The 287,677-nt window shown below is 45.5% G+C and overlaps 1 protein-coding gene across 2 annotated transcripts; it reads left to right on the top strand.

Annotated features, from left to right (window-relative positions):
• Nucleotides 1-106,304: 106,304 nt before the first annotated feature.
• On the top strand, nucleotides 106,305-287,471 carry PAPPA (pappalysin 1). Of its 2 annotated transcripts, XM_086763699.1 has the most exons (23): nucleotides 106,305-107,076; nucleotides 133,845-134,913; nucleotides 161,017-161,162; nucleotides 166,191-166,484; nucleotides 170,524-170,716; nucleotides 177,162-177,283; nucleotides 182,789-183,296; nucleotides 200,667-200,795; nucleotides 202,400-202,491; nucleotides 214,782-214,978; nucleotides 233,493-233,606; nucleotides 234,023-234,158; nucleotides 237,915-238,128; nucleotides 246,914-247,082; nucleotides 253,616-253,799; nucleotides 256,386-256,596; nucleotides 257,190-257,361; nucleotides 260,631-260,778; nucleotides 263,414-263,523; nucleotides 270,278-270,349; nucleotides 274,116-274,214; nucleotides 285,976-286,082; nucleotides 286,504-286,558. In XM_086763699.1, the coding sequence occupies exons 1-23, from the start codon at nucleotides 106,680-106,682 to the stop codon at nucleotides 286,556-286,558; spliced, it is 4,938 nt and encodes a 1,645-aa protein (XP_086619825.1). In that variant the 5' UTR covers nucleotides 106,305-106,679. The 2 variants fall into 2 exon arrangements, with proteins under 2 accessions (XP_086619825.1, XP_086619826.1); XM_086763700.1 differs by having other exon boundaries at nucleotides 285,976-287,471.
• Nucleotides 287,472-287,677: the final 206 nt, after the last annotated feature.

Here is a 287,677-nt window from a genome sequence, read left to right as displayed (position 1 = left end):
TCGGAGCAAGTAAAAGCAAACCAGTCCCAAATTAGCATTGTGAAACCTTCACAGAGTTTTTCATTTTTATTTCAAGGTGTCGAAGCTGTAATTCTGCTTCCCAATGGAAGACTTTGGCAGTGTCAACAATTTTGCACAAAATAAAAAAGCTGTGTTTGGAAAAGCACTTTCCCCATAAGAAAACTGTTTAATCTGCAAAATAATTTCAGCCATGTCTGGTATGATACGAACTTTACTCGACAATAACCTATAGTAACCTGAGTATACTAGGAATAAAAAATATATTTTTTTTTTCTCTGAGCGTACTGTATGTTTGTTGAAAAATAAACAGAAATCTCTTATCCAGGTGCAGGTGGCAAGGACAGAATCTTTGTGCAGCCCTGCAGCAGGGGTGTTTATGCCAACCTTGCAGGATGCAAATGGTTAGTGTTTGTCTTTTTTAGAGCCTTGCTCTTTAGCTTGAATTACAAAAAAAAAAAAAAGCCAAGTGATGTGAGAATGCTGCTTTTGAATAGTGGGATCCAGTACCAAAATTTGTGTCATTGCGTCCTAATTTAGGAGGTGACTTTTGCTGTTATAACTGACTGACTTTTTCCATGGCACATGGTCTGTGGGGGTGGGAAAGAGTATCGCCTGGTGAAATGATTGCTTGTCTTAGGCAAAAGAAATTAGTCCTAATTTACTGAATCCCACAGCAATTCTCTGTCTGAAACAGCCACGCTTGTGATGGACACAATTTTAGCTCCCAGTAGAAATTGAAACTATGTCCAAAAGCTTGAAGCTATAACTGTGAAAGGAAAACTAAAAGCATGAGTTACTTGGCTTAAACTAACGCCCCTTAGCAGAGAACAGCAATGGAGCTGCATTTTCTTTGGGACAGGCAAGTTTCACTCGGTAGCGTATGGAGCAAAGGTGTTTGTGGGAGATGGCTGCACAGGAGCAAATCCTGTCCTCAAGTGAACTGAAAAGTACCACCCAAAATCAGTCTCTGGTCGTTCTTAACTTGAGGAAGCGGGACCAGGGTCGCACAGCAGACACTTCAAACAGGGGCATTTCAAATGTGAACGGTTGTAGCTGCAGTTCTGAGGGGCTGCTGGACTGTATCGTGAGTTAGGTCCAAGCCTGAACAAATGCTGGGAAAGAATAATATGAATATTTCTAAACTTGAAGAAGTAGTATTCTCTTTAACAGTAGTAAACAGATAGTATATTTCATGTGGCAATACATTTTTAAAATTTTTTATTGTACTGATGGAAAGTATCAATCGTATGCTGAACTAGTCAAGTCAACTCTTCTTCACGGAATGAAATCCCATCAGATTTATGGCGATGGAGGGAATATTTGACTTGATGATTGAATAAATAGTGCCAGCAAACTTGCTGTCATTGTAGTCCTCATCAAAACCTCAAAATTTTCCAAGAAGGGGGGAGGTGGATGGGCTCACCCAGAGCTCCATCCATTTGCATCAGCGGCTGAAATGTATCGGAGTCAGAAGTTCAGTGGATAGAGAAATGACTCACTCCTTTTTTTGACTAACAATAAAGTCATTCAGCTGAAGTGGAGACAAGTCATATCTGATATCATATTTTTATATCCTTTTTGCTTTTTATAATTTATTTTCTTCAGATTGATATTGCGCAGAGAAATATGATGCATTGTTCTGAAATTAAATTTGAATCTGTATCAAGGCAATTTAATCCCACTCGGAGTTGGTGGATAAAGGAGCAAGCGTAACCTTCAATAATTCCCTTGCTCATAGTTGGCTTTTTCTCATGCACAACAGTTTAAAACAAAATCACTTTCTCTAATGAGAGACTATAAATTATTACTTTAATGAGACGCACGTAGTCTGAAGAGTTGAATTCCCACATTCCTCTTATCTGTAAGCCTGGGTACCTCAGGGGATGGGGAAAGATCCGTTGTGCTGGATTTCTGTGTTATAACATCGCTTGGTCTTAAGATGATGATTACAATATCGTTAGGTCCCAGATGGGAATCTGGACTTCAGTATGCTGAGTATTGTTTCCATCTAATGCGAGAGTCTTAAAATGCTTAGAATTGAGACAACGATTGGGAGGGGAACTTGGATCTGCCCAAAACCAAAAAGCAAAGTGGTGACATAGTTTCTCACTGTTCCTACAAGTGCACTGCTTTGTGTTTCAGTAACTTATTTTCCATACAGATATTGACGTCTGCATTCTCTTTTGCAAAAAAAAAAAAAAAATATTTGGAAAGGGTTGCTTGCTTATTTCCTTAGATAACAAGCAGGTTGTAACATGGTATGAAGAAGCAAGGTTCCAAAACCTAGAAGTGATCATTGTGAAGTCAGTTCCACAGATCTTCTGTAGCACAGACCTCCACAAATTGAATCAGTTCTGCACAGGAACAAATCTCAGGGTATCAGGAGTGCGTTTGCATTTACCAGCTGGTAGGAGTGGAGAATACAGCACGGCCTTTGGTCAGTTTTCCTCATGGTTAAATGTCTGTAATACCAAAACCAACCGTACATTTTCTATTCAGGTGTGTTCAGTGTGCTCTTCCAGGTCTTGGGAGGTCTGGTGTGTTGTGCCCAAGAGTGGCCAATGCTTTGTGCCCTTCTGTCAGGATTGAGCAGGAGTTCGTTTGCAGTGAACTTGTCCTTAGGCTCCGCACTGTGGCTGTTACCTCTGCCTCTTGTGGGGTGACTATGAGTTTCTCTGCTCTTGACCACACCCTGCAGCATGTCCATGAGAGAGCTGGAGGGAAGGGCTGTCTGCAGCATCGCTGCTGTGCTGGTAGGGCAACACTCCTCCGCGGCTCACCTGGTCAGGGGACTGCTCCCAGCTGCCCGACTGTGTGGGGGGTTCTCCCCTCAGAGGTTTTTGGAAGTCAGCTCAGATGGGTCCTGGCCAGGGAAAACACAGAGTTTGTGGGTGGTGGCATGTGGCCGCGCTATGGTTAGCACCAGCAAGACGTGTACGGCGTTTGAATAAAAGATCGTTCTCTGGGGGGTCTTTGAAGAGGGGCCGCATCGGCCAGCTTGGACGGAGCTCTGAGCAACCTGATTTGGTTGGAGAAGTCCCTGCTCCTTGCAGGGGGGTTGGACTAGATGATCTTTGAAGGTCCCTTCCAACGTTAACCATTCCATGATTCTATAGCACTTGTGGCCAATGGGGCTTGTGCATCTAAAGGAGCCCCTATTTATGCACAATTACATATGTATGTATACATCTGTATACTGAGTACATAACACTTGATATGTTTATCATGCAAATGCTATACCGACTAGCACAGCGTATTCTTTGCTGATGTTTTTCAACCGTAAGTAAATGCAATGAGAGTAGGGGGTATAATTGCTAGGTTATTCTTTTTTGAAGAAAGGCAGTTTGTTTCATTTATTCTCCATAAACTGCCCAGTTGCTGGTATGATAGCAATCCAGTTTAAGGTATTAACATATTTATAAAGCAGCGTGTGTTCTAGCGTACCGTTTCCAGTTTGAGTCAAATCTGTTGCTGCTCCTCTGCCAAGACCAGCCCACGGCAGAGCCGGCTCAGCAGAGTTTCTGTATGTGTCTTCTTTTCAGAAGATGTGGTTTTTTTGCAATGTGGGCTTTCATTTATTATGTATTTATACAGCACTTAGCATCATGAAAATCCTGATCTGATTGATTTCTAGCACTTGGGTGAAAGAAACGTTACGCAATAACGATCATTGTCCCTTGTTGCCTTTCAGGCGCTTCAAAATTTAAGCAGACTGCATTCTTAAAAGAGGGCTAATATGAAAATTAAGTAGAGTTGTTCTGCACAGAGAACCAATGTTTCTCAAATGCTTTCAAAACCGTAAAACAATCTGTGAATAGCCAACAAAAAAGTATGTTAACAATGGCCAAATGAAACAGTGGTTCAGAATTTGAATTAAAGGTCATAAAAACTCTGTATGCATTAATCCTGGAGCTCTGGAATGAATATTAATAGCAGCTGAGAGCTGTTGAATAGATATTTTAGCTTAATTTTAAATATTAATTAAACATTTATTAAAAACTGTACAAATACTTTATAGCTCAGAAGCTGTAGTAAGGGCTAGGCTGGATGAAGGTGTGGGCTATTAGTGTCTGTTCTTCTGAGTTAGACGTATCACCAAGAGGACTCAGATTGGTGTGAAAATACAATTTAGGAAACTGTATTTGCAGTATTTCAGAGCTATGTATCTTTCAGCAAGGTCTTTACAATACCAGACCTTAAGAAATTTGTGAGAAGGTTAAAGTTTCAAACTACTGCTACAGTTATCTCAATGACTTCTGCACTAAGGTTGTATCAGGACATTTTCTTTCTGCTCTAAGCCAAGACATTTTGTAGACAAGATCTGGTGCGTGAGAAATGGTAGCTGCTCAGAACGGACGGCTGAATGGCCAGTTTGGTTCTCACCTTTAAATCTGTGAAAAAATCCAAAAGAAATGCCAAAAAATGCAGTCAAACATGCCAAGCGTTGTTTATGTTTGTTAATCTGCTGAAAATACAATTTTAAGTGGTTTTGCAGACATTGAACACTTCTCTCTGTAGAAATACAAGCCCCAACTCTTCTTGGGACATGGGTGTTCCTACAGATGGTTGTTTCTTTCTGCGTCTCCTGTTGGTTGTTATTACAAATAACTTTGCTTGATCTTGATATGGTTTAATGGTGAAAGAGCGACAATTGCTCGTTAGCTAAACATGAGGAATAGATGGAAATGACCCATGAAGTTAAAGAAAATGAACCTGTGGAAACAAAAACCAATGTGTTTTAAGTGACTGATGGAAAATACTGCTGAGGGGCTGGGAGCCTGTGGCACTGCTTAATGCAGCTCTCAATTGCTAGCCCATTATAGACATCCTGATATCTGTATTTGTAATATCTAACAAAATGGGGCTCCAATTTTGAATGGAGTCTCTGGTTATTTGCCTAATAAAAGCAAAGGATATATTAATGTTAAGTGGGAAGGAACGGTACGTGTCAGCAGGCAGCAAATGCCCTTTGCTAGTAATTGCACTTATCGAGGATAATGGTGAGATGAAATTACTAATATTATTATTTTTTTTTTTTTTTTTCCCTGAATTCCTCTACCATTCACTGACACATGCAGGGTTCTTTCAGTAGCGTTTCTTAATGAGCTGTGAGAAGGCAAAGGGTGCAAGTGGCTCTTAGTTGACCTTGCTGGCCTGCATTCACGTTAGCTGGAGACGACGTAGAGGTCAGTCCTCTGTTTCTTTTCAAGAAGGGCTCAGTAACAGGTTTAGTAACTCACTGCTGTGAAAAGATGATTTAGCGTTTCAGATAAAGACACCTTGTCCTTAAAATGCACTGGATGCCTCTTTTGGACAGTATGTGATTCCAGGACTCAAAAGCTTGCTTTAGGAAGCGAAGGATTTTCACATGAGGGATTGCATACCCAAGAGACCTGATGCATCTTGAAAATCTCAGCTCAGACATCTGCTGGCACATGTATACAGCCAGGAGAAAGCGTGTGTTGTTTTGCCTAGCTTGCACATGAGCCTGAACCATGGCCAGCGGAGAACTTGGACAGGAGATGTTTGCAGAATGAGCTGTGGGCCAGGTGATGGGAGCAGGAGTTGGAGTAGCAAGACAATTGTCCTTCGTGGTTTGATGCTGTATTGACAGCACGTGGTCCTGTTGCTCCGGAGGCATCTGACCTTGGAAATCTGTAAAATCAAAATTCTTCCTCTGGGTTGCAAAAAGGCCTTCACAAATGTTGAAGACTTAGTCCCAGTGTACTGGCTAAATTCCAGAAGGCACAAACTCTTTGTTCTGTGCCCTCTTTGTGCAGTTTCCAAGGGATATGATACACTTGATGTGTTTTGCTGTACCTGAGGAGCTGGTGTGCTTGACCTTTGTGGTGACCACATTTTGATGGCAAAGTGCTAAGTATGTTCCATCGGGGTCCTTCTGGATAAAAATGCCATGTAAATTTATTCTTTACATGAGATTTATTTATACTCAGCTGACATGATAGTAGAGGAGAAGTGGATCCTCAGGAGATGTAAATTAGTGAATGCGCATTTCTGTCTGCCAAGAACCTGTCCAGGATGTCTTCAATCATACTGCTTGGTTTGTAACCAGACAGGGGCATATCTCCATCTTCCAAGGTCTTTCTCAAGCACTTGGTTCTTCATTTAAACCATCTTCTGAGTCCAGAAGATGTTTTCTTTGCTAGTCTGAGGGATAGTTACCTTTAAAGTCGCTCATTCTTCCCCGTCCTCCCTTGCGTGTTGTTCCTAGCCCCTGTGCTGCTGCGGTGTGCAATTCTGCCGTGCACGGAGGCTGTTCTGTTGTGTGGCGACTGAGACATCCTCGTTTTAGGAGGCAGACGGCCTGGCAACACCCTACAGCAAAGCTGGTTGTCATCTTCGCCATGCAGGAATAGGAGGAATCGGCATCGTCAAGAGAAGTGGCCAGCCACCCTGAACTTCCCTGAGCGTGTGCTGCAGGTGAGCCTGCGCAACACACAGTCCCCAAAATCCTTTTATTGATAGGCTACTAGTTTACACTATTTGAATAACTTAATGCAAATAAAAATCTGTGAGATCTGAAAGGTCATGGAGTCTGCAAAACAGAGCGTCTGAAACTTGTGAAGAGCTCTCTGCAGAAAGAGGCAGAACTGGTTTGGAAATTTTTCAGTAAAAATATTAATATCTTCATGGACAGGAACAATCCAGATTATTCCAAATTTCTCATGAGAAATGCTCTGTTTTTTATAGAAATTCTTTTATCCAACAACAAAGATTTTAAAATTATATAATAGTTGAAATTAAGCTAAATTTAGAGAAAGAAACACTGAGTAAAAGCAATATAAAGAAAACCAGGATATCTTAAAAAGGAGAGCATTCCACTTTGCCCAAATGTTGTTTTTTTTCTCCCTTTCCTCATTAGCTTTTTGCTCCATGCAAACTTTCTGCCATTTCAACTGGTTTTGTCTGGTTTAGGCATAAGGGTGGAGTGGGAGGGGAGGGAGAATCTTCAAAATTGTCAAAACCTTTTCTGCCCAGAGCTAACAGCAAGAGAGAAATCGCTTTAGGTTACCGAGAGGAGGAGGATATGGAATGCCCAGTGCCAAAAGTACTGCAGAAAGTCTAGTCCACCTTTACATCAATACAAAGAAAATGAGATAGAAATCAGCCCAGGTCACTGAAAGCCCCATCCAGCCTGGCCTTGAACACTGCCAGGGATGGGGCATCCACAGCTTCTCTGGGCAACCTGGGCCAGTGCTCCACCACCCTCAGGGTGAAGAGCTACCCTCTTCCAGTTTCAAGCCATTACCCCTTGTCCTGTTATTACCTGCCATTATCCAAAGTCCCTCTCCAGCTTTCCTATCAGCCACCTTGAGGTACTGGAAGGCTGCTATGAAGTCTCCCTGGAGCCTCCTCTTCTCCAGGCTGAACAGCCCCAGCTCTCTCAGCCTGGCCTCACAGCAGAGCTGCTCCAGCCCTCTCAGCATCTTCGTGGCCTCTTCTGGACCTTCTTCAACTGGTCCATGTCCTTCTGATGTTGGGGGCTCCAGAACTGGACACAGTGCTGCAGGTGGGGTCTCACCAGAGCAGAGTAGAGGGGCAGAATCCCCTCCCCTGACCTGCTGGACACATTCCTCTTGATGCAGCCCAGATGTGGTTGGCCTTTTGGGCTGCAAGGGCACATTGTCTGCTCATGTTGAGCTTCTCATCCTCCATTAACCCCAAGTCCTTCTCCTCAGGGCTGCTCTTGATCCATCCTCCGCCCAGCCTGTATTTGTGCCTGGGATTGCCCAAACTCATATGCAGGACCCCGCATATGGCCTGAGGCCGTGAGGTTGGCACAGGCCCACCTCTCCAGCCTGTCAAGGTCCCTCTGGATGGCATCCCTTCCCCTCCAGCGTGTCGACAGCACCACACAGCTTGCTGTTGTCGGTGAACTTACTGAGGGTGCGCTCTATCCTGCTGTCCACATTGCTGACAAAGATGTTAAACATCTGGTCCCAATGCCAACCTCTGAAGAACTCCATTCATCACAGATTTCCAGTTTTGAGACAAGGATGTCATGTGAGACAGTGTCAAATGCTTTGCACAAGGCCAGGCAAATGATGTCAGTTGCTTTTCCCTTACCCACCAATGCTATAATCCTGTTGGAGAAGGCCGCCAAATTGGTCAGGCACAATTTGCCCTTAGTGAAGCCGTGTTGGCTGTCACCAGTCACCTCCTTATCTTCTGTGTGCCTTAGCACGGTTTCCAGGAGGATCTGCTCCATGATCTTTGCTGGGCACAGAAGTGAGACTGACTGGCCTGTAGCTCCCTGGTTCTTTTTTTTTTTTTCCCATTTTTAAAAATGAGGCTTAGGTTAGCCCTTTTCCAGTCACTGGGGACTTCAACTGACCTGCCATGACTTCTCAAATGCGATGGATGGTGGTGCAGCAACTTCATCCACCAGTTCCCTCAGAACTTGCGGTAACTTCCCCCTTACGCTACTTTGTGGCCTGTATTTCTCACGCCTGCTGTTCTATTTGCATTTTCGCTAGATGAAGTACCATTACAATTAGTTCTTTAGCCTTCCTCTGGAAGTTCCTTCATTCTGAGGTCAGAAAAGCTTTGCTCTGCTGAGAAGTGTCAAAGGAGAGGGGAGCCAGCAAAGCAGAGAGCTTGTTAGCAAAGCTGGTCTATGCTTTGGATTGATTTTGTTTTCTCTAATGGCTTGATCATAACAATTGCACTCTAATTTTTGTGCAGGGTTGTGCACATTTCAGGCAATGTAAATATATACATTGGCGTGCTTATTAGCTCTGCTGTTTAAGTTATGGATATTTGATAGTGTGTAATAAAACCGAGTGGCCTTGTATACCATTTGTCATGCTGGGCTTGGACTCATCTCTTTGTACTCCCACTCCACCCTTTCCAGCTTCATTATATTCCAAATGCTCCTCCTTGCTTGGAGCAAAATCAATCCTCGTTTTGAATTGGGTGGAAGAGGAGAAATGTGTGCTGGGATTTTTCTCAATGCACAGAGCTGCGTGCAGACTTAATACTCGCTTAAACGATAAGTGTGGGGCTTCCCCGAGGGGGGAACGTTGTAAGACAGCTGAAGTCATGGTCACAGCCTCGGCCCCTGTGTATTAAACTGCAGAAAGCAGTGGGAACATGAGAGCCCTTTCCACTTATCAGCAAAGAATACTACTGTGAATGCTGCTTCCCTGAGCCGCCACACGCTGCAGGCAAAATAATAAGTCCCTGCAGCTCTAAGAAGTGGTTTCTCTTTGTTCATCCCTTCATTTCAAAACACCCTTTCCCCCTCACTAGCCCAGTCTGTGTTTCCCTTGCCGAGGGACTGGCTTGTGTCACCAGCTGGGTGCATCGGGCCTGTGTTGGAGTGATGGCAGAGGATGTGTTTTCCTAACTGCGGAAGGAAGTCACTGGAGGAGGTTTAGGGGCTGAGTATTGATACCCACAAGACCTCAGAGAGGTTAGAAAATGTGCTGATTTACCTGTATAACCTGCTAAGGTGAGGCAGAGATAGATGAAGCACAAGTATAAATTTTGGAGGTCTTACATGGCCCCCAGTCAGTGTCCTGTCCTGCTCCACAGCTTCTGCCAATCAGGAGGACAAAAAATGTCCCAGAGGCCTTCTCCCTGCTGTGGTAAGCTCAGCGTGGGTAGGTTATCGGGGTGGACGTTGTTTTCAGGGGTGTTTTTGGCCTGCACCCCCTTCTCTTCCCACAAAGACCAATGGCCAGGCAAACCCTCAGAGTTTACTCTGAAGCTCTTGAAATTGTTCAGCGTTGCCAAAAGAAAGGATTTGCTGACAGTCAGAATCCTGTTGGCAAACCTAGGTGGATTTATGATCTTGGGTGGAAACCAGTTTGAACTATAATTTTAGATGATTCCAATCCCTCTCCTGAGCCAGGCAAAACTCCATGATTCTGGCTGATTTTTCACACTCAGCTTTTGAGCACTTCTGTTCACTTTTGAGCTGAAGATAAACATCTAGGCCCATGATTCTGTATGAACCAAAGCACGTGCAAATAAATAACAACTCCATTCCCTGGTTCTTGGTGTCTCTAGCTGTAGGTTGAATTTCTGAGTGTCTCCTGCTCACTTGCCTTTTCCGCAAAGGAGCATGTCAGGAGTTACACATATGGTCCAGAGTATAAACTGAGCTACATATTTAAAGCATGTGCCACCATCTCATGTTGTTATGACCATGGTTATAATTATTAAAAGCATTGCAACGTTACCTTCCCTACTCCTCTTAGCTCCTTCCACCATTTACCCCCCCACAAATCCAGTGCTATTTGGGGAAAAGCAATTTTGAGTATTCTGGGTTCAGTTTCTGCTCCAGGCACTCGGTGTGAACGTGGAAAATGACTTCGGGGTTGTGTACATGCAGGCAGGAATAAGAGTGAAGTGGGTGCAGTCAAGTCCCCTGCAGATTTCCTGCATGCTGCAGCCACTGTTTGTAAACAGGAATACACAGAATAGGTTGAGAAATCAGCTACAAAACAACAGGCATTGTTTGTGTGCTGAGTGACTCTAGTGATCAATTAGGATCTGGAGAAAAAACATGTTGTGTCCAGATGAACGTGAAACCAGAGCCTCCCCTGCCAAAAACTCCAAATGATACCTTTGGACCTTCTGGAAAGTTTAGTTAACTTTTTTCCCCCCATATTTGATTTAACTTGTGATGGTATTTTCTCTTCACTTTGCTGAAATTTAAAAAAAAATGTTATAAAAATATTGAACCATCAAGTGAATGCTGACTGGTTGCACCTTCCCCGTGTCAGGACAGGAACGCGACAGGGTTGTGTGCACGTGGGTCGGAGCTGAGCCCCATGAGCTGCGCAGCTTGCATTTACGTTGGGCAAAGATGGGCTTGGGGTGCTGTGAAGGTGCTGTGAGGAGCTGCTGGAGCCCATGTTTTTCTGCCATGGTCTGTGCTGTGCGTGCTGTTAGGTGTGTGAAATAGGCAGGGTAGCATTAGAGGGTGTATAAAAGGCAATATAGAGTCACAGAATGGTTTGGGTGGGAAGGGACCTTTCAAGCCCACCCAGTCCAACCCCCCTGCCAGAAGCAGGGACATCTCCAACCAGATCAGGTTGCTCAGAGCCCCGGCCAACCTGGCCTGGAATGTTTCCAGGGATGAGGCATCCATATACAGCATGTTCCCTTATTAGCAGGTTATGCTTGTGGTCTGACTTGCTAAGGTGTTGAGCACCAAAAATAAGCAGTGATGTCTGTCAGTGTAACGGGAGCCCACTGGTGCCTTGTAGCTCTCTGGGAACTGATGGAAATCAGGCTTTGGTGCACCTGACTGGATCCAAACGATCTGCAGGTGAGCTGTGGTAAAGATACAGGTTCATACAAACCACTTGATGCTCATCTCTTTATTCCCTGTATTCTGAGAGAACATCTTTCAATGCAGCCCTGTCTGTAACAGCTGTGGGCGTGAGGGCTTTGTCCCTAACTCGCTCCTCCATTGCTGAACGCAGCAGTCTGCTGCCTGAGTTATACCTGTGACGGCTCTTTCTGAAGGCGCGTTGGTGACTTCAGAGCCGCTCAAGGTCAGTGACCACGCAAGGACAGCAGCAGCTTTGTTTGTGATCTGAGGAAAGCGCTTCAGTTGCTAAATGGATTTGAGTTGGGTTTGGTTTTTATCATCCTGAAATAACCACTGCTCAAACAATTGTAATTCTTCTGATGTCTTTCTGGAAAACATTCTGCTTGTTTGGCAGTGCAGTGTTGTGTAAATAAGTATCTACCAAGCATCAAAGTCAAGGAGGGGAGGGCGAGTTCTCCAATAATTATGTAAATAAATCCACACAGCACGCTCTGATATTGGCTGCCACATGCATTTATGTTAATCAGTACAGACATTACTGACAAGTGAATCTATTCTGCTTCATTCTCCTGAAGGTTTCAAAATTAATGCTTCATTTTGCTGCTCGTTTCGCTGCGAGGGATGCAGGCGGAGGCCAGGGCTGTCTTATCTCAGCATCTCCTTCAGGTGTCTCTGGGAGGCTGAGACCCATCAAACTTTGCATAAGTAAGAGTACTCGACATGAGAGAGTTCGCAGGCTTGATCCAGCACTTAAAAAAGCCATGCTGGGGAAAAAATAAATACACTTATTTGCTGGAATGACATTTATTTGTCGATCTCATCTTGACCTCTTTGGGAGGCTAAAGGATGTTCAGTGACTGTGAAGTGCAGAGATTTTTGTATCTGTCCCCAGATGAACTTTTTCGATGCTCCATTGACAACATCTGTAATTCAGCCAACGTGAGTGGCTCTCCATTTTCCTTTATCCAAAGAACTCATTTGTTTGTCCAGGATTTGGCACCCAGGCATAATCACAGAATAAGTGAGAAAAAGCAGTTGCTCTTGCTGCTTCTGTGATATTTTCCCCTGAACTACTAAGCCATTGAAGTATATTGTAAGAAGATAGGAAATCTTCCAGTTTGTGGTGGCACAGGGTACCAAAATTCTAAAGTTGGATCCTTATTCAGGGTTCTACCAAACCCGGGGCTGATAACTGGCTACCCCGTACCCAGGGAGAAATGCCTGGGGACATGGGTACTGTGCCAGGAGATGGAGATGATCAGAAATCGGGGTGAGGGTGCTTTTTTGGAAAGCAGAGAAATAATCAAAATAGCAGTTGGAAGTGGTGTTTTCTGTTTGTAAAGTTTGAGTTACGTAGCAGTCGGCCCACTAGTTAAAGTCGTAAGGGTAGGAGAGAGAAGTAGGAGGCGAAGGAGGAAAGGATTGCTACCATCTTCTCATTCAGAGTCCTGGAAAATGGGAATGTAAATCCTGACTAGGGGACAAAATCATGGTAAATGAGAAACAGTTGAGATAACTATCTTACTGCTTTTTAATTCTTAAAGAGATGATGTGTTTCTGTCTTGGAGAAGCAAATTGCTGCAGGACCAGAAGGGGCGAATGCCTGGGCGACTGGGGAGAAAGAAAATCAGTGGGGCAGAGAGGGCCAGGGCCACTGTGGGACCTTGGGAGTCTCCAACTTGTTAGCTAGAACTTACCCAGCTTTTCTTCTTGTATTTGCAGCAGGTCCCAGGTAATGTGTGTGATTTGCTGATTACGTTACAGCTCGTGAGATTATTTCCATTAGAGTAGGGCGAGTGTAATACGCCTTCAAACCAGAGCAGTAGTGTGGATCCTCATGTTTCAGTTTTAATTGATGCAGAATAGTTCAGGAAAGACTGCGTTATTTTAAATTCTTGGTGTGAGAATATCTTACAGATATGTTTGTTCATGCTCTTGGGTTTTTTTGTTGCTGTGGATGAGGATCTGTGTTTCTATTCTACTCAGAAGGTGAGCAGATATGCTCTGCATGCATTGTTAAAATTCACTGCACCTCCAGTTGTTAAGATGCTCAGCATGAACAGCATTGCTAAATTGATGAATTAGATCAATTACCTAAGACTTTTTTTTTTTCTTCTTTCCCCCGATCTGTGCTTGCAGAATTTGCTTCAAATACCAGTGTTCAGAATAGCACTGCCTGAGTTAGAGGTATAGAATCATAGAGCGATTACTTCTTGGGCTAGGCATCTCCTCTGGCCAAAACGGTGCGTATGCGTTGCCAACGTGAAGCGGTCTGTGCCACGCGTGCTGCCTAACAAACGGCTCTGGTAAATGCTGTATTTGTGCAGCACAGTATCTTGGTAAGCTGAAGTACATGGCTGTTTGCAGAATCTGCTCTTACCGCTGTTTTTCTGCTCCTCCTACTTGCTCCATTTTATTAAGCGTATGTTATATGTAAATAAATAAGTTTATTGATTGATTACATGCCTTTCACAAAGACTGTAAGGGCAAAGTTGGGTGCATTTTATATGGTGAAAAAGCACAGCAAAACTTAAAATAGCTTCCAGGAAAGCAAGGTAACTGGAATAGACTTCAAGAATTGGGAGAAAAGCTCTCCTGAGAGGGTGAGTGAAGGGAAAAATGACTTCAGGAAAGCTGGCAGGCCCTTAGGGAGTCTTAAGGCCACAAGTTCAAGCTATCCCATTCAGAAAGTATAGTAGGGGACTAAATTGGTTTAATCGTGAGCTCATCGTTGACCTCAAATACAAGAAAGAAACATGCAGTAAGAGGAAACTAGGTCAGGCTCCCAGAATGAGAACAGAAGTGTAGCGGGAGCATAGACAGAAGCAGAAAGGCCGAAGAACTAAATAAAGATGTAACGTTTTAGAGCCATTGGCGGTAACTGGATATCTTTCTGTATCACCGTTACAAGAGCCTGCTCTGCTGTACAATAGGGAAAGCAAGCTATCAACATATCAGCACTGAAGATAATTGTTTAATGTCTTTTTTTTTTCATATTAAATTCAACACTAATTAGATGATTTCTGTAATTAGGACTAGTTGGAAAGCAGTAAGGTCCCAACCTAGATATGTGAAAATGGATTAGGGCCAACCTGGGTAGTTTAGGTGTTTTCAAATTGGTTGGAATTATGAATTTAATTTTAGAATACTTTAAAAAAATATTTCAGTGCTGCAAGTGGGGTTAAGTTGCAAAGGAGAGAATCAGAAGCCTTCAAAAAGACTAGCACAGTGAGTATTCTTAAAGAAGAAGAAAGAGAAGGAGCTGGGGAGCTAGAAATCCACCAAATCCACCAACTTAACATCAATTTCTGGAAAAGTACATGGACAAGTAATCCAACAACCTTTTTAAACACCTACAGGATAAGAAGGATAACAGTAACATGCCAAAAATCTCATCAAAGCCATCTAACTTCCTTGTGCGGCATGGCCATAGCTCTTGTGAACAGAGAACCGGCAGATTTATGGACTCAGATTTCAGTTAGGTCTTTGGCAGCGTCTCAGTGACATCATAAGTGAGTTACAGAAACATTGTCTTAGTCCGGCTAAGAGCTTAATTACTTTCAGGAGAGCTATTGTCTCTTTATTGATTATAGTGGGGATCTAGAAGGCTTACCCTAGGCTTTACCTCCTGGACTTCCTACTTAAAGGCTGCAGTAAGTGTATAAAGTCAGGTGAGATAAATCTGGGCCACTATTCAGTGCTTGTCACTTAAAAGAAGTCTGTTGGCTCCATGGAGTTTCCAGCAGAACCATGAATGGAGATTTCTTCACGCTCAATCCCATAGGTAATGTGCTGAATGTTCCCCAAGGGGAGAGGAACCCCCTTCTCCAGGATATTTGTGTTTGCGGATGAAGAAAGGCACCTTGGTAGAGAAGATGTATATGAGTTAATGTAAGCAGTCTGTGTCGGCTTCTTCCCAGGAGCCAACAGCTCCTCAGGATGCAAGGAGTAGGGAATGAAACCACTATTGGATTAGGGATCTGGGGTGACGTTGAGGTGGGAGCTACTCCATCTAGCTTCTGCAAGTGGCCTGACTTGCACTATTGCTGAATTTAGCCTTGTACTACCTCTCATGCCCCAGCAACCCAGAGCAATAGCCTGGTTATGCAGTCTTAAAATCAGGCTTAATTGCAAACCAGGCCCAATGGCCAAAGGACAAGAGTATTATGAATGCCAAATATTTGTGAGAAGCCAACTTGTCCCAGGGAGGGACAGCTGCTCCTAATTTGCCTGAGAATCATATTTTAAAGCTTAAAAATACAATAATTTTTGTGCATAGCAGGGCAGCTACTCCCTACCCAGAAGGGTTTAGTATTTGTGTGCCTTGGCCTGCCAGCTGTGAGATGGGAAGAATACTTGTCTGCTTAAACGGCGACTTTGAGACATGCTAAATTATTTCAAAATATATCTTTGAGGCCTTCAGAAGAAAACTGCTGAATTGTATGATGTTTTTAGATACTGGACCCTGCAGTAGGTTGAGTGTCCAACTTGAATTAAGCCAGGTCTTGCACTCCAGCAGGACCTCAATGTCTCTCTCAGCATAGCACAAAGGAGGTGAAGATTGTGGATGTTTCACTCGCCCTTGGATTGAAGGAGCTGTTGGAGAAGGCACGTGTTCCTAAAGAATGAGCCTGTCTTGAGAGACAAGGGAGGGAGGAAGAATCCAACTGGGCTGCTGGCACAGCCTATATCCAGGAGGGGTGGGAAGCCCTGGAGCTGGGGCTTTTTGTAGCACACGACTAGAAGCTATGGCTGTAATTGCTTCCTTTACAGATGGGATGTCCTCTCTCAGCATCAGTCTTTGTCAGGCAGGTGGTTCTACCTGGGACAAATCTTGTTTTGCCCAGGGAAGTCATTGTGACCACTGTTCTTGAAAGGGCTTGTAAGTCCTTGGTAGGAAGGAGCCTCAGTGTTGCAAGAAGTGACTGAGGGGCAAGTTGGAAAGCGATATCTGCACGTGCCCAGAGTGTTCAGGCAGTCGCTACATGCTTGCGGCAAACGTCAGCGCAGTGGGTTGGGAACGTTGTTCATGCCGTGGCTGCGTGCTAAGGCTGTGTACTTCAGCTGCTGCTTCTCCAAAGGTCTTGTGTGAAAGGATTACAGGAAATAAGAGAGAAGGGATCTGAAGAAAAAACTGCATCCCTCTCCCAAGGAGCCCATCTGTCCCCCTTCCTCCTGGCAGTAAGTAGGGAGAGGATGCAGTGAAATTAACTGCATCTGGACCTGTGTACTAAGGTGCTTGTCCACATGCCGCTATGAATTTGGATCACTGAAGCCCATACAGATCAAACACTAGCTTCAAGAAAATGCAGCCATCCACAGATGACTCTTGTCCTCCTGCATCAGGTGTTTCTCTTGCAGATGTGGTACTTCATCTCCAGTCAGAGTGACCTAGAATTTTGTTTTCAATGTTGATGTCTGTTAAATGTTCTCATTGTTTATAGCCACAAGGTGGCATTGCAGATTAAAGGGAAAACATCTCTTGTTGTGCCGTGAGATACAAGGGAGGTGGGAGTCTTGGAAAAAAAAATTGTACAGCCACCCTGAAATGCTTTCTAGGTCTTGGAGATGCAAAGAAGACTTCTCCTTTCAACTCACAGATCTGCAGTTTTGATAGAAGTGAGCGTGATGTTTGCTGTGTTATGATTGTGAAGAGTATCAACCGATTCAGCGTCTGCAAATATCTTTCAGCTGTTCTGAGCCGCTGCTTTGCTCTCCTCTTCCCTTTGGGATGTGAGGTAGTTTTAGAGCTGTGAGAAGAGTGATAGTGTCACCTCACTATAGGGTCTTTTGTTTGGTTAGATTCTGAACAAAACTTATTTCTTCCTTCCCTCTCCTGCTGCTCTCCCCCAGTCTCATTTCCCTTGGTTTCTGTGCAGGCTCAAATTTGGCTACAATTTGAGCTCTCTGAAAGGATGGCAACCTGTAGCAAGTGAAGCCAAACCCTCAAACAAAGTCTTAAGGGCTCTTTATTTGTTTACTTACAAAGAGGAAAGTGAATGGAGCGTGCTGTACCTGGACATTCCCTCTGCTCTCCAGGTTTTGCTGTGATTGATGCAGGGCTCAGTCCTTTACGTTAAAGGTAAGAAGACTTGGAGCGGGCTGTTCACAGCTGTTTGCTTCTCTGAGTCTGGGTGAAATACCAAGGCACCTGAGCGTGAATCCTTCAGAAGCCTCTTTTGCACCCAAAAACTGATACCAAATTTCCTACTCTGGAAATACTGATTGTGTAAGATCAGAATGTGCTTCACTGTTTTATTTCCTTGGCTTTTTGATGGAGTCCCTGTCCTAGGGAGTGAGTGTGGCTTGAGTACAGCTGTAATACAATGAAGGGGCCTGATTTTTTGCCCGTTCCCGCTGCATTGCTGTGATATAACCCCCGTATTGCTGATGGCTCCTTTCTGGTCCTTCCTCTTCTTATCTGCCTGTGGCCTTTGTATATGCTTTCTGTGTAAACCAGGAAAAGCAGCTCTGCTGAAAGAGGGATCGTCCCAGCAGTGGAAACAAGTGCTAAATGGAGCAAGGGAGCACAAGGCCAGCAAAGGATAATCTTACCTGGTGTGGAAAGAAAGTGAAAAGAGTTTTATTTTTACCTCTGCTTTGGAGAAGGAATGAAAGGCAGATTAAATAAAAAAGCTAGCTTTTGCTCAAAGCCCACTAAAAGTGTTTGTTATTAATTTTGTAGATAAATGGACGATAATTGACAGTATGTTTCACCAGGCAGAGAAATACCTTTGTTCTAACTCTTTTCTGAGAAGGAGGAAAGCAGTGAAAATTTTTCGTCGATATTAACATGCACATGACAACGGAGAAAAACATCATGCAGTTTTGCTTGGACAATTTTCACCTGGTTGAGAAAGCCAGGGCATAGAAATAGTTATAGATGCACAGATACAGATGTATTTATGTACATGCACATAGGTATGGGAGTTTCCTGATATATTCAATGTGTCTGATTCCTTTTGTGACCAACTTTTTTTAGAACAATTTAGAACCATTTCTGAAATATTCCTAGTGTCTTCAGCTGTGTTTGCTTTGCCGATTGCCCATACGTGTATCCTAGTTCTCCCTATGTGTCTGCCTTGAGGTTCCTGCACTGAGTGGGGAGACTCACGTGCAGACCCGCTGTCCCCAGGCTGTGGAACTGGTTTCTTCCAGTCCAAAAGACGACAATGAGCCAGCCACCAAAGGGTGTGAGTCTAGGTAGTGTGGGAAACACTGATTTTCCTCCAGTTCCTTGTTCTGTTACAGACCTCACAGCTAACTTTACACAAAATATTCATCTGCCTGTCTTTCTCAACAGTGGCAGTGCTGCTCAGCAGTTCAGACTGGGCAGTTTATGCTCCTGCTTGAGCAGACACTGTCTCTTGCTGTGTGTAAAGCATGGTTAGACTTGGACTGCGAGGCCTGATGGAGTATAAACATCACGTATTTATTAAATATTGTGAATATTCTGCCCCGACACGTAAATAAGCAGTTGGCATTTCAATTTATTACATGATTGACCATAGTAGAAATATGTAAGGCTAATGAGAACATCCAATTATGTTAGGATAATTTAAAAAGGGGTATACGCAGCCTTCTGGGTGCTATGTACTTCTGGGTGTAAGCCAACTACTAAATGATAGGGGTTAGGATGAGGCTAGAAAGAAACCTCCTCTCACCAAGGTTATTTCATAACTGCCTACTGCAGAGTTTCGTGTTTACCACTGGAGCAGCTGGTGCTGGCTCAACTCATCTGTCAGGCAGGGCACCGAAAGATGTATTACTGGACTGACCCAAATAGTGAATCTGACATTCTTGGCTTTTTTTTTTTTTTTTTTGCTCTCCTGACCTGAAGGGAGAAGCAAACCTTTTGGAAAAGAAAAGTTAGATATAAAAAATTCTGTGCAGCGCACATTTCCGGATGAACATTCGGGCCAGCATTGCTTAATGCTGAAATCAAAGCTTTGGGGCTTCATGGGCACCTCCAAGGCTGCTGTGATAACATGGCCCCTGTGTGTAACCTCATGCTTAACACAGGGATTTTATTCACCTTGAAATTCTCTTTTGCTCTTCAATCAGCTCTGCTCCGGAAGGAGAGCAGGGGAAGGAGTAATATGGTTTAGCAGGATCTCTGGAGACAAGCAGGTGCAGGTCCAGGTCTCCTGGAATAGAGACATTTATTACAGTGATGGCTGTTGTACTCCAGAGGAGGTGGTCAAAGAATATTTGGGACAGTATGAAGGTTTTCTGGGGAAAAGATGTTGTTTAAACTGTCATCTCTGTGTAATTAAGTAGCATGCATCACAGTAGAAAAACAAAATTTGCTGCATCCTGGAAAACACTATGTGAACGTGTTTGGTAGATGTAACGTAGTAAAGATGAGATCGATGTTGTGCACATTGCTGCTGGCTGATAAGCACCTTGGGGCGCATTCAGCCTTGCTGGATTCTTGTTGAATGCCTTGTTAATGAGAAAGTTGTACTTCTGCTAGAGGGGCTTGCTGAAGGACTCACGGTCTAGCTTGGTGACAGAGACCGAGACACGTACTCAGCTACAGAATGAAACCACAAACTGGATTTCTGTTTTCTTTTCTTTTCCTTCCTTCCTTCTATGTCCAAAAAGGAACTTTGCTATTTTCCCCTGCTCCCCAGCCCAATAAACTGTATGGTGATTGTCAGGGCATTCACGTAGCATGGCAAGTACTTGAATTCAGGAGCTTTCTGTAAAGCAGACAAGTCTTCAACCTGCACAAATTTGAGTATTGTAATCGCTCAGCTACTGCTGCTTAGTTTTAATTAAGAGGCAGGAAAAAACATCTCTCTGCTTTCGTTGAAACAAATGCACCTCTGAAAAATACCTTTGTTTTTGACAAATCAGTATTTTCTTTAAAAACATTTCTAGTGTGTGTTGCTGAGTTCAAATGCTAAGGCCTTCATCTGACATGGCATTGAGTTTGAAAGAATTAATTTGGTCTTCAAATCTGTAACCTGCTGACATTGTACATAGATCTGAGATGGCTGCCAACACCTAAGCATGTTTTCAAAGCACAGACGATGGCTTTAGTCATAGTGAAGTTGCGTAACTCAGACCATTCTTCCTTGGATAATCCTTCTGAAGAGGAAATTTGTTTAAATTTCTTTATTGTGCATCTGCAGTTCATGCTTTGATAGGGGAACAATTTTTTTTGTGTGTGTGTGTGTCGGGGAGCGGTGAATAAGGAAACAGCGACACACTGACCTCAAAAGCTCTCGGGGAATTTTCTAGAGCCTTGGGCTGCCGGTACAGAGGGGTGTGTGCTTGCTCCAGTCTGTCCTTGTCCCTCGGGTTATTCTGTGCACGCCTCCTGCCGATCCACCATCCCTGCCAGGGAGAACACAGATGAGCCTTACTCGCACAGCACCAAGCCCACAAGTATTTTGAAGGTGAGCTCTGAGAAGCGAGTTGATGGGAAGAAGTTTAGTGCTATTTTTGTTCTACCTGCTGTGTAGATGCAGATGAATATACTTTCATCAGCTGTCAGGTTAGCAATTTCTGTTCTCAGTAGGTTCACTTCAAGGTTAAAGGCAGAGCAACTACTGCCCTTGATTTCCTTAGCGTGAAACCAAAAGTCTCCAAAGGCCCTGCTGATTGCCCACTTGAGTTTGATTTCCATGGCTTGAAATGACACCAAGAGATGTGGGCATCTATGCCCAAAGGATGCTGAGCTCCTGATGGCGTTTCAGAGATGCCTCTGCTCATGCAATCTTTTCTCCCTGTTAGACACCCATTTTAGCTGCTGTGACTGAGTTCATGCTCAATCGCTTTGGAGAGTAGAACACATTGTTCTTAACACTCATCTCTCATCCTCTCTGTGCAAGATTCAGTTGGCTAAAAAGGCTTTATCCCATTTGTTCTTGTGGAAATTAGGGTAGAACCAGAACAGAGTAGATCCATATGTACGTGCACACATCTGGCTGTGAGAACATTTGGGAATGGGGTTGCGAGGAGCATGGTTAAGCAGTCCTCTTTGGGTAGTAGCAGGTCCAGCTCAGGAGCCTGAGATCAAGGGGTATGGATAAGAGTTACTCTGGGGTTAATACTTACGTTTTATGGAAAGCCTTAGGGGAAAGATTTTTCATCTATTTTGGACCAAAAAAGTATAAATTCAAACTTTTCTGCAGAAAAGAATTACTCCTGTTTTAAATCTTCCTCCACCTCCCAATGCATGGAAGTATTGGCATGAAATGGAAACAAGTTGGAAGGCTCCTGATTGATCCTTAAAAAGCTAACCAGGAGCTGACAGCACGGAAATCTTTGGGTGATAACTGAGCTGAAGACTAAAAGCAATTACTCCTGAGCTCAGAAGTGGTGATCTGTACTAAGGAGTGGGCCCAACTGTGGAGGAGCGTGAAATCTGCCCTTTGATTTTTACCTTGGTTTTGGGCGTATCATTTAAGAATGACAATTAGGAAACACAATAGCTGTTCTCATGTACTTAACTGAATAATTGCATTAGTTTAATATCACTAATTTGTTTCATATTTTATACACCACTCCTCTAGAGTGCCTTTCTGTGGAGACTTTGGGCTCCCTTCCTCTTTCCTTCCCTCACTCTTTTCATTGCTGTATTGCTCATGGCTCGCCTGGGATAGGCAGAACCGTGTTCCTCGTTGTAGTCTCATAGCCCAGAAGCAGAATTTTTTGTGAGATAATCACTACCGCAAACCTTGAAGCCTCCAAATAATCCTATTTGTAATCCAGTTATGCTGTGTTCTCATAAATTCCTAGGCCACAAGACACCCAGATACATCCCTGAGTTGACGACTGCCTGGTGAGCAGCTGTCGTTAGCTAGCTGAGTTCACCCTTGCAGCTCTTCCCATAGGAATATGGAATTGTTCACATATATGACTAGCTTTTGTGGTTGAGCAGGGCTCTTTCTGGAATGGCCAATGCATTAGAAGATGGTTTTCTCTTCTCTCTTTCTCCTCCCACTGACCTTCCCCAACATGTCCTTGACTAAATATGTAGTGCTGCACACGAAAGGAAGGAATTTAGAAGTGTGTGAAGTACTTACAATTAAATGTCATGCAAGCCACATGTGGTTTTGTTGCTCCAAATTCAACTCAAATAAATGGAAAGGATTACAAGATGAGGGAACAACTTGGGTCAACCTGGAGTGTTTAGCAAAATATGTTTTCCTTCGGTAGCACCTAGGGAGTACGTGATGCACTTTACCAAATGAAGAATCCAAGTCAAGGGCTCAGGCAAGGTATAGTTGTCACAGGACTGAAGGTTGGGCAGTATTGCTTCAAGAGCCTTACCAGTTCTGGTGCTTGAAATAGTTGCTGCTTGCTTTGTTTGGCTTGCGCCGCTGCAGAAGAGGGAATGTTTTCCACGCTCGCTATGACAGGACAAGAAGGAACGAAGGTAGGAGTCGGAAGTGAGGCGATGGCTCAGGCTCACAAATGGGAAATAAGGCAAAGGAGAGACGAGAACTGTTCATGTCATGTTGAGCCTCCAGTGAGCCAAAGCTTAGGGGCCTCTCAGGTCTTTAAGATTATTTAAGATTATTTTCCCTTGCTGGACCATCCAGCGAATGAGAGATCCCCATATCTGACATTTTATTATCCACCATTCCTCAGGAGATGAGTACAGCTTCTCACTGAACTCCCTCAGATCTCTGACATTCCTGTGATCAGATCAATTTAATCTCCAGATTAGGGAATTTTCCACTGGTTTAATTGAGAATTGCTCTGTCCTGAATAGAACTGCTCCGCTCCTTTTACGAGCCAAAAGATTACAGCAAACCCGACACAGCCCTCTCATCTTCTGCACACCAAACCCTGACAGGTTTAGTAGCATTAATTGATGGAGGAGGGCTGTGTGCCTTTTCCTGAAAAGCTGAGAATTATTTGCTCTCTGTATCAGCAAAGCCATTGCCTTTCCCAGTCAACTACTGCCAGCTGTGGAAGTCACGTTCCCTCCTGCCAGCCGTTCATTGTGCTTCTGCTGTAGGAAGAGGGGGGATGGAAGAAGGGGGGATCTTAATTGAAAAAATAGGCCTAGGGCTTCAGGGACATAACAAAGTCAGTGGGAGTGTGTGAACAGCAATTTATTTTGTCAGTTCAAGTTAGAGTCACTCTGACATGTGAAAATTGCAGATGCCAGTTTCTCAATGTGTCACTGTGACACACAGCATCCAAAATAAATAAATAATGAAACTATGGACTTGGTTTGCAGAGCTTTGGAAAGCCCAAAGAAATGGCATATAAAACTGGTGGATAAACTGAGAGAGTTTTCCTTCACATAAGGGGCATCATCTTAGTTCAGCCTTTCACAAGATCATCTTCATACCTTTCATTGCTTCAACAGAGTGTTCCTATTGTCGTTGTAGTCTTCGGATAGTTTATGGCCTTCCCAGCCTCTTTGGGCTTTGAAAATGGAGCTGTTTTCATTAAGAATGAAGCAAAGCTTTTCCCTTGAAACTGCAAAGGATTGGAAGGAGTGTGGCTGAAGTGTTGATCTGAGACTGAGTAGACCTCCCAAGCAACTCATTAAGGCTAGGATCCAATTACAAAATTACCTGTTACCCTGACTGCTTAGGAGCCTATTTTAAATGTTCGATTTCTATATTCTGTTCTTCACCCGTAAAATGGGAGTAACGGTGATATTTACATCTCCTGCCTCTTCTGAGTTAGTTCAGATCTTTTAGTAAGGAGCTCTCCTTTCCATGTATTTCTGTGGCACTTAATACACTCTGGCTCAGCCTTTATTATGGTATCTAGATAGTCTAGCAATGTTGTCTCTTGTTTTCTGCAAATCAAGTAGTTCCAGTAGCACTCATCAATGAACTGGCTTACAGAAACAGACAAATAGCTGCTAATGATCAGGTGATGAAGTTAGAAAATCGGAGGGTTTATTAAAAGTTCAATCAGAAAGAAACTGTTCTGCAGAGGCCTTTGGCAGGAGCTTGAGTGACAGCAACGATGACATTCATTGCCGTTAAAAGTCCTTAATAACATGGCAGTGCTATGGAAAGTTTTATTTCCTATTTCCCCAGTTAATAAAGGTTAGGAGCCAACATGACGGTCAGACAGAACGTGTGACTTCTGAGGAAATCCTGAATTAGTAGACTGATTTTATCTAAGAATAAGAGTGAGAGAGGATATTCTAAGTCTTAAAATACTTAAGATCCATGCATGCAAGATGAAACACATTCTCTTTGGGGAAGAATAATAGGATGGGAAGCTGTAAATGTAAATTGCAAGAATGTCTGTGTCCAGAAGCTGAAGAAAGTATCAGTAAGGCCAGTGAGGATGAGAGCTTGCGCCATTGTCCTTAGCGGGTAGCCCTAGCAAGTTGGGGATGGAAGGGAGTTCAAGATATGTTTTAGCCAACCCTTCCTCTAAACCAACATCTAAAAGATAAGTGCTAATATTTTTGCACAGTATTTTGGGAAGCTGAAGGTCAGTGCAGACAGGAAGGTTTTTCTGTGTTTGTGACTCTGGAAGAACTGTTAAGCTGACACTTCTTACCAGCAGGTAGATTGTGCCCAGGAGCATTCTCACTAGTGTAAGAGGATCTCCCCGTTCGTGGAACAGTGCATCACCTTTGGCTGCACTGCTGTTTCTCTTCATGTAAACTTAAAAATAGGGAATGGAGGCTCAGGAACTCCAAGCCAAACTGTCCTCCTTGTGTGGCCAGGGCCAAAAGTAATTTTGGTCAGGCAAGACTGAAGACAGAGATGTGAAATGAGCCAGAGAGGGATCAGCTTCAGATCACAGATGAGCAGACCTAGTCTGTATGCTTTCCAGGGCATAGTTAAATTTGGAGTTCTTTTCCATGGAAAAGCATCCATTGACTTTGTAACACTGCTGCAAGGGGAAGTGGTGCTCTGCCCTTCTCACACTTTTGAGAGGACCTTATCTGCTTCCTTGGGAACTACAGAAAGAAACTGTATGAATTAGGCTGCAAATAAACCTTAGGACTTTTACTGGGTGTTCTTCATCCACAGCTGCCCTGGTCACGCTCTTTTGTGTACAACCCGAGATGGACAGACTTCGAGAGCTGATGCAGTTACTCGACAGACCACTTAACGTGATCTTAGCTCTGTGCTTGTCTATACTCTTAAAACATGCGTCATCGTACGCTGTAATTATAAGAAGAGCTAACTGGCAAGGAAGGATGATTGCATCATTAAGGCACTGGAACAGGAATAACTAATTCTGCTGTTAACTCCTCATGTAACCCTGGCTGTGACACTGAAGATCAGTTTTCTCATATGAAAGGAAAGATTTTCCTACCTTATTAACCTTATTTTCTTGTATTTTATAATGTCCTGATGCCTACATAGTATTTTGATGGGACAGAGACTTGAGGAAGTTGTGTCTACGGCATGAGTGCTGAGGATCAAATTCAAACTGGAATTTGGGAAACTATAGGTGTCCTACAATAAGAATATCAGTGTCAAAAATAATATTTATAATAAAAACATTAACAAAGAATTGGAAGATAAATCATAACAGAAATAGCTAGAAGAAAAGTCTCTAGTATATAATAGAACCTGGTTAATTTTTTCTGTGTCAATTTGCAACCCTGACATCTCTCACCAAGTATTCTGGCAAGCTTATAGCGCTTTCAAGAAAAGATTTAACGGCCAAGTTACAGCACTGAGATCTCATGTTGCTTTTAGTTTATTATTATTGCAAAATGCACTACTGAACATTTACTAGTGCATCGTGAAATAAAACGCTGTGGAATTACAAATGAATTTTGCTTGTAAAATGAATGAGTGTGATTTAGAATCTTTGATACCAATATTACTGCTTTTATGATAAAGATGAATGCAATCACAAGGGTGTTTTTTTTTTTAATTTGGACTTTGTGGGACAATTTTGGAAAGGTGAATTTTGGTGAGACTATCTGTAATCTTTTTCCCAAAGAGTTCAGCCAGATATGGAATATGAGTGGTTTTGTTTATTCTCTCTCACCCCCAGTTTGCTGCTTTTTCTTCTAGATCAAACATTTTTTTAGGAAGCCAACCTTTTTTCTACATCTGCTCCTACCTCCCACACCCCTGCTCTCGTGCACAAATTCCCCAGTCCCCTGGGGCTCTGTTGCCCATGGATGCTTTTGGCAAGAAGCTCCTCTGTCCATGGAAGCTGTTTTCTTGTGCTGTGTTCCTTGTGCCTCCGTTTTTGTGTGTCACATTATCAACCCATGCAAAGCTATCACAGCTGAAGAGCAAAGTCATCACTTTCAAATTTACAGTGCAAAGCAATAGTTTGTTGTGTGTTTTTTTTTTTCTTCAGACAATGCTTTTATCAAAATAGGTCATTCTTCTGTCTGCTCAGTGTGCTGCTCCTGGCAATGACCAGTTCCAGGTGAAAGAACTGCTGCAGCGGGCAGTAATGGATTAAATATGACCACTGTGAAAGATTCTTCTTTAATTGCATTAGTTTGAGGTTTATTTTATGCCCTGATACGTGGCGTTGAGCCAGAAACACCACAATACACCTTCTCTTCTAAGGTCCGAGTGCTGAAAAGTATCCCTTTACAAGAAGGGTGCTTAAGTGCTTTTCTGAATCAAAGCCTGAGTCAGTGCTTTAATGTACTCTGCTCATGCTTGGAAATGGCTTATATTCCTCTGAGCAAATTTCCTTTAAAGAAGCTAAGCCTACTACAGTGTCTGAAGAATTCAATGTCACACTGAAAACTTATCCCCCAGATTTGTGTCCAAAGAGATCCTGCTTAATGGATGCTACCTATTACTTACTGCCATGCAGCATTCCTCTTTCAAGCCCTGAAACAGCCTGTTCTCTCTCCAGGCAATGTGTCAAATTTTCGTCTGGTCGCCTATGGTGTCTTCCATTTATATTCAAGGTTCTAGAGAAGGTCACTTCAGTGCAGCATCAATAGCACCTCCGTACCCATGATCTCATACGTACATCTGAGGCTGGCTCTAAGCAATAATATGGTAGGACTCAGGCTGCCCACTGGAAAGTCTAGGCAGCCATCTCGTGTAGGAGAGTGATTTAGGGATGTGTTCTCTTTGCTGCTTTCAGCACAGCGGACCACGTTGTCCTTTTGGACAGTCTGAAGCAGGTGCCTGACCTGCCTGGAGATGCTTTATCGTGGTTCATTTCGAGCCTTACTGCAGACTGCCGGTTCCGTGTCTGACTGTTGCAGTGCTCGAGGAAGATTCATCCCTTGGTCTCGCTGGGCTATTTTAAGGCAGTGAGTGTGAGGGCGTATGCTTCAATTAGCTTTTGTCTGGCCTGAGCTGTTTTTGTTATCGTCCTCTTTTTGCTGATAAAGCAGGAACATTTTTAGAGGCAATTTTTTTTTTCTTTTTTTCCCCCCTCTCCCCCCACCCTGCGGGAGCCCTAGGATGGATGGGAATGAGCTTTGCCAGGTTCTTAGAGTAGAAGGAATTGTCAGGATACCTGGCTCCCTGTCAGTCCTGACAAATCGCTCGGGGACCTTGTGTCTCAGGTTGCTCGATCTCCAAAGCAAGGCTAATATTTATTTCCATTATATATATTAATAGCACTTAGTAACTTTGAACAAGGTCAGGACTTCACCGCATTACGTACTGTGCTAAGACTTGCATATATTAATTCCTGTCTTATGCCTCCTGTAAAGAGGTGATGTAAGAATGCAGTGCCTGCGAGATGCGAGAAATGCTCCAGAATGCATGTGTTCTGAGGCTCTGTCCTGTCACTCGGGCTCACCTGATGGAGTTGTGGGTGGGAGATAACTTGAGCTGGCCTTTCATAACTTGATTATCTTATTTCAGTGCTAATACCCATGATAAGGATCCATGACTAATGGGAGACTGGCTGAAAAACCTCTGCAAACCTTTGTGCTGCTGCTGCTGACATAAACGAGGAGAACAAAGCAGCAAGGCCAAAGCATGTGTACCTCCACAAAAGCTAGCCCGTGTTTTCTCTAAATTTAAACCTTTCATTTTCTTCACTGCCTTAGGTACTGGAGTCGCTCTCTAGATGATCCCGTGCTCCTTCAAGTTCAGACCAATGAGACTCTGAATTAACAGCGTAGCAGACAACAACTCCATGAACCTACAGAATGAATGAGTAGGCTGTTTTCAGCCACTGTTAATGCATGCTAGATTTAGGGCTGCCTGACAAGCAATGTTCTGCCATTGCCACCATGACTTTGTTCTATACTTTAAGCATAGAAGCTGTGGCTAAAACAAAGAATAGCTTGGAACCTCTGGTAGTTACATCACTGCAAGCTCCTACTGTGGATGCACAGTGACGCCACGATTGCTAATGTCTGTAAAAACACTTTACAGGACTAAGTTATTCTGGTGGGACCCACACCATGTTAGCTCCTTGGGGTAGCATTGCTGAGGTTATGGAGATGTGAGTTTGGATCTGTGATGGGATGTGACTTTTTTTTTACTCCTTCACTAAATGGGCAATATTAATAAATGGTCCCTCCACCTAGTATCACTGTGCCCATATGTTCTGGTTTCATACTTGGAGGCAATGGTTAAAGTTCAGAGTGGGGGAAAAAAAGCAACTGGATGTGCTTTTGGTCACGTAACTTTGCTGGTGACAAACAGGCTGCACTCAGTCTGGGGCTGGACTAAAGTGGCATGGGTGCTTGTCTCTGAAATATTAAAGGAGGAGTTGCTAGCACTTGAGGAAAGAGCAAAGTCTCTTTAAGCAAAACTGTAGTAAATTGTCATCGTAAGGCATAGAGATGGACCTGCAAAACCAGTTCAGCAGCAGAGCTGAAGTTTTGTATTTGTAGGACTGCAGTGGCTAATGATGTACTGATTCAGATGTCAGCAGGACATGGTACGCTGAACTGAAATGGTTGTAATGGGGCAAAATCAAGGTATGCAAGCTCTGAAAGCGGAATGAATCCGAGATTAGCAATGGTGTATGCAGAGCTACAGCTTAATCTTGTCTGAAAAAATATATAAAATTATTTGTGAAATGAAGGCTTGCTTGTGAGATGGTAATCGGTTGCTGAACTGCGAAATTCTGAAGGTTTAATGCAGAATTAGTCAGAAATCTATAAAATCAGTGGTGATAAAAATATTCTTTTAGCTTTCCATTTCTATCTTTTTTTTTTAATAACATAAACCTACTTTATAAAGGTTGAAAGTGAGGTACATTTTACAAATTTAGCAGGAGCATTGAGTACAGTTTGAGAGATGCTGGCTCTTTATGCCTTGCAGTCATGCAGGGCAGTACTTGGGGGGAAAAAAGGAAAATGATCCAGGACCTTCATTCCAAGAAAGAGTCTAGACATTAAGCCACTGCATAAAAAGCTATTGGAAATTCAAGGATTTCCTTACAAGTACTTGCATCTTTCTTTCCTGGCTTCTTCTGGAAGTTGCAAAGAGGTCCATTGACTTCTCTGAGATTCTTAGTACAGCGTAAATTAGACAGACTCCACGGGAAGGGGGCCAAAGGAAAGGACGGTTCTGAAATATATTATCTATTTCACTCTTCTCCTTTATACATTTATCTCCACGACAACTCTTACCCTGCACTTAGTGAAATATGCTTTGAACTAAGTTAAATTGTCAAAGTAGTAAGTTAAATTGCCAAAAAATAGTTAAGCTATATTTTCCTTCTCCGTTCTGTATGGAATAACACAGCAGAACTGGTAAATACGAGAGTAGTGTTACTTCCAGGGTTGATGCAGTGGGCTCGAAAGCCGCCTCAGATTTTTCTGCCCATCTTTAAGTGATGAGGTGACAACAATGCCAAACAACAGGCAAAGAAAGCAGAAAGTCCCATAGAGCAGTTTGAATACTGAGTGTTTTTTTAGAGCTGGTGGTGGTTTGGGTACAGAAACTTGTGGAAATAAGCCACAGCTGTATGGCTGGTACCCACTACCAGTTGCTTGGAGGAGGAAGCAGACTGGTCACAAGTGAGGTGTCCGTGTCTGGGTTGGTCCATGTCTTATAGAAATGCCACTGGAAAGGTCGTTTTTTTTTCTGTCAACTCTTTTAGGGTTTAGGGGTGTCGAGCGTGGCTGTCTTCTGATTGTCCCTGTTGGCCAGCTCCCAGCTGCATTTTGAAGGTGTTTATTTTTGTAACTGCTGCATTTATCAGGGTGGATTCGCCAAGTCTGTTGACTTCAGTGCTTTGGCACAGGCTGTCAGAAATTATTTTAGCAATGCTCTGCCCTGGACAAAGTGCATTTACTTTTCAACCTCTGCTCTCACTTCTAAGCAATAAGCTGCTGAGTGTTTCATTTACAGTCAGACGTTCGGTGGAGTTCCTAGCTGCAGCTCTTTGTTGTACATTGGATTTTTGTTTGTTGAAATCAAAGAGAAAGAGAAAGGACCATCTCCACCTAATGGCTTCTGGCTACCAGTAAATTGTGGCTATTCCACAAGGAGGTATAAAGCATGGTAGGATGTTTTCAGAGAGGTAATAAATCTGCTGGAATTGTCGCAAGGAGTGCCAGCATCATTTGAGAGAGGAACTTGTGGCATTTCCTCTGCTCCATCTCAGGCGTAATCTCCGCGAAGGCTTGAATACGTGGGCCAAATTCTCTGCTCAGCAGATCTGTCATTTTCCAGCACCAAAGGGTTGGGCCCACCCCCTGCAAATTATTTAGGGTAATACTGTGCTTTATTTTCACTACCAGTGTTTTAGGGGAACTAAAAAACCAGCCCTCTTCTTGGTTAGGCTGATTGAGCTTTGATAGCACCTCCAGGGCTGTGAAGGATTTTTTAATGGAACTTTGTCACCCCAACGTTGTTCAAGGTAAGGAAGAATTTAATCTGAAGCAAAGGCTCATCATTTAAGAGGCTTTCATTGGAAAATGAGTATCCTCTCTAACAAAAAGCTCACTAATTTTCTCTCGCACGACTCTGACTAACCTTTACATTCGTACGCACCTTTAAAGTAAACGCGGCTACTCACTTCAGAAAGGTTTCTCGCTCATGCGAATTAGTTTGTTCGTTCTGTTAATAATTCCACTTGTCCCCCCTGCAGATGAATGTCACCGCAGCCTCTGTGCTTCCATACTAAAACCCGATCTTGTCGCTCACTTCAGAGATGCAATTCACTGTCAAATACCTCACCTTCATCCATCTCAATCTAAACTCAGCAAAATGACCTCTCAAAAAGTACTCTACAGAGGCACTCTTTAATCAACATCTGCTTAGAGCCTTCCCAGTTAACTTCACATAGGCAGATTGTTTTCCATAATTAGACACAGATAGACTTTGATATAACCAGCTGACATATAGAATACATATTCATTTCTCCCTCTGACTTTCTGAAGGATCTGCGTAATGCAGAAGGAACACCTAGTGCATTTAATACTGGTCTCAAGAGCTTCAGACTTGTCTAAGAGAGTCACTGAAGCACTTCAGGTAAAACTCTCATCTCTTGTTAAAACGAGAGGCTTAGGACAGTGTGACGCTCTTGATGAACGAAGAGGCTGTATTTAGATAAGAAATGGAGAGGAACTTGGAGCTCGTGTCTCCTTATTTTCCTTTGCTAGATGGGCTCTAAGGGCAGAAACGTTCTTTAGGGACAAGAAAATGATGACATTAATAGAGCTACCGCTACAAAGAGCTTATGGTGTTGCAATTATAGCCCTGAACAGCTACCTGGGGCTTGTTGATGCTCGCTGCTGTGGACTTTGCTTCATTGGTGTTGTCTTAGGCCATTTGTAGAGACTCCAGCTCAGATAAACACTTAAACATATGCTTAAAGTTACTCCTATGTAAAATACCCCCTAAGCCCTCTCTGCTAAACATGACCTTGATCTCTTGGTGCTGCAGTTCCCCAGTGAAAAATAGAAATACGATAACAGCTTTATCAGGCTGAAAACTCCCAGCAGTCCCATGCTACTATTTCTCATGTAACATAACAAAACATATCTATGAACGTGATAGTATTTACTGGCTTGATTCTGCCCTTTCCCTTCAGTGAAATTAAATAACAGCTGACTCCAGAGGCAGGCTGATTGATTTCAGTGAAACTAATGCTGCTGCTCAACAAGAGCAAAGGCAGAAGTAGCAGAGTCAGGCACCGCGCCGGTTCTGCTATTCCCCCGTTCCTGCCTCACAGCTCTGGTTATTTTGAGAAAGCCTGTTTGTATTTTCTCTTTCACTCTCTCCTCTTGATCTTTTCTCAGCTTCGCAGAATAGTCTCAAAACTTATCAATTGACTGCCAGTTTTCGAATCTCCTGTTTCTGGCGTTTTCAGGTTCCTCAAGTGAGCATTTAGAGCTGCTGTATCTTCCAAACCATCTGCTATTATAGCAAAAAACCTAACACTTGGAAAGCTGGCAGCTGACTTTCAGAAGACTTTAGTAATTGTAGCCTTGGTTGAAATTATTGAGAACTAATAGTCTGAAATGTTTTGGAAAGTCAGGGTGTGGAAGGGTTCATTTGCATTCTGCTGCCTCCAGCCCCATAATTTTCTACTGTTTTTCAACATGTTATTGTTGAAGGTATCAAAGTTTGGAGGTGATTAAAACTCAGAGGCTTGTTTGGTCTTTAGCATATTCTTTTCAAACATTTTCAACAGAAGTAAATGTTTAAATCTCATTAAATTGGAGCCTAAATGCCTTAGGTTTTTTGTTTTTTTTTTTTTTAAAAAATCCTTCTGGTAGGCATCAGATATCAAACAGACAAAACAAAAAAAATTAAGCTGAAGCCAGGGTATTTTTCTTTCCCTATGGGGAAAAGGACATCTATTATGCAATTAATCTTCTTTTGTAATGGTTTGGTGGCTTTGACAAAATCCATTTTACTTCATTGTCCTTTTACTTTACATAATGTCCATAAAATGGCAAAGCAGGAGATGTTATTGCTGATCAGAACAATTAGCATAAAGCTCTTGAGTAGAACAACGTTGTAAAAAAAGCAACCTTTAGGGCCAGAGCAACTTTCTCAGGAACTGTATTCTGCGTGAAGGGATATGGCTTGTCTTGCAGTCCCCCAAAGCAGTTTTCATATGTTGTCTTCGTATCGGGGTTGGGGGGGAGGAAGGAAAAAGGGGTGGTTGAGTTCGCCTCACGTTGCAATACCCAGCGTGTTGTAAGATAGCTGAAGAAATGTTAGCCAGGTAAAGCTTAATTCTACCATGATCCCAGGGGGTGTTGGAAGCTCTAGTAAAAGAAGATTCTATGCAATTCAAACAATTAAATAAGTTTGGGTTTTATTTGTTTGTTTGTTTGTTTTTTAACATTAGGCTAGGGAAGACCTGAAACAGGATCTGTTTGGGAGACCCTGCACTCATATGGATGCCTCTGGATTTCAGAGAGGGGTTCCAGCCAGATGTAGGGTTGTACTCACAAGTATGAAGTTACAAGGAGGCTTTTAAAGGTCTTTCTAAACCTATAGCTTGTACAATCTGGACTTAGCTTGTAGTGCATGAGTCTTCTGTGGGGAAATCCCTGTGGTGCAGAGGACGTGTTTAAGGAGGACAGCTAAGCTGATGCTCCAGCTCCCATTGATTTTTACTGCAAGTCTGACTCCCATTTATCTTTGATTACTGGCCCCTGGTTTCCAATGAATATAACCACCCTGCTTTCCTATGAACCCCTTTGTGTTCTCCTGTGGGCTGTTCTCTCCTCCGGTTTGTGACCCTCATGGCAGGCTTTGAGGACCTGTGCCCAAAGCCCAGGACAGCAATGATGGGAGGGAGCAAGGTGCTTGGGCTGGCTTAATGCAGAAAACTCCAGCAGCACAGGTGAGACATGCTCAAATTGTTATGGGAGGCTTTGTAATTGGAATACAGTTCTGTAGATGGTTATTTAATTGGAGAGTTGTCTTTAATTAATACAGAGCCTCCAGAGAGCACTTTCTCATCTCTTTCTCCCCACCCTCCCCTCACGTATATGTCTACATGCATTAATCAAATCACTTTTCTGTTCTGTCTTTGAGTTGAACATGGGAACTGGATTTCTCGCTCACCCTTGGAGAGAGGGCTAGTTTATGTGTAGGTTAAAGCCGAGGTATTTGATCTGTGAACGCCAGCTGAGCCGTGCACTCTGCAGCGAGCAGGCCTCAGTCTCTGGAGGCTCCCTCCCTCTCTCTGTCCCTGCTCCTTCGTTTCCTCTGATGTCATCCTTCTAATTTAAACAGAGGGGCCAGGCTCTGTTTGGCTGGAGATTTCTGTTTGGCTTTAACCTCCGGCAAGTTCGGGCCTGTTCAGACATGTCCAGGGACGTTTCGGGAGCGGGAGTTTCTCTAGCGAGCGCGCAGTGTCCTGTCCCCCTCACCGGCACAGAGCTGTTTGGCAGAAGTTCGTTCTTCTGAAACCTCAGTATTTACACAGGCGCTGGGACTGCGAGTTACGGAGGGTCCAGCTGCTGATGCTTATCTTCAGCTTTCTGAAGCAAAAGGTTGAAATCAAAAGCTAGAGCAGAGTGCTCCTGCTTGTCATGCGATTCCTGCTCTCCTCCCCCAGCGTGCTCCCCGTTAGCCTGCCTGCCGCCAAGCGAGGCCTGCCAGAGCCACGTCCCGCACCTTGGCACGGGATAGCATCCCCAGGAGCCAAACCAGAGGTGTTCAGCAAGGTGCGGCTGCCGTCCACGCGCGAGCAGGCCGCCTCTCCCCCTGGAAAGTCTTTTGGGTACGGGTCTGGAGCTCTTCTCCTTAGGATCATGCTTTGTGTTCGGGGAAGGACGCTGCAGTCAGCACAGGTGTCCAGGTGCTTTATAGGCACAGTAAAGAATTTTCATAGGATGCAGAAGGACCTGAGCAGCACCAAGCACAGCTCTTCCGGGATTAGTACAACACAGAAGTGTGAAATTAGCAAATATTTTTCTTTATTATTTCTAGTAGAAACAACAACAATTCTATTCTAAGCCTGTAATTTTTTTAAGAAGTCTTTTGCCAACTTTCACTGAGTCTTTAACCTTGAATTTTTTGTGTTTCAGCTTAGGATGGTGAACAAGAATCGTTCTCATCAGCTGTATAATTTTTAGAAGTTAGAATTTCTTGAATATATAGAGTTTTAAACAGAAATATTGAGGGCTTTTGTCCAGCACAGGAACACCTTTAAATAATAATGCTAATCTTCCAGATAAAAAATAAATCCTATTTTCAAGTAATACACTGGAAAACCCCACAGTATTTAATTAAATTAAATCACAATGAAATGCAGAAGACTTAAATAGGTGGAGTGTCTAGCATAGCTGCTAATCTGTCTCATGTTCGGTGATCTGGTTCACCCTGCATAATCACAATCTATTCTGTGTATGTTCCAGACTGACTACATCCTAAAATATTTTGCGGAGTTAATCAAATGCAGCCTGAAATTCAAAGAAAAGGAGAACAGTTAGGATGTATATACAAGAGAGAAATGTATTTCTTTCAGGTACAGCTTGGAAATAGATGAAAAGCCTCAGATTTGTAAGGGAATGTTCCTGTAGCTCCTGGGAATGCACAACGACTCCAGGAGCTCTGCAGTTTGGTTTCTGGGTCTGGGGTCTATGAGTTAATAAAGAGAAGATGTTGGTAAAGATGCTCCATCATCTCATTACGCAAAGCAAAGTTCAGTAGTCAGACTTTTTGTGCTTATAGAATGCGGCTTGTTGAAGGAATTAGCAATGCTGCTTTTGGCATGGGCAGTGTCTCCATTGCCTTCCCTCCAGCAGCATTCACTTACACCAGTTCCATGTTCAGGCTGAGACCTCCAAAGAGTGCTAGGCACTTGATTTCTTTGAAAATCTGGGATATTTTTCCCCAGATGTTTTTCAGAGCTTTTGATTGTCTGACTCTTTCCATTTCTCAAATTCCACTTTTTTTTTTTTTTTTTTCCTGGCCTCCTCTGGGCCAGCCTTATCATTTCTTTCTTCCTTGATGCTTCTAACCTGCTTCTGAACCATTTACCCATTTTTCTAGTTGAAGTATATTTTGGTCTGAGTTTGGGAAGAAAAATCTTTTTAGTCAGTCTGTTTCGGAAACGCTTGGCCCTGTGCTACCAGTCCATCTTGGCATTATCATTCTTAGCCAGGTTTATTCAAATTTGAATGTAAGCCTCTTTTAAGTGGGAAGTTGGGCAGAAGCAAGCCTTCTGTTTTCATCCAGACACAGTGTTCAGAAGTCCTCAGTTCAAATTTCAGCCATTTCTAATTAAGAGCTCATCAAACTTCATAAAACCCGCAGGGTTTCCAAGGATCTCTTGCTAATGGCTACACTTGGGAAAAAAAAATACTTTTGAGTTATTTTGCTTTCAAAGTGCGCTGTGTACTTTTGTCATCATCTCCCTATTCTTTCTGTGACATCCATGGACAAAATGTGTTTGGAAATTATTTGGTTGAATGAGAAATTATGTATTAAACGCATTAGCATTTCAACTTGCCTTTCAAAATGCTGTTGATCATCAGCTCGTTCACGGAGGCATGAGCATGCACACATGGCCTTGCGTATACCAGTTACATGGTGAACTTTCTTGAAGGAAAGCAGAAGCTTTTGCATATGTATTTCTATTATTTAGACTTCTGTTAATTTCCAAGGAGATATTGTCTTTTTAATGGCTTTGAGTTACTTTTTGAAGCCAAAAATTAAACATCAGCGCATCTGCTCGCAGTGTCTGAGTTTCTAGATAATACAGATCCTGCTCTTGTGTTACTTCACCCCCTGTAAAACAGCCCCTGTGTCAAACCCCTTAAAAGCATAAATGCAAACATAAACCCAACGAATGTTAGGATAGTTAGGCTGTTACTCAAAAAGGAAGAGAAGAAATAACAAATGATACAGAGAATGAAATATTCAATGCCTTTTTTGGTTGGTTCTCCAAAACTGGTTGGTTGTGGTTGTATACTAACGCAGTAAATTTTACCAAGGGGCTCATCTAAAACAGCAAAAGACTACGCTGGCTAAAATGTAGATAATTGAGATGTTCTGCAATTCAGCAGGGCTTGATGAAATCTGCCCTGAAGTACTTCAAGATCTAGCTGAAACAATCCCAGAGGGATTGGAGATTATCTTTCAGAGTGCACAGATGACCAAGGTAGAGTCAGAGGCCCAGGGAAGGGTAAATATGAGGTCTGTTTTTAAATAGGGGGAAAATGAGAACCAGGGGGATTATGGAACAGTAAAACTAACTTGAATACCCAAAAAGTTTCTAGAATTAGCTGTTACAAGCACTCAGAGAATAAGAAGTTAATAAGATTTATCAAGAGCAAATCGTGTCAAACCAGTACAATTTCTTTGCAGGGTAGTAAAAAACTGTAAGTGGCTGTGATGTTTCTTTGAGGTTTTTGTTTTTTGGTTTTTTTTTTTTGTTTTAAGTAGGCCTTTGAATGCTGTCATTCATGGCATCCTCATAGTCGAAGTAGAGATATGTACTCCACTTCAAATTGCTACGTTGTGGAGGCACAACTAGTTGTAAACTAAGGCTTGAAAAATTGATGTAGGTAGTTTTGTGTCAAGGTGGGAGGGCATGTCAAATGGGGTCCCTGAAGGGTCTGCCGGTGCTCGGTACTTTAGTAATTGTCTGGCATGATGATATCAAGTGCATACTAATAAAATTTTCTGAGGTCACGTTGGGTGGGACTGCAGCATTTTGGAAAGGAAAAGCAGAACTTTGAATGATTTTTATACCCGGCTTTATGAAATTAGCAATTTGAAATGTGATAAAACCAAATCATAATGGGTAATGAAATAAATGCGAGTACAGAATAGGATGCAAACCAGAAAATAATTTGCAAGAGAAGCAGTATTTAAAAATTAAGACAATTATGAATGCAGACTGCTGGAAAATCATAAACTGAATATGATATAACATCACAAAAGCGCTTCAGAAAAGACAACTCATGCAATTGAGAGTTTTAATGGGACTTGTGTTTAAAAGACAAGGGGTAAATTTTGTTTTAAAGGCAACCTCTGTACAGCCTTGGCTGCGTTCCTCTTTGGTTGTGCAGTTCAAGAAAAATCTTGACAAATTGGAGAGGGACTAAAGGAGAGCCATAGGAATGATAAGAGGTTTGGAAAACGCAACCTATGAGGAAAGATTGAAAGAACTGGATTTGTTTAGTCTAGGGAAGGGAAGACTGACAGGACATGATAACATTCCTCCAATATGTAAAACATTGCTAGAAAGAGAATGGTGATGAATTGTTCTTCATAGCAGCAATGAGTAGGAGAAAAATAATTGGCATAATTTTTAGCAGAAAGGGTTTAGTTTAGATATCAGAAAAAGCTTTCTAGCTTCAAGGATATTTCAGTACTGAAATGACCTGTGTGAGAAGGTTCCTGGAACTGCTTCCTTGGAGGTCTTTAAAAACAAATTTGTCATCTGTCAGGGATGGTTGGGGAGTATTTTGTATTGCCCTCGTGTGAGGGAACAGGCTAGGCTTGCAGCTTTGGGTGTCTTCTGGCTCTTGTCTCTTTGCAATTGTAAGTGCATTTAAAGATTAGGCTGAATAAAATATTAGCAACTGGCAGGTAGATGGAGTGTTGATCGTTTATCCACTGTGTTTTTCAGAGGGATGATGCTGTAGATGGACCTAAGTTCTTATAATCTTATAAAGTCTTATAAGACTTTATTCATCCAACCCTTGTGCGAGGTAAGCTACTATTGCACTTCATACAGTAGACGAGGAACGAGGTAGATTAAGGTGTTTCATCAGGGTTATTCTGTATTATACAAACTATCTGGTTTATATGAGCAGTCCAGGTGCTCTTTGAACTGAAGTATTCTTTGGGTTTTGTGAGAAGCGTTGTGCCTGTCTCATCTTTGATTATTTGGACACTAGACAATTGGGAATAGATGTTCCATATGATTGTAGTCTTCCTCGCCAGTTGTGCTGCAGTTCTACTCCGTTTCTCTACCTTTGTTTTACTTTTCTTCTTCATCATACTATGATTAGTAATTAGTGTGCTTAGGTTTTTACTTGGCTTACTTTGTTATTCACCGTGCGATAACTGTGAGTCAGTGGAAGCTGTGTGATGGTGCATACGCAACTTTCCGTTCCCAAGCTCATCACTGGCAGGTGAACACTGCTTCCTGGAAATGGAGTCCTCTTGTTGGACATCACAAATGACTCTTTGATACAAAGGTCAAGGGAGGCTGGGGTTTTCAAAGTGCTTAAGAGGTCCAGACACCTACAGCTTCCTAATTCTGATGAGCATCTCCTTGCTCACTACATTTAGGATGCAATCCCTTCTTCCCTCTTTCTTTCTAGAGTTGTGACTAGAAGGACATATACATTATGCTATTTGTTTTTCACGTGTAAACCTGGAAGCATAAAAGGGACATAAAGGTAGTCCAAGTGCAATTGTTGCATATAGGTTTTGAGTAAATGGAAGTGCCTCTGGAAAGGCCAAATACCTAAAAACAACAGCATTTGAAATTTCATACACTGTATAGAGGAAAAAAAAATTCCAGAAAACCAACAGAACACACTTTACCCTTTCAACCTGAAATGCTTTTGTAGTATTTCCTTAGGGCTGGTCTCCCAGGAGGAGGCTCTGCCAAGGGAAGCCCAGCCGAGTAGGGGCTGGCAGTCCAATGCCATGTTATCCCGCTCCAAACTGCCTTTCCCCAGGGATGTCCTGGCCTCTGTGAAGCCCACCTCATACAGTTTTGGGAAGCTGAGACACAAGGCTACCAACACCACCAAAGGCCCATGGTCGTTTTGGCATGGCAGTGTGAGGGATGCTGGATACCTGTACATTGGCAGTTAAGTAATTCTGTTGGAGATGACCCTAAGGACAAGTTGAGGGAAGAAATGGTGGTTGGCAGCTTTTCTGCCTTCACAGCACCCTGTCTTCCCTTGCACGACTTGCTTTGAGTGTCTGAGCAGCAGGAAGCAATTGTCCAAATAAGAAGAGCTGAGTCCTCACCACTGATGTGTGTTTAGCATTGGGACTGCCGTTTTTCATGCCGTGGGAGTTGAGAAGCAGGATTAGGTAGCCTGATGGTAGGTTTGAGGGAGGTTGTGCAGTGTAGCTGGCTGCCCCAGCACATGACCCTCGCTAGGGCTGGACCAGCACAATCCAGGCAGGATGATTTCCAGCTGCACTGACCGCTTCCCAAATTCCAGTTTTAAACCTGGGACCAAACAAAGCGATATCCAGAAGGTTTCTTTTTTGGGAGGTGTGTGTTCATGTGTGTTGTTTTGCTACACAGCTGCATCATCCCAGAACAAACTACCCTGACTAGAGAGAGACCCTAAGGACCAAGGGCATCTCTGAATCGGTGCTTACAAGCAGCAAGCCTCTGTAAAATCCCACCTTCACTCTTTGCCTGGGGAACACAAAAGGTTAAAAGCCAAAGCTGTGTGTTACTTTCCTGCAGTGAATTTACTTTTTTTCTGATAAAGGTAACGGGCGTGATGTTCCTTTGCCCTACACACACCTCTCTTTTTTTTTTTTTTTCCCCACCTCCTCGCTGATCCCTTCTTCTCACCCTGCCGCTGCACACACTGTTTCTTCTGCACTATATGTTATAAGTGGGGGAGATTTCTTGAACCAGGGGCCTCCTGCTTAATGCACTAAGGATTCAGTCAGGCCAAAAATGCCTGTAGCATATGGGGAAGGCAAGGGCCAGCAGTGAGCAAGCTTGGACAGATGTGCTATAGAGGGAGCGTGGTGTTAGTGGGGGTGGAGAAAGCTCTCCCGCCTCCAGCCATTTCGGAGGGTGGCCAATCAGGAGAAACAGACCCTTTTTGGGACCCCAACAGTTAGGGAGAGCCCCTGAGGCATTTTTGGCCGGGAGGTTGTGCGCACACACGCGTGCATACACACACACACGGAACAGTTCAGCAGCAGTCCAATCCCCAGTGACATGGAGCTTTTTCTTAATTCAGAGCATATTTCAGGCTTCAGTTTAAGGAGGGGGAAAAAAAAACCACCATCAAAAACCAACCCATAAACCATAAAGAATCTATTGAAACAATTGTAAGGGGAAAAAATAGAATGTGGCTGTAGCCGAAGTTGTTAGGGAGGAGATGTAGGGGAGGGATGAAAAATAAAACAACTACCTTTTACCTCACTGGCCTCGGGTCAGCCTGGCAAAATACAGATCTATGCAGGCACTTTCCAAAAACCCAGAGAGGTGACCCACCCCAGAAACACCGCTGCCCTCGGATGAGCTCCTGGTTGAACTAGGCTTCCCGATAGATTTGGCTGTGCTCATTCACTCTTACTTGCACGGCAGCATCCCTTGTGTTTCTCGGCTGAAGCTGGGTGATCAGTAGTTTGTCTTCTCGGGCACCTTTGGTTGGGGATCTCAAAGCACACTGGAAGCGAGAGGCTCACAAGCTTTCTGGTGAAGCGAGGCCATCTGATGAGACTCCACAGATGCAGAAACAGCTTCCTCAGAGTGTTTGTGTGACTTTCAGAGGATGCCGGGCAGGACCGGGAATGGCACCTCCGTAACCCCAATCCTCCTGTGAAGAATGTCTCTACAGCATGATCTTTCCTGACAACCATTTTTTTTGTTTTAATTGTAATTAGGAATTAGGTGCCTGGACACTGGCATCTGGTACAAAAAGCAACTGAGTTGGTCCCTGCCCCAAATGCCTTCCAGTTTTCCCTCTCAGGGACGCTTTTGCTCTGAAGGTAATGAAGATGCATGAGGCTCTTAGCACCGCTTGTTCGTTACTGTTAGGGACCTGCAGTGCAGGATGCGTCTCCGCAGTTAACATCTGTTTTTTGACCAAATTGCCTCAGTTTATGCATGGGCCCACAGCTGATATAAAATGCTGAGAAATTATGGCTATTTTCGTTGTTTAGATGTTTTGCATTTTTTTCTTTAAACCTGCAGTTCATTTTGGCGTACCGAGCTGGATGTACTTCCCATTGTACCTGGGCAATTATGATGTTAAAAAAATTATTCTCAGCATGCCCCAGTGCAGGGAGGTGAAGAAACCGGGGAGGCGTGTGTGTGTCTCGTGAGGGGATCTTTGGCATCGGACCAAGAGGAGCGATCGGCATTTGGAGGGAAAAGATGCATGTGCACGTTAGGAGGCAAGATCTGCTCCTCAGGCCACAAGTTCAAACACTGGCCCTGAGTCTGCTGCTGCAAAAGAGAGATGCTGCTCCTGCGCTTTCGTTCTGCACGTGGCATTGGGTCTCTGTGTGCAAAGGGGTTCAGGGTGGGAGGTGTAGGTACTCTGGCCCAGGCTTTTAGTTATTTTCCTCTGTCAAGAAGGTCAAGAACAAAGGAAACAGGCAAATAGTCCAATTTCAGAAGGGAAGTGGGCAGCTGAGATGTTTCTGTCGGCCTGCTTGAAATGTTCCTTATGTACGTACTTAAAAGCTAAGGGACTGCATAAGTGATTCTTTGACTGCAGTCTGGGCACTGATTCCAATTAAAATCATTGAGAAATCAATAGGAGGTAGATGCCTGGAAATTGCACTTCTATGGAGGACTTGAAATGGTGGGTGGAGTAACGCCTGTGTGTCTTTGACAATGAAGATGCGCTTTGTCACCCAACGTTAATTGTCACCAGCCCCGCAGCTCTGTTCCGAGGAGTTCTGCTATGGTTATTTCTGGCCGTGTTTTACTGCTGTGCTGTGCTGGGGCTCTGCTGCTCACCAGGATTGTCCGGAGGCAGATCCTGCGCTAAAAGCAGTAGCAGCAGTTTCCTTGGCTCCAGTGGCAGCCTTTGGAGAATCTAACATTCGTTGTTTCATCTACAGTTAAACTTTGGATCCCGGTGGCCCTGATTTAGGAACCCAGATTCAGCTTTGCGTTACCTAAGGCAGTAAAACGCCTGGTAGCCTTGAAGACTAATTATTGAGATGAAAAGGAGACAATGTGGCTTGCTGCCTTTTCCGGGTGATGCAAGGCATGCAACCTCAAAACAAAATGATGTTTATTGTCAGAGCCTCTCTGGTTAATTTAGAAAGCCTGAACGCAAGACAGAAAGAAAACAAAGTTCAGGGTCGCAGGATCTCTCTTCCTTATCCCTTACTTGATATTATAGAGTTGTTAATTTTTATACTCTTCATTTCCTCACACCTTTGGGCATGTTACGCTTATATGTAACCCCCTGTGGACTAAATCTGGATTACCTGCCAGACCTCCTCAGTTTGGGTTTAACTCTGTGTTGATGGAGAGGTTGAACGTGCACTGGAGGGAGAGCGGAGGCAACGCAGTGGGGGGAAAAAACAAATCAGAATATTGCCGGCATCTTTTAGTCCTTCGCCCTGTGCGGACGGGATGTTGTTGTGCACTGCGGCCATCCTCACCTGAGGAGCTCAACGTGACCGAGCTGTAGTAGAGACAAGGTTGTAAGGAAATGGTGCTTATCCTCTCCGTCAGTCCACTTCTCGTGCTCCAGACCCGCGTCTCCTTTGGTGGGGATAAAAGCCGAGCACATCGCTGCGGCCGGCCCGGCGCCTCGGCTCTCGGAGGCTGTGGTCACAGCGCTCTCTACAAGAGTGTCTCCGTTTTCTTGGCCAAACATCTATGTGGGTAATTCCATACTTCCTTGCTAAATTCCTCTTGGAGTTTTATTTTGATTTGCGTCTGTTCCTTATGCAATGTAAAGTTTTACTTTGTCTTGACTAGCCCTTGTTGTAAATGCAGTTCTTTCCTCAGTAGTGGTAAAGGTCTGAGTTTGGAAAGCGAGAGCTTTTTGGGAAGGTGTTGCAGAATGTTACCTTTTCCCCAGTGCTCTTAATTTTCATCCCCTGTCAGGGAAGGGGATGGTGAGTAGGCTAAATAGGCCCAAAGGAGTTTAGAAAATGCAAAAGGAGTTAAAAAGGCAATTCCTTAGCAGGTTAAGGGATAAATTTTGGATCCTCTGGGTATCCAGATATCTGGCCATGCTGGTAAAATCAAAGAACTGTAAGTTCAAGTGAGTGTTTACAGGCTCCCAAATTCAGTTAATTTATGACATGTTTAATACATTTTTACAAATGTTTGCTGTACTCAAGTAGTGACGATGCTTTATTTGGTCAGTAAAATTCCATCCTGCCTGCAGTACGCGGAGACCTGAATGTCACAAGGATGTTCTGTGTCTAAGGAAAAATATTCACTCTCATTTTAAACAGATACTCAGAATTCTTCTTCTTTTTTTTTTAATAGAAACTTAAACCTGTCACTGAAACCACCAACAGAACTTTCCAATTCTCAATAACATTAAGGGATATTTCTGGTTTTTCTGGTTTCCATTCTTTCTCTTTTCCTTTTTTCCTTTTTTCCCCCCCTTCACTCTCTCTCTTCAGCATAACAAGATTGGAAATTAGTGCTGGCTTGAGGCCATGGCTGCATCTACGAGGCCGTTTAAAGTTATTGCTCTCTGCTCCCTCTGGGCCAGTAGGAAGTTCAGCTGTGATCACAGAGTAAAAAACCACCCGAAAATGCTAGAAATAATAATTTAATAAAAGTATCAGAAGAATATGGAGTTGCTTTTACGTACTCTTGAGTTTTGGGTGAAAAGAATTGTGCAAGCAGCTAGAAATACTGAAAAGCAGCTTTCTGTGCTGAGGTGCTGGGATTACTCTGGCGAGATTTGTGGTTGCAGCGAGAAGGGAGGGTCTGTTTTACCTTGGGCTGAGTTTGGGCTCCTGGCCTCTGACTTTTACGTAGGTGTGATCAGGAGTAGTCCTACTGAAGCTGGTGGGGTTCAGCTGCTGTGCAGTTGGAGTGAGGGAAAGCTCCAAGCGTTTTGGGTAGGTGGAAAAGGATTTGCAGCTTCATTCTCATTCCAGTTCTGAATTTTATAAATCATCTTATGGAGGAATCTGACCTGAAGTAATCCTTTTATTATCGCAGCATGGCTTGGACTAGGATTTGGGAAGGTGGACATAAGATTGGTTAGCATGGGCTAGAATCTCAGTGAAACAACCTATCTCCTTAGAAAATATCTTCCCTTGTAAACAGGAGACTTTTTAGCTGCGAGCAGGGAGCTGAAGATGAAGAACTGGCCTGTACACGTTCACACAGATAACGTTTTTGCATGTACAAGTAGGTGGCTTTTCAAACAGTTTGTGCACACATCTGAAAGCATCTGGCTTGGTCTAGTGGCTATGAAAAAAGCAGATTCTGGCTTACATGAGTGCATGGGTACCCCTAAGCCCTCACCCTCTTTGCCTGAAGTTGAATGGCCTTGTCCTGTGAAATCTATCCCCACAAGCTTTCATTTCACTTCTGTACAGCAGTAGCTGCTGGGCAATACTTGGAGTAGTTCTTCTTGGGATACAGGTGGAATTTTTGTCTTTGCAGAGAGGAGGAGTTTTCTAGGAGGGAATGAAGGGAAACTGAACATACTGACTTTCCCTGAAAAGCTGAAGGAGTTTGAGAGTCTCTGTATGAAGGAGAGTTGGGTGGTACTGGATTTAGACATTCTCCCAGCACCAAATATACAAACCATGTCGCAGATCCATGAGAGAGGTTGTGGGGCAGGGAAATGATGAAACTTTTAAAGAAATGAGTAACCAGAATGCTTTGGGTCCTCCTGATGTTTTCCAGCTCATCGTAGTTCTGGATTTTTTTTTCCTTTGAAAACTTCAACTTTCTACTCAACTCTAAAATGATTAAATCCAGTCATTGGTGGAGCTACGGTCCTGCTTGCTATTGCCTGTCCAAAAGGCTCCACAACTGAAGAGCAGCTCAGGACAACGTGTGGTGATTTGGTGTTATTTACATCGCAGAACATCCTTAGACTCCAACCTGCACAAGGATCTCACTCTTGATGCTGTGCGCATGAAGTGGGTGTTCCTCCTTGCCCCCCAAAATTTACAGTCAGTATCAGTGAGGCAGTGAGAGTTTTGCATCACATCCTTGGTTAACACCAAATTCGGACTGCTCTATTTGAAGGCCGCTTATCTTCCAGCTCAATTCAGTGCCGTATCCATTGCTCAGATTATTTTAAATGAATGCAGGCCCTCTCTTTGGTGAACAGAGGTTTTGCCATAAATTTTCAAACCTAGGAGAGTTCTTTAAATTTCCACCGTTGGATTTCCCTTTGCTCCCTTGGTTGGTGGTTGGCAGATCCTGTGGAAGAAACTCCTTGCTTTCCTGTTTGTCACGAAGGGTTAAAAAATAAATAGCAGCCTCTGTTCTGGGGTGCCAAACTTTTTCTTCTGCTCCCTCTCCTTTTGATTTAAAAGCTTTGTTTATCTCTCTGTAAAGTCACTGGCAGGCCATAAAGAGATATATTGCCTTGGTGCAGACAGCACAGACTCCGCTCCTGGGAAAGCAATGGACTGTGAAGTTGAGTGTGTGTGTGTGTGGGCCCGCTCATAATTCAGAAAGGGTTCTCTTTTGGGAAGCTCCCAATGGACGCCGCCTGCAGCCGCTTGCGGCTCCTTGTAGGAGAAGTGTGCGTGTATCCAGGAGGGATGGTCAGGCTCACTGCTTTTGATGTTCTCATAAAGCCATCACTCCAAAGCTTGGAATCGTAAGGCTATTGAACTCAGTCATAATAGAGTGGTTAAAGTACTCCCAATGGCTTTTTTTTTTTTTTTTTTTTTTTTTCATAGAGAAATAATGTCATGTCAGAGCCCAGCTTGCTCGGGCACTCCCCGTTTAGCCAGCATTGAGCGGTGAGATTCAATGTTGGTATTGCTGCGCTGCTTTGCCATCAGTTGAACCCGCGAGCGTGCGTTCCGTTACGGGAGCCATGCCCTGTTGTGTGTTTGCAAACGGCGTGGTCGCCCTGCGCATCCCCAGCTGCTTCCGCAAGTGCCGGGCGCTGTGCTCTTGCCTGGGATGAGAGGTAGGGCGCTTTAGTAGGAGAGATGGAAGAGGTGAATTATTTCTCTGTGGCGTTTAGACTGCAGAAACTGCTTATTTAGCTGAGCAGAGGACACTTGGGTTTAGTCTTCAATGGAATTGACTGGTAATGTCCTTTTTGCTTATCATCAGAGGAGTAATCTCCTGAAAAAGAGGGCAGAGCACCAACCGCAGCTGAAGCACTGCCAGCAGAAAGGTTATTGATTCCCTGCAAGAGGAGATAAGAGGCTGCCTCTTTCCTCTTTTAACAGCAAGTCACGCTTTGTGGGAATCCCCTACCCGGAATCATGGATTTCCAGAGATCTCAGTCTCTTGCGAAAGGGAGTTGGGAAGGAGCAGACCCCCTTTCTTGGAGAGTTTCCTCTGCGCGGAGGATTAGCATGAGAACAACAGATCATTTCACTCCCACCGCCTTTCTCAAGACGTTAAGTGACATATCGCCTAGAAGAGGCCCCTGAAGATTAATGCTTTCCACAGATTCAGTTTATCTTTAGAAACTCTACCAACATACGTAGAACACGGGCGCTCAGCCTGCCACCTCCTCGACCTGGGCAGGCCGTACTCAGCCTGTTTTTCCCTGTGGATGATACAAAAGGGTTCCAAACTCACCGTGTCTTCTGCAACTCTGGGCTGCTGCAGTTAAAAGGCTGTTAATCACAGCCTCCCTGTAAGCTTGTTTGCCTGGGGAGAAATCATGAGTACCTTTTTTATAGTGAGGATAAATCTGAGAGTCGCCTGAAAATCTGCAGGAAATTACTTCTCAAGTGACCGATGATATGACCTCTAATTTCCTAATGATCTAGGAAGAGTTCAAGCCCAAGTGCTTGTATATGCAGAATGCCAAATTTATATATACAAAGTATCATAATTACTGTGATGGAGATTTACAGCGCTTTACAAATCATTAATAATCATAATAATAATATTTACCATAACTCTTTCTGGCAGATTAATTGCAATTCTCTTTGACCATCCTCAAACTACTTTTCTTACAACATCTTTCCCGTTGGCATGAACATGAAGTACACAAACCATAATTTATTGACAGAAAGGGTGGCTTTATTTGCATGTATTTATTTGAGACAAAACCAGATATTTGCTATTGAAGTGAAAGCACAAGCACCAATGAATCAGCAGATCTTTTGAGACGGCGCTGTGTGCTGCTACGTTTCTGTACGGCATTAGCAGGTGATGTGCGCTTAGATATTTGTGGCAGGCAGGTGTGACTCTTACTGCTCAGGTAAGCTCCCAATTGCAGCAATAAGTGTGTGAAAGACATCTGTAGCATTTGCACAAGAAACTTTTAGTCTTTCAAACCTGTTTTGGGGTGGAATATCCACATATGATGAAGTTTAGGCCACACTTACTGATGTGTAATTGATGGACATTCATCTAAATGCCATCAAAATGATGAGATTTGGAGAAAGGAAAATAAAAAACTATTTCCCAGCTCCTCTGCTTTCCTGCTACTCAGTAGACAAAGTTTATAAGCAATTTCATACGGGATAGAAAATAAATGTGGGCATGCAATGGCATTTTTTAGTTTGCAATTTTGTATGTTGGTATATTTTCTTAATTTCCTTATATTTTTGTAGGATAAAAGTCTTTCTAAGCTATTTTATTGTAGCAGTTTTATGAATTTTCTTGCCATTTTTGACAGTATGTACTATTCCTGCCAGTGCCATGGGTATTGTTTCTCTTTTATGAATTATTCTAAGTCTGGTTTCATCCATTACTGGAAATCTGGTGTTAATAGACCTTTATCCTACAGCAGATTCATTAATTTGAAAAAGCAGTTAAATTATTGTTTATGCCTTTTTACATTATTCTGTTATCTATTTAAAAAGAGCCAGGCAATATTAACATTTTGGATCTTAGTTTCATGCTTCTCTTTGGTTATTCATCCAAAGCACATTTTGGGTGTATAATGCTTGTTTCACTTGCTGTGGTAGCACAGCTGTGGGGCAGAAGAAGTCATCTGCTTAATTGTTTGCAGGAATGCTGCCCACTGGGTGATGGTTAAAGGGAGTCTGGCTCTAAGATGTACCAAGTGCTCCCATCTTTGAAGCTGCAAGTAGCGTGCATGAGTCAAAGTTGCAAAAGCATGTAACCTCATACTAAAATGCTGCTTGAAATATATTATACAATAATTTAATCCTTTGTCAGACCAACACTACCTTTAGCTGCATTGAGTGTTGCAGCATCAGACTCCCTACTGAGGTACCACAACCTGGATATGGGGAAAACTTCCACAGGATGCCAGACAGAAAATCCCAGACCTTAGCTCTGTCTCATCAAACTTTCATCTCTGTGAGACAATTACAAAAGCTCATAAGTTTTAATGCAAAATGTTGAACTATTAGTGCCTGCTGACATGGAGAAAAATGGTAATAGTATTTCTCTCCCACCTGCTTGTCCTTCAATTTAATTTTATAGCGAGTGTCTCATAATTTTTTTAAGTTTCTAAAAAAAGACTTAAAGAATCTGTTCTAAAAGCAAGTGCCAAGCAAGCTAAATGTAGAAGTTACTGTCAATTCTGCCTTTAATACTTTTAAAACAAATACACATTTACAGATACGCTCATACCGAAGCTGTATGCCAAAGGCTATCGGAACTAAAAACATATTTTAGAACATAGATGTATAAAGTGGTTGGATTCACATAATTTGATGCCTGGAGGCAGAACACATTTACATGATGTTCTTTAATCTCTAATTTGCATGATGTTTCTTTGTTGAATCTGTTGGTTCTCCACTCTGTGTGTCCAGCAATAGGTGGTGGGTGTTTGTGTGAGACACAAGGGCTCGCCTAACACGGGCCGTTCTATGTTTATTCATCTATTCTCCGTTCAGTGTAATTCCAGAGAGATAATTACCCGTGAATGTGTTCTCCTTTCTCAAGTAAATTAAAGGGTTTCCCATCTGGTGTGTCCTCCTGAGACCACAAGGAATTTTCTGAGAATCTGCAACGGTTCAGGTACGAGGAGACTCCCAGCTTAGCTGTAACCTTTCAGGTCCATCCTATTTTCATGCCGACACCTATGTCATTAATACCATTACAGAAAAATTCCTCTAATCGGAAAACCCTGCTGGTGGAAAACCTGTCCTCATCCTATGAAAAGTAAGAGGTACCATGGGGATGTTTTTGTTGTTAGTGAATCATATCTGGTAGGAGTTGTTTCTTTTTCTTGTGCCACACCTCCAGCCGCCTCCAAGCCGTCCAGCCAATGGCTTTGGCTGAAGGAGCGCGTGGAAGTTCAGCGCACAGTAATTGCTTCATTGTGTTGCTGTAAGAGGAAAGGAAAATAGCTATTACTGTGAGCAAGCGCTCCTGGCTTTTCCCTCCCCGTTGGCGTTGTGTGTTTTGGTTATGAAGCGTGTCCTATTCTGAAACTGTTTTTGAGACTTTCTGTTGTTCGGGCAGAAGGTTGGGCATGGGCAACTATGGTAATGCAGCCGGTGGCAAAGAGAGAAAACATCGGTTTAGAGAAATACTCTTCATTTATAAAAACAGAGTGAAACTCTTACTGATTAATTTTCATCCTGATCTCTATGGAAGGTAACGAAGCAGAATAGTTTTATTCCTGGAAATCACACCAACACTAGGCTTGATGCCTGTGTACTGTCATCTCGTCTTCAGTTACATAAAAGTTAATGGAGATTTGACTTTTAAAATTACTGTACTTACTTGTTTACCCATTTGGCTATAGATGTAAATATGGAATTTAATGGTCAGTCAGGGGCTGAGATAAAGCTCTATAAATTCAGGATACTGCCTGTAAAGAAGCTGTTCTTCCATAAGGCTGTTCTGAGAAAAATGAAGAAAAAAAGCCCAGCTCCAGTAAACTGAGATCAGGCCTATTACTGGAGATATCTAGAAATTTATGACTGGAAAAGGTATTAGGTTATGACCTGATGGTCTCCTGCTGCTGAGGCTCCAATGGTGATTAGGAAGAAGTGATTTCATCGCCATACGAAGGCTGCTGCCCTCATCCCTGTTTTTTTCCTCATTGAGAAGCTGAATGTGGTATTCAGGACTAAGAGGAAAAAATGCTTCCCCACACATACACACAAAGCGTTATCACTGCCCGCTCCTCGTCTTCAAAGACCCCTGACTGCAGCTCTGTGTGACTAAGTCCACCTAAGAGAAATAAGTAGAGTTGAGAAGTTCAAGGAACTCTTTAGCTAACCACACGCTTGTGGTTGTCTGGGCTGCAGGGTGAAGGGTTAGGTTGAATTGCTCAGTGTTTTGGACCTGGTCGCATTCATGTAACGTCGTCTTTTGAGTCAATGAATGTCCAAAAAGGTGGAAGGCTTCATATGCTGGTGGTGGCACCTGAGTGCTCTTGAAAACGTAGCCTTAGATGTCACCTTGGGAGCTGTTTGATGTGAAGTATCTGGAAGTCTCATCCCAAGTTCTGGGAACGTTTAGCATAAGATTGTCTATTCATGGCCTTGACAGGCCCATATATAACCCTTTCCTCCCAACTTGTATAACTGCTAATAGTAGTAGTCTCCTATGAAACTTAAAGTACAGAGAGCATTTAAAGCTTATAACATTTATAGATTGCTCCAGTAGCAGGAGAATCAAGCTAATGAAAGGATTGGGTGGGTGCCCTGAATTAATACAACCATAATCTAATTCATTTTTAACTTCTTTTTTTGCTGTGTATAAAACCTTCCTCTCTCCTCTAGCAGCGCACTTAGGGCCCAATTCACAGGCTTGTGGCAGATAATGGGAAGGTTCCCGTACAATGGGGCGGAGAGTCAAGTTTTGAACGGGAGATCGTTGGCAAGGGCAGAGTAGCAATGGCAGAGGTTGGCCAGCTCTTCCGTGGAGGGTAATGGGAGGTCTAGGAAAGAGGGGATTCGGAGTTTGAAGGGTGAATAGCAGAATCAGAGCCAGGAGGTGTAGATAAAGCAGTGAGTCAGGCTCTCTGCCTTAATTTGAAATAGAGATTATTTTTTTTTCCTTAAAAAATTCCGTAGTGTAGCATCTATTTGCACCCAGAGATTGTCTTACAGGCTGCTTCTTTCCATTCATGACCATATAGCATTTTATCTGCCACATTCCCTGGAGAAACTGTGTTTGGAGAATACTTCTTGCAATGGATTTGATTGTGCTGACTACTTTTGTTCTTTGTTTCATCCCCATCTCCCATCTGTTTTGTTGATTTCAGCCAAACAGGAAGGATTATCGAGAGCTCTATAGATCATCCTTTAGAAGCTTGGAGGGTGAGGAGCGAGCTCGGGACCCGCGAGCAGACAGGTGGAGGAGCTGGAGGGGAAAACAGTGATTTTGTGAATGAGCAACGCATTGTGGATTGTTTTGACAGATCTTGTTGAACTGTGTTACTGGATCACTGAATCCAAGAAAATACTACAGCACGTGTCCTTGTAACAGCCATTTCATACTTCTGACCTTTGCATGTTCTTCTCAGAAGCTGTGTGTGGCACCGTTTGCTGTGTATGTCCTTTGACAGTTCTCTGTGTCTACTAGAGAGTTATGGAAAATGATACAATAATAATAACATACCAAGGGGCTATCAAATGGTTTTTCTTAAACCTGAATCTGTCCGTACTATGCTAGATTTTCAGTAGCTTCTGAGTGCTTATAAGCTAAGGGATGGGCCGGTTCTAGGATGTGGAAAATTCAGTGAAAAACAAGGCATTAAAGAAAGTAACAGCTGGACAGGATTGAATGAGGAGCACTGTTCGTCATGGACCTGTCCTGAACTTGTGCCCCAGCACAGTTTGAGGACTGGTGTTGTGCTTGGAGTAAACCTAAAACCAAGGCTGAAGCCACTTGCGCTCATTAAAGAGCCCGTGGCAGCTCTGGCTGCGCTGGATGAGCGACACCTCGCCCTGCCAGACCCTTACTCGAGGGAGGCTCTTCGATGTGTTGATTGCTATTTTTGACAAATTAAGGAGGCTTTCGGCATCACTTTCTTTCTCTATTGAATCAATAAAGGGAGAGTGCATCTAAATTAAGGTTTTTTTTCCTCTTACTTGCCTTCTGAAAGTGTGTTTTTTTCCCCTCACTAAGTATATAAGAAGTCTAGAGAGATTAGTCTCATAATGTAGGCTAAGATAGGTATCTAAAAGTAAGTAGTGCTTACGCTCCTGTTCTGTAAGTGTGTCCTGCATCCTCATTTGGATAAGATATGCCTTGTCCCTTCCTCCTAAATCGCTGTGCTGTCTTAAAGTGTTTCCAAAGTGGCTGCACATCCATCGTGATCCTGTGTGCTTCTGTGAGTGCCCAGGTGTCTGTGGGGGTGATAAAATCAGTTTTATCTGAGGAGACTTGTAAGCAGCAAAATACTGCCTTAAATAGAGAAGTGCTTGTCAAGATTTGTGCATACTAATGGATGAGGAGATCCACGTAGTTAAGAAAAATCATGGGTTCCCCCCCAATTAGCAACCACAACCGGTAGACTTAGGGCTGGATTATAGTTTAAGTGGGTGACTGCAGGGTTGTACTACCCAGAGCTCCTGCTCTGAGTGAGATCTAGATGATGGGCTCTGCAGGGATGGAGGTGCTTCCCTGCAAAAAGGACACTACAGGCATACACTTCTCTGCAGCTTCTCCGTCGCCAGGCTCCATCTGCTCCGTCCTGGATCCCGCTGTGAGGTGCAGGTGATGGAGAGCATCAACATCTCCTGGAGGGCTCTGGGTGCTGCCTCGGGTGCTGGTTCTCCTTCTTTCAGCCAGCCTATAGAGCTGTGGTGCTCACATAACACATCTGCCTGCTCTGCCCTGGTCGGAAGGGATGTGATCCAGTCCTTCTGGTCTAGGATGCAAGCCGTGAATACTCACAATTAGCATTTGCTTTGTTAATCCCTTGCGTAATCCTACAGATAACGCAGAGACCTGACTTGGTGTCTACTGGGAAGAGGAAACCGCAACTCTCCAAAGGGCAGTATCAGCATTCATAGGATAGTCACCATAAATACACAACGTGGTAGGGTGAAATATGTCCATAATAGGCTGAAACCTCCTCACGTTCCTTGTGGAAGAGCTGTGTTAGAGTCTTCCCTTAAACAAAATCTCTGCGGGCAAAGCCAATGAGATCCTACCCCTGAGGAGCACCTGCAGGACCAGGCCTATACTCTCCAAGCTGTTTTGGCATAGCAAAGCTGGTCAGCCTGAAAATGCAATTATTTGTTTATTTACATAGAAAATCCCTCCTGTTCCTTGCAGAGCTTCCTCAGGGAGTGCGCGTGCTGGTTTGGGCGGGAAGCGTGGCACGGGGGGCACCCGACCTGATTGAAAGACAGCTCCTCTGACTCATCAGCTGAAAGCAAAATGAGCTGTATATATTTAAAGCAAAGCTCTATTTTAAAAATTAATGATCTGCAAGGGAGAGAGGAGAAACTGCTTTTCTGTAATGCAAAAAAAGGCCCTGATGACCACAGCCTGGGTCCCTTTCCAGATGATGTCATCATCAGTCTAAATAATAAATTTTTAACGATGTGGAAAAAAAAAAAGAGGAGGAAATAAAAAAAGAGGGAGACTCTGTTTCAATGAGGAGTAAAAGTAGCTGGTGGCAACAAGGTCTAAGGAAAATACACGGTTGGGTGAGGTTTCTGCCCTGTGTAATTAGATTATCCCGAGTGTAGGAGGGCGCTGCGAAAGGCACATGGGAATGCCGGTAATTGGCTGCTCTGTGTCTTCCCTCGCCGCGTACCCGTGCTGAGTGGAAACTGGGGGTACTTGGGATATATAAGGCAGAGGGGCGTTCTATAAAGGGGGCTGCCAATAATAGGTGGTTAGGATTAGAAGGGAAGGTGTGGGCTCTCATCGGCCCGGAGACTGGGGGATATTTTCCCCTCATAAATAACAGGCCACAAGAAATCTATTCAAAGGGATTTGTGTTTGGTTGAGAAATGTATGCAGTGCATTACCGATGGAGCGCTCACTGCCTCTTTAATGCAGCTTGAATTACTAGGAACACTTTCATTTTTAAATGTGCTCACTTTTGTTTCATAGTCCCCATCGAAATGTGGTGCCCGTTGCCGTCAGCATGTTGTCTGAGCAAGGAGGGCTCGGGGAGAGCCGGGCGGGCAGCGGCACTGTGGCTTTGGGGGGGGCTGCAGCACTAGCATGGACTGAATGCTTTTGTTTTTTTCATTTCACACTCATTCCCCATCGTGGGGAGCCCTTGGGCATTTTCCATAGGATTCCAGCCAGAATTTTCACAAAAAAAAAACCCCAAACCAAACCTTAGCCAGTGCTGGAGTTGTGCGGGATATCAGAAAGTATCTGATGTTATTTAAAGCTGTGTTTTCAGTGATGTGACTTCCAGATCCTATTCAGGGCTTGAGCTCCGTTGTGCTGCCTATTCCTGTGGAGATGACCCTCCGCATGATGAACTTAGAAGCTGAGGAGACACGACGGCAGCTATTCCAACCTGGCAGACGAGGGGGCTCGGCTGTCCAAAACCAACAAAGAATTCATGTCAAAGCTATGGACCAAAACTGTGCTTCTGGAATGTCAGACTTGTGTTTTCCCAACTACATGTATTAACCCCAATCAAAATTTTTATGGACCTTAGCTATCTGAACATCAGATAGCTAAGGAAAGGAACACATGTTTCATAAGGTTTGGTGTTTTGTAAAGGGAGATTTCAATGGTTTTAATACCCAAATCTACACCTTCTCCTCAACAAACTACAAGGGATGGATTTATGTCATGTTTTGTAGTGGGCTGGTCCTAATACCCTTGTCGTGAGACAGATTTACTGCAGTTGTCAAGGCAGATTTGCTGCAGAAGTCAATACCTCTCAGCCCGCCGGTGCCTTAAGGAAAAAAGGGCTGGGTGTTTAATGCCGTAAATATTTTATTCTTGCTCTGCCATATAAACCTTGTGTGGCCTTTTGAAAACAACTTCTATTATGCCCCAGTTTCTCATGAGTTAAATGATGATAACAACACTTCTGAGAGTGGAGTGAATAGGATGGATGAAATAAGGAGACTCCTGACCAGCGAGATGGAAACAAATCTATTTTCTCTGCTAGGCCCTATTATTTTGTTTAAATGAGTTCTTTCCTTTTTGCTGTTTTCATTGCTTCTTAAATAGTAATTTTCATTTCCTTTCAACTTTGTTCTGGTACGCAAAGGCACACCTTTTAGGTGCCCTTCAGCTTTGTGGGTCACTTGGTGTGCCTCTCTGCTGTTACTATTCCCTTAGCGAGGGAAAAAGACACCTTGGAAGTTATTTCGTGGGTTTGAGGTGACATTCACAGGGCCCAGCAGAGATGCTGAAGTTAGCAAATTTGACATGGGTCTTTCTGCAGTTAGCTGGTGGAAATGCAGAGGAACATGACAAACATTCAGTCTTCGCTGTCAAGTACTTTTGTCTGCTCTGGGTGAGAAGAGGAGACAGCCCTGCACTCACAGCTGAGCTTTTCTTTTCTGCTGGCCAGGCAGGAGGGGACCAAACAGGACTTAAATCCTTTGCATTCCCATATTTCTTCCTCCACTGTGAAGGACACATTGAGCTTTGGGGTTTGTGTTGGGCTAAAGACCTTTTATCCACTGGTGTGATACGGACCGTAACAGGCTCTTTTTTATTATTGGCTTCCCCAGAGTTTGCTATGGAGGGACAGTTTGTTGAATGCTGGCTCAGCTCGCGTGCGCTGTGTTTTTCCTTTGCTTTGGTTTTGATGCGGAGCATGTTTCTGCTCAGGGCATTTGCACGCTGGGTGCTCTATCAGTGAGGAGCACGCAGGATAAACGTGTGTCTCTTGCTACAGGGCGACGGAGTTCACGAAAAAGACGAGCAATTTGGATAGAGAAAGGACACCAGGTTGGCAGTGAAAACCATCCTGTTTGGTGGAAAGAAATAATGCTGGTGGAAGAGCAAGAGCCACCTCGCCGTTCCCTGTGCGCGTTGCGCCGGCTGCAGCGGAGTTTCTTTGCCAGCACACTCGATGCAGAGCTGGGAGAAAAAGGGAAGGAGTTGCCAGGGGCTGTCCGGATGGGATGCGTGTGCAGGGGAAGCGTGAGCCGTCATGCCAGGTATTTGGCAGTTGAGGAACCCGTCTGCAGAAACCAAGCCTTCTCTGAAAGGTGAGTTCTACCGTTGTTCAAATCTGTATGTAGCAAGAAACGACTGGGAGGCCAGTGATTCATTCTGGGTTAATGTAAAGGTACCAGAGGGGCTAATACAGAGCAAGAAAATTGATACTGGTTTTACAGCGTTTGTGCTGCAGAAATGTGTACAAATGTTTCCCAGGGAAAGAGAGGAACAATCTGATACAATATTAAAAACACAGAAAATACCCACCCAACAACAAACAAACAGCCATGGGGACGTAGGGGCTGTTCACAGCGTTTGGAGCTGTAAATCAGTGCGGCTTGCACAGGAATTTGCATACTGCTCTGCATTTCATTCAGGCCCTTGTGAGATGGCAGAAATTGCATGAGGAAACTTTGCTTGAGTTCTAGCACTGTGCTTATTGTGTCAAATACGCTTTGGTGTGTAGCCATGGGAGTTACACGAGGGACGAATTGGACCCTTTGGGATAAATACTCTGGGGAAATTAAAACTAGCTGTAAAAGCTATATATAGTTGAAAAGGCTATGGTAACATTTTATATGGTATGAGCCATGTTCTGTTCTTTACAGAAACCCATATCTGTAAAAAAGCAATTAGAAGTGCTTCCCTGAAAAAAGGCAATTGAATGCAGTGAATGAACTGCAGGAATTGTACAGTTTCCAGAAAATGGTGGTAGCGAAGCATTTGTGGGATCCATAAAGTCACCATGAATTCCTAATTGAATATGGATTCACTCTCCAACTCTAAAACCACAAGATTTATTTCCTGCTGGCGGAGGAGGTTAAGTTTGCAGAGCTAGATCTGTCTCAAGCATGCCAGCAGGTGGTGGGAGCACTGGTACGTCCCCAAGTGTGTAATGTTCCCAACATCACCTTGGTGGGCCGTGTCCTTTCAAGATGAGAAGACCTATCTGTGCTTTCAATATGTGTATTTGTATATGGGTAGGACGATGTAATAGCACACAGCATGTCCTGTTGGAAAAGAAGGATGAGGCAGTGGGTACGCTACTGGTTTTACTCAGGAAGATCTAGTTTTGGCTCAAGCGCTGACTCTGAAGTCACACAAGCTCTGTCTGTTGGTGCGGTGGGAATGCTCGCCGGTGATTCACGTTTTGTGGTACAAACTGAAACACTGCGGTAAAGGTAGCTTTGTTTCCTTTCCATGAAATTCCCTTGGTCTGTGGACGTTCCGTGGACGTATACTCTCAGGAGGAGATATTGCTGTGCATAGTGGGCTTTTTTGTCATTTTTTCCACCTCTGCTCCTGCTGGGAATCCATTGTCTGTTCCTCTGGGTCCTGGTTCCAGTGTCATTCACTTCAGACTCACGTTTTAACTAAGCTGTGCTTCTACTGCTGAACATAAGGAGGACACCAGCTCTGGCAGCCAAAACTTTTACCTGCTGACTACCTGCAATAGTGATGGAAATACGCACATGAAAGTGGATTTGGGGTGGGAAAACTGGAGGATAAGTCCCAACTTCAGGATGAATGAAGTAGGAAAGGGAGATATGGACTAAAAGTCACTGCACTGAAATGGAGAAGTCTGTGGCTGCAGAAATGTGTAATTATTTGGGCCCTGTCAGAGATGAATGGCCGTCTCTTTCCGAAGTCATCTGCATAGCTGGGTAAATGGGATTGCACTGATTTAGCGTGTCTTCAAGAGTCTTTTTACAACCACAGGAGCTGGAAATGTCTTTTGTTGTTGTTGCCTTTTTTTAATGAGAGCTGACGTTCTGGAGCACCAGTCAGCAGGAAGGGGGGTAGGTTTATTGGCTGTTTTGGTGGGGCCTGGAGAATAATTCTGCCTTTCTCCTGCCTTTTGTCTATTCAGACTGTAAATTCATGGAAGCAAGGGCTGCTTTCTACTGTGTGTCTTTATAGCACTTGCTGCAATGGATCTGTGCTCTCAGCTAAATCCCCTAAGGCTTAACAAAATATAAATTAGGATAATGGTGTAATAAGTTAAATTTTAAATGGTCGTGGGGGTGGCTTATTTACATGAATTTATCACCTTAAAACAACAACAAAAAGAAGTCCTTCTGAAATCCCGGTGGAAGTTTTAGCTTTGTGGCAAAAAACGTGCATTATTCTACAGCGTTGAGAAGACAGGGCAGTCGTATGGTGGTTGGGCCCCGTTTTAGTGGAGGGGACATGGGCTGGTTTCACGCTTCTGCACCCCAAACTCCTCTAAGCTGAGTTTGCTGTTAGCAGTGGGAAATTATTCCCTGCAATTACTTTCCACAGACTTCAGAGATAGATTTGTGTTGCACAGTACCTTGGGCAGAACTTTGACACCCAGGAATGTAGTCTGGAAAGATGAAATAACTTCTCTTTCCTTCAGCTCCTGTGTGAAGGGATCTTCAATGCATTCCCCGTCTGCTCTGTTAATAGAGAACATCATGCTAAGCTGGGCAGATGTGACAGCGTGGAAGAGTGCAAGAGAGCTGCAGCAAACCTGATGTGGTGTCACGCTGGTGTGGGATTTGCACCTTTCTTTCACAGGAGTGCAAATAAGCTACAAATGGTAAAGACCTTAGGAGCATCCAGGCTGTGGTGCATGTGTCGGAACTCAGAAAAGACACGTGGAATGATGAGTCCTCAAAACCCAGAGCAGATTTGCTCATCAATGTTTTGTGAAAAATGGTAATGTTAATCCTGCTCAGCAATCTGCCGGGTCCAAGCTCGTTCTCCTGCCTGCAAACCCACCGCCCATTGTCTGCATCCTTTTAGGTGCTTTGCTTTGGGCAGTGCTGAGACCTGTGCATCCATGCTTAGTTCATACTAGTGGAAAACTGGTCTCTAGCTCTTGTTTTTAGTATGGTTATCATGAGCAGCAAAACTTTCTGTTGCTCAGATATTGGAAGTCTTCATAAAAGTTGGTGGCCAGTCTGTCTGCTGGTGTTGCACTGGGTACTTTGAGGTGACCTCCCAGCTGTGTTGTCAGGTCAACTGAAGACATCGTGTTTAGGTTTTGCAGTGCAAAGCAGCCCTAAAGTTGGCAAATTTTACTACCACAAAGCAGCCCTATTTGCAGGATGCTCAGTGCAGTGATGCGTTGGATGTCCCATATCCGTACCCGCCCCTTGGTAGTTGCTGGAGGCCAGAACACCCTGGCTGCATTTTAGCGCTGTTTGATTCAAACATTTGTGTACCTGTCTCTCTGAAGCACTCGTTTCTGTGATAGATCGCCCTTGTTTTTCCACTTCCAGAGCAGCCAGCACAGCTCAGACGCACCAAAGAGAGCCTCACTCCAAACCCAGACCAGCGTACAAGAGCCAAGCTGAGGCCAGTGGTCTGTCAGCAGATAGTCCGGCTTGGGAAGAGGCAGAGACAGGATTTGCTGTCAGCTTCGTGCCAGTGACAGCACCGCGATGTTATTTGCTGTAGATTAATGTGGGAGAAGGTCCTTGCCGACAACCCCTGCAAAACAGTTCAGCTTCAAGCGGAATTACAGTGGGCCTTTCAGATAAGCGTATTTTTGCCAGCTGCTCCCCGACAGCACTCCCAGCGGTGGGGAAAGCTGAAACGATTACTGTAAATACAAAAGGGAAGACATACTTGGCATCCCTTTACATTCGAGCTGGCTCAGAAGAACGTCTGCGTAGCTGTTCCACTGCCAAGATGGATTGTAGTCAGATAGTACACATTGCAAAGGAACCGGAGCGCACACTGAGATCTGCTGGGGTTTTTTTAACAATAGTTTATTTGTGTTTCAAAGGGATAGTTACAGGAATCCAGATCAATATGCTTGTCCAGAACTGTGCCTTCCTATTTTAGGGACTGGATGAATAGGAGGTTACTTTAGTTCACATGCACACTGAGGGATCGGTGCCTGCGGTAACACGGCCTCCCAGGCTTGTTACTTTTCCTTTTTGAAAGTGAACGTGAAAGAGCTGCAAGACTGAAGTCGCCATTGTTCTGGTTCCTGGAGTTTTATTGTTTCCAGCGAAGTCCGTGTGGCGGTGCGTGTTGTGAGGCTCTTTGTGAATGGTGAGGTCGTGTCTCAAGAGGAGATGGTGGGAGCTGAGCACTCCTCACCCAAGGTGTTTGAATAGACCCTGGTTGAACTGTTTTGGACGCGTGTCCTGAGAGCATGTTGGGCTTTGGACCGAATCGAACACTTCTGAAAGGGAAGGAAGATTGTCTGTTTCAGTTAAATATTCTGATTTTTTTTGAAATGGAAAATTGTAAAAGTACAACGTTCCTTTGATGGAAATATGTTTGGCATTTCCGAGTCCCAGGTTTTGAAACCACCTGTGTATTTCATGGTTTTACCACTCTGTCCCATTTCTTGGGACAAGAAAAATGGTTGACTAATGGAGTTGGTTGCGTGGGACAAAAAACATTATGTCCAGCTGGTTCTGTTTCTGAGATCTGTTGAAATGCTGTTTCAGACAATGAGTTGTAAGTGCTTGAGAATCAGATGTGTAATTGCTTTGAATATCTGACCTATATTTCCTCTACTGTTCTTGATATATTTTTAAGGGACACAGGCAAAACAGGAGTTTGACTAGACATGGGTACTTAGATGCTCAGGATAAGAGTAAGATATTTTCCTATATAGGATTCCCACCCCTGATTTATTTACAAGCAATAGATTTTTGACAGTTTTAAGCAAGCATGTACCCCTGCTGCACCTGGGTTTTGAGGGCAAAATTGCATCCATTACTTGAGCACATACGGTATTTAGCCGATGATGAATTATGCTGCTCGTGCTTCGAATAGTGCCACTGCATTTTTTGTGAAGTGTAGACTCAACAAAGTATATCAGCAGACGGAACCAGTTTCTTCTGAATTTCAACCTATGACCACTTTCTCAACACACGCTGGTCTACGTTGATCCAAGGGGCTATCTTGACGGATGTGTTCCAACGCAGCAGTACTTCAGAGTTCAAATTCTGGTGTCATCTGGCACATTTCTGATGTCTCTGGCTTTAGCAATGACATCCTGTTACATGAAGAATTTTGGCTGGTGCATGGTGTTCTCCTTTCAACTGTTTTGCATAGCTGAGGAAGACACCATCCTGACTAACTGCAGTTTGCAGCAGCGTGTCTGGTCTTTGCTGTGAGAAGGGCTTCTCTAATCTTGGCTTAAATTTTCTCCATTTTTCTCCTTCCCCCATGTGTTTGTGTATTGCCCAGTACGAAAGGTGGGGGAGTCACTGGTGGTGGCAATGCTGCAGGAGCAGTAAGCACTGTGGTGGTACCAGTGGAGGGCACAGAGAAAGGTTCGTCAGAGATTTCACAGCCCTTACTCTTAATTGCATTAGAAGGTGAGTGATTGGGAAGGTCATGAAAAGGATGTGGATTATCTTGTTCTGTTTGCCACTGGTGTTGGTTTGCTTTTATCCGAGCAGATGGGATGGAGGGGAGTGGGGAAGACTCTTCCTAGACACCCTAGCACTATGAAGGCAAGAAACGGTTTTACAGATTTCAAAGCAGCAGGGCAAGATTCCCAGAAATGCATGAATTGGGAACCACGCACCACACATTGTGGGGAATATTTAAAAAGAAACATTTATCACGTTTCTAACCCTGCAGAATTAAGGGACTGGTCCACCACTATGATGATGAGAGGGACAAGGAGAGCACGGTCCAGAAGATGCTTGCACAATTCTTCCTGGCCCTGGCTAGGGCTTGAAGTTCCTTGCTGTCCTGAGCACAGTAGTAATCTGTGCACATTGACATCGCCTTGCAGATAACTGGCTGGGAAAGGATTCCTTCAGGACCTATACTCCACCTCCACCCACACTTGCAGTCCCAGAGTCACCAAAGAAAGTTTAAAAATATTCTGCCAAATGTTTGCTCAGTTAATTTTTTAAGGCCTTTATGTATTCAACCTCTGTTTTGATTCTTGATTCTTGATATTTTTTTTTTTTTTTGGTCTCCCCTTAAAAATGTTTCCCTTCTAGGGGATGATCCTCAGGGGTTGGATGTGTAGGAGACTCATACAGAGACTTCCTCAGCAGTAGTCACCTTGCAAGTACTCCCATGCAATGCTTTTCTCTGCACGCATTTGTGATCTGGGAGTTTTATTTAGCGCTTTTTGATGGGAATCCAATCAGGGTTGGATTTCAACATCTCTTGAAGAGAGGGAATGCATGGTACAGACTGCATTGCGGAGGAAAAATACCCAGCATGTCATGTGCCTGCTCGCTCCTCATTCTTCACTTTGCTCTTCAAGTTGAGGGACCAAGCTCTATTTGCCCCTGTTAGGGAGCAAAGTCACTGAACCAGAGGAGTGACTAAAAGTCAGAGGAGCTCTTGTTTCTGCATAAGAAGAGAGAGCCTTTCGCTTCTGCTTTTTTTTTTGTGCTTTGCACAAAACTTCTGGAAGAAACGGTGGGCTTCCGTGGTTATCATATCTGCAGCATGGTGCGTGGGATCCCTGTGTTGGGTCTACCTATGCTTCTGGTTGAAGAAGAGTGGAAGAGAGGGCAGGGTACAGCTTCAGGCTCAGCCCAAGTCACTTAATCAACTCTTCACTTTCAGGAGCTGAGAAATGTGCTTGGGACAAGCTTCCAGCTCCTGTTGGCTCTTGGGTGTAGGGGATCACGGTCTCTCTCAGTAATGATTCCCACCCCACAAAGTACAATAACTTTGACTGACAGTCAGCGGTTCTTGTGGGAAGTTTATAACTTGTTCGTTTATCAAGATTTTCAATGTGTGCACAGCTGGAGAGGAATGAAAGCAACAGATTTATTCCTGGAGGAGGTGGGTTAATCCTGTTTCAGCAGTTCATGGGTGGGAGAGGGAGAGCTGTTTCTGTACGTCCAAGGCAGCACACTGTGAGGTGCATTCAGATGAGTTTCATCTCAGCACGCGCACTGCATCGCCTTGGCTTCCTTAGCAGGCCTGCTCTTCAGCATCCCAAGAGAACCCCCAAACAAATTACCCAATTACATTTTGTGCTTTAATTAAACAGAAAGGTGGGCATATGCTCCAGCTTCACTGTGAGCCACAGCGTTAAGTAATCTCTTGAATGATTACAGACCCAGCAAATTGGGGCACTGCTCACTGCCTTTCTTCACATATTGGTGATTTACTTGGAAGATTCCCCTGTGAGCAGTGAGTTCAGTGTCCTCCTAACCTGCTCCAGAGAGGTTTGGAGGCTTGGGGATGGCATGGAGAGCCTTGAGTGTCTGTTGAAGTCGGAGGGCGCACCATGTCATTAAGGGCTGGCAGGAAGATGCTCAGAATCCTACAGCATCTGGGCCACGTGTGTATGACCTGATATTAAAGCAAGGAGCATATCCAAAATTTGTGCCACAGAGGGAAGCATTGGCAACATGACAGGAGCCCAAAGGTTGTGCTTCATTTGCATGTCTATTTGCATAATTGCAAATGCATGAGATGCACATTAATAATCACTCTTACATCTTTATCATTCTCAGTAAGTGCAGAGAAAATTTGTTGCTCTTGGAGTTCATCAGCAATAAAAACCTGCAGTGTCCTTATTCTGTAATCACAGGGAATTAGGGACACCTTGGGAGGGACATGTTTTATCTTTCTGTTGAATGTGACTGCCCATAAAATGTAACTCTGGACTAGTTCTGGGGAAGATAATTTAACTGCAAAGGGAAATGTACTTTGAAATTTTTATACCAGTGGGGATATTTTGAGGAGCCTAAAAAAGCTGGCCCCTGGATCCTATTGAATTTCAGTGGCAGTTCCGCTGCCTCTTGCTCTGTTCAGAGCCTTAGCAAAACCCTACAGAGCATGACCAAGGATGAGTGCAATTCTTTTTGGGTGTTCTGTGTGAGGACTTAGTGGGCCTGACTCAGAGTGGCACATCAGATGGAGCTGGTCGCTCTGGATGTATAGTCTGATACTGTCCTTGCCACAAAGACTTGATTTCTCAAGTAAACAGAACAGAAAAAGGATTGGAAGATGGAATGCAGAGCCAGAGGGTTTTGCATGTCAGCAAAAGCTCTTTACCAATTTGTCTTTTTTTTAAACTTACCAACTAAATTTCCTCTCATTCTTAACCTCATATTTACGTTGCAGAGTTGTTCATTCTGACACTACTCATCTGCATTACACTGTGATGGCATTAGTTAATTGCTGAAAATTGCAGTGGTTTTAGGATGGAGAGAGAGAGATTTCTGCAAGTGATTAAATGATGCAGTTGTCTGCTGCAGGAGGGACCTGACTGATGGCCTTGATTTGATGGACCAGTGCTGTCTTCCAGCCTGGAAAATCTGGGCTTTGCTCATGCACTTCTATAACTTTTTTGTTACAGTTGGCCCAAAAATGAGAACTCAATTCAACAGAAAACATTTTTTGACTTTCTAATGTTTGTTTTCATTTTTTCTCAGATTTAAAACTTTTAACATTTTTCAGGATGGGGGGGAGGTGGAAGGATATGATTACATCCCTCCCAAACCATCACTGTCCAGTGGCTTGGATTGAGATGACTCAAATTCAGAGTCCTCCTTTTCTTTATTCGGGCCCTGAGTCAAATCTAGGTGGGTACCTTAATCATGTTAGAGGGCATTCTGGAATGGATTCATGAATCCCGTCTTGATCTTCTTTTAAAACAATACTGTAACTGAAACCACTGCAGTGTTTGGTTCAACGCATCAGTGTTTTCTCTAAAATAAACATCAGCAGAGATCATCACTATTGTTCCTTTATCTTCTCTGCAGTTGTGTGCTGTAATTATGGAATATTACCTTAATTGGTAAGGACAGGATAGGTTATGTATTTACTGCTGCAGCATCTCAGTTTAACGTCTCTCTTGGAATACTGGCTTCAGAGTTTTCTCCATGAAAAAGGAAATATTTATCAATTTGTCCAAGGAAGCATCAGCGTATGAAGAAGGGGACAAGCTGCTTACAAGCCTTGTTCTGTGTGATGGAAGTCCCATGACTTTGCATTGCTTGTTGTAATGTTTCAGACACCTGCTTTGCTTCAGCAGGATGAGTTAATTGTTGGTGATTGTCCGTTCCACTGCATGGTGTCCAAGGGATCTAGGAAACTGCTGAGTGCTTGTATAATTGTCTTTACACTTCCAGTTCAGATGTCTTAAAATGTTTCTAAACTTAACACACAGGAGACCGAGCAGGCATTGATTGGTTTCTCTAAAGCAGAGATCTCACATTTTTCTTCAATGGCATTTCACTTTACCCTTCAAATAATGTTTGTGCCCTCAGAGTCATTGTGGCTTCTGTGCTTACTTTGAAACTGTATTGATCATGTAATTAAAGTGTCTTCTGACTGCCTCGGGAATCTAGCAAGATTGAGACTTAGGCTTTCTCGACTGGTTTCAGAAACCTCAGTCTGTCCTTCATTTTAATCTCAACTCACAGCCTGATTTCGCAGCTACTTACAGATCTTGCAGCCTGTGCCCCTCAGAGTCTTCAACCATGCAGAACCCAGTCAACGATAAGGTTTAGGTGGATCTCAGTCCTGTACTGAGTTAATTCCAGCCTTGCATTGCAAGTGTCTCACTTTAGTGGTAGTATGCTCCTCCCCACAGGCCCCAAGGAAGAGATGGGGAATCACTGTGCAAACACACGTAGATACGTTTCCTTGGCCTTTGCTGACTTTCAGCGAAGCAATGGGAATGATTCTAGTACTTTTTATTTAAAACTAAACATTTGATGGCAAGAGGAATGCGATAATCATCATTCGCTGTTCAGAACCATCACTGGTTCACGTTACGTTGGCTGTGTGTAATAGCAAAGGTGCTTGCACAAAAAAACACTTTGGAAAGATACCTGGTTGATTTGACTGAGTAGTGCTACAAAGTGAGCCAATAAAAAAGAAGCAAAGCTGTCAACCATTCAATCTCGTTTCATCCCTGCAGTATGTTTCACAGCCTCTAATCCAAAGCCCGTCACGAAATTATCAATACTTTCTTATCGATACTTCTAAAACCTGTTTGGAACAGATAGTACAATTCCAGACGCAGCTAACTTATATTTTGGGAAGGAAAGGGTTTTAAAAAGTTGTTTTCAGGAATAAAATACACACTAGTAACAAGAGGAGGCAAGTCAAGAGTGAATGTGAGTACACTTTGGCAGAGAGCTTCCCAGCTGAGGAATACAATGTAAAAAGCCGATTGGCCAGAGTTTGTTGTCCAAGACTTCCAAAGTCCAGCATTACCTATAACCATGTCCAATCTCTTGCGATCCAAAAGTCAATTTTTCAACTCAATTCAGACTGAAATTAGAAACCCATGTAGAGATCTCAGATTGGTGAAAAAAGCCTGTTACGGTGCATGCCAGAGATCATTCCTGCTGCCACGTTCTGGACCAAGTACAGTTTCTTCTAATAAAAACATTTCTGGCAAAGCTGTACGTTAAGAGTGTAATCGAATCTGGATGTGAGGAAAGCATGCAAACTTGCTTCCAAGTCAGCAAGAGTTAGGCAGGATTTAATCCTCCATGTATTTTTATTACGATATAAAAAGCCGTTATATTGGTATTTTAAATACATTTATCAAAAGGAAACTGCAAATCCAAAGTCACTTCCAAATTTCCCACTGATATAGGAATGAGTAGCTGAGACAATTCTGAAGTGAACTGAGGCAGTGGGATTTTGTAATGCGGGTTTAGCTGCCAGGAGTCCAGCACTCGGATTTGACTTTTAACCAGTTCACGCTAGACCCGTGCAAACATTTTCCCTGAACATTTGCTGTAGTGTGAAGCTGATGATTTTTTTTTTTTTTGTCTGCTCTGTTTGTGCGCATTTTTCTGTTGTCTTTTCATGAACGTTTTAGCAACCCGTAGGATCTCCTGGGATGACAAAGCCAGTCACCAGCCATGCACCAGCAGCTCCCACCACAGCCAGCACCACTTACTTAGGGGCCTAAGAATAGGAGGCGGCAGACATTTCTATTAAACCCTCTTTTTTAAGAGGAGCTTGGCTTTCATTTACTCGTCTAAATAAGGTCCAGATTTTCAGAAGAGCTCAGTAGATTGCATGCTGAACAGTTGTGAAAATAGAGTCTACATTTCACATCTACTCTGGGGCTCAAGGCTTTCAGAAAGCTGGCTTCAAATTTCTTGTTCTTGGACAAACAGTGAATGTTTGGGGATACCTTGGGGTTGGTGCTGCCTTCCTTGCCTTGGGGTTTCCAGTGGTGTGACGCCACGCAGCGTGAGCGGCCGGGCTGGCGTGACATCCTGCGGGAGGCTATGGGAGGAAGTGGTAAGGGGCCTCTGATATGGGAGACGGGCATTTCGTTCCCTGCTTCACCACGGATGGCCTTCAGGGTCTTTGGCTGGGATTTTCAGGCTGTTTAATGGGTGTTTGAGGGTCAAAAGGAAGTGATTCAGCTGTTGAGTCCTAAAAATAAGATAGGTTTGAGACCTACCTCTCCCCTCTGATGAGGTGCTGAGAGTGGAGGGACTCACAGTCATCGCTCAGAGTTTCATTCTCTGTTGGTATGCTCTGACTTCTTGGTTTGTTTATTTGCTTTTTAAAATTCTTGCCTCCTAGGGATGTGTGAGGACAAATGCATAACTGCTATAAAAAGTATTTGGGAATTAAGCTACTAGAGACAACGTAAACCCCATGTACTGATTCTGAAGCCCAATTTAGAGCGGCCTAGGGGCATCTCACCATCTTTTTATTCCTTCTCAGTACCAATTACTTTTGGATGCTAAACAACCTGTCCTGAAGCATGACTCTACTACAGTATCTTTCATCCTGAAAAACCCTAAAACTACACAGCACATATATTACATAAACCATACAGGGATCATTTTACCCATCTTTAGAAAGCAGCCTCTTGTGGGTTTGGAAAGTGTGAGAACAGCAGTGTTATGCAGGAAGCATCATTTTTAATCAGGATGCTTTCATCTACACAGCGAAAGTCCCTTGCCAAAAGCTCTCTCATCTCTGACCCCGTATGCGGCAATATGATGTTGGTTCCTCCTGGGGCATGAGAGACGCTGAGGTCAGCCTTGCCACGTCGCCTGAATTACTGATATTAAAGAGGATAATTGGCATTTCTACCACCTGGTACAGTTAATAAGACAGCATCCAGATCAACTGTCTAGAGCCCTGTAAAATAGTCATAAGGAGAATACAGTTCTTTAACAGCAATAAAAGTATAATAAGGTCCTCTAAATAGAGTAACAAAAGTTGAACGAACCCAATATTAAAACATTATATATTATTAGATTTTTTTAAAAGTCCGTAACAAGGAGATCCTTTGGCACACAAGTATAAAATCAAATTTAACAAGCGAGTTAAATAAGCAATTAGGAGTGGGGATTTTAAACTTCTTTCCAGTCTCAACTGCTGCAATTTAGCACAAGTGGAGATCTGCCTTGTGCACTGCAAACCCTCTCTGGTGATGGCCGTACCTGAACAGGGGCATTATCAGAGAGAGTGACATTTTTAGAAAAAGATTGAAGATTTGATTCTCATGGTGGGTCAGATTCCTCAAACCGACCCTTTCTTACGTGATGGCCTTGTGTCTGAATGCTCACCCAGGATGCTGGAGACCCAGATTCAGTTTTTGTTTCTGCCTAGAAGAATTCAGACTAAAATCTCCTTCTTTCCAGAAAGATTTCTGCCCAGGGAGCTGGTTGCTCTGCATTAGGTGTTGGATTTCACTGGTCTCTTAATAAGAATGCAGGAGTCATTAGATAAGGAGGAGAGAAAAACACTCTGAGGCCTTGTAAAAAGCACCTTCACCAGTAGTAGGAGAGCTGAGTTTCAACTCCAAGGTGTTTGAGTGTTTCTCATAGAACAGCTGAGCAAGCAAAGAAGCAAAACCAGAGGAGCTTGGGGAGTTCAAAGGAACCAAGTGAGGTGCCTCTAGGGCTGGCGGAGTTTTCAGGTTGTCATTCTGAGCACAGGAATCAAAATCTGAAGGTCCAAGTCCTATTTTGGCCTTATCCTGACACACACTCAAAAACATTACCTTTGTCTTCAAAAATGTTCATACACCTAGCAACAGACTTATTTTCTGTTGGATGAACTCTCCCAGGGAACCATAGTATCTTTCTAGCTCAGACACCAGGATTTTACTGGCAAGTTGCACGTCAATGTGTGAGGTCCTCAGATGCTGTACATTGGAGGAGCTCCATGACTGATATTGCTGGTATTCAGATTTGCACCAGTGCTGTTTGAAGAATCTGGTGACTTACAGCCATAAAGAAAACAAACATCCTATCTACTTTTCTAATTGATGAATCTGTTGTGGACGTCCTTAAAATAAGGTGAGATTTTTAAGTCATTCTCTTCATGTATTGTTACAAGAGGGATTTTGCAAAGCTTGACTGATGTGTTGCCATCGTTGGTGATTCTTTCTTGATAATGGACTCAGTCACCTTAAAAGTCTCTGTTTCTGCAGCTATTGAAAATGTTATGGATGGTAACTGACTGGCAAAGAAAAGACAACCAGCTGTTTTGAAGGAGTGATAGGATGAGGGGAAATGGTTTTAAAGTAGAGGGACGTAGATTCAGACTGGATTTTTTTAATGGATTTTTACGCTGAGGGTGGTGGAGCACTGGCCCAGGTTGCCCAGAGAGGCGGTGAATGCCCCATGCCTGGAAACGTTCCAGGCCAGGTTGGCCGGGGCTCTGAGCAACCTGATCTGGTTGGAGATGTCCCTGCTCCTCGTAGTGGGGTTGGACTGGATGGCCTTGAAAGGTCCCTTCCAGCCCAAACCATTCTATGATTCTGTGTTTCAGTCACATTTTACTTTGCCATTTTCATCCAGCATCTGTCTTGCTCAGGAGCGTGTCCTGGTTTAACTCTCCGCTCAACAGCAGCAGAGCAGCAGTGCTGGCCCTGCAGTCAGCACTAGACATGTCCCTTTTCATTCTCCTTTGCATGACTGAATATTTCCCTTTAGCTATTTTATTTTTTACAAAGAAACTTTTATCTGTATCCACATGTGCAAAACTCTCAAATGGGCTGTTTCAAATCTAGTCAAGGTCATTGAAAAAAGATATTTGTAAAGTGGCTAGGGCTCTTAAAAGTCCTTTTGGATTCCCCAGAAGCAAAAAAAAAAAGCAACATTTACCCTGTAAGCCTTATAGATCAAGGACTTGAGTATCTTTCAACATCCTAAAGCCCGTGCAGACTTTAAACTGGTATTCCCAGCTCATTTGCCAAAAGACGAGGAGGAGGAAAATGAAATGAACTGAAAGCTTTTGCCTTGAGGTCTGGTGCAATAGACCTTCTGAAGTCTGGAGTCGGAATTGTTTCAATCTATGTAAATATCGGGAAATTAAATTCCATATGTCCCATGCCAGATGCTCCCAGCTGCTGCTGCTGTGTGGGGAACGGTAAGTAGACAGTTTAGCCTTGTCAGGCTTGGGGGGGAGGAAAAAAAAAAAAAAAAGGGTGGGAGGGAGGCATATTGTCGTGCTGAGGTCAGGAGAGTAACGTGCACAAGTGGCGATGCCAGTGAGCTGACAAGGCACATCACTGCACAGTTGTAAGTGCCATGTGACGCTTGAAACTGGAAGGCCCCAGTGAGAGCGTCACAGGACTTGGCGTGAGAGCTTGACTCTAATGTATGTTGTTTGTTTCAAAGCGTATAGAAATTGCGTGCATATGGGAAACGGTCAGGTTTGGACCGTGAGTGACTTGAGTGGGTCAATCTGACTGTGTTGAAGCCTGGGAAAAACAGCGCAGAGCAGGCAAAGGCCCATCGCTGAACCAGGCAGCCATGGCCAGCGACTGCGCTGGCCACTTGTCACCGGCCCCCGCTGTTGCCCTTGTTCATCACCTTGGCTCCAGCCATTTGGCTGGGCCTTTTTTGTGTCGGAGTAGGCTCGTGCGTTTATTGAATAGATTTGTTATTTATATCACGAGCCTCGCGCTGTGGAAGGGAAAGAAGTAGAGCGACGCAACCACAATTTTAAATGACTTGTTCTTAAAAAAGCACACACGCCCTAATGAAACTAGAGATTTAGGAATCCTCGTGGAAACTCCAGCTGCCTAAAAATAGGCAGTGCCCCTCTCGCGTCCACACAGATCCTTCGCCGCGCTCCTGGCCGTCAGCGCAGCCGTGCCCCGGCCTGAGGCAGCCTGGTCCACCCCACGCTCAGGCGGCCGTGCCTGCCTCCCTTCTCCTTTTTATTTTATTTTTTTTTTTTTTTTTGAACACAGTGACAAGTGGAACGGTCTCTGGAAAAGAGCAGCCTTGTGGCTTGCCCCGCCATCGCTGCAGACGTTCAGTAAACACGAGGGAAGCCGGAGCCCCGTGGCTGGGGCGCGGGAGGGAGCGAGCGAGGAGGGCCGAGTGGTTACTCAGCATTTACTGTCTGAGAAGGTGAGAGCTACTGTGGAAAAACCCTGCAGTTTTATTGTTCTAACCTTTATTTAAATATAGAATTTGTAACCCATTTTTCCAGAGAATTTAAAATAGCGGTTTTTCTGCTCGCAACCGCCCCGTCCAACTTCTGAGGTATCACACACTTATATATTATTTTATAGGGCTGACAGAGGGGGAGTTTAGGGGGGAAATAAAAGCTGAAATAGCCAACAGCAGCGTGTGGAATAAACCCCTGTACGTGCACACATCTTGGGAAGAAGGCCGGCTGCCGCGAGCCTGCCAAAGCCTGCGCTTGCTTTTACGTTAGCCCGCCATCGTCCTCCCGCGGCTCCCAGCACGAGGGGCTCGGGGCTGCCAACAAAAAGCGCCATTTCCCCAGGCAGCGCCCGCGAGGAGGGCTCGGGGCGGGCGCCCTCGCCCCCGCTGTCCCGCCTGGAAGAATTATTTGTAAACTTCGTCAGCGGAGGCATATCATTAGAAGTGATATTTTCTAGTGGCATGCCTGGAAAAAAAAATATATGTGTGGGGAGAGGGTATCGGATGAGTGAGGCCATTTCCTCGGTGCTGCTGGAGCTGCTTAGTCTGGCGCGGACGTCCCGCTCTGCGTCAGGGTTTGCGGGGCCTCCGCGACCGCTGCCCATCCGAGACAGGCAGCAGTGTTTTTTCTTTCTTGTATGTCAGAGGAATCCCTTACGACCTCCAGTCCTGCTCCCCCTTCATTTCCTTTCAGCGTGTTTTTAATACTTTGCTGGAGACTTTTGCTGTAGACTGAGAGGCAGAGAAGCTGTGAGGAAACACCCTCCTCATTCTCAAAGAGAAAACCGGCACGCATCTGTGGGGTAGCGTTGAGTCCAAAGCAAGGCTTTAGTAAGTCTGGGCCTTGGGTAGGTAGTGCTGTACCAACCTTCAGGTCTATGTGGGCAAGAGAGGCAAACTGTGTGTGGAGGCTGGCCTTGGAGGGTCACGCCAGAGACAGGTGGCAAAGCCGGACTGCTCTGCTGCCAGCGCGGTGCCCAGAGGCTGCTTGGTAATTTTGTCCATTGGCCGTTTTCTGTGTGACTGTTTCTACCCTGTTCTCACAGGGCTTTGTTCTGCAAAAGGGCATTTTGATTTTCTTTTAGCTGATCAAAAGTTGCCTACCTGTCTTCCAGTCTTGATAAATGAGGCTACAGAACTCAAAAGTGTTTGAAAATAATGACTGGAATACAGGGCTAAGAAGTGTAAAATAAAGATAAGCTCTCAAAAGGTATTAACCACATCGAAAGGGGATGAAGATGGTTGGTGCATGTGCATCCATCTCATCAGAGTTGGATTAAGAAAGGTGAGGCATGTTTACGGAGAAAAGTTGCACTGTCTTTGTTTGAAAAAGAAAATGAAAGCATTTTACATTGAGTTGTTTATCTCAGTGTGAAATTGTAGTGTACACAGAGCATAGTGAAAACTTTTTTCTTTCAAGCGTTTGAGAAGATCTCTCCACTGATTTTTCCCAAACAGGTTTTTCATAGCCAGGTAGGTGGACAGGAAAGTGATGACCCTCCCTGTCCAGCTGGTGTTTAACGTGGTAGTAGCTGTCTTGGTGTAAAATCATAAAGGAATTTTTTTTTTTTCTTCTTCTTCACTCAGGTGAGGTAAAATCACTGGTCCTTTGCCTTTGTCCTTTTGATGGATCAAGTTGAGGTAGGGAGTTGTTCAAGTTTACTATTTGTTCACAACTTGTATTGCATAGTAAGACTAAAATCTCTTTGCCCCCAGAATAAACTTCCAAACTGTTTAAAGTAAAGACCATGGCAGTAGGTTAATCAGTCACTCAACCAATATATTCTGGGACAAGTTCTTAGATCAATCATCATTTATTATGGAAATGTACAGAAGTGCTAAGAGTATTGTGTACATTACCATGGACAACATACAAATAGTAAATAAAAGGAGACTGCTGAAGATCTAAACTGAACAGAAAGTGCAGAGATAGGAACGGATTTGAAAGATTTTCAAAGATCTCTCCTGTGTTTCCTCTACTGCTGTCCAATATGGCATCTAAGGTATCCACAGGAAAAAGTGACTTTTTGGAGGAGTCCTTGTGTGAGCATAAGTTGCTCATAATGTGCCTTTCTGACCAACGTCTCTAAACATGTGGAATGCTAACTGATCTTTTTTCACCTTCTGTAATCACATGGGATTTAGGTTTCCTTTGAAGTCCTGAGTTAAAGTTCAAGTTGCTTTTTATTTACCAGAATTTATTTACGTACTTTTAACTGTGAAAAAAGGGCACTTCTACCATGATGTCAGGGGGCCAGCCTTCCCCTCTGCTCCCCTCCCACAATGTGACCATTATATCAACATATGGCAAACATTTCTCCTATTCTGTGTTTACTCCCAGCAGTAAAAATTCAGTAAAAAGCCAAGGGCCTTCCATAGAGAGAGGAAAACTCAACTACAACCTTCAGGACAGGAAAAGCAAATACACTTTTAACAAGAAAGTTGTTGGGACATTGCTAAATATTTCCAAGAAATAAAATAACAAAGGAGCTTGTATCCAAGAGGAGTTGTATATCTTCAGAAAGTATAAGCATCATGGAAAAAAATCCTGAAGGATTATTATTGAAAGGTTAGCTGAAATTAAAAGCACGTTTATGCAGCCAAAGGAGTTTTTGGGCTTTAATTCATTAGCTCAGGTTTCATCCACCAGGATTCCGCCCCCGGCACGTGTAATAAGATTAGTTCATTAATCGTCAAGTCCTTGGGAATTAACATACTGGAGGTGCTTTTCTCCCCCTCCCAAAAGTCCCCCTGGATATATAAACACAGCAGTGATTTTGTTGAACGTGGGATCAGAGCTAGGCACGCCAGGTTTGGCTTGATGAGAATAACTGAATCCTATAAACAAGTGAACAGTGGGAGAAACATTAAGAAAAAAAAAGAAAACAAACCCTTGTTTTGTCTTTTGGAGTTGTACTGCAATGTTTGGCTGATTGCATACGGAAATCCAGTGTATTGACTCTTTTAAAGAAGAAAAGGAAATATAGAGTGGTTTGTTTTTCAGGATAATTGCCCTGGGAACTCTGCGTCCTACCTGCCATCCCATCAGAAAAGTGAGGATGAAGGGTCAGGAGGGGACTCAAGGGGCAGCTGGGTGATGTGTGGGCTGGAGGTGTGCGCATCCTTGGGGCCAGGCTTGGGCAGAGCGATGGGTGCAGAAGCCTTTCTGCCTCCCAGAGAGAGGTGTTTTTGTACACGTCTGTGTACAAGGGACTGCAGAACTGTCTTGGGACAACGCTGGCCGTGCTCAAAAGGCAGGACAGACGGTCTAGCTGCTCCTGCAGCAGATGTCTGAAGGGACGTGGAGGGAGGCATGGTCAGCAACGCGGGAAAAGGATTTTGAGGCTCTCATCTTCCCTTCTCTCGCTCACAGCCTTAACGAGGTCAAGGCAAGATGTGGCCCGATCCTTTTCACTGACCGAATGGGAAAGAATCACCTTTGTAATAAGGTCTTTTAAAAATTGCTTGGGTCGTGCGCCCATTTACATTGTGCCATGTTGTTGTGCAATTTAAGCAGATTAAAAACACATTTAACAAAGTGCAAGGAAGGAAATGCCCTGATCCCAGGCGGCAAGGGTCAGAAGTGACATGAGTGATTAGGTGCGTTATTGGGTATTCTGATATGCCATTGCTTAGTTCTGAGGTTCTTTAAGGATTCTGAAGCAGGGAACGTAAGGCATGAGGCTCTGGGCTCATGGGAATTTTACCTGCCAGAGGATATTCGGCTTTCCTTTTCTTGTAATTTCTGAATCCATTTTTTCTTCTCTCTGCAATCAGATACAAACTGTTTTGTAACAGATGCATATTTCACTTTTGGAGCTATAGGAAAACATTCCTGACATTGGCAAAGGAGACCGGGGCGGGATGATTTACGAGTAGAAGATTAAAAAGAGCTAAATGTGGCTGCTTTGCTTAAAATTACTTAAGTAGGTATATGATAACTAGCTTCAAACACAGAAACAGTAGAGAGAAACAGAAATGTGTATTTTGAGACACAGAAGTGGAACGAAAAGAAGTAAAACTCAGGCTGGGTACCAAGAGAAAATTCCTCTCTAAAAATCTCAAGGTACAACAATGCTCCAGTTGTAATAATGTCGTAAAAGTGTCCCAGCACTACAAATATTGTAAGGAGTGCTGGGGATTTCCCATTTATTATGCCCAGGTGGGATTAAATAACCCAGGCAAAGGAAGGCTTGATTCAGTCATTAGCCCCTGTGAGGATCTGGAAGGAGCACGGGAGCAAGTTGGGTAAACCTCTCAGTGCCAATAAGCGGAGGGGGACGATGACCAACAGAAAGGTGAATGTGAAATTATTCTGTTTGGTCTCAAAGTGCAATCTGAATGGTGAATGCTCTTAATGAAAGCGTGGCTGCTTTTGTAACCTAATACCTCCATTACTATTTTAGGCTGTAATCCTAGCTAATAGAAGGAAATGGATTTATATTTTGCTAGAATGCATTATTTATCAGTAAGAGTTTTAGGATTCATACTGTGTTGTGGTGAGAGCTGCTTGACAAAGACAGGCTAAATAGACTGAGTCAGCTGCGCTGCATGCACTGGTTTTTGAGTGTAAAGTCTAAGTTTAGAACAAAACAAACCAAACCAAACAAAAAAAAAAAAAGAATAGCTGTGTATTGGCATGGCCAAATGAGACTTTGTAAAGACAGCAAGAAATACAAAGTGAAGGTGTAATGTCACTGTGGGATATGGAGCCTGTAAATAAGGAAGGGAGAGAGCGGAAGCTCCCAAATGTTCCTGAATCAGGGCGAGCAATATGTAGAGAAGGACTGAAAAAACAACAATTGCGGAGAGCTGAGCTGGTGACCAAGGTCTCCGAAGATAATAAAGGGGACATTCGGCTTCCTGGAGCAGAATCTTGTATTTATTTCCTTAAAAGAGAAACTTTGTCACCACAAGATAAGGCACTGCAGTCCCAACAAGGTGAATCCTGATGAATTTTAATTCTATGCCACCCCCTTGCCAGAGAGGGAGCAGTCTGGGGTTACAAATAATGGAGTACCGTCGGAAAGACACACAATAAATGTGGTTATCGGGAAACGTTTGCAAGCGAAGGGCACTGGGCTGTGAAATAGTCACTGCAGCACGATGGTGGGATCCCACTGTTTAGGGCTTTTTTAACACAGTCTGGACAAAATCCTAGAAAACGTCTTTGAAGACAAACCTGAGCTGGCAGGGAAACGAGCTGGATGATCTAAGTGGACTTCTCCACCTCCAGCTCTGGCGATCGGAGCACAGCTTCCCAGGAGGAAAGCCCAAGCCTGGCTGCCTGAATCACTGCAGCGGCTGGGTCAGACCCACAGCCCCTGACGCTCAGGACGGGCGTCTCCCCGCTCTGCCGACACTGGTGGGACTGCTGTGTCCGTAATTCTTCCCTCTGAGAACTTGTTGCATAACCTGGCCCTTCCATTAGGAAGTGAGCCATCTAATGAACAATTAACCATGCACATCCTAGACGCAGTTTCTACACAATCATTCCTGTTTTATCATCCATCCTTACGTTTTTGTGGCTGTTGCCTCTTTCAAAAACCGAAGAAAAGAAAGCGAGCTATTTTATACTTTGTTTTTCTTAGTAATTTATGATTAATGGGGTAAGTCTTGGAATCCCTGCTCAGTTTTCACTTTGTGTTACCCAGGGCTTCTGTTTATTCATGTTTTGTAACAGAAATAAAAAGTATTTCCTTTTAGCCCAAGGCAGCTAATCAGGATTAGGCCCGGAGCAGAATATTTTGCATTCTTGCGTTCCAGGAGTACCTTGATGCGGAGTTATCTTTTGTCGACTGTAGATTGAATATTCAATTACCCTACTCTTTTTTAAAAAGAGGTATTTTGGGGCCTATCTGATGAACTGACAGTGAATACAGTTATTCTCTGCACCACATTTCATGGATGTGGGTCTTCTTACAAGTTTATTAGCTGAAAGTTGATAGTTGAAGAAGAATGTGGTTTGTGAGGCTGCCTCTCTGTGGGATTGAGGGGTTGGGTGCCCTTCGCTGCTGTGTAAGCTGTGCTCTTGCCAGGCACCCAAGTTACAGGTGTCAGTCCTGTGCTAAGCTCAGACTAGAACTTTTAGTCCCCGGTTTACGCAGTATCTGTGACACAGGAATCGCCATATCTCCTCCTACCTGTTGGCACTGCCTCCTCCCCTGCAGATCAGTACGCACTGTAATGTTTACAAGAAACTGTCATTTATGTACCAAATCAAAGCTCTTTTGAAACAGCATCTCATTTGCAGCTGCTTGAAATAAGTCTGTCCTTCTGTCTCGGGTGGGTGAAGATGAGTGACTTGGAGGGAGAAAGGTGTCAATCACGGCCGTGTGTGTCCTGGATGCTTCTCCATCAACGTCTCGTTATCAAAGCCAAACTGAATTGTACAGCTGTTCTGCAATTAGGATTATAAGAAACTTTGTTTAAATGTAATTGCTTTACTGAAAATATCCTAATGCGGGTTTTTCTGTTCTGTCTGGTGTTTGGAAAATTCTCCATAGCTTTGAGTCATCTATTTTAAATTTTTAAAAGCTTTCTGTCTAGTTACAGTACAGACGTATTATTACACATCGAGGCCTTAGTCATTTTGTTCTGCTCTTGCATCCTGGTGTGCTTATTCACTTTGGTTTGTCTGAGCAGGGAGGGAGGGAACGTGGACGGAGTGGGAAGGGTACACAGATTGAAGGAAACGTCTCACCTTTAGAAACAGATGGCCTTTACTTTTTAAAAAATGTTTTTATTTCATTGGCTTACTCTAAATAGTGATATGATTGTGAAAGAATGAGAAGTCCAGAAAAACACTCTGTTTTCTAAGACAACTTTGAGTTGTACACAGCATTGGAGAATCCCATTGAGTTGTAACGTCAGATCTCACCTCTCCAAATAGCTTTTATATTTACAGTGCATTATTTGCTTTTATTTTTATACAAAGGGATTACTTGTTCTTTTTTATTATTATTTTTCCTTTTTCATTACTGTGCCCTTAATGTACTCAGAAAGCTGTGTTGTTACAGTAGTGCTTGGCAGACCTCACTAGGAACTGAGCAAAACTTCCAATCCCTTGACCTTTGGTTTTCCAAAATTAAAATTTGCAGGAGAAGCGTGTATGTTAGGCTTATCACCTCAATATCCAGGCTGATGCTGCTGGGTCTGGGCTGCAGTGAACCTCGTCCTTCTCTGCTTGGTTGCTTTTGCTCCCCACCCTTCCTGTTTGGGCTGTGGTCTGTTCAGCCATGCAGGAGATCTTGAATCAGGACTCCTGAACCTCCTCCCGACCCCGTGCGGGATACTCTGTACAACGTGAGTCACTTCACCGGTCAGCGAAGTTTGGCCTCGTTGTGCTGGAATATCGGGCAAATTACATCGCTGGGCTCTTGGCGGGACAGCTGTGGTCTTTGGGTCTTCCTGGCCTGGTGAGATGGCACGGAGGTGACGCTGCTCAGCAGAAACTGCCGCGGCGGTGTCCCTGAGGCAGTCCGTGTACCTGTGCTCCCCATCACTTTGTCCCCAGGCAGTGGCAAAATTAGTGAGTGTAAAAAAAAGAGGATTATTAAGCAAAACTAATGTGGCAGGAGAACTTCTACGAGTTGAAGTGAGCACACTACAAGGAGGAAAAGTATTGGCTTGGATATAGGGATAGAGCTTAGGAAAATGGGGAAGGACACATCTGTAAATTAATATGAAGAAAGGAAGCAAATTTCCTTTCAGCCTGCCCTGAACACAGCTCTCTGTTTGCTTGTTGTTGCTTTTACCAACAGGGAAGTCGGCCTTTTAAATCTCTCTCCGGCTGTGCAGGTGGCAGTGTAAGTAGCATAAACCAGAACTTGTCAAATCCAGGAATCTGGCTTGTGGAGAGCAAATCCCAGAAAGGGCGGGGGGGCGGTGGGGAGGGAACCCTCAACCCCAAAACAAAACAAAAACACGATACCTAAACCAGACTTCCACTTCTGGGATCAGATCAAAACAACAAAAAGCCCGGAAAGATTAAACTAAGCTCAACTCAAATTAGTTTATTGTGTTGGATGTTTCTTGAGGCAAAAGAGTTTACTTTGGAATTAAAGCGCGCACACAAAACTCAGCCCTCGACTGGACATTCGGCGCGCTAATAGTTTGCAGAGGAGTTCAGGGAAGTTGACTCTAAAAAACAGATGGGTGTCGAGAGGCACCGTTGAGGTCTCCGCATTCCTCTCTGCATATCGACATGGGCTTGTTGTGCTGAGATGGTCAGAAAGTATGCAGCTGTTTGATTCCTCTGCCGAAGCAGCTCTGCACATGTACAGCCGCCGAACACCCCGTAGGGTCCGATATTCCCAGTAATGCGGGGACCAGTCCGCCACCAACACGCAGAGGGGGACACTTCAGGGGGCTGGAGACCTGCTCCAGTTGGTGAAGTGTACCGGGTGGCTCTTTCAAAGCACATCTGCCTCCATCGTTTTGTGTCGCTGTGGGCCTATTGTGTGAGAATTCCCCCAAAAGTTTTTTCTTGTTGCATCTTACAGTACTAGAGGGTGCAACCTTCTCTGTTACTCTGAGGATTGGCAAAGGAATGGAGATCTTGCCAGTCTTAGGTTTCTATTTTATTTACTTATTTTTAAGGCTGCGGTCTTGGCAATAGGAAAATGCCAATGGCTATTTGTGCAAGAGCTGCTAAGCTCCCTTCCACGGCATCACTGGGCTGTCTGCCCTGAGAAGGGCATTTCTTTCAAGGTCATCTCTTGAAGACCAAGGATTGCTGTGTTCAGACAAGGGACAGAGTCTCTCCTCTTCTCTCTTCCAAGGTTGCTCGGTTGAAAGCAGTGCGCAGAGAGCTTCCCAGTCTGACTGGGAGGACTGGAATGTGACGGATGTGAACGCAAGGACTTTGGAGAGCACAAGAGTGGCTGAGGTGGAGAACCAGCAGCTCTTTTATTCTACATCTACTGGCATAACTCTAAGCTCCTCCTTTACCCCATAATATCACCCAAGCTACAACTCTGGTCCATTTGGAGAAGGCACAGGTAGGATTACAGGGCTCTCTGGGAGCAATTAAGAGGCAAGCCATGAGGCCTCTGACACCACTTCCTAGTTGCCCGCAGCAGCAAACCTCCTTGCTCCTCCAGCTTCTCCAGGTCTGGGGAGTGCCTGGGCAGGAACCGGTGCTGGCTGGCAGAAGGAAGGTAAGAAGCAAGGGTTGAATGGTGGGTTGCTTGAAGATGAGTTTCTGAGAAAAGGAGCAGTTTAGAGTCCAAGGACAAAGGTGTCAGTGCAGTGTGATGCTTGAGAAAAGGACAGCCTGGTTTGCCGTAGTTTATTTTCACATTTGACCTTTTGGTGAAGGAGTCCAGTCACTCCAGCTTCTTCCAGCATAAAGAAAAGACAGTGAATTGGATTAGTGGAAGGTTGTATTTTTGGAGTGGGGATGTAGACTGAGGGAACCTATTCATTAGCTTTCCTAATAATTCTCAATATTAGTTACTGCTACTGCTTTATGATTCCGGCTTCGTGTGAGCAGTGTTTATGCTAGCACTCTGATGGCACTGGAGTTATTCCCCAGGAGCAACTCCCAAGGTACGGTAAAACGAGGTGAACTAGCTCACGAAAAACAGAATCTCCTGACTTTGCTGTGGCCTCGAATACCCTTGACTCTCTGCAGCCGGTTGAGGTGTGATGTGGGATTTCCCTAGCACTAAAGATTTGATTTTATACAAAGTTTGAGGCAAGAGGGGGAAACTACTTGGTTGGTTTTGTTTGTGTTTTTCTTTTCTAAAGGTCTAAGTCTCTTGAAATAACATGTAAGAGTCAATAGAGTTGTTAGTAGCTACAGTGGGGATTATTAATCCTGCTTTTACAGATGAGTGATGACTGTTAGGGATGGATGCATGGTCAGATACTCTCTAAACTACAGCTGGAATAATATAAAAAAATTAAAATCTAACTGGTGGTTACAGGTCTGGTATTTTCTCTAAGCTTGTGCTCCTTGCTTAGGGACTTGGCCACAGGAAAGGCTGTATTTATTGGCTGTTCTGTCCAGTCCCAATGAAAACAGAAAATCTTTAGGAATCACAAGAAATCTATCAAAATCTCATCCATTAAATGGAGAACCAAGATAGCAAGGAACCAAACTGCTGATTCTTCCTAATATCACGTTACTGCTGGAGAGGTGCTCCCTGAAATCAGCCTAAAAGTTGATAGAAACTGAGGGACTTGAAGCTGGAAACTGGCTTTAGGTAGGGATAGAAGGAGTAAGGATGAAATGTTTTTGTGGTTTTTTTTTTTTTTCCCTCCTTTACGTGTGTTTGCTGTACGTTCAGACAATCTCTGTGTGCCATATTGTGGCATCAAGTGTTTTTATTTCCTCATTGATTTGCAGGAGGATTTCTGTTTAAAAATCAATGGCTCAGGGTGGCTTGTGAGGAGCAGGGAAGGAAAGCCCACTTTGTGTTTGTGTAACATTTGCTAGAATTGGTTAAACAGACACACATCAAAATAAATGCTGTAACCTTTCAATAACGTTTAGTCTCCCTGAAAATGAACGTCCTGTAAGTATATGTGTTAAGTATACACCATGAATAGTCTCTGTGACATTTGGGCTGGCTCCACAGGGGAGATGAAGGGCATGCACTGAAAATGGTATCAAAAGGGAAAAATAATCACCTCAAGTCACAGAAATAAAATTTACCAGAAGTTGCAGGAATAAAAATAGGTTATTTGGGTTCCCTCGATTGAATTTGATCTCTGTGATGTTGCCATCAGAGGACACAACTTAGGTCCTTTCATAGCCCAGGTTTCTTCTCTGAAGTTGTGACAGGAATGGGTCCAGAAATTCCTGGGGAAGCCTCACAGATGATGGATAATTTTGGTGTAAGTTACTGCTGTTACTTAAAGGCAGTATTTTTTTTTCTTAAATTTTAGTGCTCTGTTGGCCTTTTCTGTTTGTTTGGAATTATGTAATCATAAGCTTAAATACCTAAGGACAAACTCCCACTGTGGTGGACTTTGTCCCCAACTGGTTCACCATGTCAAAGCAACCTGATGGTCTGCTAGTGGAAACAAACTTCTGCTTCTGAAAATATGTGGATGATTGCAGTCCTCTACCCTAAAGTTAGTGACAGCAGAGAGGTCAGGCTGGCCTAGATGTCGATTAAGTAATTCCATGAAGGAAGAGCAATTTTGATGGAGAAGTCAGTGAAGACTTCTGTTCACCTCAGTGACCTTGAATACAGCCTTGGAGAAGCATGAGTTGGATTTTTTTTTTTTGCTGTGGTTGCTTGTTTTTCTTTTAAGAATCATGCTTTACCTGTTCACTGTTCTCTGCAAAACACTCCCTACCTGATAGGTTTTGTTTGGTTTTGTTTGTTTTTCAATGAACTCAATGGCACTAGCTAACTATGTAGCTTTATTTCCACGAAGACTGAAGATGAGCATGACTTAACTGGAACTGAGCTGTATCAAGTTGTGCTTAGGCTCCAGAAGGCTTGGTTATTCCCTTTTTATTAACTTTTCTTGACTGCCTTTATCTCTCAGTGATAAGAATGGTTATTATTTCTGGACTGTTGAGCTAAGTCTATTTGAATTGTTTATTGGTGTATAAAGGCTGCTGCGATTTTTGTGGTGGATCATATCGTCCTACAATAAACAGTTAGATAAAGTGAGATGGGACGCCTCAACCTGGTGGATTAATGGTGAGTTTTAACAGAACGAGAGTTCCATGTGATGTTCCGAATGCCCCTGAGTTCACTCAGACCTGCACGGCTGCCTTTTAAGGCTTTGGACGGTCTCTAGAGATGAGTCACTAAGGATGGACAATCTTTCTCTTTACAGTGGGCATATGTTCAGTCTTGAGAAAAGCTGCTCTTCCTATGGTGCACTGCCCAGCTCCGGGGTGTAGTTTGGGTGAATGGAGTTGTCATGAGTTTATATAACTCTACAGCATCAACTATTTACATCTTGCGTTAGCCACAGGGTTTGTTTTGACGTTTTTCCATGGCTCTTCACATAAACCGAACTGACAGGTGCTGCAGGTGAAATCTTCGGGTCTTTCTGCAGTACCACTGGTAAGAGGAGGACTGGGGAGCCAAATGCAGATCTATTAATTTTGTATCACCTTTGCGTCACCCCTGGCCATGGGGAATGTTCCAGGGTGGACTGGAATAGGCTGAGACGGGAGCAAATCGGGGCACGGCTCAGAACGACCTACATTTGGCTGCGGCTCTGCCGAGAAATTGAGCTGGTTTTCTGAAAGATTTTATCATCGATGTGACTCAGCATCATTAAACTTGAAAGCAATAGCCAAATTGGTGATCAGAAAGAGAACTTGGGGGCCATCACTCAAAGTCTGATGGCCTACAGTAAGTCGGAGTGGCAGCCAGATGACTCATGTTCTTGCAGGTCTCCCAGCCAATGTTTTTTAAACATAGAAGAGGTTTGGATAAGATTCTAAACTGGACCCAACCCTCTGATGGTTTGAGGTTCACCTGTGACTATTTTCTGTCTAACTTAGGCAAAGACTTAAATTTAGAAAAATAACTTAGTGTGTAAACATGAAGCGCTTTGTTTAAATATTAAGCATTAAAGCTGCAGGTTGGTTTTTTCACTTGAGCATGGAAATACGTAACTTAATTTGCAGAGGTGTGGAAGCCAAATCAGTTTTGGGACTGGAGTGAGCTCAGCTCGTTGCACTTAGGATGTGTGTATTGCTTAAAGCTATAACCAAAATGTTTGAAATTTCACTCTGTGCCATGGAACAGTCAATATTTGGGATAAAACAGAAATTATTTGCAATCGAAATATTCTAATGGTAGGAAATGAAATTGATAATGTCTGATTGTGTTTGAATAAGCATATAAGAGAATAAAACCCCGATTCTGTGAAGACATTTGTGTGTAAACAAAACTTTGCATCCTGGGAGCAGCTGCATGAAACAGCAATCACAAGGTATTTGTTAATAATGTACATAGGCTGAGGAGGTAGATGTTGTCCCTCAGACAGCCCAAACAGAATGAAATAAAAGTACAGAATTTGCCACTGCGATGTTTGTTTGGGGAAATTTTGGAAAACAACGAACTGTTGTGTAAAACCTTTCTCCTTGTTGAAGCTTGTGGTTCATCCTCCTCCAACAATTAGAGTTTCTCAAGAGCAGCCTAAGAGTTGTTGTGTAAAGGTCCTCTCTCCAGTATGCTGTTCCCTAGGATTGCCATTCACTCTGGCTGTCACAAAAGTTTGATGCCGGAAACTGCCCCAATTCATTGTAGAAGCAAGCTGACTGATATAGAGCTTGGATGTGGATGTTTGGAAGCAGTGGGCTGGAGAATGGAAAGACCTTGTCCACCATGCATAAGTAACAGCCCGTTTGAGCCTGTTACCTCCTTGCTCGCTATGTTGGTATCCAAAGAGCGATAACATTGCTACAAATGAAAACAAGAATGACAGCCAACTGCAAAATCCTCCCCCTGTATTGAAGAGAGCATCCAGATCTGCTCACTTTGGTTAGATTTGCTGCTTTTTTAAATGCTTGCTACATGCGCTGTGTGGATTTAGTCAGATTTGCCAAAGCAGACCTTCGAGTGCTGCCAGCGGGAGAAAATCGGATAGTGCAATATCAGAAGTGCTCAAGAGGACTTTTCTAGCTCGATGTGTTTTTCAGAGGTGCCTTTTCAACCTTGCATCCTCAACAAAGTTCTTTCCCGCAAGTTGTCCCGTCTCCTGCAGTACAATCTTCTTCCTACAAATGCGTATATTTTCAGTATGTGGGAATGCCCGGTAACGAGAGCTGAACGGAGGCTGAAGTTGAGTCAGCCTCAGCTGACAGTCAGTTGGACAGCTTTGGTACCATGTCATTAGTGTTCCTGTAACCGCGTTGTTGTTTGGATGCATCTTGGGCTGTTGGTTTCTGAACGTTGTTGCCAGCTGATGATTGTCCAGGCATCCAGGTGTTTCAGCTCTGTACCTGTCAGAAGCAAACAAACAAATCCTCTGCTGTTTGGCTGGCTCCGGTTGTTGCGCTTTCAGGCAGCTTCAGCCAAAGACTGTTTTCCGTGGCTTTGCCCGTTCTCAGCTGCAGGCGTTTCTCAAGGCCTGGGCTCCAAGGCTGGTGTTTGGGGTTGTGGTTATTTGCTTGAGTGTAGGGAAAGGCACCTGCACAAGAGCTGTCACTTCTTGGGGGATCCAGGTGAGCCGCACGGATTCCCTATTACCTACACCTTTGTAAGCCATAGGTCCCAAGGCTCCGTTAAGACTCAAAAGGTGGTAGATGAGATGAAGTTAGGCTGCTGTTTTTTTTCTGGAGGGTGATTCGTTATAGCTTTGTCTCTGGATGTAAAGGTTAACCTGACAAAACCATGGATCACTTGTGTGGATGCCTGCAACTATCACATCACAGCAAAGCCTGGCAGCCGCTCTTCGGTGTTCAGAAGGACAGGGCAAGGTGCAGGACCCAGGCTCGGTGGCTGGGAGGGAGCGGAGCACGCTCTCGGCTGTCTGGGCTGTACCTATTATGTGGATAAGCAATCAGCTCCTGTCTCCGGGGCTGTCAATCTGGAACCTTTCACCAGCACTAAATTCACTTTAGAAAAATAAAATAGAGAGACAGAGAGATTAGTCAGACTTCTAAAATGCTTCAAGAAACTTTAATGTTATTATCTAAGCAGAAAGATATCCAGCAATTCCTCAGCTATTTAACATAATAGGCAGCTGCTGACAAACGACGTTATCGAGCGTACACTCTTGAGCGAGGAAGAGCGATACGATCTTGCTTAAATTGTATTTTAACAAACATGCCTATCTAACAATTAAGCTGGAGCAATTTTACTCTAATAGATGCTTTTGCTGCTTAATATAGAAATTTACATGTTCATTTGTAGCCCCCAGAGATCACGCAGCTGCCAGACTCCCAGCTGCCACCACCCCGTTCCTCCCCCTATGACTCTCAGCTTTGGCTACGAGCGCTTGATCTAACCAAGCACATTGAAAATACAAATCCCGCTGTTTTCTTGGCCGTGGAGCTGAGCTCTCTGGGTTGTATTTGACATAGGCTGTCTGCCAGCCAGACACCCTTATTTCACCTAAGCTAATTTTACTCCATCTGATGGCAAAATCAGTTGTTTCCCCCTCCCTCCTTATCAGAACCCTGTTGCGTTATACGCGACGCTACGAAAGCCTGGAAGGGGCGATCCTCCTCCGTGCGCTTGGCCGCTCACCCCGTGCCTCCTCCCGCTTCGCGGTGCGACTGCTGGCCTGCGCGGGGTCAGCTCTGCCGCCGCAGCGGGCAGTTTCGGGCAGGACGGGCACCAGAAGAGGCAGCAGCTCTGGGGTTGAAACTCTGCCATCCAATTCACGAGGCATTTCCCAGATAAGGAGCTTACAGTGGGAGGTGGCAACAGGCAACTTGGGCGCTGGCAGCATTTTTCCATTCTCCAGTTACTCTGTAGTTCAGCTTGGGACAGACGCGAGCCTGATGTAATACGCCGTGTGCTATTTCAAGGAAACAGAGCCATGTCCTTCAGGCCAGCCCTCAGAAAGTTCAGTAGATAAGAAATCCCACTTGGAATGTTTCTTACAGACTCAGATGAGAGAAGCAGGTAATGCTTTCTTTTAACTCTGCCAGTGAAACAGAGCTGTTTCATCTAAAATCCCAGAAGCGGGATGCCCGTAGCTCAGTGTTTCATGCACACACACGCTTTTAGCATTGATCCAGCAGAAGGTGGCAGGTAGAAATGAATGCGTGGCTAGCAAATTGAGAGGGAAGTGTGCAATTAGTTACCCGTGGACTACAATTCCAAAAACCACACAGTGATGGCAGGTGCTTGGCTCTTTTTCCTCTGGGATGAAAAGCGGAGGGCTTTGTTTTACTTTCAGGTCTCTTCTGTTGTTCTGTCACATGGATGAAGGACCTTCTGGTCCCGGCGCTGCCTGTTGCCCCCTGGACACAGTTGGAGGCAGGGTACTGAGCCAGGTGGAGACTGGGTCTGATCGTGAGGTTATTCTTATGCAGGAACCAGCAGAACTACATCCCTAAGTAACTTGTCCGGCAAAAAAAAAAAACCCCAAACTTCTCTATGAAGTGATTTGTCGTGAATAATTCCGTAAGCTGTAGACAAAGGGGCATATTCTCCAGTATAAATCGATTTGTATTTTCTAAGAATTTGAAATAGCACTTTTTTCTCTGACTTACATACCATTGTGACAGTTTTGTAAAATATTGTCAAAAATAATTCACTGTAGATTATCTTGTATTATGATCAGCTGTCTGTATCATAACAAGGGGCGCCCAAAAAAGTTATTTCCTCCCCCTCGCTGCGCGATAGACCTCATACCAAAGGTGCCTGCGAGGGCTGGAAGGCCAGAGAATCTGTTCCGTTTGTTTTCCCATTTAAACAAAACCACTTTTACTTAACTATAATCAAGGAGGGAGGCAACACCACTCCACTTGGCAAACAAACTTATAATAAGTGCACTTGCTGGAAAAATTTATAGTTTGTTCCTGAAAAATAGCCTGAGTGTATTGATAGCACAGCGCAATCTGACTTGTGCTTCCTGCATGGCGAAGGGAATGAGCATCCTCCCTAAATCTAGAGCTGACCTCTCTGCTGCAAGGGGACAGATGCCTTCGTTTATAAATAGGCGCAATTAGAATCAGGATGACAGAGCTGTACAATGAACTTGGGAAATTCCTCCCCTCCTGAAGGGAAGAAATGCATCTTCTGAAATAACCTTGGGGAGGATAAGTTACCCCTGGAAGAGATCACTGGGCTGCTCCAAGAACAGGCAAAACGTGACATTGAAATATTTTCAAAGAATACCTTTTCCCCAGACTCCTGAGAGCTTTCTGGAGATTAACCAGAATGCCCTTGCAGAGGACTGTCCCAACTAACTGAGCGCTAGAAATGGAGGTCAAGGTTGGACAACTAACTACCAGAAGGCACCTCGAACCAACAATTCAGCCAAATATGGAGGTGTTAATGCGGTCAACGGTGACTGCATGATTGAGAAGGATGTCTCTGGAAAGTATCTCCCAAACCACACCCAGAGAAGGAAAGCAGAGTCTCAGATACACAGAGTCTTGGAAATATTTTCCTCTGCCTAGCATGTGTCCAAAAACTCCTGGAAAGAGACTTCTGTGGATCTCGCATTGAAAAGATTTTGCCCTGTGGAAAAGCTCTGCTGACATTTGTTGCATGGCCTCTTGTCACTACCACCTCGTGAAGTGCCTTCCCCTCAAGACATGGAGGGCATCAGATTAGACAACAGTTTTTGTGTAGCTCGAAATAAAGCATTGAATGTAGTCTCGCAGGGCTTTAAAATTAAATGAAGGTAAATTTGATCTCAAAACTTCACATGGAGTGAAAAATTGAATCCAATTGTTTTGAAAAGTTGGAACAAAAACATTTGGACTCTTTCAAAAGCTTTTCTTTTCTGTTCTTTTTCATCTCTTTTGGCCAAGACTATTAAGCTTAATTGTATATAGCTTCAAGAGAAATTGTGAATGGTCCAGAATTTCACTTACACGGCTTAACCTAACAAAACCAAAACAAACCCTCAAACCTGCCCTAAAACAAATGTCCTCAGGTGTAGTTGCTTCTGGGAACAGACCAAGTGAGAGAAAACAGCCAAGGTTATGGCTTTCTAGTGCTTTCAATATAAAGCTGCGACTCTTTTGCAGTTACTCGTGCAGGCTGAAATTTTTCCTGCTGGTTCGTCTCTTGAAACATTTGAGCCAAAGTAGCCTTCTCTTTCCAGGAACAAATTGGGAGGAAATTATGTTGTATTACCCATTAAAAAACCCAAACAAACTCACAGCTGTTTCAGTGTCTCAAACGTCCACACAAAAAGACTTGACATTTGTTAGTATGACAGACACGCTGCTGATGTGCATTTTTCTGGTGCTGAATGTGCAGCCAGTCCTGTCTCCACCTGTGGATGTTGCGTGGTTTTGGAGCCCCTGCTCCTGAGCTCTCAGTGCGTGGTAGAGGAAGAGGATGCTCTCCATGCTCACGTGACAAAACCAGACCTTCCTTTGCTGGAGCAAGGACGCGTGCGCCGAGTGGAGCACGTGATAAAGGCGCGTGTGATCGGAGTGTTGGGGACATTGCTGTGTCCCCCATGTCCCCCCCATTGCTGTGTGAGCACATGGGGAACAAATTTTGATTGCACAATCAAGCATAATTCAGGGATTTCCTAATCACTGAAACCTTGACTCTGCAACCTTATGAATTTTCTTCCATCTGTGGTGGTGTAATTCAGTGCCATAATTGCAACAGATGGCTGGGTTGGTTTGTTTTTTTGGGGTTTTTTTTGGTTTTTTTTTTTTTTAAACCATGATACAACAAAAAACTGAAATAGTAAAAAATTGAGAGTCCTGGGGTCTATGATGTTATAGAAGTGTGAAGTGTCAGGTTCTGATGTGAATATTCATTTGCATTACCTGGCTCTAAAATGCAGTTTTCCTAATCAATGTTATAAAACTCCCTTATATTTTTGGATAGCTCACAGTATGCTACTTCCTACTGAGGAGTGGCCAAGTAGCAGCCACTTGTCACTTCAATGACTCTTACAGCTCTGCCATGGCAGCTTCACGGGATGCACCATCATCCTTAGCCTGCCTACGTTTTGCTTTTGCAGAGCAATTGCCCAGGAGTGATGCGTTGATTCAAGATTTTACCCTTCGCTTATCCTAAATCAAATGTTGTCTTTGTGTCCCTGGTTATTCCAAAGTCTCTTAGGTAGACGCTATATGGGATAGTATAGCGCATGGAGAAATGAATGTCTGTGTACGTTTAACAGCTGGAAGAAAATATTACCAGTGTTAAAGCCAAACTAGAGCTATTGACAGAATACTGGTAGGGGCAGTGACATTCACGTCACATGCTGAACCCTTCTCCGTATCTGTGGGCGTGCAGGTGAGACGTTTGGTCTGGTCCAAGCTCAAGATCCTGACAGCTTGAGAGGCAGAGCTCAAGAGAGAAAATCAGGGCAAATCTAGCTACCCACGAACCTGCCCTGCTTGGCGATGCGCTGTGATGCGCAATCCTGTGGACTCCGTATTGCTGGTAATTATTTGGGGATTTGGTGGTTTAGTGGCAGATTTGTTGACGGTTGTTTTTCGAGGAACAGAAACCATAGATCAGCTGAAAAGAGTTGCAAGTCTGTGCTGCCGTAGATTGTGCTGGTCATCTCGCATTTCTCTTGTATGAAAGTTTTTTTGCAAATCATCACAGTGAGGTAAGAGAAACTTTAGCCCAATGGTACCTACCTTGTGAAATAGGGTATAGAGCTTTTTGAATGCTCCCTACTGCTCATAGAGCATGCTACAACGGCAGAGAATAATGTTATAGAACTGACATTCTTATTTTCAGGAGATTTTTTTTCACTTAATACAATCACTTGAATTCATAATTGAGGCTGCCTGCGACATCCTTTTAATCTCGTAATGGTATAACTCTATAACAATCTATTTGAAATGTCAGCATTAGGGAGGGAGAGTGAGTAGGATAGCTGGAAAATGTCCTCATCCCTAATGCAATTATTAGTACTTTTAAATAATTTGCTCAAAAAGAGGGAGAGTGAGTTGCTGACTGTATGTTCAAAGTTTTTTCTCCATCTTGGGATCCATTTTCATCCCTAGCGGAGGTGTGGAAGAAGGGAAGCCAAAGCAATGACATAGCTTCTGCCTTTGCCCTTGCTAGAAAAACATCCTGTTACACCTAATATCCTCCGCAGCAGTCGGTTCTTTGGCCACAACCCAGAAAACCTTCTGACTTCTCCTGCCTAACAACAACAGACGTTGGGGACAGCCACTTGCGAGGTGTGGCTCTGAGTCATGCGTCGTGTTTGCGCCGCTTCCTCCTGCGCACCCGCCCCAAAACACGTCTGTGGAGCTGGGCCCCGTGGTGCCTTCAGCCCCTGGGTCCTGCAGCCAAACCTGGGGCCCCTTCCAGCGTTCCTGTCTGCTTCTGCAGCTGCTCCTGCACTTTTTCCTTTTTGGCTTCTTACGTCCCTTCTGGAGGCCTCTACACCCTCTGTAATCTCTGGTTGTAAAACTAGACGGATGGCACTCAAAGGTGACCTAATCATCATGTTCAACCAGGTGCCTCGTTGTTGGACGAGGACTGGTAACCAACGTGGTGGATTCAGCAGGAGCTGCCCTGCACGCTCTCCCTTCTCCTTTCTCTTTTGGGTGCTGCTCTGAAAACCTGGGGACAGTACTAATAATATATTGATTTTTTTTTTTTTTCTTTTTAATCCGTTAAGAAGCACAGGAGGAAATCAGTAATGGTAGACTGCTGGGATTATTTTTGAACCATGTTTTATTCCCTTAGACAACTATAATGGGACTGCGGGAGGCTTTATGATAAGTTGTAAAAACTCACTGCTGAGTGTGGTGGTTTAATGGTCACAGGGATTTTCAAAAAAAGAATATACTTTATTTTTATGTAGCATCCTTTAAAAAAAAAAAGGTTAAAAAGAGTTATGAAATATTTTACAGGAGGAGGTAAAATAGGCAGTGAATGCTTCCAGGAGCTAGCTGCCGCTTTGGAGGGAGGAAGGGCGAGGTGATGTCTGAAGGAGGACAGGTACAGTTTACAAGTGGGAAGGGTGAGGAGAGGGAATGGAAAGTGGGAGTAATGGGAGAAAGAAAGTTAACGTGGAGGAGTTGGACAGTACGAGAGGTGAAAGATGCAATTATAGCAAGGGAAAGAAGAGAGCAGGTGAACGTTACATTTGGGGCTAGATGTGGAGGAACAAGCTTTGGCAGGAGGGGAGAGCGATGGGTTTAGCAGGAGGTGGCTGCTGAGAGGGGCAAGGGGTGGTGGCTGCTGAGAGGGGCAAGGGGTGGTGGCTGGGTGAGACGTTTGCCTGACCGAATCGATGGGTTTCCCTGCTTCTCTGGGAGGTGATGGTTGTACCCTGGTATGTGATTTCTGGGAATTTAAGGAAACCTGATTCTGATATTAGGTTCACCAGTCATGCCACCGGTTTCTGCACAGCAGCACTCTTTCCAAAGACAGTCTCTGTATGGGATTTGCACAGAAAAGAAAGATTGCTAAGCAGAAACATCCTCAGGTAGACCAAGGATCCAAACTCCTCTCTCAGTAACAAGAGTATCCTAAGTTAGCACTGGCAAAGATAGTCCTTTGTGCTTTTAATCCAAAGTGATTATATGGCTTCTGCAACACGCCCTGTGATGGCAGAGTTCAAAGAAAGGCAAGAATCCATTTGAGCTAGTGGATTTTCACCTAAGCTTTCCTGAGTTCTTGTCTTCAGAATAAACAGAGAAAGTAGCTCCCGTAATCCCACTGAGCACTCAGAGCGTGGATACCCAGACACAAAGGCTTGGCATGCAGCAGGATTAGAGGGCATAAAGAGACATGGTTCCTTCAGGGTGGCACCTCCTGCTCTTCCTATTGAGGAAGGAATCTCCCAACATCATTTTAAAGTCAGCATCTCACAGACCTCTGAGACATGTAGAGATGGGGAAGTCCGGAGTCATTGGCAAATTGAGACATGAAATAATTCTCCTGAGCAATGCAAATGAATGAATTTTATGCAGATGAAGTACTTGATTTAAAAAAAAAAAAAATCCAACCCAACACAACCCTCTCCTTCCAAACAAACAAAGAAATCCCCAAGCAAAAACTAGGATGTTTCATGACTCGAGAAGGAAATAGTGAGAGAAAATACCAAAGAGCCTGAAGGCCGAAGAGCTTTTATTTCTCCCTCTGAAGAGGAATAGCGTAGATTTAATGGTCTCAGGAGGGAGGGATAAGGAAGCTACAAGCTACAGAAGTAATTATGGTAAACTGTGCAGAAAATTAGCCTTTCTGAATGGGGTTATGTCATGACCATTTGTCGGTATTTAATGCTAGCTTGTCCTCTAGATCCTCCCAGAGTTTCCTGCGGAGTGGAATCCTTGAAAGCCTGAAGCTTTCCTTAGGGTGCTGCAGGTCCCCCCGACTCGCTGCCTCCAGGGACCCTCCCACAGGGACACCCGGCAGGAGCCGGACCGACGAGGGGGGCTCTTCGTGTGAGTCTTAGATGTCAACCTGTGGTACAGCAATGGAGATGCCACTGTGGATTTCCATTCAGTGTCTTTTTGCCTGAAATGAACCACTGGGGGAAAAAAAAAAGAAAATATGCAGTAGACAAGTCCTCTGTTCCTCTGACCTGCTTCCTACCGGGTGCGTGCGTGCTGCCTACCGTGGACATTAAGGCTGTAAAAGCTTATTGTCAAATCAATTCCGCTCTTACTGAGACCGGAGAGACCAGGCGTGCGCCTTGAAAGACTTTAAATCTTGCCCCTCCCTGACGATTTGCAAAGTTTAATTTCTGTAATGGGCTCTGGTGACAGAGGCATTCACTGTTTTTCCAACAGGAATTGCTGAATGTATGAGTGACTCATTCTGTAGGCGGGAGATAGAATGGCAGCCTTCGATATCCTGATCTAAGGGTGGGGAGGTTGTGTGGGAGGGGAGGAATGGGGTACGCTTTAACTTAAACTATCCACCTTGCTTCCCTTCCTTACGGCAGCCGCTCCTCTCAAAGTCCCTTCCTGGCCCGGAATCGGGATAATGCTGAGAGAGGGAAAGAGAAGGCTGAGGATCCTCCTGTGGGAGATGGAGTTTATAATATATGCATTTGCCTGGAAATGCCATAAGAAATTAATATTTGTTACAGAAACAGTGGGACTGCATTAATATTTTAATATTAAATGAATATTTAATTTGAAAGCTTTGATTTGAAAGTGAATGAGACAGCCATGACATGAGCAGTTGTGCTGTTCCTGTTAAGAAATGTTAATGATTTATTGACAATGTCGGTAGCAATAACTTTACACTGTTTCACTTACATAATGCCTTTGAAATATTGGTAAAGTGATTACTGAGAACAAAAAGCAGACTGGCCTCGGCAGCCCTTTTGGGAAGGACTTCTGTTAGAGAAAAGTGTGATTTCCTCCCGAAAGAGGATCTCGCTTGTCCCCCAGAGCCAGGCTGGCTGGGGCATTGGGTGGCTGCCCTCACCCCAACATCAGCATCCCACACCAAATCCGTCCGTCTCTCTCGTCTGAGGTGCCCCAAGCCAACACACTGGTCTGGCAGTGGCTCCTGAAGAGTAAGGCTGGACCTGGAGGGGCTGAGAGCTTCCCAGAGCCAGGCTTCTCTGCCAGCTTCCCACAGTGACTCCTGCCATGGACCTCGGTGCCTGTTATAGCTGAAAATGGCTTGCTCCATGTTTTCTTGCAGCTTTTCTGGCTGAAGATGACACAGGGGTATCTGTTAATTTTCATGCATTTAGTAATCTTAAACATGAAAAACATCTCAATTGCTGGAGCAGGTTTATTTTGTACATTTTAGGGGGTTCTTGAAGCTGTACCTGTAGTTTCTGGGAGCTCTCGTAGGGTTTTACTCTGGGCTGTGAGAGCAGTGAGGGAGCAGAGGAAAGCAAAGAGGTCTGTGGCCTCATGAGCATCCTGAGCTTCATCTTAAATTGCAGCTGAAGCTGGAAGTTCTTGGCTGAATGTGGCTCCAGTGAACCTGAACCCGATGCCTACAGCCTGTAGGCATTGATTCTCAGGTCTCCCTGCCCATAGTTTGAAACTCCTTGAAAAGCCTTAGAAAAAGCTCTCTTCTGCTCAATAAATAGGGCTTGTGGAATATTTTTGTGACATGGTCTGTTACCCATTAGCTCAGAACAAGGAAAATTTATCTAAAAAATAATTAAAGAGACACTTTGGCATGGTGTCTTGAAAGCTGTACCATGCTGTAGGTTCCCAATTCCAGAAATGTGTTTCTTCTTAAGGCCAATCTTTGCACAAAATTAAGAGAAAAATGAAACCTAAATTCACAGTATAACCCAATCTAAACAAACAGTATTTGCCTTTTTTTTTTTTTTTATTTCCCCTTTTTCCCTTTCTGTCTCTTAATTTTATGCCATTGTTCCAATAAGCCTTATTAAAAGTTAGTGGAACGAGAAAAAAAAACCAAATATAGGACGCGGTTTCAAGTACTGATGATCTTTCTCATTTTTCAGTTGCATTTTTCTGATGGTAGTCTTGGTGAATTTAGTGTTGGCAAAAGGTGCTAGACATAGAAGGATGGAGGTTTGAAGTTGTGTAATAAATGTCAGCACGTGTTTCTGTCTGCCGCGTCTCTGCCCTGGTCTCTCTGCTACCACCTTCAGGTGGATTCTAGGCGAGGTTTTGAGGAGTGAAGGCTTATGATGTCCTCCCAACAAATCACATCACTGAAGGCAATCAAAAAGGATTAGATCGACTTGATAACCTTGGCCATGCTTGACAAGATTGGAAAAGAACAACTAGCATTGCAACCTTGTAGAAACTTGGCAGCTGAATATGTAAAGATCAACTCCTATTTAAATCCGTCACTTCTATGACAGAATTGGAAAGGTAAGCACCAGCATACCTACATGGCTCTTGATTTTGGTTGGTTTGCCCCAGCCTAAGCGATGGGACTCATCACCCCACTCACCTTTAGTGAGAAAGCTGCCTGCATTTCCCACGAGCGATTGCTGTAACTCCACGCACAGCTATTCCTCTTAAAAGTTGGTGACACTTTACTTGCTACAAAGCACACGCTGTTTTGGAGCACACAGCATTTTAAGGGCTGAAATATTGTGAGCACTCCTAACAAAGTTGATTTCTTTTTGTGAACAAAAAGCCTCGCTATTTTTCGTAGTTTCTGTTCAGTAAACTATTTTGACAACAACTCAAGTCTATTCAAATTAAAATCAGTTCAACCCTTTTTTTTAGTGATGAACTGAACTGAGAAGATTTTGGTATCCTAGAAAGAGTTGCTAACCTTTCTGGGCAGGTCCTGTAGCATTTAACAGCAAAAGGTACCTTTCTCTATAAATATTGCGAACTATGAAATTTAATGAGATTTGTATTGCGCTATAGAAATGTCCTTTAGAGAATTAATTTTGAAGTCTGTAGGTTTAAATGTTTTCTAAAAATAGTATTGAATATATACAGGGCTTTGTGCTTCTGTGCCTATTTAGTTTTGGAGAATGTTTTCATGTATTATTTGGGTTTTCATTTGATGCTCTTTTCTTTTTCCTCATTCTTTTTTAAAGCATTGGTGGTAAAGGAATGAAAGGAGGCTATTTTTTGCTACAGGATAAATTTTGATATTTCAATTCCAGTTTTTGCCTCCTGAGGAATTTTCTATTTTCTTGAGATTCTTAACCAGGTCATTCACATACTCATCGGTTTAATTACCTGCCTGAGCTGCCGTTTCAGCAGTCCAGTCCATTTTGTGTGTCCAGTTCTGGGCACAGATGTACTCGTGCAATAACTAGCAATTTTAAAACTAGGATACCTGAAATATCTCCCCGTACAAACAAGGTTATCGTTTTCTCAGACCCAGTTCTCTGCAGCTTTTAGAGGTGTCCATATGATGTTTTCTGTTTTTTTTTCTATAATAGTGGGCAAACAGGGTTGGACACTCAATAGTGAGCTGTACTGCATCAGGGAGATCTGCTTATCACTGGAGAACCAGGTATCACCTCACAGATCAATGGGAATTCTTAGAAATCCTCTTAATTGCATCAACGATGAGCTGGGGATGAAGTCAAAACCCTGCTTAGACATCTCGATTGAGAGTTGCCATACAGCCTTAGCCAGTGGTGGGTCTTGGCTGAAAATGTATTTATTGAGGAAGACAGGTAGAGATGGATTTCACTAGTTGAAACGCAGCTTTAGTGCAGACAAAAGCAACAGGGGATGGCAGGGAAAGCACACTTGGCCGCTACCCTCACATATGGGAATCGTTTCCTATAACGCTTGCGCTATTGTATTTATTTCACACAGTGACATATCACAGAAAGCCACTGGTGCCAAGTTCTTAACAAAAAAAAAAAACCCAACCTGCAGCTTTTGGTGAAGGCTGTCCTCCAATTTATTTGTGTTTTGTTGTTGCTTTTCTTTTTCCTTCTGCTTTTCATCTGTCTGGTTTCTGTTTCCACTCTTTCTGTTCCTTCCTTCTCCGTTTTGTTTTGTCTTGTTTTGGGTTTTTACCGCATTTGAGAGATCTCAGTTGCACGGAGAAGTCTGGGAGGTATGAATGGAATGTTTTGATTTAATACATCCTTGCCTGAGCTTTCCTTTGACAAATCAATTAACATCTGTGGATTCTGGGGGCAGAGCACTGGGGGTACAGGGAGATGAAGCAGCCAGGGTGCGAGGATGGGGAAGCTTGACAGCCCGATTGGAATCAGGAATGAGGACTCTCGAGCGCTTGCTTCAGGTCCAAGGGGATGGCAGATGAAGTCATGAGATTTTTCAAATTCTGAAGCTAAGCACATGACTGAAAAGACGGGATGTATCCTCCAGGTGGGTGGATAATCACCTTGCTCTGCGATCCCTGATCTTGCCTGCCTTGCTCTGAGCTTCAGGTTGAGGTATAATCTGTAGTTTGGCACAGGTTGGTTTGGACATCAGGTGTGTTGCATTTGGACCGATGTAGCGTCCTGTGTCAACCTGGGGCAGAAGTTAGCCTTTAGCTGCTGATTTCTGGGTCATCTCCAGGACCCGATCCCAGGCAAGGATCAGAAGCCTGCTGAAGTTTGGGAGCGTTTGAGTCAAGGACTTGAGTTGGGCCCCGTGTGCTGTGAAGACAGGACAAACTGCTCAACTCAGACCTGCTGCTGGAGGCTGTGACGGCCCGGCTGGGAGGGTTCCCCACTTGGCTCCATACCTTGTGTGAATGGGACTTTGCAGCTGTGTTTTTCAAATGCCATTCAAATGAAAGCAGAAAGGGGAAATCCCGTTTCTCTGGGAATAGCTCTCAAATGCAGAGAGAAGCTTTTCCTCTGAATTCTGTCTTTTGGCTTTCTTGCTGCAGAATGACACACTGTCTTTCTCTTGATCAATTTGTTTATCATTTGCTTGATTATCTTCTTCAATAGCAAGACTCGACAGGTTTCTCTTGTTAATCCTGTTAGTACTGGCATTGGAGCAGAAATGTAGTTTAGGAAAAATATTTGGGTATGTTAAACTTTCTGGTAGATGGTGCCTGTGAATACCAGAACATGGCCTGATCTGTTTGAATTTCCAGATTATTCCTGAGCCACGTATTTCCATCTGTCTGAGTCCTGCTCCTTGTCTCTCCCCAAGCATACCTACAAGCCAGTGCCAGACTTCCCTTCTGGCTTTCAGAGTAGCTCGTGTGGCTCTTTGATTTAGTACCACATTGAGGGAGCTGAGAGAGCAGCTTGTTCTCCCTCCCCACCTCCTGGACCCACCTCTCCTCCAGCGGACGATGCCACCCTGCCCGAGCGAGCCCACTGTGGCGTGTGGGGCTGGAGAGCCGCCCCGCTGCTTCTGCTGCCTTCCTCCTCCAGGACAGCTGGTAATGACCTCTCCCTCTTTAATGTGTATAGGTGATGTATGGCTAGAAGAAGATGCTGGAGCAGAGCACTGGAAGACTGATGACCTCCCATGTATCTTCTGAGCAGGCACCCAGCCCACAAAGGCCCCATGTGCTTTTCCAAGACAGCCCCCCCTCTCCTCTCTGCACCCATCCGCGCTATTTATCTTGTGGGGAAAACATTAGTAGGTCTGAGAGGACAGTTTAGGCTCCAGAGCTCATCCAGTCCTTGACCCGTCGACTGAGACTTGCCAAGGGGTGGTGAGTAATTAACAGCAACTGCAGTGGTGTGTTTTGTGCTGGGGATACATGCCTCCCCAGGGGGAACATAGCTGCTAATGTACCGTGTGTTTACAAAGGCAGGGGACCCCTGGGTAACAACCGAGCCCCTGTCTTTTCTGTCTTAGAGTTGTTGGGCTGTCTGGTGCTGTCCAGTAAGTCTTCGGTTCAGTGAAACAGTCTTTTCTCCTCCCCTGTCACCCTCCCAATTTGGTCTTGGCTGTTTGGGACCCTGACCCCTGTGCATCCTGGAGATGGATTTGAGGCGGCCTCAGCAGGTGTCAGGGTGAGTTTGTGGGTCCTGTCGTGGATGCAGCTCTCTTGAGTTCCAGACTGCAGCGAGGCAGCCCGGACAAACTGAAAACGCTCAGGGGTGAATAAAGCAATGGCCCTGTGCAGTCGTCCTGCAGGTCATAAACCAACTGCAAGTATTTGCAAATCGCTAGGAGATGGAAATCATGAGGACTTTTTCCCCTTCCTGGTCAGCTGAGTGCTTGTCTTGTTCCCCTTTTCTTCCCAGCCAGGTCCAATTCTCTTCCCCCAGCACCTGGCCCAACCCCAGACGTATAACCTTTGGGTGAGATGGTTTGGGAACGCCATAACACATCTTGCATTCTGGAAAACCAGAGTATCTCCTCAGGCACTCTCCTGGGTTTTAGCTTTTTTTTTCAGGAGCAACATTTGATAGTTCCTTCTCTTGGCCCCTCAGAAAATCCTAATTGGGGAAGAAGTGCAGAAGCTATAAAAGTTCTGTTCTGTGGTTCTGGGTTTCAGCATCCTATTTTCATCTAAGGATCTTAAATTTCTGGCAAACAGACTTTTAAAATAGGCATAATTTCAGTCTCCTTAAATGAGAGGAGGAAGCGGGGTAATAGGTTCTGTGTTCTTGCTGGGGTTTTTAACCTGTCCAAAAGGGGCAAGTGTCTCCCAGCAGGGCTGTCGTTACCGGGGCAATGCCAGGAGGGCCTGGGGAGGGGGCTCGCTCCTGCCAAGGGCGCACAGGGGAGCCCCTCGGCCACCCTCCTGGTGTGGGCCTGGCTGGGCAGGGTGCTGGGCACTTGCTGAGACCCAGGAGGTCCTCCCTCCTCTCAGTGTCTCTTGCTTTAGGCTGTGATTTTGCTGCCCCCATCAGTCTGCTGGTTTAGGAACCTGCCTCCTCTGCCTGTGTGGTGCTCTCCAGTGTGGGGATGTGGCTCTGCAGAGGTGAGGGGTAAAGGGCCTGGCCCCAAAACCGCCCCATGGAACCCACTGAGGTGGCTCATGTAAGCCGTGTACATCTTGGGTCGCAGGGACGTCACCTTGGAGAGGTGACTGGGCACCACCACGTAGGTGAGGTCCGTGGTTGTTCTCGTCCTCACACCTGAGCAAGCATTTAATCTGGGTTGTCTATCACAAGCACCCAGAATTACAGTATAGAGTCCAAGTTAAAATGGAATTAATCAGCATTTGCATGGTTTAATTGAAGAGGAAGAACGTGCCCCATTGCTTACATCATCTCCAGTGTCGTCTTGCTCCCGGCGCAATGTTGTAGCATAGAGGTTACTGCCCCACCCCCAAGAATGTATTTCAAGAATGTGGTGAAAAAAATACAGAGAATATGTAACTTTTCTGGAAATACGATATTTCATGGGGGAAATTTGAAGGATAAAGTAACCGAATTCCAGGGGAACAGGCATCAGCATTGTTAGCAGATACAGCTCTCTGCAGGGCAAAAAAGAGTGATATGCCAGGTTTAAACAGGAATTTATAGCCACTGCCTGCAAATTACCTTATAAAATTACCGATACCTTCATAAAGTCATCAATTATGTGTTTAGTCTTGATTGTCATTTATTGCAATCCTTAATTGCTCAGTAAACTTTTCTGGATTAAATGGTGTATTTCAAATTGACATGAAGCTGTTTTATTGATGTAAATTAACATCGCGTCTGTTTTACATAGGGGACGACAGGGGAGCAGCAGTGGAAGAGTCTCTTGTCCAGTAGTAAAGGCAGCGTGGTCCTGGTGCTCTGCGTTCTGCTCACGTTATCGTGGTTGTATGGATTTGTGAGCGTGCAGGCAATGGTTATAAAGGACGCCTAAAATCAGGATTGGTACTGGTATGGAGCGCGACAGTCAAGGCAGCACACAGGCTTTTAATTGTCCGTCCTTTTTAAAATAGGAGGAGGAAGAACAGATAGAGAAAACATGTAAAAAAACTGACGAATTTACACTGAGTCCAAATTAGGTGTTCTGTTAAATCTTTTCCAGGACTGAACATGTTTGGCATTTTTTTTATTGTTGGTTTTTCAGTTATTAGCATTTCTGTGTTTTCTCAGGCTCGTGAGGAGCTGTAGTCGTGTTCCACCTAACGCAACCCTGTCTCACCATCCTGTCACCAGGCAAGTGGCTCCGTCTCCCAAGAGGTGCTGGACTTGATGGGATTCACAACCCAGAATGCCCAAATCCCCGTTTCTTTGAAGCTATTCTCGGCTCTTTGGGTTTCATTCCTCGCTATTCTGTGGAGGCAGCATGATTCCTATCATACCATTGTTGATTGCATAAAATATTCCCTGAATCCAACACGTTGCATTAAAATCTGCCGTCTGGGTCCTGTCTGATTCTGAACAGAGTAGCTGTTGGATTGCGTCTCAGCGATCCTCGACCCAAGCCAAGTTGAGAGAGACTTGATTGGGATATCGGTGAGGGGTAAGAACCATGCAGGCTTCTCTGTGATTGATGGAGTTGTGCACAGTGAGGACAAATATGTACAAATACTTGCCTAAAATAGTAGGGCCTCAATTCAACTGTAACTGGCAGACTTTTCAGCTTGACTTTCAAGAAACATTGTTTTTAATTGACCTTCGTGTGAGTAATTTGAAGAGCCAACGCTGCATTTTCACAATGAGAGTTTCGAGTGGTGGAATCTCCCCATCATATGCAAAATGAGTAATTTGACTGTATCAAGAGTGATTAAACCCGACCCCCCGAGAGACAGAAATAATGCCGTGTGACTTCCTTGCCTAATTAACACAGAACAAATGGGAGGATGTGTACATTCCAGTAAATTGTGTGCTGATTGGCCTTGGAGAAATACTAAATATGAGGAAGAAATGGGCGTCCACTCTCAAACATACTGGAGAGCTTTTGCAGTCTGCTTGCAAATAGGAGAAAAAAACGTCGAAATTTGACAAAACCATTATTTGTTATGATTTATTCACTCAGCTCTAGTCTTAAACCTGGGAGTTATTGGCAGCTTCGGCTGAGATTCCTGCTGAGTATTTCTGCTTACAATGACTGCATACAGCATGTAGCTGAATGCAATTTTTTTTTTTTTGGCGTAATATCATAAATATCCATTTTAATTCTTGTCTCTATATGTGTATCTAGGGTTTGGTGCTTTTTCCCTTTTTCTTGTGAAAATACCTCTAAATGCAGGACAATATCCTGCTCCCTTTCCTTAGGAGAATACTCCACTTGAGTTCAACAGGAGGATTATTCTCCTTGGGTGGAAACCCCTCTGCCAGAAGGCCCGTACATCACTTAAGTACTGGCTTAAGCGGAGAATAAGTGTCCATCTGTGCAGGGTAGAATTTCATTTGTTGTCAGGGAAGTTAGATCTGACCCACAGACTTAAGGAATCCCAGATTTACTTGCTGTTCCTAAAGTCACATCTCTTCCACTCTCTGTTCTTTATCACTCAGGACTCAAGAGTTTATGCATCACGTTTTCTTTATGCTTTTACTATGTCTTAGAAATAAAACTGATTGAACATGTAATTTGTGCTCTAGAGGTGAATTCCATCTTTTCCTACTTTTTTTTTTTCTTTTCTGTCTTCTGTGAGTACAGAAAGCTGAGCTTTGGCCCTTTCCTTTGGGAGCAGAAGCACCCCAGGATTTGTTACTGGAACTGCAGTCTGATGTGTTGAAGCATTGCGTTTGGGTCACAGCGAAGCCCTTTCTTCTGCCAGTAATGTTGTAAGAGATAGCAGGTCAGATGTGTTCAAAATGAAATGGTGCAGCGCCGTCACATTGAAATGTTTCAATAATCTTCTCTGATGATTTCAGCCAAGTCATCGTGTCCCTAAGAAACATTGTGATTTCACAGAATTAGGTTTTTCTACTGGACAAACTGGAACCCGCATCATTTCAGTTAAAGAGCCTGCTTTTCCAGACTTGACGCGGGCAAAGTTCCTGGGGCCTTTGGGGGAGTTGTCAAGCAGCGTCCCCAGCAGCAGGACTCTTCCTGCTTTAGATGTTATTTGAAGTTGAACAGGTTCACTTTAAATTTTTGAATTTCTTTTTGTTTGATTTGCGCTGTCCTCTGTGTGCTAAATTAGAATAGTAAAGTGCAGTACTTCAGCTCTGACCTTAAATAGTTGCTGCAAAGCAGGCACGTACGCAGAAGTGTCTCCTTTGCATCCCTCCGAGTTCCTCGGGACGTTTGTGGGAGTGTATGCTGTGGTGCGGTTTGTTTCCTAGCTAACCATTTCCTCTTGGTTGTTGAGCGGCTTAATTGCTTTGAGGTCTTCTATGAAAAACTTTGGGGATGTTGCCAGTATTTTGCTCTTGTAAGTAGAGCTGTTGAGGAGGGAAGGGCTGGATGGTTAGAGGGGGGCTGCTCTGCTGCGGTTCTCCTTCGCTTCTGGTGGGACTTTGTGGATATGGCCAACCTCTCTGAAAATGCCCACGGTACATTCTTGAGTATTTGCAAATTATTAAGAAACTGAAAAAAAAAAAAAAACCAACCACTTCTTGGAAGCCTTGCAAAAACACAACAACTCTTTCTTGTTGAAAAATTTACTTTCATTAATTTTGTGATGTATATTTTGAGTGTAAGTAGTCATAACAAACTCGTACTGACAGGGTGATCTGCAAAGCAGAAAGGTTACAGTCCCAGGAAAACTCTGTTCCGTGATTGCTGTTAAAAGTTTATAGGAGAGTAAGGTGTGGCGATCGTTAATTTTGAGATGGAAGAAGAGGATGATGTGGGTTACTGGGTCTGTGACTGGATTTGCGATTTAACTTGGCTCTGCTGGACTTCTGCTGAGTGGAATAGTGGCCCGTGGATTCAGAGTGTGCTACTGCAAAGTCATTTCCACTTACTAAGTACTTAGAAAAATCCTTTTTGTTGCCATCAGGGGGAGCTTTTGAGATCTTTCAAGAGTGAAAAAAAAATATTTAAAAAAAAAAAAAAAGGGGAGGAAAAAAAAGAAACGTCCCAGCTCAGAAACAGAGAGCTACAAACCAGCAAGCAGCCAGAACCTTACCTGTGGCTACAACTAAGCCAAGGAAACCGGGGAGCTGAATTCCTTAGACTGAAAAATTAGCAATATTGAGAGAGGATTTTTTGACTCAATCCACCAATAAAATTATTATTTTTTTTAATTATTATTTTTTAAAAAGCCAGGAGTCTGGAGCATTCAAAAGCCAAATCTTGCTCCGTTGCTACAGCTTCTGGAAGGCAAATGCTCTTCAAAAAGCTTCTCTCCTTTTAGCTCCTGATGATTCGATGGGGACCTTTGATGCAACATTTGGATTAGCTGCACACAACTGCACTGAGGGGGACCACAAAAGGGGGAGCCGGGCTGATTGCATAACTTTTAGAAAATAATAAGAGGAAAAGAAAGAATTAGGAAGGGAGAGAGAGAGTGAAAAAGAGAGAAAGAAAGAAAGCAATTAAAAAAAAAAAATCTGAGACTCAAGTTTCAAGACTCTTTATGTGCTGCAGAGGAGCATAAGGTTTACCAGCAAAGTGCAACGGGGAGTCTGAGAGGAGAAATAGCTTTCTGTTTTGCCAAGAAAAAAAAAAATAGGAATGTGTGTTTTGGACTGGACTGAGAAAGAAAGCTGGGGAGATTGCAAAAAGGGGGGTGCAGGATTTTTGTCACATTGATCCATTCATCTTGATTGTCTTCTTTAAAAAATAAATAAGGGGGGGGGAAGTGATAGGGTGAAGGAGGAAGAGAGGGGAAGAAGAGGGGAGAAAGAAAACAGCAAAAGTGTTTGAACCTCTGGAGCTATCTGCTCCTTCAAGCTGATTGATTAGTCATGATCCCTGCAGTTTTAATGGGAATCATTCAATTGGGAAGGTGGAGCACCCTAGAGTAGATTAGCATATTCTTGTTTACTCATCTTCTGAGGGGCTTTTTCTCTTTTCTTTCATTTTGTGGAGAAGAAGGGAGGGGGGGGGAGGTTGGGGGGAAGGAGGGGGTTGTGGCTTATGTTATAAAGGAGGCCAAAAAAATAAATAGATTAGAGCATCTTTTGGGGGGAGGGAAATCAGTGGGTCTGAGTCTTGGAGAAAGCTGGGGGGGGTTGTTTTGGTTTTTTATTTTGTTTTGTGTGTGTGAGAGTGTGTGTGGGTTTTGTTTTTTTGGTTTTTTTTTTTTTTTTTTTTTTTAAGAAGAAAAAAATAAAGGGAAGAAAATCCAGCAGAGAAAAGAAGAGAGAGAGGAATTCCAGCTGTGGAGGAATAGAGGAGAAGAAGACAGATAGAGGAGGAAGAAGAGAGAAATACATTTCAACCAAGAAGGAGTTTTGATTTATTTTGTTTTTATTTGTTTTAAGAAAAAAAAAATCTATAAGCAGGAAAAAGAAAGAGAGAAAAAGAAAAAAAGAAAAGAAAAAGCAACTGAGAAGGGTTATAAAAAGAGCAAATACCAAGAAGGGTGAACAAGAGAAGAAAGTCAAGGCAAGGAGGAGCCCAAAGCTGGCAGATCGGGAGGATTTGCAGGGGAGAAGGGGGGGGAAGATTGGAAATGCAGCTCTGGAGTTTGCTGCTGCCTCTCGCGCTCCTCCGTACAGCCCTGGCCAGCGGACCCGAATGTGGGATGGACGAGCGCTCCCGCAGGGCGCGGAGGGACGCCAGGCACGGCCGCCAGCCCCGCGACGCCGCCCCGGGCACCTGTGCCACCAGGTTAGCCCGGGGCCGGCGCTCGGCCGCTGGGCTGGAGCCTGGGCTCGTCCCCCGCAGGAGGCAACAGCGGGAGGTGAGGGAGGAAGAGGAGTCCCTCACCCCGAGCAGGGCGCTCTATTTCAGCGGCCAAGGTGACCAGCTGCGGCTGAAGGCTGATGCCGAGCTGCCCCGCGACGCCTTCACTCTGCAAGTGTGGCTGAAAGCCGAAGGGGGACAGAGATCTCCGGCTGTCATTGCAGGTAAGGCGGCTGGGTCGCGCCTGCGGCTGCAGCATCCCTTTCACGCTTCGGGAGCCGGCGGAGCAGGCAGCTGTAGGCGTGCGTGTGTACGGTGTGTGTGTGTGTGCGTGTGCGTTACATGCGCGTGTGTGCCCCGCAGCGTACCTGCGGATGCCAACGCGTGTGTAAACACGCTCGGCTGCCTTTCCAATGTGCGTGTGGGGTGGGACCCCGGCGCTCGGCAAACTGTCTGAAAGTGTGTGCTGGCAGGAAAAGTTATGTAAAGTTTCGCGTAGGGAAATGGCAGTGCCCTGGGTAGGCTCTGTGTTTCTGTGTGTGCGGATTAAGATGCAGATAGGAGAGAGAGCTCTGATGGTGAGTTTTTACCTCATTTTGAGATTGGAAAACTGTAAATAGAGCATTTGAAAGTGGCTGGGATGTACGAATGAAAAGAAATGTATGTGTCTGGTGTGTGGCTGCAAAGACTTGCAGATCTGAGCTCCCCGTACGATTTCCCTCGTTTTATTAGCTCTTTAGTGCACTTCACTGTTACCTTTTCGGATGCAATGTTAGCATGTGGTTTCCAAAAAGCTGTAAAGGAACTTTTGGCTATTGTGAAACCTCAAATGAATCAAATGAGTTTATAAAGTTCCCAGCCTCTCGCCGCTCGGCTGGGGCTGCAGCTAGAGGATGGGGGGAGTGTTTTTGTCTCCCCTCGGCAATGGCAAGTGTAACACAAATGATCGTAAGGTCAAATAGCCCTGTAAAATCATTTAGTACTCAAAGCAGCTACCAGGCTAAGCTGTCTGAGCTGAGCAATAATGAGGAATATTGCACTTTTCTTCTTTAAATTTTACGAGCCCATCATGAATTTGGGTCCCTTTCCTCCGCGTTTGCTCCCCCTCCCTCCCACCACCTCCCGCCCTCTCCCCGCTTTAGTGATAAAGTGCAGCGAAGTTGTCATGAAACCGGATACTTTTCGGAGGGTTGCAAACCCTTATAAATGTTGCCACATCCATCTTTGCTCTGAAGGAAGTCATAGAAAATGGAAATGCCCTTAAAAAAAAGAAGAAAACAAGTTGGAGAAACGGGTCTGGGGGGTGGGGGGAAGACATGTTTTACAGCTCTTTTGGCAAGGAGATTCCCTGAAAGTAGAAAGTTTCCATGTCCTAGGTTGCCTTAAAGAGACAGGGAGGATTTCCCCTCTCCCTTTTCACTGGTGTCACTTCCTACCAGAAGGCAGCGATGCTTGTGCCGCTGGTACCGCTGCTCTGCGCCAGCCCAGCTCGCCTCTCCCGGGCCACCCTGCGATTTTCTCCGTCCCCGCTGCCCCATCCCTGACCTGCGCGACTGTCGTCGCCCGAGAAAGTTGCTTTGTCCGAAGAAAAACAGAAACTGAGATGAACTCAGCAGTGTGTTTCCTTAACTTTCGCCAGTCCCAGCTGCTCCGCTCGCGCGTGGGGAGCGGACGCGGGGTGTGTGGCTGCCGGGGTGGGCAGGGGGTGCCGGGCATGGGCTGGTCCCTTTGGCAGGGCAGGCGGCTTTGTGATTTCATAGGTGAAACGGATTACTGCTTGCTTTATTTCCCTCGGCTTTCACGTACTCCACTCTTCTGGTTCCCAATCTTAAACCCCAGGGCTCAAAGTGCTTCCCTTTCAAGTTAGGAAAGGCAGAATTTGGGTTTACACGGATTTCATCGGCAGCAAAACACAGTCGGCGTGTTCTTTAATGTGTTTACTCCAACACCTAAGACCTCGTGCCTGTCTTGGGTGCAAGTATCTCTAATTCACGCAATAGGGAACCTAGAGAAACACACACAAAGATCATTTGTAGTAAAATACTTTAATTGGATGGGGGAGGTTGGATTGTTGCCTGTATAAAACACTTGACCCATTTTATGCATGGAAATAACATTCCACTGTGAAAAATGAAAAGAAATGCCCCAGTTTAGCACTGCAGAGCTTGCAGCTGAGCTCAGGACGACTTTGTGATTTTTTTAATTTTATTTTTAAGCTCCCCCTCCCCGCCTCGCACGCACTCTTGAAGGGGAGCCAGGTTTGGCTCTGTGTGTAAACACCTGGAAGGGGTCCAAGAGGAACTCACTCGGAGTATCCTCCGCACACCACAGCCTCCCAGACCTGCAGCAAGCTTAGGGAGAGATTACGCTTCCCTCAATGAGGAAATCAAGGGTTCTGGCTGCCAAAACTCTTGGCTTTCTCATTTTCACTGTTTTGGGATGTGACAGACTCCGGAGCCCTGTTCTGCTGTTGAAGGTACATCTGTAGGACCTCACTGAAATCAGGAGCCCTTCTGGCTGTTTGGGGGGGTCAGGGACTGGGGCAAATTTGCTGACAGTGCCAGAAGTGAGTTTCTCCCCAACTTCCATCCCAGTTGTAAAGTGGGAAACTGTGTGATTGTACAGATCTGAGGGAGAGGGCAGGATTCACTGGGAGACACCTCTTTTTCGGAGTCCTCCTCGTATCTTCATCTCCTTTCTGCCCCCCACCCTCTCCCTGTGTTGGCTGCTCCCCTTCCACCCCTCCTTGCTGGCATATAAGTAGTCCCAGCAAGTCGTATGGGAGCCAGATATGTGTCCATAGGGGAAGCCTGTTGTGTCTGTTAAAAATCTAGTGTAGGACCCAAGTTGTTATCAGCTTCTACGCTTGAGCCCTGGTATAACGGAGCTCTTCTGCTAATCCAGGCTACAGGAGTTTCTGTTTCTGTCTGGAGCCAACTCCCCTTACGTCACCCTCTGCTGCAGTGTTCAATTTGTTTTCATAAATGGCTAATTTTACAGCGCTGTTAAGTGGGTTCGTCATTGTGCCGGGCCATGCCCTGTCTCTGCTGACAGGCGGTCCTTGGTGCCAGGCTCTGCCAATTTTCACGCTGCTTGGCAGTGATGTTATTGCTGCCCTGCTTGACTTCACTGATATCTGTTCTGGCATTTGTCAGGGAAAGCTGTTGGGAAACTAGAAGTCTGACCCATTGATCTGCGTTACGCAAAAGCTCAGAAGCGTTTTGGGAGCTGGGCTGCGCTTCGTTTGCGCAGCTCCCGCGGCGCAGCTCTCCAGCAGCGGCAGCTCTCGGCTCGTGCGTACTTGCCTCTCCTCCCTGGGCCGTGTAGTTCTTGGACAAACACTCCTTGGATGTGCGTACCTACCACACGGCACAGTACATCCCTCTTGCAAACACACACTTGTGCACATGGTATTAATCACGCAAGTTGGTGCGCTTTCCCCTGTAGCGCCTTTGAACGCAGCTCTGGTTGCGAATGAAGGAGTTAAGGTCCAGGCTGTAGTTAAGTTAGGTAATATGCATGCCATGCAAAATAAGACGCTTCAAAGCACCGTTGACCTTGCTTCTGTTGTAATCAAAGATATTTCACTTCTACTGTGGAAATGCAACTCCATGGTAAGAAACAGGATCCTCCCGAGTCCCTGCCGGTGTGTTTGCTGGTCTATGGCTCAGGAGCGGAGTGGCTCATGTTTTGATAGGAGTGAGATTTTGACTCTTTACTGGCAGGGAGCTGAGAGGAGCGGGATGAATGATCGGCAGCGGGAGCTGGAGTAAGAAGGCGTGCCTGCTCTGAAGAGTGAAAGTTATTTGTGTTTTGGTTTGGTTTTTTTTCCCTTCCCAGTTTCATTCTCCTCTGTCTCTCTATTCCTCTGCCTGCCAACAGGGAGCATGATCCCAACTTTATAAAGCTTCGTATGTAAGGGAGTGCCTATGTTTTCCCAACTTCAGTCCTTGATGAACGTAAAACTGCAGCAGAATCCAAAGGGAAAGAAGTGCCAAAATCAGCACGGTGGAGCTCACTTAAAGCCACAGCTCTTGCACGTAAGGGACTCAGAAACATCTGTGTCAGGGTCCCATAATTAGGCAATTATAAAGATCTGTAATTGGCACTGTGTAGGTCTGTTCCCTCCATGGGGTTTAAGAATATACGTTTACTTTGGGGGGTTAATTTGGTTCCCTTCTGAAGTTTTGGAGGCTGATATTGAATTAATACACTTCAGATAGAATTGGTAAGCTGAGTCCTCTCCTCAGAGCTGATCCTTAGAATCATAGAACCACAGAATGGTTTGGGTGGGAAGGGGCCATTAAAGCCCACCCAGTCCAACCCCCCTGCCAGGAGCAGGGACATCTCCAACCAGATCAGGTTGCTCAGAGCCCCGGCCAACCTGGCCTTGAACGTTTCCAGGGATGGGGCATCAACCACCTCTCTGGGCAACCTGGGCCCAGTGCTCTACCACCCTCCTTGTAAAAAATTTTTTCCTAATATCCAATCTAAATCTGCCTCCCTCTGTTTTGAAACCATTACCCCTCATCATATCACAACAGGCCCTACTGAAGAATTTCTCCCCGTCTTTCCTGTAGACTCCCTTTAGAAGACGTGTTGGGAACTTGAGGATGTCTTCAGTAGAGTTTACTCTGAGTTTCGCTGGCATTAAAATAATCGGTAGATTGATAATGCAGCATCTTCTTGTCTTCAACAGCCTGTTGTCTTTTAATTGCATTAATTTTCTTGGTTTGGTCTGTAATGAAGTAATAGAATGAAGGTCTGTAGAACAAGTCAAACGCAAAGCTTGTTGTTCTGTTGTTTAATTAGCGCTGGTGTGTGCCAGGTCCCAGAGTGATGGGCATGATGGGCAAAGCAGAGTAATGGCTGGACCAAAGTGACAGGAGCTTGAACACCTGCCCAGATGTTCCTTCAGAGTAACAAGCCTGCAGTACCCCACTGCTGAAGGCTACGGGTGGCTGTGTGATTTTGGTTTTCCTGTAGATGGGTCTGAATGATTAACCACTTCATGACTACAGATCTGGATAAGGCTTGTCTAATAGGCCACTGAGGAAATGACAGCATAGCTTGTCATTTACTAAATATTTGCACTTGAACAGCACGTTTCCTTCAGCCTACAGAAGCTCGAATAAGAGTCATAAACTGGAAAAGAGAGAGAATTTTTATTTCCATAAGATTTTCAGTTTTAACTGATCTCATTCTTTTCACCAGATACACACTGGAGTCAGCACCGTGAGAAGAAAGTTGTTGGGTTTTTTTTGTTTTTTTTTTTTTTCTTAAAGCTCTTACATGTAGACTGCTCTAATTAATAAAGTGGTATTAAAAGAAAGAGGGAAATTTGACTCCGTGTGAAGGATGGTAAATTTAGATTCCGCAATGATGTATGGCTGTCTCCTGTAGGCACAGAGATGTGTCCCAGGCTGAGCTCGCCTCTCCGAGCTTCATTTCAGCCTGATTTATTTCAAGCAAGCCTGTTTCAGTTAGAAAAAAAACTCATGCAGGGCAGAAAGCAAGCTGAGAGGATGGTGTCTGGAGAGAGCGGGAGCAGGGCTCTCCTCAGGGATTCTTGGAGCCGTCTGGAGCAGCACGGAGCAGAGCTACGGCGGGAGGGCCTCGGTGGTGAGGATGAGAAGCAGCCCTTGGAGAGCCTGCGCACGCCAAGCCGTCACAGAAAGACGGATCTGGTCGGTGAGTCAGGTGCCTGAAAGTCACTGCATCAGGTTGAATCTGCTCCCCGGTTCCCCACGGGGCACCAGGGGAGCGTCGCGGATGGCCAAGGGGATCCCAAGGCCATGTCTGTGCCGAGCGGGGACACCCGCCATCAGCCCCAGCCACACATGGCATAGTGAGGGATGCGCTGAAATCCCAAATTCCAGAGGTCTCACTTAAACCCTGGAGCGAGTGGGAAGTGTTTCGCTGGCTCCCCAGGGACCCAAACCCCAGACCCTGCCATGAAGAACAGGATGGGCCTCCACTTTCAAAGAGGGTCCAGGAGTCTGGTGGAGCTGCTCCCGTGAGCTTTGTGCGTTCGTTAGCCTTTGCCAAGGTGGGAGAGATCCCTGACGGGGTGTGTCAAACAGCAGAGAAACGAAGCGGCAGCAGGCACTTCCCTGGTCACCAGGGCCCGACTCTGGTTATACACAGCAGGGACACACCAGCGGGGTGGAGCAGGGACTTTTGGGGGAGAAATACCTTCTTTGGAGCCCAGCTCTGGCTTCCTCAGAACATAGGTGCCAAGCTCCTCAGATCTGTTGCAAGAGAAGTGCAGCCATGATGCCTACCTGAGCAGTTTTAACACAAAAATACTGCAGGAGCAAGGGAGTTTGGGTGCTCTCAAGACCATAGGAATAACCGAGCACTTTCACCGTGGATTTTCATTGCTCATGCCGGCCTGAGCCAGAGAAAAGAGCCAAAATATAGTGGCTTTTTTTCAAAAAGACACATTGAAAAAAAACAAAAGTGAACCCTTCCATGACTGGGGTCAGCTGAAATGTTCCCGTATAATAGTTTTGCTTCCAATTTTAGCCGTTGTTTTTTCAGCTCCTCTTTTCTTTTCTCTGATAGAAATTATAGGAGCAGCAGCAGAGAAGGGACCACCTGGGTTGCCAAATTCAGTCCCCCGCAGTGTCAGGGATATAACAGCAGATAATTAGTCCAAACATTGACAGAAAATCCACTTTGTAGGCTCTGATATAGCACAGGCCACAGAAAATTTCCCAGTGCTCTACTATAAACCCAAGATCTGTAGCTAAGACCGAGAGTCACCGCTATAATGTAAGGCAGGAAAAGAGGAGGACAGATTGACAACATCTTAAGTACCTAAAATCCGAAGCATTGCTTTAGAAAAGTGTTAAGTATGAGAAAGAAAAACATTTGCTGGTCAAAGATATCGGCTTTCTTATTTTCAAAAAGTTAAAAAAGAATCAGGTGTTTTGACAGTTATGAAACTTCTATTGAAATTTTAAGTTCGAATATTTGCCAGAACTGATCCTTTCCCACAGATAGTCTGTTTTGATTAATTTCCCGTTTTCCTGAGAAAAATATTTTATCAAACATTTCCCACCCTTCTCTGGTCTTAGTCTGTGTGGCAGGTCCTGCGTCCCATCGTTGTAAGAACGAACGCGTTCACTTTATTGCATTTTTACTTCTTCAAATCTTATGTTCCAGAGTATTCTGAAAATGCATCAGAAAAGTCTTGTTTGATCAAAACCCTCTGCATTTTTCTCTCAATTATTATCAGCTAGTCTAATATCATATTTGTCTTCATGTAACCTCCCTCAATACTACTGAATTTTTCAGCTGGTACTGTCTTACATGATCAGTAGATATTACTCTTTCTGTTTCAAATATGCAAAATGTATTGGATGTTTCTGTTTCCTAGGTTCTGGGCATTTGCTTCGTGCATTGTTCTGGGCACAGAACAATGGACTGTGTTGTCCATTTTGTTTGTCTCTTTTCCCAGAAACGAGACTTGTACAAATGAAGGTGTACGCCTTTCTCCTGACCTTACACCTGCGTTGCTCTACGGGCGTTTCCCCACCCTGGGGGGAGCTGCCATCTGGATGTGATTCTTAGTTTTATTTCAGGATTCTGTGAAGAAGAAATGCTTGATTGTTGTTCTTCTAATTTCTGCTTGTCCCTACATTTCTCTTCATTTTCGGTGCTGTGAGCATGCATGCGCATACACACGCAATTTCCAAAGCACCTTTGATTTTTTTCCCCGGATCAATAGAGCATTTAAACTCCAATGATCAAGGCAGAGCAGCTTGTTTATTTCCGTACATATTCTGACACAAGTGGCAAATCTTGTAAACTGCTTGGATTTGATGTTAGTGCCTGTTATAAAGTTTACTCTCCCCAAAGCCATCCATAAAGTCAAAGTATTCTTACTCTGAACATGAGCAGAGCAGAACTCAAAAAGGCAAGTTAAAAGGAGTTAAAAAGAAGACAGGAGTGAATATCTGATCCCAGAATTTTCCTTTCTGCTCTTCTTGTTCATCGCGTTCAGAACAATTTGCTTAGCTGAGGACTGTTCAACATCCATAAGGTTGGCAAGGACCAAGTGAGGGCACAGTATGTATCATATTTAAAACTGTGAACAAATATAAAGAAAAGTTGGATTATCCCTTGGTGAGAATGGGGCTGCCCAAGCTGCAGAAGGCAGAGCCTGGATGAACGAAGAACTGCCTACTGTAGGAGGAGATGAGGTTCGACACCGTCTGAGGAACCTGAAGGTGCACAAGTCCATGGGGCCTGATGAGATGCATCCACAGGTCCTGAGGGAACTGCTGGATGAAGTCACTACACCACTATCCATCCCATTTGAGAAGTTGTGGCAGTCCCATGAAGTCTCCACTGACTGGAAAAGGGCTAACATAACCTCAATTTTTAAAAATCTGGTGCCTTTCTACGATGGGATTAGAGCATTGGTGGATAAGGGAAGAGCAACTGAAATAATCTACCTGGCCTTGTGCAAAGCATTTGACACTGTCTCACACAATCTCCTTGTCTCGAAACTGGAGAGACACGGATTTGATGGACAGACCACTTGGTGGGTAAGGAATTGGCTGGAGAGATCAGTGATGAGTGGTGTTCCTCAGGCCCAGCCCTGTTCAACATCTTTGTTGGCGACATGGACAGTGCGATAGAGTGCACCCTCAGCAAGTTCACCAACAGCACCAAGCTGTGTGGTACAGTCGAAATGCTGGAGGGAAGGGATGCCATCCAGAGAGACCTAGACAGGCTGGAGAGGTAGGGTACTGGCAGGCGAAAAGCTCAATGTGAGCCAGCAATGCGCCCTTGCGGCCCAGAAGGCCAACCACATCCTGGGCTGCATCAAGAGAAGGGTGGCCAGCAGGTCGAGGGAGGGGATTCTGCCCCTCTGCTCTGCCCTGGTGAGACCCCACCTGCAGTACTGTGTCCAGTTCTGGAGCCCCCAACATCAGAAGGACTTGGACCAGTTGGAGAGGGTCCAGAGGACACCACGCAGATGATGAGAGGGCTGGAGCACCTTTCCTATGAGGACAGGCTGAGAGAGCTGGGGCTGTTCAGTCTGGAGGAGAAGAGGCTCCGGGGAGACCTTAGAGCGGCCTTCCAGTACCCACAGGAAAGCTGGAGGGCGACTTTTGACAAGGACATGTAGTGTCAGGACAAGGGGTAATGGCTTTAAACTGGAAGAGGGTAGCTTTACATTAGACATAAGGAAGACATTTTTTACTGTGAGGATGATGAGGCACTGGAACAGGTTGCCCAGAGAAGCTGTAGATGCCCCGTCCCTGGAAGCGTTCAAGGCCATGTTGGATGTGGCTTTGAGCAACCTGATCTAGTGGAGGGTGTCTCTGCCCATAGCAAGGAGGTTGGAACTGGGTGATCTTTAAGATTCTTTCAAACCCAAACCATTCAGTGATGCTATGATTTGATCCTAAACCTGTTCAAGGTAATGAAAAAATACCATTGACCTCGGCTGACTCTGGCTTAGGCTGATTTCAGAGAGTCTTCTACATCCCTCCTCTACAGCTTGGACCCTTCTGTGGTCCTTGCTTTAACATCTTTTATTTTGCTGCCCTTTCTTACTTTGGATACAAGAGAAGGAAAACTGCAAAGCCTTACGTCAGAGAAATTGGCCGGGGAAGGGGACATGTTTATTTTAGTTGTTTTTGCTATACTCCAAATCCCACTTTGGCCTCTGTCTCTTTCAACCTTCCCCCTGCTGCCTCCCAAGTGTTAAAATGAGCATTTATTCAAAACACGCTGTCCAGTTTTCTATTTTGTTGGGTGATGTAAGTGTGTAGCTTTCCCGTCCAATCCCTCCACCCTCTCTTATCACCATGGTAGGCTCCGTTCTTTCTCTATTATCTGGTGTCCTTGATTCCCCCGTCTTTCCCTTTTTCCTGCTCCACACAGTTGCTGATTTTCTTCTCCCTAGCAAGCGCGTGCCATGGGTGACTCTGTGCGCTCTGTAGTTCTCATCTTCTTTTGCCGCAGGAGGGTGGTGTCCCCTCCGTGCAGACCAAGGGTGGCCACCAGGTTGGTGACTTCAGCCGACTCTCGTTGGAAGTGCTGTGGGAACAGAGGGCGAGCAGACTGTGTGTTTGTGTGCTTAGGCAGGCATCTGCTCATGCATATTTTCCAGGAATTATTGATATTGTTCTGTTTAATATCCATCCTGGTGTTGCACAAACAAGGAGCCAGCCGTTGTTCTCACAGAGACGGTGAGGGTGAAGTGAAACTGAGAAGGATCTGGAACGGGCCTGATGAAGCAGCATCTGAGAGATATGATACCAGCTCATGAAAGCAAAAGAATCACTGTTAGAGAAGAAAACCACTCTGTTCTTTGCTGATTAACTTCTGGGCTCTGGTAGGCTTTCCTTGAGTCTTCCCTTTGAGTGATACTCAGGGCTCTTTTATCTCTCCTCCTTCCTCCCCTCTGCTGTGTTTTTCCTCCTTTTCCTTATCTAATTTATTGTCTCTTTACTTGCTTTAAATCATTTTCCCATATGGATTTCTCTGCTCTGACCCACCTTCCCCTCCCTCATCCAATTCCCAGGAGTCTTGTGTCGTCATGGAACCGGGAAAAGAGCAGCCCTGTTCCTGACACCGAGCATCAGCTGCAGGCTCCGGCCTTCCTTCATTTTCTTCCTTGCCGGTTCTCTGCTGTTAGTGTTGGAAGCGTATTCACAAAGATCATCCATTGGATTGAGGAAAGAGATCTTATCGCCATTATTTTGTTTGTTTTATTTAAAACAAGGAAAGAAATGGAAAGGCCTTCACTGTTACCAGTGTTACTCAGTTTTGAACGCAGGGTTTTTTTCTCCCGTAACGATGTGTCCTAGTACTGTTATTTTCCTTTCTCATTGCAGTAAGATTGCGGTTTTGTAGTCCTGATAACTGGCTCAGCACATCCTGCTGATGGTGGGGATAAGTTTCTCAGGCGTGAGAGAACATTGCCCTTAACATCAGGGAAACTGAGGAACGGAGGGGTGTTCTGATTTGTCCCAGATTTGGCAGTGCGTTGTTGACAGAGCTGGAAACAGAGCCCAGCAGGCCTGGCCTTTTGTTAAGCTGTTTTTAGGAGTGATGATAGTCATTCCTCAGCCTGGATCGTTCTCCATGTGAAGTCCACACACCCTAATTCCTGTAGGATGTTTCGTTGCAGCTGCTGATGGGTTTTTACTGGGTAATTATTGCGCTGAGCTGATGGCCATTATGAAGTCTCTCACCTGGTGTCACGGTGGGGAAAGCACTGGCAACACGGCGGACACGAGCTCTTTGGAGTCAGCAGAAAATCAGATGAATTAATATCTCTGACCCAAACGTGCTGGTGATGTTTGAATCAGCATGAATTATTGTATTTCTCAAATGGGACAGTGTATGCAGCCCATAATGGGAGAGAAAAGCAAATATCACTGAAGCCCCTTAGTTCAGATTTCTCTTGTTGTAATTCAGAATACTTTGATATTTTTGATACACCTGCACATTGATTAAAATATTGACTTGCTGAAACAGCTTGTGAAATATGTAAGTTGTAACGCTAAGCATCTTCCTAGGAAATGCTGAAAATCTGTCTCTGGATATCTCAGGTTATTAATTAAGGGCAAAAACGTCTCATTTACCTCATAGCTAAATAGGGACCAGGTGAGTGGTTGCAGAGGAGGCTTTGCACACAGTGTGTCAGTGCCCCAGGCTGGTTTGAGGAGGGGTCCTCATCACGTCCAGGCTCTCATGGCTGAACAACCGGCATCTCTCTCGGGAGCATCGGCGGAGAGGCTATACATCATACAATCCACGCGGTTTGTTGGGAATTCAGCAGCATCTGTGCTTGTAAAGGCTGAGGTGCTAAGGCTGAGATCTGGAGCTTGCATTACTACTGCCTTGCATCGCATCTGTCTTGTGGATAAACAGAGCAGCCGCTCCGGGGTCAAACCAGCACCTTTCACCAGAGAGAATTTAATGGAATTATTTTCAGTGTAAACTAGACAAGAATTGGAAGCTGCCTGTGCTGTAGCTCATGAATGGAGATGTTCGGGGAGATGAGGAGTACAGGGAGAAAAAGCAAATGTTAACTAAATGCATTACGCACACGGTTTTGAAACATGTACTTGGCAGAGGGAAGGGTAAGCTGTGCAAGCCAGATTCTGCTGTTGAACTCACCAATGTAAACCTAGAGGAACTCCTTTGGAAGGAAAGTCAGGGGGGCTGCTCCAGACCGATGGGCGTGTAAGATTAGAGGCAGAGAGAGGGGGCATGCAACAGGGAAAATGAACAAACTGAGAAGTGGATGTCATGGAGAACAACCTCCAGCCGCTGGCACTGCTGTCGATGGGTTAATTTGGGCGTGTGATGGTGATGCAGTGGGAAACATTTGTACCATGTGATCTTGTTTTTGCTTTTTGGAGCATTTTTGCATATACCTATCGTAATCCCTCTAGACTGTGAAATTAGGCCATGTACCAGTTTTACAGTGAGTCCTTTGTGTTTCCGGCAACAAACACTTCTGAACTCTGCTCTGCAGTCGTGTGGCCCTAAGCTCCTTCACTCCCTCCCATCCTGTCCCATCTCCAGCAATAATATTCCCTCCTCTGTTTATAAACAAACACCCTCAGAGGAAGTTCACAGGAAGAAAAGTTAGTTGATGAAAATCAACCATGCACTCAGGTCTAGGCTGTGGGTTGGGGCCAGCGGGGTTGCTGGATGTTTCCTACTCTGCATCTGCTTGTAGGAGTTTCTTTGAGATGTTTGTCTGTCTGTGTGTCTTTCTCTTCTTCTCCCTTCATCATGGAAAATATGAAAAAAAAAAGGAGTGAAATTATAGTCTCCATTCACCTTAAAATGAGCGTGAACAGTATTCAGGAACCCCGAGCAGAGAGGTTAGCTTCAATAGACTTGTAGAATTTCTTCTTGGTAAATCCATGATTTTGTCTTTTTTTTTTTTTTTTTAAAGACACTGAAGTCTAGATTCTGGCTCCTGGCAAACCTGTTGCTCTACAGTTGCACAAAGTCTGTAAAAGGACTAAAACACCCCAAAGGATAATTGTCCTACTGTAGTTTGAGCACAAGGCTGATACATCTGGTGTTGCACGTCACTCTCACAGAACCATCAGCTTAAGGAGGTAGGAGTGAGCAGGACCCAAGAAAGTAGATAACAGAGGACCGTGTCATCACCATGAGCTCTGGAGCAAGGGACAGATAGCCATGGTAGTGATGCTGTCAGCTGGAGAACACAAAATGCTTTAACTTGCTGCAGAGGTCCCCAAACCCTTTACAGCACAGAGAGAACACAAGAAAAAGTACATTTCCTTGTGACTGTTCCTGAATTGTTCCTCTAGTACTGGTGGTCTCAGGGAGGAGGTGAGGGAATTATGTGTTTGTTTCCTTCCAGGAGACACTGGGATCCTCTAACAAGCCTTTCTGGCTGCTCAACATCCATGGGAGAATCATCAGATAAAAAGGTCTGTGAGTGAGGGAGGCAGCACTGGTCAGGACTCTGGTTCCTCGCTTCTGCAGAGGTGTGGTGTCAATGCAGTGCCCATGTCACCATCCCAGGCTCCCCCTCTTCCATGAGGAGTGTCTTTGGAAATTGGGAATAAGGGAGTGTTTTTACAGATGTAATAAGTGTCAAAGTTGTAGTCCCACTTTTAGTTCTAAGAGCCTTGAAGTTTTAGATATATTGCAAAAGGTCTCCAGCGCTGGCAGAATCTCCATGCCTTAAACCGTGATGGTGTAAAATAATCTTATCTGTTGCTTTTTTTGAAAGAGCAGTTTCTCTTCCTGTACAAATATTTTCTGTCATGTAATTAATGGCCTTATCTGTAAGGCTATTCCAGTCTGGTCTCTCCACCTCCCACCCCAGCGAGGGGGGAAGACAATCAGAAACGAGCATTTTGTGTTGCAGCATGGACAAAGTTTATCAGTTATTGCACGATCCTTTTGCCTGCAAACAGGTTGAATAAAGAAGGGGGACGGGGTGGTGGTGGAAATTAACCTGATTTATACTGGTGAGCTTCCTCTAAGAGTTTCGGGATGACTATCAACAGTTTCTCCAAGGAGGAAAGTTGAGCTGAGCTATTCATTCGTGCCCTTGCCCTGAATTAATGAACAGCAGAGCGTCTTCTGCTATTTGCGCTGGGAAAGACTGGAATTCCCCAAAGTCCTCTTGCTAGAGATGGTTTAATCAAACAGACTGTTTACATTCTATGTCTCACCAGAGACAATTCTCAAACAGGGGTGGTCTTCAGCTATACGCTGTACTACCAGGGGTTTATTTGATTTTATTTTAAACATCAGCATACCACCAGTTTTACTGGGAAATAGCCATATCCAAATACCTGCAGGCTCCATGGAACAGGCCGGAGAGGGAAGCAACAGCAGCCGCATCTCACAGAGGGAAAATGATACTGCGAGAGGTCTGCGTTTCTTCTCCAAAGGTTTCTCCAGAGTTGGGATCTGGCAGCAGAGGTGGGCCGGGAGCACTTGCACTCATGGAGGAAGACACCTTGCAGTGGTAGGAGGTTCAGCACTGGACCAAACTCTTCCTTCTGCCTCAAGTGCTGGTGGCAGAGGTAGAGAAGCATGGACTTTTCTGCCCCAACCATTTTTTTTTTGTCTCGTACTGTAAAGGCCAAACTGTTTTGGTGAACAGTTTCTGTGCTCTGATACCGAAGAAGGCACTAAATGACATGGGAGTTAAGTATTTCATGAGAGAAAGGGAAGAGGGAAATGAGATTAGGAAACCTCTTCCTACCACCGTGTGTCTCTTGTCCTTCCTTCCCTCAGGATGAACGTCTCTTGCACCTATATAAAGAAACCAAGTTTATTGCACATCTGTATGTCTGAAATTGGCCATAAACCTTGAGTCAGGATCTAAATTTGTGTTCAATTTTTTATTTTTTTTAATACTTTGGTATCTTCTGGAAGTGATGTATTTCCGCTCCCCATGCACAGGATCTTCTGTGCATCATTGAGGAGGATGCACGTAAGTAGACAATGTGGCCAACATTCTTCCAAACCCCAGCAATCCAACCAGCTGTTCAGCAGGGATGTTATTTATTGAGAACTGTCAATGTGTTCAACACATGTTGTCCTTTGCACTGACAAGCTCGCAGCTTGGCTTTTGTAGGGTTTCTCTGACACTTGTCAAACATTGGTGACAGGGCAAGCTGGATGAGGCACACGTTTTTATGGGAAAATTATTATGGAAGGGCATTGCAACAAGATGTTCTGTAAGGAAAGGCGAGACAGAGACTTGTCGGCAGAGAGGAAAACAGAGGCAGTTGCAAAGCGCAGAAGTTTCTTTTTGACTGGTGGTTTTGGGAAGAGAACAGATATTTCCTTCAGCGATAAATTAGATGCTTTGGAAGAAAGAAAGGGTGTTTTTTTTTCAGCAGAGATGAAACTGCTGTGTGAGAGAAGCAGGCTCCCTCTTCTGCTGATTCAAGCTGCTTCTTTTGTGACATAGTGGTTGGAGGGGCACAGGTTGCTCTGGGGTTTTAGTTGCTACTCTACAATTGCTAAGAGGTGACTTCAGCTCTGTTCTTTCCATCTGTGAAGGTGGGATCATGGTTCTCAGCAGCCCTCAGAGAGATGCCGTTTGTAGGGATGAGGTAATATCATCACCGCTTTGATCATGTGTGATGCTATAACAGTAATTGCCACTCCACTGTACCAAAACAAAGAAATGCTCCTCCAAGAGATCCCATTGGGCAACGTCGTGTTAGGTCCCTGCAGTGCTGTGCTGCTATGAAGAGAAGACTGGGGTTGTGGAATGCCAAAGAGACAAGAAGACAGAAGCGTATCTTGCCAATCTCCTACTTATCTATTTGTCCCATCTTTTTTCTCTTGACTTGTGTAAGCTCGCATTCATGAGTATCACGGGTATTTATTTTCTCCTACTGAAAAACAGAGCTGTTGCCTGAACAGCGTGACTCTGGCCACATTCCCTCCTATTCAGCACAATGCAATCTTGGCTCTTTACGAGTTAATATTTTCTGTCAGCAACCTGCAAGAAAACAAAATCAGTGCTGATAAAATTTGCAGATATTGCAGAGTCCAGAGAGTGGTAAACAATGACCAAAACAGGACTCGCATTTGGGTGTTTTAAAAAATGGAGAACATGCAAACAGTATGCATTAGGATAAAGCCAAATGTGAAGTCATACGTATAAAAAGATGGGTGCTGGTCACAGATAAAGGATGGATGGTGGGGGAAGTGTCTTTCACCTGGAGGCTAAATGTATAGGAGTCACTGCCTGCTGGCATAGATAAAACATGTAAATGAGAGCTGCCAACGTGATGCTGTGGCCAAAGGTTTAGAGTCATCATTGGCTATGTAAACATGGAAGCATTGAACGAGATTAGGGAGGTTGTGTTATCCTTGTATTGACGCTGGAGTAGCTGCTGCTGAAGTACTTCGGCCAGTTGTGGTGTCCACAGCTTGAGAAGGATGTTGTATGAAAGAGGATTTAGGGAAAAAAGTTAACGATGCCAATAATTATATGATTTGTAAAAAGGCTTAAAGTATTTGACTCAAGAAGATTAAGAGGTGACTTGATCATCGTGATCCTTAAGTATATATTTGGGGAATATTAATCTGATAATTGGAAGTTGGATATCTAATAATAGGAGATATCAGTAAATCCAATGGATGCCTGTGGAGACAAAGCAACTTCAGAACACAGAGAAAATGCATTATTTTAGCTCTGAGAGCAGTCTGTCTTTGAAAAACCTTTCTAAGTAGAATGGTGGAATATCTGTCACCATAACTTTCAAAGTTAAATTCAGCATTTTTCCAAATTATGAGATCTTTAAAGAGCAATTAATTCAGTCATCACCTGTATTGTGTCTGAGTGCTTCTAACACCAGATTATTTTAGGGTTTTCAACAATTACTGCAAAAATAATTGAAGCAAACAGCAAAGCACAGGTTGCTAATCTCAAATTCTTTAATTTTCCAGTACTTCTATGGATTCTCCTTGACACTGGTAGGGTATTTATACTCACCGTACTATTTCTAGCTCTTTGTAGGGTCTCCTGGGCATCGCTACAGTTGAATTGTCAGGCTCAGTTTCATACGGTGTTGTTTCATAGATTTTGTCACCTCTAACCAGAATGGTCTGCTGAGTAATGACTTGACTTTTCCCCTTCAAAACAAGCTGAAAAACAAGACTGAAATATTTTCTTATTGAAGATAGTAAGAATTTCACTGTTGACTTCAGTGAAGCCAAGAATTTACCTTCAGAATACAGCCTTTCGGGGAGCAAAGTCAAGGTTTCCTTCTGGAAGCTGGAGCATTGACGATGTTGAGGCTGTGAAGCTAACACAGCAGACATCCGTTAAAGACAAATAACTGAATGAGACAGAAGAAAATAAGCTTGGGGTGGCTTTTGGTTGCCATGTCCTCGCTGAGTGATCTGTCTCACAGTCTCAGGGCAAAACAGCAGTCTGGAGGGGTATGTAGGTTGTATGCTGAAATGACTATTCCTGTGACTTCGGCCGCGTTACAAACAAAAACTATAGACTAGACAGCTGTTGAAGGTGTTCTGAGACAGGATTTCATTTCTTTTGAGACAACTCCAACTGGAGACTGTTCCTCAAAATTCAAATTTAAGCCAAGTGCTCAAAATGCCCCGGTCTGCTCCCTCGAACCCGTGTGCACGTGTGTCCGTAGGCCTGTGCACAGAGACGGTACATGCACACGGTGTTTTGTTAGTCTCCGTCTCTTTGGTTCCAAATTTAACCAGAAGTGGAAGGGCTGAAATAACATAAGAAAGGTTGGACATATGATATTTCCTGCTGCTCAGCTAAACAGAAGAATTGCCAAAAATCTTTCAAGGTAGCTTGTTTCTTGTACATTTTTCTCCCTGTTCTGCAGACTTGAGCAAGTCAATTGCTTTTGAGAATCGTTTGACTTTGGCAACGCTTATGGAAAGTGAAGCAGAATTATGACCTTTTGGAGGGCTGCCCATCGCTGTCCCATCTCGTCCTTTAAGAACTAGAGGCTGAATTTTCAGCTACAGCCTTGGGTTTAATAGGTGTGAATTTGTTTCTGCACACTTCTAAGACATTGTGAGAATTTTCTTTTAGATGTCTATTTATTTGTGCTTACAGATCAAGCGATCACTGATACTTGTAGAGCAGAAATACAGGCTCAGGTATTTCCAGGAGGAAAATCATACCAAAACAAATGAAATTGGATTCAAACTGAGCAGAAAAATAGAGGTCTAAAATGATATATTTAGGTTAGTATGTGGTGACTGCAGCCTGTCTGGAACGCGTGCTATAAGGGTTGTATCATGTTGGAGAGGCAGGTTTTTTCAGCAGGATGTTTCCTAGAAAGCAGAAACATCTCTGTGGTTTGTGTATGGGTTTGGAACTTGTATGCAAGTATGGAGCAGGGAATTTGAAGCATGAAATAGCGATGATCAGAGAGGGCCCGGATGCCTTTCAAACACGAGGGCAGAAGGCAAGCACCGTCAGCTCCTCCGCCTGCCGTTACTGCGCGCTGCTCTGTGCATCGCGTCCAGGCCTTTCTTCTGACGCTGGTGAGTTCCTCAGTTGTTTCTATTAACGCAGGAAAGATGCAGTCGTATGGGAAAGCCACATGCAATAAGATATTTGAGCCTGGATAAGATCTAAGATATTTAATTCTCACCGAGGCAGAGACCTTGCAAATCAGTGTAAGCGCACTGGAACTGCTCAGTTTGCGCTCACAAAGCAGCTGCCCAAGAATGATCTCAAAATCCAATTAAATAACTAGAACTGTTTCATGTGGAAATGCCCCTCAGTTACAAAGACAAGTCCAAGCTATCATGATGGGATTTTTACAGTCTCCTTGCAGGGTGCTCTACTTTGTATTCATGGAATTTTTTTTGGTTTTGTTTTGTTTTTGCAATAGTGTGGCTGTTGGCCATCTGTCTGATCCTGGAAAGGTTGTAAGGTTGTGCCTGCTCCCCAGGTCCCCTTCCCGCTCCCTCATTGATCATAATGTTTGATTTAGGTGCCACTAGATTTCCTCCTTTGTTCTCTAGTCCCAGCCTCCCCCCCACAAACACACGTTGTGTGATGGTGTAAAAGCTCCTCTCTCTGCAGCTGGGAGCAGTAACTGCTCAGCTGGTTCCAGCGCTGCCCTAAAGCTGCTGTAAAGGTCAGAGATGAGGGAATTCTAAAAAGCAAAACAAGCTGTGTTGTTGTCCCTCCCTTCCATCCCAGCTGTGTGTTTTTGAGCAGCACCGCAAGGAATCTCACACGCGCAGACCTCCGCTCCTCGCTGCTCCGCGCTTCTGGCCATGGAGGGGGGTTCCTCAGGGCAGCGTGTTGAGCCTTCTTCCAGCACGATCACGGGCCTGGCCACCACTGCCGCTGATTGACTCGCAGTGCTTGTCAGGCACAAAGCGCATTTTGAAAGGAAATGCCATATTGAGCTCCCAGCGAGCTGATGGGTATTGCGCGCGGTCATCTGACGGCACAGATGTGCCCCTAATAATCCTTCCAGGAGAACGTTTCCTCCTGGGATGCTCTGGCCATCTGATCTGCTCTGAGGTATGCTGACTTATCTTGACCCAGTTTATGATCAATTTTCTCTGCTGTTTTCTAAAAGGAGCCCAGAAATACCACTGTATCATTTAGATTGCCTGGAAGTTCTGGTGCTTAGGTGCCTCTTCCTTTCATAGAAGATACTCTCTGTGCTTGCTCTCGAGCACTAACTCCTACAAAAGGGGGAAAGCCACTCTGTGTTAGCATGCACAAGAGTAAATTTCTCTGTAGTTTTGATAGCTAATCAGTATTTGGCTAACAGCGCAGGGAGGAGGAGGAGACGTGGAAGCAGAGGTGACGTGTGTTCCACCAAGCACGTTGCTGAGTACATTCATCGGTGTGCGTAGAGCAGCCCTTCTGCTGGGGTGGCATTGAATTTATGTCCCTTTTTGCAGGTTTGTGTGTGTTGTGCGTGCGTCTGTGGAAGATGGATGATTTTCATGCATGCCTCTTGATACATATCCATGTGTTTTGCAACATCTGCTTTTAAAGCGAGAACGATGTTCATGCCGGTGAGTACGCTGCCTCAGCTGCAATAGGATGGTTAATTCGTAACCTGGTTCTGCTGATCAGTGAACATAGATAAGCTTGGAAGTTGAGAGGTTTGTTGAGATTCCTTTGAGCCAAACCAACAGACTTATTGAGGGCTTTCCATTCCCTGTATTTGAAGGATATCTGAGTTTTCATAAACACTAAACTCTGCTTTATTATCAGTGCGTCACACTAGAGTGTCTAAAACTGGCAGCCACCAACCTGAATTCTTGTCTGAATCAAGCCCTTGTGCAAAGCCTCCCGTATTTATGACATAAACCAGTGATTCTGTGAAGGAACATGCTGATGCTGCAGAGTTTATGACTGTAAGTAGTATCCAAGCGAAGCCTGTACCATCTTAATTCTGTCCCTATGTCTGCTTCTGTTATGATCATCTCCAGTAATGTGGACGTGTACGGGTTTTCCAGGCTTCAACCAAAAATATTCAGTTGTTTCTGAGAACAAGGCAGGAGAAATAGATTGTTCTGTAGATACTAGAAAATCCTTCCCCTTGCTCTCTGGAATGTTCCCGTGGTTCCAGACTTTATAGCAGGGACTGAAGTTTGACCCTTGTGAAGGATGTGCTTTTTGCTCACCGTCTAAAAGCCCACCTAAACCTAATTGTTGGTTCATAAACAGCCACAGTTTGTTAACCAAGCACCAGTCGCCACTGGTTCTGCAGCTTTATTGTGAAATGCTTTGGGAGATCTAGATAAGGAGCCAGCCTTCCCACTGATCCTTGTTTACGCTGATACAGTATGCAAAGGCGCCCTTGCAAAAGCAATACCTGGTCCAAGCATGACCCTGCTGTAACGCGGCAAGGACTGAAGCTCGCTGCTCTGTGCTGCCGGGTTATGCAGTGTTGTGTTCACTTCCACCTCAGAATCCTCACAATCTGATGATTTCTCACTAGCCCCAGCCTACCAGGTCTGTTTGCAGTAAGCTCTTATATACCGTTAGCGGGTGTGTTCTCACAATGGGCTCGGTGAAGTGTCACTAATGCGATTGTCCGTGCCAGTGGCTGCTCTGTTGCAGCCTACATGATTTTTTTATCAGAAGGGAAAGGATTCATGTAATGTTCATAACTAACCAGCCACTACAAATTCATGTTTTGCTGTCTTAGCCGTTCTCAGCTCCCTGTTTACAGGCTTCCAGGTATCTCATTGAGCATACAAGTGACTGTGAATTTGAGAAACAGGCCAGAATATATGCTTAATGCTAAATGGCAATGATATACAGATTTTGATACTGCAAAGAGCCTTGAGCCAAACTCTTGGTGTTAAATAGGCATAGCTGTATTAGCCTCTGTATTTCTACATGATGAAGATGTTGTCTTTCATCTCAAAGTGAAAAGAACTCCGTCCTTCTGTCTCAGATCTGAATCTTATTGTGTAGCTCGTAAATGACAACGTCTAGTGTGAATTCAGCTAGCTGGATAGCAGCACCAAACATCCCCTTTTTTCTCGCTTAAGTAGTATGTTGCCACCTGAGCAAGTCTCAGGTGGTTTGCTTGAGCCACTCCTCATCTCAGGGGGTGACCTCCAGAGGTCTCTGAGCTGCACTGGAAATGGCATAGACAGAGACGTTGCCTTAAGTACTCTGGACTTTGAATTATTTAACTATTGTGGAAGGAAGTGGGGGCTGGGGGAAGCACGGCAAAGGAAAGGAGAGATTATTTCTCCCCTTTGTAAAACTATATTGGGTTCAACGTCATACCGTGAAATATCCAGTGCAGAACTCAAGAACTGCTCCAGTGGATCTTCACTGACTTATCCAATTGCACGGAACATGGGGATACTTAACCCAAATCTGTCGGTTTTAATTATTTTCCTCTGGACAGATAAAAGCTTTCTATAGGTTCCTGTAGAATATTTGCTCTTTCAAGCGTTCCTCTGTGCTTTGATACTAAACGATTAAAGCATGCTAAAGAAAAAAACAGCCCCAACCTTTAGCTCCCTGTTCTTGGGCCCCCGACTGCAGCTTTGATTGTTGACCTAAATTCCCCTTTCATAACTGAGTCCTGTCACCTCTGGTTGTAGTCTCCCAGCAAAACAGGCACGGCCAACTTTCAGAAGTGTAGGGCACTGGTTTCTGTTCTGCCTTGCCCGTCTGTGACGGGCTCCACGGCACACCTGATGTGTTCAAAGTCAATCTGACCTCCTTCCTCCCCTTCCCCAGCCTCTCCACTCCTGGAAAGGAAAGCATAACAAGTCTGTCTTTTTTTTTTCTTCTTTCTTTTCTGCATGAAGAATTGAATTCTTAGGTAATTCTATGGCTGGGCTGATTACCGGGAAGATGGCTGTTAGCAGGATGCAAGAAATGACACTGAAGTGAGTGAGGGAGGCCTGGAGTCTGTTATTGATAATATTAAAGTGGATTACAGCAGCTTGCACGGGCTACTTCTGCCTCTCTTCTTTCCAACCCTGCCCACTTAGGGCTCCAGCAGCCGCAGCCTCTAGCTGCGAGTTCCTGTTTCTCTGCGGCTGCTGCTGATAACCATCTGCTCCCATCTCGGCATTGCAAGCTCGGTTCCAGCAATGCCTCGCGTCCTTACCCAGGACTTTCTTCCAGAAGTTCGGCAGCTGATGCTACGCGCTGTGCTCGGGCTGCCATATCCTGGCCAGCGCGCAGGGCCCACGCGAGGAGGTGGCTCTGTTTGAGTCCCCAGCAAAGTCCTGAAAACAAACTGGGTTATGAATAACATGCTGGCCTTGGTTAGGGCCTCCTGGAAGAGGTCAGGTGGACAGTTGTGTACTGGAGCAGCTGTGGGTCAGTAGGCAGAGAACTGAGATTTCACTTGTACAAAAAGGGAGAGGCTGTATTTTTGGTTTTCCATGTTTGGCTTTGGGCCTTTGGAGTTGAATTTTCCAGCTTTCTCCACTCTTTTGATGCCTAGGAATTTACTTTTCCTGTAAGGGACAAACATCATGGGACTGGAAGGAGCCTGGTGGGCCATCAAAAGCTGTCTCTGGCCAGGCACACAGGAACGCGGCATCTCACTGTGTTCATGCGCTTCTCTGGAGTTGTCTGAAAAGTGACTCACGTCTTTGTGGGGAAGGAAGGTTACCAACGACTCTTACTGGAAAGCTGAACTAGCGCCTCTTCTTTTATTAAAAAAAAAAAAAAAAGATAAAATTCCATTTTAATCCCTTGGGTTTCAGGAACAGGAGCTTTATGGGGAAAAAACCGTTCAGACTGCGGAGTTAGAAGGGCTGTCAGTGCTCTTCTCAGCTGTAGCTCCATCCTTTTCTAACAACTCAGAGCAAGCAGAAGTGAGGAAAACTGCTGCTGTGTGAAACTAGTACAGATTTTTTAAAATCTAATTGCTGTGGGGAAAACAAACATCAGTTTTATTTCGCACCATTTCTTGGCTCAGAAACTTAAGGCATATTCGCCAAGTTGTGGTTTTGCAGTCATTGGCTTGAGTGTCATTTACCATGAGGCCTCTTTACACCACTCTTGGTTTGTGCAGGGATGTTAAGTAGCTAAAAATGTCTTTACCACATTATTGTAAGGAATTTTCTGTGCAAATGAGAGTCTAAACTTTGTATGTTTTTCATGGGAATGCTGGTTGTGGTCACAGCTGAATTTTGAAATTTGGAGTGTCAACCATTGTGAGGGGTGATTTTGTTCAAAACCAGCCTTGTTTGGGGTAAAAGAGGCCTCTTCTTGTTTAAAATGTTCTTAATTATGTCTGAGAAATAACTCCTGGCTATGGAACCTTTTACTAAATTGAAATAAATTGTGAAAACATCAAATTATTCAGTTTTCAGAACTTCTGGCAATTATTTCACATGTCCCTCTTCCAATGGCTTTGCCCTTATTAATTGTCATAGAAGAACTAATAAATTCTTTTATTATGACATCCAGAGTCCCAGCTGAGATTAGTTTCATTGTGCTGGGGACAAAATGGAAAAGTGACACTCCCTTAGCCGGAGGATTCTTAGTCTAAAGCCAAAAGTAAGTGAAGGATTGGGAAAGCAGGTAGAGCATACAAGCACAAGAAGGTCATGGAGAACTGGTACGGCTTTGCAAGTTATAGGGAGTGTGAGTTTCTGATCCCTTTTCTTACTCTTTTTCTTTTCTTTTAAGAATAAAACAAGTCTTGCTGCTGAAGGGATTGTGTTCGTTCTGTCTTTTCATCAAGAGTTGGATGTCTGTAATAGTAAAAGTTTGAGAAAAGAATACTGTACGTGGCATATGGATTCAGCAATGACCTTTGCCCTAAACTAGAAAATGTAAGGAACTGGAATAGTAGACTGTTTTAGTTCAGTAGCTTTCAGACTGGCGTGTTCAGTGGTGTCCCTATTGTCACTGTTTTTTTCTTTTTCTGCCCTCTTTTGGCTCCCTGTAAATCTTGAATTGATGGCAGCTGTTTGAGGCAGACTCAAGACACGTTGCATCACATCAGGGTTGAAATGCTCAAAGGCAAGGGAGGATTGCTACTATTCTGTAGTATTCCTCCAGCAGCTCCATCTGTTCAGCTGAGGTCAATCACTAGCATCATGCAGCGCTTCAGAAAGAGAGGAAGATGTTCTTTAACGCTGGCTAGGAAGCTGAATTTCCATTCCATAATAATTTATTAGTTCTTTGGGGGAATATTTCCAGTCTCAGTCAGTACAAAAAGCCAAAAAATTTGACCCTAAAAGACTGTGTGGTGGACTTCCCTGGAGCTGGAGAGCCCAGAAGCCTTTTCTACGATGTCCAGCCATCCACCCAACAGTGGGGATCTTGGATGCCTTCAGAAACAGGTGGAGCAGCTATTGCACGTGCAGCTGCCCTGCAGTCCATAGGCCTGGTGAATGCGGTCACTGGGCAGCAAAGGCGGCAGGAGATGGTGTGGAGCGTGGCTGGGATGGGTTGACCTTCTCTGCTTCCAGTCAGAACAGCCGAAGGGATCCCTGATGTTCCCCTGACCGTGTTGAAGACCCACAACTTCTCGGATTTGTTGGGACTAGCCCATTTCTGCATCACTATTTGTGCTCTCAACATGTTGGCATTTCTTGGAAGACAAAAACTCTCTTACAAAATGTCTGACCAGCTCGAATGGTCTTATTACAATCAGTTGAGATTTTTTACAACTTTTTTTTATGAGTTGTTTGGAAGAGGGCCTTGTCTTGCCAGCTGTCTTCTCATTCTTTGCAGTATTATCCACCCACTATCATTGGATGATACCTTCATTTGAGATTCATAAAAATGCAGATGTTTATGGGCTCTCATACATCTGAAAATGAATGCTTTGTAAAAGTATTTATTACATAAAGGAAAAATTAAAAAAAAAACAACAAACCACTTAAACACAGACTCCAGAAGGTCATTGGTAGCTTTGGCTTTCATAGACTTTCTAGGGTAAATACCCACCCCAGCAAATGTCAATTTTTTTTTTAGCATGTTTGTTTTTTCCTTCCCTGGTTCTCCTCCTCCCCTTTCTCGTGATCAGAAGTAGCGGTACTAACGAGAAGCTGGTCTCAAGAAGGTTTTGAACCGAGTGCGCCCTACAGATGAATAAACACATTACCTTCCGAACCCTGGGATCTCTCTTCCAAAGGAAACAGGAAAAGGGGGAGCTCAGAGTCCCTAGCAAAATACCAACGTGCAGAAAAAAGGACTGTTTAAGTTTTTTTTAACTTTCCCATCAGAAGACTTTTTTTTTTACAGAGGGAGGAGGAGGTGAGGGGAAGGGTGTGAGGAGAGGGGGGAAGGTGGGTGCTGGGAGAGGGGAGGAAAAATACAGTGAATGCTCCTGTAACCTTTGCTCTGTTGATACAAGACAAGACTGCGCTGTTAATGAGTGATTGTTAACAGATGGCTGTTGAGCAACTTAGTCAGGAGCAGAAGATGTTATTGGGTTGTAGTGCTGGGAGGGTTAGGGTGCAGGGGTGAGGTAAGGGGATATTTAGTCTTTTCATGAGGACTGAGCTGTCAGAGATTTATGATTTTTGTTAAGGCTTTTGGAAGCGGAGGCTTGGGGGAAGGATTGCTTTCTGTGTGCTGATAGTGGAAAGGCTACTTGGTGCTGAAGGCTCTAACAATTATTTTTTTGGTTGATGGGTGTCCCTGCAGCCCTGAGCCTTTAAGAACTGAAAGAGAGAAATGTGTGTCTTTGACTTACCAAATATTGTGTCCCGAGCTGAGGAGGAGTGGGGTTTTCCCACTGCTTAGAGCTGCCTGAAGACTTCGTCTATGGGAGACATCACGAGTGCATGTTCCCTGTGGAATACACAAATCGTTAGTAGGTGTATGTGCAAGGTGATAGGAATGTTTCTGAACACATACATCCATCCGTACGCTTGTATTGCCCTTTCCTGGTGTGGCATATACCTTGTTCAGCACATCCAATATACCGAAGTACGCAATTTCCTTACTGGTTTTTACTGGGTATGAATGTGAAGGTAGCCTGAACACATCCTGTTGGCTCTCTGTAGGATTTGGGTGCTTGGACCAATTGAGATCATTGCAGCTGCTCAGTGTGTCTCAAACTGTGCAGTGCATAGATTTTATACTTATTTCTCCTCTGGACCTTACTAGATGCAGGGTTCAGGGGTGTGAGATATGAGTGAGATCAACAAGGATTGCTTCTCAAGGCTGTTCTTATTTTCAACCCATGATGTATGGCTTGAGTGAAGGTAAGAACCAAATGCACAGTGCAACGTTTTGGTGGTTGGAGTTTGCAAAAGAGTTTTAGTCATTGGTCAGGAAAGGGGAATCCCATTTGTACCTGCTACTGGCAAACCTTGACCTTTAGTAGCAAGTCTTAACATGACCTCCTGCAACCATGCGCTAGATGATTTAATGTCTCGTACACTGAATTTCTGACATATGTAGGTGAGTGTGTGTATATACATATGGAGAGATATAATTATACAATTTAAAGACTCATTTCTTTATTCTGTCATTCTTATTTATTCATATTTCTCTTTTGGGGGCACATAGGACTATATGACAAATGTTCTTACACCTCCCGTGACCGAGGATGGGTCCTGGGGATTAACACCGTCAGTGACCAGGGGAATAGAGACCCCCGCTATTTCTTCTCTCTGAAGACGGACCGTGCTCGCAAAATAACCACCATTGCAGCACATCGCAGCTACCTCCCCAACCAGTGGGTGCACCTGGCTGCCACATATGATGGGCACCTGATGAAACTCTATGTGAACGGTGCCCAGGTGGCCACAAGTGGAGAGCAAGTGGGCAGCATCTTCAGTCTTCTGACCTTGAAGTGCAAGGTGCTCATGGTTGGAGGAAATGCCCTGAACCAGAACTATCGGGGTTACATAGAGCACTTCAGCCTCTGGAGGACAGCCCGGTCTCAGAAGGAGATCTTGTTGGACATGGGCCAGGCAATTCACAGACAAGACACTCCTCTACCTCAGCTAGTTCTTCAAGACAGTTTACTGAATGTGAAAAACACCTGGTCTCCCATGAAGGATGGCAGCAGTCCTCAGAGTAAGTTCAGCTATCATCATGGCTATTTGCTGGATACCAGCCTAGACCCTCCTCTCTGCGGACAGACAGTCTGCGACAACACAGATGTAATTGCCAGCTACAACAAGCTCCCTAGCTTCCGCCGCAACAAAATCGTTCGCTACCGTGTGGTAAATCTCTATGATGACAAGCACCAGAACCCCACTGTCAGCCGACAGCAGATTGAGTTCCAGCATCAGCATTTAAATGAGGCTTTCAGCCGCTACAACATCACCTGGGAGCTGGAGGTGCTGGAGGTGAAGAACTCCTCCCTTCGCCACCGACTCATCCTGGCCAACTGTGATATCAGCAAGATTGGGGACGATAACTGTGATCCTGAGTGCAACCACACCTTGACTGGGTATGATGGCGGAGACTGCCGACACGTACGCCACGCGCTCTTCAACAAGAAGAAGCAGAACGGTGTGTGCGACATGGATTGTAATTACGAGAGATACAACTTTGATGGTGGGGAATGCTGTAACCCAGAGATAACAGAAGTCACCAAGACATGCTTTGACCCCTATTCTCCTTACAGGTAGGCAATTTCTTAAACAAGCAAGCTTTTTATGAGCATATTAATGAATATTTGTCTAGGTATTGACCAGCCTGCTGGCTGTTGAACTCTTGTGTTGTTGACATTATGGGCCTTGGGGTTTTTAATTAATTTATTCTTTTCTTAGTATTTAGCTCACATTACAGTTACCCAAATGCAATCTCAGTAATGGTCTCAACAGTGTCTTAACATGGAATTGGTATGCTGCATCTAGGCCAAAGAAAGTGCTAAAGACTGAAGCAGCCAACTTTGGGAAACCCATTAGTTGTTGGTCATGAGCAGTATATTGTAGCACTGCACAGTTTATTTTAACCACAGACTCTTAGGAGCGGGGACTGGATATGTATTTGGAGGGGGAAGAGCCCCTCAGGCATGGAACAGGACATAAATAGTCTTAGGTAGGCTTTAATTCTGTAAGACTTCTTTGAAGGTAGGTAGGTTATTCTGCGTTCTTAAAGCCGTGAGTACAGCTTTCTGGAGCGCTGCTGTGGAGGGGCAGCTGAGCCCGTGGGTCGTGAGGAGGGAGGTGGGTACCAGGCTCCTGGCAGTCCTGTTGCACACACTGGGTGTGTGATTGAACTCTCCTGCGCCTCTTTTTCTATCTATGAAAATGAGAGAAATGCAGCTTCATTGCAAATGGCAGGGCAGCTTTCTGTGGGTGAAAATGAGTTTATAAAATCCTGGGATCCTCAGCAAAGGGGTTGTAGTTTGAAGAGGAGCATCCCTGAATAACTTCTATCAGTTGAGTACCACATACCTACAGTTACTCCAGCTCGCTGTGGGTCATCTTCAGATAAGAGTCAGTATGTTTAAGTAAAAAATTGTTCCCTGTGAATGAGTTGGAAATATAAACACCCTGAAGATGAAGGGTAAAGCTGAAATTCTGCTGCCAATATCCCATGTTACAGGGTTTTTTTTTTAGGGCAATTCATGGAGTCACGGGGGAAAGCCTTTAGGTGGTCAGAACAGCCTGTGTTGTCAACACTAAAATTCAGGTTAGGAAGGAAAGTATGAGCTGTTCTGGAGTCCCTTCCATTACAGCAACACAGGCTATATTTGTAACTTCCTTAGCAGAGAGGTTTTTAAACAACATTATCAGCTCTACTGGAGCTTTAAATACACATAATTAAGCTGCAAAGAAATGCTTCCTTTCCAGTTGTGTGGGGTTTTTTTGTTTGGTTTTTTTTTTTTTTTGAGGTTTTTTGTGTTTTGTTTTTTTTTTTTAACTCCAGTGAGGTTGTTTTTTTTAAAAAAAATCCTTATAGCTCAGCTTTACTTCAGTCAGTTACCAGTGAACAAAGCTCGAACGAGGAAACACTTTAAATACTAATGACTGAAAATATCAGAAGGAAAAATACCAGTCCCTGTTCAACTGGAGAGGACCACAGCTAAGCAAATATCATCAAAGGCATCATGCAAATGGGATTGTTTTAACACTGTAGTTCTGAGAACTCGAGGTGTTAGTTATAAGAGCTATGACAATTTTTAAACAAGTACGTTATTTTTAATCAGATAGTACCCTTTTGTCACTTGTTCTGTGACCAGCATAAAACCCATACAAACTGAAACAAGAAAAGCCTTGTAAATTTTAGTTGACAGATTTAAGACTGTGCCTTAAAGTTATTCTAACAGGGATGTTTCTATTTCAAATGAAGTCTTTCTGCTGCAGAGATTGTACTCGCACAAGCCCAAGCAAGGAATTTATTTCCAAAATCTGAAGTTATCCTTAGCACAGCATAGTTGCTTTTCATATGCAGTTCTGTGTTCCTTTTGGGGAGAGCCACCTTGCTGAACCTGTCTGGAGGATTTGAATTTCATGACATGGAGCTCACAGACCTTCTACACGTTCATTTTGGCTTGAGAAGCACCTCCTCTTGACTGGCATACTCAAGTCAATGAGGGAGGCCTGAAGGTCCTTTTCCACAGTGTAAAGCCTAAGAAAATCCCTAGATCCTCCAAAGATTTTTTTTTTACTATTATTATTTTTTTTTACAACAGTTAGATTACATTTTTTTGTCTGTGCACATACATTTCAGTGCAGCATTGATCATTGGCAGTGAAGCCAAGAAGGGCAGTAGAAGACATTCCATCTCTCTGGAGCTTTTATTTGGTGGCTGAGGTGCTCAGACTGAGCTCATACCTACCACTCAGTATGGCAGAACACAGCAATTAGGCCTGTGGACTTGATCAATGAGTTTTGTAAGGCTGTTTTGGGTATTTAGGCTAACAAATACAGGTTTAGGGCAGTGGCTTTGGCAGCAAAGCCTTCATTGACTAAAAGGGTGAAGATTCAAACCCTATGTTTGGCTTTGGTATTGCCCTCAGAATCATCCCCTCAGAGAGATTTCCGTGCCAATTAGTGACTCAGTCAAAATCTGTGAGTCAGTTGGCACCATCTGGGCCCATTTTGCATCAGCAGCCCCTCTTGTCATCACTTTCATTGGCAAAGAGTCCTCAGTCTGCTCCAGTGGAGGCCTTGCACCACATCAGTGAAGACGTCTCCGCAGCCACTGAGAGCTCACATCCAATTCCAGGTACTTCCTCTGCCAAAGTTCAGCCTAACAATAGCAGAAGAAAGGGAAAAGAGCCCCAGCCTGGTGAGGGAATCAAATAAAAGGGGGAAAAAAGATGAAATAGCACCAGTAAAAAGTTTCTTGAGCTTTATGCTGTACAGACTCTTCAAGGCCGTCCTTGGTACTGGGGGACCCTCAGATACTGTTGGGTTTTGTTCCATCCTTAGCATCAGCAGTTGTAGACAGCTGTTCGCCATGCAGAGTTTATTCCTGAAATATTTTTGTCCTTTGGAACCAACCAAAAAGTGCTAATGCTTAATTAATGCTGTTATAAACAAGAACTCTCTTCAGTGCCTCTTGATCCCCAAACGAAGATGAATCCGTTTCCAGTTGCTTTCCTTCTCGCTGTCTCAATCCCAGTCCATCAAGCCTCCATCCTGGGACGAAGCTGGTGTGAGTCTAGTTACAAAAAACCTCTGTGGATGCTTCTTGACTAAACACAACCACAAATGTGACATCACTGAAGCAATTTCAAGGCACCTCTGACCTGTGCTATAAGTTTCTTCTCATTCTTTTGGCACCTTGGACAAAGTGCTCAGGTTCTGTGATTGTGTCCTTCAGTCACTGCTGTGGTGCAGCTATGGTGACTTTTAGAGCTGATCCCAGCAGCAGAGCTGTTTGGGTTTTTTGTCCTTCACTGCCTGGCACGTCTCCACAACATATTTTCTTCCAAAGAGGAAACAGTCTGTGCCATAGTCAGGTAGCAGGGATGCTGGTGCATGGAGATTTAAGTACAGTGGCTTATCCGTACAGAAGTTTGTCAGAGGGACAGCGCTGATGGATGGGGACTCTGCTCTCAGAGCTGCTCAGCAGAAAAGCTGTAAACATTGTGGTACCAACTAGATCATCTCTCCTCTTTTTTAATAGCCTACGGGGAAAAAAAAAATCAAAAGACTGGTTATCATTAGCCACACCACAGGCTTTATCCAAGCTTTATCCAGGCTTTATCCAAGAATATCTGCCTCGCTTCTTTTTATTACTTTCTTGAGAGTGGGAAACATTTATTTAGTCCCAGCACAAGATTTGCAAATATCATTCAGCTTTTCTTTATTTCTGCAGTTCTGGGAAACCAGAACATGCTAAGATCATACAGCCTGGCCCAATATAAAAGGAAGGAACAAGGATAAACACGCTTGCCAGGAAGACACATTCCTTGTGTTGTTTGGGATATTGCTTATTGCGGCTTACAAAATAGGGAAAACTTTGAGCTCATGACACCTACCATGGCTCCTTTTCAAAACACTTGAAACAAACAGCAAGGGAGCATAGGAAATCATGCTCTGAAGTGCCATTTGATGTGGCAAATTGTTGCACCATGTGATGGTTAACCGAGCCATTCCTTTTATGTAATATTGGCCTTGCATATCAGGCTTCACCGCAGGATTGCATGGACAGATAAGACAGCATTTCCCTCGATGCCTCCTTAGGAAAATACTGATGAAATTCCTGAAACAGTAAAAGCTACTGGAGTCTCTTCAGTCTGTCTCAATTCATACAATCTGATGAACACTTGCTGGAAATCCCCTCAGGATAACTGAGCCTGGGGACAGGCTTTCTCAACGTCCACGCGTGCCCTGAAGGCTCCCGAATCCCTTCTGCTCTGCCTACACAAGGGGCAGAGATGAGCTGTACAAGCTCCAGAATCTATTTGCAGCACCTGCCTGCAGACCAAACCAAAGAGCTGGAGTCCAGCATCCTGCTGATCCCACCCTTTCCTGTGGCCTTTTCCACACTTGTATTGTGCAGTTCAGCAAAGCTTAGCGTTGGCTCACGTCAGCTTGCTCGAGATTAAGGGCATGGGCACATTCCAGTGCTACGTAAATCAGACTCTGAATACAGGTTTGAACAATTTGTAGAAATTTTGAGCAGCACTGGGTACGGCAGAGCCTTGTGTGAAGAGCACACCGTGCTGTGGCATGTGGATGGCAGCAGGGGGTGGCTGGCTAATCTACAGCCTGGGTCAACCGCGTACAGACAGCTGAGCGGCGGCTGCACTTCAGGGCTCCTCCATGAAGCTTCTGATCAGATCAGTCTCTTATCTCTTTTTCCTTCTCTTCCACTTCTTTTCATGAGGCTTCTTTGCAAAATATGGTCAACTTACTCTGGAGGACGGAGGCATACTTAATGCCCTTTTCTAGCAGCTAGGAGAGTTGTAAGAAATACTCCTTGATTCCAAATAAAGGATTGCTTTCTACCTAATCCTAAACACTAAAAAGAACAGAAGAAATTCATCAAAGCTCTTCAAATCAAGAAGCTTGAGAACTTAATCCAGTGTCTCGTAGAGACCATTGTGCAGCTCTTGACATCAAGGGTTCCTGCATTCACACAGGTATCAGACAGACATATAGCAAATGCTTGACTTTTTGTGCAGGGATTCAGCGTTAAATGTCCAGTTCTTTAATTACCACCCCGAGGGCTCTTTAGAAGGTGGAGAGGTAATGCTCTCGAGGACAGAGTTGCTCTGTCTTGGTAGTTGTCACCCAAAAGCCAAGTCCCAACAGGAAATCCTCGGTTCTCTCTGTTTATTCTGTCCTCTATCCCAGATGGCAGGGATGTTAATCAGCTGGGAGGAGTTGCATCTGTTCCCATGCTAGCGACTGACATTTATAAGTCTAGTATTGAATTCTGATATAGACAGGACTTCAGTGCTAAAGAAACTATTTCTACGTATATGACTGCACATCCTGGGAAGAGTTTGCTCAATTTAGCTTGACCCACAGTCATCTTTTCCAAGGGCTTTTTTCAAGAAGCATTTTTTCCCCAAGACTCATAAGACTGATGGTTTCTTTCATGGACGTTATCCATTATGTGAAAAGATCACTGTCTGGTCAAACTGCAGGATGCTTGGAATGAAGACAGCTTATAAAATCTATGGAGTGAACTATCAGAGATCATTAGGAATCCTTGGGGGAGACAATAGATTAAAGTATTATTCTACTCTCCAGTGCTAACACAGACCCAGTTGGCTCTGGCACCTCGCATGGAAGCTTTGCGAGTGCAGAGTCCGCGGGTTTGGCAAGGACTGAATTTGCCCCTCTCTGCTCCGCAGCATTGCATCCTCCACGACCCGCTGCTCTGCAGACCCTCTCCAGCAGCCCCTTACCAGCCTCTGTCTAAGCAAACGAGGTGGAGCTCATCTTCTCCCATGTTCTGGAAAGCAGCAGTGTGTTTAAGCTGTTTTATTCTCTTTGCAGATCAATTCAACTTATGCTGTCTCACACACAGCCCCCCGGTTTGACCACGTCCAACAGGCCTCTTGCAAGTGCTGTGCGGCTTTGCAATCACCCTGATTTTCTCCCGTATCCATTTGTGTACAGCCTCTCTCGGTAGTGGGTGTGAGCTGCCCTTTGCATTTTTAATTAGCGGCAGCTGAAGCCATCTGTAAATTCAGGAGGTTGCACCTTTCACACAGAGAAAAATGCAAAGCACAGGCTGTTTCTGTGGCGAACTTAACCAGGTGCAATACTTACATTTGCAATTCCCATTTTATCTTTCAAACATCTTTTCTGATAAGAATTTAAGTGCCAGTCCAACCCCCCTGCAAAGAGCAGGGACATCTCCAACCAGGTCAGGTTGCTCAGAGCCCCGGCCAACCTGGCCTGGAATGTTTCCAGGGATGGGGCATCCACCGCCTCTCTGGGCAACCTGGGCCAGTGTTGCATCACCCTCCTTGTAAAAAATTTTTTCCCTTATGTCCAGTCTGAATCTACCTTCCTCTATTTTAAAATCATTACCCCATGTCCTATCACAACAGGCCCTGCTGAAGAGTTTCTCCCGTCTTTCTTGTAACCCCTTTAGGTACTGGGAGGCCGCTCTCAGGTCTCCCCGGAGCCTCCTCTTCTCCAGGCTGAACAGCCCCAGCTCTCCCAGCCTGGCCTCACAGCAGAGCTGCTCCAGCCCTCTCATCATCTGCGTGGCGTCCTCTGGACCCTCTCCAACTGGTCCATGTCCTTCTGATGCTGGGGGCTCCAGAGCTGGACGCAGTGCTGCAGGTGGGGTCTCACCAGAGCGGAGCAGAGGGGCAGAATCCCCTCCCTCGACCTGCTGCCCACACTCCTTTTGGTGCAGCCCAGGATGTCGTTGGCCTTCTGGGCTGCAAGCTCATGCTGAGCTTTACAGTGTCCATGGGCACAATGCATTCGACTTTGCCTCTCATGTGGATTACTGGACTTGGGCAAGCAGTAGTTCAGTTGAGGTGGTTTGTTTTTTTTTTTTTCCTAATGGTCCCTTCACTATTGCTGCCAGTGGAAACATACAGAAATCTTTCAGAAGAGATGATGCTGACTCGTGCTGTGTCCTGGGGGGGTTTGCTCTGTGCAGCCGTGCTTCAAACCCTCGACATTACTGGTGCCTTCACATAGTGGGTTCGCAGGGTTCAGGAGAAAGGAGTGAGAAGGAGAAGGTGAATTTTCTTTATATAGTCTCAGCTGAAAAGGTCAATGTGAGCAGAGGCACCAATCCTGGCTTCACCCAGTATCTGTGAACTTAATGCCAGGGGAGAAAGCCAACCCCAAAGTGTGATTACTTGGAAAATGGAAGTTTTTCTAAGTAGTTTTTATTTTGGGGTAGAAAAATACCTTTATGCCCCAGAGGACTTGCCTGCAGCCTCAGTAGATGTGGTGGAAAGACTGAGACACAAGCTCTGAACAGAAGAATTGGATAATAGTGTGCCAGTGCTGATTTTCAGAGCAATTATGTTCTTGGTGTAGTTGGGAGAGCTGAGACTTACACGTAAGCCAGGTTTCAGCAGCAGGGGGGATGTCTTTTCTTAAGCTGATGAATACTGTTAGGAAAAAAGAATAATATAAATAAGGGTTTATGAGCTTGAAAACTTGCCTTTTTTCCCCTAAATTAATCAATTGATCCAGTTTAAAAAAAAAAAAAAAAAAAAGGTTTCTCCCAAGAAATCATTGCTTCTGATTTCTTTGTAGTGGGTTTTTTACAATTTTTTTTTAACTTGTTGGCTTGCTGGGGGATTTCAGAGGTATGAGGAGTGTATCTCAGGGGATTTAGGTAGGTATGTGTGTTTAAATTTGATAGCTGGCACAGAGATAGGAGAGGATTAACTAAATGGAGAGGTGATGGAAAGAGGAAGGTCTTGGAAAAGGTTGAAGGAGAAAGGATGCAGAGGTAGATCTGTAGACAGCAGCACAAAGCACAGTCTATGTCCATTGGCCCTGGTTTGAACTTCTTTGGCACCAGTTCCGGATGATTTAAGTCCTTGTCTGCCTCCTCCCTATCCTGCCTTCCTTCTTTCTCCAAGGCAGATCATCCCTTCGGTACAGGCTCTCTCCTCGGCCCAGTGTAGGGCCAGGGGAAACCCAAGGAGTGGATGTCTCTGTTTATCTTCTCTTAACTGCAGCGAGGAGAATGAATTGTCCCTCAGACACTTCAGGATCAGGACAGTGTGGAGCTGTCCCATCACTTTTGCACCTGTCCAATGCTAAGATGTGCTTGTGCAGAGTGGCTGGTGAGGCCAATTTCAAGTACATGTGATGTCTTCTCCATTAGCTGTACAAGACACTCATTGAAATAATCATAGAGTCCTAAAACTTTCTCTGTGTGCATATTTGAGAAGGATGAAGAGTGTGGGTGATCAGAGGGGCTACCGAGAGTTGCTGGTAATAATTTCCTTCGAGCTATCAGGAAACGCAATGATGCAGAGCCACAAAACAGATCTTTTAGGATTGCTGAGATACGCTGGAACCATTTCAATATTGGTAACGTGTTCATAAAAGCTGTGTTGTAAAAAAGTGTGATGCTGATAGCTAGATTCATTTCTCATCCGTTAGAGCTAGATTCATTGAGACATGAGACGGATATATCCCCACCCCACAACATGACAGAGTGTTTAGACCAAGAATTCAAACCATTACTGTCAAAAACAGGTCTGGCTTTTCTTGATTGCAACCCCGGCTGAAGCGGAGTTACGGGACCCACGTACAGTGGAGGAAGATAAGGAGCACATGCTCTGCTGGGGTCAATGAAATCCCACCCTTCAGTTTTGTTTTGAATAGATTTGCAATTTTGGAGTTTCTCAAGGTAACTCAGCTGAAACTACCTAGTTTGCACATAATTTCAGCACTTCATATTAACATAAATTTGCAAGAAAGAGTTTTCAGGTTCATTAATAATGGATGGGCGGCTACGCTGTCGGAGTGCTTGTTCTCAGCTTCCAAAAACATCAGGGTGAGCTGCGCAGAGGAAACTTCTTGGAGTACTTCAATGCTTGGGGTATGAAACTCTAATAAACCTCCAAAAAGCCAGGAAATTTGGAGTGAAGGCTGAAACTCCATACCTAGTGCACCCTACTGGGTCTTTGTATTTCAGAACACGTTATGTTTGTTCACTGAAATATCTCCAGAATGGAGCTCTTTAGGGTGGAGTTTCACCTTTAACTCTAAATTTCCTGGCATGTGTGAGTTTGAAGTACACACTTAACTTTTCCCTAGTGTTGTTTTTCATTTTTAATTTCCTTTCTCTTTTAAAGGAGGGACCCTGCTAGAGGGACCCCTGCTAGAAAAGGGACCCCACTGTAACCAAGATTAGAGTTTTTGGCCTGATTTGATCCTCCTGAAATTCTTCAGGAGAACTAGGTTCAGCAAATTTTTTCGACCGTTGTTTTAAAGACTCTTGTGGCCAATCCACTCCAGTGAAAAAGATTGATAAAATCTGCACCCTGCAGACTAATTATTTTAGAAGGTACCTAGATGTTTGAGTGGTATATAACAAACTTTGGAAACGTAGAACATCTCATGTGAATTCCAGTTAAAGATCTGGTCATGGCCATTGATATGTGTAAGCTGTTCGTTGTGAAATGTAGAAGCAGCCCGTGTTTGCTGATGACACTTGTTGGGTTACAGCAGTGATGGTAAAACAGTGGAAACAGCAGTGGTTTGGAATGACAGCGGTGGCAATTACCTGCAATGCTTTTAAAAATAATTTTGGCCCTAGACGTTGAAAAGATGTGTCATCGCTGATTTGTGTGAGGGCAGCTTCAGCAGGGTTGAATTACAGGGCTTTGGAGAATAAAATTCTTTCTGCTGCCTCAGAATGCATCTTTTTAGCTATACTGCCAGTAGATAATATGGAATAAATTTCCTTCTCATGCTATAACCTTGTCGTGTCGGTAAATTGAGGACTTCAGTGAGAAGCTGTGGTAGTTGGTTTCCCCAGCACAAGGCTCTGTTGGTTTTTCAAATCATTCCCATCAGCTCTGCAAGGAGAATTTATCTTAGCGAAACGTCCCTAGGGAAATTTGAAAAATGCTGAAGTTATGTGGCATGGGTTTTGTAAGTGCCTGCAGCTTCGGACCAGGTGTGCTGTAAGCGCAGAGAGCCCGGGCCTGGTTTCCAGAGGACGTGAGGCCCCCGTACGGCTTCCCTACCAACCCTCACCATGGCTGTGGCATTGTACAGGCTTTGCATGGAAATCTCTGAAATTCAGCAGTTCTTAAGGATTTTCAAGAACTTTAGGTCATGCAGATGAAAATTCAAAGTCAAATCTGGGGAGGGTTCCTGCTTCCTGCAGGCAAGTATTTTGTCACCGACCAGTCCCTCTATGATGGGATTGGTACCCATTCGTGCTGAGAGGGTGGTGAACTCCCTGTACCCTCTGCTAGGCTGGGTATTTCTCAATCTGACACATAAAAGCGCTTTGGCACTTCACCGGGGGACAATATTCCTCTCCTTTCACGCTTTCCAGTATGGCCCCGTCAACATCCTTGCGTTGTATTTCCAACCCTGACTTTGTAACACGGATCACAGCTGCTTGGTTTGAATTTCCCCTGAGTTACCCAGGATACTGCTGAAAGCACAGGAAGAGCAGAAATGCTTTAATCAGTTAAATCAATCGGGGAGGGGAAAAAAGAGTAGACTAGACCTTAAAATCGCGACCTTTGATACTTGCTGTGATGTATCTTTGTTCTATTGCTTTAAGTGCGGGACTTTATTGGGACTTGGCAGAAGGGTGGAGCGAGGAGGACACGGGAGGGGGGTTTGAGTTAAAAAAGGAAAAAGAAAATGTCAGTGAGAAAATGGAAATACCCTGATGTTTCTCCAGCCCAGCGCTGGAGTAGGCCTCTCTCTCCCTCTGGTGCAGGGAGGGGGCTCCTTTTCCCTTAGCTTGACTCTGGCCTTATTTAATCGGTTTGCTCTGACACGGAGCCAAGAAAGGGCTTTGCCGTGTGATGCCGGGTCCTGTGCGGGTTCAGGCATCCACAGCTGTTCCCTCGCAAGGGTTGGCTTTTGACTACTGCGTTATTTTTTTATAGCCACAGAGGGCAACTATTAATAGATGAGATTTACCAAAACACAGAGCTACGCAGCGTGGTGTGGAGGGGAAGAGGGAAACCTGTGTGATTGATGCCAGGAAAATTCCATGTCGAAATTATACTGCAAGGCACAGTAAAAATGAATATGCCAAGAAGGGGATTTAATCTGTCACTTGGGCCGTGCCAGCAGTTCTCCTCCATTAAGGATCTGCCCTGTCGCATGAAGTATGCTGCTGAATTATTTCTTCAGCATTAAACAGCACAAATTATACCAAGGATAAAGATAAGACACACAGACAGAAAATACCAGCTTTTCTGGGATGCGATTAGACTCCGAAAGAAATACCGAAAGGAAGCGGAGGCATTCCTGACCCCGAAGACATTTCGGTTTGATCAGACGTGGGATTAGGGGTGAAATGTGAAGAATTCCACATTGTGTGGTAGGAGCGAGCTGATCAGGAGTTTGCCTCTGTGTTTATTGATTCATTTCTAATTTCCGTGATAGGATGTAATGAGACTGCCCTGTCAGACTCGCAAATTATATTCGTGTATGGAAGACGACAGGTTAAGGAGCGTTGAGCAGAAAGGAATGAGGCTGTCAATTTAAGCTGCTTTTGCAGTCAGAGCTCAGACATTGATTAAATAACATAAAATCCAGATGATATCAATTAATAGACCCACCACTGTAATCATCTACACATTTTTGTGCACCTTCCAAAGGCACAAAGGGGAATTCGGTTCCCAAGACAGGACCCACCGACTGTCAGTAGTGTGTGGGTATCAAAATCCCCTCTGCGCTTTGAAAAGCTTTGCCTTAAGTTGTTTTGTGTTTGCTCCATTTATTTATTGGTTTTGTTTAATTAAAAATGAGACAGAGATATTATCTGGTGAAGAATTCTAAGTAAATAAAGAAATATGATACGCTCATTTAGAGAAGGTGGGTCACGTCAAAAAGGTCAGAGCTTAGTTTGCTTCACATGAGCATCGGAGAGCATGGAAATGTTTCCAAACTGTCTGAATTGCTTAGGTCTGCAAAACTGCTGGAGAACAATTACAAAACAGCATTTTTCTGTGATCTCCTGATTTCCATGAGCTTGATGATGCTCTGTTCCTGTCTTCAGTGAGCACAAATGGAGACAAAGATAGGCGTACCTGAGAAATACTGAGAATTGCATAAACTTGTATTATTCAAAATACCTGAGTGTGTTCGGGCTTGGCATTTCTGATTAAGAGTTTTATTTTGCCTTCACGTTTGGCTTGCTTTCTGTTAAGGCCTAATTCTGTGCGTTGCTGATTCCTCCCAAAAAGTGCAGTCTCAATTGTGTTGCACTAAGTGCTGAGGATAAGCGTTGGCTATTTGTAGATGTTGCTCAGTCAGTTCCTTAGGGGAGCAGTCGTGCCATCTGCTCACAGCAGGTACAGACACACAGCATAGGCATCATTTAGAGGATGAAATCTTAAAGTCTGTATAATTACCGGAGAATAGGTAGGGTTTTTTTCCACCAGGATTCAGAGCACCTAGGTTAGAGGCTGAAAATAGGTCTGTAACTGCCGTGCACGGTTCACATCAGGCTTCCCCATCACACTGCATTCCTCAACAGTCATTCAGTCTTTTCTATTTTTACATATATAATGTGGTTCCAAATGTATGTTATGCTTTCTGTCTGGACTAAGTTACATATCCCAAGCTCTTTGAAGTCCGTAGAAAGATTGAACTCCCAAAGATTTTGGTCTTTGGCTTGGATCTCCACATCCAGGGCTCGAGTGAGGTCAAGAGCCTTCGTGAGACAAAGGGTTATAGCAGAGAGGAAAGCCCCTACAGAACAGCACTGCACTGGAGTGAGCAGAAGAAATGTTTTGGGTAAGGATTGATGGCAACAGTTCACAGCATTACGAAAATTACTTCCCTTTTGCTTCCAGCCTTTTTACCACGGCTGTGTCAGTGCCAAAAACCAGAACTCGCTCGCTAATTCTTCCAGAATTGATCAGTCATGATAAACTTCCAAACACAGAGTAAAACGCTTCCATGAGACACATCAGAGTGTTTTTCCCAGTTTGCCTGAAGAAATCTTTGGTGTTTGATTCCCCCCTGCACCCAGTCGGATTCAGAAAAGGGCTAGGAGTTCCCGACTTCCTCCTCATACGCTCAGAGTTCCTCTAATAGTTTTACTTATGGGGACAGATTTTTTTTTTTCATATGATTTTGCTTCAAAATGTCTTATTTTGTCTTAAAAATGCAGGCTCAAACCTTCAACTGTCCTCATCTTGATGAAACACAAAGTTCTTCATTCTAGGTCAAACCATCGGAGGAGACAATCCAAAAGGTGGTTCCAGGGCACCTTCTCTTCCCCCACAACTGAGTGAGGCAGGATGTCAGGTTTTGCAAAATTCTTGAGATGCACGTGAGCTGGCAGCAGAGGAGTTGTGGCAGTGAGGGAATTCGTAACAGCTCCCCTCTGTCTTTGGCAGGGAGCTGCAAGACATTTCACGCTAACGTATGTTTTTATAAATGCAGGTTTGTGTGATTCGGGGTCTATGTGTGGGGAAAGAGTGGACAAAAATGACAACCTGCAACTTTTGCTGGGTCCTTTGCAAAGTTAGTTTTGTAGTCATCAGGATCTGGAGTCCTGTAGTAGTCAGTGACAGGTTATCGATAAATTACTGCAGCAAACCGCAGGGAAAGTTGGTGTGTGGCTGAGATGGGCAAATAGAGTGACAGAGGGTGCAAGCGTTATGGGGAAGCCAGACTGCGTGGCCTGTCTATAGCAGTCGTACTCGTGGCAAAAATTGGTCAAGAAATTTGCCATGAAGGTACATTAGAGTTTTTCTCCTCTTGTGTTAGTGTTTGAGCATGGAGAACAGACCCGTGCGTTCTCGTGGCCCTTTGCTAGAGGTCTGTGTTTGATTCGAGTGGATCCACGGGCTTGTGGTGCCAGAAAAGGCAATTTCTGCGCTCGCATCTGAAGGCCAAATATATGGGTATGATTTCCTATAGTTTACTGTTACACGCTGGATCAGCATTGTACGTTTCATAAGCTGCCAGTCCAATTTTGTAGGGTCTTGGGAAATGTGTCCTCCAGCGAATGCTTACAATCAGCTTTATGTTCTAGACTGATAGTGCCTGTTTTCTGGTACGCATGTTAGCAGATCCATATGTGAGGCAACACAAACATCCTTCCATCCAACTAATAATCTGGGCAATTGATGTGTCTGCTGCTCGCTGTTTATTTAAGGGGTAGAGGACCTTTTCTGATTGATGTATCCTTCAGTTCAAGCAACGTCCGCTCTCAGAAGCACACATGTACGATGGCATTTGCTATACCTTCTATCTACGCAGAAGTTGTAGGTCCCGCATATGTTCAAAAACCAGAGAGACAGAAAGTTCCTGAGTGCTTGGAAGATACACATTTACATCTTTCCTCCTGCTGCTTTTCTCTGGCTCAGCAGAGAGGAATGAGGGTCAGGATGTTGATGTCGGGGAGTTAATTATGTTAGCAGCGTCTGTTACAGCCACTGCTGCCTGGTTTCGTCTCCCAACCATGGTTGCTTGACAAAGCCATAATCTACTAAGTCCTCTCTTGTGCTCTTTCTTTGCCTTTCTTTGTCTTCCTAGTGAACAGAAATAGAAATTAAAAAAAAAAAAAACCAACCTAAAAACATTTTTGGATTTAGAAAATACATGGTCCACAATATTTTCTTTCTACAACTCTGAGCTATTTTCATTGCAGGTGTGTTGGTGTTTCTGCCAGATCACCTGGCAATTTACTGTGGATTCTGGGAACTTCAAAGCTGAATGTTCTTATGAGAAATTTCAGCGACTGACATTTTCTGTTTCCTTGTAATCTCTTCACTGCTGGGAAAGAACAAGAGTAACCAGCTTTCATAGATCTCATAATGTTTAGTGGTTCTTTGAATTTGACTATTCAATTTTCTTTTTTTTTCTTAAAAAACATGTTCAAGATTTCACTGTTGAAGACAAAGACTTACTGGTACAAGCCATCAATACCTCCTGAGAGAAAAAAAAAAAAAAAAAAGAAACCAAACAGAAAATGAAAAAAAGCTACATATTAGACCTTTGTTGTAACAAAGAGAAAAAAAATAATGATATGAACATGGAAAAAGTGAGGCTTGCAGTGCCAGGGCACAAGCTTTTCTTGGTTCTTTGATTTGAAGTCTCCATCACGAGGCTATGTTCCTTGTGATCTCCCTTTGGTGTTTCCTACCCTTTCCTGCATAAGATGAAATAAGAGGAAATTTCAACCACTCTCATTTGAATCAGGTTTTCATTTCTTTCTCAGAAAAGAGGAAAATTAGGATTATCCTAACCATAAGCCATTGATGATCTGCCCAGTGCAGCAGGACCAGCTTTATGTGCAACCCTGCCAGGAGGTTAAGGAATGAGATTTGGAAGTCCATGAGTTGTAAAAACAAAAACAGAAGAGAAGCGGCATCTCCAAAGCAAAAGTGATGTTTTGCAAGATGCATATTTGGAATGATTATTTTGGCCCATCAACTCCAGAAAGTATCTGTAATAAACATGCTAGCTCCTTTGTGGTTGTATATGATTTTTTTTTTTTTTTTGCTTATATCGGCCTGATTCCAAGTCGCCCTTCATTCCAATAGCAATGTATATCTCATTTTGTGACACAGAGTTTATGTACAGGGAGGATTAGTGTCAAAAAGTAAGATGAAAGGAGCAAAGAATTTGATCTTGTTCTTTTTTTCATCTTGCATTTTTTACTGTGTGGTAATTAGGGAAGATGCTAAAGGACCAGCCCCTTAAACTCCCAGCTGTGCACCCCGGCAGGGACGATGCCACGCGTCACCCTTCTGCAGCAGCTGCAACTAATTGCAGTCTAACTGTGAGCACCACAGGGCCATTGTGCTACCTACCTGGCCTGTGTTCAGCTTCCTAAAAATCCCAAATATTCCCATAGCAGGTGACCCACCGGAGCCCACCCAGGTAGGGTCCTGACCCATCCTACCTTCCTGCCATCGCCTACTGCAAGGGCAGATGGTGTGGGTAGTTGGAGCCATGCAGTAGGGTAATCCCATGTTTTCCATGGACTCTAAAGAGGAGACACAAAGTGTTTCCTGGTGTCTAGAAGTGCCGAAAACCTGGGTCACTCCAACCGTGACGTCACGCTAGCATGGCACTTGTTTGGGCAGACTGCTGCGAATGTGATCTCAAGCCTTGACCCCACAGCCACTGGGATGGAGATGAGAAAGACAAGGCTGGAGATGAATATTAGTAGTGGAGATTGTTAGACAACTTAAATATAGAGAGTTGCTCTGAGCTACTCCTATAATTAAAGAAAATTCTGTGTCAAAGCCTCAAGTTTCCTCTTGATCTCTAACTTCCAGTCTGGTTAACAGAGGCTCTACCTAACTCTTGACCTGATTCAAGGGAGCCATGACAGACTGCGTTCCTGCTCTCTGGTGCTTTTCATAACAAAATCAGGTTTGTTCTGGTGACTGAAACCAAAACGTCCTTTATTTGAACTGTTGTGTGGTGCGCTATGCATGTATCTGTTGGTTGTTCTTGGAAGCTCCGGGTTGAGAGGTGGTATGTAAATGCCAAATACATTAGGACGGTGGCTGCTTGCTCATTGAAAGCAGAGCCCTGGTTCCATGAGAAAATCTGTTTGTGAAGTAGATGTGCTGTGTTGTCTTCAGAAGTGGTGAAGCCAAGGGATTCAGGAAGGACCAGTGTATTGTAGGGAGCTTTGACTTTCTATCTGCTGAGCGCCGGACCTTTAGGACTTCTTTGGAGATTGTAAAGTATAAGTAAACTGTTGTAGAATATGAGTGAAGCCTTGTAAAATATGATTAGTGGCCACCAGCAGAAATCTTAAAGGATCAGCAACACAAGCCACCACTTATTTAAAAGAAAGATGATCCACATTATCACAGAACGTCGGCTCAAGAGATCGAGTTTCTAATCCTCACTGTCACACTGAATGATTTTGTTGCTTTGAACAAACAATTGCATTTCTCTACCTCAGTTTTCCCGTTCAGAAGACAAGGAAGATTATTCTGTATGCCTATTTCATGGCTCCTTCAGTCACGGTAAAATTTCGTGAGGGGAGGCCCAGCGCAAGGGTTCTTGTCCCGCTTTAGTATCGCTTAAGTCCTTGGACGGGGTGCAGAGGGCTTGTGTCAGGGCTTTGACCAGAGCGGAATTTCTCTCTTCGTGTTTAGGAAGCATTTTGAGGCCCAGAGGGGAAGCACTGTGGAAGTGCCAAGCAGTGTAACTGATGGTTAAAATAGCCTAAAATATATATATGCACCTTCCTACGCGGATTGACATTCTTGCGTATATGTGAATGAGGCTCGCGGCAGCCGACAGAGGTTTTTGTAACGCAGCAAAGGAAATCTGTTCAAACAGAACGGGTTCCTGAAAATATCCTTACGCCACTTCTTTCTTTATCGTTTGACTTTTCTCCTTGTTGCAATGGTTCAGGCTGTAGAGTCTGGAAAAACATCAGGGTAACCAGGGCAGAGGGAATATCAGATGGAGATGAGGGATGGATAAGAGACGAATTACAGTACATTTCTCATGGGTCATTTGGCTCTAGTCTTGAAAAGGAGAGAGGAAAAAAAAATCCCTAAGTAGTAAAAGAAAGAAAAAGAGACAACCCAAACAAATAAACCTGCCAGCTCTGCTGATTTCAAAGGTCTGTGAAATGTGCAGATATGCTTCCTAATGCTTCGCTGTTGTAAAGAGATGCCTCTTGAAATGTTCCGTGCTTTAATCCTACTCGCTGTCTCAGTAGTTAATTGTACAGTAAGATCGCAATTCTCTTTGCCAAGGCTTTCCCTTTGTTTTCTTTTTTTCTTCCTGCAAGTTGGCCAGCCAGCATACCTTCTCCTCATTCCGTGGAGTTGGCGAGCTGAATTATTTTTTATGGTCGTGCGAGGAAACGGGGATTTTCGGTTCTTGCTGCATGGGTGAACTCAAATGTCGCTCTGCTCGTGGACGTAGACCTTGCAAAGGAAGAAGGCTCAGTGATCGCATATTTATAGTCTGTAGCACTGCAACTCTTTATAAAACCTACACAAAGGTTCAATAAAGGTGGGGTCTGTGGTATAAGAAGTGGACAGTAAAGCCTGGGAGGATAAAGGGAGAGAGGCAACAAATAATTCTGTGTACATTAACACCTCAAATTTGTGCCCAGAGCTCAGACAAAACGTGTTTGACATTTGAAAATTTTTGCATCATCTTTTTCCCCATACTTTTTCCCTGAGCCTCTACTCTTTCTTATCCTGGCCAGACCCAGCAGCAAAAGTGCCGGAAAAAAAAAAAAAAAAAAAAAAAAAAAAAAGAGAATATCTGTTTTCACTGTATTTCTGAATCTCAGCCCAGGTTTGTGAAGGATTTGGCAAGGATTTACAAACCTTTGAGAGAATCCGTGTGGAGATCTGAGGAAACCCGCCTCCTTCCTTAAAAAAGCAAGTTGCGTTGGCCAGAAATTGGGCAAAAATTGGTCGTTTCAACTGAGGTTTCCTTTGAGATTTTGGATTTGAACCTGAAGCTGCGCTTGGAGGATCAAATTTTCCTCTGACTAACTCTAGATTTACACTGAAGCAAATACATCGTAGTGAGAGCTGATACTTGTCTGCAGCCCAGGGAGAACAGAAGTTGGCTCAAAGTGCAAGCTCACATGAACCAAACCGAAAAAAGGACCCGGAGTGGGTTTGGAGTCGTGCAACTGTCGGGTTTGTTCTAACCTGTTGCTGTGGTTCAACTCGTTAGGTACATACTGCATTTACAGCACCCAGAAGTTATCTATAGGCAATTTATGAAATACAGCTGTGTCATTGATTAGATGTCTTCTGTGAGAACGTCGGATAGGGCTGAGCAGGGGTGCGCCGTTAGAAGAGAATACTGATTTTTAGAACTCAGTAGCAAATAATTTCCTCCGTGTATGGAGCAGCTTTTCTCCTTGCAGTCCTATAGATCTATAGTGCAAAATGGTACAGTAGAAACGTGCTTAGTTCTGGGATCGTCCTGCTGGAAAGCCAGCATTTCAAAGAGAACGAAATGAGACTGATGAGTTGACAATTGTAAAAATTCCCAGCTTTAGACCAAGGAGCTTCCCTCAGTCTATTGCAGGACAAAAAAAAAACCCAGACCCAAATAGGTCCCATATTTTACATAGTAAAACTCTTATATTCTTTCTAAATTTTTAATTGTTTTTTTTGGGTAGGATGAATGAACCCTGAGTCACTAAGAATAATCATAGAATTATGGAATGGTTTGGGTGGGAAGGGACCTTCAAAGCCCATCCAGTCCAACCCCCCTGCAAGGAGCAGGGACATCTCCAACCAGATCAGGTTGCTCAGAGCCCTGGCCAGCCTGGCCTGGAATGTTTCCAGGGATGGGGCATCCACCGCCTCTCTGGGCAACCTGGGCCAGTGTTATGGTAGAATTAATGTAGTTATAATAGTAAAATTAGTTCAGTTTGGAAAAGAGGGCACTCTGGGATCAGTGAACACCCAGACTTTGGTAGCCATCTGGGCTTTCGGTTTGTACTGTGTTGCTTAGGGTCAGTCTTGCCTGTGGAAACTTCCACTGATGTAAAAAAAACCTTGTCTGGCTTTAACCAGTTAACCTGACTGCATTGGCAGTGTCTCAGAGAATGATACAGAGTTTAGCACAGGCTACCCCAGAAGCTGGGTTTGTATTTGAACAATTATCCTAAGTATCTTTCTTGGATCCTTATTATTTTTTTCCCAGAAAAAATATTCCTCCTTTCTTGTAACAGGAGAGCAGATTTAGGGGCTGTAGAGGACGTTTTGCTGCAGCGGATAAACCAAAATTCTTTAAAAGCTGCCAAGCCTCCATGTGCTGACAGTGCTCGGCAATTTATGCCTGTGGACACGACCCGGTGACTGCCTGGTTTGGATGCAGTCAGGATCACAGGCACACGTTTAGATGTCAGTGTGAACGCAGGCAGGGATCTGGATCCAAACCGGGACCTGAAGCCTTTCCCTTTGTAATATTCTGGCGCAGCTCTATTTCAGGCTCTGTCCCAGTCACTGAAAGATTTATACCTTTATCAATAAATTATCATGACTTTTACTACACTTACACCAGTGTCTTAAATTAACACTAAGCTAAATGTAGATGAGGCACACTTCCTGCTTCACGTGATTTATGGCAATCCGTCTGAAATGAGGAGCAAAATTAAATTTGCCAGCAAAAGCAGATCTTTAACATCAGATCAGACAAAAATTGTATTGCAGGTCCACTGCTAGAGAGGGTTTGTAGATTGTCTTTTCTTTTTGTTCGGGTTTTTGATAGACCTGTAGCACTTCAGGCAAAAAAAGAATGAAAAATATTATAAATGTTTGTAGGTCTGAAATCTCTACCCTGTACTTTATGTCAGGTTGGAGGTGATAGACAGGACGGGTGTAGCAGTTCCGTGGCACTGATAAGCTCTCAGCTTGAGGACTGTGTCCTCTCTGATGACCTGCCGTTGAGAAGGATGTGAAGAGTGCAGATAAGAGCATCAGAAATCACCAGAGGTCTTAATGAAATATAACTGGTGGGGAGAGGCTGAAAAGTTTAGGGTTTAACCTAAAAACGAGATGGTTTACAGGGGATATAATAAGCTTTCAAATAAGTGACAGAAGGGAAATAAGCAGAAGGGAATCATCTAATCTCCTTGTCTGTAGGGAATGGCACAGAGAGTCATGCACATGTGTTACAGAAAAAAAAAAGATTCTGGTAGACCTTTATAAAAACTTCCTGACCATAAAGGTATCGAAACATGGGCTGCAGGTTGCTGGGGCAGTGACAGAGTCCTTATCGTGTGTGGTCTTAAGTATAAGCTAGATAAAAATTTGCTTGGTGTGACATCTAGAGATGCTCCTTCTTTGGGGTGGAGGGTTAGCAGCGACGGTCTCTGGATGTCCTCTCCAGGCTTGTTTATCTGTGACTGTATAACAGAAGGCAAAAGGCAACTTATATACTGGCACCGACACTCTTTCTCCAAAAGGAGTGTTCCATGTCTAACCACCCAAGACTGAGAAATCACAGGGGGAAAAGCTAAATTACAGTTGTGCGCATCTGCCAAATGGCCCCATTTCAAGGTCAGCTTTCAGTGCCATTGAAGTCATGGCCCTTGCCGTTATCTCCAGGAAGAACATAATTTGTCTCAAAACCGTCCTTGCTGTTTACTGCAGATATTGAAAATCTCTAGGTGGATGCTGCACCCTAAAACCTTGGCCCCCCCATGTTGCTTGAACAAATGGGGCAGACAGTTGGTGAGTGCCTGACCACGTACCAGCTGCTGTGGCCTTTGCTGCTCTGATGAGTTGGTGTCAATCCCTGGGCCAAGGTAAGAGCTAGAAGGACCACGGGAACACCCCTGAGACCACATTGTGTTGGGAACCACACCTGGATCTGTCACTGGCTGCCAGCAAGGATTGCCTGGGCTGTCCAGAAGAGCTTTCTCTTTGTCCTCTAAGTTGTTAACCATGGTTTAAGCTGGGCTGAGCGCTGTTTTGAGAGCAGCAGGTGAAAATACCAACAAGGAGTCTGGGGAAGGAGAGGGATGTACTGGATCCCTGTGATTCTGGCAGATTTACTCGGCCCTGCCATATGCTGAACCCGCTGGGTTAAAGGACGGGACGTTGCATGTCAAGAGATAAAATAGAGACTTTTTGAGGCTGACTTCCAATGCAGAAGATGGTGGTGTTTCTGGTTGTTTGTTTTTTTGGGGTGTGTTGAGTTGGTTTTTTTGGGTTTTTTTGGCCTAATGATGCAATGCCTTTTATTCCTAACAAATTCACCCGGCAGTTGGAGACCATGCTCCATACTGAGCAGATAGCAAAGTTCCTGCTCTGTGTTTGGGTGGGGTCTCGCAAATAATCCCTTAAGTACCCTGTTTGTTTCCTGGCTGTAAAGTGACACTTGTCTTTGAAGGAAAAAAACAAACAAAACAAAACAAAGTCAAATAGAGAATAACTCAGAGCAAACAGCAGAAAACATTTCCTAACAATAAGGGCTGGAAGGCTCTGTGTTCCTTGCAAAAACAACTGCATCAGGGAAGCACGGGAAAGCCACTCCGTCCTGGAGGAAAACAGAGAAGGAAGAGTTTCCACCCCGGTTACAAAACTCTTCCACTCCAGTCACCAAGGCTAGGTTTAATAGGGTTAGACCCGCTACTGGGCGAGTTTAAAAGCCGTTGACAAATGTGTTTGTAGCTGAGCGACAGAGGTTTGTGGCTGGATTTGGCTTTGGAGATGAGTGCCGGTGGACGGGAGCGCCTCCTCATTGTGACCCTGTGGGCCGGTGGGGCCGGGGGCTTCGCCTCGCTGCCCAGGAACCTGTCCTCCTGCGGCAAAGCCACAGCCCAAATGGACAGGAAATGGGCTGGACAGATGAGACCGGCGTGGGGATAATGGCTCGTGTGACAGATGGGGGAGGCTGCGTAGCGGACAGGGCGGTCAGAGACGCTGCTGGATGAGCTAAAGGCTCCATTAGCCTGAAACTGGAGCACTGCGTGGGATACGTATCGCCGTTTGAGGTCTGGGGTGTACTGGGTGAGGGTGAGCTGCTGTACAGCACAGCTTCAGAGGGCTGTTTGCACTGCAGTGGAGGGAAAAAGTGACTCGAAGCTGTGTATTGGATAAATAAGTCGATGAAAAGATGTCGGTGGGAACGTGCACACTGCCTGATATGATTTTGTGTCCCAAATGGCCTTAAACAGCCCATAGAATTCCTATGTCTAAAACAGACTCCAGCAAAGGAGACCTTTTATGATGCACTAATAGGCTCATTAGGCTTTCTCGAGCAAGGCGCGCTCGCAGCGTCGTATGTTTTTTCCATTACAGGAACGACACGTGTTTTGTTGTGCTTTGGGTTTTGTTTTGTTTTCCACACTGACTTGCCCTGACAGTTCCCCCATTCAGGTTTCTATTGGAGGTACCATCGCGAGCCAATGAATTTTATGAAATATGTTGCTGGCACTCACGGCGAGATGCATAAAGGAAATATTCTAATGACAGTTGGAAAGGCTTTGATCCCTTTCCAAGACTGCACTCACATCTTTGAAATGCAAGTTTGGCAGCGCTGGAAAGGCTGGGCTCGTTGGCTCTCTTTGGCACGAGCCCACGTGACAGACATTATGTCCTCTATCAGGGGACCCGCGTAACCTTGAGGAGTGTAAGCGACGCTCGCGGATTGCGTTGGGTCAGATAGTCTGGGCTGATAACAAAGCCGCCGCGGCAGCAGGGGAGAGTCAGCTTGGTCCAACACAATAACTGAAAAGTATTTTGACCTGGTAACTGTTGGGTCTGCTGCCTGCGGCTACGGAGTTGGACATGAACTGCAAAAGCAGTTAATTTATGCCTCCTTGAGCGTAGGAATGTGGTGATGATGGATAGGGATGGGAGGTTATTAGAAACATGGGGAGGAAGGAGAGGATGGAATTCCAGCTCATGTTTTTATCTTTTACGCACGCACGCACGCGCGCGCTGATGCCTTTGCATACATGCTCTTGGCTGTCTTACATGTGTGCACCGTCCAAGCCCTTGCTTACACACTCACACCTCGGTTTGTGCATGCACATGCACACGCGTGTTCACACGCTTACGGGGGATTTGCCGCAGCTGAACGCTTGAGCATGTTTGCGTAGTGGGGGTTGCTAACTGCATTTACAAAGGTGTTTGCATTTACCTCCTCCCAAGCAGGGTCTGCTTACACTACTCCTTGCAGAGCCTTTGCTAAAAATCCTCTTAGCGTTCTGTTCTTACGCTGTTTGAATCCATTCTGCTCGTTCCCAGGCGTTTGCTCGCTAGCAGAGAATTAGGCGACAGAGCAACGCTATAAAACCAAGTCCAGTTGACTTAGTACGGAGGATTTACGTAAGACATGAGTTCAGTCTCGGTGACGCACTGACATCACCGGCCAATTAGTTAAATGCTGTCAGCTCTGGATGTTATCTGCAGCAATAATCCAGGTACAAAACAGCCCTGGATGCTGAGCACACAGCTTGTGTGCGAGAGAGAGAGCGATCGTGGCCGTGGAGATAAATGGGAGTGGTTTGTGTGAACAATAAGCAAAGAGACAGCTGAGAATAAAGAAATATTAGTTTAGATTATTTGAAACCGTAAGAGAAGAGGGAGGATAAAAATTGTGATCTCGGGAGGGGAGTTTGATTATAGTTACTCCCACAGGGATTTGCATAGGCCGTAAAGCATCCGCATCCAGAGGCAACAGCCGCAGCACGGACAGTGGGCCTTTCCTTCCCACTGTGACGCAAAACACAAACGTTTTTCTACTTAGAGGTATGCAATGCTTCTGTTCCTGTCCTTTGCTCTTTTGCTCAAAGTACCACATCACTCCCAGGTTTTCTCTTACGCTTTTGCTCACTGGCTTTGACCGATGCTGCCGTGCATGCAGACGTACACATTGTCCCCTCCACATGCATGCGTCCTCCATCATGTTCCCCCGATGCACTTACACTTTTGTTTGGAAACGCACATTAGTTCTCATACGTCATTTCAAACTATTGCTTGTGGACATGTGTAATGAGCCCTTGTTTGGGAAAGATGTTTTCAAAGGCACAAAGAAGATCCTGGAAATACATTACATACAGCCTCAGAATGTCATGGAGATACATGCAGAACAAGCTTGAGGAGCTAAGGGAAAGATCTGTGTGTTTTCCATAGATGTGTTGGGAACAGCGGAGAGATGAGAAATGTGTAAGGGGTCACAGTGCTGACCTGTCCTTCAGGATGTCATCCACATTTGATCGGAAGATAAACACTGTATGGAATGGAAACATACCCTTCCACTGGTGTCCCCAAAGAGCACGTCTTCCTCCATGAGTCAGCGAGGGCCTGGGGACACCCAGCCATGAACTATTTTGGAGGCAATGACTTCAGCAAGTGGCAGGGGAAGCTATTGTGGAAATATGAATGTGTTTTCCATTGGGGAGCCCTCCAGGGAAGGACAGAAAGATCTTGATGCTGGGCCAACTCCCCTGTTTTTTCTTCACCCTTCTGGGAACGAAAGCCTTGCAAAGTATGCAAGGAACCCTACTTACTGAGTGTGAGCGCGTTTGGTTTGAGAGCTACATGAGCCCTGTACGCACCCGTGCACGTACAGAACGGGGACTTTAGGAAGCAGGAATCAACCTACTCAGAGCCATCATGGTATCCTTCCCCTACAAGCTAGTCAACTGTGCTTGACTCAGTGTGATCTCTCTTTCTATTGTTTCTACATGTCCAGTGAAGATAGCACAACTCATCCTTGGTTTAGATTATGTGTTAGCACAACAGTTAATGTCAAAAGACAATGCGAGCTGGAGACGGAGGAGCAGTGGGTTTACTCTTATGCTGCACTTTCTCCAGCTGAGAAACTGAGAACTTCTCTGAGTTAGAGCATCGTGGTGTCACTGAAAGCAGTGTGGCACCATGGTACACATTTCGGCAAGTAGCTCCTCCTGTACCTCCAGTATTGACAAAGTCTGCTCCTCCAAAGGAGTGCTAAGGGTACGTCCAATGGCCATCAAGCTTAAGGGATTGGCTTTGCTCGCCTGCAAGCAGGTTGCTCTGTAACCTCCAAACAACCCAAAAGCTAAGAAGAAACTCTGCTCATCTTGAGGAGGGGACCTAAGGAGCCTTAGGAATTTATGTTGTCGTTTGGTACTGCTCCTGCGGAGATCTCTTGCGAGGCGATCTCATGGCACAACTTTGCTTGCCGAAAATAGCAATTCCCAACAGCCGTCCTGTGTCGGGATTAGACCATGTGCGACTCGGCACAAGTGCCGCTGGTGCTAAAGGAGTAACTTCTCCTGCTGTTAGTTGTTGTGCTGGCCTGGAGATGTGAAACCTGCTATTGTGAAAGAAAATCAGAGGTAACAATAATAAACAGCTTAGAGGAAATGTGCAAGGTAATTGCTGATATAAAAAGATTTACTGACCATAATCTATGGTTAATTACTTTCATAATAAGTAGATTCCTGTATTGTCTTACAAACGTGAACAGCTTTATGTATTTACCTTGGATTTTGTGGCCTTAGTTAATCAATGGCCTGGAGTCCTTAGATGAGATTCACTATATGAATGCGAAGTAATTGAGGTTTGGGAGTGGGTTATTAAAATATTCCAGGTGACTGATATGCAGGATATTGTAAGATCTCTGCCTGGATTGCAGCGCTTCTTCAATACTCTCTTGCTTTTTCTGTCACCTTTAGAAAACAAAATACTTTTCTTTTCCTACAGAGCATACTTAGACGTTAATGAACTAAAGAACATACTGAAGCTGGATGGATCCACACACCTCAACATCTTCTTTGCCAATTCCTCCGAGGAAGAGCTGGCTGGAGTGGCAACTTGGCCCTGGGACAAGGAAGCCTTGATGCATCTAGGTGAGCGATAAAGATGTTTCTTCTTTGTAAAGCATTCTTTTGAGGCGCTAAGAAAAAAAAGGCAAATATGCGTTAAGCTCTGTTCTGATTTCTTATCGTTCCTCTAATATATAGTCAGGGGAAAAAAAGTATTTCACGATTCCCAGATACTGGCTCACAACCAGGAAAATATTAGGTTATAAACCCAAAGCATATTACGGTATTTGTAGATGATGTCAAGCTGAAAGTATTTCACCTTTTAAGTGAAGCTACTTTACAGGACATGCACTCCATGGGAGCACTTTGTGAAGGCTGGGGGGGATAGGTGGGGAGATGCTAGACAGGAGTGAATTTTTAACCTCAGCCCGTTGTGTTCTGATCCTTAGTTCATTATTTAGTGTTTAATTAATCATTCTCACAGACTATAGTTAACATTTGTTGCTATTTTTCTCTACCAATGTGCAAAAGAGCAGACTGCTGAGAGATTATGTTTCTAATGTTCGTTTGAGTGGAACTGGAAAGAGTTCACTGCCCTGCAGATCGCCCTGCGTGTTTCATAACTGGGTTGCTGAGTACGGCTGCTGGAACCCTGGGATCCAGACAAAGCTGTACAACCTCCCAAATGACTCATTGCCATGACACCTGCAGTGCCACTGGCTCTGCGTTCCTTGCAAAATGTCAAAATGAACCTCAGAAGGTTCAGAAGGCACCGACTGAGTCTGTCTATGCTTCTCTTAGCTACACAGACCTCCCTCGGGCTGCAAACGTGATCTGGTCATCTTATAAAAGCAGAGATTCTCACAAGTTTTCCAGACATTTCTCCAGGCTGTCCAAACCTTCCTAGGCTGGAAGTGAAGTCCAGTTTGATCCAAGTTCAGTTTTTGTGAAAGGCTGTTTCAGGCAGTTTTTCTATTACCCAGCCCCACGTTGAGCACAACAAAAAAGATGTAAAAGCTCAGAGAAGGAGAGCAAATACAGTGTTAGTCTAAAGCATACCATAAGAGCTGAACTACACCCCCAGCCATCAGTCAGGGAGGTTTTTCCATGTTCAAAAATACATTCCCCCAAAACCTGGAAGTTAACATCTCTTTGTCGTCACCTGTCTTCATAGCTGAGAGAGGCTCCATGGTCAAACCAGGCAGCTGGAACTGGCTGCCCTACTTCAGTCAGTAAATGTTTTATTACGACATCCAGCTCTGCAGCTGCTCTGGAAGAAGGGTGAGCAAACTTCCCTTCCCAAGGACCGCCACTAACATGCATCCAGTCTCCTGCTGAGCTAGGCTGGAAGTGAAGTCACTTCCACTCTGACTTGTCTCCAGCCCCATCCCCATGGATTCTTGCTGGGAGTGCCCAAGCAGAAGATGCTGTCAATGCCTGCTGGTGAGCATTCCCCATGGCAGCATCTTCTGGCAAAAAATCATAGATAGATGTTCACCCCAGCCTCCACCAGCACCCATGCTGCTGTGATTTCTGTTGTTTTATAGCACCGCAACCCCCTGCTCCTGCACTAGCCCCCCAGTAACTCTGTTTGCTTCTGATTGTGCAACAGCACGGGTTACTGGGGGGTGGAAATTAGCCCCAGTGCCACTGCTGGAGTGAAATAAGGCTGTAATATAGCTGATCCTTCCCTAAAGGAGTGTTTTCACAGCTTCCCTTGGTGTTACCATGGGAGGGAGCAGAGAACAAGGGGAGAGCTCCAGAGCGCCAAGAACAACCTTCTGCAAGAGGGCTGGGGCTTGCCCAAAGCCCTGATGAGTTCTTCTGTCACTTCGTTAAGCTAATTGTCAACATCATGCCTGAGCAAAACAATTTAAACTCAGCTCCTACAGTGTATTGACAGAATTCATTGACCAAAGAAAGATCTCACGAGAAAAAAAAACGCATTAGCCAACAGTTTAAAGTTGGTTGCAGTAGAAAAAAAGTAAAAATAAATAAATAATGATCATAATTTCCTGTCATAATAGCCCTCCCAGACCTGTGCTTGGTCTGTAAGAATTCATCTTTAATCTTTTTTACTCCCTTCTATAAATCCAATATGTACTTAATAAAAAATATGAAATATGTCCTGTGGTGCAGATCTAAAGGCTGGGATAGAGATTGTCTGGGTGAGGGAGTTTATCTTTTCTGTAAAACTGCAATTGATTTAGATTCTTGACAGCTGTGAAAAATATAAATTTTCAACAAAGGCAAAAATAAAATCTCCCTCTCCAGCTGCCTCGGGGCTGTCCAATGCCAGATCCATTTACCCAGCCTTTATTTTGAAGGCATGTCCTGCTGAGGAATTTCACCAATACTCCTGCCATTGGAAAACAAACTCTGGAATTATCTTTGGAAAAGAGACCCCCACAAAACAATGCACCAGGGTACTCACTGAGTGTAAATGGCTCCACGTGGGTAGAGTCCAAACACTGGAGGAATCAGAGCATGTGTTGTGTCATGGAGGAGAGAGGGATACAGGGAACACGGGGACTGCAGTGGCTGCGTAGTGGTAGGTCTGTAAACAATTAATTGGGATTGCGGCGAACCAGTGTAAGGGCCAGTTCAGTCCTGTGAAAAGGATGTGCAGATGCTGCATGTGGCAAAATAGGCATGACATTGCATTGCAATTGATTTTATTCACTCTTCTGTGTCTGTGTTAAATTTTCAGTTTGTATTTTTAATACTATAGATGTATTGGTACATCCCTATGTAGATTCAGATTAGGCATTAGGAAAAAATGTCTTACGCTGAGGGTGGTGGAGCACTGGCCCAGGTTGCCCAGAGAGGCGGTGGATGCCCCATCCCTGGAAACATTCCAGGCCAGGTTGAACGGGGCTCTGAGCAACCTGATCTGGTTGGAGATGTCCCTGCTCCTCGCAGCGGGGTTGGACTGGATGGCCTTGAAAGGTCCCTTCCAACCCAGAACACCCTGTGATTCTATGCGACTCCTCTCCACTGTGTGCGTGTAGTCACACATGCCCACCCACAAAGGAAAAGTCTTTTCTCTGTTGCTATGTGTGCACATGTCCTTGCAAGATACCCGAAGTGGTCCTTCCTCTCTCTTCAGCATTGATAAAATTCCAACTGGAGCACTGTATCATGTGCAGACACTGTTCTTGGAGGTAAATGTGAGACAACTGGGAAAACCAGAGAACGTCAGGGAGGTCTAGAAAAGGAGTGAGGTACAGGGAAAGGTTGAACAGATTACAGTTATCCAGGCTGAAGGAAAAGAGGCTGAAGTGGGGATGATGACAATCTCATAAAAGCTGATGAAAGGGGAGGAGAATCTTCTGTTCTTCGTATCCGTGTGAGGCAGGACTTGAAGTCATGAACTTAAATTGCCAAAAAAATCAATTCAGATTAGATGGGAGTTAAATCTTTGCAGCCGTAAGGATACCGAGTGCTGAAATTGATTGCCAGGGCAGTCGTGTCATCAGGGGCTGCAAAGACACGTTAGACCAATATGTGTGAGGATTGTATAGACCTAATTGGTCCTACGTTGTCTGAGAGTGCAATTTAGATGTCTTCTTAAGATCTTCTCAGTCTTATTTTCCTCTTAATTCCACAGTTATTGCAACCAGGTCTCCAGGCAGAGGAGAAGAAAGAGTCTATGGTGTGTCAGAACCCAGTGATCTCATCTTCCCCGTGCTGCAGTCACTGATAAAGTTCCTCCTGCCAAAACCTTTTCTCTCCTCATTGTCACTAAATTATTAGCGTACCACATCCAAGATTTATTTTCTCACTATAACTTTTACAGAGCAGTCTCCTGTTCTCATGGTAGGCAATATACACAAACAGTTTTAAATAAAAGGCTTGGAAAAGTTGAGGTCAACAAGCTAAATAAAGAAAATATGAAGCATATCATAAATTCAAAGGTATATCTATCTGAGCTAAAAATATAAATTTTCTGATTAGTTCAATATCCTGTGTAGCCTCACTAATTTGCTATTTGCTTATCTACACATCCCATGATTCAAACAACAAAAAAATCACCATTGGTTTTCTGTGTGCACATTTAACAACTGTGCAGTTCTTTTAGAATTATCACATTCCAGGATTTCGTGTTTTCTGACACATCAGGCTCATGCATATTCATCAGTGGACTGTGCAGTTCAGATCCAACCAGAGTGTGATTCTGACCATCGCTTCAAAGCTGTCTGTCATCAGAGCTCCCCCCACAAAAGCTGTTCCAGCTTGGGTGCATTCCGTTTTCTTCATCCGTCTATTAGTTTGCAAATATTGGTGCAACCTGCTGCAATTTTTAGGCTATTTCAGAAGTTAATAGACTGCTGTTATATCTTTCCTCTGTGGAATGGTGTACAGGGAGTGCTCCACGTATGTTTTGTTTGACTCTTGGTGTCAAATGCATCGCTTACACTTACCAAGGCAGAATCATTCTGCTTAAGCACAGTCAATGATTTGGATTTGCACAGTGTGGTAACTGCATGTAGGATTTTTCTGAGTTAACAAGCCAACTGAACCAATCATATTCATAGAATCATAGAATCATAGAATGGTTAGGGTTGGAAGGGACCTTCAAAGGTCATCTAGTCCAACCCCCCTGCAAGGAGCAGGGACATCTCCAACCAGATCAGGTTGCTCAGAGCCTCATCCAGCCTGGCCTTGAACGTTTCCAGGGATGGGGCCTCCACCACCTTGCTGGGCAACCTGTTCCAGTGTTCTATAACTCGCATCGTAAAAAATTTTTTCCTGATTTCTAATCTAAATCTACCCCCCTCTATTTTAAAACCATTACCTCTCGTCCTATTGCAACAGGCCCTACTAAACAGCCTTTCCCCATTCAGTGGAAAGACCAATTGTCACAGGTTTTTTTCGGTTTAAGATGTTGGACTTTGTCCTGATTCCTCATCCTTAGAGCCTCAAGTTAAGGGTGAGATTAAACCTTACTGTGCAGTTTCTCTGAGCAATGTGCCTGATTGTGCAAAAACCAATCTGTGCTATAGAGGATCTGATGAACTGCCAGTGGATCTGCCCTTAGAATTGTCTTCCTTTCTCTTGCTGTTGTGAGAAAGACAAGACCAATTAAGCTCTTCTCTTTTCCCCTTGCAGGTGGCATCGTGCTGAATCCCTCCTTCTATGGAATCCCTGGCCACACACACACAATGATCCATGAAATTGGGCACAGCCTGGGGCTCTATCATGTCTTCCGGGGAATCTCCGAGATCCTCTCCTGCAGCGATCCGTGCATGGAAACCGAGCCCTCCTTCGAGACTGGGGACCTCTGCAGTGACACCAACCCTGCTCCTAAGCACAAGCTGTGTGGAGACCCTGGACCTGGCAATGACACGTGTGGTTTTCACAGTTTCCTAAACACGCCGTTCAGTAACTTCATGAGCTACGCAGGTACGTGGGTTTCCTCAGTTTGCTGGTGGTGGGTGGCTGTGGTTGAGCAAGAACAAAGAATAGCGCTATTATCTCCGATTTCTACAGTCCATTTTGTGCAGGGCTTTATGCTGACGTGTGTGTCCATTGATCTACGACCAGGCTTGATGAGGAATCAAACTTGATGGCCTCAGGAATCCCTTCCAGTTCTCCTTCTCTTTTTTCCCAGTTTTCCCCGACTTTACATAGTTTCATTTGATGACCAGGCAGAAGGTTTGGGGGAGGGAAAAAATGAGATTAGCAGTAAGAAAACAGCTTCTAAAGGCTCTACAGCGAATTTGACACCCCGTTTCCCTGGGATCTGGATGCCTAATCTATGAGGTCGTCTTTGAAAACCCCAAATTCAGAGATTGTTTACCCTCTCCTGAGGAGATATTGAATGTCAGATGAATATTGGTACCACCAAGGCTGTAGGATAAACCTGTGATAGGTAGACATCTAACAAGATGCTGCTGATGCCTTCAGGTGTCCATTCAAATGTCATGGTTATTGTTTGATTTGGAGTCACTTTGGTTCAGCTAGAATCACCCACATCCGAGTTACTTCATTAGAGTGTGAATCGTGGGATAGGAACTGGGTCAAGATTGCTCTCCTGGTCAAAGACTACGAGTGTGCTGTGCTGGGAGTGCAACTGCAAAGGCTCTGTATAACTGCTGTAAAACCACCCCTCCAAGAGGACAAAGCTGCTTAAGCAAAACCCTGATTTTGGAGTTGTAACTCTGCAGACTTCTGTGGCACAGCTGTGTTGCTCAGGGGTGCTGGTTCGCGGCACTCCTACCAGCAGAGCATGGCACAAAGAGCTCCTGTGACCCTTGCCCGCTGGACAAGGATGAGGTGGGTTCCTTCCTGCACCCCTGGAAGTTCAAGGGGAGTTGAAGGATCCCAGGCAGAAGAGGGGATCCCTTGACTCCTATTTCCCCCTATTTTGGGTCACAGGGTCTAGCTGTGATTAAGGTCCGTGGCGTTGAGCTGACAGCACCGACAACATTTTAAAGGTGACCAATACACTTGTAGGCACTGAAGGGCACCTTTCTACTCCAGGCGAAAACACAGACTGCCCACTCAAAAGGTCACAGGACTGCTTATTCTGTAATAAAACTGTGGAGAGGCAAAGTGTTTAATGTCAGCTGGGGCACAGACTGAAATGATTTATAACAGAAATGCTTTCATGCCCTTCATGGCACTAGCTAAAAGTGATGCTTAGCTCTCTCTTTATTTTTCTGTTTGTTTAGGGGGTGTTTTCAGGGACAAGCACGCGCACACTGAGGCAGCTCCTCGGCATGTCGTGCGCTTTGGTGCGTGTGGTGGGACGGATAGTCTTATTGCCTGCTAGAGCCTCGTGGTGACGTCACAGAAATCAGTCAGTGCTGCTTCAGATGACAACGTCCCTCCACCAAATCTGCTTCTGTGTGTGCGACAAGGGGTGGAGCGAGCTTGTTTCAAAACACCGAGGTCTTTTCTTGAGAAGAGACCTTGCCTTGCCAGTTCTCCCAAGAGATGGGGCAGAGAGGCAGCCCACAGAGATACCCATCTTCTGTAGGGAGCTAAATATGTGCTGGTGTTCTGAGCAGAAACCCTTTTTTTTTTTCCTCTTGAAAAATTAAGTGAAGTGACATGATAGGCATCTGTAGAGCTCATGCATAAATCTGTTTGCTTTTCTGTTGTTGCCAGTGGAATAAAAATATATCAGGATATCAAATTGCTGTAGAAATACATTTGAAACATCTAGGTTGAGGTCATGCAGCTCTAAATATTGTCTGTCTTTCCTTTCTGTTTTGCTGGCTGTATACAACTTGATCATATTGTGTTTGTCTGTCTCTAGCATCCATCTGTCCAGTCACCCCCCGCTCTGTGGCAAAGCGCTCATTAAAGGGTAACTTTTCTTTCCCTCAAATAACAAGTTACGACATCTAGAAGATCGAGAAGTGTGAGAAATTGGACTTGTAAATTATTTTTACGAGTCCAAATAACCATGGTGTTCCCAAATAAAAAGATAAATTAGTCTTTTAGTCCACTCTCCACGAAATCAGCAGGAATTCTGCCTCTGAATTCTTTTGGAATAATAATCCCAGCAAAGTCTCTTGGATTTCTCTATTATTTAATCAGAGGATCTTGAAGCTTTCTTGAAATCGAGTGATCAAGTGAAATACCCTTCTGCCTCACCTCTCTTCCCTTCCCCTCCCCCAGGACACAGCCTGTGCTGGTGTTTAAACAGATTGAGAATGCAGGTCATCCTTCTCCTGTGCCACTGTCTCACTGCTTTGTCCTATGTATATTTTATTGTTCCTTTATGATGGCTGTTAAGGGCCTTTGTCTCCTTCTGGGCTTCCGTGAAGGATATTTATGGCTTTTACAACATGCTCGGGGGTAGACCATCGATAATCATTGAGGAAATCCAGAGACATCGTATTCAAGTGGCTTTTTGCCTACCCGCAGGGGTTTGTGGATATTTTCAAGCTGGTGCTGTCTATCTGCTGTGCGTGTTTGGTGAGGGGAGGTTGGCTGCCCACTGGAATTAGGAGAACACATGAGCTGATGTGCCCTGCCTGTGGTAGGACTGCATTTGGGGCTGTAATTTGAGCAGGAGCCCATGCAAAGCTGTCTCCTTTTGCTTGCATCTCAGGGAAGATGTGGTAAGGTTTTAAATTAGCCAGCAAATTCACACTTCTCTTTAGAATGAATTCATATTTTTTCATTCCTCTTGAGTTCCACAGGGCACGGACTTGAAGACATCAAAGCATCTAGTAACGCTCTTCCAATATTGAACTGCCAACTTCTGTGCACGCAGGGAACTCTCTGAAGAGCCTTTGGTGACCTGCATCTTCCCAGAAAAGTCTATTACTTGACCTGTGCCAAGCCGTCATTGTTGTTTGTGTCATGGCAGCACGCAGAGGTCCCGTCTGGGACTGAGCTTTAGTGGGCTGGGAACTCTGCAGGCACATGCAAAGGAACACTCGGCGTTTTCGAGAGCGTTTCATCTGACGGGAAGAGGACCAGAAAAATGGTTAAAGTGCTAGCATTGAGTTCTTCAGCACAGCTTTTCTGGGTGGCTTTGCACAGCATATTTATTCCTTCTGTGACCTTCACAGTAGGGAAATACTGGTTTTCTCCTTCTCCAAGGCGTTGTAGCTGTAAAGTTGTATGGTGTTCAGAGGGCACTAGATGTGTTCTCGTTACCAAATCGTGTTTGGGGAAAACAGACGAAGGGAGAAGTGGATATTTATGGGAAATTATCCAGCAAAATTATTTCTCCATTTAGAATGAAAAATAAATTTGAAATATCAAAAATGTATTAGAAGTTCAGAAAGGGGACTAGAATCATAATGGTAATGGGGGAGCTCTTTAATAGAAATGAAGTTATTTTACTGCATGGAAATTTACATTTTTAGTCAGTGTTTATAATGATTTTCTTTTAAATTAATCTTTTAGAACATTTTTTTGTTTGTTCATTAAAAGTGTAAGAACTTAAAAAAAAATATTTTTAAAATTCTACGTTCTTTTAATCTAAGAAATCTGTCATAGTCTATTGCAGACGGTTTGCATGAATCTCAGTCGATGCTTTACCCTAACACTGGCCATCCTTTGCCCTTTTATCCTGTGTCAGACATGTCCATTAAGACATGAAATTCTTTTAAGCCCAGAGGTCCACTGGTAGCCCCAATTCTGACCAGAAGGTGCTGCACTGAAGCTTTCTGTTTCTTCACCTCCCTGTGTCTCTGTCTCACCTAGCAACGATCTCTAGGTGCTTTGTACTTATCCCGGACCAGAGAGAGACAACGTTTACTGATTTTTTTAAAATTTTTTTTTTCCTTTTTAACTTTTGTTCCTTTCACCTGCCTCCACAAGTGATGACTGCACTAATGAGTTCACAGGCCATTAACTTTTCAGTGCTGCGAGAACCTATCCTGGCCCTTGCAAGAAGCTTCCATTCACTGGGTCGTAACTGTCTTGCTCCCACCTTTTCTCCTCGTGGTTGACCTGGCTTCCATTTTAATTTCAGACGACGACTGCACCAACTCCTTCACGCCCAACCAGGTGGCCAGGATGCACTGCTACTTGGACCTTGTCTACCAGAGCTGGCAGCCTGCGAAGAAACCGGCTCCTATTGCGATTGCCCCTCAGATTGTGGCTCGGACCTCCACCTCTGTCACCTTGGAGTGGTTTCCACCCATTGATGGACACTTCTTTGAAAGGTGAGCACGCGCTGCTCTGTACTCTTGCACGGAATAGGATGGAAAGGGGAAAAGCAGGGGAACAAGCCAGGCCCTGCTCCAGGAGCCAGCTTTGTCATGTGCTGTACTCAGTCTGGATGAAGGCGCTTTCCTAAATTGGTTCCTACTGAGGAAGTTATTGATCTGTTTTCTGCTCTTCCTTTCTCAGCCTGTAGCACTCGGTTGAGGGCCATTGATTTGCCGTGTAAAGGGCAAATCTTTTTCCATATGTTAGGGGAGGAATTTTCAATCAGCGATTGCGGCCCTGTGATTCCTGCTGTTGTTGCTGCTCACAAATACCTGTGGGCCTCAGCTCGGCCTGTGCCTTCCCCCTCCTCCTCTTGCACGTTTCCTTCACAAGGACAAAGTGAATCTTGATTCTGCTCCCGTGACAGCACAGAGCACCGGAGGGGAGGAGGTGGCAGGGCTGGGGACAGGGATGAATCCTGCCTCCTTCCCCGAGTTGTAGGTCTGGGATGGGAATGGAGGAAGGCAGAGTCAAAGACCTAAAACCCTGAATATTACGCAAGCGGCATCGTGCTGCATCCTGAGTGGAGTGTGTAGATCAGCGTGTGCGTGTTCGTGTCTGATAGGCATGCAGCTACGTGGTGCCGATAATGAAAAATTAAATGGGCTCTGGGCAAGAGCTGCACCACATTGCAGTTCATAGGTGGAGCAGCTCTACCCCAGGATGGCCTGGGCAGTGGGGCCGTCAAAGTAAATGCTCCTAGGCCATGCTTGGATGGGCTGTGAGAGCTATGGGAGTCCTAGCAGAGAACTTCCTAAATGGTCGACCTTCTCGCACTGCCATTAACTCTCCTTCCCTGTTTGCGTTTCTTCTCCACTTTTTGCTGTTATTTTATAGAGGGCAAACTGTGAGTGTCCTTCAGGGCCGGGGCTGAATTTACAAGCGTGTTAGCACCCAAAGAGCTGTCTCAGCACGGCTGCTTTCTTCGGTGAGAGCACCTTGAAAGCCACAGCCTCCATCGGGGATGAAACTCCTTCCAGTGCTGCTAGGACACGATGGCCATCGCAGTGGCCAACTTGCGCTTTATTTGAGTAGGCAGATAGCTGTTATTTTCTACTCAGATAAGATTTTCCACCTTTATTGGAAATTAATACGGAGAGGGCAATCAAATATTAGGAGCTGATGGAGACAGGTCTTGTGCTCTGAACAGTGCTTGTTTTAATTGCAGTTTTGCAACTGAATTCTTTTATTCCCTACGTGTGAAAAGGACTTATGTGAAGTTCTGAAAATTAATTCAGAATTTTTTAGCCCATAATCATTTTTAGGTAAATTAAGTTTCTCCAATTTAATTTAGATTTCAGAAGATACTTACTGTATGTTAAATAAATACCATCTGCCTCTTAAAACACATGGATGCAGAGTTAATTGTTATGTAACCAGATATGTCTTTATTACATATTTCTTATAACTCAATCAATATGTTCTTAATAACCCCTCGTTAGTCGCTTCTTAAATAACATCCAGTGGATAGCCTGCTAAATCTAAAATTTCATAACAGAGTTATCATATGTTAAATAAATAGTGATTTTCTAGAAAAAAAATCCTTTGGGTTTTCGAATCTGTATGCTCAGTATTACTGGAGAGATTTAAAGAGACAGCCTCAAATACTTTGAGTCCAATTCCTTGTTAAAACGAGATTCCCAGTGCTAGCAGACGCAGAAGTGTTGCTGTTACCATTTAAGAATGTCAGGGAAATCTATAAATGATCCTGTCTGAAACACGCCCAAACTTCTGATGGATTAATCAAAACAAGGATGATAGTAGTATTCCAGTGACTAATGCTGGAAAGCTCACGTGCTGAGCTTCCAGTACCGCTGCGTCCAGCGCTGCTGGGCTGGAGATATGTGCCTGTGTCAGTCTGTGAAACTGGGTCACTGTGCAAGACAAGTAGGAGGTAAAATTGGCCAAGTATAATCTTATCTGTGTGTGGGAATACTGTAAATCTGTGCAGATATTTTTACACAAAGTGCACACCATGGCCCAAATTTTACTTGCCTCACTTGAATGAATAAACTCATTCACTTCAATGGGACTATTCATGTAAAAAACAGAGGACTGATACTCAGCCACTGAGTGCCTTGGGCCTGGTTTCCAACGCGCGGAGGCCCCTTCCGTGCTGTTTTAACAGTGCAAAAGGACCTTAAAAGGATGAATGGCTCTGGCTACATTAGCAAGTATTGTGGCCCAATATAAGTAGATCTCTAGCACAAAACAGCTGTTAATGAAGACCTGACGTCAACACTGTCGGGGTTTTTGGGGGGGGGAGGAGGGGGCGTTCAGCCTTTCAGCCTGGCCCCGTGGCACCACATGAGGTGTGGTCCTGGAGCACATCTCTACGTTTTGGGCAAAACTGGGTCCAGTTTCCATGCTCCAGGACTGCTCCCAGTGCTTTAAGTGGGGAAGATCAAGAGTTTCACTTCAAAAGCTCACTCCTGATCCAAATTACAGAGCTACTCTAGGCGCGCTCCGTGTAACTCAAGTTCCTTTTATGTCCCTTTTATTCTCTAGAGCTGTGCACAGACAGTGACCTCTGCTTAATTAAAGTCAGAAAGGGAAAATTTGGCCTTGTGTTTAAAAATGTAACGCAGGGCTGGCTGCATCTGTGGTTGAGGCCCTGACAGGTCTGCGGCTGGAGGGAGGTGAAGCATGGAGATAAAGACCATGGCCTTTTCTCTGCTTAGATGGAACTTTGTCACAGGTGCCACAGTATTCTGTGCTTTCCTCTTAGGGCCTCATTTCTAGGAATGACATGGTTAATTACATGAATTTGGGGACAGAGAGTAAGGCTGACTCATAGTTCTTGTGAATTTGGGGTTGGCTGTCCTGTGTCCTCACACCTTGGCAAGAGTAGCTATATGAACCATGCACAGAACTAAAATCATCTTCCTGACAGACTCTCCTTACCTGTTTAGTCTGTTCAACTGATGGCTGCTGTATTACTCTAGAGAGTTATTTACCTGCACATAAATTTGCCAACATGTGTTTGACCATAAACTCTAGCAGCTGGTTGAGCTTCTAAACATCTCTAATAATCAAATATGTCAAGCACCAGCATTTCTTCTTGTAGCTACAACACACGGGATTGGAATATTTACCATTCTCCATCCTCTCGTTAAAAAAAAAACATGAAAAATGTTGCATGCGCATATAATAATACGTAATAATCAAATAATAATAGAGCCGACAAAACAAGTGAAAACAAGCAAAAAAAAGAAAACTCTCTTCATTTCCTGACTGCATCTATTAGATGCATTCATCTGCTGTCGCTAAGCATCCATTCATGCGCCTCCTGTTTGATATGCGTAGGCAGGATGTAAACAGTTATTGTAATAGGGCTCCGCGGCAAATTCTGCTTGGCCAGAAAACTTTGAATGCATCTGCTCTTCCAAGTTTTCATTGAGGTGACTGCATTAATTTCCATGAATCTGATGCTATCTCATTCTTAGCAAGCAAATATTTTGGGCTGTGCGGTGTCCTAGATCTAGATGGCTGGGCTTGATAATCACTTGCTTCAACCTTGCTGGAAAGTTTCGGTGCCTTAGAGGGGAGAGCACCAATTCTGAATTTCAAGTAAGCAGATACGCTTTAGTCTGAGAACAGATAGTCTTTACTGAGAGGAATGACAGATTTTTACTGTTTTTTGAGTTGCCTACTGAACTGGTGCGGGCCCTGAAGAAAATTGTCTGTTTTTCGCTAGTAATCTTTAGACTTTGAATCCACTTCACTGAAATATCATGCAGTAGGAATGAATTCCTCCTGTGCTCTGAACTTCAGAATAAGCTGGAATCTCCCCAATACTTGGCTTATTAGAAAACAGAGAAGTCTAGATTTTCCATTACCCTGCACTTTGGGGAGTCATGTGCATCAGTGTTTAAGTGTCAGATATGCTGTCGTTCCTAATTAATAGTGTTTTGAACCCATTTATGCTCATTTTGTCTTTATGTCAGTGGCAGCATAAGGTGTGAGGATCTGGCTTAGATTTTCATAAGCCAGTAAATGCGATTCCGTGATTCGTTTTGACATTCATGGCTGTTTGCAGGATTTGTGTGCAAGAGTCTGCAGACCAAAAACTTTAACTCAGGAGCCATCCCCTGTATAACTCCTTTTAGCCGGTGGAGTTACATCAGGGTTGAGTTTGGCTCCCAAATTGGAAAAGTAAAAAGAGAAAGTTTGCTCATAGCCTTTCCCACATGATGCTCCTTGTGATTCCTCTTACCTCCAACTCCTTGCTGGTAAAAGGAAATGTTTGTCCATAAGCCTACAGTTTTTTCCACCATGGCAGCCTGTGATGAAATTGTATAGCTGCTAATTTGAGTAAAAAGCAGTCCTAATTGTGGAAACTTGGCTTTCAAAGCCCTCTCCTCATCCAGGATCAAGCGCTAATGCAGGAGTCTCTTTGTAGAGAAGCTGGAAGATTATTCTTGCAGGGACTTCTATCCCAGCTGTTGGTGGATGTGTCTGAAAAAACAGGTGCTCAATTATAATTGTACATTTTCATTTCTCAGTACCTTTTAGTCTGGATTCTTTAAATATTTTTGGCATATATTATCTACGCAAGCTGTTAGACATTTAAATCACTGCTAAATAGACAGGTGAGAAATTAAATAGGGAGGCAGTGTCATACCAATAGTGCAAGTGGGTGAAGTGAGACGGAGAAAGAAGTTACTCACACCATGCCCAAAATTGTTCATTACCAGCATTACAGATTGTGCAAGGAAGAGGAGAGCACCTTTGCCTCCCTCTTCTTTATTCTACCTCATTGCCACATTTTATTCCTCAGATGTTTTCAGCAGGTGCATCCTGGTCTGCACTGTCTGCGAGCTCAGTCATTCACTGTCTCTTTGTGTAGGGTGGCTGTGGGCCACATTGAAATGGAGATCGGTTTTACCACTGGTTTCCTTCCAAGTCCCCCCGTTGACAATCCCTGCTTCCACCTAATTAAGCCAACAGAAAGTTGACTTTCAAACAGATCCCTGACAACAAAGAGGAGATGCTAAGCTGTGGAGCAGCTGAGCGTGTGTCGTCCCTAACACCAAAAGGAAACAAGATCGCATGGCCTGGGAGGGCTGCAAGAGTGCATTTCCAGTCCCGGTGTCCTCGCTGAGGATCCAAAATAACTTCTGCCTGAGGATCACAGTGCCCTTCGCAAAGCAGTGCTGAAATAAATTGCGTCTTGGGAGATGGTTAAAATTTGCATGGCTGATTATAATAATTGATGACTCAATCCGTACTGAGTTGGGTCGTTTAGAGAGTGCACTGTTCTGCACAAAGTGTTTGCCTAAAAATCCTGTCCTTTCCTGCGTGCTTTTAATCATTAAGATCACTAATTTTTCCTTTCATTTGTAGTGGGCAGTGTTCCTTAAAACAGAACAATGAATTCTGAATAATAAGCAGCTTACTGGGATGAACAACCACACATTCTGGGTCATAAACAGTTCCAAATCTAGTGACGCCAAGGAACGTATGGCTGAATTGTGTGAGTTGCATCCTTAGCTGATAGAAATCAGCTTAATGTTATGGAAGACACTAGAGTTACACCAGTTTACATCAGCTTAAACCCTGATCTTGTGAATGTGTTAGCAAAAATATTTGTGAATCAGTGTTTAACTGGGTTTTCCAGTTCAACCACTTCTGCTGATCGTACTTTATTGACAGTAGCTGGTGTAGATGTATTGTGTAATTGAAGTAGTGTTGGTGTTGGGCCATCTAATGGCATGGAGCCGTAAGATGTGCCAGTTCAGAAAGAGCCATCCGCTGGTACCAGAGCTGCCAGATACCGAATCCAGTTCCCCCTGTGAAAAGGATTAAGGGCATGTTCTTTTCTGTATGTGCATAACCCGCCCCTTTTCCAGGCTTGTAATGATCTGGGCTGTGATACGCAGGTCCTTGCGTACTTAACAAAGCTGTGCTTCATAGAGCAGCTCTGCCTGGTGTCTGGGACCTTACTATCTCCTCTAAGCACCAGTAAGCCCAAGGCCTTCACAATCTTGAAGGTCCTACAAGTTCAAGCAATAAATCCATGGTGGGAGCAGAAATAGATCTGAAATCTCCTGACGCTCCCTGCCCTAAAAGCAACATGTATTTTGTTTTGTCAGATTTTGATCCAGTTGTGGTGAAGGGTGGTGGTGGCGGGGGGTGGCGATAAAAGATATAGCTGAGCGTGATTTCACAGGTTGCTGTGGTTTTGCGTCGGATGGCGGACTCGCAGATACCGTCTGCACAGACTGTTAGCCCAAACCTACAGAAGGTCAGCGTCAGAAAACACTCTTGTCAGTGCTGTGAGAAAAGAGGGTTAAGTGGAACTGCATTCTAAGTCTTATTGCTTTTAATGTAGTTGAATAAGCAGCTCATTCAGCTGTTACTAAGTTGGTGTGTTTTTCTGTTTTCCTGGCCTCCTAGAGAAGTGGGATCAGCGTGCGAGCTGTGTGCAGAAGGAAGAGTCCTGGTGCAGTATGCCTTCAGCGCCTCTTCCCCGATGCCCTGCGATCCCTCGGGGCACTGGAGCCCGCGGGAAGCAGAAGGTGAGTGACGAGGCTGGGGACAAAAACGTGGTGGGGGAGAAGTTGGGCCAGAGCAGGAAAGCCACGAAGAAAGTGGGAGAACCTGGGAAAGAGTGGCTGATTATACCTGTATGTAGCGTGAACGAAACTGGAGGACGGATGAATACGCTGTGCCCCAAAGTAATGCCACTGGCTGAAATGCCTGTGTTTTGGCCCCTGTGCCCTGACCTTGCCCGTGAATTAAATGAATTCCGGGAGCTGAACCTGAATTTCAGAAAGCAGCAGAGCGCCAAGAAATGCTGACCATTCACAGCTGCCAGATGAATTCCTCAGGGAAGCTGTTTACTCCTTTTACTCCAACTCCAGGAGTCAAGAATTACATGTTATTTATTTGGGCCTGATTTCTGCTGCCTTTGCTTGCATTGAATCGTAACAGGCCGCACCAGCAGACAGGCTGAGAGGAGTGGAGATTGCCCTTTGGGCAAGTACTCTGCAGCGTGAACGCAGGTGACTATTTCAAGCCCGGTCTAGTTCAGGGTGTTTCGTAAGTCGTACATAATGCTCCCCTTAGAGCACGCTGGAGGGAGAACGGCCTGCAGAGCTGGTCGTACAGTGCCATTAGATCTCCATCTTTAACACATGTACCTTCTGTTAAGATTATAGCAGGCAGAGGTCAGTAATCACAAATTATAGTTTGGGAAGAGCAGAATGTTGTTTCAGTCTGTCCATCACAAGCTATTCCTTCTGGAGGAGCACACTCTGGGCCCAGGCTTCACAGTAAACACAAACAGGTGGGCTCAATGAACTCAAAGGCCAACCCCTAGATTTTGCAGACTTATTGTACAAATACCACCTTACATTAAGGGCTTCTCTGTCCTGCCACTAGAGTTTGTGGGAGTTATTCTACAGAGAAGATTATTAGTAAGCTAATATGGTGATACATGCAGTGCTGGCACCTGGAGCCCTCCCCACTCCTAAGATCAGTGTGTCCAGCAAGCTACGTCCACGCTGCGTGATGGGACAAGGTGTATGGGCAAGTGTCCCGAACCCTACACTCCCATCTCCCCAGGTGGGAGCCCAACAGAGGTTGCAGTTCCCTCCATCTCATCCCTCCCAGTTTGGATATCCAAGGGCCAGGGCTGCCAGGCACAGCGCAGAAGGCACCTGCCCCTTGGGTGGATGGTGTTCAGAAGCTCCTTCCTGGGAAGCAGCGCTCTGGCTACGAGTGCGACTGGATTATCAAGTAAACAGGATTAGTGAAATCTGGATTGCTTGCAGTAGTAGTGCAGGGTGGAAGGTGGAATTTTCACTCAGCCAAGGATTACAAGGCTTTGAAACCTGGTTTCTGTTTGGAATAAAACCTGAAACTCCTTAAATTCTCCATAAAGGAAAAGGAAAAACAAAAAGTGTTTGAGGCTGGCCAAAATGTTTTGTTTAGCTCATATAATTTGTCTTTCATGAACTTTGGTTAAATTATGACATTTGAAAATATCCCCTTTTAGTACAGAATCTAGGGCAAAAGCAACTTTTAATATAAAAATGAAAAGTGTTTCAAAGTGCAAAAGTGAAATTGTTTCTTCCAAAAATGTCAAAACACAACGTTCCGATATTGTTAGAACTTTCTTCCCATTTTCTCTTCCAGAATAAAATTCTGGCCAAATAAACCCAATTTTGCAAAGTGTTTTGATTTTGAAAGAACTGCGTATTCCATTGAGATACACAGTTCCATCAAAATTTCTCCAACGAGCTCTGATTTGAAAACTTCTAGATCTCACACGTCTTGCCAGCGGCATCATTCCTAGAGAAACTAAGCCGCTCTAAGATTTATTACTCAGCTGCATTTTGCATTTGATTTCCTCTTTTTACAGTGTGTGCCTGCGTGTTCTTAACTATGAAGGGTGCAGTCTGATCCTTATCTGTCTTGTTGAATCGCTGTTGTGCCGTTGCTCTGGAAAGAAAATTTGGGAATCCTATCCTCTTACTACATTAATAAGTTGTCTCCACTTTAGGGTAGAAAATATACCGTGTGTATGACATTTGTTGCTCTGTAATGTTCTGTCATCACTACCACACTCCCTGACATTCGAGATCTCTGCCTATTTGCACTTGGTCTGAGTTACAAATAGCACAGTTAGATCATTGTCTGGCTGCTTTAATTGTCTATCTGTGAGTACTCAAGCATGCAAGCCTTAAATTCACTTTCTGCGAGCGTTCATGTGTGTAAATCTCCACCGCCTGAACGTTTGTGGAAAGTGAATACAAAAGAGGCGTAAGCATGGCCAAAATGAACTCATTTTTAAATTTGAGACGACACTCATGGAAAATGTTTCGTAGTACTCGTCCGGCTTCTTAGCAGAAAACCGCATTTCTCACGTGTCTCTGAAGCAGCTTTGAACCTGGTTGGTCTGATTTCATTTTCCTGAGGTCTCATACCATTGTTAGGCCACACACTTATCCCAGGTAGCTGACACCAGCTGTGGTCTGGACTATGTGTGAACCGTGCCTATTGCAAAATTCTGGCAGGGGGACTGTGTCCTTCCTAGTGCCCTGCTTGTGCCTGAGCATGGTGGGGTACAACCCTCCAATTTTGTAATTGTTTCTCAGCCAGTTGTGCCCCTCACATGAGCAGCTGTTTGCTCCTGGGTGGCAGTTGTGGGAAGGCACTGGAGATTAGGCCATTCTGATTTTCTTTGCCTTCACTATAGAATAAGAAAGCTCTAAACTTCCTGAATTCTCACCAGCAACATCAGCTAGGTAAACAAACCTTACAGCACCTCCACAACTCAGTCCAAAGGATTTTTTTATTTATGAAAAGTGATTTTGGCTCAACCCCAAGCAAGGACCTTTCCTTACTGTGCAATATGTGTATGTTTCAGTCAGTTCCAACTGCCTTGCTCAATATTGACTAGGAGAAATGTGAGAATATAATAAAAAAATTTGCTGCTTTAGGCTGCTCTAGTGCCCTGCCGTTCCCAGTGGCCAGTATCTCACTCAACAGCGATTTGTTCTGTATTTGCAAGCGGAGTGGTCTCAGCCGGACATGAGCGTCCCGCTGGATGGTCCCTTTGTCTTAACCAAGTAAGAAACGTGGCAGGTGAGTTGTGGTTGTGACAGTGACCGCATCCCGAGAGGCTGCTCGTCCCAGCTGTAGGAGTGTGTCAAGTCTCTGTCCGTGTGCCAGGGAATGGAGGAGCATTTGTCCCAGCCACTACACTTAACTGCGTGATGAAGGCTCGTGTTGACACACCAGGCTGTGACTGTGGCTGACGATTCGGGGGAAGCCTTCCTCCAGCCTGCCATCCCTGCTGTCTAACCAGGAGATGAGGTTTGGCTTGTCCTCACAAACCTCATGTTCACATTTGGTGATAGGCAAGACATGATGTTGTCTGAGGTGCTGCTCTACAGCCGATCTTGCTGACAGTCTCATAAGCCAAAGGATTTTCAGAACCTGAATTGACAGGGGCAGAATGACTACTACACTATTTCATTTCATATACAAATATTTGTAGTTTTCATAGTATTCTCAAAATGTAGAGTTACATGGAATAAGGGTTTCATCCTCTTCCACAATTAAATGAATGCTTCTTACCCAGATCTAAGTGTGTGATGATATTTAAGAAATAACCCTGTGTCTCAGCTTACTGAGGTTTTTAGTCTCTGCGTGACTACAACCAAGCTCCCGTTTTTGCCAGGTAGAGCTGTTCTCACTCAGAATGGGGTAGGGATCTGCATGAAAATCCCTGGAGGCTGAGTTCAATTCATCTAACATATTGGATCACACCCTATACGTGTAGGTTTATTCACTATTTAAGTCTTACGAAGGCCTTGAACTGGCAGAGGTGAATTTGCAGGCATCCAAGTGGAGGCTGTGTTTGAACCCATACTAGGCCGTGAGCCATTAATCAACTCCATTTTCCTATCTGTGAGATGCTAGTGATAAGATTCAGAAATCTTTTCCAAAGCCTTTTGAACTCCTAGGGTTAAAAAATACCTCCTTGGGGCTGCGGTCAGGAGCTCTCCGTGAGTTGCTCACTGGAGAGCCCAGCCAAGCACATGCAGACGGCAGCGAACGTTGTGAGATAAGCCAGTCAAACGGGGCATTCGCTACTCCAAGTGATTATACACAGTACTTGCAAGCTTGCCAGGGGGAAAGAAGTCGAGCGTGTTAAATGGAACTCTGGCTTTCTTCTAAATACATCGCTGCTGTGGGCTCTCCAGATGCTCCGTGGCATGCCAGGAGGGCTATGGGCTTTGTGCGGGTGAGGGAGAAGTGTTACAAGTTGTGTGTCTGCAGGACGATTGTGTTGGATCGTGGGGAGGGCTGCCTGAGATAGCGGGAAATCTATCCTGCATCTGGGCTCATTTGGTATGAACAGGAGAATTCCCTGTGCTGTTGATCCTTGAGAAAAGAGGCACGTTTCTAACACTTCATTAGATCCGAGACAATAAGAATAACCTTCACACATTGCCCTTTTCTCTTCAGATTAGTAGTGATGTCCTGTTTGTTCATGTTTGCCCAGTGCTTTATCTTGCTCTCTTCCTCGGTTGCAAACAGCTGTGTGCTCTCTTTTTTTTTCCCCTCTGCCTTCTCCATGTCTCTCCTCTCATTATCTTTCTTTATCTTTACTTTTCCCTTTCTTCTTTCTTCTACTTTGTCTTCTCCCTGTCCTGCTTGCTCCCTTTTTGTGTGATTATTTGGGAAGGAAAAGGGAATTTATAGCTCTCACTGGATTCTGTTACCAACTGTTCCACCCATCTGACCTCTCTGGATCTCGCAGTCCATGACTCGGTGCCAGATTGTAATGTTACCATAGTATTTGGGAACCTAGCAAGCGTTGTGGCTTTCATTAGTTTTTAGCAATACCTCCCATGTAGCTGAACGTAGCCAACCGTGAGAAATGTAAAAGTACAAGTGCCTGTTGTTTCATCACAAGGAGTGCAAAGAGCCAGCTCAGACCTGTGCTCCGTGTGCCTCCGAAGAACGGGGAATCCACACAATGTGCTGGATTAGCCTGTAAATGGCATCGGAGTTGCCCCTCAACAGCTTCTTGGAATCAATAAAAGCTCTTTTCTTTGTCTTTGTTAAAGACAAGAGAATAAGGTTGTATTTTAGAGTGACAAGCAAGGGAATGGGTAGGAGCACAGAGGTGAAGTGAAGGCAAAGCGTCTCTGTTTATTGGGTAAAGAACCAAGTGGAAGGGGTAGAAAATACAGTTGTTTGGCACAGGAGAATGCACTAGAAATCGGAAATACAGGACCAGACGTGCTGGCACAGGGTGTGTTCTGTGGCGTCCAGTCCAGCTGGGCTCTTAAACTGGGTTTGCGTCTCTCACTCAGCCAGGAGATGTTGACGTTATATTCCTCCTCTCCGTGCTGGCCACGCCTGTTCTACTCAAGTAAATAATTAGTTTCCTGGACAGATACACTCTTTTGCCACCAGCTTGTTTTTCCAAGACTGATGTCAATGATAATCCATGTTCTCTAACTTTTTTTGTGCCCTGTCTTTGTTTCCTCCTTTCTTTCCAGGGCACCCTGACGTTGAGCAGCCTTGTAAATCCAGTGTCAGAACGTGGAGTCCCAACTCAGCAGTCAACCAACACACAGTGCCCCCAGCCTGTCCCGAGCCTCAGGGCTGCTACCTGCAGCTGGAGTTTCGTTATCCCCTGACTCCAGAGTCCCTCACAGTCTGGGTGACATTTGTTTCCCCGGACTGGGACTCCAGCGGAGCGGTGAATGACATCAAGTTGCTCACTATCAGCGGGAAGAACATTTCTCTCGGGCCGCAGAACGTCTTCTGTGACATCCCATTGACCATAAAGCTGGATGCAGGACAAGTGGGTGAGGAGGTGTATGGGATCCAGATCTACACTCTGGATGAGCACCTGGAAATTGATGCTGCCATGCTGAGCTCCGTCCCCCACAGCGCACTGTGTGCGGACTGCAAACCCATCCAGTATAAAGTGGTTCGGGACCCTCCTTTCCAGTCTGGATCTCCAGTTGTCATCTCAAACCTCAGCAGGAGATTTGTCGACACGTAAGTACTTCTTTCCAGAAAGCTGAATAGACTTGTTCAGAGAAAAACAATAACCTGTTCTTCTCATCCTGTTGATGTCCAGCATCACAACTGACTGTCAGGATTTTGAACTAGATAGACGTACCGAGTCTTACCAAACTGTTCCAGTTTCTCTCTGGAAACCAGGAGCATCACACTCGGGTGAAACAGGGATTTCACAGATAGTTTTTGAGAAATTTCCAGGTTAGTTGTGCAGAGACATGAAATTCAGAGTTTCCTTAACCAGAAAGGATATCGTGAACTATCTGAGCTATGATGAGTTGAATGTTTAAGATGACCTAAATGAGGACCTCTGGAGTAACGTGGTCATCGTTTCCTTAGACATCTTTTAGAAGTAATATTTTGATAGAGGACACAGAATGGCTTTCAGTGCTGAAGCACCAATTAGCTGCTAAAGAAAGGATGCAAAAAATACGCTTGTGTATTCAGGTATATAAATGTATTTCAGCAACTTTAATTTTCTGTTTTCATGTGTCACTAAAATTGTCTTAGAATGGCATTGTTCTAACATAGCAAACGTGCCAAATGTGCTGGTTTGTTGTAGGGACTGAGTTTCATCCCAGATGCTGTTATGCTCATCTAGTCAAGGAATGCATGATTATTGAGGAAAGTCCAACCTGAAAATATTTAATGATTTCAAGGAGATCTATGGTCTACCCATAGGCATTCTACAGCAGCAAGAAAAATATCTTTTGTATAACATGATTCCCTGGAAATGATTCACCCATCTGTGGGAACAACATGAAGCTCTTTTGAAAAATGAACACCAGATAAAAGGAAACCTGCTAAGAAAACTGCACTCTAATTTAGAAAAGATTATCTAATTAGTACAGCTAATATCAAGGAAGCATACATCATTATGGTCTTCTAAAGCATATTTAAATATAATAAAAATGATTAATTAACAATTCAGGAATCATGAGCTACCATTCCGTTCATGGCCTAATTATACAGTTCAGAAGATGCAAGATGTCCCTACAGATTTAAAAATTCAAGGTAACTAACAATAGTGAATATAAAAACAAAATGCAGAACATCACTGAGGTTGCTCTTGTGCTGAAAGTTAAGCGTGTGCTTAAGTGCTTTCTTGGGCTGTAGCCTTGTTCCAGCAATTGCTGGCACTTGACCTGAGATGAATAGTGGCATACTGGAAACGTGGAAAATGGTGAATTTTCCCGTGGTTTTGCTGTGACAGCATCTTTGCCTGAAACCTGGCCCACTCTCATTGGAAAATAGGATGGTTTGGTTTGAAATATTTGCATACCTTAGCACAAGTTCCCACAGAAACAGGTCCAGTTTTGAGTTTGTAACAAAAGGCGGGGGGGGAATAAGCCCCAAACTTAACTTGTACTCTGAGCTCTATTCCCTTGTCTTTGATTATGATTTTGTGGGTGACTTCTAGCTTATAGCCAGCTGTAGTGAAAGGGTTCTCTAATAATTAAATCAGTAGCCAGAGATTAATGACAATTTTCCTGTGCGTCATTGAATAAATGACATGGGATAACATTACGGTACCTGTCTGTACGTCTCACCTAGTTACATAGCCAACTAAAAATGAGACATAAAATGTACGTTAGTCTTCCTGGGCTCTACCTGTGGTCAGGAGACAGAAACAGATGCTCTTCGAGGCAGGCACGGCCAACCTAACCAAACCCTCCAGTCTAGCTGGCCTCTGGTTGTCTGCGTCTTGCCAGGGAGTACAGGGAAAATCCAGCCAGTGTGCTTTGATGAGATGCTTGGAAAACTGAAATGATGGTTTTAGTCACTGGGTGAGGAGTCAAAGATGCAGCTTCTTAAGCACTTGTGGTTGGTTTTGATTAAAGACCTCAGCATGTGTTTGAAATCTTGAGAAGTGGGGTCTTTGTTTTTTTTTTTTTTACCCCGATATGCCTACATGCACAGCACTGATCTGTGTCCTCTGGTGATGGGGGTCATGCAGATTTGTAGGCTGATGCTCTATGTCCGGGCTGCTGGGCCGTACCCTGAGACACAGCAAACACACTGAAACTCTGCGTGGGGTTGTGGTTACGTGGTAGAGGCAAAGGCGAGATCAATTTTCCATTAGCAACTTGTCCAAAGAGTAGCCACCGTCCTTATACTCTGTAGGCAGGAAGGAGGGAAGCTGCTTCAGGGACATCAGGGACAGAGGTGCTGGGCTGTGCCCATCGTATGTGTACGTAGAGGTAAATGCCATCTCTCTCGACCTGTTTGCATATGCCTGTTTGTCTCATTCTTTACAGCTGGAATTCAGCATATCTGTGCAACCAGACTTTGCAGCCCCTTTATCTCTCTGTAAGCCCCAAGCCAGTTACCCCTCCTTTATGCTTTTGCATGTTTTCCATATTAAATAAAATCACACCCCCACATGTTCTGTGGAAGGTTATTTTGAAGGCAGTCACATATCTTCACTCTTGCCTCCTCTGACCTTGATCTTCACTTTCTCCTTTTCTCCCAAAGGAAATATTTGCTTGCGCTGTTATCTCTGAGCAAGATCCTTTCCCCAGGTGTGGTGATGCTGAAAGAAAAATTAATTTCTCCTACCTTTTTCCCGTCAAAGAGAGGGAACTCTTTAAGCTTGAGAGGAGAGACAGCCTTTAATGGATAGCCCTTGCCTAGTCAGCACTGGGTGCTCTGCAGAGGAGAGTAAATAACTAGAACAGTGGAAACCTTTTATTAAGAAATGCAAAATAATGCCAGACCTTCTGTTCTCAAGCTGAATTTTAATCTCAGCTCTTGGCTCAAGCTGAGGCTAACAGTAATTTCTAAGGGACTGGACCTTATCCTCGGACCTTACAGAAACCAGGCAGGATGCACTCAATTCCATGTGGTATGATCGGCTGGAATTGCTGGTATCTGTGATACAAAATGAGAGTCAGAGCCTAGGAAGAGAGCAGAAAGCTAAATAAATCAGTGAGGGGGGAAAAAAAAGAGGTCAGGCCAGGTGCAGCACAGAACTGCTGAGTCTTCACACCACAGTGAGTGATAAGGAAGGAGCCTCATCTGCAAATCTCAAAGTCTTAGCTCACTATTTAACCCAAAGTTCAGGTTGTGTTCATATGTAGTGTTTCACTCTGGCAGTTCTCTAGAAATAACGTGCAAAATAGTCACAACGGCGAGCGCTGTAATTGATTTGCCTTCACTTTGCCCGTGCTGTGGTGTTTTTATGCTGTCATCATTGCAGCTGGAAAGTAATTGTTGCTTGCGTTCATCTGTAGCAACCACTGATTTTTTTTAAGAGCTCAGTGAGAAGCGAGTGCCCACAATGAGAAGCTCTCCTGAGGATGTCAGGGGTACAGGGAGGAGTCAGTCCCACAGGGACAGTCTAGGGTGAGCACCCTGAGTTCCCCATTTCACTCCTGGTAGCCAAATTTGCAAGCGGTGAGCAGCTGGTTGTGCTGGCAAGACCTACGCTCTCTCCTCTGGCAGACCAAGCTGAGAGACACTGACCAAGGTTGGTTTTGGAAAGTTGTCAGAATAACTGGAAAAGTTTCTAAGAATTGGAAGTTTTCCCAACTTTTCTGCCACAGACTTTGTAGGAAACCTCAAAATGTGGTGGATGGCGATGGATCGGGTCGTCTTTGTGCTATCCTGTAGGCTTTTTTTCAAGACAAAGGCATTGACGGAAACAACATTAGAAAGAATCTCAGCACGAAGCCCTGGTATGGGTTTTGGGTTTGCAGAGTTGAGCAGCACTGAGAAGCAAGTATGCAGTCCTGTGATGTATTTATCTGAACCATTCCTGTTCTGACTAGAGCTTTAGTACCTACGTGACACCTACAGGTACTGAATTCGTACTTGAAAAAGAGAGAAAGTAGAGAGACTGAGAGAGAAACTTGCATTTTCTCATATGGAATATGTTTTCCTTCTTAATTTTGGCCATTTTACACTGATATTCTATGGCTAAACCTTTTCTGTTGCTCGATAATAGTTGGAGGGGACTGGTCGTCACCTGTGTACAGTTGTTGTTTAAGAAAGTATTATATATTTTGTTAGACTTAGCTTAGCACTTTTTCAGTGCTAAGCTTGTAAACTCCATGTCATTGACTGTGTTTTAACTCCGCACCTACGGCGATGGAGTGCAGATCTCACATGAGCTTCTGGCAGTGATTGCAGAATGACAGAGCAACTGCCATCATCAAGATTGCAGGTAGCTGAAGGGCTGCTGTGGCATTGTCCATGAATCCTTAGTGTTTCATGTACTTGAGAAAAGTATGTTTTGTTTCAAAATTTGCGTTATTGATCCATTTGCCATTTGTTACTGGTATCCAGTCCGAAGGGCATATGACAACTGACTCGTCAGAAACCTCAGATGATGAGTAGTTGAAGGAGATGGAGAACAGCTCTTGGTCTGAAGGTTCCTACACATATGAGGAGAGAGAGGCTGGAGAATCAGGAGGGGCTATTCATTATGAGCAGTAATTCATTACAGCCGATTATCAGTGTGCCTTTTAGCCCCTGAACTCGATAGGAAGACTGCATTTACAGGCCCAGTTCAACAGAGGACTGGAAAAGTAGAAATATCACAATGCTGATATGTAAATGTAAGTCCCTGCTGAATGCAACACTAAAATTTCGTGGCAACATCTGTCCTTGTTATGGCATTCCTTCCTTCATCTTGAAGATCTGTTTCTCTGTTTTCTGAAGGTTTACCAGCCAGAGGAATGTATGATCTAAAGCAGCTGAAATAAATTGCCAGATTCATCTGTCATGAAGATAATTCACACCATATTTCCACCCAAACAAGATGCAGATCGCTGGGTGGATGTTCTCCCGACACCAAAAGCTGAAGCCCATACTATCACCATCTTCTGCTCACCCCTCCTCCACCGTTACCATGCCAAACCTCTCTTGATATGCCAGGAAATACTGGGGAGTATCTAAGATAGGACTGAAATGTTAAGAAAGCACTTTGCATGCCCAGATTTATCTGCAAAAGCTGCTAAGTTGTCCGTGAGATATCAGCATGCTACACATCTGGATTCCCAACGGGCTTTAGAACTTTATATGGTATTCCAGATGTCCTTGTGCACAAATACTTCAACAGCTACCCTGGAAATGCCCTGCCTTGATGTGTGCAAGGACCTCATATACTTTTTTTTGTGGATACATCCCACTGATGGTTCATAGTTGTCTTGCAATTGAATGCATACAACCAACTCCTTCTTCCCCTCTCACTTGCAATGAAGAGCTCCCAGCTTATTCTGAATTTCTTGATCCTACTTGCATAATACTGTCTTACATCTATGCACCATTTGAGACATCCAGACCTGTAAATTACTCACTTCTGCATTATAACTCCATCCTTTTCTGCACTGACTATGTTTATTTATCAGTTCTGTGTAATCTGTGGATACTTGGACTTTTGGGGTTCGAATCCTTATTTGGAGGAAATATTTTATTAGTTAACCTCAAAGTGATAACTGAAAGACAAATTTCCATTTTCATTCACATTTCTTTTTCAATGTAATCTATTCCAGCTACTAGAAGTGCGAAATAGTGTCATCTCTTTTAAGCCCCTGAGTATTCAATGCCTGCTCTCGTGCCCAGCAGTACCAGAGACATGCTGTTATTAAAAGCATTTGTTCTCTAGTCTGCATCTAGGTTTCTTTCCCATAATTACACAAGTTTCTGTATTATTTCTCTCTTGTAATACGTTAGAGATTCCTATCTGTATCCATATGAAAGTTTACAGCTCATCTGCAGTAAAAACACTTTCGCCAGGCTTCGACAGGAACAGATCTAGTCTTGTTCACGCTTTCTTGCTTATTCCAGAGAGCTTCCCCATCATTAGTTTGCAGTGCTGCATGGACAAAGCTATTCTGAGCTTTCCCACCAGCTTCACCCCTGTAATTTCCAGTTTCAGGTACAGCACTAGCACTGCTAGTTCTTGCCTGGTTCTTTACCCAGACTCCTTGCATTAAGGAGTAAATATTTCAGTTGTTCCTCTCTGACCCCAGATTCCCAGCTGGATTGGCAGCCGTGCTGTCCGTCTCTGAAAGCCTCTGCGCGTCAGTGACAAGTTTTGAACGTGTCGGAGCTGCCTGTGGTCAGTTTTGGCAAAGTTGCCAAGCGTAATATTCAGCTGACGTAGGACAGCGTAGCCGTCCCGGAGCTCGGTGGAGGTGCTGGCAATCCGCTAGCAAGCGTTGTCCATCTTCGCGCCCCTCAGAGCCTCTCTCCAGCCTTCGCTGCGTTGTCAGCTCCTTTCCCCGTGCAGCCAGTATTTATTGATTGGCCTGTTTCTGCTTAATGAACCTGGCAATTTCCCATGATGAAAGAACAGAAAAATATGGGATGATTGCCTGTACCACACCTTCCCTTCCAAGAGTCATAGGCTCCTCTGACCCTCACAGAGGTGACACATTGTTAGGAAGGAGAGTCTGCCACCCAGCAGCATCTTCAGCGCCAACGTCCCCCTGGGGAAATTCTTTCCTTTCCCACACGGTGTGACCTCGCCTCTGGCTTGCATGGCAGCAAGGAGCTGGGACAGGGCAGGGACGCAGCAGGGACGACTCATTCTGCTCCCTGTGCCAGATAGGAGCTGCTCTATGCTGAGGGCTTGGTAAGGCAAGAAAAGGAAAACTGCTTCTTTTCCATCTACTGTTCCTGCATCTTCTCTTCACATATGTTCTGCTGCTAAACACCGAGGTAGCAGTTGTTATTATTTATAGCTGCCAGTAGCGTGCCGGGCGTTTTACAGAAGAAATACGCCAGGTGACTTCTTTCAGAGAGCTCACAATTAGATGTTAGAGGCTCACAGCGCCGCTGCTCTCAGGGGCTGTACATCTCCACTGGACTGATGTGACTTGACAGCTGGAAGCCACATCCTGATGGCTTGCTTTCTTTCTTGCTTTCTTCATTAAAGGTGCCAGGTTATCCTTGCGAAAGACTAAAACCTGCTTCCTGACCCCACACACAGCACAGACAGACCAATTTTTTCCCTTTACCACCCTCTGCCAAGTTGTCTTAACCCTGCCCTGGAGAAGAGAAGAAACAATTTGATGGCCTGTGCCCGTTCGGGAGGCAGCTTTTCTGCTCAGCCTGTGCAAAGATGCCATTTGGTGCCAGCTGTAGTGATAGATTTGTGAGTCTTCGCTGTTGCGGTTTCTTACGTAATGCTGTAACTGTAGCTGGCACTTGACAAAATCCATAGCTCCTGTTCTGGCTCGGCTGCACATGATGCAAGAATAAGGTAGTACGGGCAGGTTTACGTCTTCATGGGTTTGTGATCCTGAGACGGGGCAGCCCAGAGGAATTTTTGAGCCTGGGTTTATCTTTGAAGGGTGGGATTGCTCTGAATGACCCCCAACTGCCTCTCTCAAAGAAATGACTGGAGAGCACGGGAAAAGCCAGGCAAGAGGGACTGCCCCATTCAGGGAATGACATTTTGCTTCAGGATCAGCTCTGTTCCAGCCAGGACCACCTCAAGGACTGCTGCTATGTGGGTTCTCATCTCTGATGTACCTCCTGGCGATACAGAGAGGCTGTAGAGAGATCAGACCCATAGACTACAACTTAGCCATATGCAAGTGTCCCTGAAAAAGTGAACATTAATAGCTGTCCTAGTATTAACCAAATAGGTCCTATTAGAAATTGATATATTTAATCACTCCCAGCCAGGGTGGAATTTGAACTCGCGACCTAGAAGTAGTAGCAGAGTTTTCAGCTGCAGGCAAAAAAGAAGAAAATGAAGGTCAAACAGGACTTTTCCTGCTGGGCAAAATAATTTATTGCAGGTGAAACGGTCTCAGATATGTGGTAAATTAGGCTGTGCATTATCTCATGGATAATAATTTCTCTCTGATGTTTGCCTTCTTGTGTGCATCTTTATTTTGGGCTCTAAATAAGATAAGAAGCTCCAGAAATCTCCCAGGAATAACAAATGCATTTTCTTTGCTTGATTGAGGAGAGAAATATTGGACAGACATGTGTTATGCAACAATTTAAAAATAACTCTCTTGTAAACCTTGGAGTGAGCCTCAAATACCGCAGAAGAAGCAGAAATGTGTTACCTACCGTTTTATCAGCAGTGTCAGCCAGTACAGCTTTTTTCAGTACTTGTGCTGAACTATTGGCCTGATCATTTCCTGGGCATTTGATTTTAATATATTTTCCTAGGAAATAAATTCCAAGACTCGGTTAGATTCGGAGCTATACTCAAACAGGCATAATTTTGAAAACAACGCTGCAGTAAGACTAAAATACCTGTGCTGTCCTTAATACCTTACTGGATACAGGAGCAGACGAGACAGAAGCCTTTTAAGCGTATCATTGCGTGGCACAAAGCACCCGTCCTGTGGTTGCGTCACTCAAACTTGAGCTTGGTCTTTCTGGCTAGGCTCTTCTTAACTCTATGGTGACAGTGGGCATCTCCGTGCTGGTGTTCCAATTCCAGCGTTTTCCCGGAGCTTTTTGTGATGGGAGGGGCAAGGTGGAAATAAAGCTCATTCTCCTCTGCCAACTGGACCCCAGAGAGGATGTCTGGAATTGGACACCCCAAATGATCAGCCACTGCTAAAAATACTGGCCCGGAGAGCTCAGTGCACTAAACCAGATCATTTATTCACAATGGTACCGATTTTTTTTTTTTTTTTTTAATGTAAGACCAGTTGCAGATATAATGACAATAGAGGAAATTAGCTCATGATGGGATTTTAGAAAGAGGCTATTGGAAATATGTTCAGTAATGTTCAGTTATTAAACCATTAAGGATCCCACTGGAGACCAGCTAGTAGGATTTCTCATAATCTGAAGCGGCTTAAGGCAAAACACAGAGCCCCTAAGGAGGGAAATGACAAAATGTTCCTTTGGAATAGTCACCTCATCTCCTTGCCCATCTCTTCGTACTCTGCTGTGCAGCGTGCGTGAGAGCACATAGGTCTGTCTCACGCAGATGCATGAGTACGTGCAGGCTCCCTCCCTCCTCCCGGGGAGCAGCACCCTGGCAGTGCCACGGCCCCCACGCCCTCACCGCCCTCACCCTCCAAAGCGGAGTTTCACCGAGGAGGGATGGTAGAGGTGAAACCAGAGGAAACTGCAAACATCTGTGTTCGCTTGGAGCCCAATCTGAGCCCTACTGCAAATGCACATAATAACTTCCACTGGCTTCCACGCTGCAAGCGTCTGCTCCCGTGGCTCTGTTTACCATTCTGGTGGGATTACACTGAAACAGAAGGGTATTAAATTCTGAAAATTGGGTCTTGGCTCAGGCCTGTTGAAAGAAGATCCTAGAGGTTGGGTCTGGATTCAGAGAAGCTGAAGAAGAACGTTATTCTGCCACATTGATGACCCTGAATTAGGAAGAGTTCTGCCTTGGCGATGAACGATCGACGTCCAAGAGATTTGGGGTGATTATGGGGTCCCAGACCCTGTCCAGATACTGCCGCTGGTGGTCCTGCAGGGAGGAGCCGCGGCACAACCGGGGTGTTGTTAACGGTGTGAGTAATCAGGTAGTGCTCATCGAGAGGCACGGTGCAACAGGCAAGGGTTTGCCAGTGATGATGATGGCCTTTAAAGCAGTTAATGTGTCCCAACCTGCCTGCCGGTGGTGTTATTGTTTTCTCCCTGCTGTGCCAGTACGCCAGAGCACTGTCCTCGGGTGGTGGATACTGGCACCATTCCCTTGAAATCAATAGAGAAGCGCTGGCTTCCCCTGGTTGGAAATAGGGCTTTCTGCATTTCACGTCCCAGATGTTTCCTTCCTCGATCAAATCGTAACAGCCATCCCTCCTGCAGCCCTCGCGTCTGAGCTTCGTGTTGAGAAGCGCTCCTGTCTCCGCTTAGGGTCTGATCACAGCGGTGAAGAAGCAAAGACGACAGATTTTCTCCCTCCTTCCCTGCTTCTAATAGCAACCAGGTGCTGCGACGCTTAACCTGTGTGCCGCTGTGAAATTGCCTGTCTAGTGCAAACACCCATGGGAGGCCCTGGGCCTCCAGGATTTACTTTATCCTGGGATTTGTAACCCAATCTCATTTAGATCCTCCATCTTTATCGTCCACCTTAAACATTCATATTTTCTGTTGTTCTTGTTGTTTAAACATGGAAGTCTGTTGACATTTAATTTTTTTTTTTCTTTTAGGAAAAAAAATAAGAAATATCTTTAAGGCCTTGGCTGCAAACTTTGGTTTTGGTTAAATGTGCTACTGTATGTTAAATTGATACCAGGGCAAATACTTGGATGGTTATATCAAAGTCTGCTGGAGTTAATTAGTTGCATATATATCTGTATCTTTGCTGCTTCAAAAACTTATGATGCTTGCATGAAGGACAGAAGAGAGCGTTCAGGCTGCTTAAGTTCCTAAAAAAGGTCTGGATTACAGTGCAGAGATGCTACAGCCAGGGCACCTTGTTCTGGCAAGGAGCTGGTCTGAGCAACAAGTGCAAGCGTTTGCAACTCAGAGGAACAGACGAGCATCTGAGTGGCAGTGGCTTAAACCTGGAGTACTTCGCTGAGTTCTGAAGTTACTTGAGATTTGCACCAGCTCAAGTGAGAGCAGAGCTGCACGCTAATTTAGATTTTATGTAATTATGAGAGGTGGTGGTGACTGGTTTGTAGAAGTATTCCATGGAGCAGAGGATGTTTTTCTTTTCCTAATAGGCTGGATCCCTTGACCTTTGACTTCAGTCTCAAATGCATAGGATCTCCTTGGTATGGCAGAAGTGGGCAAGGTGGGAAGGTGGTTGTTTTAGGTGTTAGGAGAAATGCCTTCCTGATACAGTCAGGAGCAGGAGTTAAGTTTGGGGATAGTCTTGATGGCGCTGCTTTCAGTGGTGAGGCTCTGAGCTTCAGAGAGCAGAACTCATGGTACAGAACGTACCCCATCAAATATTCAGCTGAGATTGTCTGATCAGGTCATTGGCTGCTCTGTTGTTCTTCCTCAGAAATACCCCATTCATATTGAAGCTGGGTTTGGGAGCAGAAATCCACTGTCCCATCCAGCCCATTGAGTGTTCATTCAGTGCTTCAACTTGTGATTTGCTTGTAAACAAATAAATCATAAAAAAAGCCAGAGGGCATAGAGCAAACCCATCACCCTGTTGGGACCTATCTTATCGTGGGTAGAGAGAAAGCCTCTCCAAGGCCGCTTCCTCGGCATTTATGTCTTCTGAGTCAGGTTGGTGTCTGGGAGCAGGGCAGGAGACTTGTTTTGAGGCCTTTGCACCTGCCATGTCGCTGGGCTTATCCAAACAGCGAGAGATCGGACTGCAGCTGAAAAAACAGCCCATCGCAAGAGCTCAGGATTTTTGACGTCCTTCTTTTGTTTACAGCATCCCATCCCTCCTCTCTCCTGACTGCAGAGCCAGGCAGGAATTCTCTTCATTATCTTCTGCCGTGCTTCTCATGCCATTTTTATTAAAAGAAGGAAAGGCAAGGCAAGGGGGGAGCGTGTGCGAGGGAAGAGATAAAAGAGGAACATGGTAATGTTTGTGCAGTCAATGGCAATGCAGGAAAAAGGACCGGGAGGTGGGGAGCAAAGCTATCTGGGTTGTCCTAAAGCGACCTCAGCCCCTGGGTTACTCTTTGTCAGTTGCTTTTGGAGCACCTGAGGATGGGGGAGCCTGCAGACGTGGCTTGGCATTGCCAAGCCCAGTGCAATGAGGAGAGCGGCGTTAGCTTCTCCAATCTAGAAACGTTGAGCCTCAGCTCAGTGCCCAGGGCGGGGAGGCTCTGGACGTGTCTCAGCAGTGCAGTGCTTCTCTACTGGGTTAGTGGATATTTGGGGTATTTCAGGACCCCTGTAAATATCATTGGGATTTTCGGTGGCTGTGAGCGGCCTGCGGGGAACGGACTGGACAGCTCCAGGGTGAGGAGGATGGGACAGAAGATGGCATAGACCTTCCGCTCTTCTCTGAGTGGTTGTGTTCAGTCCACCCTGAGCAGCCGATCCAAAGCGTTTCAACGAGTGAATGTGTGGGGTCACTGCTGTTTGCTGCCAGCAGATTTCCTGTTTTGCTCAGCAAGGCTTCCTCACTGGGGAAGAAGAGCAAAGGCAATGGTGTTCGAGGGAAACTGGGTCGTTGCTGGCAGACGGGGCTCATTCTGGGCTGCGGAGAGCTGTCCAGGAAACGTCGTCTTTTGGCTGAAGAGTTTGGTGGCTGTTTAAGGTCAAAGAAAGATGGGTGCTTCATGAGGACACTTGAGGTGCAGAATTTGCCTTTTTCACGTGACACTGCCTCTGACAGCTGTAATTTAATTGGGGATGTCTAAGACCTTGTTGTCTCGTCCTTAATCACCATGAGCACTGTCAGCTTTCATTGCTGTCTGGCCATTTATGTTTTCATAGGGCAGAGGCTGAGATCAGCCTTAAGGATATTTTCAGTTTTGTTGGAAACAAGTCTTTGCTGTGTAAAACCCATCCCTGCTGTTATTTGTAGTAGCAAAAATATATCTGCCGTTGTAGTAGGGAGAGGAGGGTTGGGGCCGTGTCAGCCCCTGCAGCTCTGCTGGCACTCGAGGCCACGCATGCTGCTTCTGTAAATTCAGTGATTCTTTAAACCCACCTTGGTCTGTAGAAAAGTACTTCCCAGAGGTGTAATTTTTCCCATAAGTTTTAGAAGAACACCCAAACTGAAAGCAGAGGTCCCTTGCCTGGGGGACACGGCAAGATTAACTTGACTGCCCAGCCTCCCCAGTAAAAACAGGAAAAGAATTAAAGGGGTTTATATTTCTGACCCCGGGTCTGTCGCTCGCCACAGCAGTCAGGAAAGTTGCCCTGGCGGTATTTCACACGGCACGTCCTAATTCCCCCTCTGAGCAGAAGGCTTGAGTCATTGCTTTTTAATAAGACCTCCTCCCCATGGGCGGAAGCTGCAGCGATCAATGCGGCTTACTCCGTTCTGGAAAAGGTCATTAAAAGACCATAGATATAAATTGAAAAGAGTGTTTGCTCACATCCTTCACGTTAAAGATGTTCTTCTGGCTCCCTTCCTTAAGTAGCATCGTACGAAGCCACGAAGCGTTGGATCTTTCTGACGGCAGAACGGAAAGAGTGCGTTATCGCTGTTAGTGTGCTATTGGCTCCGAGGGAAGGTGGCAGAGAAAATAAATGGTCAAAAATCACACTTTTGTCGCCACTTGGAGCAGAGCTTGTCTTGCTGACATCTCCAGATACAGTCTGTAGTATCGACCATGGTGCCCTGTGACTATATAGGAGAAAATAAATTATTTTTCCTTCTTTTTTTTTTTTTTTTCCCCTTCGTTCCTGCATTCCTTCCTTCCTGTCTCACTGTGGTACTGGGTTACTGCCCAAAGCATTGCACGTATCATGCCTTCAGCAGCTATATTTTTCCAAAATGTGGATATTGTGAAGGAATGCTAAAACTCCGTTTGCTGCCAATATGATGTATTTAACAGTTCAGGAGGATGTAAGTCTCTCAGGTTGCAGTTGTTGAGATGTGAAATGCCACATCCAGCTCAGTCAGCTTTTTGCCACTAGTTGCATCAGGCCAAGGTGAGCTGAAAGCGTGGTGGCTTGACTTTTGAGTTTCTAAGGTGGCTTTCTGGTGTTCCAAGCCAGGCACATCTCCTGCTATGATTGTGTGATGCTAGAGGGCATCTTTGGAGCACATGGGCTCCCTTTTCTGATCTCCTCTGGGCATGACTGTTGTTTTGGTGCTGTCCTGGGTGGGACAGCCTGGGATTTCTCCACTATCCCCAGCGTGGGGAAGGTCGTGAAGCTCGAGGTTGCTCTCAACTGGGCTGTCCAAAAGGGGAGCTGGGATGAGGATGGGGAGGACTGGCCCTGTGACTGCCGTGTGGATCTGGATAACTGGCTTCCCACTGCTGTTGCTTTACAGGGACCATATGTCTCTAGGTATTTGTCTTCTCTTTCTCTGTATTTTGACCTAAGACAAGGATATTACGTTGATGGCTCATGGGGTATCGTGAACATAAATAATTAATAGCTGGTTTGTACCTGAGCTGTGTAGAAGTGAGGGATGCCAGGCTGTGCAGATGCCTAAATGTATGCGTAAGGAGTCAGGTATTTTGTCCACCACCTTCTTCTGGAAAAGAAATGGCCTCTTTTTTTTTTTTTTTTTCTGTCATTAAACTATGAGGATCATTTACCTGTCACAACATATAATTTCTCCAAGAGCTTTACATTTCTGAGCAGCAGGCTGCAGTTGGCGATCTCCCCATGCCGGAGCGTCGCAGGTGACAGGATTAGACCAGAGCCCACTGCCACCATGCCAGCAGTCACTCCTCTCCAACGTCCACAGGGTCCTCCCCCCATAGAATCATAGAATGCTTCGGGTTGGAAGGGCCCTTTCAAGGCCATCCAGTCCAACCCCCCTTCAAGGAGCAGGGACATCTCCAACCAGATCAGGTTGCTCAGAGCCCCGGCCAACCTGGCCTGGGATGTTTCCAGGGATGGGGCATCCACCGCCTCTCTGGGCAACCTGGGCCAGTGCTCCACCACCCTCGGTGTAAAAAATTTCTTCCTAATATCTAATCTGAATCTGCCTCCCTCTATTTTGAAACCATCACCCCTCGTCCTGTCACACCAGGCCCTGCTGAAGAGTCTCTCCCCACCTTTCCTGCAGCCCCCTTTAGGCACTGGGAGCCGCTCTCAGGTCTCCCCGGAGCCTCCTCTTCTCCAGGCTGAACAGCCCCAGCTCTCCCAGCCTGGCCTCACAGCAGAGCTGCTCCAGCCCTCCGATCATCTTCGTGGCCTCCTCTGGACCATCTCCAAGTTAATGTGCCAGAGTTCTCCCCACCTAATAACTTTCATTTCCAGTTTTCTGTCTTATTCACCCACATACATGTTCACCTCCAGTCACCCAATAATTCATAAACACCATATTCTCTCCCATGCTTAGTTTAGTGCTGTGTCTTCTTCCATTACATTCTGCCAACTTCCCGCCCTGTGCGTAAACGAACATGAGCTTTTCCTGTTTTCCCTTGCTTACACATACACACAAGCATACACAAACACTCCCACGTACTGAAACACGCACACTTTCTGCTGCCAGCCCAGCTCCTACCCATCACCGATGGGTATAGGTGGAAATCACAGGAAAAATCCAAATCTGAAAACCACTATTTTGCACCCACGTGTGTGACCTCAGCGCATCAGGAAGCTGCGTGTATTTATTTATTTTGTAGCTGTTGCAGCCGCCCGAAGTGTTCATTTGTTAACACTCTTCTAAGAATTGAACCTTTTTTGTGGTTAGCAGATCCCCAGAGACAAAATCCACATTTCTGCAAGTGTACTTGTTAATCTTAAATATTTTACAAATGCTTTTGAAGAAAGAAATTGAGAAATAACTGCTCTTGAATAATCAAAGCTTGCCTCTGCTTTGATTTCATCAGTACATATCAGAAACTTCCTGTCTTAACAAGTGGATTTATCCTGGAGTGAAGTCTAGAGGAAACCCTCAGTATTGTACATCAGTGTGGGTTTGGCCATTTAAGTGATTTCCTTTTTTTTTTTCTTTTTTTTTTTTTTTCCGAAAACAGTTGTTTTAAACAGGTCCCAAGGGCAGATGCATGAATTTTTTCGCTTTGATTGAATAAAGCACTCATACTGATATCTGGGTACATGTGTCCGCAGTCTGTAGGTGCATGAAGATAGTGTTTGTGCTACCTTGAATTTTTGGCCTAAATATTCAAGGCCAGGTTGGACGGGGCTCTGAGCAACCTGATCTGGTTGGAGATGTCCCTGCTTCTCGCAGGGGGGTTGGACTGGATGGGCTTGAAAGGTCCCTTCCAACCCTAACTGTTCATTCAGTGATTCTACTTGAATCCTCAAATTTAGCTGGTGGAAGGGGCAGACTGTTGCCGACAGGAATCAGGTGGAGAAGCGATGAGAAAGCCGGTTGTGTTGTGTTCTCGTTCCACTGAGCTGCAATCCCCGTTTCTGATGTGGTAACAGAGAATCCCATCTCAGTGCTGTCCGTGTGCAGTTCTTTCAGTGACAGATATTTTGCAGGTATAGCATCTGTGAGAAACAGTCTTGTAAAATGTGATGTGTGATACTGGAGTTTGTCACGCTTGTTAATTTAACGAATGTTGTAACGAGATCTGTATTTCATGAACTTGAAGATTTCGGTAACTGCAGACCGTTGATGTCTACCTCAATGGCTTCGTTGCTCTGTGCAGCAGGTACATCTCTTTGGAGCACACACTTCATACGTGCTTTGCGACCAAGTCCCTGTGACACAAAGACGAGCGTGTTACTGTCAGTAACTGGGGCAATACGAGCGTAGGAAGTAGGGGACTGGCATGGGGTAGGAAAGAGCTGGGCTCTGCAATTAGCCTGGTTGATGACTTTGAGCAAATCGTTTTGCCTTCGCCACTTCGTGGCTTTATGAATTGGCAGTGAGGATAATGGTAATGAGGTTCTTTGTGGAACGTTTCGAGTTCTGATAGCGTAATAGACATTGTAAAAGAGCTAAATGTTTATATTAGGCTTATATTATTTCTGTATGCGTATAAAAATTATTCCTCATTTACAGATACACAGGATTTAGGTAATTAGGGCTTTGCATAAATATGTAACAGTTTGCTAATTTTTTTTCTGTGAATATTTCAGTGCTAATACTGTGCTCCAGTGCTGTGGATCTTATTTTTTCACGCTCTCCTGGAGAGGAAGAAACTTTCTTTTTCACTCTACTGTTTTAACACCCCTATGCGACGTGGATAGTTTATTTATCCGTCACTGAAACATCCCCAGTCCAATTCTGGCTTAAATCAATAGGCAAATTCCCACTGGCTCCAGCTGCGGTTGGATTGAGCTCGGGGCTGTTGAGGAAGTCATCGGTGCTTGCAGGGTATTTTAAGTTCTTTAAATGAATTGTGCCACGTGCTTGCAGGTGACACAGTCCCTGCCTGGGAGAGGTGGGAGCAGAAGTGCTGGGAGGCTGCATGCAGGGGAGCACGGGGCTGGTTTCTCAAACGCTGCGGTACTGGCGGTAGTGGTGTTACCGCGTCCCACGGCACGTGGGGAGGATGGATGCACTGCCGTGGTGTCAGCGCAGTGCCATCACCGCCGTGGGTGTGGATGTAAGCAGCAGCAGGACGCCAAACTGCCTGGTTTTTGTCAGCCAGCAGTTTGGCTGTCAAATAGTCAAGGGTTGCACCTGTTCCAGAGCTGTGCTTAAATCAAGCGTGGACATAGGTAGCGCTGCTTGTGCTCATAAGAAAAAGATACCCAACCAAAAATTAACCCGTCAAAATGAGGTAGGAATATTCTAAGGGCCTGACTGAACTAAAACTTGCTTTTTTTGGCAGCCAGCCTCCGGTTCAGTACCTCCTTCTCTGCCCTTTGCTAAGCCCTTTGATACTGCTTTGTTGTACCGATCACTTAATGTTTCCTTTTGTCTTGCAGGGAACTGAGCGATAGCACCACATACACGTACCAGGTCGTCATTGTTTCCGGGATGGAGGAGAGCGAGCCTTCCCCCGCACTTGTGTATATCTCTGGAAGTGGATACTGTGGAGATGGGATTATCCAAATGTAAGTCTGGAGTGAGCAAACAGATAAATCCGAGCACATCTCCTCAGCCAGAATCTGAGACTGGAAAGGAATTGATGACCTCTGATGTCTCCTTAGTTCAGGCCGGCTCTCGTCTGTAGATAATGACTCATGTGCTTGATGATTACCAGGATGATGACATTTAATTGGAACTTAGGCCCTGCTATCCTGGCACCAGTAGATACAGACAGAGATACAGATAATGGAGCCCAGACAGCAGGATCGATATGAAAGTACGCTGTATGCTGTTTATGCTGTTTGTCCGTGTATCCGTATCTTTATACATGTGTATGACATTTCCTGTACGGAGCTGCAGTAAGTGCTGGGAAGATTAATGCAGCCTTTGATGCTGTCCTTGCGTATGCAGTCCCGTGTGCCCGGCAGCTGGTGGACAGGTAGAACCCCTGCCACATGGTGGGCCAGGCTCCTGGTGCAACCTCTTGTTTGACCAACCACTGGAGCTGGGATGCGTTTGGACGTGATGGATTTGGCCTCTGAGGGAGTGCTGGGAATTGCTTGTTCTCAGTCAGCTCCTGCCTCTCACCAGCTACCAATACCCAGACCACTGGAAAAGTAAAATAATCACTCACAACTATGTTAGGGTTTATTCCTTTACTGTGTTGGCCCTAAAGGCCAGCTTCCTGGCATTAGACAATTTAATTATTTAAATGATGAAAGTAACAACAAGCAAGTGCTTAATCCAACCAGTATTATTTTCTTGAAATAATGCTGACCAGCAATCACATAGCGCAACTCTGTCAAATTATATACCTGGCAGCAAGTATTTGCAGGATGAGGCCTAACAGACAGGGAAATCAAAGAGAGAAATCAAACAACATATGAATCCAGGGCAGTCTTGGAGAGAGACGTGGAGAAAGACAGATTAATTTTGCTTTCCATAACTTTTCTCCTACTGTTATGTTTGCACATTCCTCAGACATCACTTGTGGCTTTGCAGCAAGCGTCAAACAATAGCTGAGCTTCCTCAGGAGCGAGCAGGAACCAGACTGTGTCACAACTTGGTTGGTTGTGGCTCCACTTGCAGCTGTGGCAGCCCCTTTCTCATCTGGTTCGCACTCGTCTCCCCACGCACTGCTGCAACCGTGCAGGCTGGCGCAAGGCAGGACTCTGTCCCCAGCACCACCTGCTCCCCGTTGTCTGCTCTTCTCCGAGTGCTGGCACTTGGAATAGCCCAACACCAGGCTTTATGCCTTGTTCCCATGCTGGGATCACAGTCTGGCCCTTCCAGATTTAATACAAAGAGTTTCAGAGATTCCTGTTCTCTTTTTTTCTCCACCTGCTGAGTTGTAGCCACACCAGCTATGCAGGAAGTTGCTCACATCCTCACCAGTGAACAGCAAGTGGTATCAACATGTGCAGGAGAGAAGTGGCCAGGCAAGCCTGCAAACCAGGAATTACGAAAGTCAGGGCTGGAGGAGAGAGGGAGAGGTATTTTAGGGGTCAGCACACAAAGCTGCTGTACTGGGTTTCAGGGCTTTGGGGTTCTGCAGAGGGGTTGCAGGGATCGCTGGGATGATGCCGTTTGCCATCTGACTCCTTTTTGCATGTGTGTGCCCTGCCTGCAGAGACCTGGGGGAAGAATGCGATGATATGAATAAGATCAACGGTGATGGCTGCTCCCTGTTCTGCCTGCAGGAGTTATCCTTTAATTGCGTTGGTAAGTCTGGCTCAGAGCTCTTCCACTCACGGTGGACAACAACTCTATGCAGAGCGCAAGGGAAAAATCAACAGTATTTTCAGCATTTCCCACTGAAGAGTTGTCGCGGAAGAGAGAAAAAAAAGGTGGAATTTGTAGGTTTGAAAAGCGAACATATCTTCCCAGCTTCTGGTCATTTTGATGGGAAATTGGTTCTGCTGGCTTTGAAACAGCCTCGGGACTTAAGGCGAAGGCAGCCATTGTGGGACTGATCCGAAGCCCATTGAAGTCAGTGGGTGGTTTTCCACCGCCTTCAATAGGCTTTAGAGCTGGCTACGTGAGAAGACATGAACTGATTTTTTTCTGGTAAACAGGAGGAGGAGTGAAAGGGGAAGGGAGTGAGACCAGAAGCGAGTCCAGCTGAGGTCACACCTCCTTTGAGTTGCAAATCAATATCTGAGGATCAAAGGTCTAGCTAATCCCCTTTTTCAGAGGTGAAAACTACTTAATCAGATTTCATTTGCAAGCCTGGTTTGCTCTGATTAGCAAAACCTGTAAGCACAATGGCCGGAAGATGCTCGAGCTATCGGGGATAGCGGGGCTGTGGTGGTGAGCTTTACATATTTATTAAACTCTCTAGGAATGCTGGGGGCAGAGAAGGGAAATGGAGACCAATTTGTGCTGCACCTTCTGTGGGGTGGCCCTGCGTCGTGGGATTGCATTTCCAGAGCAGGGCTCAGTGAGGCCTGAGGAAGGATGAGACGTGCAGAGCTCCTGAAACCAAAGTTAATGTTTATAGAGGGTCAGCTTTGTCTCAAGAGATTTTATGCGATTCCTTATCTGGACTGACCAAGCAAATACTCTGTCCCATCTAGCGATCCCGTGCCTTCATCTCAGGGCATCAGTCCTAAGCAGATAATGTAACGTCGGCAAGATTGGAATTTGTTCTTTTTGGCAAACGGACAATTATCTCTTGTGCCTGGAGCAACATGTAAAGGACCTCACAGGCACCATGTTTCCCTTGGGTGGTAAGCTGGGGACTGCTTGTCTCGTCTTTAACGGCTACGTTTTTACTTCAGCATCCCACGCTGTGAGACTTGAGGCCCAATTTGGTGATGTACTTATTTACATATTTACATATGTAAATAGCTCTATTGAAATCTGAGCGTATTTATGGTCGCGGCTAATTGTGACTATTGGTGGTCTTGGAGTTACGTTTGTGTTTCAAGCAACTTGCTGCATTAGAGCCTCAAGGACTGAAAAGATATTAGTCATAATATTTTGAAAGTGAGATAAACACTTATGCAAATGTTTTGGGCTCTCCAAAAATCAGGCGTAGTGCGAGGCTGGTTTCAGCAAGGGTTTGAGTTGGAGCTGCATGGTTGCATCTCCATCACCCTGCTCAGCAGCAGCTCTGAGCTCCTGGGTCCGGGTCTGTGCTTTGACCACATCCCAGCATTACGTTAGGACGTGACCCGGGTGCTCCCCGGTGTGTACTGGTTCTCAAGGAAACTGCGTTGTGTGGTCTGGGCGGGAGCTGCATTGTGTTCCAAATGAGGCCATGGACAGGAGCAAGAGCATGGTGTCCCGCGCAGCGATGTCCTGCCAGGTGAGGGCAGGAGCCTGCTTTATGCCTGTGTCCACGTTCATCTCCAGGATCCGTAGCAGGGCTGGTTAAGAGTGTGGAAAAAAACAGTCTGACAGCAAAATGGTTAGAAAACGAAGCAACTAAAACAAACACCCAGATCTTTCTACATCATCACAGAGGAAGTGATTTTTCAGATTTGCTTGTGTAAAAAAGTTGTTGGTTTGGCATGGGCTTTGGAGTGTTGCACAGGTCCTGAATTACAAAAGTAAATGAAACCAAATTATTTGTGAAGTGCTGAATACAGGGACTAACTTAGGTAAATCAAATCAGCTGAACTGATGGAAAGGTGCGTGGACGTAGAGCTTCCGAATGTTTTGTTGTGTGACTTTGCAATTGTGGCCATGCAGCAGCTGACGTGGTGATGGCCTGTGTGCATGCAGTGTCTGTGAGGACGAAACCAGCTGCTGTTTGGGGCAAATGCTGCCTTCATCAGGGCCCTAGGAGGGGTTCAGAGAAGGCAGTACCTGTGAAACAGGTCCTGTTGGCCTTAGTGGGTGCTGGACCACCATAGGACATCAAGTGCTAGAGAGAAACTGCTGGCTGATCTTTCAGACAAATGGACAGTGCTGATCTGTATTCTGTTTTAACTTAGCAAGCATTAGAATCTCACCAGAAAACATGGAGATATTGGGGAAATGAGTGGCTGTACATATTACATAATAAATAATAATTAAAAAGAGCAGAAATTCCGCATTCTCCACAATATAATAATATCTAATAGAATCCTTTGCCTTTAGCCAGACAAAAGTAGTCTTTGAGACCGGTGAGGTGTTTTCTTGGAAGTTACAGGATGCTTGGGTCCTGGTTTGAGTAGCACAGGAAAATAAGTGTAATTTATTTCTGTGTTTACAAGGCTAACATGTGTTATAATCCTGTAGGACAACAAGTAATTATGTCAGGCAGTGTTATTTTTGCAGTGGTGCTCTGGTTGTATGATGTAGCTTTCTAGAGCCCCAGGAATCACTCCTCTTCTCTGAAGAATTCAGTGAGCCTCAAACACATGTTCAGAGGCTTTGCTGAGCTGGAAGCCTCGGGGTTTGATCTTGCAAGTGCTTCCTTCCAGGCATGGTTCTGAACTACCACAAGGCATTCTGTTGTCTTCAGCAAACCTAACCACAGCAGTGAATGCGATGCTTGTCACAAATTGTCTGCAGGATTGGGTCCCACATGGCTGAAAATGATCACTGAATGTTTTGTTTGCAAAGGCAGGGCTGTAGGGGTGTCATTGGGGGGGTTCCACAGCAGAAGGCTTTGATAGCAAAGCCTGCCGGGCTTCTTCCTTCCAAAGCTGAGACCACGCAAGTCACCTCACTTGCTAGGAGAGAAATACAACAGACTCCCCAAACACCATCAAGCTTTAGATTTAGAGCCATGAATCACAGGATAATTCAGGTTCGAAGGAGTCTCTGGAGGTCTCTGGGCCAAGGAGGACTGACTTCAAAGTTAGATCCAGCCCCAAAGTTGGAGCCTGTTGCTCAGCGTCATGTCCAGCTGCCTTCTGGATGTCTCCAAGGATGGAGGCAACCCCTTTGCAGATGTTCCTCTGCCTCTCTTGCTCCCTTTGCCTTTTAGGACCATGAGGCTTATGGGGTTTTTTAATTGCTCTAACTTTCCTTTGAATAAATGGCACAAGGCTCTCAAGACACTTTGCACCAGTGCCTGTAATCAAATTAGACTTTTTTTTTTTTTTTTTTCCCTCTCAGTTTTGTTTTCCCTCCTCCTTCCCTCTCTAATCAGATAACAGTGGATCAATCTGCTCTGCCACGGGAGGAAGGGAGCGGGGGGAGGAAGGAGGGAGGCAGGGAAGAAAACTGTGTGGTCTTACTGTCAGGCTGTCCTGGCCTTCTCTGAACACAAAGCCGAGCAGCAGAAAACAGAGAAGATTAATAGCGTTTTCTTCCTGCAACATGCTGAAGAGCGACAGTGAGATTAATTAATTAATTAATGGGAGAATCTGGCAGGGCTCCTTTTTTAAGTTCTGCGGTACGCTCACCCTTCCCCATCCTGAAATTTATCATCTCTACTTTTTTTTTTTCCCCTTTGCGGAGCAGATTTTGCGTATTTTATTTCCTCCACGCAGAATTTGGTCCCGCGGGGGAAGTTTCACTTTGCCTTTGGATTTGTGGGAGGCAAGCAAACCAAAGCCGTGTCCGCTGTAACTGGTGCACCCCTCTCGTACCTCTTGGCTGCTTTTCTTTCACCTTGCTCTTGATTACTCCCGGGATAACTGATTTTGGCGATTACCCCGGATCTCGGCCAAGTTCAAGCCGACATGTCCTGTGTAAAACAGGCCCCGGTTGTCAGAGTTATGATTTGCAGTTGTGGGAACCCAGAGCTTTTTAGCGCTTGATCCGTTCCCAGCGGACCGTTGAGAAATGGGGGTCTAACAAGCAGCTGAGCACCTTGCCCTTGGTGCGCGCTCTCCCACACACCGACGTTGTACGCACGCATCTAGATATATGTGCGGACGTTGAAAAAGAGCGCGGCTTTCATTTGCATTCCTTTTGTTGGGTGGGATGTGCATTGTGCATTGATTCAGCTCGCCAGTGCTGAAGAAAGAGGAGGACATAATAAAAAAAGATGCAGAGATCAATAAAAAAGAAGGGAGGGGGAGAGAAAGTAATATGAAGAGATGAGTAAAGGCTGATAGACACATTGAAACACAGCTGGGAAGGAGCTTCAGGACTTCTATCTACCCTTAAATTTGCCTGGTATTTTAAGATGCGGTTTTCAGTTGCATCTTATTGATGTTATTACTGCCACACACTTCATCTCCTTTGCTTAGAAGGGGCTCTTCGCGAAAGCCCTTTTACAGCAAAACAGGGCAGCGCTTCCGCTGACTTCCACGTGTGAGCAGTCCCACCGCGGAACTGGAATGTTTCAGGTTAGAGACGCGTCTCCGGGGTTTGTTGGATCAGGGCCTCGGGGATGTAAAGCACAAAGAAAAGGTGCAGAGGAGAAGAGAAAATAAATACATCTAGCTCTTGAATTTACCTCCAATGTCTGGCATGCTTGAAGCTTTAGTTGCCAGTGGTTGTATGATTTTAATTTGACAATGATCCTTAGACACCTTTTCTTTCGCTCCTGCTTGGCCTCAGATGGTTTCTTTGCTACTTCACGGATCTGTCCCTTTCCTCCTCAGAGGCCTCTCCCTCCAGCTGTGAGCCTTACCTTTGTGGGAGCTCTATCCTTTACCTCTTCCATTATCCATAAATTAAGCATAGCACTTTCCCCTAATCTTATTGTTTGGTGGGCAGCGTTGCATTCAGGGAAAGGATTAATATTCATGAGCTTGCTATCTCTGTTTGGTGCATAATCCTCTAGGGAAATTGCAGTGTTAAATGAGTGACACAAACCTAATTTTATATGTCTTTTCTTTCCTTTCTTTCTTTTTTACTTTTTTCCCCTTTCTGACAGAGAAGTAATGTGCTTAACATAAATTGATGAATGACCATCCATATTCATTGTGGGCATGCTTTGAGAGCGCGCCTCGCTCCCATCCTCTCCCCCTCCCTTCCTCAGACCCCTACTCAGGAACACGTCTTTGCCTGCTGAAACCGCGGCCCCACGCAGCAGCTAATGGTGATTTTGCCTTCTTTCACAAACACTAAATAGGCCTTGGCTGACCCCGCCGAGGGCTTTCAGTAGAACAACAGCATGGGAGGACCCGAGCCACCTTGCAAGAGAAACTCAGCATCTCACAGGGCATCAATAAGACTAAAGCATCGACCAAGGAGCTTGGGAAAGAGTATTGCTGTCGATAAAGAAGCTGAGGATCTATAGCAGAATTTCATAGCAAATAACAATGAATTTACTGACCGGGGTTGTTCACATGATATTTGTGTGAGTTCTTCAGCTTAAGGCAAATACTTTGAAGCTGACTGTTTCCTGCAGCTCGTGGTAGTGTGGCTACATGTTCTAAAATGTCTAAACAGTCATTTGGCAAGTTAGTAATAACAGCATCATCGTAAAGTCTCTTAAAGTGATTTTCAGACTGTCATCGTTAATAGCACAATCTTAGCAGGGCCAGCTGAGCCGCAGAGCAGAGAGAACTGGCATCTCAGGCAGCAGAATGCAAAGGACAGATGCTTTTTTGTGGGGGAGAATGTGGGCTGGAGTGGTATTTGCCTGCATTTTTCCCTCGGTCAGTGACTCCAGCCCAGCTCCATCCAGCTTTGGTTTTTAGGACACAGCTACAGTGAGAGCCCAACAGAAGGATTACTCCTTTGCTCGTTGCACCTCTCACGCTTTAGTCTCTGTGGATCAGAGAGGCTTCCACAGCTGGTCATGCTTCCCTCCTCGGAGCATCCTCCGTGAGTCAACAGCAACTTTCTTGCTCAGAGGTTGATGCTGAGCACAAGACCTTGCTTTGCAGTAACGTCCAGCCACACAGACAAGCAGTTTGTTTGCTTTGGTGAGTGGCACCACTGGATTTTTTTCTCTTCGGCTCCTTCCCAGCCTCTGAAGCCAGTGGGTCAGATATTGAGAAGGGCCAGGCTGACCAGCCTTCCCCTGGTTGTAGCGGTTGCTGCTTTGTGTGACAGAAGCCTCAAGACTTTTAGTCCAACAGTCTCCAAGTTTAGCTAATAAATCTGCGTAAGTCTGAGGAAATACTGAAATATTCTCAGCACCGCTTTTCTGATTTATCCAAGCACCCAAGAAAGGAAACAAGATCAGGTGGGAAGAGGCTGCATGTTGTAGTGCTTTTATAACATTCCTGGTTGCCCAGGGTTGGAGGAAAGCCACATTGGCTCCTGTTGGCTAGCCACAGAGCAGATAAGGTCTTACTACCACTGCCAGGGACGGAAAATATCCTTTCGCTCAAGTGACAAAGGCTCGTGTTCTTGGAGGTGAAATATCAAATTTCAATGCCAGGCTCTGTGAGGGAGCTGTAATTGTGTCTGTCTGCAGCACGCAGATCAATTGCATAATTATTATGCTCTGACCGCTATATCATACCGATGAGCCGAGTCACACCAGACAAAGAACGAGCCCAGGAATGTATTTCCATGAAGCAGCTGAATAACCAGGGAGCCGCGCTCCACAGATGCATTATGCCCCCCTGCTCGGTTCAAGAGATACTCAGACACGATTGTCATATTGTATGGAAAAAAATAGGAGGCCCCTGGATGCTCCGCAGCGGATTGCAACAACCGCCTTGCCTTCGTTTCCAAGGTGCCTGCTTTATTTCATTGAAGGAAAATGTCACCATTTATTGATAGGCAACTTTATTCGGAAAGGTCTGCCCAAGCTCTGTGTAATGGTTTTCCTCTTTTCAAATCTGAATATCCAGGAAGGAAAATAGCTCTCAAACATTTTACTGTAGCAGGAAATATCTCTGTCTCTGGTTTCTTCAATATTAGAGAAGAGATTAGCAGATATCCTGGAAGCAGGCCATGTAATTCACTCTCTTCCCATTGAAGCCAAAGGTGAAACTCCCGTAGAAATAAACGGAGCAGGTTCTGCAATGGCTCAGCCGCTGGGTCCATGTGATCTGCAGTGAAATTATTTCTCCTCTTGTGATAGAAACCTCTGGATGCATTTCTTCTCATCTGTGAACATAAACACCAGTGCTGGAGATGCCGATGAAGTGACGTGGTGGTAAAATCATGCTTCTGCAGAAGTTGCTGACTTCGGTGAGGCTATGATTTGGCCCTTGATGTGTCCGAAAAGGCCTGTGCGCCTCTAGACAGACCTTTCAGGGGTTAAAATGCAAAGCTCACTCTGTTCCAAGAATTTGTTACTCTGAGACAATGCTTCTACATTTTTGTCCCCCCTTTTTTTCTTTTCTTTTTTTTTTTTTCTCAGATGAATATTTATGTGGCATGAGGCTTGTTATAGTTGGAAACATCCCTAAGTAAACAGCTGATCTTAAAAATACTCCTTTTTTTTTTTTTTTGTCTGGCCTTTTAAAAAAATAGTAGTTATTGCACAAAAGAAGACTCTGCGGATGCCAGTCACTGAGTTTTGCTGAAAACAGGAAGCTGCCCTGAGTGTCTGTCCCCGGCACTTTGACCATGCGGCTTGGACATGAAAAGCCTGGTTGGAGGATGTGCCCTCTGCTACGAGTTGGATGTCTTTATCTCTTTGTGTTTTTTGTTCTTAATGAGGTGGAAGGCTGCCTATCACAGATAAGTGTATATCCTGCATGTCTGCTTCCTGATCTCTACCAGACTTCAGTCGTTTCGCTGGTGGCTTTCTAGCCGTGCTTTGAGCAGGTGACGGTGACGGGGAGTTCCCTGCTCATCCAGACCTGCTCTGGCCAGCGCTTCCCAGGTGCTCAGTAAATCCTCTGCCTTACCTTGCGCATCCTTTCATTTCTGAACCCCAGAGGAGGGGTTTGTATTTCAATACAAAAGGCCGCCTTTTGCAACTCTGCTTGGACAGCTTAAGAAGCAAGGAGAAGTGGAGTTTGCATCTGGTGCAACACACAAGAGCCTGAAGATCATTCTGAATCTTGAAGTCCAACTGCAATAGTAAGCAGGCCAGGTCTTGCCAATTTATTGCCCCAACAAATCCCCCTTCTCCAGGTTTATGGCTGCCACAGAACGTTCAGGGATCCGCAGATGTCATGGAAATATTCACTGAACCAGAGTCTTCCTTTTCCCAAAGCAAGAGCAAGAGAGGGACTCTGGTTTGGCCCCAACATTTTTGTGCCTTTGGTAAGAACTTTGTCATGGAAAAGGAGCTTGGGCTGCCTGAATGAGTACACATTCCATGAGTTCAGCTCAGGATCCTTCAGCATCTCTTGTCAGTCCCCCAGAGAAGCTGTCTCCTGCTGCCAGGTGCTACACCTGCAGACATTTTACTGTTCTAGATTCAAGCTGTATTTCCAGGCAGCTGCTTTTTAATTTTTTTAAGTAATTTTCCCTTGAGGACAAATCAGATTTCCTTCATATTCCCTTCCTCCATCTCTCCTTCAAATCAGATTTGTCTTTGAAGTGAGAAGTCCACGGTGCTGATGAACATAGTCCATGATGCAGGCTGTATGTGACCAGTACATCACTGTGACGTTCACCAGGTCCTGGGATCCTATAGATCTCTGTGGAGACCAAAATTGGCTCATATTGCCAAAGCCCTGGCAATGAAGATGCTAGCTACTGCTTCCTAGAAATATCCCACTCCTGACACTTCCCTCCCTGGCTTTGAGACTGTAGGACTCTATGGATTTAACTGAGCTGTGTTCACACTGCTGCGGAAAGGGAATAAGCCTGTTAGGTTTTATTTTGTGAGGGCAATCATAGGAAGAAACAATCTGGTCGTTCTTCACTTTGCTCATGAAGATGTGAAGCCTAATGTGTAACCTACTGAGCATCCAAGACCACAGTAAGGATCAGGAGTCAGAGCTGGTGCTCAGTGCCTCAGGAAGGGACAGCCTCTGCTTCTTTCTGGCAGCCCACCCAGTGATGCACCACGTTTGGCTCTCGTAGGTGGATGCCCTCATCGGTCCCCTCACCAGTGTCTGGGAAGGATTCAAAAAAGTTCCCCTCTTGCCATCACTCAGAAGTAGGAAGCTCATGGGCAGGAAGAGTCTTCCCCTCTTCTCAGCAGTGCTCCCCTCAAAGCATGGCATTGCCCGCTCCAGGATGGAAACTAGTAGAAAAGTAGGGTTGTAAAGCCGCTTTCAAAGCACACAGAAGCGAGCAGGTGTCATCTGTGTGAGGTGTCATCCAGGCAGCGAACCCGCGCTGCGATGGAGGGCAGGGTGCAGTGGCTCTTCAGGCCTAGCACGGCGGAAGGGCTCATGACAGTGCGGTTCAGTAGAACTTTGTTAATCATTTAGGCAGTCTCCGTTTAATTCAGACATCTCAATCTCTCCGTTCGGTTCCTCCCTCGGGTTTTGCAGACTCTGAGCAGGCAGATTTATTGGGGTCTTAAGCGTAATCAGGAACAAATTAGCCTCTGTTAGGATCACACGCTGGCCTGCATCACAGTGATTCAAGATCTGCCTCCCCGTCCATGTGAGTATGAATTAAGTCATCGAGTTGGAGTAGGTCTTGAGTATTCTTTTATCCCAAACACATGATCTTATCAGAAGCCCATTACGTTTATCGTTGCATTAGGAGGGAATGTTTGGAGCCAGTGCAGGAGTATGCTGCTATATAAATGTTGTGCTGACTTCAGTGCCTGTCGTGAAAAATCAGTCAGTGTTTCAGGAAGGCCAGGGAAACGCTGCCGAAGCGCCTGTGCCTGAAGTTAGGCTGTGAGTTCCTGGCTGCATTTGCATCGGTAGGGTGGCTGCACTGGGGATGTGTAAAGACAGCGTATGTGTGTTTGGGTGTGGGTGTGTCGCAGGATGCACTTGGGTCTGGTGTTTCACTGTAAGTGTGTATCTGTGCATATGTTTATAGACTGAAGGTTGGGTCTTTTTAATATGGTAGGTATTTTCCTTTTTTTTTTTTTTTCCCCCTCCATTTTTACAGAAACAAGCCCCTTTTCATAAAATGACAAAGAAACTTTTTCCAAAAATACATATTTTCATTGTTTGGGATTTTTTTTTTGAGGATTTTTGATTGCTGACTCCAGTCTTTCAGGGGCTGAATATTTCTCAGAGATTTCTGCTGAGACTCTGGCTCAAACTGGGATGAGGTGCTCTGACACAGGTGAGCCACTTTGCTTTATCCTGCTGTTCTGGGGCACAGCAGAGACCTGGCCTACACTTTGATACATCTCTGCAGAGAGAGGAGCAGAACAAGAGATGCAGAGGACAAGGTGAGGGAACCCAGAGCTTGTCTTCATAGCCGTAACAGTTAGGTGCTCACTCTGCCCCTTCCAGAGCATGTCTCTCCCAGGGCGAATGAGCCACACCAGTGTAGCATTAATAATCCCCACAGAGAAACAAGGTATGGTAAAGGGATGTCCAAACTGGCTCTCTCAGGGCACGTACAGCCCCTGAGCAGCTCAAGCACGCATTTCCAGCTGGGTCAATATCAGATGAGGAGCAGCAGGGCCCTGCTGGCATCGGGGTTGTTGGGCAATCCGGCCATGGGAGGAGGCAAGGCAGCGAGGCTTTGGGGCCAGCACTGCTGGCTTGCCTTAGGGCCCGTCTGCACATCCACCCTAGCCCCCCTCCCACCGTGGAGTAATGGGCCACCCCAGGGAGCCATTGTCATCTTTGGTCTGTGAAGCACTCTCCCAAGTGCTCCTCCTCCTCCTCCCAGCTCTTCGAGGTGTGTGGTATATATTTGGTGGCTCCCGGCCATATGAAGATTTTAAGATGTGACACGTAGGGTCAAGAAGTTTGGCCACCCTGGGAATATTCACTTAGACTCAGGGCTGCGCTCATACAGCTGAACGGCTTCCAGATTCATGCTGGCTCCTTTTCGCCAGCTCAGAGCACTGGCCCGGCAAATACACAGTTCCCCACGGTTATTCACATACACAAGTTGGCCACAGAGGTCATGATGAAGTGAAACCGTAATGACATTCTTCCCTGATAGACTTCTCCATTCTTTTAAACTCACGCTCTCTTAAGGACCTGGAATTTTGCACCGGGGATTGGGAGGTAGGGAGGAAAAAAGGAGTGAAAGTCATTAAGTAATTGAATTGCAATAAACTGATTTTTTTCTGGCTCATGATGGTATTTCACTGTGTAAACTAGGAGGAAAAATAAACAGAGGATTTAGTAGTTTGGAAGTAGCTCAAAATTGAGCAGCCGTTGGATTTTCCGACACCTAGCTTGAGATAGTCCAATGCTACCGACGGGACTCTCCTTGGGGATCGTTTCCGTCAGTCCAGCTAGAGGCTCTGGCTAATTTCCTACCGTTTTTTTCAGCAGGCTTATTTGCCAGACAAAAATACAACAGGCTGTCAGAACTGGATACCTCTGGGGACTGGCAATGATAATACAATACAAAATAGGATACCAACAGGTCAAAGGTTTCCATTTCACAGAGTACTCTAATGACTGAAAGTCATTATTGCTATGCAGCCTGTTTGAAAAGAGTAGATGGATCTCAGTTCAGTTTTTAATGGGCCAGTGTTACAGAAACAACCTCAAAAATTTGGCATCTTTGTTGGCACTCTCATTAGAGAAGCCACAGAATAAATGGACAAGGATAATAAAGTCTCCTGCTGCTTTTGATCCTTTCAGGTCAAATCTGAGTCCCGTTAGTGGAAGCTGTGTGTGTACGTGGCAAGCTCACCCTCGCACTATGTATGCTGTATCTGCTCTTTGGATAAACAGATCTGTTTGGCTCTTGGTCACCACGGCTGTGAACTTGGCAGTTTCCACCATCCCTAAATTCACAGTTGCTGCTGCTGTTGTGGTTGTTTTGCAGGTATCTTTTAAAAACAAAAAGGGAAATGTTGTAGACCAGACCCTCTGTTGGTACTTTTCTATCCAAGTTAGTGGAATTATGCCAACACCCACATTGTCTCGCTATGCATTTTTCTCTCTCTGCTTTCTTCTGTCTCCATCTCTTTAAATGAAGATAGATGAAAATAAGCAGAAAACCCCTACATTTGGAAATATCTTGTGGGATTGCCCAATACAAAAGTTGACTGTTGTTGCTTGGCTTTCTTAAAGTCACCTTGCTATTGCTTAGAAGTGACCAACGCTTTCACTTCCCAGTGACCTGGTCCAGCAGATACACAACCAACTAGATTGCAGACCTATGTAGCTACTCCTTTGTGATTTCTCTTCTCTGCTTTCACCTGGCAGATGAACCCAGCAGATGCTATTTCCACGATGGCGATGGAGTATGTGAGGAATTTGAGCAAATGACCAGCATCAAAGACTGTGGCGTTTACACTCCCAAAGGCTTCCTCGATCAGTGGGCTTCCAACGTCTCCGTCTCGCATCATAGTGACCAGCAATGTCCAGGATGGGTGGTCATCGGTCAGCCAGCAGCAACCCAGGTAAGAAAGCATACTTCCTTTCCTCTCCTAGGAAGCAAAGTCCAGCAAGGAGCAATATTGATGAGCGCATCTAGATGGTCAACATTCGTGTGTGATGTTACCGCTGCTTGTTAACTTGGTGCTTCACCAAGAGAGGCTCCTGACATCAGTTTCCCTCTTTCTGAGCCTGGTTGAAATGAAATTCAGTTCCAGTCATCCAACTGAAAACTGGCTGAAGTTGTGGCCTATTTAATTCAATAAGCTGTGTAGGAGTAACCTTGACTATCATCACCTAAAAGACCAGACAAGCTCTCTGCACCTAGCACAGGGCACTATCTTGTGGGATGAGTTCTGAAGGCTAATGCAGAGTAACACAAAAGAGTGTTCTTTTTAAACAGTTTTGTGTTTTCTGTTTCCCAGTTTCACAAAAGCACCCTATTGTTCTATTCTGAGAAAGGTCCCATCCATTCCCAAAGCCATTCATTAGCTTTAACTCCCTTCTTTACACATCTCCTTTGTAACATAAAGAGCTCCAGTTACCATAACTTTACTGTTTTTTTTCCCCGGAGAGAATTAGATCCAAATGAGTTCAAAAAAGACATTAGATAAACACCAGGACAAGAGAGCTGTGCATGGTGTAGGTGCAACAGTCCAGATGCAACCCACTGACTCAGGAAAGCCCACATTGCTTATTGTTGGGTTTTTAGAGGATACGGCATTGAAAGGATCATCAAATGGAAGAGCTGCTTTGTACGTTCCTCCTTCAGCATCCACCATTGTCCCTTGCTAGAGATAGAGCAGCAGATTAGGTGGACTTCTGGTTTGACGCAGCCAAGTCGTTCTTACCGTCTGATTATCTGGGAGGTGTCTGGAGTGGGCAGTGCCGAGAGGAATGCCGCGTCACAGATATGATGAGCAGATTTCTGTGTGAATAGTAAACGCTGAGCGTTTCCAGTTGGCTTGCAAGAGAAAACATCTTTATCCAAGAGACTTGGCCTTGTTCGCATTGCACGAGTCTGTAACGAATTAATGACCAGGTCAGTTTTAAATGCACGAAGCGTGGTTAGCTGGCATAGTACCAAGACAGAATCCCGAGCCCAGTATTGCCTTTTTGTTATGGTCTCATTTATTATTTCGCACTGTAAAAGGAACTTTCCTCTGGACCCCTACCAGTGCCTTCATAACTTTTTTCTCCTCGAGCTCCCTGTGCTGTAGTACACTCCAAAGCCCACTGTCTCCAGTTCAGGTGCCGCTTGATGTCCCCAAGCACTCTGTCCCCATGCAGCCACTACGGAGCCCTGCCCTGGTTTTCTCCTAATGCGCTGGTAGCAAGGCACCCACGCCACGCAGTAGGTAACATACGGTCCTGTGGTGGAAAAACCACCACCGCGTGTGCACGCAACAGAAAGCCCTGCTGCGTAGCCACAACTCAAGCGTGTTTGTTGTACCCAGATGAGATGAAGTTGTCACAGCCTTGTTAAAAAAAAGAAAAAAGCAGGGGGGGGGGGGGGAAAAAGCTGTTGTATTTATAGGAAGAGCACTAGCATATCGCACACTGGCAGAGTGAATGGGAACATGCCTCCTGTTATGGCCTGGCCCCTGGGGAGATAACAGTGTGCTATTTACTTCCAGCAAAAGGAATTTCTGCTGTAGCTCAGCTGGTCCTATTACACCAGTTTGAGTGCATGGGGTTCAGTGACCTTTTTAATCACGTATGTTGAGAAAGTCTTTGTTTTCCCCAGGAACAAGACAACCTCGTCGATTTGTGAAAGCACCTGACTTGTCACTCTGGAGAGGTTAGGCGGGGCAGCAGGTCATCGTTGTGTTAGCTAGCGGAGATGAAAATTAACCCGAGATCTCCTCTAATCACTGCATGTAATGATCGCTGGTGTGTAAACATGTTTGGCTTCATTATCTGCACAAGCATGGAGCCTTAGGGGTTTTTTGTCTTGATGAAAGGAGCACCTTTCCTCACCCAGATATCTTTCAGAGTAGGTTGTGTGCTTGCCGGTGTTGTGCAAACTTTTCGTGTTGTTGCTGGGTAGTTTCCTGATTAAGCAGAGTGGCATTTGTGTTGGCTTCTCATCAAGAATGCCGTGAAAGATACGTTTGAGTGCCATGCACAGCAATATACAGAATACATAAGCTGCCTGTTCGTTAGCCATCACAGTTTCTTATAATTGCTCCAGCGCTCTCAAGGTGCTTTAAAGCATTTTAAGTGTGTCCTTCATGACTTAAGATGTTTCTCATCCTTGGATATCTTAACACCCGTTTCTCTGTATGACTGTCATAGTTTTGCCTAGGCCGTCTCTGGGGTGTAGGCATCGCGGGTTTGCTCGTTATTGTGGTATTTCTCAGCAATTTCTGCCTGTATGCACACGGTTATTGTTGGAGGATTATTGGTGAGCACAAGATAGAGAACATTTCCTGATTATTGTAGGGTTACTTCTGCAGAATGACCACCCCGCACCTCAGTTCACCAAGGACGCTGCCCATTTCTGCAGAGTTGATTGTTCCTTAGAAGTACGCTGCCCGCATTTGTTATTTTGAGCTGGATCTTACGTGCTGGTTCCTTACCGCTGGTTGGTACGAGGCTGCCGAATGGCAACATGCTAAGGGAGGAGAAAAAAGTTCACAGTCTAAGATTTGTTTTGAACAACAAACTGCTTACAAAGAACGACACAGTCTTGGTGAAGAGATACACATTTGAAAAATGGAAAGGTCAAAGAGCCCCCCCCTTTAAACAATCGCTCTTTCTGCAGAAGCGAGACTGATAGACAGTCACTTCTACTTTCCTGGCAGCCGCTCCTCAGTGCTGATTAAGAAACATTCTCAGTTCTGACAGCATCATATTCAGTGCCAAAGAGGACCAGTCAGCGACATTGCACCAGCACAGAAACGTGAGCACCGATGCAGGGTATTTTTACAGTTTGCTTTCTAATCTAGCATACTCTGCAGGTCTTGAAGCAGACGCTGCTCCGCAGCTCTTGTCGACTGCAGGAGGAATTCAGCAGTGAGGGCTGTGCACGCTCTCGGGCTGCTCCTTTCCCTACCGCTCTCGCTGTGAGTTTGTAAACAGCCTTTCCTTGCCATCCGCTGTGTGTGAAATATTATCGGTGTTGATGTTCTGGTTGTGTGGGGTTTTCTACAGCTCTGTTTATTTCTCGGGGCCTTTCTTGTGCTAAAGATTATTGCTGCTAGCACTAAGTCATCAGCTGGTGTGTGCTGCCAAAGACTACAAAAAGGCAGCAGCACTGGGCAGATTTATACTAGCTGAAGGACAGATTCAGGCAGATAAAGGGTTCCCTGGCTGCTCTGTTTGCTGAATACTACATTTTTTTCTGTATTGGAAGTCCCCAGGGAATTATTTGCCTGACTGGTTTGTACCCAGCTAAGATGACCACCTCATTACCAGCAGGAGCCGGTGGGACATGGCCTCCTGACACCAAGTGAAGCACACCTGGGCCTGACAAAATAGGAGTTTAAAAAGCCAACCTGCGGCCTACCCCAACAGTCCCTGTTCTGTTGTCGCTGGTGGAGCTGCATCAGTGAGGAGGCTTGAGTAGGAACGTGCAGTGTGGATTAGGTCACTGTAAACGGCTGGCTGTTCTGTAGGGTTCAAGCAGCCGAAGTCTTGCAATGGCCATAATCAGCACAATGTCCGTGCTCTCGTTGCACACCAATTTTGTTTTGACACAGTTTATGCTGAGTTGAGTGCGTTAGTTGGTATGTTAGTCGCTCTTTCTAATATAGGTTGTACTGAGCATGAAGGATTTGGATATTTTTCTAAAGTGTCCTTTCCATACAGATGTGCTTTTAGAGGAAGCCTCTGACAGGCCTGTTTCAGGAGGATTACTCCATGGCTTGGGTGGGATGAGCAGAGGCAGACTGGTGCAGACTGGCCACAGGAGGCTGGAGATGTCGATTCTCCTTTCCTCTTGCTGGTGGCACTGCTTTTGGAGAACTGATTCATCTGCAGTTTCTCTTTGGACCATTATAACAGAGAATTATAAGAAGGGACTAATGGATTTTTAGGTGGCTTATTAGTGACCTTGTTGCTCCTGTCACAGCAATGTGTGCTGAAGGCTTGGAAGCTGGTGTGTGCATTAGTGATTTTGAAGGGCCAGTCCCCCAGTAGCTACGTCTTCCCATTGCATTTCCACCCAGTTGTGCAGAAGTTGATTAAACCAAATAACCATATATATATATATTTATTTTTTCTTCTCCCTGTGCCATTGTTTGAGCTTGGATTTCCCCTGTACAGAAAAAGCCGCACAGCTCAGGCACAGTTAATCGAAAGGGGACTCTTTCCCGAGGCTGCTGGGCACAAGCAGATCCTGGGATTCGTTTTCATTCCCAGACTGATGAACACACCCTGTTCTCCTCCGGATACCCCACAGGGGCTGCTATGGAGTAAGAAGTTGTGGAAGAGGATTCTTATTACATTTTTCCCACAAACAGAGGCCCCCTCCTGCCCCTGTTACAGTTCCCACAATTGCACTCATCCACGCTCACTGCAACAAATCTATTCTTCCACCAGCAGCAGAAGGATGTCTAGGATTGCAGTATGTCTGAAATTGCCCACAAAAGGAAAAGACGGGAGCACAAAAATATTCTGAACACTAGAAGAAATAACGTAGTAGAGCAACAGCTCCAAGAGTGGTAAGAAAATCCTGTAAGAAAATTGAAGAGAAAAAGATTAAGTTCTCTGCCATGCAGTTTTATTTGTATTTTATAACGTTGAAGATGATTCCCCAAAGACCTAGCAAAGCCAACAAATAGAGTAATCTTGAACGGGAGTGGGAAGAGAGGAAACCTGCAACTTTTAATGGAGAAGCCATTCCTTTCCTTTGGGGTAATCTTGCTGAGAAGAGGGAGGCTGTCTGTCTGTCGGCTCTGCAAGTGGCCCTTTTTGAACTTCCCAATTCGCAGCCAAGTCCTGGTGCTCTTACACGGTAAGAGTTTTGTTGTGGTTGGAGGGATAAAAAAAATCCCAATTTTTAATAAGATGATTTGCTTTGCAAATGTCTTTGTTATTTATAGCAGAGCCAGGCTTTGAACCGCTAATCTCTGGAGGATGAGGGCAGAATCCCACTAAGAAAAGCCATTAATGGAGGAACCATGAGTGATCAGAGACCAGCTCTGGAAAAAGATGAACTGGATACTGTGCACAGGCTGTCGCAAGAGGAATGTAGGTTTGCTGTACGCATCTGAGCTCATTTCCAGTACTGACTGATCCACCAAAAGGCTTCAGCTTAGGTTACAGAGTCTCCAAGTCTAAAGTTAGTCCAAGAGTGTCCAAAACTTCATCTTTTTTTTTTTTTCAGCCTTCCTTGGGATACTACAAACCAGTCAATTTGGTCTTTTGCTTGAAGGCTGGGGAGTTGCATCATGAGTCTGGCCCTGCCCATCAGGCAAGTTCAGACTGAAATGCTCCTCCTTTGGCTTGAGTGATGATATTTTTCATGTTTTTTCAGTGTACAGAGATTAATTAAGCCTAATCGCAGCCGCACTGCTTGGTTTCTGTTCCATTTAATAGAGGTGGAAACCGGAGCACAGAAAGGTAAAGCTACTGTTTAAGGATTAAACCTCAATGTCCTTCAGAGCTGCTGGAGGCACTGGGCATTACTGAGCCTAGACCTCTCCAGGACTAGGAAGTTCAGGATGTCTTGAAAGGGAAATGTCTGTATCTTGGATAAAAAGAGAACTGTTCGGGGCCTGCTGAGAGTGACTGTCATTAAATCTGATTTTAGCTCTTCAGTGGCGTCGCATCATCCCGTTTGTGAATTAATCAGTCTTTATCCTAGCACAGTTTGGCTGTTCATTCCTGGTACAAAAGAACTGGAGAACTGTCCCACCAACTCCTTGCTTTAATGGCTAGAAACCTTGTTTCCCACCTGTTTTGCTGGGAAAGCTGGATTTTGCAACCTTTTTGCCAAAGGACCTCCACTTGTTCTTTTTCACACTTTTGCATTGCTGCTTTGCCTCACTGGAGGAGGTGGTCTGTGCAAAGGGTCCACACCAAGGTGGAGGGATGCTACAAAGATGTGTGGTAACATTGGTGCCATTGATTCTGCTCAGGAATGATCTTGGTGTTCTGCGGAGGTCTCTGAAGCAAAACAAAATGAGAAGTGGAATTTTTAAGTAGGCTGGCGTGAAAAAAGACTCGGTTTCAGAGGAGATGGCTGAGAAAGAATGTTACCCTTAAAGTCAATCCAAAGCTGGCCTGAGAGAAGGGGATGCTGCTCATCACCTGCTAGGACAGACAGTGATTCCCTTCCTCTCACCCCTCCATCCCCACCTCTTCCAGTGCTCCTCTGCTCCTGGCAGCCGTAAACCAGCAGACCCCATGGCTGATGTCGTAGCCTCTGGCTGATTTGTGTAACAGGAGGACAGAGAGAACACAATGAGATGTCAGAGGAGATTCCAAGCAATTTTGCCAAACACTCAAGGGATATTTTTTTCTTTCCACTTCCCTCCCCCCTTAGTTTTTAGAATAATTTTTCAAGAGCACATATGCAAGTCATCTAAGGGAGACAGAACAGTGAGTACCAGGGGCTGGTACACTGTGTTCCCTTTGTGTACTGTACAGAAAAAAGATAAAAGAAACAAAGGGTGATGCAGAGAGCAAAACAGCCATCAGTACTCCCAGAGAGGTTCAGTTTGACCTTTTCAGAGATGAAGGTCAAACCAAAATCCTCAGGTGCCGGAAATTGGTCCCATCTTCCTAGGGCCAGGAGACATTTTCCACTAACGAAATGAGAGCAGAATTCCATGGCATTTGTTGTTACTAGAGGTGAGAAGAAAGGCAGGAAAGGAATATTGTCTTGGGTAATAATGATTATGTGCTTCTTTAGGAAGTAACTTACCATTTTATGGTCATATCAACTGTACACCCAGCCACCCACCCAGATTGCATGCGGTAATAGAAAACAGCTTGGACCCCCCTCCGGCATCAGCGAGCTGGAAAGCCGGACCCACGACAGCAGCGGTGCTCGTTAGCACGCGCTCTTCTGAAAGGAGACCCCCCTCCTCGGCCCTTGCCCCTCAACCTGCCAGTCTCTCTGTCTGCTGCTGCTGCTGGCGAGCCTTTAGATGCAGAGCATGTCCAGCCGCAAGCGTGGGATAGCTCTCCTGCATCCCATCCAAGTTGTTTGTCTTGGGTCCCTCTCCATTCAAAGCAGAATGATTTTGCATAAATGCATCGACACGTCTGCTTTGTTCACGCATGAAGGGTTCCCAGCGTTTCTCATCCCACCCCTGGCCCGGCCGTCTTCTCCCTGCCCCTCTGGCATGTGGCTTCACCACCTTTTGCGTGATTTCCCCATGCAGCAGCAAGGAAACCTGCCCAAAGCGTTGCCAGTCAATCAAGCACGGTTAAAAATACCCAGTTGATTATTTTGGATAGAATTAAAACAAGTGATCGGAAGGAGGGGATGGAAACGAGTGCAAGAGCAAAGCCATAATGGCCTTCACTATGTAATTTGGTTTCATGTTCTGCACAAGAAAACATGTGAAATATGTAAACAGAGCTCTCCAGGATTGTAATGGAGCTACAAAGCCACGGATACACAGGCAGGCAGGGTGCTATTCTTCAGCAGAACGGAATGCCATCCCCAAAACCACACCGTCATTTCTTTAAGCCTGAAAGTAAACTTTCTCATGCCAGGAGCGGAGAATTTATTTTTTCTTTTAACCGAAGGATTGTCTGCACTACTTGTTCGGAGTACTGCAGGCGTGTTAGCCCACATTGTCATGAGAGACCTCGTATTTTGAATGCCAGTGAATTTTAGGGTGTTCATCTTGAGATGTCTGTAAAAGGCATGGTTTTTGGAGGACGGTGCTTACCCATCACTGTCATGAAAGTCTCTCGAGTCAGTCCGTCTGTCCTCACCTGTAAATAAATATCTACTTTAAAAAGAAAAAAAAACAAAACTGGGGACCATTTGGATAAACTCTTTAGCTGCTCTAAATCTCTCCTAAATTGTGCTGCCTTAATTGGAGCCATGAACGTGGAGGAACCACAAATCTGTGCTCATTTTTGGAAATACTGCCTGTAAAGCTGGAGGATCACTGTTTCCTCTGAGGTCATTGCAGTGGTGAATCTGATAAGGAGACGTGATTCACCCATCTGGTGAGTGGGCCCAGCTCCCTCCGCTATCAGCGGGAGCCTCCCCTGGGCCTGGGTTTCCATCATAGCCTCGGGGTCCGGCTGGGAACTGTAATGTGTGCCAGGAAATGGCCATTTGCATGATCAGTGCTATTATCTGCCTGCACAGGACCTACTCACTGGGAGAAGCCCTCATTTCAGGAGAACATCTAGTTCTGCTTAGCCATTTTGGTCACTGGGCAAAAATCCTTACGTTTAGCACTTTGGGCAGTGGATCTTATTTCCCCATTTTTTGGTAATTAACGCTTGCATCATCGCTCTTGGTGAAGACAAGTCTCTTCTCAGAGAGCAGAAGCTGAAGACGAGGGTAGAGATGATCTTTCCACCTTTCTCCATCCAAATAGCTTTGAAAAATCTGCCCTTCTAGCAGAGCAGATGTGTTCCTGGTGCACTGCACGGTGTTTGCACTGTGACTCTTACCTGCTGGGAAAGGAAAGCCTCGCTGTATGGAAATTTAATTGTTTCCTAGGGGTTGTTTCTGGTGAGAAAGGCTGATCCTCAGCAGCTGTAAGTTCCTCCATCCCCTGTGCTCCCAGTCCTCCTCCTGGAGCCTGCTCCTGGCAGGCAGGGAGGCTGAAGGAGCCATGACTTTCCTCTCATAGGCAATACTCATACTTGAATCCCCCCAGTAACTTCTTTTGGGATCAGCTGGGAGTTTCTGTGAACTCCCCTACTAGCTTGGATTAAATGTTCCAAGTGGTCTTTTGGTTTAATTTGTTGGAGTTTGAGGTTTATCAGAGCAACCAGGGCTGTTCTGAGGTTACAGGGACATGACGAGCTTCACCAGACACCTGCAACCAGACCTTTGCTTGGGGGGAGATGTGCACGGGCTGGAGGAGGCAGCTGGCTGCTGCTCTACAGACTCACCCTGGATGGTCCAACCCATTCAGATGGATTTGTTTGTGCTGCAGCGGTTTTGTTACTCTGCAGCTTTAGTGGGAAGAGCCCAGTGAAGCAAGGGGGAGCCTTCTGATTTGCATACCACAGGCCGTGTCTTCAGGTATTAAGAAAAACAAGCCGTGGGGTTTAATCTCCGTTAATTCACGCTGATGTAGCGCTGACTACTTGAATGGGAACCCCAAAAGCTTTGACTGCCAAGGTGTAACCACGGTCGGCTCCCTGGGATGGCTCATGGCAGCTCCCCTCTGTGCCCCTCACCGGGAGCCCCGCCGCAGCCTTCCCTCTCACTGGTAAATCCAGGGCCTCTTCCCAAAGCATCATCTCCCGGGATGTATCCAATTAAGGCCCGCTGACAGCCCAGAGCAGGCTTGGACCCTGAGGACTAGACACATGTGTACGTCTTCATATAGGGAAGGAGAACAATCGGGTGTCGGCTGGCTCATGGGGAGTGTGGTGTGGGAAGCTGAGCAGCTCGGAGGGGAAAAAGGAGCCAGGGAGAGAGGGATTTGCACCCCCAATTATCCTCGCATGTGGAAACGCTGTGTGATGAGGGTTGCGTGTGGTTTACACAGCGTGTTTACATGGTCCATAACCCTAAACAGAGCTGAAAGGCATGACTTTGACTCTGGAAATAAAAGCACTGGAAACCCCTGGTTTTCTGCACATGAGAAAGTTTTGTTCTTTAAACACACAGATGTTTTTAAATGAAAAATCACTCTTTTGACCTTTCCTGAATGTGATCATGTGGTCAGAGCTAACATTAACCACTGCACGGCTGTTTGCTTCAGCCGCAGGCGAAGCTTAGCGAGCAATCTTCAGAGCTCGTGGTGGCACCTGCGACGTCTCCCAGCTCTTGGAAGCCACTCCTGTGCCCCGTCTGCACGTGGGCCGGTTCAGGGGAGGGGTATGTAGGGTCTGCTCCTACCACACTGCAAATGAAAGCATTGTGTTTTTTTCCTCCTTGCTAGTGGAAGAAGATGCGGCTTGGGTTTTTTTTTCCTATTTGTCTCTCTTCCTATCAGAAGTGTTGCCCAAGTGCTTCTAAGCATCTCCACCCACCTCCACCAGTGTGTTACTCTGATGGAGAAATCCTCACCGAGCTGAAGTTCCTTAGGGATTTGATGTTGTTTTTGGGCTTTCCCTAACTAGTTGTGTGCTCCCTTTGTCCAAGCAAATTTACAGGACCAGCTTTGGGAGGGAAGAAGGGGACGTTACCAAGTGGATCGTAATGAGCCCAGTTCTGCTTTGCCTTGCAGGAGGGCCAAGCCGGCAAAAACTACAATGAATCCAGTGAGTCAGATCCACTAATATAATCATAAAAACATATTTAAAATCCTCCTAAAGTGTGACGTGCACTCTGCCTTTGACGGTTTGATTTTCTGATGCCAGCTACTCTCAAATGAAGTGCTTCAGTCAAAGAGACAGAGAAAAAAAAAAAAAAAGAAAAGCTTTTGCTCTGTTCATCAGTGGTAAAAGCTGAGGGATGGGGTTGTTTTCCTTTGCTGCAGCACCCCCACGGCCAGCCTTGGCCCGCGGTTCTGTGCAGGCGTTACTGCAGTGGACTTGGCTGGTTGAAGGCAGGGACGGGCAGTTCGGGAACCCGAGCATGCAGCCAACAATAATGTTCTGGCTACTGTATTTGTTTAACCTCACTCTCCAGTGGATGGATATACAGTCTGTTAAAGCACTTATCAGTCTATAATGCCTTCACGCTTTTGTCAGTGGCGATGTGGAAGTTGTAGGCAGGAGCTTTTGCCGCGGATTGAAAATGTCTTTTAGCTTCGATGAGGCTAGTGCTGGCCGTAGGGTGTTGTTTGGGCGTTCTTTCTTTATGCTGTCTGTCCAGTAGGTTGCATTTGGCTGCTATTTCTCCTGGTAGATGTATTTGTGAACTTGAGCTTAATAACAGAATCCAATTCAGAGCTAATTCTAAGAGTTATGCCTCCTAGGTAAGATCTTGGCAGTGCTGGGGTGGAAGAGGCTGTTGTTTGAGCAGCATTCTTGTATCCTGCTGCTGTGCTGAAGGAACAGCAAATGTCTGGTATGAATAAACACATGGCAAATTGCTCAGTTACACTTTCACATGCTTCATATGAGAGTGTATCCTGTGTTACCGTGCACTTGGAGCCATCGCCTGCATTTGCATCCTCTCAGCATGCTTTGCTGAATGGCAAAAGAGGCAGGGGCACCTACAAACTGCAATCATCAGCTCCAAATGCTGGCGTTTACTTGTGGGCTTGTGCAAAAGTTGGGTTGATTATTAAAGCCCATTAGCATAATTATTTCTTCTTTTTCTCACTCTTTTTCTGTAGTTTCTGGCCCCAGTTCAACTGATGTCTTTGGGGTGATCCTTTGAACCATGCAGAAATCATCTGGTTAGGGTTTGGTTGTAAAATCAGAGCTCCATATTGGTTTTGCCACAGATCCAGCTAGCATCCTAGATATTTTGATTACACCTGGCTGGATGTCAAAGCCAATGTGGGTTTGGGATAGGGCCAGTCAGAACAGATTTACAGTCTTTGCAGGTATACCATGTGAAGTTTACGGCTTGATGTGATTTTGATTTGGACTCACCAGTTTTAAATGAAGTTTGCTTTGAATCTGGAGATAACAGAAATTCAAAGGAAAACTCAAAGAATGCAGGTCTGCATGATTTAAAAATGGAAATATATTGTTTGTACAGACTCTTTGGAAGTGGAATAACTGCATTTTTTGAGAAAGCTGAAGTTAATAACGCACATTGAATACGCATGCAATCTGGGCCATCATCTAATGGAAATCCCTGTAGCTCCTATTCGCTTTCCTGAAACTAAACCAACTTATATGACAAAACAAAGTAGCCCTTGCATCTCCCACTCCTTTCTGAATCACAGCCCTGTGTTACGTCCAGAACTCTACCCAAGGAAATTTCCCTTTGGAATTGAACACTGTCATTTTTACTGTAAAGCAGAGGAATTTATCATCATGTCAGATTGCAAATGAACTATTGATGCTCTGTCCTATCAGCTGTGGTGCTTTCATACCTGGAAAGGTCACTTTCCAATTACTAAAAAAACCCAACCAAACCTTTGGCTGAAGACTGGGCTCTGTGCTAAGAAAGCCGTAGTAATGTGCTAAGTGAATATTAATTCTGCGAGGTCCAGGCACCGTTGGCTGCTCCAGATTCGAAGGGGAAGGAGCTGTGCCGAGACTGGACATAGCAACTGGCAGTGGGGCTTTATTTCGTCCCACAGGAGATGTAAGCTGTTTCCCCATCCCACAGCCAAATCCTGTTCTTCATTACACGGATAAAACTGACAGATGAGATTTCCTCTGACTTCGGAGCCAACTGAATCTGGGAGTAATACAGCATCAGCGTGTTACCCCAGAAGTTTCATCAGCTTCCAGTTGATAAAGCTTTTCTGTTGATCACCTGCCTGCATGCCTTTGGAGCAGGACATACTGCAGTTTTTCATCTTTTGCCATCAGAACCTTTAAGTACCCCAATGAAAACAGACAAAAGCAGAGAAAGAGCCTGAAACTTAGTAATATTGGACACAGAGGATGAGGAGAGGTTGGAGTAGAAGCTGCAGTTTATGAACATCAGAGGTAAGGGAAAGCTGCTGCTGAGGAAGAGGCAGCAGATGAGAAGGTAAGGAGGCTATTGAAGGAGGGAGAACACAACTTTCTCTCATAATCTTATGCTTATAACCTATGCTGCCGAATCTCGGATTTGGTTTTGGTGTCTGGTTTTATTTTTACAACAGGGTGTTTTAAACTCATTGCTAGGGCACATAAAAAATTAATGTATGTACCAGTTTGGAAAAAGTAACTTTGAATGCTTTCCTTAAGTTTTAGAAACCAACCTGAATTGACCCAATGCTGACTGTCATAGTTGGGCAGACAACTGTTGACTCAAATCTTCTGACAGGACAAATCCAGAAAACTAGTGAAGAGAGTAAAGTGTTTCTGACCAGAATCTAGACAAAAACGCAGAGCAGAATTTCTCATGTTGCTTGAATAAGCCTGTGTGTACAATTTCCATCTGAGCTCTGTGGGCTCCTGAGGTTTGAAGTGATCATAGAATTTGGCTGATTTTTGAGGTGTTTGTTGGAACCCAAATGGTGGCCTTTTTAATGGTTCAGCACTCAGTAATGTGGGCAATTTAATTTTTTTTTTCTGTAACTTCAACACAATTCCCAGCCTAAATGAGAAGAACAGTGCAACAGCTTTCAGAACAGATTGGAGATCTGTGCTGCAGTCGGCAAACTGGGTGGTGTCCATGTGGCAGTCAAGCTGCCTTATGATATTGGGCAATAAACAGGCAGGAACCTTTCTGATATTTAGCAATTGCACCATAGTTTCTCATCCTTGGGTAAGATTAACCTTAGGTCTGCAAGAACAATAACATATTTAAGAATAAAAGGTCTGGGTGACTGCCAGCCCCCATGTCTGGCAATGAAGAGAGAAAGTTTTCATCTGTAAGGGATGTGTTAAAATGCTGCTTGTGTCATGGTTGGGATTCTGCGGCATGTGTTGAGTTAAATATAAATAACATTCTGCAGAGCAGTTGCCTAAAAATTGTAGATTAATTTGGTTTCATTATTATGGTTGAAATCTATTCTTTAGCTGGATCTTCAAACAACAGAACATGTCCTGTTTGTGCCTCCGCGGGTTTCGTTTTGGTCTGTGAATATTTCCTTGCACTTGTACAACCTCGCTTAGGGTGTTGTGTGCTCCTCGAGTAGATGAGGGTTTTACCAACAGATCCTGTTCCTGCTTGTCCTGAGGTTGCTGTTCTGCAGAGGGGACAGAGTATAGCCCATCTTGTCCCAGCAACCCGCAGCGTTGTCTGCTCAGTGCAGAAGTGGCAGCGGCACAGTCTGTAGCAGGAGGGAGGAAGGCAGAGGCACGATCACCACTTCCAGCCTTCTCCTCCAGAAGGAGATTGCTCGCTCCTGCCTGATAGACGAGCGCTTGCCATGTCCCTTCACAGCCCTACTTAGCTTGAAGACATGGTCTGGAGGAAGCCCCGCCATGGGATAACAGATGGGATTTTGGGAGCAGACAGATCTGGAGATTTGCTCTGTTTCCAGCCGCCTGCGGGCATGCAGACAGGCACGTCAGCTCCAGCCGCGTCGCCAGCCGAGTGCCAGAGCTGAGTAGGGCAGCATCCTAGTTTAAATAGCAGCTTTGCCTGTCTGCATTTAGAATTATTTTGATGTTACAATGTGAGAGACGAGAATTACCAGTGTGTGCAAAGCCCATGGTGTCTGGCTGTGTTTGCTCGATGGGAAGAACAGAGTAGGATGGCATCTGTTGGTATTTAACCTACTCCTGTGGGGAGGTGTAGCCTTCACACATCTACGTGCATGTTTGTCCCTTCTCTTTGTAACATCTGAGCACCTTTTTGTGGCTGAGGGCTTTTCCCTTCAAGATATCTGTGTGACATGGAGGAATATCATCCTTATCTTATCGTCCATGCCTCAGGCCTGGAGAAGCCAAGGAGGTCGTAATGGGACCATGCACTGGGCGCAATCAGGCTGAGACCCTGTCCAGTGCCCAGTCCGCAGGATCGGTGATCCTTAACCTGTAGTTTGTCTGCAACAGGAGCCGATCAGCACAACTTAATGTTGCCTGGACTCATGGGATGGCTGGGAATCATTCACAAGTGTGCCTTCCAAAATGGGCTCTTGAGCAAGTTTCCCCGGATTACCTTGAAGGAAAACGTTATGAGGAAATGGAGTTGATTGCAATAGTCAATGCGTTTTAGATGTGGCAATGAACTAAGCGCTCCCAATGTATCACTTTTCCCATTCTGCTGACACATTCCTCGGTCCCCTTGAGTAAGAGGAGGAAAACAGGAGAGGCGGTTTGAAGAACATGTTGTCCCTGTGATTGACAAGAGGTTGTATAAATCAGTCAAAGGGAATCCTCCAGGCATTCCCTCCTGTGGGAAGATCCCACGGCGCTCTCTGGCCTTGTTCGTTCTGTCTCTCGATGTTTGTGTATGAAACGTGTGGGTGGGAGACGAGCTGGATTAGAACCTCTGAGAGGAACAGACATCAGCTCTTTTAATGGAAAGCAGCTTCCTAGGGAGGGGGATGACATGGGCTTCCAGTAAGTAGATACAAATAGTGCCCGAATACTTTGGAGCAGATCCTAAGCTTCCATGGATCCCAGTTGCTGTGGGGGTCTGAGAAGCTGGATGAGTCCCAGTGAGTGAGGTTTTGAGTCCTGTCATTTTTCAAAGCAAATACTTCAGTATTTGGTAACACCCCAAAATAAGAAGTACATCCATCCCTTCTTCCCTCCACAGCTGTCAGGTGCTTTAGCCGCTGTTTTGCATCACTGTAGCAAACCGGAGGATGTTAGGAAATAATTTATTTCTCATAACCATGAATCCCTATGAGTTTGTAGCCATGAGGAGAGATGATGCTGTCTCCCAGGCCATTGGAACGTGTAGCTTAAAAGTGATGGTACTGCAGCAGCAAGTGCCTTCGCACTGCTGCCGTCTTGCAGGGAAGCCTTAAAAGCAGATGTGTGAAAGACTTTCCCAGCAAATGGTTCTCAGACTTTGCAGTTTTCATGTGACACTCAATAACTGAGTAGAATTGAAAAGGGGATGTGTTTAAGGGGCCTACAGGAAAGACGGGGAAAGACTGTTCAGTAGGGCCTGTTGCGATAGGACAAGGGGTGATGGTTTTAAAACAGAGGGAGGTAAATTCAGATCAGACATTAGGAAAAAAATTTTTACACTGAGGGTTGTAGAGCACTGGCCCAGGTTGCCCAGAGAGGTGGTGGATGCCCCATCCCTGGAAACATTCCAGGCCAGGTTGGCCGGGGCTCTGAGCAACCTGATCTGGTTGGAGATGTCCCTGCTCCTTGTAGGGGGGTTGGACTGGATGGCTTTGAAGGTTCCTTCCAACCCAAACCCTTCTATGATTCTATGATTTACCATGTGCACTAGAGCCTCTTGAGCTGGTGGAGCCTGTAGGTGATCGGGACCATTTATCCCAGCAGATTGTTATTACAAAATCTTAAAGAACATTTTTTTTTGCCATCAGCTGAGTTTGCTAGGTAGCAGCTAGTGTAGAAGAGGTTTTTGTAGCCACTCTAATGATGTGTCTGTTCAACTTTTCCGGCGCTTCTCAATGATACTCTTCTCCTAAAAGAACTTTTTACCCCAGTGCTGCTTGGAAACACTTGTCTGAGTAGTGATGGATCAGCCTCAGCCAGAGGAAGCTTATCTGACCTGTTCAAACCAGACCAGTCTACCCAGTCCTCACACTGCAGTTGCAGATGTCTCAAACACAGGCTTTTTATGCCATGTTACGATTTTTGCTCATATTCTCAGGCAGAAGCAGAAAGTGCTAGAGTTCACACACACACACACAAATCAAACAAGGCATTTAAAAGTTATCAGAGGTTTCCAGCCCACCTCAGCAGGGGTTTATTTTGGGTTTGGTTCAAACTTTTGGTGAAGGTCTGGGTGATTTCTTAGTACAGGTTTTCACTCATCCATTAAGTGGCACTCAAAAGGCACCCGACATCAGTACTTCTGTTTCTCTCCACTGCCTTTTTGGCCCAATCGAGCAGGAGGAGATGTAAGAGTCAGAACAAAATTGTATAAAAGTAATGAGAGTTTTGTTCATGTCAAAGAGCTCTCTGACCATATAAATTGCAGATGTGGGTAAGATAAATTCCCTAGCTGGAGAGGTATTAAAATAAAAACCATGCTCCCAACGAGAGACAGGCTGCTGAAAATGCAAGAAGGGAGAATTGCGAAACGGTACATGTCGAATTGCTGGCCTGGATTTCAAATGCCAGAGATAGTTTATGTAAAGCCTTGCTCTGCTGTAAAATGTAACACTATCCACTGGCTAGCCTCAATGAAGCTTGGTCCCAGTTGTTTTAAAAAATAAATAAACTAAAAATCTTCTTCCAGCCCATTAAAGCTGATTTATGTTTTGCCCATAGATTCCTCTGTGCTGGATCTTGAGGGACTCAGATTATGGAAGTGATTACCTCACTCTTAGCCAATCTGGTTTCTCATTCCCAGGCATCCTAGGCTCGCTTTGCATTGCCCAGGCTTTGCCTGCTGAGACCAAGAGGCCAGTCCCACGTGGAATTATCAAGTGGGCATAGGATTTTGAAAGGTTAAAAACATCTCTGTTAATTGTCTTGTTTCACTTTGGGGTTTTCTTTTTATTTTAATGATCAGGGAAATTGCTTACTGGAACAGCTTTACTGATGGCACATCACCACCTGATTGCTCAGTTCAGGCTGTGGTCTTAGAAAGAAATCTGATGCTGTCCCCAAGAGTACATGGCTCCAGTTAGCACCTAGCACAGGTGGTCTGTAGGGTCAGTCCTGGGCTCTCCTGCAGTTACCACAACTGTGGTCTGGCCTCTGGGTTACGCTTGTAGCTCCATTGCCACTGTACTGTGTGGCCACAAGGAAGTCCCTCTGTCCCCGTGACTCTAGTAATGGCAGTCACTGAGCTCACCAAAGCGTTGTGAATCTTAACAGGTACCCTACAGATGCGCCAAGAGCCTCACCTGGAAGCATCCTTCTAATGCAGTTGTAACCTTTGGCATGGTGGGCATTTTCTTTGTCATGTTTGTTGGAGGATTGAAGGCTATGGTCATGCACGTTTCTTTTTCGAAGTGACTTCACTGAGCGTTGTGGTTTCAGCGTAAATTCCACCATTTCTTGCAGCTTCATTCTCACATCTTGCATCCTGATAGCACTGCAAGGCTCTCTAGTACTTCAATTCAAGCATTTACTTCTTTGAGCTGTTCATCCATGTTCATCTACTTGTTCTTTATTGAAAAGAGCAGCTTGTTTATAATCCCTCTGCTGCCTGCCATGGGAAGCGCTGTAGGTGTAGGGAGAAGGTGATTCCACTTGCAGAAACTGGTTAACAAACCAAGAAACTAGTTTAGAGTCATAGAAAAGAGTCATAGCATAGAATAGTTTGCTTGAATTGGGTTGTAGAGCCAGACCTTTCCTGGCTACACTTGCTTCCAAGTTCACAGAGCCATCTGTGGCTTCCCTGGGGTTACAGGAACGTGCAGGTTTAAGTAGGACATTGCTTGGGTACTGTGCAGAGCATCTGCAGGCTGTCTGTGCTGGGAGTTGGTGTGTTCAGAAGTGATCGTCACTTTGATTCTAGTGGGAAGAGTTGTGGTCTGTTTGGGTGGGAGCAAAGTTGTTCTGATTGCTGTCAAATTGAGAGGAAACTGCTGGCTGCCATCCAGCTGCTGTGAGTCTTTTAACTCCTTTTCATGTTTCAGTTTTTCTTATTGAAGGGGAAGAACTGGAAACTTAACTTGTGAATAATATTATGGTATTTAGAAACATCATTATTGTCTATGATTTTATTCCAGCAGTGCACCTGGACTTTTTCCCCGACTTGAAACAGCCATAATCCTTCCTTACTGTCCTCTACATCTGTTATGGTGTTTCTTTTTTCTCCCACAGATGTGTCGCACCAAGGTGATTGACTTGAACGATGGCATCTCTCAGTACGCCTGGTACCCCTGCACGGCCAACTTCCAGTACTCCCACATGACCCAGACGGTTTTCTGGCTGAAGGTAGGAAGTGCACATGTCATTCAGAAGTCTCCTCTTTGCCTGCATGTATAAAGTTTCTCAAACAGGCAAAATATCGTGGGACGGCCTTCCCAGGGCCAAGCTGCTTCTTTCTTTGAAGTATGTTTGGTGCAAAATAGCAAAACAAACCCTCTGAACACTGTCTAGAGAGGCAGTGGTAAAGTCCCCTCCTGTGACAAGGCTATTGAGTTTCTGAGAGGCTACAGCCTCCAGCTGCAGAGCTGTTTGACTCCAGTTTATCTAGTTTGTGTAGGAGAGATGGGAAGAGAAGACTTCTGTGTGACCTGAGATGGGAATTGTTATTTTAAAAGTCCTGCACTTACTCCTGGGTTTGTTTTTTTTTTTAAAGCCCACTACAGTTCTCTACCTCAGCCTTTGTGGGGCTTTTCTTTTCCCAGGCGTATTTTTCCCAGCCTATGGTAGCTGCGGCAGTCCTAGTGCACTTGGTCACTGATGGGACCTATTACCTGGATCAGAAGCAGGAGACCATCGGTGTGCAGCTGTTCGACACCAAAGAGCAAAGCCATGATCTTGGTAAGACTGTATTTTATTAAACTCCCTCTTTATTGCTTTCTTAATCTGATGGTACCCCCATTCACAAACTGGCCAATACTCCCACTCAGTTTTTGGAGGATCGGATAAAAAAAAGTTCTTGCTTAATGCTCCAAGACCTGAGTTTCATTAGAGTTTGTTGAAAATGATGCATCATTTTATACAGGTATTTTTCCATACCTGTGTTCCGAAGTGATTAGTTCCTCTTTAGTCATGAAAATAAGCGCTATTTCATTGCTACATGCACAGCACCTCCCTGGAGAGACGTTGACGGTGATATGGATGAACTGCTGGTAGCAGGGAGTGGGGGACCTGCACCAGCTGGTGCAGCACGCACTTCTGCTTCGCAAGGTGGGGTTGGGCGGACATCTAGTCCTGCTTGCAGGGAGGCTTTCACTGCTATTTAATGGCCAAAATTTTTCATGCAAAGTGTTTCAGGATTGATGAAGGTCTAACATCAGGGCCCTTGCAGGTTGCTTGCATGGCCTCAAGCAGATGTGCCTGGCAGGCTGTGAACCTGCTAGTTGTGTTGAAGAGCCAGGAGAGACCATTTTATTCTTGACCCTGGACACAGGTCCCTGAACATGGGAAAGCTGTGTCTGCTGCATTGATTCTGCCCGTGTTTAAGCTCCAGGATGAAGGAGCTCACCTTAGCTCCCAACTCCCTGTCAGGGTTGGACTTGCATAATCTCTTTCCAGCTGCCCCCTGCCCTTTTTTCCACTGGGAAGAAAGCTGGCCATGTCGTCCCGAGAGCGGTTTTTAAGGAAACATAACCCCTTTCCTCCAGCTTTCTGTTTTACCGTAACTTTGCAATTTTGACAAGCTGAAACTCAAATGAACTCCCTGCTAGTGATGAGAAGAAGGGACACACACAAGTAACAGGTGTTGGATAACTATCCAGGACAATGTATAATTTGGTGGGGTATGGAGGTAAAGAATTAAAGTATTTGTGATGTCTATTGTCCAAGGACAAACTGAAATTCATAACAAGTTGTGCAGATTGAGTCAGGATAGCTCCCAGAGCCCATGCTTTGGTCTTCTCCTCCTTTCGCAAAACAGTGGCACATAGTTCTTTCCCTCTGAGAAATAAATGATCAAGACACAAGCATGCCAACAAATACTTAATGCAGCGTTTTATAGAGAGACAGACAGATTGTGAGAGAAAGAGGAGCAAAGAGGAAACCGAGGGTGAGGTTTTGAAATCCTTGATGAAGTTGCAACATGAGTTTGGCATGGCTCAGACTGACGCCTGGAGATCTTCACAGCTGAAATGCTGCCTTCATCACGGCAAAGCCCCTCTGACCTTTTCAGAGGAGGCTGGCCTGGAGCGGAGGAGAGGTGTAGGTGGGCTCCCCAGGAGTTCTCACTCAGAGCTCTCAGTCCCTGTTTGGTCAGAGTCCCAGGTGTGGCATTAAGTCCTTTTCCTGGATATTGCATTTGGTGTGTGTGAATTATCACTGTGGCAAGCTAGGAACTGCAGCTGAGGTGCAAACTTTGGCATGCACTGGGTGCAGGATTGGCTGCAGATGGTCAGTCTTAAGCAGAAGTCAGTGACAAATGAAAAGTACATCCAGAAGTACGCAGCAATAATTTAAAGCTTCACCAGTCCTCAAAGTTTTAACCATGTGGACTCCCAGAACATAATGAGGAGCTTTTTCTGAGTCTCGGTAGGAGATGGAACGTTTGGGATGCCAAACACCTCAGTGCTGTTTGTTCAGAGCTGTTGTAGATGCTGGGTTCAGCTGCTGGGTACTTTGCAAGAGCTACTGAGCATCAAATAGGTGGATATTCATATTAGATATTAGGAAAAAAAAATTTACAATGAGGGTTGTAGAACAGTGGCCCAGGTTGCCCAGAGAGGTGGTGGATGCCCCATCCCTGGAAACATTCCAGGCCAGGTTGGACGGGGCTCTGAGCAACCTGATCTGGTTGGAGATGTCCCTGCTCCTGGCAGGGGGGTTGGACTGGATGATCTTTGAAGGTCCCTTCCAATGCAAAACTATTCTCTGATTCTATGATATGGAGCTACAGAAACAAGGGCAAGCCTGGAGACAGATGTAACTCCCCTGCCGTGGGCACCTGTGCTATCTGGAGTGGTTTTTTGCTAATGAAGGCAGGTTAGTTAAATTAACCTGACCTCTTCAGCCCCCATTTACCTTGTCGGGGTCAGAAAGCACCAGCAACTGCAGCAGAGCTCTGAGGGTCTGTTTTGTTGTGGACACCACCTGAGTGCGAGGAATGAAATTGAAGTGAATAAACAGCTTCATACCATAAGGTCTTTCTTGGCTTTCTATCAGAGAAGGCAGAAACTTCCAAGGAATTTGGGAACCCGGGATTTCGAGTATTAACTGCACCTGTTTGTAAGTGAGAAACGTGCACCGTTCCACAAGGAGCTGATATCAAAAGACCTGTGGGAGGCAAGGAGACAGGGAGGTTATTCCAAGGTCAGGTAAAGACCAAAACAAAAAGAAGTTTGCTTTGTATTTTATTTTTTTTTAATTATAGGAAGATTTTTTTAAAGTAGAGGGTGGGAGATAGATGTTTAGAGAGAGTGGTCAGAAGTCTGTTTTAATTCACAGGAAATCACTTTCTAAGGAGAAAAATGAAAACTTTTTATTCCTTCCCTTTTGAGTCAAGAAATCCAAACTGGGGAAAAAAAAAATAATATAAATCCCTGAGCCAGTTAAACATGCAAATAGAATTTATTTTATTTTCAAATTCGTAAGTGTATCAGAGTAGCCAAAGGGCCTGGGCCAAAGCCGTTGCTGGGGGAGCTCCAGTGAAGCGAGTGTAGCTGGAGCCAAGCTGATCCTCGGAGCGATGCCACGGAGCCGCGGAGGCAGGGCTCTGCAGTCAGCCGTCAGGCTGTGAATCTCAATTAATGAATTTTGAGGCCAGGGGACAGCTGTCTGTCCTTTGAGTTACCCCTGAGATGGATTTGGCCCATTTGAATTCAGGGAATTTCTTCCCAGCTATCACTGAGTGCCTTCTCTACTGAGGAAAAGGAATTAAGAAGCCTCCTTGTCACCTTTCTGGTGCTTCTGTGCACCATGACCTCTTGAGACACCTTTATTTTCCTGAGACACAATTTTTTTTTTTTTTTTTATCAAATGAGACCACCTGTAAATTCCTTCATGAGTCCATCAGCCTCGTTTCTCTCTCCAGGGCCATCTTTGCCTTTTTTATCAAAGAGCAAAACACCCTAAGGCTGAAAACCATCAAAAACCATCAAAACTGGGCCGCTTTGGCGTAGAGCTCACGCAAAAAACAGTTTTACGCTAAGTGCTAATGACATGCACAGCTACAAACAAGCCACTGGTGCTCTGCCTGTGGTGCACAAAGCCACCCAGCCTGCCAGCACCATTTGATGCGCGGTATAAAGGCCCCAACTGTCCTCTCAGACCGGTTTCACAGTAGTGCAACTCTCTTTCCTCCGTGATGGTTGCTCCTGATTTAACAGAGCACAATAGAAATGTAGCTGTGGTCTAAAGAAACGGCTCTGAGAGCTTGCCGTGCTCACTGAGAGAATGGCAGCCTTTCTTCAGCTGTCTGGAGGGATATGCTTCTCGGCTAAGCCCTCCGGAGTGATTTGGGAAGCCCCTCCAGGCAGCTTACCATAACTTTTCAGCTCTATGGGGGCCATTCCTATGGGTGAAATGCTTCTGAAGTGCCCACGGCTTCGGGAAGTGATTGTGTTAAGTCTGACCCTTCCTCTGATCTTGTCTCTCCTCTGGCAGGTGTCCACGTCCTGAGCTGCAGGAACAATCCCCTGATTATCCCCGTCATCCATGACCTCAGTCACCCTTTTTATCACACCCAGGCTGTACTCATTAGCTTCAGCTCCCAGTTTGTGGCCATCTCCGGGGTGGCCCTGCGTTCCTTCCACAACTTCGACCCCATCACCATCAGCAGCTGCCAGCGAGGACAGACCTACAGCCCGGCGGAGCAGAGGTGAGCCTGTCAGCTTGCTTCCTTCTGCCTCGCCGCCCGCCTGCGCCGGGGGTTAAGAGGAGGCAGGAGGGGCACGGCGGCTGAACCCTGCTGACCCTTTTGTGTGGCTGGTAAAAAACCGCAGTGTTCTCATTGATCAGGATGGATGGGACGTTTAACCCGCATGGGATACTGTTAGTGAATTATTTCCTCTTCCTTTCTCCTCCCTCCTTTATCCTAGGCTTGGAATTGGGGCCAGTTAACTCTCCATACATTCCCCAGTACGGCATCGTTTTCGCCACTCACACGCGGGCTTCAATCTAAAACGCTTTGTGCCACCGAAGTGCTACAGGGACCTCCCACGGAAGCGGTCGCATGGAGACAAAGTGATGCTTGTGCCTCGGCGGGGCCGGATCCTGCAAGGTGCTTGGCCTCGTGCGGCCACAGCATTCGTGGGGTTTTTATGGCTGGGGAAGGGACCTCAGTACCTCTCTGGATCCGGCCCGCGTTCTGAAAAGCTCTGTGGGACCCCCCAGGATGAAAGGTTTATGGCTACCGTTTTATTCTGGTTGTTATTACAGACACATCAATAGATCACCACCAACCCCTCTCAGTCTCTGCTTTACAGCATCCCACAGAGATTGTGACCTTTCGTGGCCTCTGGTGCGGCAGCTTCACGGATCCTTTCAGCCAGGCAGTGAAAAGAAGAAGGGAGAATTTAGCAAAACCCCTGAAAGAGTATTTTTTTTTTTGCCTTTGTGAATGCAAAGTTGTGAGCAGTCGCCATACCATAGCGGCAGCGATAGTAAAACGAGTTGCATATCCCAGCAAACCTCTGCTCAGCCTCCTAAGCAAGCTGTCAGGGTTTTTGATAACGTTCTGGCTTGTTTTTAGGACCTGCTTTTATTCCAGCAAAGGTGGGAGGATGAGAAGGGGGCGAGGGAAGGGAAAATGAAATTTTTTTAAAAAGGAGCATATCTATAGCTAAATCAATCCAGTACGTGTGTTCTGACCTAGATTCAAGGAGTCTGATCATTCTGTGCAATAGGTTGTATAAATTCAGAGGCCCAAAGACAGCGGGATCAAGTTTCGGATGAGAAGTCTCGTTGGGGAAGTTTGGCTAAATCCCAGTGCAGGAGCGGGACGGAAAAAGAGCGAGGCAGACCCACTGGAAGGGCCGGTGAGGAACGACAGGGAGCTCGAGAGGGCTGGGACGCAGGACCGCGTTCCTCCCTCTCCGGTTTTCAGTAGGAATCGAACCATTTGTTCACTTATGAAATTAGAAATGCTCTGTGTTTAGAAAGTTATTTCCTTAATAAAAAATGCATTGCCCGTAGGCACAGCCTCAGCGAGCCCCTACAGCCCAGCAAAGTGACCTTTAGAAATCTCCTGAAGAAGAATCTCCCATCATTTGCTGCTTCTTTTTCTTCTTGCTTTTGGTTTGGGTTTGTTTTTTTTTTTGCATTGCTTTGTTTTCGTGGTATACTGAACCATCTCAGCCCCTTCCTCTCAAAAACTTCCATTGGAGCCTTGCCCGTTCAAAGTAACGTTGTAGGTCTCGCGGGTTACAACGCTGGATTGATCAGAAAGTTTCCCCTGTCAGTCAAGGAGCTAGGAACCCTCAGAAATAAAGCCCTGATCCAAAGCCAGTTGAAATCAGTGGGATTTTTTCTGTTGATGACAGTGCTATAGTGGAAAATCTCCGATTTGCCTTGCGGTGCAATCAGTTTGGGTGACCTTGTATGCTTGCTTCTTCTGCACAAGCAACTCTAAACGGTTCAAGGATCCAAGGTGTAGGGAAAGTTGTGCATTGCGTTATGCAGCCAGGAAATAGGTGATGCCTTTGCTGTCACTGCCATCTCTTTCCTTTGTTACCCAATCCAGGAAGAACACAGAAAGAGGGATTTTTAAAAATTTATTCTTAACCTGTTCAGAACCTGGATGTGAGTTTTCTTCCTCCTGTGCTCATGGTCTCCCCATCCTTTTGAGAGCCAGTCCTATGCTGCTCATCCTTCCCTTCTTCCTTTTCCCCACTGATTGCATTTGCCTAATATGATTTTTAAAATATTTATTTAAATTTTAAAGGAACTTTCCTTCTTATGTGTATGCATCAATTTTACTGCTTTCATTTTCCTTAGATCAACACAGATTTTTTTTTTTTTGCCTGCTTTTTGGCTTCTCTCTACAAGAGATATTATTTCTTTCTCTTCAAGGAGAATTATTTTGGTTGGAGAGGATTTATAGCCAGATACAGACACTTTAGGCAAGGGTACAAATTTTAAATATGTGAAGGAAAAGAAATATATCGACCTTTAAAAGTTAAAACAGCTTTTATTTTGAGGGTGGATGGATCACTCCCATGGGTTAGTGACAACTTAATAACTGAAAATAAAACATGCGCTCACTCTTCTTCCTTAAAATATGTATTTCAGTTAATATTTTAGGAGAGAAAAAGGAGCGTAAATGCAAAAGTCCCATTGAACTTTACAGGTAGTTGTTCTCAGTCATCGTTAGCTCGTTTGAAAATCCATTCTATCCCTCTGAAGACATTTATAGAGGTTTTGGAAAAAAAAAACAAAACAAAACACTTTTTCCAGTTGTTGGCTTTTCTGCTGCAGGCAGGCTCTTTTTTGTTTTCAGCAAAATTTTACCTCACTGCTGGAGATGTGCTGTAAAAACGACACGCTTTGTTTTCACACTGCATCCTTAGACCAACTATAATGGCCCAGTTAGCTCTTCTCTTGCGCTTTATAGCTCAGATTATGATACTTTTATTGTTTCCTATTTAGCCTTGCAGAGCAGACGGTGCAATGGAGTGTGCAGAAGCGGAGGTGTCGTTTCCCACCCCGCAGTCACTCGAGCAGCAAGGAAGCCTGGTGCACTGGGGCTGCCTTTGACAGAGGTTCCTCAGAAATGGGGTTTTTGTCCTTTTCTCTGTGTGGGAAATGTCAGCTGAGGGTCTCCCATCCCTGGCAAAAGGCAGTCCTTGTCCACTGCTTTCCCTCGGCGGCATTTCCCTGCCACCTTCACAAGACCGGTCCCCCGCTCCATCCCACCTTTCCTGTAATCCTGTGAACACCCAGGTAGACACCCCAGTTCAGCTCAAAATTGTGGGTTTCAGGTGTTTCCAGCTTTCTTATCCTCCATTAACTCAATTATTATAATGACGATTAGCCTCCCCACCGCTGGAGCGGGCTCTGGCTGCCCACAGCTCTCAGGTGTGCGTGCCCCACTTGTGCAGCTCCTTGTGCTTTCTAGTTCATCTAGTGAAAAGATTGTCCTTTTCTTTGGTTAAATCTTGATTTAAACTCATTGTTACGCCGGCAAAATTGCTTCTGCAGGGGAGGTTTTGGGTTTACCTTCCCCCATAAGTGTGCACATCTGGGTGCTTGACAGCTGGAGGGAGCACCACTGTAGACCAAGACCCACTCCTGGCCAAAATGCCATCGCCTGTCCTCGCCCCGGCCTCTGCGGAGAGCCCTTCACCCTCCGCTGCCCCAAACAAGCCCCGGAGAGACAGAGCCCACTCCAGCTCTTCTCTTTGTCTTGTTCTCTCCTGCTGTCAGCTTCCCCAGGAAGAAATGATGAAGATAAATCTTCAGCAGCAGAACAAATGCAACCGCTCTTTATAACTACAGTTATTTTTTTTCCTTTTTATAAGGGGAGGGGGAAAGGGTCTCCTCATCTCTTTTTTTTCTTGTGATTTAGTGCAGCTTTCTCTTTCCCGATTCAGCTGCCTTTCCCCTGCCCTGCATTCTGTCATTAAGCGCATTCTCTGTCAGCTCACTTCTGGTGAAATTAATGAATTTCTCACAGAACTGTTAATCATAGAAGCTTTGGTCCGTGACATGTGTTATAATTCAATGGGTTTTTAACCTTCACCCCATTTTGGTAATTGGCAAACGGCATCATTTGGCTTTTATTAAAGTGGAAGGCGATGCGTTTTCGTTGTTTCCCTGGACAGACTCTGGCAGGGAAACGTGTGGGGCTGCGAACTCCCAGGCAGGCAGTCCTGCTCCCCGGCTGGCAGGGCGAAGGGGCTTTGGGAGCTTTATGGGTTCGGTGTGGGACCCCCCCGGGTAGGAATACCTCACACAATGGGGTGTGGGCAGGCTGAAGGCAAAGCCCGGGGAGAACATTGCCATACTGGTGGTGGGGATATGCTGGCTTGTGCCTCTCCTTCCTCCTTACCTGGGGTTGGATCAAGCGTTTTCTGTAAATCTCTGGGTTTATCGGCCTTCCCAGTTTAAATTAGGGATTTGCTTGATTGCTATCAGAGCCAGGTCCAGTGGTACTGAAGGCTGCTGAAAGGACCATAGGTGATGCTACTCTTTTGGTCGGTCTCATGGACCAGATTTGAAGGTAGACACCTGAAAGGAAAGGGCTTGATCCTTCTTCCAGTGGCACAGTCAGTACAGGTTCACCGGTCCCCATCCAGTCCTGAGGATTTGGGCAGATGCTCTTTGAGATTTTGTGTTAGTTCAAGGACATCAATGTGTTTTAGCTGAAGGCTGAAGAAGATAAATTCAGTTCGTACTTTTTTTTATTTCTACAACAAGGAATGTGGCTAGTGGCCTTTGCTGTTCAAATTACTGCATGTATATTTGTTTTAGAGAGAGAGAACCTGCTCTTGCCTTTAGAAGAATCTGTACAGAGGAGAAGACAAACCCACTGTAAGGAAAAATCTGTTAGAAAATCCCTCAGAAGGCTACATGTCTGTGAGTTGTATGTATGGTGGTGTAGAACAAAAGCAAAGTATGCTCAGATCTGTGGCCCAGGCTGGCCTGAACTCTGGAAAAGGAAGTTTTTCCTGTGTACAGGAGGTAATAGCGTGTCATTGCTCGTAACAAGTGCGTATCACGAGCCTTTGTGCTCACCTATGCATACATACGCGTCAGAGCTGTCATGAAGGAAACAAATAATTGCAGCACTGTGTTAGGATGAGTTCTTGAAAAAGTGCTTGACCCTAGGGTTAGGAAAAGAAAGTTTGGCTGTTGTAAGCTTTTTGAAAGAGGAAGTGCAAGGTTGTTTTTATATGAGGAAGGAAGAGTTCCACTTAATTGTTATAATTCTCTATAAACATGTTAAAATAGAAATGCTTCTAGGATTGTGTCACTAAGCCCCCGATTAAGTGAAGCCCTTAGCTGTTTGCTTACATCCCCCTGTAGTCAAATCTATCAGTGAGACTTAACCGGGCTTTTGAAGTTAAGCACATATTGAAGTGCCTTGCTGAACTGGTGCCAGTATTGGCACGGAGAAATACAGATTTGGAGGCTAATGACTGAGCTCATGTAGATTAGGGATGGGCAGCATGGATTTGAATAAAGCAAGGACTGGCTCAGAACTTCAGTCTACACGTGAAGCTGACTCAGTTCATCACTGAAATGGTCTGCCTTGGTCTGTATTTTTGACACTCAGCGGGCAATGGAATGTGTGCAGGAGATCCTTGCGCTTGCCTTGGTGTGACAGTGTTGCTTCAGGAAATCGTGCGGTACCAGGGCAAGAACAGGAACAGGTGAATCCTGAGCTGGACCCAGTAAAATAAACACTGTCGGGGAACATCCCAGGCACTTGCCGGTTACATACATGTCAGTAAATCCTGAGAGCTGTCCTTGGGTCCCTTGCACAGCTTTCGTTCAGACAGCTCATACGCTGGCAAGCGATTCCCAGGGGAGTTAGGACAGGCCAGGGATGTTTTGAAGTAGGCAATTTCGATGGTGTCACCCAATTTTGATGACAAGAAGACGGGATAAGCTGTCCTATGCCAGGAATCAATATGAGTTAAAGTAGAAGAGATTTCATTCTCAGGTACTCTGTGTGGTTTCGTTCCCAAGGAATGCTTGGTTTCTGGAGCATGCGATGATTAACCACTGTTAAACGGCAGTACCCATGCAAGAGCTTCCGTAACCCACAAATCTGCAATATGGATGTCATGGGTTCTTTGTCTAAACTTCCTACTTCGAGGCATTCATTTCTCCTTAATTCTGCCTTTGCAGAACTCAGTTCGGGATCGTGACTTCAAAATTCACTGGGATTTACGGCTGACAGTAGCCGATACCAAATTGGAACCAGTAGCTAGAGAACCAGAAGTATTTAAATTGGAAACACTTGGTGGCAGTGGGTGTTTTTTTACAAAAAGTGAATGGTTGTATTGTTTGTCACTGAAGTCATTCATATAGAGTTACAGACAGAGCGAGCTGCCCAGATGATCTGCTAACCGAGGCATAATCTGGAGCCTGGAGGGGGTGGCTAAAAATGTTCCCTGGCCATTTAAGACGACCACAAAGGGACTTGTAAACAGAAAGAAGAACATCACAATAAGTGTTTCTTAATGCCTTTGTCTGTGGTGTTTCAGTTCTGTAGGACTTTTAAGCCCAGGCTTGCTCATCTGGTGTCCTGATATGAACTCCAGAAACCAGATTCTTTTTTTCCTTTACATTGATGGAAATGAAAAGCAATGCCACTGACTGCGGTGACGTTTCTCCAGATTTCCCTTTGTGCAAATTGCAAAGGTTTTTTTTTCAGCTCATCCTTCCCTCTGAAGCCATTCAAGGCTGAATTCAGTGCTACATTATTGTGTAGCACATTGATTCATGTCAGATATTAAATGAAATAGGTCTGCTATTATTTTATTTTCTCCAACTTTAGTGCAAAAAAAGGTTTTCAGATTTTGCAGGAGTTTTGCAACGGGCAGTCAAGGTTCACAATATGGGCTTCTGAGAATGGCTTGGCAATAGCGCTTGCTTTTTTTCCTCAATGAGTCAACTTCCTTGTTGCTGGAGCCCTGGCACGGCAGGAACTCGTATTGCAGCCTCACCATCTGAAAAATGGAGGGGAGCGAAGCGACGGTTAGCCTTCATGGCCGGGTGTAACTGGGATGTGTAGGGATGGTGTGACGTGATTCGTCACTTACACTCTCACTCAACAGCCATGTTCAGATGTTCTTGCTGATGTTAATGGGGGACTTGCTCAACTAGCAGTGCTCTGAGGTTGGTAGCAAGGTGCTGCTCCGCTCCGGGAGCCATGGTGTGTGAGGGTGCCCGGGGCGCTGCTGCCAAAACAGGGTGAGGTCTGTGGTTCACGCTCCTGGGTGATTCCTGTTGGGCATTTACATGATAATTGCCCATGGCTGCTGTTCTCCCCTCATTTCTCTGCAGGAGAAGACCACCTGGGCACTTGGATATACTGCCCACTTTTTCTTCCAGCATCTCATCTGCAGCCCTATTGATTGGTGCAAAGGGAAATCAATGGCAGTTTAGATTTGTATGTCAGGCTGTGAGTTGCAATGACTAGAAAACATGCATGAAACTCTTGGTGTGGGAGGGGAGGAACCTCCTGCAGGCAGGATCAGTTGGCATAGATCAGCTCTGGCAGAGGGTCGTCCGTTCTGCGGAAGTAACGAGCATCGCAGTTGTAGTGCTGATAGACGGGGCGCTGTTTGTTGCCTACAAGGGTATCGAGTTGGCCAACACGGAGGTGGAATTCTCCTTCCTCAGCCCTGTCAGTGGCAATACCCCGTGTGCAATGAGGAAATAAGATCTTTCTGAACACAGAAATTGTTTACGGCTCATCGCACTCCAGGGAAGGGCTGCCACTGAACAAGCAACCTTAAATTACAAGCAGCGGGCACTTCCCATGCAGCACTAGTCTGGGACAGAGAAATGAGTGGTGGAGGTACATAATGCTGTCGTTTAATCTGATCTAGAGCTCAGTAGAGACATGTGCAGATGTGCTGCTCTATCAGTAACATGGAGATAACAATACCGGCCCAGGTGTCTCACAGGGGTGTCATGAAAATTAATTAGATGATGTCTGCACAATGCTTTGAACAGCAAAACACCACGCACACGCTAAGTCCTGTGCTTACTGAGGTGGATGGGGTTTTGATGGCTGTTAACCCTTTTGTAGGAGACAGGAATATCTTGCTTGTGATCCATTTCAAAATCTGTGTGTTGATGCATTGTTTTTCCTTCTTTCTATAACTTTCTGTCTTTCAGGTTCTTTGACTCAGGTCATCAGAGATGGTGAAAGATTTTGTGTCAACCAGACATCTCTGTGTATACAAAAATAAAGCAAAAACCTCTTTTTACAAGCCACGCTAAATGTTACGATAACTCACTGTAGGGAGAGCAGAGAGTTTCCATCCGGGGAAACATTTTCTGGATGGCAGGACAGCAGCTGGAGAGATGTGAGATGACAGCGTGCTGCTGAGCTTGATAAGAGCTTATCAACACAGCTACACAGCTGACATTAGGTGTTCCTGGTGAAGCGGAATAAAATGAATGTGTTGATTCCAATCGAGTTTTTCAAAGAGTGTCTGTCACAAAAACCCCTCCTCGTACGTGCACACCTATCACGGGCAATATCGGGCACTGCTGAATTCAGGAGAGATTTAAAATTGGGTGGGGCATACGGACTGCTCTTGGAGGGAGAGTGCGCTCATGGGATGAACAGATGGACGCGTGTTGGTACGGGAGCAGGAAGGCCACAGTGCAGTTTCTCGTGTTGTTTCTCCTCTGAATATCACAGAACGGAAAGTAGCTCTGTGAAATGGACAGGCTCTTCCCTTTTGCCACCAGACCTGTAATTTGTTTTCATTGCCATCACCGTTACCGCTGTCCCTGTCCTTCAGAAGAGATAACGAGAGGGTGCGCTCGTTGGTGAGGAGCCCTTTGCCGAGTCGGGTTCAGTGCGCAGTCTGGGTACCTGCTACCTGACAAGTGCTGAGTTTGTCAGTCAGACGTGTGCTCTTGTGGAATGAATGAAATGAACTGAATGAAAATAGTACTACTTGTCTCCCCCCTAGCTGCGTCCACTACTCCTGCGAAGCCACCGACTGCCAGAAGCTGGAGATCGAGAACGCGCAGCTGAACTGCACCGGAGGCGGGTGGTACAATGGTGCCCAGTGCAACGTCAGCTGCAAGACAGGCTACATTTTGCAAGTCCAGCGAGATGATGATCTCAGCAAGAGCCAGGTTTGTTCTGCTGCTTTTGTATGACCCACAAGACAGGAATGAGCAAACGGATGTGGAGAAATTGAGAAATAACCCAACCTAAACCCCAAAATCTCAGCTCGGCCTTGGGACAAGGCCTCATCCAAATACTTCTCATCAGAATAGGAGCCGTCTGACTCTGTAGGAAGAGATACTGACAGTGAGCAAAGCTCAGATGTTCCTCAAATTTAGATATTTTTAACCCAAAATATTTGAATATGTGTTCAGGCCTTCTCTGATCTCACTGACTCTGCTCAGCTGGTGTTTCTTGGATTGTTTTTTTGGGAGTGGGGTGTTTGGTTTTTTGCACAACTGGTTTCTGAGCAAAATATCTCATTTTTATTCGTTGGGTTGAGGCTAACGATGTCTTAACTCCTTTGCAATGTTTCAGTTCATCTGCTTCCAACCACACCCAGACACTGCAGAAACTCCCAATGCCAAGGGGGTGGAAAAAGCACCTAAACCTTTTTGTTTCCAAGCGAAGCACCGAAAACCTACCCCAGTGGTCCAGGGAGTGCTCCCCGTCTCCTCTAAACCATGCATTAATAATCCAGTCCTACAAAAGCAGCATGTCCTGATGCAATGAGTGGGATATTGAGAAGAGCTATCAATTTCTTTAAAAATTAAAAAAAATACAGGTCCTTTTTGCTGTAGGAGGTGGCCGAGGTGTATGTGCAGCGTGACCCAGCCTTGGCGTGCCGCTGGGAGCAAGGTGCACGGGATACGTGGGTGCAGGGCAGACACCCCGGTTTGCGCTCACATCTCGAGCGCCGCCAGGTCCCGTGAGCGTGGCGTGGGGGCGGTTTCCCCCATCAGCGTTTTCTCGCGTGTTGTTGGGGCAGCCCAGACATGTGGGGCTGGGGAGGGTTGGGGGCAGGCAGCGCTCAGCAGCCCGTCTGTGTTTGTGAAATACTGTGTTCTTCATCAGCGCGCAGAGCGGAGGGGAATGAGTCAGCCCTTTCAACTCAATTACAAAACAAATACAGGACCCCGCGAGCTGGGCCTCTTCCATCCTAATTGGCATCAGCACCAGAACCCCAGCTCCAGCTGAGCATTTTTACAGAACAGAAAACAAGTTCTCCAGCGAGGCTGAATGGCTGAACCAGGAAATAGTTGGGGAGGGATCTGTGCATGGAGCATACGGGAACCCCAAACCAAATAAAACAGCCCAAACATGGGGCTGTTTCACCAGCGCTGTGTTATTTAAACACAAGGAGTACCTTTTGGGGAGGCTCAGCCAGCTGTCTATGGTTTTGCTCTGAGAAGTTTGGTCTCCGAGCCTTGATCAGACTCACATGACAGGAGCGGAGGATTTTAGCACCCCTAGCTACCATGATTCACTGCCTCTTACAACACCCTTCCTCTCACCCGGGTCTGCTATTGCACTTCGTGGTCTTTTTTCCACCGACGAAACCCTGAGGCCAATGGCTTTGTTTTGCTCAGTGCTGTGCATTCACTGTTAAAATCAGGGAAGGAGTGGAGCATCTTAGGTACCAATGTTCAGCTCAGCACATTAAACACAGACTTTTAAAGCTTATTCGTGTGCTTTGGAGGTCTGTTGAAAAGGAATGGACATTTTCTTTCACTATGGTCTTTTTTCATTTCTTTGTGTCAGGTCCTTCAAGCCAGAACTTGGGGAACGTGTAGGCAAGAAATTAATTATCCAAGAAAGTCTGGAATCTGTGGTTTGGATTCCTTGTTTTGTGTTGTACTGAATTGCGTTGTTCTCCTCCCACAATTGCTTCCCAGCTTCAGCTCCTCTTCTGATCACAAGCATTTGGAGATGAGATAGGACACGTGGGTTGTTATGTGTGGTCAGAGAGACTTTCTGCCATGAGGAACCTTGCACAGAGCTGTTGGTTGTTTCACTGTTGTCATTTAGTTGGATGTTTTGCTTAACTGACAGATACAAGGGTCTAGAACTATTTTTTTTCTTATTTAACTGACAGTGTGGGTGGCTGCACGAGGAAGAGGAGGAACAAAAGTAGCTTTGCACATGCTGATGTTTCGCACTCAGGTAGAAAGGACTCTGAGGTGAGGTGCAATGTCTCTAAGAGCAGACTGAACATCGGTGGCCCATGGCCACTGCACGCTGAAGAAGATTGTTGATAGACCAGTGAAAACACCCTGGTTTAGCATCTGAACCATATTTGTCTTCCGTGTTTCACTGAAAGGCAGAAAAAAAGGGTGAACAGAGAATTAAAGGCAAAATTTTTAAAAGCACCTCAGAGATGTAGGGGCACAAGTCACATTTCAAATCAATCTTTTACATCTAAGAGGTCTTTGAAAATCTTCTTAACAGTTTCTGCACTTTCTGGCCTCTGTGTCTTCTGAAGCTACCATTTTAATCAGTCTTAGGGCAAAACATTCATTCATCTCTGCTCTCCGAGAAGCTCTTGTTCCCGAATTCTGTTAAAATTCCATAAAATCACCAAACCCTAAAACCGTCAGCACTGTGTGCAGTAGAAACTGTTTGCTGTTTGAAAATAAAAAGAAGCTGAGCTGTTTACAGAATTGGGCTCTCTCTCGTCGTCGTTTAGGGACTTCAGCAACAACAACAAAAAAAGGATTTGCGTAGTGATGGAGCAAAATCCTCCATGTATCTTCCTTACAAAGAAGATCTCAGGATGTTTTCATTTTCCTCACTTTTCTTCCCACCCCCCTGACAACTCCATCGCTCTTTCTTCTCTTCTCCCCCTTTTCCTCCTTTGTCTTTCGCTGCTTTCCTCCCCCTCGTCCTTTGCTGAAAGCCTCGCTCATTCAGTTACTTGTTGTCATCTCTCCTTGAAGCTACCACCACTGCTGCTCTGGTCAAGAGGTGTTATTTAAAACCCAGCAGCTCCCTAATGTTGTGCAAAGGCATCATCAATCATGCCAGGAAAAGAAAGCGCGGCTCATGTGGGTTCAATTAGAGGCACAGTAGTGGGCAGAAGTGGAAGAATACTTAGAGGGGAGGGCACAGCTGTTCATTTTTAAGGAGAGGAAACTTCACACGTGAAGCATCGCTTGAAGAAGGAGCCGGCTGGGATCTTGGGCAGCAGGAAGGAGACGTGAATTCTCCCAAGCTGTTAAAAGTCCCAAGAAACAAATCTTTCTGGCACCAGATTTGTTTAAGTTTGCATCCTCTTCACTGTACTGCACACTGTATCTTTGGAGGCTCTTTTTTTTTCCCCCCTTTTCTCCTCCTCGCCCTCCCTCCTTGCGTAAGCCTCTTTCGGAAGACAAGACATGAAGGGAAGCGGTTGCTGTGATGCCAGTCAAAGCAGCGCGAAGTGCCCAAAGTGACAGCTAATAAACCAGATGAGAAAGCCAAGTGCCTCGTGTGGACCGCTGTGAGCCGGGTGACCTTGTCAGATCAGACAGGCGAAACGGGCACGTGCCTGCTCAGGCTTCGGCTGGGAGATCTGCAAAGGCAGTCACAGATGCTGCCGCGAAGACCCAGTGCTTGATCTGAGGATGGCAGTGCTCTGAGTTGACTGGAAAACATCCCCGAGGTGCGGTGCGGTGCTGGGGAGAGCTGGGCTCCCGCTCAGCAGCCCGGGGTCCGGCCCCTGGGCGCTGCAATGATCCCACCTTCGGGTGGGATGTTGTAAGAGGGAGAGGCTGAAAGCTGGTGGGTGCCATCTGCGATGATTTCCATGTTAGGGTTGTGCTCCATGCTTTCTGTCAAAGCCACCAGTCTTTGTCTCCATCACGGGCAATGTCCTCTGTTATGTGTGGCTGCAGAAATGCACGTCCTGCTATTGCTTGAAGTGGCGACATGATAGACCTGCTCTAAAATACGCCATTATTATGTCTGACCTCGAAAACCTCGGCTTCCATCATACAAAGTGTGGAACAAATTACCAGGAAAAGCTGAGAAGCCAGGGTCTTACCCACATGGGCACAGCTTCTCGGCATGGGAATAGCCTTGCCGGTGTGCCAGGAAGAGGAAAAGCTGGAAAGGTCTGAAAGGTGACTGTTCTGGGTTTGGTTAGTGTTTCTGACCAAGTGGGGAAAAACCCAGAGATCAAAGCATGGAGAAACTCTTTCTTTTTTCTTTCCTACCTCAAGGTTTGGAACAGAGGTAGCAATCAAGTGCGGTGGGAGTGCAGCTCTGGCGAGGGGTCCCTTCACGGGAGGGGTGGCCCCAGGTGCATTGCGTTTCCCGCAGGCTGTGGGGTCCTGCAGCTTTCTCCTAACAAAGACCTGGCTGCGGCTGAAGTGCTCTCGCAAGGGGTAGCTTGGGCAAAGCGCTCTTGCCCATTTTCTGTAAGATGACTGCCATGCACAGATATTGCTTCTGTTTAAGGTTTTGTGTTGTATTCCAGGTTCTGAATTGACACTGGTGTTTGTTTGGTGTTCTGTAGAGCCACACCTGATGTGCAACCCTCTCACTAGAGAAACTCCATTGTGCACCACACTGTGTCCCAGCAGCCGGTATCAGCTAGCAGGAACAATCATTTATTCCTAAACTAAATCACACTAAATAACTGAATTCTTGGAGTTGCATCTCCTGTCACTGATAAAGCTTCCCTGTGCTCAGTGTGGATCCGACATCCAGCAAGATGCAGTGGAAGACCCATGTGTTTTCCCTGACGTTTGGCTAGCCCGTGACATCAATAACTTGGTTTTATGTTTTAACCTCTTGGTGTCAAGGTGCCCAGCAGCCGTGGTGCTGGGGTGTTATTTGATGATAGCTTCTGTTAAGGCAACTGTAGGCTTTGCTGAATGCTGGAGCAGCCCAGCCTGGGCTGCCAATGCGATGGTGATACTGCGGTGTGTATGCATTGTGAAGACATGGAAGTATGCTATATTGTCCCTTCTCCTGTGGCCATCACACCACAACTTCCTGGAAGCACAAGCATCTTCAAGTCATCAGCTATCTACAGAATACACTTTTTAATGGTGCAGATATTCTGAGAAGCAGCAGAGGCAGAGTTAACAGCCACTGGGGAGCAAAATGATTGGGACTGGGAACACAGAGTGTCACTTCACCTGAGTGCTCTGTGACTCCCAGAATGTGCTACTCTAAATCTGCAGAAAAGACCTTTTTTTCCATCAGCAGTGCTCCCTGTTTAAATAAACTCCACGGTCGAGAAAAGGGGTTTTGTGCCCACTTGGGAAGTGTCCAGTTTCTCAGCTCTGGGACTGCTTTTTCCATTCTGAATGCAGCCATATATCAACGGGAGACAGGTCTGAACTTCTGTTGAAACCATTAGGGTGTTTTTGCAAAAAGGGAATCCAGGTCCCTTTGATGTGTGCTAGAAAAATTCCCCTTCCTTTTATAAACCCAGATAAATGGTCGGCGGTGCAAATCTCCTGTGAGTGTACCAGCCCTGAATAAAATATTCCCCGGAGGCAGAGGAGTGCTGCTGGATGGCTTGGTATCTTCCCCTTCTTGTGTTTGGGTTTCTCACATTTCTTTTTCTTCTGTCCCTCTTTTTATTCTGGTATGGAGGGAAGAGTCCCACTTTCAGATTCTTCACTTCTAGTTTTTAATAATTTTCTCTTTTTAATTGGAAATTGGATATGTTGTTTATTCCGTTCTCTTTGCCAACATCTGTTTGTCCTTTGGTCACCCAGTAAATTCTTCACCTCACCTTTGGATGGGTGGCTCCTTCACCTCCCCTCTTTTTTTCTCTCTCCCTAGCACTTCAGGATTTCAGTCTGCTGCGTTGTTTGGATTATTCCTCAAATCCATAGAAGTGTAGATTCGGTGTAGCTATGACAATAGGGTGGCATTAGGGAGGTGATGGCGCAGGCACTGACTCTGTATTCGACCTCTCAAGTGCCAGGTGAGCGTCTGGGCAGGATGCTCCTGGGTCTCTCCATTGCAAACTCCTCCAGGAAAGAGTCTGTCTCTCAGGCGTGCGTGTCCCCGGTGCCGGGGCAGCAGGGCACTGATTTCATTTGGAGCCTTGGGGCACTCTGATAGCAGAAGCCATCACAGCAGCTGTCAGTGTCTGAGCACAATGTTGACATGGCCCAGGCCATCTCTCTTGGTAGCCCAGTCCAAGGGTGACCAACAGCTCTTGAGAGAGCCTGAGATGGGAGTCCCAAATGGGTTCATGTTGGCTTTTACTTCAAACCCAAGAGTGAGTTTGGCTGCTCAGAAGTACATGGGGATCCCCTTGGAGAGGCTGTGTCACCGCAAAGGTGACGGGTATCGGGAATAGCTGTCAGCTGCAAACAGCTCAGACATGCACACTCCGTTCTCATCACAGAGCAGAGCAGCAGGCTTCCCGGCTTGTCTTAGGAGGTGACACAGACGAGTTCAGATTATTTTTAGTGCTTCACTCTTTATATCAAAGCACTTTGGTGTCTCACCCCAGAAGTGACAGAAATACATCCTGGTTCTCTGCAACTGTTTGTTGTGGGACCTTCGTGGTTTTAGTAGCTGCTGTCCAAGCGATGATGGTACTGGTCAGGCCCAGTTTTGCTTTACTTGTGAGCCAAAATAATGACTGTTACGAGGCTTGAAATGGTTTTGACCTTGCTGGCTGCAGTGGCTGTAGGCATATGTCTTTTTTCAGATGGAGTCCAGCATCACCATGACTTGCACGGATGGGAAGTGGAACAAGCAGGTAACCTGCGAGCCCGTGGACTGTGGTGTCCCGGACCAGTACCACGTCTACCCAGCCACCTTCAACTGCAGCGAGGGGACCACCTTTGGCAAGAAATGCTCCTTTGCTTGCCGACCTCCTGCTCTTCTGAAAGGTACCGGAGAGCATCTGTGCAGTGACCTGGGGATAGCTGCACAGCTAACACAGACTGTTCCTAGCAATATACGTTAGGGTTGCTGTTGTTTTAGAATTATTCATGATATTTTAAGTATGAAGAATTATGAGACACTATGGGAAGGTTTATTTATATTAGAAGTTAAGTTCCTTTGCATCTCTCTCTTACCTTCCTTTGACCTTTCCTTGATCACGGCTGGCCTGGCAGTAATGACAGTGAATATTGCTTCCATACAACCAAAACATGGAAAAGTAATGGGGATAAATCAGATTGAACTTTCTCATCATCTTTCCCATGCCTTGTCTGTTTTCTGTGTCTGTCTCCCTTCTATGCCTCCTCCATGTATTTAGAAAGGCAGGAGAAGACAAAAAGGTCCCATGTCCCAGTGGCACAATCCCCCATCATTGTTTTTCCTAATCCACCCATCACCTGTCTCCTTTTCCACACCCATTTTACTCTGCCTTTGACTTTTCTCTCCTTCTGCTTTGGGACTCTCTGCAATTATTTTCTTCTTAAAAATAACACACTGCTGCCTTCTTTCCTTTTCTCCCCCGTTTTCTTCCCTGCTGCTTTTCTGCCAGCATCCCCATCGTCTTCTCAGCACCATCCACTCTTCTGCTCACTGGCACATTACCCTTTTTGATCTGGTCCTCAGGAAACAAGGAAAGATACAATTGTTAATTTGAAGGAACATTAGAGCCAAATTAACTTGTCATCTTGCAGTGGAGTAATCTTATCTGCTGTTGTCAACTCAGGTAGAAATTCTGCATAAGCTGGTTTTGTACAGGTATCACCTTTTCTGCTAGGATTCATTGCAAAACGCAGAAGAGGCATGGGGTTCTTCATTTCAGTGAAAGGAAATGTTAGTTTCTTCATATGTAACCAAATTGCTTAATTCTCTTAACTCCGACTTAGGAGGGTAACCACAAGCAGCCAACACACAGTGAAAGTTAAGACTACTCAAAGGAGAGATTTTTATCAAAGACTTCACTTCTTCTAGTCATACACTCAGAGGGTCATTTTCAACCGGAGGTGTTTTTTCCTTGAAAACGCCTGGAATTTTTTTGAGGGGGCAGTGAAAATAATGCTATTCATCATGACCAATGAGAGGTTTCAGCTGCTGACTCTGGTGAGGGTGACTGGTGGGATGATAACCAGGTCAGGGGATGCAGCTCTGGTGTGTAGCATCACTTCACTTTTGTCCAGAGACTCTGTGAGGTAAAGGCACCGTTTGGTGTACAGCCACCGGTGATGACTAATAGATGTTACCACTAAGCTTCTGGAGAATGGCGTTGGAATGACTCATGCCTAATTCAATCACTGACGTCATGACAGCCACTGTTGGTAATGTCACAGCTTATCACTTTGCAGGGGCAAGTATGATATCACCAGGGCTGGTCTGCAGAGCTGCTGCATGAGTCAGAGCAGAGGAGCACGCCAGTGCTCTAGAAAAGAGCTCCCTTCTGCACAAAATACCTCTGCAATCATCTGCAGTTGGGGAGGGGAGAGAGAAAGCCAGGGCTGATTTAATGCAGCTTCGTTTATCTTTGTGGGTAGGGCAGGAGGGCTCCTCCACATACCTCCCTGAGCCCTCCAGAGCCTTTTGTTTTCTTCTTCTTTGAATTCCAGCCTCACACCCCGGCTCTCTTCCTTCCCTCTCAGAGAGATGGCATTGCTCTGGGGTTAGCAGTTTGTCAGTATTATTTGGGATAATGCCGAAGTTGGCTTACTGTTGAAAATATGCCTTATGTGTTGAGAAGAGTTCCTGCAGCAATGCTTGGGGATTTCAATAGAGTATTAGGGCTTTTTGAAGGGTTAGTTGCTCATAGCTGTGTTTTGTTTCTTAGGAAAAGCCTGTTCCTTTTCAACATACAGTATAAAATAACAAAGAATGTAAAATACACTGAGACTAGGCTACTTTTAGCTTAACCTTCTGAAGTCAAGTAGGTCATAGCAGAGGCAGATAGATCTATTGTACCTTTTACCTTTGAGGTGCTGGCCAAGAAGGCTTCCTAAGGAAGACGAGTGTCTAATGAGAATTATGAATCGTATTTATTACAGTAGTCCCCAAGGACTGAGAGTCCCCAGCTGAGAACAGTTCCTCATTGTGTTGGAGTAGTGACTCTGATACTAACAGATGCTGCTCCAAAAGGCTCAAAATTGAAATAAAAAGGACAGTTTCAGGGAAGACTTATCACACAGAAGCAGAATGAAGAATGTAATGGCACCAAGCCCTCTGTTAATACCCTAACTTTGGAGAGGAGGGAGGTGATGTATGAAGCAAGCTTCTTTTCAGATAAGAACAAAATAAGGAAGAGAAATACAAAAGATGGCAAAGCCAATGTGTTTTCCCCATGCTATAGCATTTCCTGAAATAAGCACTGTCTGCCTGTCACCTGAAAACAGAGTCTTTAATGATTTAATGCCATCATCTAGAAAGAGAAAATGCATAGGACATAGATAGTTGAATTTGTCAAACCAACTGAGATGGCTTTTGGGTGTAACAACACATCGAAAAAAATAATCCTGCTGATCGTTGTTAACTTCACTCACTGTTCTTCTCAGGAAACAACAGCAACTTGACCTGCATGGAGGATGGGCTGTGGTCCTTCCCGGAGGCCCTGTGTGAGCTGATGTGTCGAGCACCCTCCATCGTCCCTAACGCAGATCTCCAGACCACTCGTTGTCGAGAAGATAAGCACAAAGTGGGCTCGTTTTGCAAGTACAAATGCAAACCAGGTTACCACGTCCCTGGATCCTCCAGAAAAGCAAGAAAGTACGTGAAAGAGTAATGCCATGCAGTCAGCACGATTCAGAAAGCCAGGAGTTTAAAATATTTTGGGAAAGAGATGGGCTGTTTATAAGAGACTGTATGTGCTGTAGGGAATATCACTGAGCAGTTCCTTCATGCAGATGGTTGATGGTTGTGCAGTTTCGAGGGTATTTAGGCACCTAGCTCACTTAGGCTTCTTTGAAAATCCTAACCAGTGCTCAAAAACCAGACCTTACTTTAGAGGTACCCTTTGGTATGCAGCCTGGGGAGTCCCCTTTGAAGCTGTGCAGGAAAGGGTTAGTGCTGTCATGTACTTCTGACTCTGCACAAACCCACTTCAAACCAACCACAACCCACAAGCCTGGGAAGCAGAGTTTTTGGGAGACACGTCCAGGCCAAAAGAGGAGTTTAGGCTGGGCTGCTGAATGTTGGCTTTGCAAATAACCTCATAACGTAGATTCACGACTTGTTCCCCAGACGTTAAAAGCTCCAGCACACCCATCCCCTGCAACCTGCTAGCAGAGCTCAGAGGCTCTAGAGGCTCTCAGCTGACTCAGCCACACACTAAATGGTCTTGTTTTCTTCCGCACAAAAAGGCGAGCCTTTAAGATCCAGTGCACGCAAGATGGCACGTGGCTGCCGGGTGCTTGCGTGCCCGTTACCTGCGACCCTCCGCCTTCCAAGTTTCACGGGCTCTACCAGTGCTCCAACGGCTTCCAGTTCAACAGTGAGTGTCGGATCAAGTGCGAAGACGATGACAATCAGTCGGTGAGTCTCTCTTATCCAAATAATCTCAGCCCATAAAAGCGTAGTTTTACCATTTCTCCCCTAAGAATCCTGATCTTGGAGGGGCCGAGTGCCATTGAGCTGTTCTGAGACCAGAGACAGAGAAATGGAGAAGGGAAATATATAATTAGAGGGAGAGAGCTACACAAAGAGCCTGGAAATACAATTTTTATTATAGTAGTAATGGTATTAACTATTACCCATAGAGGATTAGCAGTGAGTGACATTGTTTCTGGACAATAAGTGGCTGAAAACTCTGCGTTGGTGGCTCTATGATCTAGCTAGAAAATAAGGAGTAATGAATGAAAGTAAGTAGGATACGAGTTACCCACACTTGTCCTGTTTGCTCATTCCATTTTACCTTGCTTTTCTCTCCGAGTCTTTTTCTTAACATTATATGTATGTGTGCCATATGATAATTTAACTTTTTAGGGTTTACAACTATTCAAGTGAACTATCTCTAAACTTTCATGTTTTTCTGGCTGTGAAGGAGGCATTTGGCATCAGGGGTCAGATCCCTATCTGGTGTTGCCTTTGACTTCTTGGGAGCTGTGTTCACTGATATGAGAAAGTCTGGTCTTTAGTATCTTGTTTGAAATGCTTGGTTTTTCTCACTGGAGGTAATTATAGTTTGTGAGATAGGTAACTTCTCCCAGAAGTGCTGCTGCTACTTAATATGCTTGGGAACAGAAACTGGAGGTGTAGAAGCTGCTGCTGCACGCACTGCAGAGAGCTGGGATTCTGCCATTCCAGGTTCTGAGGAGATATTAAAAAGGGACCAGCCCTGCCCTAGGACCAGTGATCTGAAAGACTCCTCTGATACCTGCTCCAAACATTAAAAGGCAATCGCTGCCCTGTTCCCTGCCAGGCTGACCTGCCCTCCTCATGGCGACAACAGGCAGAGCCCTGGAGTTTTGAGTCAGGGCGCCTGGAAAAGGTTTCCTTGTGTAAGACTTACGTGAGGTTAGGAGCCTTGTGAAATGAGAAGTTGCATGTGGGGGGGCTCTGGGATATTGTGTCTGTGGCTTTGTGCGTCTGCCGCTTGCTCAGACCAGTCGGCGTGGCTGAAGACGTGTGCCGTAGCTGCTGGAACAGGGAAACTGGGGCCACTGGGTACTGGCAACTGGTATAGGGGTTTGTGTTTGCTTTTAAATGAGCTGGACGTGAAAGGGAGCAAGCAGTGGAGTCAGGGTTACAGCAATAACGAACTGAGCTCTGGAGAATGAGAGATACAGCTATGTCTCTATTCTCCGTAAGGAAGAGTGTCGTGACTGTTCAGCTGCGAAAGCTCCTCGAGCGAAGGAGCAGATAACATCTTGAGAAAGGGATTTGCAGAGATAGGTATTTCCAGATATCCCAGAAAATAGACTGCAGAAGAAGAGGGAGGACTCCTGGCACAATCCTGAACCACTTCAGAGGTGTTAATTATTTAAGGATTAAACCCCACTAAGTCTCTCTCAGCTATATAAGGTGATAATGCACATTGCATCCAAGCAAGAAACCCAGCAGGGATTTTCACAAGAGATTTTGCAGGTCAGGGAATGATGGACAGTATGTTACTATAGCAATGGATATCATGAGTACGTTGCAGAAGCTGTGCCATTGTACCTTCAAGCACAGCCAGCTCCAGGGACATAAATCAGGTTTCATGGCTCACCTTTAAAAATCATGCTTGAACCCTGGCATGCAAATTGCAAAGGAAGCACACCACACTTGCTAAAACAGCAAATTGTGCTCAATTATCGCTCAGCCATCTCTTCCTGAATTTTTCACCAGGCTGAAAGATCATTGCTCAGCTGTACATATGGCATCTCTTAATCATCAGGAACGTCATGGTCATTTAAGCCGGTACCTCCCCTGGCACCCAGAGCAAGGGTCTTCCGTTCTGAATATTGTGCACAAATCATATGAACGGTCAGATCTAAATTAATCAATCTCTGCCAAACTGGCCCTTAGGTGGGAGTCACCAGGCTGGATCACACTCGGAGTCCATCTGGCCCATTATCCTCTCATATGATTTTCTTATTACTTCTGGCAATGGCCAGATGCCTAGAGAAGGGGAAGCAGGTCCCACGCAGTAGTCTGCTGATAAGACCACTTTGCATCTCACTAAATATTGTGTTCATCAACAAAGCTGAGCAAAAAATGCCTTAGCATATGAAGGACAAGACTAGCACTGAAGGTTTCTTCAGATCCATGTTCAACAATGGGCGTGGGTCGTGGGGAAGAGCCCCTACAAAAAGTTCAGCAGCCCTGCTGGGATCCCAGCATAGACAGTACACTGAAGGATCTCCAAAGACATTCAGCACAGACTCCAAGAGCAGGGTGGGTAGATGGCAGGCCCCATGCCTGGCATGTAAAACGGGCGAGGAGAAACAGAGATCCTGCATGGTTCTCCCACCCAGCAAGGCCCCCGCGGGAGGTCTGGAGCCCAACCACGCCAGACGTCCTCCTGGTGAATGTCCCACATTGCCCTGTGGCAGTGAGGCTCACAAATCCTGCAGAACAGCTTGTGCAGAAGTCCCCAGTGCCATGAGGACAGATCTGACAAAAGATTGCCTGCGCACTCCTTTGTTGTTTCTAAAGGGCATGATATTTCCCGTCGGACTTTGGTATTCATTCTTCAGTATCATACGGAGAATCTTCTCTATAAGAGAAATGTCAGATTCTGTTCCTTGCCCATTCCCACACCAGAGGATTTTCTTCCCCTTCCCACCTGCCTCTGTGCATGTCTGTCTCAGCCTCTTCGCTGGCCGTCACTCAAGGCAGCCAAGCTCTAAAGAGCACGTTCTGCCCCGCTAAGCATCCCTGCTCGTGTCCTGCTTTCCCTCCTCCTTGGCCATTGGGGATTCTGTCTTTTTCAAGACAAAGATGATGTAACCAGTTAAAAAATGGGAAGAGGAAAAAAGGTTGTCTGCCTTCAACACAAACTTCTCAACAAGAAGAAAGAAGGCAAATGAGGTGAATGCATCTTTATCACAACTGGGGTGGGTCTGGTTTAGGGTAGAGACCTTGCGAGGGCCACGTAGAGACATTGTGTTGCACAGAAGAGGCGTGTGTGTATGTGTTGGTATTTTTTTCTTTGGAAAAAAACTCCTTCTTGCCCCCCAGGGCTGGCATTCCCAACCAGAGGCTCTTCCAGCTCTGGCAGAACTTTCCTCCCAGCTCAGCTCTGCCCGCTTCTCCCTTCTCAGCCTCTTCCTGCTGTTATTTTTGTGACCGTCCTCGTTATCTTCTCCTCTCATTCCCAGGGCCGTGGAAGCAATGTGATTCACTGCCGGAAGGATGGCACCTGGAGCGGCTCCTTTCATCTCTGCAGGGAAATGCAGGGCCAGTGCGCGCTGCCCACGCAGCTCAACAGCCACCTGAAGCTGCAGTGCGCCGGCGGCTACGGCATAGGTTTGTGAGCATCGGCCCTGCTGGCTGCCGCGGGGGGATGCAGCTCAGGCGGGCGCGGGGAGTGGTGGGAGAGGAGATGAGGAGGGATGGGAGGAAGGAAGGAGCCTGCAGTCCTTGAAGTCACCTTCTTCTGCGGACCCTCTTCGCCTGAGTGAGAGGCTGCTACAGGAGGATTTTCAGGGATCTGCTTTTAGGAAACATGAAGTTTTGAGAGACCAGGCATCACGTAACATGCTCTGATTGCCTGCTTCTTGCAGTGCTTCCAGTTTTATCGTGTCCTTGCTTGGCCAGCTGGTTTTAATGGGCAGCCAGCAAGCCAGACTACACCAGAGACACATCCAGGTAGATTGTACCTGCATTTGCCCATGCACTTTTGTAATATCCCCCTCCTTCAACCACACACACGCCCCAGAGGCTGAAGGGCAGGCATCTGGCAGGGAAGTGCAGCACCAGGATAATTCAGGTCTCTCCAGAAAGAATACGAGACCAGCTGAGCATCCCCTTCAGTCTGACAGTTGTTGGGGAGCTGTTGTAAGGGGTGTTCTCCCCATTCCTTCTGGGGTGCCTGATCTCTCTGCAAGGAGTGATGCCTTCCAGAGCTCAGCTTCGCTTTGTGTCACCCAGGCAGAGGGAGGGATAGACCACACGCTGAATGGTACACACTACATTGTAGCCCTATTTTTGAGGTCTCCCTGCTGTAAGGGCTCCAACGGGAGCTGCACTCGCTCCAGCACTCACAGACCCATGAGGCCCCTTCCTGCAGCCCCGCTCCCATCCCCTGCCAGCCCCCTCCTCCCACCGCCTGTCCCTTTGAACCTGGAGAGATTTCCTCCTTGCGCAGCTCCCTCATTATATTGCAGCCATGCGAGGGACCACGAGCCTCCTTGTGTTCCCTCCCCAGGGAGGAGAACACGACCTGGGTGAGATCACTGCTCTGTAATGATGCCAATTACAGATCATATATCAAAACAATTCCAACCTGCTCCTTCCCGTCAGCGTAAATAGCGTGGCGGAGCACGGGAGAGTGAGCAGCGAGAAGGTTGCCGGCGACTCTTAATCTGGCAAGGCGTTTTACCCTTGAGACGAGGTTATGTCCTGGGGCGATCAGGTTTTTGCAAGGAGAGAAACATCGATTCCTGGTTTGGAGGGGAGCATCTTGGTGCTGGAAGCAGGAGGGTCAGCGGGTGCCTGCCAGCCGTGGGTCCTCTCCCAGCCCTGCCGGGGTGGCTGTCAGCAGGGGACGATCCCAGAGGCAAGGTCTGGTGGGCCTGATCCTGGGATGGGGCCACACAGCCATTGTAGAGGCAAGGGACTGGAGGGATGGATCCTCCATGAGGGCATGGCTCTCACTGGAGGGTGAGGAGGAGCTCAGCGAGGGCACGGTGGCTGTTGGCTCTTACCCTCAGCAGATGGAGACAGACCACAGACCTTGTTAGGCTCGCCCAGCACCACCTTTTGGGATCGGATTGTTGGGGTTTTCTTCTCTTCCTGGTGTTTTTTGAAGCCTGATCAAAGTCCTTCTGAGAAGGTGCTCTCCTGCCACTAGCTTGCAATGGGGCTGATGTCAACAGACCTCATCCAGCAGCTCTATGGAGCTGCTACTGTGGGTGATGGGAAAGCAAACCAAACCCCAAGCGCTCCCCAGTTCACCAGCCCAGGACTGCTCTGCTCCCGCTGACTCCTCCATGTGGGAGCATGTGAGAAGGCAGAAGCAGATGGGGAAAATAATAGCATCCAGTCGTGGTCACCATGAATCCCACACACCTTCGGTAATTCCACAGACACCTAATCTGCCCTTCCAGGCTGAGGTGTGTGCTGAGCTGAAGGTTCAGCTCTCCAAACCAGTGCTGAGATTAATTCCTCCCCCAGTGCTGACTGGAGTGCAGAAATCCTAATGACACGTCTGCAGCAGCTGTGCCATTCACGAGTGATTTTCCAGGGGGGAAATGGTAATGGTCCAACACACTGGGGCTTACGGTTGTGTCACCACAGGGCTCTGGGATATTGCTGCAGAGTATCGCAGCGTGTTTTAATGAAGAAAGGACAGGATTCCCACTGGGTATGACAGTTAATCAGAGGAAAAGCAGGTTTATGTGGGAACAAAGCCATCATTACCTCTCTGCGTCCTTCTTGTCGACTGTGGGACGTAGGTGATAGCTTGTCTGCAATGCCATTAGGCTTGGTCACCCTCCGAAAGATTATTAGTGAAGGTCTGTAAATTTGACAGATCAAATGTTAGGTTTTTGTCATGTCATAGGTGAGATGAGTTCGGCAGCCTCTGCTTAATCAGTCCCGTTGCTTGAAAGAGCAGTTGAAATGGAAAAACATTTTCTTGATGATCTGAAAGTGCAAAACCTAACCCCCTTCTTGGAGTTAATAGCCAGAGAAATACCTCGATACACAGCTCCTACAAAAAGGCCCAGGAATATCTACCACCCTCACGGTCTCCTGCCGAGATGCAGGGCTGTACTCAGCATTTCACGTGTGGCTAGTGATATGTGATAGTTATGGTTGACTGCTAATTGCAGTTTAGGAAAAACGAGCACTAATCCTGTCCTTCAGCTGGCAGGATGCTGAGAGGGGCAGAAGCTGCTTGCTGTAACCCTTGGCTTTATCCTCTCCGTGTTTTGCGCAGGCGCGGAGTGTACCACCTCCTGTCTGGATCACAGTCACGAGCCCATCCTCCTGCGCGTGAACGAGACCGTGCAGGACATCCAGCACTGGATGAACCCTCAAAGAGTGAAGGTCAGTGCCTGACAGTTTTACTTTTATTTTTTTTTGTTGCGTGTTTACATGCAGTGAGCAAACAGTGTTACCGGTGGTTCATGCAGTGAGGGGAATACATGGGGAAAAGTCTTCTGCCCGTTAGAGAAGAATTCCTGATCTTTGTTGTGTCTTTGCGTGCTGTTCTGGTAACTCGATGGCTTTCTCCCCAAGTTGCTTTCTCTCTGTGATTTCCCAGTGAAAATCGGTTCAAGGCAAAGGCCCCAGATCTGTGCTGAGGTCCACCTGGCACCTGCAGGGTCTGGTCTGGAGACGTGATTCATTGCACAGGAAAATGTGATGGGCAGGGAGAGAAAGGGCACTGGCCAGGTTTTATTATCTTCATCCTGTTCAGTGTTTTGCATGCTTTGGGTGGCAGGGCTGGATTTTCTGCACTGCTTTTGGATGACAAAAGCAGCTGATACAGAGGGTATTTCATTTCCCAAGCCAGCAGAGCTGGCTGAGTCCTCCCCCCGCCGCTTCGCCCGCATGCGAGAGATGCCTGCTCAGCACAGCCCCTTCCAGAGGTCACCGCTTCTTCCTCCCACTTGCCGCAGGCGCATCGGCGGCATTAACCGCTCACCGCGCTCTGTCCTGCGCGTCCTCCAGCGCGCACCAGCATCGGTCCGTGCTGAGGGGTCCGTGCACACCCACGTCCAGCGCCTTGCATACACGCTGGCCCCTGCACACACGTGTCACCTGCACTTGGAAACCAGACACGCTCATCTGCCCCTTCCTTAAAACCCTCATGCCATCTACAGAAAATGTGTGTCAACAGGCACTTGTGCCTGCGCGGTATTTCTGCTGGTGTAGACATTTATCTGGACGCGCTCAAGTGCGCGTTGGAAGACGCTGGCACAATCACGTGTCACTGGGGCGCAGGTTGCTGGTGGTGCTTGTGCAAACGCTGTTGGCTTTCACGTACTTGGCCTTGGCTTTGCAGGAGCCCATTTTTCGCATTTGAGCTTGATTTAGGAGAAGAGGCAGCCAACATGCCCAGCATGTCCTGAGCAGCTTCAAGAGTCTTTTTGTTTTTCTACGTGCCTAAATACGTACCAACAGTTTGGGATTTTTGAAATCTAGCCTTGGCTGTGGATAGTGATATTGCTCCGAAAATCTATGTCACCACACTGGAACAGGTTGCCCGGAGAGGTGGTGGATGCCCCATCCCTGGAAACGTTCAAGGCCAGGTTGGACGGGGCTCTGAGCAACGTGGTCTGGTTGGAGATGTCCCTGCTCCTGGCAGGGGGGTTGGAGTGGGTGGGCTTTAATGGTCCCTTCCAACTCAAACCATTTTATGATTCTGTGATTTATATTTCCCTCTTTGACATGGAGCAATAGAATAAATCCTGGAAAGGGACAGGGAACAGAAGTCCAGACAACACGACAAGCTCGCAGTGTCCTTCCCAGCTTCCCATTCCCTCCAGTTGCTGAGATTCTATTACTGCCTCAGCACAGGCTTTGCCAAGTTTCTGGCATGAAACATAAAGAAAACCCCTTTCTCTGAATTAGGGGCAATTTCTCGCTGGCCCTTTCCGGAGTGCTAGACTTTAAAGTGGTTTTGTAATTCATGGTGAAGTACAGTGACAGCTTCCCTCCCGTTCTCTGCTGCGCTCCTGCGTTTATTGATGCGGGGACGCAGAGGGAGCTGTAACGAGTTGTATACCGACGAGTCTCTGGAGGGCTCATTAGGCAGCAGGGAAAACATGTAGTAGTACAGGGGGAGATGAGGGGAGTGAGGGATGGAGGAGAAATCAAGGTTTCCAAGAGTACACTGGTGAATAAGACATTTTTTGCCCTGATGTTGAGGATCTTGCAAGAGCTTTTAGGCTCTTTGACCCCACAAACACTTTGTAACTGGAGGGTGAGATTTGGGCTTGAAAACTTGTGTTGGGAGGCGGAGGAGAGCCTTTAGGAGACGAGCAGGATGATGCTGAGACACGCTGGAGGGGATGTTTTTAGTAGCTGTAAAACATCCCCCTTATTCAGCTCTCCAGATTGAGGGGATGTCGCCCGCAGGGAGCAGTGCCCCGTGGGGGAAATGCTGGTGGGACCAGGGAGACCCTGCAGAGACGGGACTGGGATGCCTTAGGGGAAGCTCCCCATGGCCACGTAATTTACACCATTAATAATATGTCTCTCTATTTACGGCCAGTGGCAGCTCGCTGTTGTGCCTTACCAGTAAAGCAAGCAGCTGGGTGTGTTGACACGGCAGGTCTTTGTGGATCTCCAGGTACTCGAATGACGCGAAGGAAGCACTTTAGTGACTTAATTCCAGGCACGAGTCGTGTACAAATGAGCGCAGGACGAGAAGCAGATAAAAGCAGGACCAGTCTGCGAAGCTTACCTCTGAGAGGAGAGGCACAGCTATAACACAGGGAGAGCTGGCAGGAAAAAAATAAATATATTTGCATGTGGCTGCTGAAGCAACAGCTGTTATGGAAGCAGAGTGGGAAGAGGGAACCATCCCTCCTCTGGGGGTTGTTTAGAGCGGAGCTGCACAAATCACTTGATTTTTTGGTTCGCTGGGAGTTGTATCAAATTAAAAAAAAAAATGTTTGCTCCTAATCAAAGTTACTTTGTTGTTGTTGTGTTTTTTGGTGAACCAAAAAATTGGAGAAAAAAACATGTTACTTTGAATGTAACTTAGCATTTCATTTTCAAGGATTTTTTTAAAAACTTCATGTTTAATTACAATGAAAAGAACCTTAGAAATTAAATGTCCTCTAAAAGGAACAACAACAACAGGTATTTCATTTCAAAAAATGTCTAAATATTGATGTGTTTTTCAGAATTGGATTAGGCTGAGTTGCTTTGTTGGGTCTGAAACAGTTAGCCGAAGTCGGTACAAGTTGGCAATGTCTTCCAAATCAGTATTTTCGGCAGGAAGAAAAAAAAAAATAATCACCTGAAACCTTCTGTGTGTCTGTTCTGCACGGGGCTGCGTTCAGAGTAAGCACTGCTGCACCCATCATTTCCCATTTACTGTACGCCGGCACGGGCAGCAAGCCGTTGAAGACGCCTCGAGATAGAGCTGCCAGGAGTGGCTGTGCAGGCGGTGGAGAGAAAAACGCTGAGCGTCTCCGAACGACAACCTGGCAGTCCTTTCCCATTGACTGGGGAGAAACAGGGCAGACACTTAATTTCTTAGCTTGTCTGAATTTGCGTTCTCGCCTTTGTGCTGAGTGGGAACGGGCCAAATGCTGTGCAGATGTGTGTGAGCATTGAAAGCCTGGGCATGGCCTGACTCTGCCTGCCAGTGGGGCTGAGCATGGCCCCTCCGCACGCCTGCGGTGCTGCCCTGCTGCTGCTGATGAGTTTTCCCATCTGCACTGCAAGCCCTGGGATTTTGGTTGTCTCCTTGTCATCAAGGAGAATTCTCCTTAAATATCCCCCTACTCATTTAAGCTTTGCAGTTTTTCTCCTTCCTTCCCCTCTCCTCTTTCTGCAAGTGCTGGGCTTGGTTTGCAGGCGGGGAAACTGAGTCACAGAGCGGTGAAGTGATTTGCTGCAGTCTGGGAAGGCAGGAGTTCCCACCCTGTCCGTAGCTACAGGAGGAAGCAGCCCCAAAGCACCGTAGCTCCTCTCCCTTGGCAGCAGCGGCCGATCCCCTCACCACCGCGACATCAAGCCAACGGTTAATTGCTGTGTTCGTTTAGCTCCTGAGGAGAGAGTTAGCTGAAACCAGTAGATGCCAGTCCCTGGGCTTTCGCCCTAGGGGACACTTGACCCATCTAAGGTGGAGGAGAGCTCTCCACCGGCCTCTTGGGGAAACCTTATCCCCTCTGCAGCCCGCAGATGGTTGACATCATTGTGTTAGTCCCACCGTGGGAGGGAAGCGCCGTGACCGAAGGCACTAGGTCTTCCCTCACAAGGAGAAAATGACAGCTTGATTTGCTTTCTTGGCTCTTTGTTACCTACTGTGGGAGCGCATCCCGGCTTCCTCTCCCTTCGCAGCAGATGGAGTCACAGCCACCAAACCGCAGGCATAGCTGGATGGCGTTTCTGGGATGGGGACAGGACCGAAGTTAAAACACCCGTCTGCGCGGCACGGCCCACGCGGGAGGGCAGCTGTGCTGCAGAACCTGCTGCACAAGGGGAGCCGGGGCCATGAGGGCGGCATATGTCACTGCAGCGACTTGGCGGCATGGGGAAGGGATGGGGCTCACAGAGGCGGCGGGCAGATGGGCTTTTCCCACCATGCACCACCTGGCTTGTGTCGGATGTGGTCCTTCTGCTCACCTCTTACTGCGTCCTTTCTTGGCCTTGTGAGTCTGCCTTCCTTTCTGCACGCACTGATGCTGTCACATCCTGGTCGCATCCCGCAGGAGTGCTGCCTTAATCCCTCTTTTGTTGCTTTTTCTGCATTTGTTTATCTCAGTTGCCTCATGCAGCACCCTATGGCCCCTATGTGCCTGTTTGCACCACAAGAGGCAGGAATGATGTCCAGCAACCCAGATCCTCCCCAATTTCTCAATTTTCCAACAATCTCTCCGTCCCACACCTCGTCTCCCATCCCGTTGCACTCCACACACCACAGCAGCAGCCTGAGGGTACAAACAGGCTGGGTGCTGGGAATTCAGGGCTTGGAAAACCAGGAGGAGCAGCCGGGACCATGGCCAAGGGCCCTTTGCTGAGCTTACTCTGCTTCCAGCTCCGTGCAAGTTAGCGGGATTGAATTCACTTGGAGTACCTCTAATGGTCTCCACTAGCAAAGCGTCATCTGAGGAGAGGGTAAAGTAACTGGGACTAAGCCGTTGGCAGGTACTACTCAAGTGCAATGCGAGTGTCCTACTGACCCAGTGGTTAATCTAGCATAAGGTCATCTGGCTTTCCTACACCATGGAGACTTCCTACACCATGGAGACCTGCCTAGGGCTGCACCCCCTTTTCCTGGAGGATGTCCAGCCAAAGGCTGTGCCACCCTTGGGACTGAAGATGACCTTGACTGAAAGCTCCAAGGAGAACGCCATCCTAGCAGAGACTTTGCCTTCCACCCGTTCCTCTAAGGGAGGGTGCTGACTTTTTAATACTGGGGGGGTCAGAAGAGTAGTAAGTGCTGTGAGGGATTGCCCTCACGTGGAAACCTCCTTTTTCAAGAGCCCGTTTAGGGCTATTCAGCTCCTTTTGTTAGCTCTCGCGCATTCACGCGCCTAGAGAGGTTTTGTAAATATTGATGCTTCTTACCAGGGGAATGCGAGATGTTATTTGGAAGTGCTGCTCTTCTATTTATTGTCTGACTGGCCTTGGGTATGGGAGGCAAGCGCCTACGTTTTTCTACTTTGGTTTAATTCTTGGGTTCAAATGCTCTTGAACTGCTTCCTTTCCTCTCCCCCTCCCAGTCTGTTGACTGGCCTTGTTTATTTTGAAACCTAGAAAAGTTTCCTTTCTATTCCCTCTGAAGTGCAATAAACAGAAGAGGGGAAAAAAAAAATAAAATCTCACCATTTGTGGCAGGCAACAGCCTGGAAATCTCCAGCTGTCTGTCAAGAACGCGCTGGGGGAATGTCTGACACTGCAACCTCCCTCCCAGGGGATAAACAACGTCCTCCTCCCTCGCCCGGCTGATCTCCGCTCACACAGACGGGCCCTGTTGCGAGGCAGGTGGGGCAAGCCGGGCTTGACTAATAGTGGAAAATCCGAGAGCATCGGAAAGGTAAACAGCCCAGTCAGATAGTATAAAAGTCCTTTTTCTAGCACGCGCCAGGTAAGCCTGAAATGACAGGAACTGTAAAAACATGCTGCGGTTCCCCTGCAGATGGATTAAACTAGCCCTCAAATAAACAGGGGAAGGGATGGCTTGTGCGTCAGGTCTTCCCAAATGTTAATGTCTTCCTTCCCTAGGTCTCCATCCAACCCCAGCCTCTGCCCTTGGGCAAGGACCTACGTGTTCATCTTGCCCAACTGGACATTGTAGGGTTTCATCCATGAACGATAACCCAAAATGAACGTTGTGCCTGATGTCCTGGTGAATGGATGGGAGTCCTGTCTCCCAGACCGCTGTGGTATTGAACCACCATCTCCACTGACTGGCCAAACTTTACGTCCCCTCTTAAAACTGAAGTTTCCATGTCTGCAGGGTAACAATGGCTGCCCTGGGTGTATCGTCGTTGAGTAGGCTGGTCATCGTTTTTGCGCAAAGCTAGGCACCCCAGAATTTATTATAAAACCAGAAATTATTATAAAGCTCATATAAAGTAGCAGGTGATGCTGTCCTTTCTGGGGGTTGTTCTGAAGGCATGTACTGGAAGGTGCTTCCATTTAAGATCTAAAAGATAGTGCACAAGTGTGTCTGAAAGTCCACCTTTAGCATCTTCTAGAAGCACAGATACAATGGGTAGCAGAGAATGAGAACAATGAGAACAATGTTTTGCAGCACCAAAGAAATCCCTCAATTAATTCCTAAAATGTCTCCCCCCACCCAAGAGTGACACAGTGGACCTTTGCCTTTGCCTTCCCCTGCCACGTTCCCCTACCATGAGTGAAATATTGGACATGACATTTTAGGAGAACCTTAAATATTATTTTAATCTCAAATGTTCTGTTATTGCAAGTGTCAAGTCCAACACTTCTTGTAAATACCTGGAGGACAGCCAGGTCCTGAGAACACAAGAGGTGTTAGGAACTTAACTTCATTGGTTAAGTACAGGAGAACCGTAAGAGCCAGCACGCTGACTTTCTGTACACTGATTTCTTTGTCTTAACTTTTTTTTTTTTTTATTCTTCTCCCCTCCAGAGCGTTGTCTGCACAGCAGGACTCAAGTGGTACCCTCACCCTTCCCTGATTCATTGTGTCAAAGGCTGCGAGGTGAGCTTTCGCTTTAGCTCGGGTGGTCCGTGCTTGCTCTCCTATGTGTTATGGTGACAGTCCCTGCAGTCAGGTGGGCTGTAAATGCTGCTTTTCCAGTGAGACAAACAGACTTTTGCCCTGACTATCCTATCAAACAGGATGTGATCTCCTGCATCAGCTCTGACACTCAGTGGTTTTCCTAGAGCCAGTGGTTGGGTGACTCCCAGGTGGCTCAACCTTGGTGGGCCGTCAAAATTTCCCAGGATCTGGGAATTTTTTTGAATTTGCAAAAGCTTTCAGCTGTTTTTCCTTGATTTTGACATCTTATTGTCCTTTCCAAGGCCACTAGGCTTTGGGCATTGCTGTGTGCAGATAAACTTTAGGAAAGCCAGAAGCAGAAATTCTGCCACTGGGTGGACAGCAGAGCTGGACAGTAAGCAAACCATACATCTCTCCACTGTACACCTCCATCTTAACTTGAAAAGAAAAAAAAAAAAAAAAAGAAAAATGCAGTTACATTTCAGCTGTGATACATTTTTACAGTCTTGTGTGTTATTTGAAAAAAAAAAAGCAATTATTTTGAAGGTTGTTGTTTCTGCTGGCAACAGTCTTTGAAAAGTCTGAGAAGTCTTAAGATGCTTCCAGTGGTTGCATGGGGCTGGGGCACCTCTCTCTATGGGTCAAGGCGCTCATGCGGTTCACGTCACGCCAGCCGTTGAGTATCTCACCCGTGCCAAGAAGTCAATCCTCGTGGCACCTCTGTGGGGCTGGGAAGCTTCACGCCCATGTTAGAAACGGAGTAGCTCACAGACAGAGGGATGGATGGCTGCTATGGGTACATGGACGACGGGCGCTGGAAGAGCTGTGTCTTGACCCCACGTCTCCTGACTTGCTGCAGCACTGACTGTGCTCTCAGCACCCAGTAACCCAGTTTTACAAGCACATTGAAGTTATTTGCCCGGAGTGGCAGAACATGGCACAGAACTCCTAAATCTGACACAAAACTCTAGACCACATTGCTGCGCAATGTGATTTGTCTTGAAGTGAAAGACAGGTTTCCTTCGCATACAAATGCTGGGCCCAAGAGGGTAATAACTCTCCAACAATGTAATAGTTTCTGTCTAGTTGTTCCCTAAATGAAAAGCATTCTGCTGTCAGGGCTTTGAATGTCATAAGCCGTCTCATGCATCACATTCATGCAGGCTGGCTAGGTGCCCCTATTCTCCAAAGAGAGCTAAAATAACATCCAGCCACCATTAAGAAATGCCATTCAGGTGCTGATGCACCATTGGGAATCCACTCTCCTGCTGTTTAAGGATAGTTGTTACTGAGGCAAACTTCGCAATGATGTAATAATTTACCAGAAGCCATTATTACTGACATGCTTTTTCTCAGCGTTTTCTTTCCTTCCATCACTGTTAATTGCCAGACGCCTCTACATCAACAGGAACTTTCTTCTTTTCATCGTTCATTCAGCAGTGTCACTGCATTGCAATCTATCATCTTGGAAGGCTTCGCCCAGACAATTGATAATGGCCTGTAGCACCGTTTTTGGAGCATGATGCTTCCAGCATCCACGACTGGGCCAGCGCTTCTTCTCTGGCATTAAGATCTCGGAAGAAATGCCGTCTTCACCAGGCCTTTTTTCACAACTATGGAAACAGGGAGTAATAAGCTAGTAGGTCAATAATGCTAGGTGATGGTATTAGGGAGGGTTCCCTGAGCAGAAGGCTGTAAGCGGGGCATCATTTACCCGTGGTGATCACCGTGGTCGCCCAGGCTGCTGCCGCAATGTGATTTTTTGTCGCTCCCTAGTGGCAGGAACAGAGGTTTATGAGTCGGCCCCGTGCTTCTCGGCAACTAATTTAGGTGTTTCAGTACAAAACTAGGCCCGCTGGACTACCCGTATAGTCCTCCAAAAACACGGGGCCACTAAGATATGCATGAAGACCTACAGAGATCTCGCCGTCCACAGCCAAGCCTCCAAGGTCTCCCAAATGAGGGTTTTGGTACCAGATCGCAATAGATGCTATTTGTCCCGTTCTTCTCCTCCAAAGGATTGACTTAGCTATTCTGTGCCAGTGCAACTGAAAGGCAAATTCTTCTACAGGTTTCTTTTACTGATTTTTTTCCAGTGATCATTGGTGTAGGGTACAGGCGTAGGCATGGAAAATTAAAGGCAAGCCTTCCTTGACACGCAATGCAAGTGAAACCTGGAGAAGCCTACAAAATGTCTTGGGAGGTTGGGCAAAGTTCATGTTCTTGCTTATGACCAGGTTGGCATAAAAATACCTCTTAGCATATTAATTCAATTGGAAGGGCATTGGTGAGTCAAAGTCTTTGCCCGTATTAATTAGTCAGTCTCTGTGGAAGACAATGAGGTTAAGCCAGTTTAGAGGGATAGGAGCCTCAGCCCCTAACCCTGATTTCCTTGTCAGCATTCGTAGTATCTGGGTGTAGCTAAAAAAGTGACACGCAATGAGGCAGTCACCTCCTGGTAGTCCTGCTCTGGTCCAATATGTCCAGCACGGCCTGGATTTCCTATACACTGACAGAAATATTTAAACTTGCAAAACATTAGCAGTGAAAGTCTGTTTCTGCACTACTCCACAGTGTCCATTTCAATACTGGTGAGCATGGCCGTGGCACTGTTTTGGGAGAGCGCGGCAAGCTCTCATTGCTGGTTCTTCAGGTATCTGTCATCGGGATCAGTCTGGTACTGCAATTGCTGCAAAACTCTCCCAGGAAACCTCCACAAGCCTCCCCACCAGCTCTGCTGTGATGCCTTCTTGTCGGAAAGTCATAGAATCATAGAATCGCTAGGGTGGGAAGGGACCTTTCGAGGTCATCTAGTCCAACCCCCCTGCAAGGAGCAGGGACATCCCCAACCAGATCAGGTTGCTCAGACCCCCGTCCAACCTGGCCTGGAATGTTTCCAGTTGCTTAGCTCTCTGCTGAGCATCCATTTTTCTGACCTTACAGAGCTGCCTGGGGTTCTTGTACCTGGCACAGGTGTCATGAAAAACCAGACTTCAAGCCTTTTCTTCCGAATCGTGGTTATTATTCAGGTCCTGCGCAGCACACAGACTAGTGATCACATTGCACAGACTAGTGACCACATTTTCTTCTTCAAGGTGATTGATGAATTTTACTTAACAGTTCTCCACAAGATCTCTCTGAATAACTGCCATGATCCCAGCTCTGAGCTGGGGAGCGGTGGGAGATGACGTCTCATGGCCAAGGTCACACGCAATCACTGCCGGTCAGAGAATGGAGCACGTGGTCCCTGTGCTGAGCTCAGACCGCTTTCATTTCTCTCTGTGATGTGTTTTGTGCCCTCAGTGCAGGCACTTGTTGCATAGTTGGGAGAACTGTGGTGGAAAGTACAGCTATTAAAAGCAAGCCAGTTTTGCAGCTATACGTAACCTCCTCCTTATCCCACATAGTTTTGGAAGGTTAGCTTAAAATTATCAAAAGGTGCTACAATTTTAGATGTCTTTAGATGCTGTCTCTGGGCCTAGTCAAATTAATATTCCTAAAGCATCATCTTACGTGGGATGTGAAAAGCCAACAAGGGCTCATTTCCCTTCCATCTAGTGTCCTTTTTTTTTTTCTGTCTGCATTGAAGGAAGAGGGGAATAATTATCTCTTGCTTTTCAGGGCAATTGGTAATGTTACAAACTGTTCTGGCTTGTTTAAGGCTTCGTGTTTTCCTTCTGACATATTGTTACAGATTTTAGCCATGTCAACATTCTCAGTCTTTTTCTGCTTTCTCCTTTTTCAGCCTTTCATGGGGGACAACTACTGTGACTCCATCAACAACCGAGCCTTCTGCAACTATGATGGTGGGGACTGCTGTGCCTCAACAGTCAAGACCAAAAAGGTAGGGATGCTCCTTCCTCTTTTCACTAGGAATTCCTTGGTGAGTGCTGCTTTGCACCTGGAAAAATTGTATTTTTGCTAGAATAGGGTCCAAGGTCTCAGAGGGACCCTCAGTCCAGGCGTCAGCTCAACATAGGCACTGAGTTCTCGGTTCATTTTTAAATTCTCTCTTGATATGAATGTGCATTTCCCATCATAACCCACCATGTACCTGTACAAGGCAGGTTCTTAAATAAAGCAGTCAGAGGAGTTCATTCATTCTTATTGTACATGAACCCTCGCTGCTCTGTAGGCAAAGACTGGCTCCCTCCAAAACCCTGGGCGTGTTCATCAGAAAAGGTGCACCTCCTGCTCAGGAGACCTTCACACAAACACTGAGAAGGGTATCTTTGCCCATCCTGATATCCACCCTTAGTGCTCAGAGGGAAAACTGAAGGTTGGGAGTCATAAGGAAAGAACAGAGAACAAAACGAAAGCATCATAGCAAGTCCATACTTTGATTTGTGTGTACCCAGATGCGCGTGGCTCGCTGACCATCCCAAAGGACAGAGCAGGACAGAGAAGGGTGTGCAGCAGAGCTGAGCAGAGATGTGAAATGTCTTCTGCACAAACAAGAGACCACATAGACCGGGACCTGCAAATCTTCCCAAAGAGGCAGTGGGCACAGCTAATGGCAGAGATTTATAAAAACATTATTTAATGCAGGGAGGATGCTTAGGAAAATAAAATCCTGGTTTTTATCACACAGCAGTGAGGGAGTGCAATGGTAATTACCTGGAAGCAGGATCCAAACAAGTGAAGAAAAGTGCTTATTCGCACAATGTGTGTTTGAATGATAGGATGCATTGCCACGGAGTATGGTTAGAACAAGAATATATTTGAGGTAAAAAAGAGAATAGGTGTGTTCATGGAGTTTAGCTCCGGCAGTGGCTATAAAACACTGTGATCGGGATGCAGTTTCTGGCTCAGGGATATCTAAACCATGGACCGGTGGAGTCTGGGGAAGGACCCCTCCACACATCTCCCTTTTGAAATGCTGCTTTCACACCTGTTTCTGACCAGTTAGAGCCAGTGAATGGAGCGTTGGAGCTTGTGGATTGAAGCAGTATAACATTTCATGTGTTTCCAACCAGGATAGATTTTGAACTTGTTTCTTAAAGAAAGGAAAGAAAATTTTATCCTCTGCCACATGAGATTTTTACCTTGTCTTCAAGATTTGAGTGTAGATCAGAAGGAAGAACATCCGGCTATGTTAAGTAGCTGATATATAGTAATAAATAAAAAAAACTTGAGAACAGACGGAGGAGGCTTGGGCTCAGCATATGACATCATCCTTGTCACCCATCTGAGGAAGAAGGTCCTCTCTGCTGCAGCTGAGGGACTGAAGATGTCTCTGCAGGGAGCAGTCCTTTCTAAGACAGCTTTGCCTGGAGTCTGCTTTTCCTTGGTTCAGCCAAAGATCTCTTAGCAGTACAGCACGGTGGGCTGTGTCTGGCCCATCTGGGAACACTGGGGAAGGGTAATGGATGTGTCGTGGCAAGTGGAAGGATTTAATTTCACCACTGGGGGAGAGGTAGTTTTCCTAAATGTGCTTTTTTGGACAAATTTTCCCCTGTATTGCTGTGTTTCATTTGTGAGCGTCCTTGCGAGCCATGTGCTGGGAGGGAAGCACGGGCAGGTGAGCTTCTCTGTTCCCCCAGGGTGGAGTAGGGCATGGAGAGCTCATCTGGGGCTCCCTGCTGCCACCGCAGAGACCAGTGGGGTGACAGCCAGCAGCTCGCCTCCAGTGTCGTCTCCAAGAAGAGATTCCTATCTCTGGCTGATTTTCCACCTCCCTAGGAGGAGCAGCCCCAGGGCAGGCACAGCTTGCTCTCTGGCTTCGTCTCACAGGCCCACCAGCTGGGAGAGCAGGGCTGGAAGTGCCCAGTAGCTCAGCATGGCATAGGTCTTCTCCTCCTACAACAGCCTGCCTGGGAAACTTTATCTGGCTGCCTCCGGGCTTGAGAGCAGGGGATGAAAAATCCCAAGAGGTGCCAGAGGAATGGAAGTGAGGTGGCTGGGAGGGAACCAACCCAAATCAGCTCCATCAAGACAGGAGCTAAGGGCACAAGGTATTGCTGGGATGGGGACAGGACTGAAACTCAAGGGATGTGGGTGCAGAATTGAGGAGGAGAGCGATAGGATTCAGGTTTGGGAGCAGAATTTATTGCTGGGCAGAGACTTGAGGCAGAGCGGGATCTGCACAGAGTTGTAAGCACTTACTAGCCAGGCGAGTCACGCTCAAAATATCTGCTGCTTTGCTGCCTCCCAGAAACGAAGCGACCACCCAAGAGGGGGAGGGCGCTTTGTAGCCCAGTTGGTTGCTGGTTTCTGTGCTAATACTGCCTGATGCAAAGGCCAAGTGATTCGGAAACGGGCAGCTGGTCACACCTCTGGTGCGTTTCCCCCATGGAGAAGGAGGTTTTAGAGCTTTTTGGAGAGAAGTCTGCTTTCCCTGACTTCATTGCGAGGTGTATCTTCGTGGCTGGGGGAATTAGACTTGCCCTAGTTTGAGTTTTAGAAACCCCTGTCCTAGAGATCACACGGTTTGAGGGCCGAGTCACAGAGCCCATCGTGTCCTCGGCATGCGCTCAGCTTCCCAAAGCTTCTCCTCTCTCCCAAAAACCACCAGCATCCCAAGGCTTGTGGGAGGAGTGAGGAAACCACCTTCTCCGTGGACCTTCCATGCCAAAAGCAAGATGCTAAGTCCCAGTTTATTACATTTATAGGGTAAAGGGGGGAATAATAACCCAGCCGGCGGGGCTGCGGCGTCAAAGCCGGAGAGGCAGCAGGCAGCACCTCTCTGCCTGCACAGCGGCTGCCGACACCTGCGGCGGCAGCCGTGGGGCCGCGGGCCTCGGCTCTGCGAGTTATTTTCCCGTCGGAGGCCTTTGACTGGGACCAGATTTCGGGGAAGGCTGTTCAAATACAGCCCTCCCTTTGAAGAGGTTTATGAGTGGAGCATTACAGGAGATATTCCAAGGGGAAAAACAATGAAAGGTGAGAGAAAAGGGAGCTGAATAAAAATACTCCGCATACCAAATCCTTCCAGCACAGTTTGCCACCTACTTAAAAAGGCACAGTTCTAAAATACACACTGGGTGTAAAAGCCAAAAACCTGGAGGAGACACAGGGAGGGGTGAGTCCAGTTCTGTTAATTCCAATACCAGATGAGGATGTATTTTCATATGGTTGTAGAAAGAGCGAGACACATGAAAGAGGCTGCTCTGCTCCTTTTCTTTCAGGGTTACATACTATGTGGCAGATGTGTCAGTCTTCTAAAGCCCCTGCAAGTTTACCCATAAATGTCTAACATTTATGCAACACCTGTTTTTCTCCCAAAATGTCACAGGACATTTTACAAGCTTTAGATTTACCATCTTTTCACCATTGCAGCCATTGCTGAGGTGACACATGGTTCACATTTAACAGAACATAGCAACTCGGCACATTATTTTAGGAAAGGGCTGAAGATTAACATTGCATCATGCGAAGATTCAGGAGTTAACAGTCAAGTAAGAGCTGGCTTCAGATCTTTAATGTCCGCAAACTGTCAAGACTTAAGTTTCACTGCGATCCCACTACCCTCCCAAAAGCACGTTCAGCTGCACACAGCACTGTGAACCAGGCCGCGCGAAAGCCGAATTATTCAGCCCACATTCACTTGACTTCTGAGCCCTCTTACTTGATGTGAGATTTCTGCATGCTTCTGTTTTGTTGGCCTCAAAATGCGCGAGAGGCTTCCTTGCGGCATTCCCTTAGGGCCCGTTTTCCCTTTGCATCTGAGCGTTAGCGGCAAACGACCTTGTGCGTTTCTGCAGCGAGGGGAACAGAGCGGTGTGACTTATCTGACCAGCCGCCGCCTAATCAGCGCTGCTGCCAAGATAGGAAATAATGAGTATTTGCCCTGAACTAGTCACAATCGTGCTGGAGAGCTTAAAAGAAATCATTAAAGACCTCTTTTGAATGCTACAAATGGCAACAAATAAATTCAGTCATATTCTGTGCATAAATTCGAGGCAACCACAGTCAGCAAGCAGGGAAAAGAGACATTCATCAGCTTAATTATTTGTTGTGCGCTAATTGATCAGCGTCCCCCTGCAGCGGGCAGGAAGCCAGCGCTGGCGCAGGGATGAGGGCCACCCAAAGAAGAAGGGACGCGTGTCCCACAGCGGCTGGCGGTGCAGCCCCGGGCCGGTGGGCTGCGTGGGGAGGGAGGGCTGGCAGCAAGGTCCGCAGTTGGGGCGGAGGACGGGGCTGTGCCGCTCGCAGCTTGCCCTGTGCCTGACCCAGGAGCAGCTTTGAGAGACAGGAAGGCCATTGTCGGCCAGCTTCCAAGGGAGAGAAAGCTTCTGTTGTGTATCTGGAGGGGATAAAGTCTTCCGTGAAGGACAAAGCAAAATCCCATCTCCTTTTAATCTTCCTACCCTCCTGACCCAGCACAGGTTGCCAGCTCCCTTCTGCCTGGCTGCTCCAGGAAGCTGCTTCTTGCTTTGTATCCTGCTGCAGATAAAAGAAGATACTATTTTTTAAAACATTAAATACGTGACACTGCTAAACTGAGAAAAATAAATATCCTGGGCATAACCAGCTGTCTGTGGGCTGGCGGCTGCCTGCGAGGAGCTCCTGGGGCGTGCGGCATTGCAGGGAGGGAGGTTATGGCTATTTCCTTCTGATTTGTTTTGGGACATCTTCTCTCCGGTCGCTGTTCTTCACCTCTGTTCTCTTCCCCTTCCCTTTTATAAGTTTTCCCTGGACAAGGCTGTCTAGAAAGGCCTCGCAGAAATAAGAAATGTCTCTCTTTAGGTTCTGTTTATGTGCTTTGTTCCAGACTTGGGTCTCAGATTTGCTTAGTTGAAGATCCTGCAGCCTGATCCCTGCAAATTTAAATAGAATTTGCCGTTTTAAAATTCCCCCAACTTAAACTTTTTGAAAGGGCAGCCTTTCATCTGTCTTTCCTCTCTGTCTTTCCTTTTCATCGCATAAGAAGTAAACCTCCTCCGATGAGAAAAACCTGTCTCATTCCATTATCACTTGGGTTTTCCTTCAATGGCTTTGCCCCACAGCACTTAGAAAAGAAAAAGAAAAATTGTCCTGGCAAAAATTCCCATCTCAAATGCCGCCCCTTCAGCCTCTTGACATTTCTGTCCAACACCTTGAAGAGGAAAACCAGCAAGTGCCTCGGCGGAAAACAAATGAGGACTTGCAGTAGATAGAGGACCGTGTGGGATTCATCCAAAGCTTTGCTTATCTAAAAGATAGGCGAGTTATCAAAACCTCTTCAGAGACTTTATGGCAGAGAATTCAAGGCCTAAAGAAAGGAGCTTTGAACTGCTGGCTCCAGCAGGGATTTCCAAAGGCTGTCCTTGTCTCCCTGGAAAGCGGGGTCTGCTGCACTCCGACCCCTAAGAAAACAGAAATAACCGCTTCTCGGTATTTTGGAGAAATAGGTGCCTTCTCCCAGCTCTCTAACTGCGACACGGACCTGTCTTGGGGAATCTCAGATCTTGCTCTGTCAGCAGAATGTGGTTTTGAGGCAGTTCACGCAATTAGCAGTCTAAGTGACCACCCTGGTTGAGAAAATCCTGCTTATCCAGAACTGATGTTGCTGCCACGATGCTGCTCCCAACAACTTGAACGTCCCCAGCTGGGTGTGTTTGTCAGCTCTATAATTAGCTGGCGAGATACAATGAATGGTGGGTGAGCGCGGAGGAAGGAAGGATACAATGCGGAGTGTTGCTTCATGCCTCTGGAAGAGGCCGCGTGCTCCAAGCCTGCTGGTTCACCCAGGCGTGCGGGTGAGCTCGCTTCCCCATGAGCGGTTGGTCGCAGCCTCAGTGGCAAGCTGTTTGCCATGTGAGAAGGGTTTTTGGTCATGGTTGGTTGGGATGGGAGCTTATTTTGGGGCTCAGAGCTTAGTTTCATAATCGTTCAGGGAGGCTTTCCAGGCGGCGCTAAATTAAAAGCAGTGATGGTAGTAGCACATGTTGCCCATCCTGAGAGAACGTTCTTGGCTTTCAGGGACACGGGGCTTCCCACAACATACGGCGTTCCCAGGAGACATGCTAGTGGAGGGTGTTTGCTTTGCTATCCGACCTCACTTCATTAGCAAGTGTTAAAAAACCAACGAACAAACCTTCCCTGCTCCACCGCCAGCTATTTGGCCGCTGGGTGGTCTGGCTTCTATTAAATCTTTGGTGATTATTTAGACTAATTACATTCATGTTTGCACAATCAGTAGCACGAGGGCAGGAAGCGCAGCTGATTGCTGCGCAACTGAGCTCCGCGTGGTTTGGCAAGCGGGCTGCCTCGCTCCGCTCAGCGGGCAGGCGGGGATGCGGGGATCGGTGCGGGCAGGGCTTTCCCGGGGATCCCTGCTGGCGTTGGGCCATCCTGCTTCCACTGGTTCTGGTGAGGCTGCTCCCAGTTTATACTGGACAGAGAGAGGGGAGCATCTGTCGGGTTTAGTTGAGCTACGTCGTGTTACACCAGGCTTGCTGGCTTCGGTGGGGGAAAGCCCCGTTTATGGCAGGGCAGTTAACAAAAATTTAAGTCTTTAAGACTGTACGTGCTGCATGGAGAGGAGGTTTCCCGTGAGCTTCATCTTCGCCTTTCCCAGGCCCTCGGGAGCAGTGCCCCAGGTGTGAACCTGCATACCAGCCCCCGGAGTTAAAAGGGGGCTCACTCTTGTTCCGTTATCTCAAACCAGCCCTGCTGACCTAAATGCGGAAAACCTCTGAGAAGACCCTTACAGGATGCATTTTTGTCCCACAAGGGCCTTGTCAGGGAACAAAATACTCCCCCGCGTTTGAGCTGCGAGGGTCTTGGGAGGCGCGGGGCTGCGACACTCAGCACGGCCTGCCACGCTTATCTCGGCACGCCGTGCTGGCCCGCAGAGGCTCTGTCTGCAGCGGGGCATTCATATTTCCAGTTAGGCCTGTCTGGGAGATTTCGCAAACACTTCAGGACTGAAATCTAACAACAGGCTGTTTCCCAACACTTCGCAGCCCTCCTCCCCTCCTTCCCCCCGCTGCCTCCAACCCAGGCCCTTCCCCGGGCCGGATTCTGCCTGAGCTGGTGCTGCTGTGACCAGCCCCAAGTGCGCTGGATGGGAGGTACAGCCAGGTCGCCCTGATACGAGCCTGTGCGAGGGATGAGCTCCGACCGTTTGCAGAACTGTTTCCCATCCCTCGCTGTACCTGTCTGGGATTTCTCCTGTCAACATTCCCACCAGTTCCCTATGGACTGGTCTTTCTCAGGAGGGATCTGTCTCGAGATGTCACCAGCCTCTTTAGATAGGTGCTGTGTTCCGAGGGTTTGTGGCCTCTTGCTCATTTCATGACCTGGATCCCAGTGCTGCACTGGTCTGTCGTATCGTTGTCTTTGTTCCCACAGTTGGGAGTGTTATATCAAGGACAAATGCAGCCCTGTTTCCAAGAGGGAGCTTGGGTTTTATCCAAGGTCTCATTGCCCAGCGTGGGAGAGGATGCTTAGGCTCCGTACCTTTGTGGAGAATGGAAGTATGGGTTCATAAGCTGCGCAGCACGGGTGGTGGGTTGGTCGAGGTGGACGTGTCTCAGATCTCCTGTGCGTTACACCCCAGATGTCCATGCTAGCCTCCTGCCCAGCCCATAGGCCTATGCCTGCTTCAGTCTCACGTGCAATTTTTGGTGTGTCATGCCGTGCACACTCCTGGGGTGACAGATGTGATTTAGACTGTGTCTGTTTTCTCTTGAAGATAGATAGTCTGTGGTCCGGTGCAGTTCAGGTGTGACCCACATTCCCCCAAGTGCTCTCGATCCACACCATGGCTCTGTTCTGGATCATCTCTAGGAGATACATGTGTGTGTGTAGGGGGTACATGTAGGTGTGTGGAGCTGCCTTTTTCAGCTTATTTTAGTTAGTTTGAGGAGACAATATCCTGCACTGCTTCATCAAATGACTGAGACAGACTCTAAGTTTCATTTTCACCTTCTTCTCCCTGCCCTCCTAGATCTGTTAGCCAGGTTTTCTACAAGGGGAGACAGATGTAGAGTGAACACAGGACTGAGAGGGTGAAAGGAAGAAGAGCTGATTCTTCAATATCGGCTTTACAACGGGTATATCTGGAAATTTCAGTGCAGGTCATATAATCTGTTAACGAGCTGGGCTTTCGTAGACCTATTTAAAAAGAAAAGAAGCAGTTAATGTGTATGAGTATGTGTATCTGGGCCTCACACCTCAGAAAAAGGTTCAGCATTTATTATTTCTAGCACATCCAGTGGCTTTATTCACGGCTCTGTACTCCAGAGGGCTGTCACTGTATGAGCCCAAGGAAAAAGACAGTCCTTCTTCTAAGGGGTGTTACGGTTTCCCTGAGTTGGGTACCTGTGGCAGTCCTAGTAGATGCTATGTGTGGGTTTGATTCCCTGAATACCTCTGGAAATCAGGTCCTTGGGGAAAATGTGTGTGTGTTGTTTAAAGTGGAAACCTTGTATTACTGCTAAGCGTTTGGAGAATTTTGTCTTGTCTAGCGTGACTGTGAATGTGCTCCTTACCCATAGAAATCTCTGCCTTTTTCACATAATAGAAAACTGATCTCTAGAGCTCACTGCCGTAAGACAAAACAATTCATCTGTCTGGACAATAGCACTGTAAAAGTCCAATTGCATTAAAAAACTCCGTGAGGGGCGTAAAGTGAATGAGGCTAATCTGATCAGGAAGAACCCCTCTTACACTCAGGCTACCCGCTGCTGTGACTGCTGCTGAGCCATGAAACTGCCTGGTTTTGGGGCCACGGCTCTGCCCCAGAGAGAAAGGTTCTGCACTTCTGTCTATGACCGCTACTAGGAGACCAAAGGGTTTCTAGAGGACAACACAGAGCAAGATGTGTTTGTAGTGGCTCCCTCTCCCCAGAAATTGGCTGTAATGTAGTAGCGATCTAGTCTCTTACACGCACGTTTGTTCAGGTTGCTCCAGTGCTGAGCATGTGCTTATGGTGACCTGTAAGAAAGCAAAGGGGAAAACGAGGGGCACATAAGGAGAAATAGGAGGAGAGGGAATGAATAAGGTAGGTCACTTCAAGGCAACATCAAACTCGTGCCAGTCTGGGTTTCTACAGCCACGTTTTCAGCACAGTCCGCAGAGCAGGTTAGGGGAACATGAGCTGGTACTTTGGAAACACAGTCATGCAGGGCTTCCACTCTGGGGTCTGATGTTCCCACCACTGAAATGGTGGCGTTTCTGGGGTCTCCACGCCTGCAACACATTTTGCTGTGCCAGCAGCAGAGACAATGTGTAGTAGGATGTCACAGCTAATTCAGCTGCTTGACTAAAATGCCCGAGTTGGGTGTGTGGTTGTCCTGTGTTCAATGCAAATTGTGTCTCCACCTTCTCTGTGAGCCTGTCTCTCTCCTCTGAATGCAGGGGCCGCTTAATCGCCTTTGTTAGGTTGTTACAGACAAATGCAGTGGATCCAGGCCAGGGAGAGGAAAAAGCTTGATCAAGACAAATGAAGGAATCAGGTTCCCAGGTCTCGCCTCCAACCAGTAGCTTTGTTGTACAACAGGGAGGATTTTTTAAGTCAAAATCTTTGCCAAATCCAGATTGAACAGAATGATTCGGGATAAAAAATAAAAATAGAGGAAAACTCCAGACATATTTAGATGGTTCTGTTGAGCATTTTCTAAGTGAAATAAGGTTTTATTTCAAGAAATAACTTTTGCTCTGAAATAGTCTTTTTTATTTGTATGTCTTGGAGGGAAAGGTCAAACCTGAGCTGTAGCAGATAATCCAAACCAAAATGTTTCCTTCTACATTGAACAGAAAAAGTCAATTTTTTCATGCCTCTTTTCTCTTTTCCTTTCCAGTATTTTAATTCAGTCATTAAACAATCCCTCCTCAGCCTCCTCCCCAAGCCCCATTGTTTGCAGACGCCTGTTTTCCTATCTAAGAATATTCATAACGCTGTGATATGAGACAGTCCTGCTCTGGCTGGCTTCTGTCGGATGAAGTGACCCTTAAGCTCCTATTGTTTTCTGCAGTTTATGAACTTCTCTGGTTTCCAATTATTTGAATTCATTTGCTTTTAACTTTTTGGACTATCTTTTCTTTTTGCAGCCTCCACATTTGCACAATTGTAGATTCAGATTATTCACCGGTTGGTTATTTAGCTCGTAAGTCACCAAGGCCATGGCTTGATGAAGAGTCATCACCTGACCTGAAGGGTCAGGTCTTCTGGGAATGAAGTCAAAAGCAAGGGGAGGAGGTTCTCTAAACTCTGGTTTGGTGATGAGCATTGGCTATTTAGTGTCTCTGCCAGCACGTCCCTGCCCTAGGCTCCCCAGTTGTGAAATAAAGATCCACACCTCTCCGTCCCGTTCTTGTGTGCGTCAGGAGAAAGGCATGCTAGAGATAGACATGCAGGGACACGTGTGGAAGTTCTAGGTGGAAATGACAGCTATGTGTTCACACACACTGCTTGGTCCGCATTCCTAGATGTGCTGTTGATGATACATGGGGAACAGGCAGAGCCAGGCTTCATAGCCTGGAGAGAAGTGTTTATGAAAGAGAAAGCAAACATGTGGCAGCAAAGCCAGGGGAAGCAGACGGAACACGCGCGTGCAGCCCTCACCAGGAAGGTTTGAATAGGTTGTGGCACTGGCTTGGAAGGAGCGTAAAGGAGGGGAATGAGGTCATTTGCTCAGTCTGTGCAGATGGTAGAAATTCTTGGGAATTCACTTCAGGGCAAGCGAGACACTGTTCCACACCACCCCCTTTTCTTTATGTAAATACCGTGATGCAATAGGCCAAAATCAACTTCCGCTAGCCAGGCACTGCAGGCTATTGTTTCAGCTCCTTCCCACACTTCTCCAGAGAGATTGTGGACAGATGACAGATCATGCATGTAGCAGTTTCTTACTTGCATTCCTTTGCTGTTCCTCAGTGCCCGTTAGCTGCCTCTCTTGACCTTAAACACAAAAGATATTTAGAGAAGTGTCTCTGCTGGCTTACAGCTTCCCTGATCTGCTAGGTTTGGTTCAGTTCCTGCCCTGAGGAACTGAAACCAAGAACATTCATAATTGAGTGCACACATAGACTTAGGCATGGCAGCAGCACCCAAGCCACAGGGCCCTACTGCAACCTGGTACCCTACAGAGGGGTGATAATGGCCCAGGAGGAGGGTTCACCAAAACCCCCAAGCTGGAGGTGGGTGCTACGGGAAGACTGGAGTTGGGCCCTACTGGACCCAGTTGTGTTTGCTGATCATTTGAGTTTGAGTTGGGTCATGTGAGATGAGGGCTTTGCAGCTTTGCTGTCATTTAGTGTTTGTAGCCTTTGAGGTAAGGATAGCTTTTCAGAAGAGGGTGGCAGTGTAACATGATCCAAGCATTGTGGTACCCCAAAAAGCCCCAGAATTACCTGAGAAGCACGCGTTGCCCCAGCCAGCTGTGTTCATGTGCCCCGTGTGAACTGTTAAGGGAGTATGCGCTGACTGGTAACTGCATGAGTTGAACAAATTATTCTTTATACTTTTCAGAGCCTCCCTTATGGACAGGAAGCTCACCTGAGGCCTCAGTGCACCACCAGCTCAGCACTAAATTAAATCATTGAAAAAAAAATAACACAGCTGAAGGCTGCAGCTGATCTCTGAATATATCACTCCAGAGGTCCCGTTTGTTCTCCAGGGTGCTGTAAGTGTGTACCCTACTTCATGTCTTTGTGTCTTTGGTTTCCTTCCCCAGGTTACTCCCTTCCCTATGTCCTGTGACCTACAAGGAGAGTGTGCTTGCCGGGACCCCAACGCCCAAGAGCACAATCAGAAAGACCTCCGCGGCTTCAGTCTTGGATAATGTCGAGCGACATGGAATGGAGGACCACACTGCTCAAGGCAGGCTAGGAGAGACACCACATCCCTTTTGGTATCGTTTTTAACATTTAGCTGCTCAACTGGATGGCATTTCTGCACCAGGGACCCTTAGAATTCAACCAGTCTGCCTTTAATTTTTGTCCAAGGAGAACTCAAAGTAGGGGTTTATGTATTAACTATATCTTAAATAATGATGACAAGAAACAACCAACCAAGAGTCAAGTCGAGAAGACTTTCCTGTATCAAAACAGCATGTTATGCCCACCTAATTTGAACAATTCATATCTAGATTCAAGGCGAGAAACAAGCTATTTATGTACACATATTTATAGAAATAAGTAGAGAAAGAGAGAAAGAGTGAGAGATTATGATCAACGCAAAATCATGTTCCCCTCTCCAGCACTCACAACTCAGACTGCTCGTGGAAGAGGCTGTGCTCTTGGAGGACTCCAAGCTGAGCCTTTTCTGATGCTGAATGCCAAGGTATCGCATGCTCGGGGCACTGAGATTGGGGTGGGATCTCCACAGGGCTGTGACTTGCCAGACGCCCAGCCAGCTCAAGACGTGGAATGCATCTACTCCTCACAGGAACGCCAGTTCCAGCCAGGGAGCTCAGCAGACTGCAGTGGCCTTTCTGTACAGCTCCTCCTTCTCCCCCTGCCCTCAAAAAGCCAACAAAAAGTCCCCTTGAAGCCTGCCTGGAAGCTGCAGGGCTGCTGGGACATTTCGGTGTGGAGGTGGGCAGGTGGTCCCATGGTGGAGTCAGGGAGTGGGGAGTCTAAGGACTGGCATTGAGGAACATAGATGATTGCTTCTGAGGAGCAGAGAGGGTAACTCGCCTCCGCACTTGTCGTTTGAGCATGTCTGCTGCTGCTACTCCTGCTGCTATGTCCCATACAACTCGTTTCCTTACTGTGTCAGGACAGGGTGAAAACAACCCCACGCAACCAAACAGTCTGCCTTAACGCTTACCTACAACCTGCCTTTCAAACCCTCTGGTCTCTTCCTCAGCATTGGGGCAAGAAAACAGGACACCAGCCAGCCGAAGGAATCTGCTTTCTGGTCTTCACCTACCCAAGTGGTTCTCTAGACCTCCTCCACCCTCCTCCTACAGTGGTATACAACCACTTCACGCTCCTGTTTTCTCAGGAGAAGGGAAGAGGAGGAGGAGGCACATGCTATGGGGAAAGGACCACAGAAGACAGTATTAGAATTTTGGCCATATTTGTCAGTATTAAGCTGCCAGGCCAGTGGGTTGGACACCTTTGATAGACCAGGAGCTTAGCTGCTTGTAATCTTCCAGAAGGAAGGGCATTAGCTGCAGCAGACCTTGTACTTCCCTGTTGTAGAGTTCCATCCTCCGGTTTCAACCCAGGGGGTCACATGTTGTGCCAAACCCTTGGGGACTCATTTCACCGTAGGGTTCATCATGTTGAGTCACTGAGGTGCCCAGTGCATCTAGTGCTGCTGCTACAACCCATCCCATGTAGATCTCAGTGCAGCTTGGGCTTGTCTCCTGCTGCTTCAGGCTCCTGCTAGGAAGAACACACATCCAAAAGAGTGTCCTTCCAAGTGCT

This window comes from Chlamydotis macqueenii, chromosome 20 (assembly GCF_036417535.1).
Source record: "Chlamydotis macqueenii isolate bChlMac1 chromosome 20, bChlMac1.mat, whole genome shotgun sequence".
Lineage (NCBI taxonomy): Eukaryota > Metazoa > Chordata > Aves > Otidiformes > Otididae > Chlamydotis > Chlamydotis macqueenii.
The sequence above is the reverse complement of the archived record's forward strand: the minus strand, read 5'-3'. Positions and strand labels throughout refer to the sequence as shown.

Bases quoted from the DNA above. Each gene is read 5' to 3' on its own strand.
- PAPPA (XM_086763699.1), top strand. From the start codon at position 106,680: ATGCAGCTCTGGAGTTTGCTGCTGCCTCTCGCGCTCCTCCGTACAGCC. The intron at 214,979-233,492 runs GTAAGAAAGCAT...TTTCTCCCACAG, and splicing joins GTCAGCCAGCAGCAACCCAG to ATGTGTCGCACCAAGGTGAT. The intron at 234,159-237,914 runs GTAAGACTGTAT...CTCCTCTGGCAG, and splicing joins AGAGCAAAGCCATGATCTTG to GTGTCCACGTCCTGAGCTGC.